The sequence below is a fragment of the Adiantum capillus-veneris genome, chromosome 15, assembly GCF_014529385.1.
Source record: "Adiantum capillus-veneris isolate H3 chromosome 15, ASM1452938v2, whole genome shotgun sequence".
Lineage (NCBI taxonomy): Eukaryota > Viridiplantae > Streptophyta > Polypodiopsida > Polypodiales > Pteridaceae > Adiantum > Adiantum capillus-veneris.
Window position 1 is genome coordinate 129,991,185 of NC_140945.1, and position 288,358 is coordinate 130,279,542.

Genomic DNA, 288,358 nt, shown 5'->3' on the forward strand with positions numbered 1-288,358 from the left:
CATGGCAGAGACAACTTCTTCACAAGTCCGGGGAGAGAGGTATGAAGTTCATGTTGCCAGTAGCCTAATGTGTACATCTGGAGACTTTGCTGAATGAGTGGCGCAAAGCAAGCCATATATGGTCTGCAAGCATATTGACTACATCTTCCTTCGCTATTTCGGCTTGGATTTGAAACACAATATGTTTTTTCATCAAAGCAAGTTGACAAATGATGATCTGCTACATGTGTTTAGCTGCCGTTGTATGACATAGATATATTTTTCATAAAATTGATTTGTTCAGATTTCATGGTGTGCATACAATTTTGTATGGCACGAACTGTAACTGATGAATTAATCTTGTAAATCTTTTGTGGAAATTCATGTTTTGAGGAGATGACTTTTGTCTTGGTGTTAGTCCGATGTGTACATGGTGTACTTTATGGGTAGTGGATGATATATGCTGAGTAAACATTCTTCTGCTAGATGAATGACATGGTACAATAGGATGGGTTGTAGTTGACAAATGAGGTTATGATGCAAGTGTTCAATTTAGCATCAAGAGAGCTTTGTCTTTGATGATGCTCCGCCCCTTCGTTGAGTTATTCATATCTGCCGTGTTCTTGTTGATGCCTGTGATGTTCTTCAATTGTCAAGGCAATTTTACATCCTACTACTCATTCTTCTCTTTGCTTCCTTTTTTGGCAGTGAAGATGGCTTTTGATGTGCCTCATTTATTGTTCCACTCTATCATCCGCTGCCACCCGAACCATTGGTTGCACCACTAGTGGCTCAACATTGTCACACCTTGCTCCCACCTTCGCTTGAGCTTTTTGCTCTTGGCCTCCACAATTTCTACAGCTCTTTCAAATGTAGTAGGCTCCTCTTCATCTTGCAACATAGAATTTAATTTTAATTAAATTGTTTTAATCGTATTCCATGGTGCGCATGCAAATTTGATATTCTGCTTGTCGAACATCGCCATCTAATACAGTGGCATTTATCTTCTTGTCTTAAGTTATTCCAAAGAACATGGTGGATTTAAAGTTCAAAAAACAAAAAAGAGCTCCCTCTTTAAAGCTCTCTCCTAGCACAACGTGAAGAGATTTTGTAGTGGCTGCACTACTCTTGTGAAAGTATTGCAAAAAGCTTCCTCGAAATCTCCCTCCAAAAACTCTCTCCATTCCCATCCCCCCTTGAGATCTACTTGTCTTTGCATTGTTGTCCTTTTCATTTGGAAAGTGAAGGGCCTTAATAATTTGTTGTGTTGAGAGAAACTCCCCTTTAGTAGGTTCACAATATTCCAAAGCCTTATTAAAACATAATATAAGAGCTATTGTTCAGTCAAAACATGTTTCAAGTGGTTGAAATTGTAAGGGCCTTCTCCTAGCCCTTATGCAAGGCCAACACACCTAAGCCACCGACTTAAAAGATGAAAAAGAAAAAGAAAATAATAGAAAGAAAAAAATGTTCAAGAAAAATTCGGGTTCAATTTAAGCACCAAAGTATACTCACAAGACACTTATGGCTTATGCCATGGGAACATGGACATAACCAATGTATAGAAAATTAGCTTTTTATTTTGAAAAAAATAGCCTAAAGAAAAGATAAGACAAGGGAAAAGGAAAAAGAAAAAGATAAAGAAGGAAAAGAGAAGATAAGGATAAGGTGAGTAAGTAACTTGCTGAGAAAGTTTTGATAAGTAAGATAAGTTATCAAAGAAGTATCAAGATAAGGAAGATAAGCTATCAAGATAAGTGAAAGCACTTATAAAAAATATACATAAAAAGAGGGCTCTCTTCTCATTTTTCACTTCTCTCCTCCATTTTTAGGATGCAGCTAGAGAGTAAGTTGTGGAGAAGCTTGAGGAGGCCATAGCCAAGCCTCTTGCAATACACACACACCTCCTCTCCAAGAGAAGACATGGCCAAAAATCATAACCATGCTTCCTATAACTTGATCTTCTTCTTCCCATTACACTATCTCATAACCCCTAAGCTTTCCATAGCTTGAATCTCTCTTGCCTCTTTCCATTCTCTCCTTCCAAGTAGCACAATTGGTGGTCTTGAAGAGGGGGAGAGTCGACTACATCAACAAACTTCTTCAATCACCCAAAGCAAGAAGAAAACTCTTCCTATACACACACCAAGGTAATTTTTTCTTATCATCTTCATGCCATTGCACACCTTAAACATTGGGTCACTCTTCATTCTACATTAATTCATGCTTAAGCTCTCGCATTTACATAAGCAAACTTTTTTCTTTCTTAGAAGGACAAATTACTAATTTTCTCTTGTTAACTAACAACATCGCTAACCACTAACTACAATGTTATTTCAAGTTCCGTTATTCAAGCTTTAGAGTACCAGGCTAATATGGCCTAGAGAGGGTAGAAAGCACTCTTTTTTATCCATAAGTGCTTGGAGATCATACTTAACTAAATAGTATGCATGATAAATAGTGACTAATATGTATAATTATCCCTAATTCCCCTCAAACATTTTGTTGATCGACTTTTAAGTTACTCTCTTACTCTTGGTCTTTAAATTTAATCTTATTTAAATGACTTAATAGAGATAAAATGCCAAAAATATTTGAATTTCATTTTGGAGCTAACTTTAATTTTCCGAAAGAGGCAATATAATTTCTCTAAAAGAAATGCTATCATAAAAAAGGCTCACCACTTTTTCTTCATGCATTCAATTTCGATAAAGAAAGAATTGTTTTTCTCCTTTATAAAATATGAGCATAAACTTTTTAGTGACATAATCAAGCTAATATCTAATTCTCTCAAGACGAAGTTGAGTCTTGAAGGATAATACTATCATAAACAAGGGAGTTTCTTTTGTAAGAGGATTCTCATTCCAAGTAAGGTTAGCCCCCTCTTGCCAATTGGAAAACCCCAAACCCTTAAACCTCTCCTAGAGCTACATAATTAATCCTCTCCACGGTAGCAAGGGTATGGCTAAATCCCTTCCTAAAAAAGAATGTGTTAATCATTTATACACTATTGCAAGAGCATTTTTCACCACGCTAGCATGTCCACTCTTAGGAACTTTGCAATTTTTTTAACGCTTACACTACCATGTATGGAAGGGTTTCACTCTTGCATAAGCACTCAAAGGAAGTTTCATGATTATTTGTCTCAAGATTGCAAGTTGGTGCATTCTGAAGTTTTGTGTTTACCACTCATAGATCACACAAAATCAAAACTCATTGTAGAAAGCATATGTATCGTTCATTTCAAGTTTGTCTAGTTTCAAGTTTGTTTTGAAATTTTGAAGGGGGGAGTAAGAGGATAGCTTCACGGAAGTGATGCCCATGTTTCTTGAACTTAGAAATTCCATTGCTTCCATGGAGATGCCCCATGGATGGCAAGTGATACAAAGAAAACATATGGGATTCGTTTATGACGGGGTAAACTTGAAACTTACGTCCAAACAAAACCTTAAACTTCCAACAGACTTGTTGTTCTCTTAAGCTCTTGTTTGAGTAGAAACTAAAAGGAAATAGAAAACTAAGGGATTATAACTGAAGGAACTCACTTTAAATTTCAACTAGGATTAAAACTTTACTGAGAAGATTTAACGTGGATAGCCCTAGCATAACATAAAAAATTTAAGTATAAAATTTTTCTTACATGTTTGAAAAAGACCGACGCAGGTGTTTTCCTGTGGGATGCAACAACGGGGGATGGTCTTTTTTGGCTAGGACCTATAACCCTTGGTCCATGTTTTGAGCTCGAGTTTATTCATTGCCCTAGAAATGGGATTGAATGGGAGTGAGTCATGGACGGGTGATAGGGACCCATATATGCGTTTGGAAATCGGCCTAGTCAGGGTAGGCCTGATGCCGACGAGAAAAGGAGGAAGGAAAATGGATCTATGAAGGGATCGGGTTAAGGGAGGAGGATGTGATTTAATTAAGGAAACCTTCTAATTGTTTGGTAAAAAGAAACCTTGGAAAGGCTAGGAACCTAAATGGGCTATTCACCAATTGTCCTCATCAGCCGGACCTTTGCTCTGCTTCTTGGATTATTATTTTGATTTAAAAAGAATCTAGAGTAGATTATTTTTGTAAGCCTTTCCTGCACAAGATAAAGAAAAATAAGAATTGGAAATTGTGTTAAGGCGCTGCCTCCACACGTGGCGGAGGAGACAGGGTACCCAAGTCCTGGGATGAGGAAAGGGACATGCCTAGAGAAGTATATGTGATTTCTTGAAAGATAACTACATAATTTTACTAATACTAAAGGAAAAAGGAAGTAAAGTATTATAAAAAAGGCAAAAGGTGGGAATGACCTAATAAATGCACACTTGCAAAGATATGCAACAGTTTGCATGATGCTGCTTTCGAGTGTTTGAAATGTATTCTTGGTTTGACATGTTTTGGAATACAGTTTTCTAGTATCATAGTACTACCTTGGAAATGTGCATTTACCAAACGGTTCTGTGGGAGGGTGGATTCCGGAGGGTTAATTTGCTGATCGGAAAGTTGAACCCAATTTTATGGTGTCCATTAAGTTAAGGTAAAAACGGGGAAAGGGATCCCGATGTAAGGAGCGGGGGATCAAAATTGGGAACAAGGGCTTTGTGTAGCTATTTAATACACTCATCTTAGGGGGAATGCTCTGATAGTTGTGCTCGGCCATAACCGAAAAAAAAGTGTCAGTAACCTTGAACCAAGGGTGAACTAGAGAATACACACTAGTTGACCCTTGAAGGTTGAGTTCACATTTAGTTTGATGACTTTGATTGGAAATTTCAAAGAAATAAGGAAAGATATTTCGGGGTTAAGGGTTTCGTAAGAGAAAAGTGAATGTTATCACCCCCTTGAGTTGGCATCAAAGAGTGAGAGGAGTCATGTCTTGGGGTCAGTCTCAAGCGGGAGGGATGTCAGGAATTGTGGTGTATCCATTTGGAGATGGTGCTGCCGACGGTCCCTCACATGGCTCTTCATAAGTGGTCTCAGAGCATAGTTTCGATCCTTGACCAGACAAAGATTTTTAGTATGAACTTTTGTAGGAAGAGAGTGAAGTATTGACAAAAATGACGTGGGAATATTAAGTAGAGAAAGTTCTCCACTTTGTGTAAGAATAAATGGAGATAGCAACTGTAGAAAAAGAATGAAGAAAAGAAAGAGGATGTGATAAATAACTTTGTCTACTTCATCTTTCCTACCAAAGAAAAGAATTAGGAAATCTCCAAATATGGTAGACCCATTACATTATAACTAGAATAATGCCTCGGGGGCCATTACTATGATTTGGATAATCTCTATCTAGAAATGGCGATAGAAAAAAATTGGGAGTAGGTCCCAAGTATTCTTGTTGGACCCTTGTTGAAAACAAATTTGCATTGTAATTTGGGCTTACAAGTCTTTTTTTTTTTCTATCCAAGTCTAAAATCTTATATTTTGCATTACTATGAATCCTAGAGATTTAAGAACAATCCTCTCAAAAGCATGAAATGGGAGAACTTAGGAAAAAAAGGTTAAATAAGAGCTTCCCTTGACCGTTAAGTATTTCCAAATGTAAATTTTGGATGAGATAAAGAGAATCCACCTTTTGAAATGTCTAAGTTTTTATAAAGCTACCCTTGAGTATTTGTGAATCTAAGGCTAAGAGAAAGTAGTTTTGTTTGCCACAACCATAAAATATGCCACGTAAACTCCCAAGAGATGCTCGGGATTTGCCTATAGCTAACACTTCAAATTTGGTTTTTCCTGATACACAAGCGCCACCAGTTTCTCAAGTTGTCCATGTACCAAATCAGATGTCGCTTGCAAGGATCTGAAGGCCCTGCTCAAATCTGTTCAACCACGTTTATTTTTAGGGACGGGTGATGATGTGCCTACTTAGCTAAAAGAATGGATAATCCAGATGGATTACTTTGCTCTTGCCGGCTACAATGTAGTTGCTCAGGGAATAATGGGAAGAGCTAAGTTAGCAAAAACATGGTGGAAGCTCAACTCTCAATCTCGCCAAGTAGCAGAGCTGGATAGAGTTAAAGAATCATCTCAGGGAGAGATATCTTCCCCTAGACTATTCCACCATTAAGATGAATGAGTTTCTTTCTTGCAAGCTAGGGAATAGGTATGTTGAAATCTACTATGAGGAGTTTGTCCAACTTTCACGATATGCTCCTCTCATGACAGAGGAACAAAAGCTAAGCCGCTTTATCCATGGGCTTGGACAAGATTTGGCTCCCTAGGTAGAGTTCCTTCAACCTGCCTCACTAGCAGACGCTCTAATCCGGGCCAAGTCAAAGCATAAGAGCCTTTTTCAAAGAGGCACTACAACAAATAGGAAACGAGAATTTCCTTCCTACCCCAGACAACCTTGTCAAGCAACCAGAGTACCATTTATACCAAAGCCAACTGTCCAACCCCAATCACCACCGCGCTTTGTTCATGTGAATTCTCTTCCAGTCACTCAGATTGGAAGGCAAATTCAGTGCTATGAATGCTTGGAATTTGGTCATAAGAAGGCCCAGTGCCCTAAAGGAAATGACCCTAGTAATTCAAGCCTCCCTGTTAACCTTCAAAGTCCACCCAATCAAGGGGGACAATTTAAAAACCATAGAGCAAGAGGAAGAAATCCAACCCAAGCAAGAAACCCCCCCTACCACTCATCTCTCTCTCTCTCTCTCTCTCATGCAACAGGTATCCTAGCTCTCACAGGACTATAGCTTCTCCATTATCATTCCCTGCACATTGACCAAATGCATTCAAAGAAAACACATGTGTTGTTGTGCACCTCCGTGCCCATGCATGAAATGATGTTAGTGTGGTGGTAGCAATATATAAATTCATCAATTTTTGTGGATGCAAGAGGCAAGACGTAATGTATATCTTGTTAGAGTCACCAATTTTGTGTCCGTAGAGGGAGAACCGGGGTCTAGTGTATTTTAATCAACTGAAATTGTAAATCCTCGTTAGATTTTGAGCTTACCTTTAATAAAATTGGGAAATTTACAAAAGTTTTAGTGTAATTAGGTACAAAAGCTTCAAATATTGACCTTAAAATAGAGAGATTTCAAGTTTGCCCTTATTTTCACCGGTTAGGGAAAATATATTTTTCTAGCCCTAATACGCTATGAGGTAAGAAACACAATGTAGAATTTATACTTGCATACTGGATCTGAACTTATTTCATTAATGGTAGTCTATAGAGATTTCTCCAAATCCTTTCACTTTGTCTGCCATGGAGAAAAAAAGCACCAAAGGCGAGAATGTTTTGAACCCGGTCCATCAAGGATGACAACCTCAACACACCGCGCTAACCAACCCACATGAAACCATTTTTTCTCTTGGGATGGCACTTGAGTCCTTTTTCAAAAGTGGGCATGTCCTAGCCTGTGCTCTCGAGCCCAACCCTACGCTCCCTAACCTACACCACCATCCGGCTGCCATGCAGATGCGCATGTTGGCGACCTTGCTACACTTTCATATGCTGGAATCCAATCCAAAAAAAATGTCTTCAGTTAGGCTATTGGCCTTCAGGGTGAATGCATAGGTGATGGCATCCTAAGAAAGGCCTTCCCTTCCTCGGACAACATAGTGTGTGTGGGTGTGTACATAGAGAGAGAGAGAGAGAGAGAGAGAGAGAGAGAGCAAAATCCGCTTCTCCTATAATCAAACCCTTCACAGGTGGCCTAATATGGGCAAAGCTCTCTCATGACAAGCACCCAAAACATTATGATGAGAGAGAGAGAGAGAGAGAGAGAGAGAGAGAGAGAGAGAGAGAGAGAGAGAGAGAGAGAGAGAGAGAGAATTTTCTTTCCTCTTCCAGGATATTCATCAATGTGAAAATTGTGTGCAATCAGTGACATGAGATATTCATCAACCACAAATAGTGAAAAAATGTAAGGAAAAAGTTGTGTGAGAGAGAGTCACCCTGAAAAGATTCTCCTTGAGTTTTCATTCAAAATCTTACAAACCTTCAGATGTTTCTAATTCTATTAGATAGGCCACACCTACTAGGTCTCATTTATAGAGAGAGAGAGAGAGAGAGAGAGAGAGAGAGAGAGAGAGAGAGAGAGAGAGAGAGAGAGGAGAACAAAGTTTTAACTCTATGAGAACTGCACTACCCACTCATCCTTGCCTCATAGCATTTGTGAGCCCTCTAGCACGAGAGAGAGAGAGAGAGAGAGAGAGAGAGAGAGAGAGAGAGAGAGAGAGAGAGAGAGAGTAGAGGTTATGAAAATCTTCATTGTGAAGATATATATATATATATATGTATATGTACATATATATATGTATATGTATATATATATATATATATATATATATATATATATATATATATATATATATATATGTATATATGTATGTATATATGTATATGTATATATGTAAGTATTTTTTTGGTTGAGGCTGTATGGCACGATGACGTCTCTTTTATTTCTTGTAAAACTCCCCCGCATGTCATTCGGACAAACTGCATTGATGCAACTATATATATAGGCTAAAGTAGCTCATGAGTTCCCATCAGAAGTTCAAGAACCCTAGACCACAACGGTTATCTTAAGTAGAAATTTCTATTTAGTCATAAAAGATACATTAGTCAAAATTTGCAGGCCAGATCTTAGTTACTTTGGGGTCTTGCTTAGGGAAAAGGAGAAAGTGACATCATATCCTTCCATTAGCAAAGCCAGAAAGAGACCCTTACCTTCATCCACAGTAAGAAACAATCAATGGATTAGTTTTCAAACAACATAACAGGTAACTGGGGCGATTCTAGTTGTTATCCATGTCACCCTAGCTTAAACTAAAAGAGGAAAATGTTGTTAAAAAAAAGGGGGCGGGGGGGGGGGGGGGGGGTCTATGCAAGGATGGGTCTATTAGTATTCCTGAAAACAGGTTAGTCTCATTAGATTCCCTTGATCATGATATCGATCTAGTCAAACCATGCACCTAACATGGTACCTCTGTACTGATAGTTAACATGTATAGACCATGCATGCTTATTTAATCACTACTCCATACATTAGTGAAGAAGTTAAGCATAATCTAAATGTTCTAGTACCTCATATGGTCCAGCTGCTTTGTTTGACACCATGTCAGTGTGGTTTAAAATCTCCAAGTTCAGTGCTGGTAAATCCTACTTACCCTCTCACTTAGAGAAGGAGTTGTAAAACTATTGATTTACTTACTTAGCAGTGCTCTAGCATAAAGGAAGCCCTTGCTATGCTCACATAATAAGCAGTTGCTGTTTTTGAAATGGAACCTAAGTGAGATCAAGGTAATGAGCTCCCCTTTAAATACTACTTCTTTTGCACATAGTAATTTACTCTGCGAGTTGTGGTGGCACAGTTTAATCAACGGTCATATCAGTCACCACCTCTCTAGGCGAAGATCTTGGCACCCGAGGAAAATTCTTGTGGAACGGTCCTTGTTTTCTTGACGGCCAGGAAGCTGAAGTTTTGTGTTGATGATGCTAAGGCGAACTACATTGAAGTTTCTTTGAAGGGAAGTTCGTTGATCGGGTCCATGCAGTGTATGTGAAAGAAGGCCAACCTCAAATTTTTTAAAAGATGAAGTTCAACTTGGACAAAAAAAGATAATGATGCATGGCCGTGTGAAGGGCCGTCTAAGTGTGATGTTTTTATATATATATATATATATAAAGAAATACAAAGTCGCTTGCAGTAGACGAGCAGACTCATTGATTCATTGTGATGAGTTAAAATAATGAAAGTTGAAATTATGAGTGGTTTTGTGTAGCTTTCAAAATGTAGAGTGGGTGGAGTATCTTGTAGAGATTCCATATAAAGAATTGAAAGTAGAGAAATAGGATTAACAGGATTAGGTTTGCACAATTTAGAAAAAACAAAAGACCTTTTGGAACATCTAATTTGTAAAAGTGAAGGTAAGAGAAAGAGTGTAGGAGATGAAAAGCTTTGTGGCATTGAAAAGTCCAAAGACTTTTCTAATCTCTATATAAAGAGAGGGTGGCTCCCATGCATTTAAGGGTTGAGTCACACTCATGCAAGTGAGGAGAGTGGGGTGAAGGAGTGTGCCCATAATAGAGAATCTGCATTCTCCTAGAAATCGTGCTGATAGCTCTACTCGCACCACGAAAAAGCAAGGAGGTATGCTATTTTTTTCGTTAAAAGTGTAGTCTCCTTGTTTCTCGCACACAATTTTCCAATGAAAATGCTTCAACTCAGCTCGTTCTTCTCAACGAAAGTACAAATCTTTTGCCCCTAGGTGCGACCTAGTTAAGGGTAAGAGACTCCCTTACCCTTACTTCCCCCACTTGCACTCTGTGTAAGTCTGCTCCAAGCCTCTTGCTTTTAGTATTTTATTTTTCTTTTTTGCAAAACTCACAATTGTGAGTGGATAGTATTAAGAACATCAAAAATATACACCAACCTCGAGCTCAGACCGAGCCTTGAGGGTCAAAGGATTACACGTTTTCTGCTTGAAACCACAACTACTCCTAGGCTTTACTTATTACAAGATGCCATCATGATATGTATTGTTCTAGACCAGTCCTTTAAGGCTTGTTTGCCTCGGATCCTGTGGATCGTCACTCTGCTCTCTTGTATGATTTTACAAAAGCTTGCCACAGCGAGATCCCCCTCAAACACCCGGCAGTTCCTTGCTTGCCAAATATGGTGAAAGAAGTAGTACCTGATTATTTGAGTGCATACAAGCAGAGCATAACTTCCCAACCTGTTACTACCAAAGAACTAATCAGTCTTGAAGAACTTAATTTGCCATGTCCTTTGAATCCACTTGCATATTTTCCCAGCCATGCCACTGATTGCCTGACATCCCATGAAAAGGTGGGCTAGGTCTTCACTAGCTATTCAGCAGCCCGAGCAACGATCGGACCCAATTCCTCTTTCTTGTATCTTTATGCCCATCGGCAGAGCACCCCACATCACTTCCCAAAGAAATATCTTCATATATTGAGGCCACCTTGGCTTCCATATGTTCTTTATGACTCCCTCCCACCGTTTTTCCGTCTAGTGCCTCTTCCATAATATTGTTTTCTTTTTCTTGAATATAGGATAAGCCATTCCATTTCTTCACTTCTTCCTTCTTTTGCGTTCCCTCTTTGTATTTACCTAGTTGACTCTCGGGCCTACCATAAAATAGTTTTATGAAGATTGAAAAGGAATCCGTTTGGGTAGTGTATGTGGGCACTAATAGAATTATTTGAAGCCAAAGCGTGTGAAAGGACGGAGGAGGAATGTCATTCTGTTAGGAAGACTGCCGCTTGTCTTGCGAGAGAGAGAGAGAGAGAGAGAGAGAGAGAGAGAGAGCATGGCTCGCATGCTGAGGAGCTTGTTTGGCGCCAGCAACCAGCACCATCAAACGCGAGAGGAGGGGAGCATGAAGCACGACTTTCGCAACATGCGCTACAACGACCTCTTCGATCTCTACATCAATGACGATGATGCGGATCAGAGACCCCCCACCTCTTGCTCCTCTGTAGCAGCTATTTCTGCAGACAACAGACACTACCACCATGTAAGCTCCCCCCTCTCTGTCTCTCTTAGACATGTTTGCTGTCTCTCTCTTTGACATGTTTACATCTCAAAGAGAGAGACATATGCAAATGCATGCGTACTTAGGAAATTACACTTTCCTTTGCTTGGTGCTGCCTCTTTTTGCGGCATTTTGCTTGGTTTATATGTGTGCAATTCTGTCAACTTTGCAAAATCAGCTCATTAGCTTTCAGTGCGAATGATTGTCTGCAATTGTGCTCCTTTCATCTGTGTGTGGAAGTTTCCTGCATGTATTCAGTTTGAATATTTCTTTGATACTGTACTACAAGTTTTTTCTGTTGAGTTTCTCAAGTTTTCAGAGGTTCGCCTGATAATGAGGTGTCAACGATCATTGGTTCACCAATCAATAAGGGAAAACATGTCTACTGTGAAATGTATGAAGCTTTTGAAGAGGTTCAATAGGAACCATCTCTTCTTTGAAGTTTAGAATGCGTCACATCTAAGCTATGGATTTCCTCTCCCCTTGCTGTCTTCTAGCTGGTGCAGCTAGTTTTCTTAATTGTTGTGTTTGGAATTATAATGATCGTTATTGATTCAAGCTGAACTGCTCTAGTTGCATGCTCTCGATGCCAGAACCCAACATAATACGAATCTCCAATGGCAGAGGATTGTGATGAGAAACCTTTACCTCTTGTGCACCTGCAACAATCTCAAAGATTTGAATAGTTCTGAATTCAGTTGGCCAAGGAAGCTTGAGCATTACCTAAGTGTAACGTTGAGGAAAAAACTTTGCAAGAGGACCATCCCCTCTAGAGTCTCTAAGTGAAATCATGGAATCTTGCTTAGTCTAAGGTGAATGCTCATGTTGATGAAGTGTGTGAACAAATGGCATGCGATGGTGTGACTACTCCCATGTGTTAAGAGTATGCATCTAAGCTACAATTGCCTGATTATGCGTCTTCAAAGGTTCCAATGATTGTGTCGTGGTCCATCACACCCATGGCAAATGATCCATTTTCTTTGGATTTTTGACTAGATTTAGAGGAAGTATCATTTTGTAGAAGGAAAAGTGTGGCGTGCTGAGTGTGCTCTTATGTGAGTGGGTGCCTCTCAAAGCAGTGTACATGAAGTCTCACGCTTAGTAAACCCATACAAGCAATTGTCTATTGCCACATGATCATAAACATATTAAACACACACGATGGTAACTGTCACGTGCACATGGCTCTATGTGCCACGTGGACATGCTTCATCGACTTCTAGAGCCAGTTCTCCCCTTCTTTCTAGATAGGAGTGTCTAGAATCCTAGGAGGATTAGTATCGGCAATTTTGTGAGCCTGTTCGCAGGACCGGCATGTCCGTACGAGTCCATCAGATCAGGTTTCCAGTTTTGGAACTCTCTTGCATAACGGTTTGTACACGCGTTTTGACAGATGTTATTACACTACGGTGGGCATTTGGCAGGACGTGCATGCAATTTTAGGTTAGAGGAATCCAATGAGCCCTTCCCCGCATTGATTGGATTCCCGGGTGTGCGACAGTTGCACCCAGAAACTACCCACCGGCCCTAAGCCTTAGTTAATTCATAAGCCCAATTCTTAGCCTACAAAGGGAGCACTTGGTCTAGTGATTATCATCAGATTTCCCTAGCGCTAGCAAGGAGAGCAAGCAGCCCAACGTTTCACTCAAGATCGGCCTGGTGATTTCAGCAATAGATTCCAGCCGTAGCGTTTTTGCGTGGTAGCACCAAATCAGCCCTAGCGCTTGCAGTTCTCAGTGGTACAACCAGCGTTTTCAGATTTCAGCCCATCTCCCTCACGGAACCGGCTCGGATCTGGCTTTGTGAGTCTTCCCGTTGCAGTCCGGTACTTCGGCAACCCATCAAGCCTCCCCTTGGCCATCCCCTCGCTGGCATCAAGTGCTCCATTTCTGTCCATCATCGGCATTGTCGAGATCTGCGTTTTCAGCCCTTCATTCCTCTCACATCGGGAGCGCCATTCAGATCCAAATCTACCTCTTGGTGGCCATCTGCAATCCCACACATCGAGAAGGATCCAAAGGTGCATCAAATCAGCCCCGGAGGTGCCTCGCTCTGCGCTCCTCTAGCAAAAACAACCCGAGGCATCTCTGATCCTAATATCTCATGACTCTAGCCAGTGGTCCAAAACCCTCTTTGAATAAACAATGAAAGCGGCATCGTATCTCATAGTATACCGGACAATGACGTTTGTGATGCAACTCCGTCCCTGACTCTATATGACACAACTGACAAATTTTGGTCTTTGCTTGTACTCTCCTAAATTTTCCATTCTCAATCTCTAACTGATGCGATGATGTGCGCATCTGACCAATAGCACATCGTATCCCATGGGATAAATAAGTGTATATAAGCAGGTCTGATCACATATCCATCCTCTGTGAGTTGGAGAAGATGCTCTTTATAGAAAGCCATCTTCGTGCCCAACTCCTGTGTCAGCTGTATCCATGTGCTCCTCGTAGCTGAATCAGATGTTGACGTCACAACCCGGTGACGTGGCATGGTGGCCGCCCCCAGTACACACACACTCTACTCTATGGCATGGACAATCCGTTGCCTTGAAACTGCTTATGTGGCACTGAGGACAGCCCGTAAAAGCCGGTGCCAATTGCAGGAGGCTGATGTGGCAGCAGGGTACGGAAAGCATTGCATGTAAGGATTAAACACATGCCTTCACTCCATCTCTTAACCATGTGGGAACTAGCCCTAGAACAGTGTAGAACATCTCATGAGAGCCTACATAAGAAGGCACCCTCCACAAGCTCTAGACATCACTTGTAGTTTACAAGCTTTGCTTATGCACTAGTTATTTTGTTCATTTCAATGGTGTAAGTTCTCCTCTTGCATAGGCATTTTAATTTTTATTTCTCTCTCATCTCTCCTCATTTTGTGTCTACAACATGAATGCTACATGTGTGTATCCACCCTAAAAACCCAACAACTTGTATCAGAGCATTAAAGACCCTCATGGGCTCACTAGCACACATTAGCATTCACTTTTAGGTGTTCTTCTTACACTCTCTCTCTAAAACGTTTTTGGAAGAGCTAAAAGTGGAGAAATTCAAGCCTCACAAGTGGGCATGCAAGTGGACAAGTGGCCTTGAAATGTGGAAAGTGCTCTTCACTTGATTCTTGCTCATTCAACCACCTACTTTCTCTCTCCTCTAGGAGCTTCTCCTTCTTCCCACCAAGCTTTCATGGAAAGCTTCAGCTCTCCATCAGCCCCAAGCTTGATCTCAATGCTCCTTACTCTCACTTGCTTCATTCTTGCAAGACTAGGCTTCTACTAGCTCCTATCTTCGTCTATCTTATTCTCTACTTCACAAATAAGCTCTCGAAGTGTCCATGGCTGTGTTTTCTTTAAAAACAGTCCATTTACTTGCTCTAATCAGCCCCATTTCATGCTCCTTTGATGCTTAAAGCTCCGTACATTAATAGTACAAGACTAGCTAACTAGTCACTAGCTAGTAGTCACATTTTCATGAGTTTTAAGCTTCATTAATTCTCTGTTTTCATATCAGAGAATTAAAAGTGGAAAACATGCCCTTAAATCTAATTTTTATGCTCTATTAAGCACTCTTAAGGCTTGGGCAACACTCTACGACACTTGCCGACAAAGACTACAACAATTTGGGGCATCTATATCACTAGTTCGAGGCCGATTCTACTTCAACAAAGGGGGACATTTCAAATCAGCAAAATCAGCAAGCAATAGGCTGATTTCTCATCATTCCACACTCTTCAACAAAGGGGGAAAAGGACGCTTCAACTCTACTTTGAAGTGGCAATACATTGCCGCACTTGGTAACCCAAAAACAAGCATTTTGTAGCTCTATATGCTACATTTTACTTGCTTCATTTGTATGCTATTGTAACGGGCCAAGACACCATCAAGAGAGTCTCTTGATAGGACCGCTCTTGCCATTGCATATTCACCTACCATCATACACTATGGGTAATGATAATCTATCTATCTTTAATGGGGTAGGATTCCACACTTGGTAAGTTAAGGTAAAGGGATATCTAATGAAGAAAGGGTTATGGAGCATAATCACATCTAATATTGATGAAGAGAACCCACCTTCACGTGCACAACAACGTGAACTTCAAATTAAGGATGAAAAAGCATTGGACATTCTTCTCACAAGTGTAGCGGATGAGATAGTTCACTATTTAGACCAATCCACTACAGCTAAGCATGCATGGGAGATACTTCAGAGGAATTTTGGGGCAAAATCAAAACACTCTAAGATTTCTCTCAAAATGCAACTCTATAGCTTAGTTATGCAAGAGGGTGAAAGCTTATCTAGCTTAGTCAATAGATGTTGGATGGATACGCCGCGACGGACGTCAGCACAACGAGAACTCACCTAACAAGATTTGTCAGCTAGGATGAAGCTCGACCCGCAGGCGCGTGGAAGCAAGCATAAGGTGTCAATCTACACTCGACCGACCCCTAACTAATTCCTACAAAGGTCTCTACCAATTGTCTAAGTCACAGTCTTCAAGAGTGCATAAGAGGAAACTTCCTACAACGCTGTCTAGAGCTGAACACCCATCAAACAATCTCGAAACACCAAAGAACTTGAAGGAGACTCTACTAACACCAATAGGTCGCTCTCCCTAAGGTCTATGAACCAAAATCCCAACCCAAAACACCCGGTGCAAAATCACATAGGATGTTTGGCCGAAATTTGCAGGTCTTCGTTTTCGAAATTTAAAGTGCCCAATGTGTAGTTCTACTCAATGTGAACGCGTGGATATACTGCAATGCAAAATTGGACAACGTATGCTCACCAAATCACCAGATGAAGCTCGTAGAAGGAGCTCGCAAAACCAGACCGTACGCGTGCAATGTAGGTATCGGCGCGTAGCTTTTGTCGGGGGCAACACGCTGCACTTCTCCGCACTTATTCCGACCACCGGTGCACACGTAACGTCAAGATGAAGCTCGCACTCTCTCTCGTACACGGTATGCTCACTCACAGACTTCAAAACTTGTTTTTAAAATGACAAAAGGTCCTTTCATTAAGGTCAAAAAGTGGTATATATACCTTACAATTCTCAAACCCTAAAGTTCCAAATTAACCATCTGCTCAACCTAACTATCAAAACTGGGATACAATCTGGAAACTTCTGTAAGCCCCAATATTTACAAGGTGAAAAATCAGGTTTCCTCAATAAATGAATAATTACAAAAAATGATAATCTTTCGAGTAGTCAGTTTCCGTGGGGTGTGTCCAGCTTCTAACACTCCCCCCCTCCTTGCTCATGTCGTCCCTGACATGGCCGCTGAGTTGCTTCTTCATCGTATGGTTTCGCGCATCTTGATCAATGATTCGTATCTTGCATGTAGATTCATCATTGTTGGGCCGAAAATATCAGTGTTTATTGTGAAGAAGCCGGTGTAGAACGCTTCTTGAAAGGCCTGGAGGTGATAGGATGGCAGAAACATTATTCTTTGATATAGTGCATGTATCATCTCCTTGGAAGGCTGACCAGACAGATCATAGGCACATCTGTAAGTATCTTGGAAGAAGAAGATACTGTCCGTCACCTAGCGTGACTTGAATGTCTCAAATACTGCTAAAAGAGTTTTGCAAATTTTCTTCATCATGATTCACGTAAGGTCAGGTGAGCCAGTGAACAATTTGATGGCGCCCGTTAGGGTTTTCACCATGTATTGGACACTTATTCTCTCACTTGCCTTCAAGCCCGACAGCTTAGGATAATTCAGCCAAGTGGGTTGGCTCCTTTGTAATATCTCCTGGGCTTTCCACATCCTGATCCTTGGTAGAGGACAAAAGCTTAGGTTGTCTCTGATGTTTTTCGGTGCCTCTACCAAATGGATTAGGTACTGTGGGTACTTCGTCAGCCACTCTTTTCTCCATTTTGGATGAGAGTTAACTATTAACCTGACTCCTTCTGGCTGAGAGATATCTGCGTTGTAGAGTGGCACTGTCGGCTCTTCTCTAATCCTCTTATTGATGGTGGCGGCTTCATATTTCAGCAAAGGATATGGGAGAGAGGGTTGAAGCCATTCGCGCCTAAGGTTGCTAGCGTCGATCTTCTGGATAGTCATGGATTTGAAAACTCTCTGCTCCCATTCCAAGGCTTTCTTAGTCGTCTCTCTGATCTCCACCTCTATTGCCTTACACAGCTTTTCTTCCTCTTCCTGTGTCAGATCTTGTGGCTCTTGAGAGGATCCTTCTAGGATTTCCTCTTGCATAGGTGTGTCCACAGGATCTGCCACATTGTCTAAATCTATGCTTTCATTGGTTGCTGGCCCTGTGCCCTCTTGCTCTCCGGCTTGCTGTCCTCTCAGCTCCTCAATCTGCTTTAGGAGTTTTTGTTTTTCTGTTTCAGCTTCTTCGCCCATATTCACGAGGAGGTCGTTCAACTTGGCGTTTATCTTCTTCGCCTGCTCGAGCTTTCTTTTGATACTTTCTAATTCCTCTTGCATGGCTTTTTGTTCTTCTTCCATTTGTGTCTGCATAACAATTGACCCTTCTGCCATCATCAATCGTTGCTTTTTCTCTAGAGTCAGCTCCTTCTGAAGTTCTTACATTTGTTCTTCATAAATTTGGCTTTCCGTAGTGATGTGAGTCGAGCTAGTAGCTCTGACTCTGGCAGGAGATGCCCGTAGCCTCTGGATGGTTTGATCTTTCACTTTAAGCTGGTCCTTGAGCTCAAGGACCTCATCCTGGCTGGCTTCTTGATCTATCTCCGCCTTTTCTTTGGCGTTTCGCATTGCTTCAACTTCTTTAGACTCCTCAGCCAGCTGTAGGGTCAGGTTATCCCTTTCCCTCTCGGCATTTATCAATGATTTGTTGAGTTGCTTACATTCCTCTTCAACTCCTTGCATTCTTTGGGCACTGCCTGATTTTCTTTTTCCATTTCTTGGCATCTTTGCAATGCCCTTGCTAGACTGGCCTGTAGCTCCGCTTCTCTCTCTTTCTGCCTTTGACTTTGTCCTCGTAAAGAGTCTACTTCCAGCTTTATCTTCACTTCAGTGGCCTTGAGAGCTGCCATCTCACTTTCTGAGGCCATGGACTGCGCTCTTAACCCGGTTAGCTTCGTCATTACCACATCCCAATCGTTGGAGGGCGGATGCAGGTCCACTGTATTTGTGGCCATCTTTTTTAGTTCTACTAACCTGATGCTTTGCATTTGTTCCTTAGGCCCTGTGCTTGCCAAGTCGAATGCGACTGTGGCAGCCTCTTCCTTTGTGTATCCTGTAGCTAGCAGGTCTAGAAATGTGCTGTATGCTTCATTTGGCTTTTTGTCCTCACTCTTGGGTTTAATCTCTTCCCTTTCCTGGCTTTGTTCTCTCTTGGGCTCTTCCTGGCCTTCGTGTTTGTCTTCCTCTTTATCTTCTTGTGGAGGACTGCGAGGAGGTGGTGAGGGAGGTGGGCTGGCCGGTAGAGATGTAGGCTTTTTCTTTAAATCTCGGTCTGCCTTAGTTTTCCTTTCTCTCTCTTGCTTTCCTGCTCGTCTAGCAGTTTCTGTCGTACCTGCTCCACTTCCTCTCTGTAAAAGGTACATGCGGGATATTTTCTGATGCGGCATCAAGAATCTCAAAATTTTTAATATAATCTTCGAATCTGTCTCTTTGCACCCTTCGGGATGACCCCGACATTGCTTCTAGAGACGGCTTCCAGAGTTCACTCAAATCGCCTTTAAGGGCCCTTTCTTCTCTGAAGCTCTCCATCAGCCGCTCTAGTCTTGCCGCTTTTTGTGACTTTGTCTCTTTTTCCGGCACTTGGACAAATTATTTCTTTCCCTTCTTTTGCTCTGGCTGCTCTTCTTGAACAGGCTCTAGCCGTCTTTTCAATCTTGTGGCAACCCTTGGTGCTCTTTGTGGCTCGTCTTCTTTGTCTTCTTTGAGCCTCAGCCAGTCGTTCTGTGACGGGGGGTCAGGCCATCTTCTTTTTGCGTGCAATGCCCCATAAATCACCTTAGTGATTAGTTCTCCTGGCACAATATATGTGGGCTTCTTGTTACCCATCTTCACTAGGTTGTCATGTATATATGTTCCATAATTGATTATCTTTGGAGTGCTCTTCATCATTGCCCAAGTGAATGTCGTGGCAATTGCTCTTGGCGGCATCCTGTACTTTTGTGGCCGCTTCATACACATATGGAAGTATTGGTTGTACAACTGACTCATGATGGCCACTTTTGGGTTGGCAATATCTTCAAAACTGTAGTTACCTTTCTTCTCAGTGTACACCTTGACATCATCTCTTCTTTTAGTTACACTATCCCCCTTGTTGGAGAGGTCTAGTGCATCTGCTACAACTTGCTCGGTGATGATTATTTCTGTTTCTCGCCTGCCTTGCAGATCGGTTACTCTGGCCACTCCATCTTCTTTGATGGTCGTCACAAACTCCCAGACTCTCTTTATGTCAACCCCTGCCGGCACTGCTTCAAAATAGTTGTGGAGATCAATCTTCTCCAAGTACCCGGCCATCTTGCTTTTTACGAACTCATTGAGTTCCCGCGGTAGCATTGGTAGCTCGATCACATTCCCTTCAGTTTCTTTGAACACTCCTTGGTAGATCTTTAGGTCGTTGGACTCTAGCAGATCTTCTTGGATCCATGTGCTGGTGGGCTTTAGTGTTCCTTCTGGTATGACGAAGGGCTCCACTTCTTCTAGGTAATCCTTAATGGTCATTCTTTTCTTCTTTGCCGGTGACTTCGCGGCTGCCATAGATCCTGTTGCACTCAGTAGTCCGAAGCTAGCGTTTTTTCCATATTAGCTGAGAAACTGAGTTTTAACTATCCAAATGACTTGAAAATTGAAAATAAAGCTTAAAAGGAACTTGTGAAACTGTGCATGTGCTCATAGTGCAATTCTGGCCAAAATTTTTCTTCTAGATATTCTACGCGTAGGATGTCTTTTTCATCAGAATTGGGTGATACTTGACATGCTAGTAGTCCTTGGCCTATGGAACATGGCTATATGCTTGGATATGGATTTGGATATCAAAAAGTGGATTTTTTGGGCTGATTCAGGCTTTAGGTCACAAATTGGGTAGAAAGTCCATAACAGGTAGCAAGTGATGTCCAAATGGGTTGAAAATTGATATATGGGCTCATTGCACCATGATATTGGCTTCCATGATGTCACTCTTTGCACGGAAGGTCCAAATTATGCTGGAGACATTCTACGCGTAGGATGTCTATTTCATCAAAATGGCATGGGATTTGTTCTGTGGGTAGTCCTTGGCCTATGGAACATGGCTATGCTCTTGGATTTGGATTTGGACAAGGATTGATGCTTGTAAGAGCCTGTGTAGTGTTTTTGGGATCAAAAAAGTGTATCTTGAAGGTGTTGGGGGTCAAAAATGATTAGAAGGGCTTCAAAATTGGTATATGAGCTCTTGATGATGATGGGATTGGATCTGGAATGGACAAACATCCTTTGTAGGCCAAAAATGTCAAATAGACATCCTACGCGTAGGATGTCTACTTCATCAATTTTTGCTTCTGACCACACAGATTGGTTGGTGATGTGCTTGTGAATGTGTTGTGCAAGTTTCATGTGATTTGGACAAGATTTGGTAGGTTTATGGCCCATTATTGCCTCTATGCCCTAACTTTGCGTTTTTCATGCATATGAGGTCAATTTTGGTCCAAATGTGATGAAACTTGGTGGATAGCATGTAAAGGTCATTCAGAAAATGTGTGTGATGAAAAATGTTGGGATCTGTGCACAGAATTACCCTTGAGACATCCTATGCGTAGGATGTCTCCTGATGATTTTTTCATGGAATGTGCCACTAGTGCCTGCCCTTGGTCCCCCTGAGTCCCTTTTAAGCCTAATTTCAACAAAAAAGTCAAATGGATAGAAAGTAACTCTCTGTGTGGACTTCAGAGTCTCCGAGCCGTTTTCTGACTTTTGGAGTGCTTTTTGGCGATGAAATTTCTTGATGTTGGTCTCCATAGCTTCCCGATCCCTTGGGGATCCTTGCCGTATGGTTTTTGTTGACTTTGGCTTCACCGGAGCTTCATTTGGCAATTTTGTCGCTCTAGAAGCACTCGTGGTTGCGTTTACATGTCTTCGATGATTTGTGGTGGTCTACCACCATAGGACTTGGTTGTTGATGGTGTAGGAAAGCCGCTCGTGAAGTTTGGTGGCAAACGAGCATGTGGTTTGGCCGCGAGAGCTATTTGACGCTTTGTGTGTCTGATGCCATTTCTGAAGTTTAGCGCCGCTTCGGGTCACTTTTTGGTCACGTGGGCCACATAGACTTGTCGAGCATGTCGAGATGCTCCTACCCATGAAATTTGATAGCATTTGGGCGCCTTTTCGCCGATTTCCCATTTGGTGGCCTCTTGCGGGATTCTAGGAATTAGGGTTTTTCCCAATGGTTTTCTATTGCCTTTGGACATCCAAGACTGGTCTCCTATGCTAGAGTAAGCTGCTGATGAAGTTTCGTTGCTTTTGGTTTAGCCATTAGGTCGCCACCTCTACTTGTAGGTCTCTACCGCCCGCTCTGTGTGTGAACCCTACGCTAGTTTTCGCGACAAAACGACAAACATGCGCGAAAAGCTCAAGGTGGTGAGCCTACCTCTTATGTCTGAAGCCCGTCGGGTAGTGGTGCGCATCGTAGAAGCTGCTGGAAGGTCCGTCCGCTCTAGGTGGTAGAAGTTCTCTCCACAAGGTCAATAGTGAAAATGAGCTAAAAATGAGGTGAAAATTTCTTATAATGGAGGTCCCCGAACCACTTTTCATGAGATTTGACATGTGCTCCTAACTTCTTGCGAGATGCGGTTTAAGCTTAAAAATTTCTTGATTTGGACTCCATTTGCCCTGTTTACCAGAAATTTGGCATTTCGGTCAAAATCTGGCCAAAGTACGCTTTCCGCTCCAGTCTCATAATTGCACCCCCACTGTACCATAGGTTGTCCTATAGTCTCTGATCAACCCCAATTTTTGTTTTTCATAACGACCGTTTTTCACCTACTTTTTGTATTTTTGAAGTTTTTCTGCCGAAAATTAGCAAAATTGAAAATAGCAAATCAAACCCAAAAAATCCTCAAAAATCATAATAAATCACAAACATCACCGCAAAACATTATATACACTCATATGCAATTTTTATGGCCGGATTTCTCCGTTTTATCAATATTTTGTCCGAAAAATGGCTACTTCTACTTATATACACACTCCTAGGGGCTTGATTTGGCGTTTGGCCCCATATACCTATAGATACCTGCTGTATAAGGGCATATGTACTTGGTTAGTTTAGAAAATTTCGCAATCAAACAACAACCCTTAAAATAGTCAAAAATCATGCCCTTTTTTGCTCTTTCTGCTATTGGTTCCTCATTTGAGAATGCCTCCCCCCCTCCTAGCCGGAGTCCTCCCGGACGACAAGGTATCGCCTCGGAGTATGTGCCGTGCATAGGTTGAAAAATTTGTGCTAATGCTTGGCCTTATAATGTGGCCCTATTTTATGCATACTCGGTCAATGCATAGAAAAATTAATGCTGTGCAAGAGAAGGGAATAAGCAAGATGCTTATTGGCATTCGCCGTCGAGGTTTTCTGTTTTCTTTGCAAGTAACAGCTGTAACTTGATTACTCTCTGTTTAATTGTCTTTTTTGCAAAAGGCAATCGCTTTGCCGCTACTGTTGATATAGCCGTAGTTGTTTCTATGGAGAGGATTGGCTTGGCCGGAATGACCTTGGATCGTATTTCTTTTGCTTTCCATTGGTAGCTTGTTTTTGCCGGTTTTTGTAGGTGTTTTGCTACTTCCATTGTTGCCACTGTTTTGTTGCTGATTGGCATACACGTAAGTCGGTTGTCCTTTTTCAAATGCAGTTGTCTGCCTTTTGTTGTTGCTTGTACTGAAGGGAGTTCCTTTTGCTTTTGTTTTGGTATCCAAATGCGAGTAACATTTGGGTTATTGCTGAGCATTTTCTTTGGGATCTATATCTGTTTTATGTCCTTGGTGTTTGTTTGAACTATCTGCTTCGGTTGAATTCTTTCGTTGCATTGTTGTTTGTTTGCCATGTCATTTCTATCCTTCCACATCCATACTTGTTTCCCTTGTTTTGGTAATCTAGATCTTTGCACTGCGGTCGATGACTTCGTATGTCTGTAGTTAGCATGGTTGGCTTTTACCTGTCTGTTGGCCTTGGGTATCATGTTGTTCTTTGGTGGCATTCTTGCTTTTGGCTCTTTTTCCAGTGATTACATTGCTTGCAGTTGATTATTCCGGTATTGCTGAGCAAAGGCTATCACCTGTTGTTCTTGTGCATGCTGAATTTTGACTGCATTCGCATTCCAATCTATCTGCACATTGTACTCTTTTTGTCAAGGTTGTCCCAACATCATTGGGTGTTGTGTGCTTTCATCTTCGATTACATAAAATTTGTGTGTGTAAATATATTGATGTATTTGAACATGCAATATAGTCCAGCCCAATGTTTTCAACGAGTGTGATGTACTACTTTCCAGCACTTGAGGAGTAGGATGAAGTTGACCTGTGGATTTAAGTTGTTGGTATAATCCGTAAGAGATCAAATTTGCTTGAGCTCCAGAATCAAGCAATGCCGTCGATTCAACTTGATTGCTACCCACTTTGACTGCAATTATTGGCTCCACTGTGTTTTCATCTAACTTCGTTAGTCGAATGGCATTGATTCGCAATGGTGCTCCACTTTGTTGTTGTTGTCACAGAAGTCTTCGTTTTGCAATGCGTTCTTTTGCTTCTGCTTGAGCTTCTTCTCGTACTCTCTGTTTTTCCTTCATTCGTTGTTTTCCTTGATGAATTTGTTGAAGCATGTCCTGTGTGAGTGGTAGATGATAATTCTTCAGTCGACATCCACTAATCCAGTTCGGCATTTCTTCACCTGTTAATGTAGCAAGCTTGACAGCTCCACTTTGTGATAGATCACTAATCACAAAGGGTCTCATCCCTCGCTTTTTAAGTTTCTTGGCATGTTTCTTCAAAGTATAAACAAGTACATAATCACCTGTTTTGAACTCTTTAGTGCGCACATACTTGTCAAAAAACTCTTTTTGTCTTCTCTTTTTAGCATAGATTGAAGCTACAGCTCTCAAGCGGAGTTCATTTAGCTTTTCAAGATCATCTATTCTTGAAGAGAGCTCATGTCCAGTCCATTCTAAGCGTTTCGTTACTCGTAGAGTTGGAATCAAAAACTCTATGGGTAGTATAGCATTTAGGCCAAACACCATGTTGTATGGTGTTGTTCCTATCGATGTTTTGTAAGCTACCTTGTATGCCCATAGTGTTGAGTGTAGCTGCTGATCCCAATCTGTTCTTGACTTTGACACTATTTTAGTGAGAACCGTGCATAGTGTTTTATTTGTGGCCTCAGCTTGTCCATTTGTCTGTGGATGGTATGGAGCAGATTTCTTATGTATGACCATGAATTCCTCTAGCAGATATTCAACGAGTTCATTAAGAAAATGTGTTCCACGATCACTGACAATTTCTGTTGGTAAACCGTATCGTACAAAAACATTCTCATACAAAAATTGTGCAGTGGTGCGTGCATTTACTTTTTGCGTTGCCTTGGCTTCCGCCCATTTTGTGAGATAGTCCGTAGCCACAATGATATATTGGGTATGGGTGCGATATGCAGGGAGTGAGATAGGTCCCACAAAATCAATGCCCCATTTTGCAAATGCTCTTGCTCCCATCATTGGCCGTAGTGGCATCTCATCTCTCTTTATCGGCACCTTGGTGCGCTGACATGCATCACAACGCTTTACAAACTCTTCAGCATCCATGTGCAATGTAGGCCACCATATACCTGCGGTTAAGACAATTTTTGCCGTCTTATCGCCCGAAAAATGGCCTCCACTTATTCCGCTATGTGCATGTTCTAGAATCAGCAGGTATTCGCTTTCACTTGCACAGATTCTAAGTTGATTGTCCTTTCCTCGCTTATAGAGTTGGTTCCCAATTAACTGAAAGTCACGAGCTTCCAGCTCTATAGCTTTTTTCCATGCTCTTGTTATGTTCCCAGGAAACATCCTGGTGGTCAAGAAATCAATGATATATTGACTCCATGCAGGTGCAATGTTTACCTGAAACAATGTCGCGTGATCCACTGGTCTTTTGGCACTACATATAGTATAATTGGTAATATAAGAATGTGTGTCCGTATACATAGTTGGCCAATAAACCCCTAATTGTTTCAGTCTCTGGTGTGTTTTTACTGTTGAACAATGAAATGCACAATCCTGGACATGTGCTTCTTCAAGGTAGCATTCGAATTCTTCCGGATTTATACATAATCGTAGGATTTGGTCCGATCCTAGATGATACAACCGTCCTGCTATCAACTGGAAGTTTTTTGTTTGTTGAATTGTTTGTTGTTTGGATCTGTATTCCATATTATCAAACCCACTTCCAAAGGAAAGAATGCTAGCAATTTCCTGTGACCATTTGGGTATCATTTCAATGTTGAAAAGATAAGCATTTAGTATGTCATCATCTACTCCTTCAGGAGCTTCCCCGTTGTGTATCCTTGAAAGATGATCCGCTCGTAGATTGGTTTTACCCTTTTTGACCACCACTGTGAAATCAAACTCTAGCAATATAAAACCAGCGTACAATTCTCCCTGTATTGCATGGTTTATTTACCAGATACAAAAGAGCTTGATGATCCGTAAAGAACACAAATTTGTTTGCGAGCAAATAATGCCGAAATTTCTTCACAGCATAAATCATTCCTAACCCTTCTCGTTCGGTGGTTGTGTAGTTCTTTTCCGCACTGTTTAACTGTCGGTTTGCATAACAAATTGGAAAATCCATTGTTCCGTCTTCAGGTTGAGCCAGAATACTTCCGATTGCATATGCAGAAGCATCAATGTGAACATGGAATATCTTTTCCCAATCCGGTGCTTTAAGTACAAGTGCTGATATAAGGTTTTCCTTCAGCTTTTGGAATGAAGTTTCACAGTCCTCGGTCCAATCGAAATTGACTAGCAAACGATACAGAGGTTGTGCGATGACCGCATATATATATATGAATCTTCGATAATATCTGCAGTGTCCCATGAAGGATTAGTAGGCCTGGCTAGGTCTACTATGACTTTGACTTTGTTTAAGTCAGTGGTTATGCCATTTCTTGAGACAATGTGTCTTAAGATGCGGCCTTGCTTAACCATAAAGATACACTTTTCCGGATTAAGGCAGATTCGATATGTTCTGCATTTTTTAAAGACCTTTTGCAAATGGTCAATATGTTCCTCTCGTAGAAGAGAGTGTACACAAAGATCATCCATGTAAATTTCTAAGAATATTCTCAGGTATTCTTTGAACGCGTGCGTCATTAACCTTTGGAAGGTAGCTGGAGCATTAGGTAAGCCAAACGGCATAACTCGATACGCATAAATTCCCCATTCTGTGGCAAACGCTATTTTGTGTTGATCCTCCCTTGCAATTGCCAGTTGGTCGTATCCTGAAAACCCATCCAGAAAGGAATAAGCCCGTTTTCCGACCACCCGCTCAAGTATATGTTCTGTGATTGGCAAGGGATAATTATCCTTTATGGTGGCTGCATTTACCTTTTTGAGGTTTACACACACTCGCAGTTTTTCGTTCTTTTTGGGAACTACCACAATGGGTGACACCCAATCTGTATGTTCAATTTCATAGATGAATTCAGCTTCCATCAACTTATCAATCTCTTCTTTGATTCGTATAAGGACGTTGTTTGTTAGGTTTTGCATCCGATTTCAAAGGAATTGTATGTTGGCATATCGATGGATCAACTCTTTTGAGGTCTTTATAGGACCATACAAACACATCTTTATATTTCTTGAGAAGTTGTGTTAGCCGTTCTTCTTCTTCAGACTCTAAATCGTTTGCTATATAGACCGACTGAGGCTTTTTACCTGTTTCCGCGAGGTCTATCCTTTTTGCATTTTCTGGCCCATCATAAGATTCTTGGTTGGTTCTTTCTCTGACTGGTGGTGTCATGATGATTTTTCTGTCATGTATGGTAAATTTCCGATAGTGTGATGCTACATTCATGTTTTCTTTCTCTGACTCCCCTTTACCATCACTATCTTCTTCCGTAGTCCATATCTCACGTAAGGACGGTTTCAGTTCTTGGTATTTCTGTTTACGCTCCAGTTTGGTTTATGTTTTATTTCCTCTCGCGTTCTTTCCCCTCGATCTTTTGAGAATCTTCATGATATTTGATCTTTTACACAATCCTCTACTTTTACAGGCATCAAATAGTGAGTTTTACCGTTTATCCTGGGCATCAGATTCTCTCTCGATTTGTTTCCTGCTCGTTTCCCCCTGTAGCGTTCCTGGCGTCTAGGGTACTGATTAGCAAAATCATAAAACTTGATATTCTCGGTTTCCCTTCCACACTCACTTGAGGTGCCTGAACACTCATTATTTGCATCATCATTTACTTCCAGATGTTCAGAGGAGTTATAAAACTCTTCTTGTTCTGGTGGTTCTATCGTCTCATCTTCTCCGGGTATAATGCTTACCATGTAGTAGGGTAGCACATCATAGCTATCCTTATCGCAAAATTTTGTTGTTTGACTATCTGTAATGGTACAGACATCCAATGTTTCTAGTATGTGTTCCCATTTTAGAGGTTCCAAGGTATCTTCAGGGAAAGGTTCCGGAATATACTCCTTGTCCTCTATCGCGCTTTTTAAGACGCATTCCTCTCTTCTTAAGCTTTCACAATGTGAAGCTCCGCACATCCATAGCTCTTTTTGTTGCCCTAACCATGCTGGGAGTTCTGATCCTGCTACTGTAGCTGAATCAAACTCTTCCACAGGTGTTTGGTTCACATCTTTGTGACTATGGTCTTTCAGGTGTATTTTAGTTGTTGTCTCGCCATGTCTGAGGTATATGTGGTCGTAACCTCAATCTTGGACCATCTTCAATTGTCGCATGAATGGTCTTCTCAAGATGATCTCATAATTATTCTTTTTGTCGAAATCGACTATCGCAAATGTATGCTCATACTCGATTCTACACGAAGTGACTATCACTTTTTCTAAGAGTCCTAGAGGCTTCTCCATGAACCTATCTGCCAATTGCAATTTCATTCTAGTAGCTCTTAAAGCTGGTTTTCCCCATTTTTTTCAGATTTCTTTGGTGGCGATAGCAACTCCCGCTCCACTGTCAAGAATAGCTTTGGAAACTATTCCTTGGAATTCTACTGGTAGCGTGGTGTTACCATCTTCTCCCTCGCAATACTCTCCAACCTTGTTTAATGGTACTGGCCTAGTGTTTAGTTGAGGCCTGTCTAACTCTCTAATCCCTTCCTATAGCCTCAAGGTGGGGTCTTTCACTCCAAATTTTTCTAGGCATTTACCTACTGTGGTCCACATGTTTGGTCATAACTTTAGGAGTTCGGCTAATGTGATTGTGCATGCCATTGGGGTGGACAATAACTCAATCAATCCTTGTGAATCCATCACTTTGTTAGAAGAAAGTCTTCGAGATGGGATTGTTCTCACTTCAGACTTGGCTTCATACTCTCCTATGTAAGAAGGTAAAGTTTTCAGCGAGTCTGGTTGGCTGTGCCCCGAACTAATTGATCCCTGGTCTCCCCCTTGTGAATGTATCTCAAAGTTCATTTGTGACTTTGCCTCAAACTCTTCAATAGAAGGTGAGATCACATTCTTCTCTTTTCTCGTGCTATTCATGTGGTTACTCATCCTATTAGCCTCGTTGGCCTCACGGATTTGCTTCCACAGATCATCTAGACCGTTACAGTCCTTACCCATTTCTGTCAATGTTTTAGGCTGGAACCCGTCACTTGCCTTATCTGTTGTATTTGGCACTATGATAGGCTCTCCTCTGGACTCATAGGCATTAGTGAGTCTTTCCTTTGTTTCTACCTGTTCCTCTAGAGTTGGTTGGATAGGGTTTGGAGCTGGTGTCTCATGCCAATTTGCAGGTTTACCCAGCGGGTCTTCCATCAATGATTGAGCTGTTTCAATTATCTTTTTACACATTTCCAACCTCTGTTTTTCTATTTCCGCATATGGATAAGTCATCCATCTTTGCTCCTGGGTTTGGTTCTTTTTGAGTTTGGCTTCATAAGCTTTTAGAAGCGCATCCAACTGCTCATTCACCTTGTCTGCTAGTACAGATTCTCCTGATCCTGCACTTTTGGGCTGTGCTATTTCCTTGGGTGCTATGGTTGCCGTGGTGTGTGAGCTTAAGCTAGCTAGATCCTCTAACCGCTCTAATCTATCCTTTGTATGTTTTAACTCCTCGGATAGAGCTGTTTGCTCTCGTTCTTTCTTGGCTTTCACACGCATCCTTCTAGCCTTCCAAGTGCTTCTCTGATTTTTCGTTTCTGAACTTTGGGCATCGGTTTTTGGCTCTTCAACTATGGGTTCGTTCGTCATTCTTTGAGCTTGGGCTCGTGTCACCGCCTGAATAGGTATGATTGTTTCATTTTCTGACCCTCCACTGGAAGGTACTGTTTCTAGCATGTTCAAGGTGGTTTTTGCTCCTTTGCTTGGGTTTTTAGGACAATCGGGAATCAAATGAGTAACTCCACACTCGGTGCAATATGCGTTGACTCTAATGATTTCATCATGAGGAAAGTCTCTTAGCCAATGGTCTCCACCACACTTGTAGCAGGGTCCTTTGGCTTGTTGAGGTGCTCCTTGAGTTCCCCTTTGTTGGTATGCATGTCTCTGTCCGTCCATGCCTCCGTTGGCTATGAACAACAATGTTCGTTCATCTAAGCTATATCTCCCTTCTCCTGCTGCCTGTGCAACTGTTGGTGGTCCTGTACTTCCTATCATGCTCCATGGTTCTGGTGTCGAGGGTTCTTCCGGTGGATAATAGACAGAGTTTGTCGCATATCCGTTGGGGTCTTCATAATATGCATGCATAGGTACCAAAGCCTTATCCTCTGATTCAGTTACGGTTGGTGTGTATCTTATACCGACTGGTCGTAATCCTAGTAGGGGTGGTTGTTGCCCCAACACCGATTGTGGTCTTTCTACACCTATAGATCCTGGTAGGTTGCCTGCTTGATACCTAGGCATCGGTGGAACTTGAAGAGAAGCTACCGGAGCTTGGGGAGCGTAAGGTCTCTCTCTTACATATCCCTTGTTATAATAACATTCCTCGGTCCCATGGTTTGTCCATTTTTGTTCAATAGCACACCACTTGGACTGTTTAGCCTGGGGTTTGGTGTACAAGTTAATCTTTTTTAGCACTTCATCTACAAGCAGCTCTTGCTGTCTTAGAACTTAGAAGACTTGCTTCCACTTTGTTGTGAAGATGAATCGTCGTCAAGGTCCTTAAACTCCTCCTCCTTGTAGACCACACAATTGTCCACAAGGTAAAGAGACTCCTTGGTCAATTCATTCAACGTCGTGCTCCTCTTTATATGTAAGTCTTGTGGAGATCTGCATTCCTTAGTCCTTGGATGAATATAAGCATAAGTCTGGACTGAGTTGGCAGTTCTTCCACAGGACAGAACTTAACATATCTTTTTAGTCTTAGGACTGCCTTTCGTACACATTCTCCATCTTTCTGTTTGAATTTATGGATTTGTGAGATGGTATTATGAGCTATCTCCCTTTGTGAGAATTCCTCGATAAATTCGTCAAACACTTCCTTCATAGACTCAAAGTCTCTACGCTCTACAGAGTCAAACCAAGTAGGAGCGTCATCCTCTAGGGTTAGTCCAAACCCTGCAAATTGGGTAGGGAAGTCTAACACCTCTTCGGCTCTAATTACACGCACAAAGACTGCTACATGATCTCTTGGGTCTCTGTTTCCTGTGTATTTCTTGTTTATCCATTTTTGCACTTGAGAAGGTCTAATTCTACGATGGCCTACAAACCTCATCATTGGATCTCCACGTCCTAATCGATATACCTCCTTAGGTCTTCTATAGTAGGCTGGTTCCTCTCCCAGTGGTGCTCCTAAGTCATAATTTCTAACAGTTCTCGCCAGAGATGGTTCATCTCTTCGAACTCGTTCTATGGGTGGCCCTCCAGGCTCTGTTGACCCTTGAGTCTTTGGCTTACTCTCTCCTTGATACCTTGAATAGAGTGGTGGTTCTTGCAGATCCCTTAGCCCTCGTGCGGCTTGATAACCATCTCGGTTTCGGTCTTGTTCCATTGTTGCACTCTGTCGAAGCCATGCCTGCAATGATGGATGGTTTGCTGGTTGGTTTTGGTTGTTGAATTCTTGCGGTCGGGTAGAATGTGAGGTGGCGTCATAATCTTCTGAAAAGGGATTCGTCGACTTGCTAGGGGTGCAGGTGGCTCTTGGCACTTCCTCAGGGGCATATGCTGATGCTCCTGGACCTGTCGCCCTTTCTACCTCCTCTGGGAGAATACGTTGGTATTCTCGCCCGTATCTATCAACAAAAATTATACCCTTCCCCATAGCAGTTTCATAAGAGAATAAGTAAAGAACCTTGTCTTTGCTTAATTCGTTTAAGTATGGTTCTTTGCTACGAAAGTAAGCGCTATATCCTCACTCTCATGCTTGTAGATTCCCACGTTCTCGTTATAAGTTGGAACCCTCGTTGTTTTCTTATCAAACATAAAAATAGCTCCGGGCCGATCAATGTTTGGTGGCGGTTCTTGAGCTTCTGAAACCATTTTCCCTTTCACCACATTATCTCCATATCTGTTGTAATCTCCAGGGTTACTGACTATCAGATAGTGGTTCCCCTTTTCGTCTCGGAATCTATCTCCATCATCATAGTCTCGGATTATCTCCAATCTCTGAGCCGGCCTCTCTTCGATACAAATGCACTTGCGTCCTCGATAGTCAGAATAGAGTAGGGCTCCCCTCGAGTTTGTTCCCTCTAAGAAGATCACAGTGAGCTTGGAATCATTCAAAGGATTTAGGGAGGTGCTTCCTCCTAGCATTGGTCTGTCATAGGTGAAACCTCCTGGCTGTTGACTACCCATCATGAAGAAAGATTTGTTTGACGAAGTGTCTATATCACTACCTTCCTCAATAATCGGTGCTAGTGGATCTAGCCTTGCCTGAGTTACACTCTCCTCGGTGGACACTAAGCTACCTTGGTCACCTGCCACCTTCTGGTCTCTAAAAATATATCTTCCTGATCTTAAATTCATCAAACTTATCAATGCAATTTATCACAAATCCAACCACTCACCTGGAAAAGGATCAGTCTCTGCACAACTTCTTGCTTTGCTGCTGAATATACCTGTACACAAGCGTTTGATTTCGGCAATCGAATCAAAGCATTTATCTGCTAGAGGTTATCTTAGTCATGATTGGTATAACTGGAGAGTTAATCTCAACCACTACTGTATTTTATAGTGCTGATGTTCTGGATTAGGTCTGCTAATCTGGAACTGTACTTCTCTCGGATGTTGCTCAATTTACGTGAAAAAGTCTGAATTCAGTCTTTGCTCCGTCAAATGGACAAACAAGGTCCAAATTCACTTCTGAAAGAAGTTCTGGAACCCTTGAGCCAAATGGAATCTCACTGTCTAAGCCCAGTCAAATTTTCTCTTCAGTAGATCCCAGTAGACGTCCTACGCGTAGGATGTCTTTTGCTTTGTTTTGCCTAGATTTTTGCAGTATGGATTCCCCTTGATGTGCTGAGTCCACAGTTGCTTTTACTTTTTGATTTGGACACCTATAAGCTGGTCAATGGGTCAGAAATCTGTTCCGACAGCCTGTTGCTGATCTTGATCAGTCTAATCAACTCCAATTTGGACCAAAATTGACCAGGAGGCTTGCCTCAGGCTATACAACACCTTGCTATGCCCACTGTCAGTATCTGGCTTTAATTTCTTGCTTTAGACATCCTACGCGTAGGATGTCTTTTTCATCAGAATAGCTTCAAATTCAAAACACAGGTTCCCCTTGTGTTGCTGATCACTTTGGTATGCTTAAAATTAGGTTTGGAGTGTAAAATCACACAGAAGAAATCCTACGCGTAAGATGTCTTTTTGGCATGTTTGACCCCAGACTTGACCCACAGCTTCCCCTTGATGTCAGCAATCCAGTGGTATGCTTAGATTTTGGTTTGGATTTCAAAAGTCCCCAATTTTAGCTGTTCTTGCCTTTTTCAGGCAAAAGTGCTAAAGTCTGCTTTGAACCAAATTTTCTCACCCAAATGAGATGGAACCCCTCTCAGTCCCTCAATATATCATGCAAGTCATGCTCATGCAGCCATCTTATGGTTTTGGTCTTAAAATAATGCTTTGGCACAATTTGGGTAGGATGTCTGGCAATTTCAGTCTACCTGATCTTATCCTGTCAAGATATGGTCAAATTTCCACTTTCCAATTGAAAATAGGGTAAACCCCACCTTCTGAACACATTGGTTAACTCAAAATCCCAAAATTCCCACCAGATTAGCATGTAGACATCCTACGCGTAGGATGTCTCCTGGCTTGAAATTATTATTTTTCCTGATAGAAATGCTCCTGATGCTCTGCAGCTCTATCAGAAACACTCACAGTAACTTTTGGACTTTACTTAAGCTTTCAAACACACTTTGGCATCTTTTTGCGTCTTTTACAAACTTGTGATGAATTTACCAAGCAAGTATACATACATGAAGTGCTTTAGATCCCGAATCATGATGTCCTACTTACTCTACTCCTACTTATCATGTGAAATGGTGATAATGGTGTTTTGGTTGCTTTCTGGTCTCTCCGAACTCTCAAGCTCTCCTCTCACCGCTTCTACCACTCCAACTCCTACTCAAGAACTCAACTAATACCTAAAACTATCTTAGTCTACCTAAATCTACCTAAGTCGAAGGATCTAGGCTAGACACACGCTTCCTAGACTCCCTCTAAGACCTAGAGAGTTCTCCACCCTCTGATCCTATCTAAATGTAAAACGAGACTCTTGGCAAGCCAAAAATCTCTATCCTCAAGGACTAGTTTTGGTCACCTACCTAAGGTTTTCGTCCCCCGCAGCGGCGCCAATGTTGGACGGATCCGCCGCGACGGACGTCAGCACAACGAGAACTCACCTAACAAGATTTGTCAGCTAAGGACGAAGCTCGACCCGCAGGCGCGCGGAAGCAAGCATAAGGTGTCAACCTACACTCGACCGACTCCTAACTAATTCCTACAGAGTTCTCTACCAATTGTCTAAGTCACAGTCTTCAAGAGTGCATAAGAGGAAACTTCCTACAACGCTGTCTAGAGCTGAACACCCATCAAACAATCTCGAAACACCAAAGAACTTGAAGGAGACTCTACTAACACCAATAGGTGGCTCTCCCTAAGGTCTATGAACCAAAATCCCAACCCAAAACACCCGGTGCAAAATAACGTAGGATGTTTGGCCGAAATTTGCAGGTCTTCGTTTTCGAAATCTAAAGTGCCCAATGTGTAGTTCTACTCAATGTGAACGCGTGGATATACTGCAATGTAAAATTGGACAACGTATGCTCACCAAATCACCAGATGAAGCTCGTAGAAGGAGCTCGCAAAACCAAACCGTACGCGCGCAATGTAGGTATCGGCGCGTAGCTTTTGTCGGGGGCAACACGCTGCACTTCTCCGCACTTATTCCGACCACCGGTGCACACGTAGCGTTAAGATGAAGCTCGCACTCTCTCTCATACACGATATGCTCACTCACAGACTTCAAAACTTGTTTTTAAAATGACAAAAGGTCCTTTCATTAAGGTCAAAAAGTGGTATATATACCTTACAATTCTCAAACCCTAAAGTTCCAAATCAACCATCTACTCAACCTAACTATCAAAACTGGGATACAATCTGGAAACTTCTGTAAGCCCCAATATTTACAAGATGAAAAATCAGGTTTCCTCAATAAATGAATAATTACAAAAAATGATAATCTTCGCGGTAGTCAGTTTCCGTGGGGTGTGTCCAGCTTCGAACAATAGACTAAAAAGCATTTGCACTCAACTAAGTTACATAGAATGCAACATTGAAGAAGAAGAGAAAATCGCCGTATTACTTAAGTCTCTTCCATTGCAATATGATAATATCGTGACGGTCTTAAAAGAGAAGGAACCAATTCTTTCACTTAAGAGCATTGTCAACTCTTTACAAGAACAAGAGAAGAAACACACACATAAAGAATAGAACACCTCACAAGCTTTGTATGTTTCATCTTCTTCTAAAAAGAACTTCAAAGCATGTAAGCATTGTGGAAAGACAAATCATATGTCTTTCAATTGCTACAAAATCAAGAAGTGTGTGAAGTGTGGTAAAGTGGGGCATGCGCGTCAATTTTGTAACCACAATGGGCTCAACACCGACACTACCTCCGACATTCAACGAGGTAAAAGGTCTTCCAACAAGGTTCACTATATGCATAGTGATGATGATGATGACTGAGATGACAACAACGAGGATGCCAAGAGCATCAACTTCATCCATTCAGCCATCTCTTCTTCTTCCTCTAGTTTTTCTAATAAAAAGCATGTGGAGGGTAGCCCCAAATATGGCTCAAAATTCAAATCCAATAATGAGTATGATGATATTTACTAAATGTTCATTTTCAGCCCATTATGTTTAGTTACCCACTCCTTAAGTTGTATCCTAAGGGTGATGATGCTTTGTATCTCTTTGAGCACCGTTTTATGTTGTATCAATGTAGGGCATAATGTTGTATCCATATGAGAACCATTATGTACCACATTAGACCCAAAAATGATGTATTCAAAATGTATGAACCTTCCATATACCTTTGTGCAACCTTAGGACTTCCAAGCATGAGTTTAAGGGGGAGTTTGTAAGGATTAAACACATGCCTTCACTCCATCTCTTAACCATGTGGGAACTAGCCCTAGAACACTCTAGAACATCTCATGAGAGCCTACATAAGAAGGCACTCTCTACAAGCTCTAGATATCACTTGTAGTTTACAAGCTTTGCTTATGCACTAGTTATTTTATTCATTCCAATGGTGTAAGTTCTCCTCTTGCATAGGCATTTTATTTCTCTCTCATCTCTCCTCATTTTGTGTCTACAACATGAATGCTACATGTGTGTATCCACCCTAAAAACCCAACACTGCACGGCAGTTTGCGTTTAGCGCTGGGAAAAGCTTACACAGACTTTGAAAGATGCTTTATTGAACGTTAGATAGCATGAGAGAGAAGGCTTAATTCTTTAAGTTGCTTTATTTTTTGAAAGCCTATTTTAGAGGCTGTTTTTATGGACAGCTTTTTATGAAAATCTTTTGGGGCTCTGCTTTTGGTAACCCTTGTAATCTTTAAATTTGTGGACAAGGCCTCACGACTCAGAGCATCTGGATGCAGAGTCTGAGTGTGAGTGCCTGCCCGCACTCTTGTACTTTGAACTCAGATTAATACCGAAAGGGGCCCCAGTCTTTGGGGCCAATAATAGTCTTTGGGGCCAATAATTCTAGGCACGGAACTCCGCCGGGCCATTGTCGAATCAATTACGAACTGTGAACAGTTTTGAAGTGGTTATTTGTGCTGTCGTGGTAGATTCTCGACTTGGGGTGTCCAAGTCTGTTACAGTGGTATCAGAGCACGATCGATTTCTTCTACGGGAAAACTGATCCCTAATTTTTTTTTCCGCAGCACCCATGGCTTCAGGCAAAGATCAGTCAACTCCCTCTGCATCCGCAGATGCGGGAAGGGATCACAACGAAGATTCAGGCAAGGAGTATGGCCCGCCTCGCCCTGCTCAGGCGGAGCGTCAAGAGATGGAGCACCGCCAATTGATCGGCGATGCAACGAAGATGATGCTTAATTTTGCCAAGGACCCGAAAGTGGCAAAATTTATGAGCAAGACTTCTTTCGAGAAGGTGCACACGCAGTGGTAGAACACAAAACCATCCCCAAAACCCGCTCTCAAGAAACCTCCTACTCCCAGGAAGTATAGAGAGAAAGAATTAGAAGAGGTGGTTGATGCACGAATTGCTCAACGTTTTGACGCGCAACACAAAGCCAAAAAGCACGACAAAAAGCAGAAGAAAGGCGCTGACTTCCCAGGTTATTTGGGTCGTCAGTCTACTTTTGAAAAGGCAAGAAAGCAGAAGAAGCGTGTTCGATTTGAAGGAGTACCAAGTTCTTCTTCTTCTTCTTCTTCTTCTGACAGTTCTTCTAGCTCATCTGACTCGAGCGAAGAAGGCTGAAAAGGCAAAAAGCGAAGCAAAAAGCAACGCTTTGCAAAGGGCAAGAAAAGCAAAGAAGTCTAAATCTCGCCACATGATTGACATTCTACTGAGGACTCGTCTACAGACAGTTTAGACTCATGTCAATTGCTTCTCAGAGGGCTTGCCAGGCGAGTTACCACCCGCTCGTCTTGAAGATCATACTATTGATCTGATACCTGGAAGTACGCCACCGAACCAGCCACCTTACCGTGTGAGCTGAGCCCAGAATGAAGAGATTATGAACCAAGTGAAAGACCTTTTGAAAAAGGGTCTTGTCCAGCCTAGTACTTCACCGTATTGCTCTCCAGTGTTGTTGGTTTTAAAGAAAGACGGTGATGGAGCAAAAGATGTCGTGCGCACACTCACACACCCAGACAACTCAACACAACACAAAGAATTTACTTGAATTCCTCACCTCACTCACTACCACTCAAAAGCTCCCTAAAAACTCTACCCACAAGCTCAATTCAAACTCCAAACGCCTCGACCTACAAGCCCTTGCCTGCTCGCAGACACTACAAGGTGAGTCGAGGTGATGAACACTTGAAATCATGCTTGATGGTGACCAAAATATACAAGAAAAACCATCAAAAACCAAAAACTCCAGCCATAAAAGGCCACTCTCAAACCATTGCAAAAGCTTCATCAAACTCCACTCTGTTGGACTCTTTGGAGTAGCGCCAACCTTAATGGCACCGATACAGGGTCACATAGTCTTGCAGAAAGCCGCACCTTCTTCCCTCAATTCCTTGCACACACACATCCATGGAAACCTCAAAACTCCCATAGACTCTCCCAAGTGCAAAATTAAAGAGACAAAGCTTTCATTCACTCCTCTATACACTCGAAAATAGGACTGGAACGCAACGGGACTGCACTAGACCACCTGTAGGAACCTTGCTTCCTCCCACACACAGAGGGGTGAAAGTGTTGATATTGCTCTTCCAAAGTCCTCCCTCAGCTGGAACACTCACGCCACCGTGAGTGGTGTGGCAATTTGAAGCCATTTCACACCTTTTTTGACCATTTTTTGACCTTTTTTGGCCCAGTTTTGGCACGTTTTGACCCTCGGCGGACATTTTTCACAAGAAAAACCCCAAACGGACTCCAAAATTCACCAAATTTCGCACGCTTAATCCTCGATACCCAAAGCACATTTCCACATCCCCACATTCCATTTTTGACCACTTCTAGGGCGATACACGTATCACCGCAGATCAGGCGCCGCAAATAGACAGTTACCGCATGTGTCAAACTTCTCGAGCGGGATGAGAGTACCCACACTTGTCACTTGCATTATTTACATTCTAGAAAGCTCAAACACATTATCTAGAACCAAAATAAGCCACCTAAAACCATATCCAAGGCCCCGATACCCTATACGGGCATGTACATGTGTTCGACTGCTAGGGCACGAATCTGACTATTTACAATGTGTACACGTTGTGTCTTTTTTTGAATTTGAAACCACTTTGCAAAGTTCCCGAATGCATGTATTTACATCCTTTTGTACATATGACCATGCATATAAACGCTCCTTTGTACACGCCAAAAGCGGTCTATCATCATTGCCCACCGTCTAGGTAGAGCATTTATGCTCAACCAAGAGACTATTTGCATCTGGAACCACATCCCTTGCAAAATATTTCTTCAGTCTATAACCATTTATTCTGTAGCACAAACGTTCACCAGACAATTTTTCCAACTCATAGGTGCCATTAGAAAATACATGCTTCACTCTGTATGGACCCAACCATTTGTCCCTCAATTTCTTCTGAAAAGTAAAATCCAAGCGAGAATCATATTTCATCACCAAATATCCTTCTTTGATTTCTTTCTCTGGCAGCCTCTTATTCATTTTCTCCATCCTTGTCTCTGCTTGTTGAAGATAATAATCACTGGCTTTGTCTCTATTCATTCGCAGCAACTCTAGAGAGAGAATTCTTTCTTGTAGCTTGTCATTATGCTCACCTTGCATTCTGCACAAAAACTTCAAGGCATCCAACTGCACTTGTATGGGCATAGAGCTTCCTTTCCATAAACAAGTTCATATGGTGTAAACTGTGTTGACACTCTATACGCAGTTCTATAAGCCCACAAACACTTTTCCAAGTCCAAGTCCCACTCTTTAGGATGCTCTCTAGCATACTTTGATAGTATCTTCACAATTTGACCATTGCAGTTCTCAACCAACCCATTGCAGTGTGGGTAGTAAGGAGAAGAATGCCTATGCTGAATTTTCAATTTCTCCATGAGAGCAGCAACAAGTTTTCCCCTAAACCCTGGTCCACGATCAGAAATGATAACCATAGGAGCTCCAAACCTGCAACACACCTGTTCATATCTAAAAGAGGCCACTCTTCCTGCTGTTACATCTTTTACTGCTTTTGCCTCCACCCATTTTGTCAAATAGTCCATAGCCACAAGGATATACCTTTTACCATTGTTGGTCCTTGGCATTGGACCTACAGCATCTACTCCCCATTTTGCAAATGCATCAAAAGACATTATAGCTTTCTGAGGCTGAACCAAAAGCTTCCGATTTGCAAACACTTGGCATTCATGGCATGACTTGCACCAAAAATAAGCATCTCTCATCATAGAGGGCCAATTGTAACCTGCTCTCAAAACACGAAAGACAACCTGATCCTTGCCTTGATGGCCTGTTTCTTCATGGCAGTGCTCCAAAATCAAGCCTATCTCTTCTTTGTACGGCACTTTTCTCAAAATGCTATCCTTGCCATAAAGCATGAGATCCTCACCTACCAATGTGTAGTTTCTTGCTTTTGCAACTATTCTCTTACGCCGAACCTTTGACATGCCCTCTGGACATTGCCCTTTACCAAGAAATACTTCTACATCTTGCAATGATTCCCTTCCTACATACAAGGCTTCCTTGACCTTTAAAGGAGCTACCAAGGCATCCAACTTGTCCCTAGCCAACTCATCAGCTTCTTTATTCTGCTCACGAGGAACATGCTTAAACTGTATCTTCTCAAACTCATGCAAAAGCTTCTTGATGCCATAGAACCATTTCTTCAAATTGTCTTTCTTAACATTCCACAAACCAAGCAACTGATTCATGACTAGCAATGCATCCCCTTTTGCAATGACCCTCTTCAGTCCAAACTCAACACACTACTTCAACCCAAGGAAAAGCGTGAGATACTCGGCCTCATTGTTACTTTCAGCTTCATCAAGATTGTAAGCTCTAGAAAAGATTACATCGCCTTTTGGGTTCTTAATGACTACCCCATCACTTGCCTTTTGAAGAACTTCCTGTATGCACCATCAAACATCATTGTATACGCATTTGTAATATCTACTTCCTCTTCATGATCATCCTTGTCAACCCTTGGGTAAGATGGAAGCTCCCCCAACTTATGTACCACTATGTCTGCTAAGTGAGCTTTAACAGAATGATCCACTTCAAACTCAAACTCATACTCTTGAAGCTCCAAAGTCGACTTTAAGATGCGTTTGCTAGGCTTCAAATGTTGTACTACATCCGGCAAAAGATTCGATGTGGTGAGCACATAGAACTTTTGGGGCAACAGATAGGTTTTAAACCTTCGACAAGCAAGAACCAAGGCGAATACCCACTGTTCCATTTCCGTATAGGAGAACTCGCTTTCATTCTTCATCTTGTTGTCAAAATAAATTGGCTTGAAGTTCCTTCCTTGCTTTTGTAAGAGAACCAACCCAGAAGCTACTGACCCCACACTAATAGATACATAGAAAATCGACTACAAGTCGGGAGGACTCACTGTTGGTAAAGCACACAATACCTCCTTGATGCCATCCAAAGCCTGTTGCATGTCTTCATTCCATTCAAACCCTTGAACTCTTTGACTCAATTTCTGGAGAGGATACACATACTGACATAGCATCCAGAAAAAACGTGACAAGTACCTGAGCTTATGCACAAATGATGCCAAATCCTTTGTGTTGCTGGGCGGATCCAAAAGTAATAAATCCTTAACTTTCTCTGGGTCAGCTTCTATTTCATTTTGGGAAACCACATGTCCTAGCAAATGGACTCTGGCATGAGCAAACTTACACTTCTTTGGGTTGAGTTTCCCACCTTCTTGTTGAAGCCTTTCAAAACTAAACCTCAACTTCTCCAAATGTGTGACCCTTGAGCTTTAACACCCAATGTCATCCATGAAAACGCGAATGAACTTACCCAAGTAGGGACCAAACACTCTATTCTTCCATCCTTGGAAGGTAGCATATGTATTAACCAGCCCAAAAGGCATTCTTTTGTAGGCAAAACAATCCCAAGGAGTAATAAAGGTCGTCTTCAATCGATCTTCAATTGCTATCAAGATCTGAAAGTAGCCAGAAAATCCATCCATGATTGAGTAACGTTCATGACCTGCAACTTGATTGAGGATTTCATTTAGAAAGGGTAGTGGATAATGATTCCTTTTTGTGGCAGCATTCAAAGGTTTGAAATCGACATATATCCTAAATCTTCCGTTCTTCTTGGGCACAATAACAACAGGAGAGACCCATTCAGACTCCTCCACTCGAAAGATGAAATTTGCTTCCAAAAGCTTTGTCACCTCTTCATGAAGTGCCTTCTCATGAATGACCCCCAATCTCCTAAGCTTTTGAACCTTTGGCTTGGCACCTTCTTTTAGATTGATTCTATGCTCGACTCCTTTAACTCCTTGCAACTCTGTATATTCAGTGGCGAATAGCTTTGGAAATTCCTTGAACATGTCTTCATACTCCTTTTTTTCTTTTTCTGTCAAGTCCTCTCCTAGCATGCTCCTTACATTCACTTTGGCAGGCTCTACAATTGCTTTTGGACTATCCTTCTCCTCCTTGACCTTCACATCATGCATCGATGCTTCCTTTTCAACACTTATCCCAAAAAGATCAGGACATAATTGCATCAAGCCTTCCTCTACACTTTCTTCTGATGATGTAGACGAAGCATCACTATCGTATGATGTGGTTTCCGTCGAATCCGTATCTTGCGTCTCCACTAGGGACTGTGTATGGCTCTCGTGTGTCTTCATGTTGTAGACAATGGTCCTTCCTTTCTCTTTGTCGGGGATGGTGATCAAGCCCGTGCCCCAATCCTGCTTAGCACCAAGGGTTATAAGCCATGGCCTCCCTAAAATGATTGGATACGCATTCTCACTTGCTTGCATCACGTAGCAATCAACCAAGCACTCAATCCCCAAGACTTTTATCTTCACATCTTCAGCTATTCCAAGACACCTTGCCTTTTTGTGGTTGGCCATCCTCATACGGATCGAAGCATTCATTGACATCTTAACGCCTGCTTCCTTCATGATAGCCTCGGTCATGACACACACCTGGGCACCACCATCCACATATGCTTGCACTTCCGTCTTCTTTCCCAGCATAGCTTCAACTATTGGCACCATATCCACTAGGTGACCAACCCTCAAAGATGACACCATGCTTTGATGCTTTTCCTTCTTGGAAGGGAGCCGCGTACTCACACACTTGGTCCACTGCCTCCTCAATTTAGCATTCAAAGCCACCAACTGACCAAAAGATATATTTGCCTTTTGATTTCGTATGTCGTCGACAATATCATAGTCTTCAACACCTTGGCTAAGGAGGTAGTCCTTTGGACCAATTTTCCTTCTTCGCCGCCTCTTGCTACTTTGTGGTTTGTCTTCTACCTTAACCTTTCCTTTCCTTGCTCTTGTTTCCCTCTCTTCTTCTGTCTCTTTCTCCCTATCATGCCTAGCTCTCTTATTGGCCAAAACATCCACATCTTGATGCTCAAGGGTAATGATGTTGATAGCCCTACCTTCTCCATTTCCAGGCAACAGTTGTGGAGGTTGTTGTGGCGGTGGTGCTTCTAGTGCCCGCTCTTGATGATTTTCTTCTATTCTTCCTCGACCACGTCCATATAAGGGGTATATCCCTCCTCTCTCTCTTGGTGGTTCAGGAAAATCAGGGGCGTAGTGACCCTCTTCATCACAATTGTAGCATCTTCCTTGTAGCTTTCGTCCCCTACCTCTCCCAGCTGGCCGCTCTTCTCTTTGGTTTCTATTCATTATGTTAATTCTTAATTCTTGCAACTGACCGGCAAGATCATGTAGAACCCGAGCCGTAACAGGATCTGGACCTTGAACCACTTGCTCCACTCTATCATCCGTTGTCACAGGGACCATTGGTTGCACCACAACTGGCTTAGTATGTGTCAGGCCTTGCTCCCACCTTCTCTTGATCTTCTTGCTCTTGGCCTCGGCAATTTCCACAGCTCTTTCAAATGTAGCAGGGTCATCTTGATCGACCTTCTCCCTTACACTTGGATGGAGACAATCCATAAACTGACGCACTTTAAAGAAATCCCCTGGAGGTACTTGGGATGCCGCCTCTAATTGAACCCAAAGCCCTTTGAAGTGTTGCAAAAACTCTTGAAAGTTAGCATGAACATCTTGCTGCAAACCTCTCAATTTTGTCGTCGCTTCTGTTTCGGTTAGTTTCTTCCCAAACCTGTCAAAAATTGCCAGCTTCACCTACTCCCATGTTTGCTTTTTGTCTTCCTCTAAACCTTCAAACCACTCCCGAGCTTCTCTTTTGAGCGCAAGAGGAAATACATGAAGATTGGCTTCGTCATTCACAATGTGCATACCAAGCGTATGCCACTCGAAGTCCGCAATCCAATCCTTCACATCCTCCTTCCCTGTAAACACTGGCCGACTATACGCCATCCCTTTGAAGTCGCTTCTCCCTTGCGTAAGTAATTCCACAAAATTTGAAGTCTTTCACCTCAACCAAACCACCACTTTTCTTCAATGAAGCTCGAACTTCACAGCAAAACCGCTTCACCTGGGTGCACAACCGGCAAATTTCCGCTCCCCAGCGGGATCGCCAAAGGATGATGGAGCAAAAGATGTCATGCGCACACTCACACACCCAGACAACTCAACACAACACAAGGAATTTACTTGAATTCCTCACCTCACTCACTACCACTCAAAAGCTCCCTAAAAACTCTACCTACAAGCTCAATTCAAATTCCAAACGCCTCGACCTACAAGCCCTTGCCTGCCCGCAGACACTACAAGGTGAGTCGAGGTGATCAACACTTGAAATCACGCTTGATGCTGACCAAAGTATACAAGAAAAACCATCAAAAAACCAAAAACTCCAGCCACAAAAGGCCACTCTCAAACCATTGCAAAAGCTTCACCAAACTCCACTCTGTTGGACTCTTTGGAGTAGCGCCAACCTTAATGGCACCGATACAGGGTCACATAGTCTTGCAGAAAGCCGCACCTTCTTCCCTCAATTCCTTGCACACACACATCCATGGAAACCTCAAAACTCCCATAGACTCTCCCAAGTGCAAAATTGAAGAGAGAAAGCTCTCATTCACTCCTCTATACACTCGAAAACAGGACGGGAACGCAACGGGACTGCACTAAACCACCTGTAGGAACCCTGCTTCCTCCCACACACAAAGGGGTGAAAGTGTTGATATTGCTCTTCCAAAGTCCTCCCTCAGCTGGAACACTCATGTCACTGTGAGTGATGTGGCAATTTGAAGCCATTTCACACCTTTTTGACCATTTTTTGACCTTTTTTGGCCCCCGGCGGGCATTTTTCGCAAGAAAAACCCCAAACGGACTCCAAAATTCACCAAATTTCGCACGCTTGATCCTCGATACCCAAAGCACATTTCCACATCCCCACATTCCATTTTTGACCACTTCTAGGGCGATACATGTATCACCGCAGATAAGGCGCCGCAAATAGACAGTTACCGCATGTGTCAAACTTCTCGAGCGGGATGAGAGTACCCACACTTGTCACTTGCATTATTTACATTCTAGAAAGCTCAAACACATATCTAGAACCAAAATAAGCTACCTAAAACCATATCCAAGGCCCCGATACCCTATAAGGGCATGTACATGTGTTCGACTGCTAGCGCACGAACCTGACTATTCACAATGTGTACACGTTGCATCTTTTTTTTAACTTGAAACCACTTTGCAAAGCTCCCGAATGCATGTATTTACATCCTTTTGTACATATGACCATGCATATAAACGCTACTTTGTATATGCCAAAAGCGGTCTATCAACGGATCTTGGAGAATGTGCATCGATTATAAGCTCGCAACAAAATTACCATCAAGAATAGATTTCTGATTCCTAGTATCGATGATATACTCTATAGATGACAGGGATCCTCGTGCTTTAGCAGGATTGATTTGAAGAATGGATATCATCAGCTCCGAATCGCGCCGGGAGACATCTACAAGACAGTCTTTCGGACGACTTTTGGGTTATTTGAGTTTTTGGTGATGCCTTTTGGCCTAACCAATGGTCCTGCGACATTTAACCGGATGATGGACATGATTTTTCGAGAGTACACGCGATTTGTTGGCACTTTCTTTGACTATATCATTGTTTTCTCCAAGAATGAGGCAGAACATAGAGATCATCTGCTTTAGGTCTTTCAGGCATTACGAGACCACAAGTTTGTGATTAATGTGAAGAAAAGTGAATTTTTCCTACCAAAGATACACTTTTTGGGACACATTGTGTTAGCAGTAGGAGTCCAGATGGATCCGGCCAAGATAGAGACTATCTGTGATTGGCCCGATTTGAAGAATGTCCATGAAGTTTGAAGCTTCTTGGGATTGTGTTCGTACTACAGGCGGTTCATTAGAAAGTTTGCAGAGGTTGCTTCCCCTTTGCATATCTTGACACAGAAAGGAGTCCCTTTCTCGTGGGGACCCTTTCAGACTTTGAAAGAGAAATTGACTACGGGACCAGTTTTGACTTTGCAGGACTTGCAGAAGTCATTTGAAGTATATTGTGATGCTTGTGGTTGTAGTCTGGGTGCGGCCTTAATGCAAAAAGGCCATGTCATTGCTTACGAGAGCCGATTGTTCTCAAGGCCGGAAAGAGCTTTTGGCGGTTATCCATGCTCTTACTCAGTGGCGGCACTACCTACTCGGAGCGGATTTTACTGTCTTCAATGACTATCAGAGTTTATGCTACTTCTTGTCATAGAAGCAGCTATCGGAAAGGCAGATGCGGTGGGCGAACATCTTGTCACAGTTTTACTTGCAGATTGTCCATGTGCAGGGACATAAGAATTTGGTGGCAGATGCTTTGTCTTGAAAGCTGTTGGTTCTGGTTATTTCCGCGATACATTATAGGAGCTTCGAGGATATGGTCGACTAGTCTGTCATCACAGATACGAATTTTGCAGACGTTTTCACACGGATACAGGATGGGGAGACACTAGCGGGATATTTCATTCGGGATGATGGCTACTTGATGAGGAAAACCATGTTGTGTGTTACACAACCGTTGAGGGAAAAGGTTATGACCGAATGCCACTGTTCGCCTTTTACGGGTCACCGCAACATTGCTACCACCATGAAAGGGGTAGAGAGATATTTCTTTTGGCCGAGACTCAAGAAGGATGTGGACGAGTTTGTGCGTAGGTGCTTGGTATGCCAGAAGGTCAAGTTTGACAGGCATAAAGCACAAGGATTGTTATAGCGTTTGCCCATACCCACCCGCCCCTGGGAAAGTATTGCAATGGATTTCATTTTTGATCTCCCGAGAACACAGAGTGGTTGATGGTATCTGGACTGTTATTGACAGATTTAGCAAGCAGGCTCATTTCGTTCCAGTGAAGAAAACAGTCAAGCCGGATCACTTAGCGAGACTGTTTGTGGCCCAGATTTTCAGCTTACATGGCATGCCTGAGACGATTGTCTCCGACACGGACCCCAGATATAGGAGTTTGTTTTGGAAGGCAATTTGGGAGAACATTGGCACGGGGTTGCAGTTCTCGTCATCTCTCCACCCGTAGACTGACGGGCAATCTGAGATTGCCAATTCAGTGGTTTTTTTTTCCGAGAAAAAGATCCTTCCATTAGTTAATGAAAGCTGCCCATAGGGCTACAACCACCTCTGCAAGAGAGGGCTACAACAAACATGATGGGGAGACTCTCCCAATGAAAGAACAACATATATACAATGAGGCTAAATCAAGGGATGGGAGGAGGGTAAGAGCCACACAGGTGGTCGGTAGTGCCATCTGAGCACACCATGGACAATGGTATAGAAAGACCAAAGGCGCCAGAGTCGAAGGAAAGCCTCGCGGCGCTCCCGCATGCGGTCGGAGCTGCCCTGTAGTCCCTCAAGCTGTCCTCTGAGAGTATAGATCAGCTCTAGCCAAAAGTCACGAAAAGTCTCTGCTAGCGGCACAGAGCGGGCCTCAAAAATGCGGAAACAGCGGGCCCGCCAGATGAACCATAGTGTTAGGCCACTGATGAGCTCCAAACACTCCTCTCTCTCATTGCACCACTCCTGTGGAGTAAGCTCTGTAGCAGGCTGGAGTGTAGGACGCCCCCCCTGTATCACTATCATCTTGCTGGTGGAAGATAGCTCAAACTGAAGTGCCGGGCCCGTGAGAGTGGACCAAGCCGCTGTCCCCCAAGTGTACTGTCTAGCCGTGGAGAGAGTAGGCATCAGCCGAAGAATTCGTAGCCACATCTGTTGGGCCGAGGGACAGTCCCAAAGACAATGACGCTGACTCTCCACCAATTGGTCACAGGCTGCACATGCGGCTGAGAGACCACTATGCACAAGCCAGCTCCCTACTGCTGTAGCTCTGTGTGCAACCAGCCACTGAAACAAAGTGACGCGCCTCGGCTGTCTGGAGTCCCACAGCCTCTGCTAAAGTCTGCCAAGAACTCGACTGTGAGGCCCTCCTCTTGCCAATGACGTGCTGCAGCGGGGCGGGCCTCTCAGTGTGCTGCAAGTATATGACATTCAAGCCGAACAATTTACTGAAAGAAGGGGACTCCTGGGTGGTCTGCAGAAGAGAAGGGGTCCCTCCATAGCCACTCACAAGGATCCCACTGTACTCGTGCCAGTGGACAACACTCCCAAGCCCATAGCCTCCAATGTCGAGTTTCAAGAGCTGCTGGGTCTGGGTCTCTGACGCAAGTCCTCCCACAGATGCCCACGACTCGGATCCTCTGAAAACAGCACTCTGCTACCTGCGGGGCCTTTACTGCAACTCGCTGTAATCGTCCCCCACCCTGAAGCTCGAAGAACAGGGCTGGGACAGTCTCTGAGCAGGCCCTAACTGAAATGAGAACCTCTAGTCGTGTGAAGGAGCTCCCATCCACCGGGGTGCTACTGGCTCGAGAGGCGTGAGCCACTCAGCTGGAACTGACTCTGAGATGTCCTGACACATGCTCTGCACCCCTCTCATGCCCTGCAGCTGGAAACCCTGCACCTCCTCTGACAAACTTGTGAACTCTAGCCAGTCACCTAGAGAGCGCGCTGGACATGCTGCCATGGGACCCCAGGAAACATGAGGCCAACTACCAACCAAGTGGCCTCTCTGAGTGCTAACCATGGGGTTCCAGATGAGGGGTTGCCGTAGATGCTCCTCCGTGCACATCGGCTGTCGCTGCTCCAGGCCACGCCGTCAAAGCTCCCAAGAACGAAGCAAACTCACAGCAAAGCGGTCCTCCAGTCTCCTGCTCAAACCAACTCTGCGCATCTCTGTAAAGATCCATCTGGTCGAAGGTTGCCAAGGGCATCCTGACTGAGGCACCCTGGCACGAAGCCTCTGCAACAAGAACTCCGTCCAGGGCTCCTCACATGGAAGAAGTCCTGTGACTATGAACTTCCCTATAAGAGCTCTGCTCTGCTGTGCTGGATCAATAATCCCAAGCCCTCCCTGAGAACAAGGAAGCGTGATGACCGACCAAGCCAGCTTGGCTCGGGCCATGTGAGTGTCACGTCCTGACCAAAGGAAGTTCCTGATCAGCCTCTCTACCTGGTTGATACAAGAACTCGAGAAGATCCAGCAGGAAGTGATGTACCACATAGTCGCCAACAACACCTGGTTGGCAACTACTACTCTACCAGCTAGCGAAAGTCGTGCTGAGCTCCAATGTAACAGCTTTCTCCTGATGGACAGGAGAAGAGCGATTTGCTGCTCGCGAGACAAGTCCAAACCAACCTGACAACCCAAGTACCGAACTGTAGTCCCTGGGGGAATCCACCTGAAACCCTCTCCTGGCATTCAATATGGCACAGGAGCACTACCAACCGAGAAAGCCACTGTCTTTCTCCAGTTGATCAGTGCGCCCGATGCACAACAAAAGGTCTCCAAAGCCTACTCACATGTGTGAAGATTGGCCTCTTGGCCATCTAAGTACAAGGCTGAGTCATCGGCAAACTCAGCGTCCAGTAGCTCCTCTCCCCCAATAGGGAGTGCTAAGTCCCGAAGACCAACCTGCTGTGACACCAAAAATCTGCTCATCGCCTCCGCATAGAACAGAAAGAGAAAGGGGGCAAGAGGACTACCCTGTCTGACCGAGCGTGTGAGCATGAAGCGCTCACCTCTCCCCCCTGCCAAAAGCACCAGACTGTGAGCCTGTCTGTACAAAGCTGACACCCCTCTGATCCAAGCATCTGAGAAGCCCATCCTGCGGAGAGTGCCCTCTAGAAAGTCCCAGTCAACTTGGTCGTATGCCTTCTCAAAATCGAGAAGAAGAATCACAAGGTCCTCACCACGGAGCCGTGCCAGGGCAGAAGCCTCCCAGAAAGTAAAGATGTTGTCAAGGATACTGCGTTCCTTGACAAAACCTATCTGAGTCCCATGTATAAGGCTCTCTAAAAGTGGATGAATCCTCAAACTCAGAGCCTTGGCAAGAATTTTGTAGGCTGAGTTGAGGATGGTGATGGGGCGCCACTGTCGAATCTCATCCAAGGAGTCACCCTCCTTGGGAATGAGGTAGATCAGGCCCTCACTCATGCTGTCAGGCATCACTTCTGTGTGCAAAATGTACAGAAAAGCACTACAAAGATCTGGGCCAAGCAGGTCCCAGTACTCCAAGAAAAAGCTGGGACTCAACCCATCGTCACCTGGACAGCTACCACGAGGGAGGGCCCTAAGAGCTGTGTGCAGCTCCTTAAGCTGAAGAGGCATCTCTAGCCTCTGGCGCATCTCCTCTGTCACAAGACATGGCATTTGTGCCCAAACCTGCTCCCTGCATGCATCGTGCCGCTCTGACTGAGGCTTAGCCGACAGTAACTCATGGTAAAAGTCAGTAGCAACTGCACGCATATCCTCGGGCTCACAAGCAACTGACCCATCGGGCCTCCTGAACTGAATGACCTTGGCATGCGAGTGCCAAGGTCCCACTGTCTCAAAAAAAGCACCAGTCACTCTGTTAACCACCTGAGTCCACTGAGATGCCTATCGGTGAAAGGCAAACTCATGACGCCTCTTCTCTGTGCTAGCAAGCTCCTGTCGAGCCTCCTGTAACTGCTCCTCCAACCATGGACTGTCTGGATGTTGCTCCTGCATCCTCTGTAGTGAAGCAATGCCTCGTCTGAGACACTGCTCCGCCTCCCTTGCTGCAGCCTGGCGAGCCAGAGACTCTTGAAGAAAAAAGTGGCTAAGCTGAGCTAGGCCTGAGGCCACTCTGTCTGCAGGTGAAACCTGGCTGTCCATGTCCTCTGTCGAGAGAGCCTCTACCCTCTCTCTGAGTGCTGAGTCCAACAAGACCCTCTTTGGGATGCGAAGCATTGTGCTCCCAATCCTCTGCCTGTCTGCCACCGTGAGGATCACTGGTGCATGGTTCGAGAAGGAAGTCCCTGCCAGGAGGCCCACTGAACCCCTGAAGTCACTAAAGTGGTCACTAGTGTAGAAGTGATCGATCCGCGATAGATTCACTCCTCCCACTCTGCGGTCCGATCTAGAGAAGGCAAGACTGTCTGGGGGCCTCACAAAACCAGAATGCTGCCATGTATCCGAGACCCTCAAAGTCATACAAAACCTCTCCCAAGCTGCCAACTCGACTCCATGCACAATAGCATGGCTGCCACCAATCCTGTCAGAAGGGTCCTCCAACATGTTGAAGTCCCCTCCTATACACCAATGATCGGCCTGCGGCAAAGACTCAATAATCTGTGACCAAAACTCTACACGAGCACTCGCCACATTGGGCGCATAGATGTTTAGGAAGCCCACAAGGCCACCCTGAACCTGCAAAGTAATCCACTGAGCCCTGGCTGACACAATAATCCCTCTGCCCACAATGGCCTGCTGCAATGAGTCCGCAATAGTCATACAAACCCTACCTTGGATGCCTCCAGGTCCAAAAGCAACTGACCAAAAGGTATCATAACGTCGACGAATAAGGAGATCAATCTCTCCTCCCATAAGGCAACGCTGAAGCTCCTGACGCAATTGGCCCCGCTGTCACTGAAATTGTGGCCCACCTAGTCCCTGCACGTTCCATGAGACGATCCTCATGGGGAGCGAGAGAGAACAGATGCTGCCGCAGCAGCAAGACGGGCTATCTTCGAGGCAGTCTTGGATGGGGAGTAATCCGCATCCGAGCGTCCTCTCGATAGGCGTGAGTGCAGTGAGTGCCTAGCCAAAGCCCAAGCAGAGCGAGCCGGGTATAACGCAACCTCCTCTGTCCAGGAGTCCTCATGAATGTATACATAGCAAGGCAAACATTGCGTATCAGCAAAGAAGTACACCACAATGTGCCTACATCCTGTTGAGTCTGGGGGTGTCACCGCAAACTTGGCGAATGGCCACAAAGTCTGCAGCATATCTGTAACTCCAAGTTCTCCCATGTGGTGAGAGAACTCTAAGAACTGTGTATGCAACCATCCCACCACTAAGTCAAGGGACCACTCTGTCTCGGCCCTACTACAGAGGGGGAAGGAGAAACCAATTGCCGAGTCCAAGGCCTCTATCCATCTAGCGGCGAGGAACAAAACATGGACCCTGAAACAGGTTGCCTCATGGTCTGCTGCGGAATCGCCGATAAAACGAGTGAACCCGTAGTCGAAGAAGTCCCAACGGCGTCGGATGTCAATGCTCGTCAGCCCACGAGGGATGGCTGCAAGGGAGGATGTCTGAATTTGCAGAGGGGGCCGCAAGAAGGGCTGACCCTCTCTCGCTAGGCGACTCGCGGAAAAGGCACTGCCAAGAGATCTCCTAGCCGCCGGAGAGGGACCAGTTTCTTGAGCCGACTCAGGAACTGGAGTAGGAGGGGGGGGAGAAGGAGCTGGGGGGAGTGGAGGAGAAGAGGGGCGGGATGGGGCGACAGAGGTAGAGGGGAGAGGTGGAGAGGCGACGGGAGCAGAAGGCGGGGAGGATGTGGAAGAGGGGGGGAACACTGGGTGGGGGGGAGCGGCTGTCGAGGGAGAAGCGGAGGTGGGGGCTGGCGCAGGGATCTCCTCTTGCTCAAGAGGACCAAAACGGTTGCCCGTGGGAACCCACTGCTGTTGAGTAGGCACCTGAGTGCCACTTTGAGTGCCAGGCTAACGTTGTGGCCCCTGGCGTCGGCCACAGGCCTGCTGCCACCCCTCCTCCGCTGGAGCCCTAGGCTCGGAGGGTGGCTTTGCATCTGTACGCTGTGCCGCTGGCTGTGGCTGCGGGCCAGCCCTTGCAGGCTGGGGCCGAGGCTGTGGTGCAGGTCGTGGCCTCCTCTGTGGACAGGCCTTTGCTAGATGGCCCATCTGTCAGCAAATGAAGCACTGGTTCGGGAGGCCCGAGTACTCCACACTCTGTCGAAACCAACCCCCACTCACCCGAGGTAAAAGGATAACCTTCGGGAGCGTGTGGGTATCTCTGACCAAAACTCGAACTGAGGGAATGCCAGCCGCCTTGGCAACTACTGATGCTGCTGTACGAGGTGTCTCCAGGACAGTCCCAATGGCGGAACCGATCTTGGAAAGAAGTGGTAGGTACTCCCTCCGTAAACCCGGAAAGCAGACTGAGATGGGGATGTCTACCTCCTCTACTAGAACATCCGAAGCTGGGTCAAAACCATGTCGCCACTGTCGAAAGTGGGCACGTGATGCTCGGATGGCTAGTGGACTCATAGCTATGACCTTGGACGCCATCTCGGAGGACTCAAACTCGATCTGATAGTAACCCCGTCCGAGAATTTGGACATCCAAAATCTTTCCCACCTCTACGAGAAGGCGGGCCTGGAGAAGGTCTCGTAGCTCTCCTCTGCTAGGTCGGGTGCCGAGAATCTTGCAGATGACCGAGGTCGCCTGCAATCGTTCTACCTCTGTGGCAAGGCTCGCTTGCTCTGTAGGCGAGAGAGCAAGTCGAATGGTGGGCTCAGCGGGGTCGGGCGAGGGGGATTCTGGCGAGTCCATCTGTGGAGAAGCTGGAGCCTCCATCTGTGTCTACTGCTGTGGCGTAAGAAGGGGACGACGGGAGGGTGCTGCAATTGGGCGCGCCAAACACTGCTCCAAGGAGTTGAAACAAATGCCGAAAGTGCCGAACTGCAGGGAGAAACCGAGGAGAAGGAGCCAAATGGGTGGGCGAACGGGCCGAGGCGGGGGGGGGGGGGGGGGAATAGCGGGCAAGGGCAAGTGGGCAGGCAACGAAAAAAGCACAGGGGATAGGGCAGCGGGTGGCGGCAGCTGGGGTTGAGGGCGGCGGATGGACGGGCTGGGACAAGGGCAGCGCGAGGGGGAGCAGCGGGGGCTGAGGACAGGCGGGAGGGAGCCAGCGGGGAGGCACGATAGCGTTGGGGGGGGGGGGGGGGGTGTGTGTGCTGGCGATGGCGCAGTGAGGATTTCACAGCAGCAGCGAGCGCGCGTGTCGGTAGTGGGGAAGCCAAGAGCTCTTGTGTTTAGCTCGCCAATTCAGTGGTTTTAGGTTTGTTGAAGTCTTATATCTCGGATCAGAAGACTCAATGGGAAATGTCACAAAGTGATGACGTGGCTACCGACAACAGAAACCCTAAAATTCTTGTAAACCTTAATTTCTGTCAGAAACCCTAATTTTGCAAAAACCCTAATTTCCGAAAATCACAGAGCTGGGAATTAAAAAAAAATTAAAATAAATAAATAAGTTTTTGAGCGACTCAAATCTCAGCTTTTGGCTTTATGCTACGAAAAGAATTGGATGAGAGAGAGAGAGAGAGAGTTGAATTGCTTTATTTTTACTCTCATTGAGAGAGAGAGAATCTGCTTTTGCTTTCAAGCTTTTGGGGCTCTACTTTTGGGCATCCCTTGTAACATTTAAATATGCGGTGAGGGCCTCACTTCTCAAAGCATCTGGACGTAGAGTCTGAGAGTGAAATCCTAACCGCTCTCTTGTACTTTGATCTTTGATTAATACATAAAGAAATACCGAAAGGGGCGCCAGTCTTTGGGGCCAATATCTCTAGGCACGGAACTTCGCTGGGCCAGTGAAAATCTATTGTGATCTGTGACTTGTTTTGAAGTGGTTATTTGGTGCTATCGCGATTGATTCTTGACTTGGAGTGTCCAAGTCTGTTACAGTGGTATCAGAGCGATTTCTCTTCTATGGGAAATCCGATCCCCGAATTTTTTTTCCGCAGCACCTATGGCTTCACGCAAGAATCAGTCGACTCCCTTTGCATCTGGAGATGCAGGCATGGATCGTAACAAAGATTGAGACAGAGAGTATGGCCCGCCTCGGCCTACTCAGGCGGAGCAAAGAGAGATGAAGTGTCGTCAATTGATCGGCGATGCAACAAAGATGATGCTCAGTTTTGCGAAGAATCCAAAATTGGCAAAATATATGAACGAGACTTCTTTTCAGGAAGTGCATGCACAGTGGCAGAAAACCATTACACCACCCCTGAAACCCGCTCTCAAGAAACCTTCTGATCACAAACAGTATTCAGAGAAGGAATTGCAAGAGGTGGTTGATGCACGGATTGCTTAGCTTTTTGACGCGCAAAAGAAAGCAAAAAGCACGGCAAAAAGCAGAAGAAAAGTACCGACTTCCCAGGATATTTGGGTCGTCAGTCGACTTTTGACAAGGCAAAGAAACAAAACAAGCGTGTTCGATTTGAAGGAGTACCCAGTTCTTCTTCTTCTTCTGACAGTTCTTCTAGCTCTTCAGATTCGAGCGAAGAAGACAGAAAAGGTAAAAAGCGAAGCAAGAAACAAAGCTTCGGAGAGGGCAAGAAAAAGGCAAAGAAGGCTAAATCTCGCCCAGAGACTGACAGTTCTACTGGGGACTCGTCTACATACAGCTCAGATTCGGATGACGGAAACTTTTATGTGAACAAGAAGAATTTTTACAAAGCCAACCAGTATGACTTTCTCGAAGATAAAAGCAAGAAAGTCCGAGAGTTTAAGGAAGGTGGCCACTTGATCAAGTTTGATACTTTTTCAGGATACTCAAATGCTTCGAAGGCTGTCTTTTATACAGTAGTTTGACATCGCTTTCGCGGGAGGACGCTATTCAGAGCACTCCAAGATTCGGAGAGCTACCTCTTACCCTAAGGGGAATGCTCGTACTCGGTGGTCCACGCTTCTTTTAAACAAGACTGCGCCAGCTAAATGGCTGAAATTTAAGAAGCTTTTTATTTCTTCTTGGTTGACGCAAGAATATGAACGAGATGTACGAGCTTCTTGGAACCATCTTCGGATGACCAAGAAAGATACAATCAATGCTTACTGTGAAAGATTCTGGAGCTCTTTTCTACCCGCCTCTTCATTCAAGAAGATCTCGTTCAGAGAATAGATTGAGCAGTTTAGCTTGGGTCTACCTACAGAGATCCGAGATCACTGCTTGGAACAGGAGTCAGCTTCTATTCAAGAGTTGATGAGTCATGCGAAGCGGGGCTTTGCCATTCACTCTAGCAGTTTGACCTACCCCAAAGATGAGGTCATGACACAACGAGCCGAATAGACTTTTGGAAATGAAAGTAGAAAGAAAAAGGGCAATCCAGAGAAAAAGGATGCACGACCCAAGCTTACTCTTGAGGAGAGAGCTCGCTTCATCAGAGAGGGGAAGTGCTTTGGATGCGGGGAACATGGACATATCTCCGCGAAGTGCCCTAAAAAGGCACCAAAAGAATAGAATGATAAAGACGATGACAGGCCTGAGAGTTCGAGAGCAGCTGAGGAACGTGGCAGAAAAGGCAGATAGAAAAGCAGAACTGGTACCACATGGCGTGGGACTTGCACCGAATCTAATGAATGGAAGTACAAACTTTGCTATTTTTTGGGGCAAAATGAAGGATCAGGAAGCTCTTTTGAAGGAGCTAAGGCCAACTTCTTTTCACTTGGAATAGGCTGCTCGATTTGGAATTACGCCCGACAGACTGACGCCACAGGCGGAGGTAGTTCGACTGGCACCCGGACAGGATGTTTCCATTACACCGAGCATTGGCAAACTTCGTTTGCAATGATAGGGGTGTTCAGGGCACGCGAGTGACGTTCTACTCGGAATCCCTTGGTACCACAAGAACTATGCTGTGGTTGACTACCGGGCCGAGAAAGCGACTTTGACAAATGAAGGGCTCAGAGATTGTACTTGATGAACTTCAGTTTCTTTACTCATTCTTTTGGGAGAGAACTGAACGATGGATAAAGGTTTTTTTTTTTTCCGAGAAAAAGATCCTTCTATTAGTTGCTGAAACTTCCCAGAGGGCTACAACCACCTCTTCAAGAGAGGGCTACAACAACCATGGTTGGAGACTCTATCAATGAAAAAACCAGCATCTGTACAATGGGGCTAAATCAAGAAATGGGGGGAGGGAAAAGCCACATAGGTGGTCGGTAGTGCCATCGGAGTACACCCTGGACCATGGTGTAGAAGGGCCTAGGACGCCAGAGTCGAAGGAAAGCCTCTCTGCGCTCCCGCATGCGGTCGGAGCTGCCCTGTAGTCCCTTGAGCTGTCCTCTGACAGTGTGGATCAACTCTAGACAAAAATTGCGTACAATCTTTGCTGGTGGCACAGGGCGAGCCTCAAAGATGCGGAAACAACGGGCCCGCCAGAGGAACCAGGGTGTCAGGCCACTGATGAGCTCCCAACACTCCTCTCTCTCACTGCACCACTCCTGTGGAGTAAGCTCTGTAGCAGGCTGAAATGTAGGTCGCCCCTCTTGCATCACTATCATCCTGCTGGTGGAGGATAGCTCAAACTGAAGTGCCGGGCCCGTGAGGGTGGACCAAGCCGCTGCTCCCCAAGTGTACTGTCGAGCCGTGGGGAGAGCAGGCATCAGCCGAAGAACTCGTAGCCACACCTGCTGGGCCGAGGGACAGTCCCAAAGACAGTGACGCTAACTCTCCACAAGATGGTCACAAGCTGCACATGCGACCGAGAGACCACTATGCACTAGCCAGCTCCCAACTGCTGTAGCTCTGTGTGCGACCAGCCACTGAAGCAAGGTGACCCGCCTCGGCTATCTGGAGTCCCACAACCTTTCCCAAAATGCTGTCAAGAACTCAGCTGTGAGACCCTCCTCCTGCCAATGAGGTGCTGCAGCGGGGCGGGCCTCTCTCTGTGCTGCTAGTATATGACGCCCCATACGAACAGTGTACTGAAAGAACGGGACTCCTGGATGGTCTGCAGAAGAGAAGGGATCCCTCCATAGCCACTCACCAGGATCCCACTGTACTCGTGCCAGTGGACAATTCTCCCAAGCCCACAGCCTCCAATGTCTAGTCTCAAGAGTTGCTCGGTCAGGATCTATGACACAAGTCCTCCCACAGATGTCCACTACTTGGATCCTCTGAAAACAGCACTCTGCCACCTGCGGGGCCTCTACTGCAACTCGCTGTAGGCATCCCCCACCCTGAAGCTCAAAGAAAAGGGATGGAACAATTTCTGAGCAGACCCTGACTGAGATGAGAACCTCCAGTCGTGTGAAGGCTCCCATCCACCGGGGTGCTACTGGCTCCAGAGGCGTGAGCCACTCAACTGGAACTGACTCTGAGATGTCTTGGCACATGCTCTGCACCCCTCTCATGCCCTGGAGACCTTGCACCTCCTCTGACAAGCCTGTCAACTCTAGCCAGTCACCTAAAGAGCGTGCTGGACCCGCTGCCATGGGACCCCAGGAACCATGAGGCCGACTACCAACCAAGTGGCCTCTCTAAGTGCTAACCATGGGGTTCTAGATGAGGGGCTGCCGTAGGCGCTCCTCCGTGCACGTAGGCTATCTCTGCTCCAGGCCACGCCGCAAGAGCTCCCAAGATCGAAGCAAGCTCACAGCGAAGCGGTCCTCTAGTCTCCTGCTCAAACCAACTCTGCGCATCTCTGTAAAGATCCATCTGGTCGAAGGTTGCCAAGGGCCTCCTGTCTGAGGCACCCTAGCACGAAGCCGCTGTAGCAAGAACTCCTTCCAAGGCTCCGCAGCTGGAAGAAGTCCTCTGACGATGAACTTCCCAAGAAGGGCTCTGCTCTGCTCTGGTGGATCAATGATCCCAAGCCCTCCCTGTAAACAAGGAAGAGTGATGACCTGCCAAGCCACCTTGGCTCGGGCTATCTGAGTGTCCCGTCTTGACCAAAGGAAGTTCTTGATCAGCCTCTCTACGTGGCTGATACAAGAACTCCAAGAGATCCAGCAAGAAGTGATGTACCACATAGTTGCCAACAACACCTGGTTGGTAACTACTACTCTGCCAGCCAAAGAAAGTCATGCTGAGCTCCAATGTAACAACTTTCTCCTGATAGACAGGAGAAGGGGAGCAATCTGCTGCTCGGGAGACAAGTCCAAACCCACCTGACAGCCCAAGTACCGAACTGCAGTCCCTGGGGGAATCCACCTAAAACCCTCTCCTGGCATCCAATCTGGCACAGGGGCACTACCAACCGAGAAAGCCAGTCTTTCTCCAGTTGATCAGTGCTCCCGATGCACAACAAAAGGTCTCCAGAGCCTGCTCCCATCTGTGAAGATTGGCCTCTTGGCCATCTAAGTACAAGGCTGAGTCATCGGCAAACTCAGCGTCCAGTAGCTCCTCTCCCCGAATAGGGAGTACTAAGTCCCGAAGACCAACCTGCTATGACACCAAAAATCTGCTCATCGCCTCCGCATAGAACAGAAAGAGAAAGGGGGCAAGAGGACAACCCTGACTGACCCAGCGTGTGAGCATGAAGCGCTCACCTCTCCCCCCTGCCAAAAGCACGTGACTGTGAGCCTGTCTGTACAAAGCTGACACCCCTCTGATCCAAGCATCTGAGAAGCCCATCCTGCGGAGAGTGCCCTCTAGAAATTCCCAGTCAACTCGGTCGTATGCCTTCTCAAAATCGAGAAGAAGAATCACAAGGTCCTCACCACGGAGCTGTGCCAAGGCAGAAGCCTCCCAGAAAGTAAAGATGTTGTCAAGGATACTGCGTTCCTTGACAAAACCTGTCCGAGTCCCATGTATAAGGTTCTCTAAAAGTGGATGAATCCTCAAACTCAGAGCCTTGGCAAGAATTTTGTAGGTTGAGTTGAGGATGGTGATGGGGCGCCACTGTCGAATCTCATCCAAGGAGCCACCCTCCTTGGAAATGAGGTAGATCAGGCCCTCACTCATGCTGTCAAGCATCACTCCTGTGTGCAAAATGTACTGAAAAGCACTACAAAGATCTGGGCCAAGCAGGTCCCAATACTCCAAGAAAAAGCTGGGAGTCAACTCATCCTCACCTGGATAGCTACCACGAGCGAAGGCCCTAAGAGCTGTGTGCAGCTCCTGAAGCTGAAGAGGCATCTCTAGCCTCTGGCGCATCTCCTCTGTCACAAGACATGGCATTTGTGCCCAAACCTGCTCCCTGCATGCATTGTGCCGCTCTGACTGAGGCTCAGCCGACAGTAACTCATGGTAAAAGTCAGTAGCAATTGCACGCATATCCTGGGGCTCACAAGCAACTGACCCATCGGGCCTCCTCAATTGAATGACCTTGGCATGTGAGGGCCAAGGTCCCACTGTCTCAAAAAAAGCACCAGTCACTCTGTCACCCACCTGAGTGCACTGAGATGCCTGTCGGTGAAAGGCAAACTCATGACGCCTCTTCTCTGTGCTAGCAAGCTCCTGTGGAGCCTGCTGTAACTGCTCCTCCAACCAAGGAGTGTCTGGATGCTGCTCCTGCATCCTCTGTAACGAAGCAATGCCCCGTCTGAGATGCTCCTCCTCCTCTCTCGCTGTAGCCTGGTGAGCCAGAAACTCCTGGAGAAAAAAGTGGCTAATCTGGACTAGGCCTGAGGCCACTCTGTCAGTAGGAGAATCCTGCCTGTCCAAGCTCTCTGTCCAAAGAGCCTCTACCCGCTCTCTGAGTGCTAAGTCCAACAAGACCCTCTTTGGGATGCGAAGCATCGTGCTCCCAATCCTCTGCTTGTCTGCCACTGTGAGGATCACTGGTGCATGGTCCGAGAAGGAGGTTCCTGCCCGAATGTCCACTGTCCCTCCCAAGTCACTGAAGTGGTCACTAGTGTAGAAGCGATCTATCCGCGATAGATTCACTCCTCCCACTTTGCGGTCCGACCGAGAGAAGGCAAGGCTGTCTGGGGGCCTCACAAAACGAGAGTGCTGCCAAACATCCGAAACCCTCAGAGTCATACAAAACCTCTCCCAAGCTGCTAGCTCAACTCCATGCATAGTAGCATGGCTACCACCAATCCTGTCAGAAGGGTCCTCCAACATGTTGAAGTCCCCTCCTATGCACCAGTGTTCTGCCTGCGGCAGAGACTCAACTATCTGTGACCAAAACTCTGCACGAGCACTCGCCACATTGGGCGCATAGATGTTCAGGAAACCCACTAGGCCACCTTGAACCTGCATAGTAATCCACTGAGCCCTGCCTGGCACAATAATCCCTCTGCCCCACAATGGACTGCTGCAAAGAGTCCGCAATAGTCATACATACCCCACCCTGGATGCCTCCAGGTCCAAAAGCAGCTAACCAAAAAGTATCATATCGTCCACGCAAGAGCTGACCAGAACGTCTAATGCAACTCTCACACAGATGGTGCTCCTGAAGCATAAGGAGATCAATCTCTCCTCCCACAATGCAGCGCTGAAGCTCCTAACGCAGTCGGCTCCGCTGACGCTGAAACTGGGGCCCGCCTAGTCCCTGCATGTTCCATGAGACGATCCTCATGGGGAGAGAGAGAACAGATGCTGCCGCAGCAGCTAGACGGGCTATCTTCGAGGCTGGCTTGGATGGGGAGTAATCTGCATCCGAGCGTCCTCTAGATAGGCGTGACTGCAACGAGTGCCTCGCCCAAGCCCAAGCAGAGCGAGCCGTACGTAAAGCAACCTCCTCTGTCCAGGAGTCCTCATGAATGTATACATAGCATGGCAAGCACTGTGTATCGGCAAAGAAGTAAACCACAATGTGTCTACATCCTGCTGAGTTTGGAGGTGTCACCGCAAACTTGGCCAATGGCCACAAAGTCTAGAGCATGTCTGTAACTCCTAGTTCTCCCATGTGGTGAGAGAACTCTAGGACCTATGTGTGCAACCATCCCAACACTGAGTCAAGAGTCCACTCTGTCTGGTCCCTGCCGCAAAGCGGGGAGGAGAAGCCAACTGCTGAGTCCAAGGCCTCTGTCTCCCTAGCGGCAAGGAACAGAACATGGACCCTGAAGCAGGCTGCCTCATGGTCTGCTGAGGGGTCACCGAGAAAACGAGTGAAGCTGTAGTCGAAGAAGTCCCATCGGCGCCGGATGTCAATGCTTGTCAGATCACGAGGGATAGCTGCAAGGGAAGATGTCTGTACCTGCAGAGGGGGTCGCAAGAAAGGCTGTCCCTCTCTCGCTAAGCGACTCGTGGCAAAGGCGCTGCCAAGAGATCTCCTAGCCGTCGGAGAAGGCCCTGCCCCCTGGGTCGACTGTGGAACTGAAGTAGGAGGGGGGGAGAAGGAGCTGGGGGGAGCGGTGGAGAAGAGGGGCGGGAGGGAGCGGCAGAGGTAGAGGGGCGGGGGGAGGAGGTGGCGGGAGTAGGAGGCGGGGGGGAGGATGAGGAAGAGCGGGGGAACTCTGGGGGGGGGAGGGGCTGTCGAGGGTGAAGCTGGGGTGGGGGCTGGAGCAGGGACCTCATCCTGCTCAAGAGGACCAAACCGGTTCCCCGTGGGAACCCACTGCTGCTGAGTAGGCGCCTGAGGACCACTCTGAGTGCCAGGCTGACGCTGTGGCCCCTGTCGTCGTCTACCACGGGTTTGCTGCCATCCCTCCTCCACTGGAGCTCCAGGCTCAGAGGGTGGCTCTGCATGTGTGCACTGTGTCTCTGTCTATGTCTGCTGGCCAGCCCTTGCAGGCTGGGGCTGAGGCTGTGGTGTAGGTCGAGGCCTCCTTCGTGGACAGGCCTTCGCTGGATGGCCCATCTGTCGACAAATGAAGCACTGGTTCGGAAGGCCCGAATACTCCACACTCTCTCTAAACCAACCCCCACTCACCCGAGGCAAAAGAATAACCTTCGGGAGTGTGTGAGTGTCTCTGACCAAAATGCGAACTGAGGGAATGCCAGCCGCCTTGGCAGCTACTGAGGCTGCCGTGCGAGGTGTCTCTAGGACAGGCTCAATGGCTGAGCCGATCCTGGACAAAAGTGGTAAGTACTCCCTTCGCAAACCCGGAAAGCAAACAGAGATGGGGATGTTTGCCTCCTCTACTAGAACATCCAAGGCAGGGTCGAAACCATGTCTCCAGTGTCGAAAGTGGGCACGTGCTGCTTCGATGGTCAGTGGACTCATGGCGATGACCTTGGACGCCATCTCGGAGGTCTCAAACTCGATCTGATAGTAGCCTCGTCCGAGTATCTATACGTCCAAGATCTTGCCCCCCTTTGCGAGAAGGCGGGCCTGGAGAAGGTCACGCAGCTCTCCTCTGCTAGGTCGGGTGCCGAGAATCTTGCAGATGACAGAAGTCGCCTGCAATCGCTCTGCCTCTGCGGCAAGTCTCGCTTGCTCTGTCGGCGAAAGAGCAAGTCGAATGGTGGGCTCAGCGGGGTCGGGCGAGGGGGCTTCGGACGAGTCCCTCTGTGGCGGAGCTGGGGCCTCCATCTGTGTCTACTGCTGTGGCGAAAAAACGGGTGGTGGAGAGAATCTGCAGACGAGCGCCAAGCACTGCCCAAAGAGACAGTGTTGCAAGAGCCAATTTGCAGGAGGCTTCAGTGAAAAAGGAAGGGGGGGGGGGGGGGGGGTTTAGCGATGACGCAGCAGGGGGGGGGGGCGAACAGCAGTAGCGAGCGCTCTCCAGAAAACCATCAGGTTTTATCAACGATGGATAAAGGTTGAATATGTTTGACCTGAACAAAAGAACGCCAAGATTTTCTCCACACTCATGCCGATTGCTTTTTAGAGGGCCTGAAGATCATACCATTGACCTCATACCTGGAAGCACGCCACCGAACCGGCCACCTTACCGTGTGAGCTGAGTACAGAATGAAAAGATTATGAAACCAGTGAAAGACCTCTTGGAAAAGGGTCTTGTCCAGCATAGTACTTCACCGTATTGCTCTCCACTGTTGTTGGATTTGAAGAAAGATGGATCTTGGAGAATGAACATCGATTATAGCGCTCTCAACAAAATCACCATCAAGGACAGATTTCCGATTCCTAGGATCGATGATATACTCGACAGGTTACAGGGATCCTCATGCTTTAGCAGGATTTACTTGAAGAGTGGATATCATCAGATCCGAATCGCGTCGAGAGACGTCTACAAGACAGTCTTTCGGACGACTTTTGGGTTATTTGAGTTTTTTTGGTGATGCCTTTTGGCTTAACCAATGCTCCTGCGACATTTAAACCGGATGATGGACATGATTTTTCAAGAGTACAGGCTATTTGTTGACACTTTCTTTGATGATACCATTGTTTTCTCCAAGACTGAAGCAGAACACAGAGATCATCTTCTTTAGAGATACACTTTTTTTGGGATACTTTGTCTCAGCAGCAGCAGGAGTGCAACTGGATCCGGCCAAGATAGACACTATCTGTGATTGGCCCGATTTGAAGAATGTCCATGAAGTTGGAAGCTTCTTGGGACTGTGTTCGTACTACAGACGGTTCATTTGAAAGTTTGCAGAGGTTGCTTCCCCTTTGCATATCTTGATGCAGAAAGGAGTCCCTTTCTCGTGGGGATCCACAGAGGTGATTGCCTTTCAGACATTGAAAGAGAAATTGACTACGGGACCATTTTTGACTTTGCCGGACTTGCAGAAGTCATTTGAAGTATATTGTGATGCTTGTGGTCGTAGTTTGGGTGCTGTCTTGATGCAAGAAGGCCATGTCATTGCTTATGAGAGCCGATTGTTCTCTAGGCCGGAGATGACAGCACAGATATATGAGAAAGAGCTTTTGGCGGTTATCCATGCTCTTACTCGGAGGTGGCATTACCTACTTGGAGCGGATTTTACCGTCTTTACAGACCATCAGAGTTTGCGCTACTTCTTGTCATAGAAGCAGCTTTCGGAAAAGCAGATGCGCTGGGCGAACATCTTGTCACAGTTTCACTTCCAGATTGTCCATGTGTAGGGACATAAGAATGTGGTGGCAGATGCTTTGTCGCGGAAGCTGTTGGTTCTGGCTTTTTTCCGAGATACATCATAGGAGCTTCGAGGATATGGTCGACTAGTATGCCACAGATACAAATTTTGTAGATATTTTTTCACACGGATACGGGATGAGGAGACAGTAGCAGGATACCCCCTTCGGGAAGTCTACTTGATAAGAAAAACCATGTTGTGCGTTACACAGCCGTTGAGGGAAAAGGTTATGATTGAATGCCACTGTCCACCTTTTTACGGGTCACCGCGGCATTGCTACCAGCATGAAGGGGGTAGAGAGATACTTCTTTTGGCCGAGACTCAAAAAGGATGTGGAAGAGTTTGTGTGCAGTTGCTCAGTATGCCAGAAGGTCAAGTTTGACAGGCATAAGACACATGGATTGTTACAGCCTTTACCCATACCCACCCGCCCCTGGGAAAGTATTGCAATGGATTTCATTTTTGATCCCCCGAGAACACAGAATGATCACGATAATTTTCTGATTACATGGCACGTCTGAGACGATTGTCTCCGACAGAGACCCTAGATTTATGAGTTTGTTTTGGAAGGCAATTGGGAGAACATTGGCACGCAGTTGCAGTTCTCGTCATCGTTCCACTTGCAGACTGACGGGCAATTTGAGATTGCCAATTCAGTGGTTTTAGATTCATTGAAGTCTTGTATCTCGGATCAGAAGACTCAATGGGAAAAGAACTCACCTTTGGTGGAATTTGCCTACAATAACATGATACACTCTTCAACGGGGAAGACGCCATTTGAGATTGTTGAAAGTGCTGTGAAGGTCCCATCCTTCCTGATCACGAAAGATTAGATATTTGCAGCGGATGAATATTCGCGAGATTTGGATACGGCTTTTGCCAAGGTTCGTGAGACTTTGCAGAAGTCTGAAGAACGACAGAAAAAGGCAGCGGATCGCCATCATCACGACTTGAAATTGAAGGAGGGTGGTTTGGTGCTCTTACGTTTTGAGAAGGCACGCCTGAGAAAGAAGAAGGAAAAGGAGAGGCTTTTTCCAAAGCTTAGTATGCGATACTACGGACCTTTCCAGATTACTGAAAATGTCTCCTTCCGCTTGAAACTGCGAGATACTGGAGCATTCACAATGCATTGCATGTGAGTCTCTTGAAACCTGTTAAGGGTGATGTGCCTGATGATGGGGAGCCTGATGAGCAACCCGAAGTGGAAGAAAACGTGGAGATCCTTGTTCCTGAACAGATTTTGGCACATAAGGATACGAAGAAAAGTAAAGTCCGAAGGTGGTTCTTGGTTAAGTTCAAGAACTATCCTGCATTTGATGCGAAGATGATGGAGGAGGAGGACCTAGCAGATACTCCTCAGATTGTGAAACTTTACCTCGATGTTTTGGTTTAGCATAGTCTACTCCAAACGGAACCCAGAAATTCAGCTTGGCCGAAGATATGGTGTAGTGGGATGCACAAGAGGGGAGTTACTCCGCTCCTTTGTCAACAGATGCCTCGATATTGATACTAAAGTCACTGATGTCTCTTTGAGCTTCAGGGATACTGAGAGCTGACAGTATTCTACTGGATGACTTTATGAAATGGAATTCTTGATAAAGATACTGATTTGTTCTTGACTTCTTTTGAGTGCAGGAACTGATAGACGAAATGACTGCAGCATTGTGGTCTGATTGATCTCGAATAGACATGGTTGCAATAGGGGTTAATCAATCGGACATCGATGAGGTCCTGATTGGACCTAGATGTGATTGCTAGCTACATTGCCGATAAATCATGGTCTAAGATCCGAATGAATGTTGATGTCCATTGATGTCCCGTGATGTCGTGTGATGTGACTGTCGATTTGGTACATGTGCTAGATGTGTGTTCCTAGTACGTAGGTACTAACAGTCAATGTCTGCTAAGACGGGTTATGGCTTTTGTCGGTTTTGCAGGCGTAATCGCGGTCGATTACAATGCTTTCAAGAGAGGGGTATGTCACAAAGTGATGACGTGGCTACCGACAACGGAAACCCTAATTTCTGCCAGAAACCCTAAAATTCTTGCAAACCTTAATTTCTGCCAGAAAACCCTAATTTTGCAAAAACCCTAATTTTCGGAATTCACGGAGGTGGGAAAAAAAAAGAATTTTGTTAAAAATAAATAAATAAATTTTTGAGCGATGCAAATCCTCGCTTTTGGTTTTTTGCTATGAAAAGAACTGGATGAGAGAGAGAGTTGAATTGCTTTATTTTTACTCTCATTGAGAGAGAGAGAATCTACTTTTGCTTTCAAGCTTTTGGGGCTCTGCTTTTGGGCATCCCTTGTAACATTTAAATATGCGGTGAGGGCCTCACTTCTCAGAGCATCTGGACGCAGAGTCTGAGAGTGAAACCCTAACCGCTCTCTTGTACTTTGATCATTGATAAATACATACAGAAATACCGAAAGGGGCGCCAATCTTTGGGGCCAATATCTCTAGGCATGGAACTCCGCCGGGCCAGTGCAAATCTATTGTGATCTGTGACTTGTTTTGAAGTGGTTATTTGGTACTGTCGCGATTGATTCTTGACTTGGAGTGTCCAAGTCTGCTACAGGAAAAGTATCTACCTTTGGTGGAATTTGCCTACAACAACACGATACACTCTTCGACGGGGAAGGCGCCATTTGAGATTGTTGAAGGTGCTGCGAAGGTTTCACCCTTTCTAAGCACAAAAGATAAGATTTTTGAAGCTGATGAGTATACGCGCGACTTAGACACGGCTTTGGCCAAGGTCCGCGATGCTTTGCAGAAATCTCAAGAAAGACAGAAAAGGTTGCGGATCGCCATTGTCGCGATTTGAAATTGAAGGAGGATGATTGGGTGCTCTTACGTTTTGAGAAGGCACGCCTGAGAAAGAAGAAGGGAAAGGAGAGGCTTTTTCCAAAGCTTAGTATGAGATACTACGGACCTTTCCAGATCTCCGAAAAGATCAATGATGTCTCCTTTCGACTGAAAGTGCCTGACACTTGAAGGATTCACAATGCAATTTATGTGAGTCTCTTGAAACCTTTTAAAGGTGATGTGCCCGAAGATGGGGAGCCTTGTGAGCAACCCGAAGCAGAGGAAAACGAGGAGATCCTTGTTCCTGAATAGATTTTAGACACATAAGGACAGAAAGAATAAGGGTAAAGTAAGAAGGCGGTTCTTGGTTAAATTCAAGAACTATCCTGCATTGGATGCGAAGTGGATGGAGGAGGAGGATCTAGCAGATACTCCTCAAATTGTGAAACTTTACCTTGAAGCTTTTGGTTTAGCATAGTCTATTCCAAATGGAACCTAGAATTCAGCTTGGCCGGAGATATGGTGCAGTGGGTTACACAAGAGGGAAGTTACTCCGCTCCTTTGTCGACAGATGCCTCGAATCTTGAATACTAGAGTCACTGATGTCTCTTTGAGCTTCAGGGATACTAAGAGTTGACAGTATTCTGCTGTATGACTTTATGAAATGGAATTCCTGAAAATGAAACTGATTTGTCCTTGACTTGTTTTTAAGTGCAGGAACTGATAGACGAAATGACTGCAGCATTTTGGTCTGAATGATCTCGAATAGACATGGTTGCAATAGGAGTTAGTCAATTGGGCATCTATGAGGTCTTGAGTGGATCTAGATGCGATTGCTAACTGCATTGCCGATAAATCATGGTCTAAGATCCGAATGAATGTTGAATGTGATTTGTCATGTGTTGTCCTGTGATGTCTAGTGATGTCCTGTGATGTTGTGTGATGTGACTGTCGATTGGTACATGTGCTAGATGTCTGTTCCTAGTGCGTCGATACTAACAGTCCTTGTCTGCTAAGGCAGTTTATGGCTTCTGTCTGTTTTGCAGGCGTAATCGAGGGCGATTAGAATGCTTTCAAGAGAGGGGTATGTCAGAACCCGATGACGTGGCATGGTGGCCGCCCAAAACACACTGTACGTGGCATGGATAGTCCGCTGCCCTAAAACTGCTGACATGGCACTGAGGGCAGCCCGTAAAGGCCGGCGCGAAATGCGGGAGGCTGACGTGACAGCAGTGTACGAAAAGCACTGCACGGCAGTTTGCGTTTAGCGCTGGGAAAAGCTTATGTAGACTTTGAAAGATGCTTTATTGAACGTTAGACAGCATGAGAGAGAAGGCTTAATTCTTTAAGTTGCTTTATTTTTTGAAAGCCTATTTTAGAGGCTGTTTTTAAGGACAGCTTTTTATGAGAAGCTTTTGGCAACCCTTGTAATCTTTAAATTTGTGGGCAGGGTCTCACAACTCAGAGCATCTGAACGTAGAGTCTGAGTGTGAGTGCCTGCCCGCACTCTTGTACTTTGAACTCAGATTAATACAAAAAGAAATGCCGAAAGGGGTGCCAGTCTTTGGGGCCAATAATTCTAGGCACGATACTCTGCCGGGCCAGTGTCGAATCAATTGTGAACTGTGAACTGTTTTGAAGTGGTTATTTGTGCTGTCGCGGTAGATTCTCGACTTGGATTGTCCAAGTCTGTTACAGTTGATGTATGAGTCTAGTGATCTATGTTAGAGTTTTGGCAGACATCTGGTATAAATCCTGCTCTAGTCGAGCTAGAAATGCCCTGTTCTTCAGTGCACCAAGCGTCGAGAAGCAATCCGTGACTGCCTGTGAGTGATGACTCTTAGAAGTACCTCCCTCTGAAGTCGGGCTCTCATCTCTCTGGATCCTCTGTGCATAAGTGTTTATATATTCCATCTATGTAGACAAAATTACTCTCCGAAGTAAAAAGTGTATCGGGTATGCGTAGATGTTTGTGCCAATCGAGCTGTGCTGAACTAGAATGGGACGGTAAACTTGAGGAGGGCATCATCTATTGCTACCCTGATAGGCCTGGGCCCGACTGTAAAGTCATGAATAGAGGATATAAAACTGGACTGAGCCAAAATATATCCACTGTGCTAGCCCCATGTCTATGAGGAAAACAAGTAAACCCACTTGATGCTGGAAATCTATGGAGGCCATTTAAAATGGCTAGTCCATGTACAATTTCCATGTCTATCAGATATTGTAACAAACTGTTGACGTGTCGAAACCCTAATTTTGTTGAAACCGAAACCCTAACCCTAAAATCAGAAACCCTAATTCTGCCCAAAACCCTAATTCTGTTGAAACCCTAACCCTAAAATCAGAAACCCTAATTTTGCCAAAACCCTAACCCTAAAGTCAGAAACCCTATTTCTGCCCAAAATTCTAACCCTAAAATTAGAAACCCTAACCCTAACCCTAACCCTGATTTGCTAATGTGGCGGGCTGACACGTGGCTTGTTGTATGGACACCAGCGCGATTTACAAAAAGCTGGTAGCTTTTGGCATTGCTTTTTGGACCAGGAGCTTTTGAGTTTTGAAGGCTTTTCACTGTAATTGCTTTTTAGGCCAAGGGCCTTCAAATATGAGGTTAGGGCTCATTCTCTGGCATGCTTCCTGGAGAAGGTGCAGAGTCTGGAGTACCGGCTTGTACTTTGATGATGCAATATAAAGAAATACCGAAAGGGGTGCCAAGGTTTGGGGCCAATACTCTCTGGGGTGGAATTTCGCCACTTCGTGTCACGTGTCGTCTCTCTCTTTCAGTTCAGTTGTTATTGAAGTGCTAAAAGTCTGTTCAGTATGCTCTTTTCTATTGGCACGTGGTGCTTGCCTTGTGACAGTGGTATCAGCGCATCAGGCGTGTGCTTTTTTGAAAGCATACCGGTCCTACAAAAGAGAAGACAGAGCTATTGGAATTACTCTTTGAGGTATCTTTGCCCTCCAACCCGGACTTATTAGCCACTCCCACCCTTACTTCATCGCGCATCGGGCGCGCTCCCGTCTTCACCGCTCATGTCCTACAGGGAATAAGCCATTAAGATCACTTGCAAAAGAAGGATCTATGTTTTGTTTCGAGTCACTGTTTTTCTCAGAGGCACTGCCATGCAGATGTTGATATCTGCAGCTACCAAGCAACACACTTCCAAATACTTGGCAAGCTTTCAAGGAAAAAAAATAAAAAATTTGTCCGAAGTTATATGGTTTCTGACATCTTCCTTCGGAGTGCAACTTCTGGCAGTGAGGGGTATCGTGAAATGCTTGCCATGGAAACCCTAGCAGATTATAACTTGAAATTTCTCGACATCTCTCAGTAGATGTCTCTTCACGAGCAGATGACCTTGGAGGTTCGGTGTGATTGCTATCTCTTGGGACTACCATCGCCGCCAAAGAAACACTGTCTGTCGAAGAGCTGATGGACCATGCTGTGCTCGGCTACGACCCCATGGAAGAAACCTAACCCTAATTTTTGGTGCAGGTTTCAAGATGGAAAGTCAGACGACTTTTCGAGCTCGACTGATGTCGAGATTGCTTTTTAAGTTTCAAATCTTGTTTGGTGATCCTGTTTGGAATTTGTTTGAAATGGATGCTATGTGTTTTAAACCTGTCTTGGTGCCGATTTGAATTGTTTGACTCTGGTTTGATACTGGTTGCAATGATTGGTGATTTTACTCCCAGGTGGAGAAGTAAAAAATACTGTTTTGGTATTGTTTGAACCTCGGAACGACGCAGGCCGATGCGTGGGGAGCGTTTCGTTGTATGTTTGAAAACCTCCGAACGACGTAGGCCGATGCCTGGGGAGAGTTTGGTTGTATGATTGTAAAATAATTGTTGTTGTGACTCCCGGCCCGGACCTGGATGGTTATGCGGGAGGAGTATTAAGAAGTCTGAGCAGTGGTTACTCTCAGCACCTGCAAACGACGGAGGTTGCGGTCTGGGGGACGTTTGGTTGTAAAAGGCCTCTATATCTCCTGGCCCGAACCTTTTTAGGTTATGCGGGAGGAGTGATGAGGGAGTCGTTGATATCTCCCGGCCCGGACCTTGTTAGGTTATGCGGGAGGAGTGTTCATCGGCGGCTTTATGTTTCTATGTCTTGTAACATGCATATGTGAGCATTTGTGTTGCATTGTGATGTGCCAACCACTGAATATTCCTAATTGGATGAGATTGCTTGGGTACGTAATTTTAGTGCATCAAGACACCCGTGGAAGATCACTACGGTCTGGGTGTGATGGCTAATTTTACTACGCCGGAATATCAAGATTTCCGATCTGGACGAAAGGAGAAGCTAACTCCTTGATCAAAACAGCCGAAAGGAGAAGCTAACTCCTTGATCAAAACAACCGAAAGGAGAAGCTAACTCCTTAATAAAACTAGTCTTGCTTGGTGGGCCTTGCTATATAACAACTATAGAATATAACAAGACATGCAAATTGACATTTAGCATCTAGCACTACAGGAAACAAGATTGTGACTAACTCGGCAACGGCCTCACTGCTTGAAAGGGAAATACATTTAGAAAATGTTATTATATTTTTGGTTAGAGACAAAGTTAAGTGACATCAATTAATAGAGATTATAGGGGTGATTTTTAAGAGAGTATGTTGAGTTTTAAAGAGAAGCACACACATTTTAAAATTGTTATTGTGTTCATGGGAGGATACAAAGTTAAGTGCATCAATGAACTGCAACAAGAAATGAGGTGCTTCACTGACCTTCAATGTTGTACTTGTGCTTTTTGATTGTCCAATCTATAGGTCGATATTTGAGTCAAGCTACAAAAAAGCAATGTGAATAGTTAAACATATCGTCTTATAATGAAACCTCACAGACTGGAAGTGCAAAATATATAGTGCACGTCATACAGAGGTGCCATACAAAAGTATGGTGGAGAGCTGGCACTGTGGTCTCTCCAAAAAATTATAAGAAACGGAAGCCGTGCCCTGCCCCGTAGAGTTTATGTGTTGCGCCAAGCAAACGCATGCGCATGGGAAATTGGATGCAAATAACAGACCTTGTATTGTTGTCGAGCTGGAGACGCACTTGCAATCACAAAGTCCAGCGTTGTGAATATATGTCCTCCCTACCATACACAAAACACACATTAAGAGAAATACAAAAGATGTAGGATATTTATTAAGCTTAAAGAGAAGCAGATGTAACTTTATGTTCTATGTCCTTTAATCAATATTAGCTTCTCTCTCTCTCTCTCTCTCTCACTCTTAATATTATGTTCTATGTCCTTTAATCAATATTAGCTTTTGTGTGTGTGTGTGTGTGTTGTAAGCTACTTCTGTCAATAATTTTGTCTTCTTGCCTCCATGATGACTAACATGTGTTATGTATCCTCCTTTCTAATTCTCCATGATAATGGGCGTCTTGAGTTCGGTGTCCCCATAGCAGAAGGCACCATATCTACTCTGTTGCATGCACATCAAATTCACTACCCTGTGCTTTTAGCTTGGGCATGCAGTTTAAATGCCCCGTAAAATTTGATTGGGAGAAATTGGCTCAATCCGCTTGACTGGAATGGGTACTCTAGCCAAGTTCTATATATATATATATATATATATATATATATATATATATACACAAAGGGATTGAAGCCGCTATTTTCTCACCACAACATCCGAGAGACAACCACGTGCAATTCTAATAAACTAATGAATGGCCTCCAGAGTCCAAAGCCTTTCAAGCACCAATAGCATATTAGCGTCAAACACCCATCCCACCAACACCCCCTCCTCCCTCCTCCACGCACAGCTCGCCTTCTAACCACTCTCTCTCTCTCTCTCTCTCTCTCTCTCTCACCTCCCACTCACCTCTTAGCCTCTCAATCTCTCATCTCTTGCTCGCCCTTTTGCCCTCACCTTGGCGCATAAACTCGCGTGGGTTGTGGGCTTGTACGTTGAATCAAACTTAGAGGCCTTGCATATGTGTACTACACACATTTTAAATTAATTAAATCTATTGAAAACTCTCTCTCTCTCTCTCTCTCTCTCTCTCTCTCTCTCTCTCTCTGCCATAACTAGAACCGTTGTAAAATAAAAGACTCGGATTACATCTATCGAGGCCTTCAGCAAAGGGCAGAACATCCCTCCATACTAGAGACGAGAGTTGCTATCTCACATGGAAAATATGAAAGAATCCACAACTCACATGTGGGATCATTAAATGACAAACAAAGACAAAACTAAATGAAAGAGCTAGCTCAGCGGAAAAGGAGGTCAAGAGCAAATAGCAAGGATACTGCTACAACTTAGCCTCAAGGTCCAACTAAATCAGCGCGGTTGTTTCCAAGTGGTGAAGAAGACGTATTGTTGTGTTGGAGACGTAAGGGCCGCAGATGGCGTTAGCACTGAAGACCGAAGCTGGGCAGCGAGACTCACTGGCGCGCCAGACGGGGCAAAATAATAAATATGGTATCGGGATTTCGACAGCTGAGCAGAGGATGGGGTTGAGAGTGGCAACCTTGCAGGTTGGGGGTAGCATCAGGGCGCGTGTTATGTTGATGTCGTGAGGCTCTGTACTGAAGGTAGAGTTGTAGAGCTGGCAGAGGCATTGTGGCGCAGTCTGGACGATGGAGGATAGGTTTCTACAGTATGTAGATTGGGATTATGTGTTCATCATCCCTGACACATACCCCAGGTAGTCCACCAACTCCAAGACCATTACTGTGCCACATTCGCTAGCTCCGCTCGTCGGAGTTGTCACATGCGCCTACCATGTTACCCCATCTGCTATCATCAACATCGGCATCACGATCGCACACATACCCAGTACTCCAGAAGTGGCCTTGCTGCTACCCATGATCTTCTGGGATTTGACTTTAGCTCAAGCTACTCTGCGTTGTTTCTCGACTCCACTGTTCTCCCTTGTTTTTGAAACACGCACGCTCTCTCTCTTCTTTTGCAAAACCCTACGCCCTCTCTCTCCCCCCCTCTCTCTAGAGTAATCTGTTGCCTGTATTAGAGGACGACCTCATATATCCATGAAGTTATTCTTAATTACAAGATGAAAATTGGTCTGCCCTTGAAAATTACAGATTGCGAGGCCTGTTTCTTCATGCTGCAGGTCAATGTTAAAGAAGCAGATACGAGAGAGAGAGAGAGAGAGAGAGAGAGAGAGAGAGAGAGAGAGAGAGAGAGAGAGAGAGAGAGAGACCTCTTGCTGGACTTGCAACCGGCTTAGGCTACTTTGCCACGAGCGCAAGCTAGCTGATGTATAGCGAAAGTAGACACACACACACACACAGAGAGAGAGAGAGAGAGAGAGAGAGAGAGAGAGAGAGAGAGAGAGAGAGAGAGAGAGAGAGAGAGAGAGAGAGAGAGACCTGTGCGTAGTACTAGAGGCAGAGCCTTGCTCTTTGATTGCAGAGGGAGCGCTGTAATTCTGGGTTCAGGACCTAGGTTGCTCTACTGGTAGTAGAGGATGCAGCCACCAATTCTGTGGGAGCCGTAGAGCATGCAACCATTATCGACGTGGGTGTAGAAGACTTTATCTGCCCCACTGTGATGGCGTGGAATATCTCATGCTGGTTAAAACCCATACATACCCATATCAACGTTGACATGCCTGTCCGATGATGGCATACGGTTGTGGACGACGATGTTGAACTTGGTACGTCGACAACGATGAGTGGTTTTTTATGCACGTGTGGGGGTTGAAGGAGGATGCTAGCCTCCTACTGTGCACACGATCCACCCTATTAGTGAAGAGTTTGCCCCGTTGAGCACAACGTTCTGAACTCCTAAAAGAGCCGGAGCTTCTTGCGGGTACATTTAACTCCACCAGTTGATGTCCTTCTCTTCCTGCACCGCGAGCTTCTTCATCACCATAGCTATGGAGCATGGAACTTGCAGTGTGGACGAATGTACATTAAGGCATGGTCACCATCTTGCCGAGTTCAGGATAGGCGGAGGGGCTCTGTTGTGCGTGCCAAGAGTCGGAAAAGAAAGCAATCGTGAGATGTTGCTGTGCGCGATCGAAAAAGCCAAACCAAAAAAAGTAGGGCTAGGAGTTGTCGTTAGTTGATTGCTGTGAGATTCGGGTCAAAGCCAATGGCTTAGATCATGCCAAGTGGCCTCTTCTTGGCTCAAGAATCTGCAAAACCATCTTAGGCTCACCAAGTAAAGAGCAAACTGATTGTCCCTTGGAATGTCCCTCGGAATGACACTCGAAAATTTTTGAGCTAACTTGAGTTGTTTTGCAGATATGATGTAATCGCGGACGATTACTCTCTTTCAAGAAGGGGAGATGTAACAAACTGTTGACATGTCGAAACCCTAATCCTGTTGAAACCCTAATCCTAAAATAAAAAACCCTAATTCTGTCCAAAATCCTAATTCTGCTGAAACCCTAACCCTAAAATCAGAAACCCTAATTTTGTCGAAACCCTAATTTTGTTGAAACCCTAACCCTAAAATCAAAAACTCTAATTCTACCCGAAATCCTTACCCTAAAATCAAAAACCTTAACCCTAACCCTAACCCTGATTTGCTGACGTGGCGGGCTGACACGTGGCTTGCTGTACGGACACCAGTGCGATTTACGAAAAGCTGACAGCTTTTGGCATTGCTTTTTGGAGGAGCTTTTGAGTTTTGAAGGCTTTTCATTGTAATTGCTTTTGAGGCCAAGGGCCTTTAAATATGAGGTTAGGGCTCATCCTCTGGCATGCTTCCTGGAGAAGGTGCAAAGTCTGGAGTACCGGCTTGTACTTTGATGATGCAATATAAAGAAATACCGAAAGGGGCGCCAAGGTTTGGGGCCAATACTCTCTGGGGTGGAATTTCGCCACTCTGTGTCGCATGTCGTCTCTCTCTTTCAGTTCAATTGTTATTGAAGTGCTAAAAGTGTGTTCAGTCTGCTCTTTTCTATTGGCACATGGTGCCCGCCTTGTGACAAATATCCCCCATACCCATTGTGCTCCTCATCCGGCGCCAATCCGGTATCATTGACATCCAACTCTCTCAACATTTCCTCTGAGATATCGTTGAAAGCTGTGTGAGAGTGGCCCGTCCTGGCATTAAAGTCTCCCAGAAGAATGACATCTCCATCCCTAGAGAACTCCCATATGTTCTCATCCAATATCATGTAGGGTGACTGTCCTTTGGGTGATGCATAAGGAGATGTGCTAGGGTAAAATAGCATATTGCAATGTAGAGTGGCCTCTTGTCTCCGCTCTCACTTTGACCTTACATATATCTGGCGTGCACATCTCTCCGAACAATACGAACGAGGGGCTGAAGCTCCTCCCTGAATAAGACTGCCACACCTCCTAACCCACCTCCTCTATGCGTTGATCTCACCTCCTGTCTACAAGTAGTCTCCCAATGGTATCTAGTCACTCTAGGTAATGTGCCACTAGGAGTGTAATGCGTCTCCGAGTACAAAATAACATCCCTTCCCTTGGAACTATCCTCAAATGCACCTACATCTAGCTTCATTGATCCATTAAAATTCCATGCTGCCAATTAAAGGTTGGTTCCATAGATCTTGCACCGTCATGCGGTGTGTCTTTTGAAAACCACTTCTACCTTGCTGCCTTGATCTCTAGCATCAGCTCTTGCATGTGTGCTACTTGCGTTAGAGTGATGTCATCACCCAAAAATATCCCAGTTTGCTTGAGTGTTGGTCTCTTCTTCAGGAATTCCTTCCTAGCTTCTAACGAAGGGAAACGTATAATGAGTGCTTTTTCCTTGGAACTTCCTTTCTCACCACTTCCCTTTTTTCTCACTCTCCAAGCACGTGTGTGTGTGGGTTAAAAAATGCCCATGTGCTTCAAGAGTTCTTTCACTTCTTCTTCTACTTTTCCAATGTCTCTGAGACCTACAACACGCACATGAAGGGCTCTAGTCTTCCTCTTTTTCTCCTCCTCAATTGTCATATTGATGATAGTGGATGTGGGTGTGGCTTCATGCATCTTATCTTTTCCTTTCTTTGCGCCCCCGATCCACTTTTCAGCTTTATCAACCTTCTCTTGTGTTTTGAATAGGTGCTCTGCCCATGAAGAGGCCGTTCGTGCCTTGTGCTCTTCCTCTTCACATAGATTTTTCACCTGCTCTTTAATCCTCTTGAGCTCCTTTATCATTGAGGGTTGATTTTGTCTCTCCTTTGTCACAATTTAATGACATGGCAGTGCCCTGACACACACACATATGGTTGCTGACGTGGCAATGCGTACGGATTTTCGCTTTTTACGTTGGCTTTTAGAGTGCGCCTCTTATCAGCGATCACTCTTAACCATTCCTACCTGCCCGACAAGCCCGACCAATAACATAATACACTACTAGCGGGTCCGACAAGCCCGGCCCATGGCTACATAAAAGGTGGTCGCTTAGTGGTAACATCTTCAGATTTTGGAATTTTACCTGGAAGCATTCGGTTTAGTATAGTCTACTCCGATAGAACCTAGAATTCAGCATGGGTGAATCTAGTGCAGTGGGTTTGCACAAGAGGGGAATTACTCTGCTCCTTTGTCAACAGATTACTCCGATTTTTTGAATAAGGTCACTGATGTCCCCTTTGGGTTTTAGGGATACTAATGGGTTGACCAATATTCTGCTGTATGACTTTATGACACGGAATTCGTGAAAATGAAATCGATTTGTACTCCTTCACTTGATTTGTTTGAGTGCAGGAACTAAAAGACGAAATGACTGCAGCATTTCAGTCTAATAAATCTCTATAGACATGATCGCAATAAGGATTAGTTAATCAGGCATCAGTGAGGCCCGGTCTAGATCTAGATGCGATTACTATATACGTTGCTGGTAGTCATGGTCTGAGGTTTGGAATGAATTTTTATGTGATTTGTCAAGTGATGTCCTGTGATGTGAGTGTCGTCTTTGTACAAGTGCTAGATGTGTCGTGTCCAGTGCTTCGGTACTAATAGTCAATGTCTACTAAGATAGTTTATGGCCTCTGTCTGTTTTGCAGGCGAGGGCGATTACAATTCTTTCAAGAGGGGGGTATGTCACAAATTGATGACGTGGCAGTGCTTGGACACACACACACACACACACACACACACACACACACACACACACACGTGGGTTGACGTGGCAATTGTACGGAACCCCTTAATTCACGCTGACAGTACGGACGGTCGGAAGAAGCGCTAATTGGTTGTTGATGTGGCTGGTAGTACGGATTTTCGCTTTTTACGTTGGCTGGCTGTACGGATTTCCGCAGCTTACGCTGACTGCTTTTTGTTGGCAGATTTTAACCAATAAGGCTTTTGGGCCAAATTGCTTTTGATTTTAGTGCTTTTGGGACTCTACTTTTAGCAACCCTTCTAAAACCTTTATAAGTGACCCAAGGTGCTTACTCTACAGAGCATCTGGACGTAGAGTCTGAGAGCGAGCACTCGCGGGTCGGTTGTACTTTGCTCAAAGATTAATATAAAAGAAATACCGAAAGGGGCACCCGTCTTTGGGGCCAATATCTCTTGGCATGGAACTACGCCCGGCCGTGTCGACTCTCTTTTGATTTGTGAAGTGTTTTGAAGTGAATCTCTCGTGTCACGGTAGAATCTTGACTTGGGGTGTCCAAGTTTGTTACACTTTGCAGGGGTATTTTTACAAGGTGCGACTCCTCCCTTAAGTGCTTTGATCAATGCATCCTTTTCATTCATGTGTTGTTCCACATTTTATTTCTAGGATTCAAAAATAGCGAGTCCATCCTCTAATCTTTTTTGCATCACACATTCCATTGCATTCACTTGTGCCCTCCTACAGTCTGCATTTCGACCTTCAATGATGTGGACATTTCGTCATGCTTACCAAGCATCTCTTTGTCCAACTCTTTCCTCATATGTGCATACATAGCTTTTTTGTAAGTTCACATTTGCATACATCTCTTTTTCAATGTCAACCCTGAAAAGGCTCAGCTCCGCCTTAATCATCGCCTATACCTTCTCATACATCAAGACATCTTTGACTCTAGAAATTTTCTCTGCTCTCTTGAACCAGGCAATAGTGTGCTCTCTCGAATCCTCTGCCTAAATGCCACTCTGCCCTACAGAGCTGGCTGGACTCTGCACATCAGCCTAGAACCAACTTGCAACCTTCACTTGGTAGTGCGTGAGTCCCCTTGGTAGAGCTTGCTCAAAGTTCCTTCTCAACGTAGCTACAAATGTAGCAGCTTTTTGAGAGAGAGAGAAATGAAATGAAATGAAATGTTATATTAACGTCTTCAAAAGGCCAAAGTGACCTTGAGATAGATAGATAGATAGATTTTATTATCGTCCTCGGAGGTCAAATATGACCTATGGGACCAAAGTTACATGTGATGTAGTATGTGTATGGCTGATGAGTGACTCTCGATGCTCCAAAATTGTAGTGATGAGAGTCGCAATGGAGAGCCCACACTTTGGCTGGGAGAGGAAAGTGTGTAGGTCTAAGTTATGGCTGAAAATGTGAGAGAAGCAAGTTCGGATGTGATCAAAAGCTGAGCACTCTGGTAGTGTGTGGTACTCAGACTCTCGAACTTGCAGTGAGCATAATGTGCACAATCGATTTGACTCTTCTCCATTGCCCCAACGCTCTATCTCGCATCCAAGGAAATGGGAGCTAAGCCGAATTGCTGCGATAGTGCGTATCGCGGACAAGGGAATAGGCTCAAGCATGTAAGTGTGAGTACGGTTTCCTCTCTCAGCGAAGAACATGGTTTTGTAGTTGGGGGCAATATAGGTGGTGTAATGTATGAAGCGTGACCCACCGGATTTCTCCCAAGCCGTAATACATTGGCGTTGTAGAAAAGCTTCATTCACTTGAGAGTCAATTGAAGCATCATGTAGCAAGTGTAATGCATCCCATCTCCCAAACCACTTCTTTATGTCTTGCATCCATCCCGTGCTCAAGATCTTGCTTTTATGCGTCTTTTGAACTTTTTTGCTTGCTTCCCATGCAATTGTAGGAAGTCGGTGTGAGGGGTTTCGACGCATCTTTATCATGTACTCCACAACCCTTTCCATGCCCATAACCTCAATTGGAAGAGATCCCGACTCAAGAAGTAGGAGCATATATGGTGTTTGTGTCTTAACTTGGAGAAAGTTTGTAAGAAAACGCTTTTGGACATTCTCAAACTCTTTCCAAGTAGACTTTGAGATGCTCCCGCCCCACACTTCAACTCCATAAAGAAGAACCGGTGTCACCAATGCATCAAAAAGATACTTCTTGAGAACCCAACACTTGATGTTTCCCACATTACACATGTTCTCAAATGCATAATATGCTCTCTTTCCCGCTTCCAAACGACGCATAGCACATTCATGCCACTTGTGATTGGATGGAACCTCAAGGCCAAGGTACTTAAAGCTCTCAACAACTTCAAGTGTCTCGTTGTTGTACACAATGCATGGCTTCTCCTTATGGTTGGTTTTCACAAGCATAACCTTTGTTTTGGATTCATTTACGATCAGCCCACTATGCAAGCAAAAGTTCTCAAGGACAACCATAAGCTTTTGTGCATCTTCTAAAGTGTGCGCTAGAAGCACTGCATCATCCGCATACAACAAAAGCATGATTACCGCATTGCAAATAGTGACCTCTTCAATGCCTTCTTCTTGCATAAAGTCAAGTACCATTTGTTCCAATTGATCGATGCATAGACCAAAGAGAGTTGGTGACAATGGACATCCTTGTTTAACCCCAATAGTGCTTACAAAAATTTCTGAAATTTCTCTTCCCATGCGCAATTGACAAATCACCTTCTCATAGATTCGAAAAACCGCAAGCATAAACTCACTTGGCACTTGGAGTTCTTCCATCCTTCTCCACAAATTGTTACGTGGAATCATATCAAAGGCTTTCTTAAAGTCCACAAAACAACAATACAATCGCTTGCCTTTCAACCGACTTTCCTCCATGAGAACACGAAGAGTGACAAGATGATCAATGGTGCTATGGCATCGACGAAAACCCGCTTGTCCCTTTGCACGCTTGTTATTCTCTTCAGCTCAATCACTCAATTTCATCTCCATTATGCACCCAAACAACTTTGCCATAAGAGACCCAATCATTATAGTCCGGTAGTTGCTTACATTCTTTACATCCCCTCCTTTATGCAAAGGCTTAACCCAATTAGTACTCCAATCATAAGGCATACCATGTTGAAGTGCAAGGTTGAACATATCACACATCCACTCATGGGTAAAATCTCCCGTCCATTTGATCATCTCCGGCTTGATACCTTGAAGATCTCCCGCTTTGCGAGTGGCCAACTTTTCAAGCCCACCGCATACATCCTCAATAGTAAAAAAAGACGGCATACATTGACCATAAAATGGCATTTTTTCAGTATTTTCTTGCTCATATAATTGTCTACAATGTGTGTACATATCCACTAGACTCAAGTTACCAAAATTCTCAACCCGCTTGCCTCTCAAGTTTCTCCAAAATCTTCCACATGCATGTGCCTTTTCTTGGACTTGAAATTCTTGTTGCTTTACTTCCCATCTTCTTCTCTTCTTTTGAATCAATGCCTTGTATGTATGCAAATGACTTTGATAGTTGTCTTTGTCCATAGTTGCATCAAGCTTTATCAAGGACTTTCGAGCATCTTGACATTCTTTATCAAATCACCTTTTGCGTGATCTATCTTTGTTGATACCATGGAGATGCTTTATGGCAAAGCATTCTTCCGCACAAGAACAAATAGCTTTCTTGAAAGCTTCCCATTTAGTTTCCAATGGTGCATCACATTGAAGCTTTGTCATCCATAATTTTTGCTCAACCATTTCAATGTACATTGGTGCCCGTTTGAAATCCATACATAGTGATAACTTCTCTTTCCTTTGGCTGAGATTATCATGCTTAGTTGCTTCTTCACATGAAAGGTCAATACATAAGGTGCGATGGTCGGATTCCGGGGTCCATTGACCAAACATAAAACTCTTTATGCGATACATGATGGCTTCAGAGAGTAGCATATAGTCAATCACACTATCCCCATTATGTCTTCTACATGTAAATCCATTGGTTCCACTCCACAAAGATACACCATTGGCAATGAGCATACCCGTGCTATTACACATGTGTAAAAGTAACTTTCCATAGTGATCCGGCTCTTTCTCATCCATTGAAGTACGATCATACAAGTGAACTTCCTCCAACTCCCTTGAAATGTATGGCATATTAAATTGTTGAGTATCATGTTGCAATGTTTTTGTGCGAGCATTCATATCCCCAAATACAATAACATCACCTTCACCTTTGAAATAAGCAATGTCCTCTTTCAACTCAGAAAATGGTTGATCTCTATCCATGCAAGCATAAAAGGGAGAATCATGATGAGGAATGTAGCAACTGGCTACAAAAATGGGTGCTCTTTTTGGTGTCATAATTTTCAGCCATACATAACGTTTGTACTTGTCATCTTTCACAATTGATACAAAATATTCCAATCCTTTCTTAACCATACATGCTAACCCTCCTTGTCCTCTTCGTTGCTTGAGATTCTTTGACCACATCAATGAATGTACATTGTAATCCTCCAAGCCGTTAATCCTTTGTGTATCATGCTCCCAAGTTTCAACAAGAAGTACAACATCGGCTTTGCTTGTTAGTTCATCAATGCCAACCCTCGCATTCCATGGGTATCCATTACAATTCCAAAAGCATATTTTCAATTGTAACTCGGTTTCATAGGTCACGCATCCCTATTTGCTTGAGAGACTTGCCTCCTCCTTGGGCACATTTTCTTTATGAGATATCTCTTTGTTTTTATTATTCTTTTCCTTATATGCCTTGCGACGCATATTTTGTTGCTTAATAGTGCGATCTTCACATACAAAACATTTTGTATCCCTCAAATAGATCCAACTATTATCAAGGATAATCTTTCGCTTGGTCTCATCCGGCATGGTGCATACAATTGGCCGTTCTCCCGAGCGAGGAGCTCCTTGCTTCCCCACTCTATGTGCTCCATAGACCATAACTCCGGACATGCCAAAGTGGGTTTTGAAGAAATCTTCAATAACAATGGCAAGAGAAGGAGGTGTCTCTAACTTCTCTTCGGGAATTCCACGAATAACAATGTTCTTGGAACGTCGCTCCCGTTCCTTCAACTCCTCCACATCCACATTCTCAACATTCTTTGTTTGAACCATAGCTTGCATGAGTGAGGAATTAGAAACCACATTGCTACCACATACATCAGCCCAAGACTTGTTTGTGCATATATTTTTCATGTCGCATACATCCCGGCTCATAGTGTCAAATTTCTCCTCTTTCAATACATGGTCATGCTCTACTTTGCTCATCCGCTCCTTCAAAGCATTCAAGTCCACAAGAGAGCGTTTACATTCCTTGACTTCCTCTTCAAGTTGCATCAAACGTGTTGTTTGCATCTCAAGTGTCCTCTTGAGATTCTCATTCTCAACCACAAGTACCCTTAGTGTGCCATTCTCCATTGCAAGTGCTCGTAAGTCTTCACCTTGTTTGTTTACGGTCTCTTGCAATGATACCAAGTACGCCATGATCATGGTTTCCGATGTCGTTGGTTGGGTGGTTGTGTTGCTATCTCCACACTTAGGAGATTTTGGATCATTTTCCACAATGGTTGTGGACCTTGTTGAAGAAGAAGAACCCTTGCGAGTGCCGGAAGACATTGTATGTAAAATCGGAGATGAGAATCAATTTTGTTGAACCTGTTCACTTCGGAAATGCTGCTACAGAAACGCCTTCCATAACTCTGAAAATTTCTGTCTTTACATCAATGCGTAGAGGACTTCGTGCTCTTCGATTGAGGCTATAGATCACCCAAATCGGAGTTCGGATGAAGAAGTTATGATCAAAAGAGTGGACTGCTGTCTACTAGGTCAAAAAGAAATGTGTGTGTGTGTGTGTGTGTAGGAAAGAGAGAGAGAGAGAGAGAGAGAGAGAGAGAGAGAGAGAGAGAGAGAGAGAGATCTGCCAAAATCGGCATATGAGACAAATCAAAGTACATGAGATAGGTGTTCTTTGTGTATTCATGAAGGATAAAAGGTACAAAAGTAAAGATAGTATCTTTTGTGATGGCTGGGGGAAGTGATACATGGAGTGGGGGTGGAGCTCTAGATCTAAGGAGAAGATGCAATCCTGTATGTCGAGGGGAGGTACAATCATGAAAAAATGTCATCATAACTCTAGCGCCATCCAGTAGTATAGTCAAGGTGTAAGACATGATGCATGGGTGTGTAAGGTGTGAACAATGCGGGCAAGATGGCAGACGGATCTGTGAAGGCTCGGATGCCCTTCTCCTCCAAAGATTTGTAGTAGCGCTCCTAGATCTCTTGGATCTCTCTTTGGTGTAGTTGGGTGGCAGATCCTCTCTGCCCTGGGGACATACGCAACTCTCCCTGCCTCAATCTCTAGCCGGTGCGAAGATACTCTTGAGCTGTCTGATGGGTGCCCGTGCTCTATGTGGCATGTAGACATCCATGTATCTTGGTCTCTGTATGAAGACATCTGCTAGAATGGTCAGAAAGTGGTTTCTTTTAGTACTGCCTCTTCGTGGGTAGAGGCTCTCCGGTGTGATCCATGTCTCTCAGATATGTAACTGCCAAAGATCCTGCCTAAGTACTTTGTTCCGCTCACTGTGTGAGAGGCGTTGTGTGGGGGGGGGTTCGGGGTCATACTAGAAAGGAGGTAGGTCCGTGACGTCCAAGCCATGAAATGTAAACCACTTTGTGACCTGAGAGTACCATGATCTCGTCTCTCTCTCTCTTGATGCAGCTTTATTGATGCCTCAAAAGCTCTGCATGTAATTTTTGTCTGATGGGAGCTCTTTCATCTGCTGGATGAAGCAAACTGTCTGAAAAAGGACATCCACCAGCATCGGTGGTGCAGCTAGCTCTGCTATGATGATGATATGCGGAGCTGAGGGTTTGCTGTGAAACCAACGTGATATCATAATGATCTGTGGGCGCTCTATCCGTGTCCATAGAGATGCTGATAGAATTGGTGCCCGTACTGCGGTAGCATACATCATAGCAGGTGTGACCAAGGTATCAAAGAGCCACCCCTTGGTGCGGGGATCCTTGAAGTGTGCCTGGTGACATCTGGGCTCTAGAGTGACCAGCGTTGCATATCCTCGTGCTAGTCGATCTCTGGCTGCCTGGGCCATGGAGAATCTGCTAGTAGTGCCAGTAAAAGTCAACCCCAGCATCTGGAGGTGGAATTCCACCACTTTGTGTCATGATTATAGTCTGTTTTAAAGTTCAAGTATTAAAGTGTTTTTCAGTTCTGTTCATGTGTTGTTATGGAATTACAATGATCAGCTACATCCATGATCCCGATGCAGAATCCCTAATTCTAAAACCCACCACATACTACCCTCTAAAATCAAAACGTTCATCCTCAGTTGCAGTATATAGCAAAGAGTGAGAAAGCAATAAGGAAAAGAATGTCTGCACATCTTACAATGTTCCCTGTAATCTTATCCTACGAGTGAACATATAGTCTTCCATTCATGTGTGCATGAAAGGGATAAGCTAGCTATAGACACATCAAGTGTGTCTGAAAATTTGTTATTGGCCAAACATTACTTTTCCCAACAATATGGAAAGCATGTCATGGGTGTACACCATTCCAATCCATATGCAAATGAAATTGGATATTATATGAGGGCAAGTTCCCAACTGATGTCTCTCTAAATGCGATCATCCATTTAAAGTTGGTGGGGAGTCACTGTAGTGAACGTATGCCATCAGCCATACCATGACATGTATAATCATCATACATTCATATTCGTTCATACCAGTTTCATAAAGTAAAATTCATTGTTTATGTATTCAATCCGAAGACCACATGATTCATACGGAAGTTGTCACTCATCGATCTGCTAGAGGCTCAAGTCCAACAATAACTCCTTGTTTGTGTGCTTCAGTTAAATCTTTTGTTTTCTTGTATCGAGCTTGCCTGTACAACCAAGGCATGCTCTGTAAAACATTACATCCTGCTAACTCCATCATGTAGGAATTGACTTGATCTGCAAACGCTCGAACTTGAAGTCGAATTGATCCAGTCAATGGTCTTGACGATTTGTAAGTCTCGTTGGCCATTTTTGCTTCAAGCTGAGTACCTTTGGCATATTTGTCAATGCCCAATCTTGCAAGTAAGTATGGGGGTATAAAGAGGATACGGGAATCTTGATAACTAACTTTTCTCCAAGCTTTACAATGATGGAAAGAAATCTTGTGAGGGCTTGATATTTCTCTTGTAATGGGGGATCAGTAAAGTTGATTATCTGTTTGGTATGTTGTTTGTGTGTGTCTAGAGTGGTGTGTTTTGCACAAGTGTTTTTGTCTTTTCTGAACCCTTATTACAGTTTTAAGGCTGGAATTGTCTGACCTAATGGAGGTGTGTATTTATTGGGAGCACGGCACACAACTTAAAATCTGACTTCCCTATTATTCCACACCTAATTCTAGTAGATGGTTCACATCCATCTTCCTCCATTACATCATATTTGCAGAAATTACTACTATGCTTATTGTGCAGATGATCCACTTGAATGATGAGTTAGTGCATATCTGAAAGCATGCCTAACTATGGATGATCGAGTTGATAGTTATTATTGTCTTGTGGATGACTACCTAAGAGTCTATAACTTGCACTTTTCTACGTAGGTGAATTTGGACGTTTCTTGGATTTATCCAAGTACATGCTTAACATTTAGGACTTTTTTTCCTTGGTTGCTCTTACCTTTCAGTTATTTAGCTGTTATTTTGGTTTTAGATGGGTCAGACTCAGCCTGAAAGGCCGACTTGCTAGTATGACAACATGGGCCTACTTTGTACAAATCACACATGTAAACAAGGAAAGCTTTGCAAATTTTCTATTGCACACTACTCTTCATTCAAGTGTGAACAGCAATTTGGGGAGATATAAGGAACTTCTGTCTGTACTCCTGTCTTGAGGTTTGGTTATGTGACTGCATGTCTTTTACTTTTCATCAAATAAGTGCCTTGCCTTTACTAAGCTTTTATTTTGCTTTGTATCTGAGTCACCTTCTTGAGAGCCTTGTAAACTTTATAATTAAAAGTTTGAAAAGGTTAGGAATCCGAAAGATCTGATGAAGTTTTGTGCTCCAGCTTAGAAAGGTTAGTGAGCCTTTCTGCAAAGGGGAGTTTACTGTCTATGATCATATTGTTGGCCTCAGCCGTCCACCCTCTGCTTCAGGATCTCAGGTACGCTTTTTCATATGCTGTCAATATATTTCTTTTTTTCTCCTGCCCAGAGCTAGGCATCAGGATGACAAGTGAACTTATTGATTATGTTGAAGTACTAAAAGAGAAACAGGTAAACTAAGGAAAGTTGAGGGTTGCCTGTCTGTGCATTTTTGAGAGTGTCAAATTGTTTTTCTCCTGTCCAGCTAGGCATCAGGATGACAAGTGATTTTTTTACTTATGTTGAAATACTAAGAAGGTTACAGGTAAACAAATGAAAGTTGAGGGTTGCCTGTCTGTGCATTTTTTGAGAGAGTCAAATTGGATTGCTGTATGGTTAATTCCTTATGACAAAGTATTTAACTCCGTGACATAATACATTCATTTTGATAGCTACTGAATAGCACAGGCAGAAGTGCTTATTGAGACTCCAAGGTGTCCTTCTGCCAAAGCTCGAAGCAGAACGCCTACACCCCAAGCATTGGCACTCTGGAGGCCACCGAGTGTTGGCAGAAGTACTAATTTGTCAGCACGCTCTGGAACACCTGGTGATGGATCCCGTCCAATGACAGCTGTTCGTGCAGCAGGCTATTCTTCGAGGGTAGGCTTTGATAAAAAGTTTATGCTTTGTTCACTTCCGTAGATCCATCTACTTGTCAAACTATGGAGGAACTTTCAAATTTGATTTTCACACAAAGATGAAGTAAAGCTTCTAGTAGAAAGGGCTGTTTTTAGGGAGCTTAAAGAGCAGTTTGTGCTACATGTGATCAATGCATAGGTTATGTTCATGTTTCAGGGTAGCAAATTTGATTCTTCAAGCCAAGGGTCTCGAGCATTGACTCCTGTCTTGCAAAGAAGAGATGAAAGTAGCCCAGAAATTCAATTAAAGGAGTTGGAGAGGCTTGTCCACAAGCTGTTAGAAGAAAGCGCAACTGCAGCCTTTAACGTAAGTGTACTAATGCTTTAATCTATTGAAGGAGACCATACCTTTTATTTGGGATTGAATCTAAGAACATAAGAATTGACGGCCTCATAGAGACATACCTCAAATGAGGCATCAGCTATGTCATGTATTGGCAGGGAGATCTCATTACTGCCTTAGAAAAAGCCAAGGAAGCTGGGAAGAAAGAGAGGCTGCTGTGTAGACATCGGGAACAGGCTGGGCTTGTAAGTTTTTATGTGTGAACGCTTACAACTTCAATGCTTCCTCTAAGTTCAATAGAAACGGAATATTTTTACTGTTTTACTTTATAAAATCCATCTCCTTTTACAATGTGTAAGTTAAGTTTTTTCCGCTTAATATGTACAGATAGAGCAAATGAACATGGACTTGACATTCTCAGTCTGTTTTAATCTTGCGTACCAGTACGAGAGGAGAAAGCTTTTCCCGGAAGCTTTAAGTACATATTCACAAATTATAAAGAACAAGCAGGTATTCATGTAGCTCTTTACGGCCATGGCCTTCAATTGGGTATGGGAATACTATGAAAGTGCTGTACAATTATTCATGAAGCTTGTGTAGTTATTATAAAGCAAACCAACCTCCAAATATCATGTAATTTTTCTATAACCATTCATAATCTTGATATGAAGCAAACAAATCCAATATAAATTGGTACAACCTTCCTCCACCTCTAATGTATTAGTCCCTCACTGGATCCGCCTTACACAGAGGACATGACATAAGCCATACTCAACGCAGAAATGAGCGTTGACAGCAGACATCAGGCTCACCTCCTAGACATAGAGTCATTACGGGCTCTCCCTTGAGCCTAGGAGCCTGCAGCCAATGGGTTAGCCGCCTCTACACAAGGACTAGTATCCCATACCGCCAAGCCCAAACGATACGGGTGTGTGGGTAGAGCTACCAAAGGCCTAGAGTCCAAGTGCATGGTGATCACACAAGACGGATCGCAAAATGAGCCTAGAATCCTATTTATAGGACTCCTAAATCGCCCTAACTATAGGGCCATGTTCACACTTAGCCGGACATAGCTCAGCTTAGGCACCCATCCTGATGTTTGAGGATGTTAAACCTCCCCTCTTATTTTTAATTGCTGTCCTCAGCAATTAAAAATATAGGGCCATGTCCACACTTGGTCGCGGACATAACTCAGCTTAGGCGCCCATCCTGATGTCTGAGGATGTTACACTTTCCCTCTTATTTTTAATTGTTGTCCTCGGCATAATTCTCGGTTATAAAACCATGGAAACAACTCTTCAACAATTGTACTGATTCCCAAGTAGCACTGGACTAAGGTATATGCTTCCACTTGATCAAATACTTGGGGTAAGAAGTCTTTCGAGACCGTTTGACCTTTTTATCAAGAACCATTCAGGTTCAAGTGGAATGTAACGAGTGGTATCCTCCAAACTTCCTCTAGAGGAATGACTTGTTCATCCTGTTGTCCCAACTGCTCCATCAAGCAATTGACGTGGAACATGGGATGGATAGTAATGTTGGAGGGAAGATTCAGTTTTTAGAGACAATACTAATGTTCTTGATAACTTGGAATGGCTGACAATATCGCGAACATAATTTCAAGTACTGACCAACGGATTGCTTCGGAACTCTACCAAAAGTTGGTTGGTGATGTGACATAAGTGACAACTTATAGAAGACGGTCGAGGGGCCTAAAACCTTAATTGAAGGCAAAAGGGGGTTAGGACTAAAAATCCTAATCCTAACCAACTGTGAAGGCTCTAGCCGAGGAGCATGAACCCTAGAAGATCAAAATTGGATAAAGGTTGATTGTACGACAGGTCCCGCGTTTTGCAACAGTGCTGGCGTGGCATTCCACGGAATCCTACGTTTTATGGGCTTGCTTCTCATTGTCAACTTTTGGCCATCAGATGCTTTTGGGCATGCTAGCTTTTCATAACAGTTGCTTTTGGGAGGCTATGGGCCTTTTAAATATGCTCTCTCTCTCTCTCTCTCTCTCTCTCTCTCTCTCATTCTACCTCGCGGAGAAGCATAACAGAGTCCCAAATCTTATAACCTGGTGAAGCAATGTCACGTGTACATGGCTCTGTATGCCACGTGGACATGCTTCACCGACTTCCAGAACCAGTATTTCACCTATCCCTAGATATGAGTGTCTAGATTCCTAGTAGGATTAGTATCAGCAATTTTGTGAGCCTCTTCACAGGACCTGCATGTCCGGACGAGTCCATTAGATTAGGCTTTCCAGTTTTGGAACCCTCTTGCATAAATGGATTGTACAAGCACTTTGACAAGTGTTGTTACATTACGGTGGGCATCTGGCATGATGTGCAAGTAGTTATAGGTTAGAGGAATCCAACGAGTCATTCCCCGCGTCGATCCCGGGTGGGTAGATGTGTGACAGTTTCACTCCAAAACTTAGTGGAAGTGAAGTTTATTGATTTATCTTTATAACTGTCTCTCAAGTTTGCCTACCTAGACCTTAAGAGGTTTATAACCTGCAGATTTGACCTATAAAGGGAGCAGAGCTTCTAACAATTTGAGTCGTGATTTGGGAGAGCTTGCAGCAGACTTTCCCTAGCGTTTTGTAGAACCCACAGCCTGTCAGGGTTTTTGCTCCTAGATCAGCCCTAGCGTTTTGGCATCAGATCAGTCAGCGATCTGCATTCTCAGCCCTAGCGCTAGCATCTTCTCTGTAGATCAGCCAGCGTTTCCAGTTTTCAGCCCTTCCCTCACCGGACGTGTGTGAGATTTCCAATCGCCAGCCATTCAGATGCGGTCCGGTTTTTTGGTAGCCCATAGAGATTCTCCTTGGCCATTCCGTGCCGCATTGAGTGCTCCCATTGTTGCCCATCATCGGCATCATCGAGATCTGTGTTATCGGCCCTTCATTCATCGGGAGTGCAAATCAGCTCCAGATCTACCCATTGGTGGCCATTCACAATTCCACATCAAGACGGATCCAAATGTGCATCAAATCAACCCCGGAGGTGCTTCAGCTTGAAGAGTTACCGTGGCAACATTCTCTATTCAAGTCAGTGGAGTATACGCTTGAGGTATTGCATGTGTGTACATTCCATTTACGCAATCAAAAGCAAATACCACATCGGCAACAATGTGGGGTGCCCTTGAGAGGGTTGGTTGGGAACCCATCGGGTGTCATTCTCCTCTTCTCTCTCTCTCTCTCTCTCTCTCTCTCTCTCTCTCTCTCTACCAGCGGGTGACTGGTCGCGTTCGATGCCCTGGAGGTTTATCAGAGACCATTGCTAGCACCATCGGTGTTAAGCAAGGATGCCCACTCTCCCCGACACTATTTGGGCTCTCATTGACGAGATCTCCACTACATACTGCGAGTAGGAGGGGAGGGGAGCGACTTCGCAGGTACTCCAGTCCACATCATGTTATATACTGATGATATTGTGTTGATTTCAGAGTCACCCGAGGGCTTGCAGCGCCATCTTGGGGCCTTGGATGATTTTTGCACACACAGGGGGTTGACTGTGAACCTTGGCAAAACCAAGGTTATGATCTTTCACACATCCAGTGCAGTGAGGAGCGTTGCCACCTTCACAGCAGCAGGAGGACGGGTTGATGTGGTCACCTCATATGTCTACCTGGGAGTTACATTCACCAGCCTACCAGGACCATTCACTATGAGACATGCAGCTACTGACAGGCTCACTCGACGGTATGCAGCCCTGGTCATGCTAGAGCGGAGATGCCACCAGGCACACTTTCAGGAGCCCCGCACGAAGGGGTGGCTTTTAGACACCTTAGTCACCCCGGCCTTGATGTACTCAGCAACAATATGGGCACCAGGATTGACAGATGACCAGTGGGCACAGATTGAGAGGCCACAGAAATATATGATTTTACGCTTGCTCCGTAGCAAGCACACAGTGCCACATGACGTTATCAGAGCAGAGCTCGCCACACCACCTATGATAGTAGAGGCACTATTTTAGACAATCTGTTTCATCCAGAGGATGAGAGAGATACCTCTCGATAGACTTACTCGCAGGGCTTTTGAGGGAGCTATACAGCTAAAAGAGAGTGGGCATAAGAGAGCATGGTACTCACAGATCATAGCATGGTTTGAGGTACATGGTCTTGATATGGAGAGTCTACCACCCTTCCAGTACGACCCTGACTCACCCTATGTTCACCTCTCTCGCAGCAAGAGGAACCTGGTGTTGAGACAGGATATGGCAGCTATACATCAGGAGAGTTTGGGAGTCACTGGGCTTGGGGACGAAGATGTCTGACTACAGAGACCAGTTCCTTACCATACTACGTGATGGGTTCGTACAAAGACCATGCTACATGGAGACATACATGCCACATAGCTCACGGGTGGCGATTAGTCAATTGAGAGCGGCATCACATAGGTTAGAGATTGAGATCGGGAAACATACTGGTGTCCCTAGAGAGGAGCGAGTCTGCAGAGCATGCACAGAGGAGGTGGAGAGCGAGGAGCATTTTGTGTGTCGATGCAATGCATATACTGAGATCAGAGGGAAGTATGAGGCCTTATTCAGAGGGTAGCCCACTCTCCGGGGGATCATGGATTCCCGAGATCAGAGACAGCTAGGGAGTTTCTTACTAGATATACAGAGCCACCGGGACATACTACTACAGACACACACAGCTACACAGACAGAGGGGAGACAGTTGCAGCTCACAGACTTCTTTCAGAGGGTTACAGTCCGCCCCTCATCTGACACTCAGAGGGAAGTGACACTCCCATAGGCCGAGGCGAGGCGAGCCAGACGGCAACCACCAGTCAGTGGCTACAGGGTGCGAGCCTCCACCATCGACAAATTGAGGAGATCCGGGCCCGAGAGCGACGTGCCACTGAGGAGCGAGTGGCTCAGATGAGGGCCGACCTTGCAGCTTTCATCCAGGCAGCCCTGGCACCAGACCCGCCCATGTACCACATATTACACCCCCCCATTAGTACATGATGGAGCTAGATAGCTTGATGCACTCTCATGATTGTACTACCCTGAGCACATAGACATGCATATACCCTTAGAGATAGAGCTCTATCCCTCCTCAGATATCCCCTGGATATATCACCATCACCATCTTCACATCACCATCTTCAGCACATCACTACTTATTTTCAGTATAGTTCAGTTTTGTATCAGTTTTAGTTCATTTGTCTTTTCGATAGACGGATGGCATACACACCATGTATATTTGATTTGTCTCATAGGCCGATTTCGGCCTGACATAGACGTAAAAAATCTTTCTTTCTCTCTCTCTCTCTCTCTCTCTCTCTCTCTCTCTCTCTCTCTCTCTCTCTCTCTCTCTCTCTCTCTCGCTGACATAGATACAAGGATCAGAGGTGTCTCGGATTGTTCCTGCTAGAGCTGCACAGACTTAGGGAGAGCTTGCTGAGGACATCAGACGAAAGACAATCTCAGAGCCGAATCACAGATTTCTTTACACCAGCCAAAGGAGAGCCAACGGAGTAGTCATTACAGCAGATCTCAGAGCCTACTCATACTAGAGGGACACTGTCTGATCGAGCCCTGGAGCTTGGCAGATCCAGACGTCCACGACCTCGGGGGGTCTCCCACTACCGACGAAGGCTGCAACAGAAGATACAGATCACTCAAGCTCGACATGCAAGACGCCCAACCAGACTACTGACCATGGAGGAGGTGGATGAGATTCGACAGCGACCAATGAGAGATTTCCCCCCCCCCCCCCCCCCCCCCCCATTTCCTTTCTCCTTAGTGTCTTAGTGTTAGTTCTTTGTAACTTTGTAATTTCCGTACTCAGACATGGTATCAGATTCGCCAATTGTAACTTTTTGGTCTCATAGCTCATTTTGGCCTTTTTGAAGATATTAATATAACATTTCATTTCATTTCTCTCTCTCTCTCTCTCTCTCTCTCTCTCTCTCTCTCTCTCTCTCTCTCTCTCTCTCTCTCTCTTTTGAATCCTCTCGACAATTGGCAATGAAAGGGGATACATCATGCTGGTATGCGCAACTGTCCTTGTGGTTTCAGAGACACGGGTTCAGTATGGAAAGATTACCCCCCTTCCAATACTCTCTTGAGGCTCCATCACTGGCAATTACACGAACGAAGATTAATAAAATCATCCGACAGGATCTTATACTAAGAGGACATGGGTAGACCCTACACAAGAACTGGGCACAAAGATGGCCGACTACAAAGAAAACTTCCTACAACTATCTGAAGATGGATTTGTGATTCGCCCGAGTTACATGGATACCCACCTGTCTCATGGTTTGAGATGTGCTATTGGTCAGATTCGTACATCCTCACACCAGTTGGAAATTGAATTTGGCAGATTTAGGGGAATCCCACCTGAGAGCAGAATTTGCAAGTTATGCGGAATGGAGCCGGAGACAGAATTACACTATATTACCCACTGCACAGTATACTATGAGATACGAGATACGTGGGCGTTTTCATTGCCTCTTTAAAGAAGGCTTTGGACCTCTAGATAGAATCATGCAATACCAAGATCAAAGATGCTTAGGCTTGTACCTACTGGAACTACATCGTCACAGGGATAATCTAATGAGAAGACAAAGAGCACTACAGCCTCAGAGGCAGATCACAGATTTCTTCGGATCGAGAGAAGCAAGAGTGGAAGGGGAAGCAAGAGGCCAGCAGCCAACACAAAGGAGTATCCACATTCATACCAAAGGCACCCTAATTGACAGAGCGATTGAGCTTAGGAAATCGAGACGACCACGACCAAGATGCAGAAGCACACTTCACCGGAGGAGACTACAACAAAGGATTAGAAGCATTCTAGCCAGACATCCAGAATGCTCCTAAGAAGTTTATTTAATACTTTGTCTTTAGTTTTTTCACATTTACTTTCACACTTTCACACTTTTCACACTTAGTACTTTAGTACTAAGGTACCCAGACATTGTAACAGATTCACCACTTTTGTATCAGTTTGGTCTCATAGGTCATTCTGGCCTTTTGAAGACGTTAATATAACATTTCATTCCATTTCATTTCTCTCTCTCTCTCTCGTGTGCCCTCTCTTCAGGGAAACTAGAAGGAATCATCATTCAAGCTAAAAGCAATCACTAACGTAAGGAAAGAAGTAAAAGATTTGTGGAAGTGTAGAACCTAGATCTTCTTGATTAAAATTTCGGTGCATCTAACATTGGTATCAGAGCTTTGAGGATTTTGCACTGATTTGCTTCTCCCACTTTTGGAACAGTAGGCTTGTCATTGCGTGTAGGATCGTGCACCTTGAGCGTCGGAAAATAGCAACCAACTGTATATCGGGTGTTGCATGCGGGGTGTACCGACAAGGGAGTAGATAGTGCCCCACAGATTAGTCTGCAACCTTCCTTGAACCAGGAGCTGAAATCCTTGCATGGTCAAGACTCGTAGCAATAGGGAGATCTCCATCAATTCAGAATGCGAGCAAGTTACACCTTCTTATCCTCCCATGAGTCCTCCCTCTACCTCGCCATCCTTGCCACCAAATCCTACGAATGCCATGATGCGGATAATGATGGAGATGATGGTTCAGCAAGAAGAGACATGTCGACAAATGCATGTACGTCGTGTCACAAATTGCTGACATGTCAAGCCACTAAAGACCTGGTGGGTTGGGGGTTCCTAGGCCCAACCCTAGCCGACTTGCAAATCCTGGCCGAGGGGCCTAAACCCTAAGAGCAGAAGCAGTAGAAGAAGTTTTACCAATTTACAAGTCTTACCGAGGGCCTAATCTTTAAAAGTTCCCACCAACTTATGGGACCCCGTCCGATGGGGCCCTAGTCGCTAGGATTAAAATAAGGCAGCACACACTCCCAAAAGACTTTCCGTGGATCAGATGCTCACGTGGCCTGGTTGTACGGACTGCCCCGAGATTGCAATGACATTCCCCGTGGCACTGTACAAATTTCCACGTGTTGCACTGCTGGTTGCTGACGTGGCATACTGTATGGATTTTTCGTATTTTGCGCTGGCTGTTCTAGCGCTAGCTTTCGAACGAGATGTTTTTGGGATTTGTAGCTTTTCATGTGAACAGCTTTTGAGAGGCCTCGGGCCTTTAAATATCTGGCAAGGGCCCTCTATTTGGCACTCTTCCCAGTGAAGGTGCAAATAGGTGATGCCGCCGTTGTATTGAGGTCAAGCAATATAAAGAAATACCAAAAGGGGCATCAGTGTTTGGAGCCAGTGCTCTCTTGGGCTGGAACTCCGCCACTCCCCTTTTCGTGTGTCGTGCACTCTCTCTCTCAGCTCAGTTGCTTTGAAGTGTTTAAAGTCATCGTTGGCACGTGGTGCCTTCCCGTTACAGTGGTATCAAAGCTCCAGACGTGTGCTTTTCTAAAAGCATACCGGTCTTACCTAGAACAGACAGCACTATGGCGTTCATGGATTCAACAGAGTACCCGCGGTTTCTCCTTGATAAGCTTTTTGACATTCTTTCACGGCTTCTGCACCAAAATCTCTCAATGCTACAAGGTTTTCAACAGTTTCTGAACTACATGCTACTCCCTCTAATGCCCTAGGTGGTACCTCCTCCTTCCCTCCAGCACCAAAAAGTACGAGCTTCCAACCGACAACCTTCCCAGCCATCTGTTCTGATTGAGGGAGTCTTCAGGAATATGGTGCTTCCGTCTGACCTTTATCCAGTGCAACCGCCTTTGCCACCATTACCGCCACCCCCACCGCCACTAGGTTACAATGGTTGGAGCCCATATGGATATTCTTACTATCCGCACTCGGCGTATGCGCCCAACCAACCAAAGGATTTCAAAGATGGCGGCACAACAATTAAATTTGCACCTTTTTTGGGGTAAAAGATCAGAAGAAAGCGTTGCAGCTCTTACAACAATTCGAAAGTATCTATGCCTTGGGGAACTATATAGAAGAATCCAAGATTTCTCGAGCAGCGGGATTTCTTAAAGATAATGCTATGTAGTGGTGGAGTGCAATCGCGACACAACCGCATGCTCCAAGGACCTGGTAAGCTTTCAAGACAATTATTGTACGCACTTATATGACTTCTCTCTTTGAAGTCCATAATTTGTCAGGATGGATTAACTTGAAAATGCTTGCCACAGAGACCATGGACGACTATAACCAACGGTTTCTCAACGTCTATCTTCCGGTGTCTTTCTTTAAGTTCATTCCCTTCGAGGACCAGTGTGAGCAATACACCATTGGACTGCCATCGTCATTACAAGAATGCTATTTGTCCAAGCAAGTATCAACTATGCAAGAGCTTATGGACCATACAACAATCGGCTACAAACTGATGAAAGGAAAGGTAGAGTTTACTCCACAAGCAAGTTCGGCGAATAACCAGACCTCCCAACAACAATGAAAAAATCCTTGGGAGTCTCGTGACACTCAACCTCAAAGGTCTCATCTAACACAGCGTCAACGAGAAACCCTATTACAAAAAGGCCGATGTGTTGCGAATGTTTTCAAACTGGGCATACATTCAATACATCTCCTCAAAGAGCCTCGATTTCTTCAGAACAACCTTCCGCTCCGACAACAGATAGATCCTCAAGGCCACCTCTGACGAAGAGAGCTAAACCCACTATTGGACTAGTACTGGATATTTATTAAATGAATTGTGCAGAGCATATGGCAAAGTCAATGGCTTGAAAGCCCTGATCTTCTTTGACCTTGGAGCTACAGAGAATTTCATCCATCGAGAATTCTTAAAGCAGATGGACTTTGATTATGAAGCAAATGGACTTTGATTATGATGCAGAGGGATGAGAATTTGAAGTCGAGTTAGCCAATGACCATACGAGGATACCATGGAAAAGCCTATTTCCACATCATGAAGTTAGGCAATTGCGACGTTCTTTTGGGCTTGCCTTGGCACGACAAGAATGATGCGATCCTCCAAATCGAGAACCGTACCATTATGGTGATGCAGAAAGACAAACCAATCGTCCTCAAAGTTTGGCTGTTTGAACAAAAGCTGAATGAATTATCTAGAATTTTGTATTTAGGTATATTTGAATTTTGTCTGAGAAAGTGCTATTTGAAATTTGTTTGAAACCTGTCTTGATGCTGATTTGAATTGTTTGACTCTGGTTTTAATACTGGTTTCAATGCCTGGTGATTTACTCCCGGGTGGAGTAGTCAAAACTTCTGTTTTGGTATTTTCTAGACCTTGGAACGACGCAGAAGGGATGTCTGGGGAGCGTTTCCTTATACGCTGAAAAACCTCTGAACGACGCACAGGATGTTTGCGGATCATTTAGTTGTATGCTTGAAACCTCCAAGCAATGCAAGCTGCGGTCGATGGAGGGTTTGGTTGTATCAGTTTTCTGAGCTCATGGCCCGGACCTTTTTAGGTTATTTGCCGGGGTGTGTGTGTGTGTGTGTGCGACGAGGTAGTCGTTGAGTAGCTTTGTCACGTGCGCACTGCCCTTGCGCCATGTGGACAAGCTTCTACTACAGTCTATCGTCAGTCATAGTTTAGTTTAGGATCTAGCTTGGCAATTGAGCCTCTAGTAGGATGTACATGCCCAAGTAGGTTATAGTTGCATACCCTCTCTTGCATAATACAACATTTCAACATTTAAGCATATAGGCATGAACAGCCCCGTAAGTCTCTTAAGTCAAGCTTATTAATAAATCACTTTATAAGCTTTTTCATGATCGTGGGGTTCAGCCAGAAAACTGCTTGACCCAGCTTTTGTAGCCTATTTAGGTGACCCAGGAGATCACCTCTCAAGGCAGAAGGACCCCTCCAGTACCGTCGGTACCCGCAGTACCTCATCTCGTAGTACCTCATCAGCGTTTTCAGCCCAGGACAATGAGCGTTTTCAGCCCAGAACAACCAGCGTTTTAGCTACATCAGATCCAGCGTTTTCAGCATGCAGTTTTCAGCCTGTTCATCACCGAGTTGGTTGCAGATTCAAGCCGAGCCCATCAGCGTTTTCAGTTTTTCAGCCCATCGCCCTCCCTGACAATAGCAAATCATCCCATAGCCTCGTCACAGTCGCAGATCCCTCAGCATCACTAGCATTTTCAGATTTCAATCATCAGCATCCTTAGCGTTTTCAGATCTCTGCGTTTAGCCTCGCAGTACCTCGCATTTACTGCAGTGTCCCTCATCATCTCAGCATCTAGGATCATTGTATCAGCAATTTGTGCAAGAAATAAAGATAGTACTTGCTCTACCCGACATGCGGTGTTGTCTCTTTTCTCTCTCTCTTTGCGACTCTCTCCCTTTTTGTGTTCAATTGAATTTCTATTTTAAAGTGAAGTAAAGTAATCTTGTGTTTGTGCGGAGTATGAGATCCGAGCTAAACCCTTAAACACTTCTGTTGTGCCTGACATTGGTATGAGTGTAACAGGCCTGTACACTCCAAGTGAGAACAGAAACTTCAAAATCAGTGAACTTTAATAGATAGAGATAGATAGATAGATAGAGAGAGAGAGAGAGAGAGAGAGAGAGAGAGAGAGAGAGAGAGAAAGAGAGAGAGACCTACCCTGGTGTAGTTTTGTGCCCAAAGGTATTGTCCCCAAAGTCTGGTGCCCTTTCCGTATTTCTTTATCATTAATCATTGCAAAGTAAAACTCCCGAGGGACCTCTGCTCTCAAGACTCTGCATCCAGATGCTCTACAGAGTGAGGACCCAAGGGCTCTTTTATTCTTACAAAGGTTGCCTCAAAAGCAGAGCCCCAAAAGAAATCACATGAAAAGCTACAAGTTCTAAAAGTATCTGAAACCGGCATGTTTAATCCAAAAAGGGCAGTAGATCTTAAACTTAAACCTTATTTGCTTTCACCCATTTAATTTTTCGCCCACTTTACTTGTACTTTCAAGACACAACAAAGGGGAAAGGGATACAGGCTGCTAGATTGCACCTGTATGAGAAGACCGACACCAGACAGGCCCCTAAATCAGGCCCCCCTTTCGGTATTTCTTTATTCTTTAACAGAGGGAATAGAAGCTGTGGTTCCCTACCAGCTGCCCCGCACAATCTTGGCTGAATTTCAACTGTTCTGGCCCAATTTCGGCAGCATAAATGTACTAGGACCCTTCACAGTCAGTATTCCCACGCATTAAATGACTTTCCCGACGCATACGGACACTTTACAAAACCTGGCGAGAATCTGCAGCACACTGAATTCTCTGTTTTCAGCCCCGAAAATGCGCCAGATCACCTGTACAGCGGTCCCCTTGCATCCCCGAACCTCTTGGGGGTATTAGGGACCGTTTAGGGCCAAAACCCTAAACGTGCAAAAATACACAGCAGGCTGTAATTCACTGTCTCGGGCTCCGTTTTGCGTGCCGGTTGCATCTGTAGCAAGTCCTGGAGCTCCCGCACCTGTAGGGCTACTTGCCCTTTGAATCGGACGAGATTTCGCACGTGAAACCTCTCCGAATCACCTGTACCTGCGGGGGATTAGCCACTAGCTAATCCAGTACTTGTGCAAGAGGCTCTTGCCTCGGCAATCGCGCATGAACCCACACAACTGTACATTGGTCAATTGAAAAGCCCACTACAGGGGCATAACATACTGCCATAGGGGAGAGAGAGGGCAGTGCGTAGCGTGCAGGGCATCACTCCTGGCACCGCACTGTACATAAGAGGGAAAGGAAGCACTCCATAGCTCTTAACCTGTGACAAAATGCAACTGAAGCCCTCTCCCAGCTTAAAAATCAGCGCCCCCTTCTCTTGCATGAGGAAACTGCACAGAAATGTGCCACTTGGCACACTTACAGGCCATTTTCCATTTCGGGGTTGCCGCCTAAAAATCTCCCGAAAGGTTGCCCAGTTGACTTCACTGCAGAGTAATAAAATGTTTCCCTTGTCATTCCGAAAATAATGACGCGAACACATTTTCAGGTCCCAAAATAGCAGTTCCCTAAATTTTAGGAGATGCTGCCATTGTATCTTTCTAGGTCATCCGACCCCCTTTGTACACTGCAGCCACACCCAGAACTGAAATGTAGCCTCTGTAGCAAAGGATTCCGCTTTGGCTAGTCAATGACCCCACTTTGGCTAACCATAGTCCTTGTCCAACCTTAGTGCTCTCTTGCCCTCACGCCAGGACTCCCTCTGAACAGTTCCACACTAGCTATGCAATGTAGGGCAGTTAGATTTCGCAAGGGGTGTTTCCAAAAAGTGAAAGTAAATAAATAATAAGAAAGAAATCAACAAAAAGGATAGATAGTAGTCACACGCTGGTGACATACCCCGCTCTTGAAATCTCAAACGTCCTCGTTTGCATCTATGTCGTACATGCTCACAGTCAACACTCGGGTGTGCGCACACCTGTCGACACATGTACGACACATACATGCTCATTGTCAGCCCTGATGTATTCAGCACCTCGTTGACACATGTATTGCCTACGTGTGAACCCTGTCCCAATGACATAGTGGTAGCTTCGCACTCTGCCCTTGCTTTGAGTCATTAACTTTCCAATGACAAAATGGTAGCTTCACATTTTGCCACTGTCTTTTAGTACACGTTGGATCCAGTAACACTTTCGAGCATACCCAAACCGATAGTTTAAGAATGCAGTTACACATGTACCCTTTAATAGAAGCAATTACTGTATCCTTGACAAACTGACAAGAAATACTCACTTCTATAGCACTAACCAAACTTTTGGATTTTCCATAAGAGTAATTGCCAAATTGACAATCTGTAAAGCTCTAACATTCATGTAACATGTATTTGATTTGAGCTCACTTTAAATACCATGTACATCATTTGTTTCATAAGCCATTGTCACAATGACAGTCCATGTAGCTTTGAAACTCAAGGGGTCAAGGTAGGTTGCAAATCGAAGGCTTCAAGGTAAAGTGATAACACAGTTGGTGACTCTGCAAGCCTTCTTCCATCCACTTAGCATCCATTGATGGATAGTTTTTGAACTTCACCAAGTAACGCCTAGCAACCTTGCCTTTCACTTTTCTTTCTTTATGTGCCAAAATCTGTTCCGGGACCTAGATCTCGTCAAGTTCCTCGACTTCCGGCTGATCTTCAGCTGGCATATCTTCTAGCACATCACCCACATAGGGTCTGAGAAGACTCACATGAAACGCATTGTGAATCTTCCAACTCTCAGGCAATTTCAGCCTATATGCAACATCATTGATTATGTCGCATACTTGAAAAGGCCCATAGTAACGCATGCTGAGCTTTGGAAACAGTCTTTCCTTGCCCTTCATCTTCTTTAACCTTGCCTTTCCAAAGCGTAGAAGCACCCAATCACCAAGTGAAAATACCACTTCACGACGGTGATGATCAGCTGCTTTCTTTTGCTTTGCTTGAGTCTTTTCTAAGGCCACTTTGACCTTCTTGTACATTTCATCCATGTCCTGAACATACTTATGTGCTTCAAATATCTTGTCCTTTGTATGCAGTATGGGAGGAACTTTCTTGCCACCTTCAACTATCTCAAAAGGTGCCTTGCCAGTTGATGAATGCACTGTATTATTGTATGCATACTCTACCAATGGCAAATATTGCTTCCACTTTCCTTTATGCTCAGACACATAGCACTTCAGCAGATCTAGGACAATAGAATTTGCCTCTTCTGACTGCCCATCTGTTTGAGGATGAAATGACGAAGAGAATTTGATCGTGGTGCCCATATTCTCAAACAAGCCTCTCCAGAACAAACTTGTCATGCGTGGATCACGGTGGCTAACAATCGACTGTGGCATGCCATGATACTTGAAAATATTGCTCATAAACAAGCGTGCCATCTGATCTGGCTTTATCTTCTTCTTGACAGGAATAAAACGAGCATGCTTGCTGAATCTGCAAATGATGGTCCAAATACCATCGTTTCCTGTCTGCGTTCTCGGAAGATCAAAGATAAAATCCATAGCAATACTTTCCCATGGTTTATCTGGAATAGGTAGTGGTTGCAATAACCCTGGTGCCTTTTGCCTGTCAAACTTGACCTTCTCGCATATTAGGCATTCTCGCACAAAGGCATCCACATCTCTTCTGAATGTAGGCCAGTAGAAGAATGTCTCGACCGCTTTAACTGCAGCATCGATACCACGATGCCTTGCATACGGTGGGACATGACTCTCTTCCATAACTTTGCGTCGCAATGGCTTTGTGATACACAATCTGCCATGCATCATCATAAAGCCATCTTTGAGAAGATAGTGTTCAAGACGTTGTCCATCCATTAGCTGCTCGAAGACCCTTGCAAAATCTTCATCATTTGCATACTGTTCCCTCATATCATCAAGCTCATGATGATAAGGAATTGACACAGCTGAAATTTGTGGCTTCCTTGACAAGGCATCAGCCACAACGTTCTTCTTGCCTTCCACATGGACAATCTGCAAATGGAACATGGACAAGATATTTGCCCATCGCATATGCTTCTCAGATAACTTTGCCTGTGTCAAGAAGTATCGCAAGGTCTGATGATCCGTTTGGACCACGAAATTTGCACCTAGTAGGTAGTGTTTCCAACTTAAGAGCGCATGAATCACGGCCTGCAGTTCTTTTTCATAGCCTTACATAGTCTTTTCTGGCCCTTGCAAGATTCTACTCTCATAGGCTACTACCCTGCCATCTTGCATTAGCACTGCACCAATGCTACTACCACAAGCGTCGCACTGGACCACAAATGACTTCCTAAGATCTGGCAACACAATGACTGGATCTGAAGTCATCTTTTCCTTTAAGAGATTAAAAGCTGAAATCTCTTTCTGTGTCCATCTAAGGTGACTGCCTTCTTTTGAAGAGAATGTAAAGGTGAAGCAATCTCAGCGAAATTTTGGATAAACCTTCTGTAATAGGAGCATAGTCCCAAGAAACTTCGGACATCGTGCACCGTCTTCAAATCTGGCCATGACTTGATCGCTTCAACTTTTGTAGGATCCATTCTGACACCATCCTTTGAGACAATGTGTCCCAGAAAGTGAATCTCTTCCAGAAAAAATTCACTTTTCTTTGCATTGATGAGCAACCTATGAATGCGTAGCTCTTTGAACACAATGGCCAAGTGATGCCTATGCTCCTCTTCATTCTTTGAGTAGACTATCATGTCATCAAAGAATGTACCAACAAACTGCTGGTGTGGACGGAAAATTCTGTCTATCATCCTATTGAACGTAGCAGGAGCATTTGTGAGACCAAAGGGCATCACTAAAAATTCGTAAAGGCCAAACGTTGTTCTAAAAGCAGTCTTGTGCACATTCTCTGATCTAATGCGGATCTGATGGTACCCACTCTTTAGATCTATCCTGCTAAACATAGTTGCTCCTTCTAATTTGTCCAGAATATCATCAATTCAAGGTATAGGGAACCTATTCTTGATGGTGTTCTTGTTCAGTGCACGGTAGTCGATGCACATACGCCATGAGCCATCCTTTTTCTGCACCAACAACATTGGAGAACAGAATGGAGATGAACTGGGCTGAATCAGCCCCTTGTCTAACAGCTCCTGTACTTGGCTCATTATCTCTTTCTGCTGAGCCGCGCTAACCCTGTATGGAGGCTTATTTGGTGGGCTACTGCCTGGTACCAAATCTATCGCATGGTCCTCGGGTCTCTCCGGCAGTAATTGAGACGGTAATGAATCGGAAAAACAGTCACTATACTGTTGTAAAAACATTGACCTTTCTTTATCTAACACAGATAAATTTGATTCATCACAATCTGACACTTCATGTGCAAAAACCAAGTACGCAGAAATATGCTTTTTCATTACAGAAGTAATAGCAGAAGCTGATACAGTGGGAATAGACTCCCCTTTAAGCTTTACATCCAGAATGTGAGTCTTTCCCCTGCTCTGTACAGTGATCTTTTTGTTGTAGGCATCCATGATTTCCTGTACACGAAACAACCAAGGAATACCTAGCAACACATCACATCCATCCAGTGGCATGATGTAAAATTCTTCAGCATCTACATAGGACTGGATATGTAGGCGCAACTTTCCGATGATGGGTGTCACAGCCTCTGTATGGCCAGGACATGCCAAACCTGCCTCTGTTGTATACCCCATCTCTTCAGGTCTGATTCCCAACTTTGAAGCCAATTCTGGGGAAATGAAGTTGGCTTTGGCACCTGGATCAAAGAAGATAAGCACTGTTTGATCCCTGACCTTTCCCCATGCTCTGCAAAGCTCACTTGCATCTGAATTTGGCTTGTCGCCCACCATATCTGGCACTAGACCAGCCATGGGCCTCTTTCCTTTCTTGTCCTCCTTGTCTTTAGAATCAGTTGGCCTTTTCTTTTGAGGACAATTGTATGTGGCCAGGCTGCTCACAGATAAAGCATTTGTTCTCTGACCTCAGGACCTTCTTTTGCTCTTCCGACTTGCGAGGAAAACGTCTTTTCCATTTCTTTGCTGGTCCCTTTTCTGATTCAGCCGTAGCTTTGCCTTTCCTTGCGTTGGGTGGCTCCTGAGTCCCTTTAGGAACCTCATTGGGAACGTACTTCTTCGCTGAATTTTTCTTGGCTGATCCTTGACGCTAATATTAAATTCACAATCTTCTCCCTTGTGCAAACCATTGCCAGTGTTTGCTACCTCGATGAGCTGCGTCAAAGTAGTGACTTTGGTCTTCGTGCAGTACTTTCTCAATCCTTTGGGTAGGCCACAACAATATTTTTCAATCTGTTCTGTCAATGGCACAAACCTATAGGAAGTTACTGGAAGTAGAGCTTTCCAAAACTTCCGATTGTAGTCATCCAGATTCTTGCAAGTGGCAGCATTAAGTTGGTGCCATTCTGTCATGACATCTGCTTCAAAGTCATCAGATAACCATGCTGCTGCAAAAATCTGCTTGAAGTAAATCCATGTGGACGGACCTTGCCCTTGAAGCAATAAAGTTGTCCACCATTGTCCCGCATTCCCTGTCAAGAAAGTGGCTGCCTTGCGGACCTTTGAAGCCTCTGTAAAGTTTCCCCCTGCATAGGCCTTGTCAAACTGCTGGAGGAATGAGAGAGCCTTCTTCCTGTCATCAAACCCTCTAAAGGTCGTGGATGTCACACCTTTGCCACCTTCATTGTACGGAGTTGGCCTCTCCAGTGGCGTTAAGTTGTCATATGGAAGTGACTGAAACATGGGAATACTGTCATGGTTCATCTGTGTTTCTTGACCGCTATTAAGTTGACCCATATTTGGCTGTTGATTTAATATTCCAGCCATACCAAAATTTGTCTGTGGCATCCCAAATTGGCCTTGAGTGCTTTGAAACCCCGGTAGCATGCCCGTGACACCATACATGGGGTTAGGCATCATTGTTTGAGCACCTCCGAACACTGTTCCTGGCGTGTAAAACTGATTTCCAGATACATGAACAGCCATGCTCTGGAATACCGATCCACCTCCAAAATAGCCAGGGTGTACTGAAGGTGGTGGGAAGACTTGTTGCATAGCCTATAGGTTCCTTCCCTGCCCATTAGAACCAGCTATAGGCTGCTGAAAGGTGGCTGGTTGAACTGGTACAACTTGAAAGACTGGCGTTTCAGCCACCTGTTCTTGCACCTTAGGCTCAGATTTTGGAGACTGGATGGTCTCCGTCAAGTGTACAGGTGTTTCCATTGATTCTGCAATATGAATCACCTGTGCTTGAGCCTTAACAAGCTTTTGAATATGATCCAGTGACCCAACTTGTTGAGACGGAAGAGGAGATTGCAGAAAGGCTAAAAACCTCGGGTTCTGCATTACTTGTGTGAACATAGCCACAACAGTAGCCAACTGGGTCTTGAAAAAATCATCATCCGTTTGTGGTGGTCTTGAAGACTCACCCACATCATGTGTTTTTTGACCCTGTGAAGAGAAAACCTCTTCAGTCACATCATTTGGTCTATCAGCCATAATTGCAATTTCCTCTGTCTGGTCTATGATTCCCTGCGTCTTCAAGCCCAAACTGACCAAGGCTCACTTCTATGGGAAAAAGTGATTTAGTCCCGGCAACAAAACCATGAAACCGGCCTGTTTAATCCAAAAAGGGCGGTAGATCTTAGACTTAAACCTTATTTGATTTCACCCATTTATTTGTCGCCCACTTTACCTGTACTTTCAAGACACAACAAAGGGGAAAGGGATACAGATTGCTAGATTGCACCTGTATGAGAAGACCGACACCAGAATGGCCCTTAAATCAGGCGCCCCTTTCGGTATTTCTTTATTCTTTAACAGAGGGAATAGAAGCTGTGGTTCCCTACAAGCTGCCCCGCACAACCTTAGCTAAATTTCAACTGTTCTGGCCCGATTTCGACAGCATAACTGTACTAGGACCCTTCACAGTCAGTATTCCCACGCATTAGATGACTTTCCTGACGCATACGGACACTTTACAAAACCTGGCGAGAATCTGCAGCATGCTGAATTCTCTGTTTTCAGCCCTGAAAATGCGCCACATCACCTGTACAGCGGTCCCCTCGTGTCCCCGAACCTCCTGGGGGTATTAGGGACCGTTTAGGGCCAAAACCCTAAACCTGCAAAAATACACAGCAGGCTGTAATTCACTGTCTCGGGCTCCGTTTTGCGTGCCGGTCGCATCCGTAGCAAGTCCTCGAGCTCCCGCACCTGTAGGGCTACTTGCCCTTTGAATCGGACGAGATTTCGCACGTGAAACCTCTCCGAATCACCTGTACCTGCGGAGGATTAGCCGCTAGCTAATCCAGTACCTGTGCAAGAGGCTCTTGCCTCGGTAATCGTGCATGAACCCACACAACTGTACATTGGTCAATTGAAAAGCCCACTAGAGGGGCATAAAGTACTACCATAGGGGAGAGAGAGGGCAGTGCGTAGCGTGTAGGGCATCACTCCTGGCACTGCACTGTACATAAGAGGGAAAGGAAGCACTCCATAGCTCTTAACCTGTGACAAAATGCAACTGAAGCCCTCTCCCAGCTTAAAAATCAGCGCTCCCTTCTCTTGCATGAGGAAACTGCACAGAAATGTGCCACTTGGTACACTTACAAGCCATTTCCCATTTCGGGGTTGCCGCCTAAAAATCTCCCGACCGGTTGCCCTATTGACTTCACTGCAGAGTAATAAAATGTTCCCCTTGTCATTCCGGAGATAATGACGCTAACACATTTTCAGGTCCCAAAATAGCAATTTCCTAAATTTTAGGAGATGCTGCCATTGTATCTTTCTAGGTCATCCGACCCCCTTTGTACATTGCAGCCACACCCAGGACTGAAATGTAGCCTCTGTAGCAAAGGATTCCGCTTTGGCTAGTCAATGACCCCACTTTGGCTAACCATAGTCCTTGTCCAACCTTAGTGCTCTCTTGCCCTCAGGCCTGGACTCCGTGTGAATAGTTCCACACTAGCTATGCAATGCAGGGCAGTTAGATTTCCTGAGGGGTGTTTCCAAAAAGTGAAAGTAAATAAATAATAAGAAAGAAATCAACAAAAAGGATAGATAGTAGTCACACGTTGGTGAGAGCATTTGGTCCAAAAAACTGGCGTCAAAAGCTGCCAGCACAAATCGCGGAATTCCGTACTGTGTCTGATCAGTAGCCAGCGGAAAACGCGGAAGCATCCGTACAGCCCTACCACGTTAGCACGTCCACGCGATTTGGCTTTTTTATTTATCCTAGTGTCCCAGGGGTCCCATCGGACGGGTAGCCTATAAGTTGGAACAACTTAAAATCTTTGACATCTGTCCGTTTTCTGGGTGGACATGCCATGTCATCATTTTGTGACATACCCCCCTCTTGAAAGTATTATAATTGTCCTCGATTACGCCTTCAAAAATCAGACAGAAGCCACAAACTAGTTCAAGAGACACTGAATAAGTACCAACGCACTAGACAACACAAATCAAGCATTGCACAAAGACGATAGTCATTGAACATCCATATCACATTCAATTTAAATCACATAAAAACCATCGAGATCTAGGACCATGATCTCTTGGCAACGTGTTGAGCAATCGCATCTAGATCCACACCGGACCTCATTGAGTCGGATTGACTAATTCTTATTGCTATCATGTCCATAGAATCTCAAGACCGAAATGCTACAATTATTTCGTCTTTCAAACCTGCACTCAAACACAATCATATGAGAGCCAGATATATGAGATTCATCTCGGGAATTTCCATGTTGAAGTACTTCTTTCATAAAGTCTTACTGCAAAATACTGTCAGCCCGTCAGTATCCCTGAAATTCAAAGGATAATCAATGACTTTATTCCATCTGGGTAAACCTGTGACAAAGGAGCGGAGTGACTCCCCTCTTGTGTAGTCCCGTCTGCACCAGATTCAACCCTGCTAATCCACGAGATCTCTCGGAATAGTCGAAGCTAGACCGAAAACCTCAAGGTAAAGTTCCAATATGTGAGGAGTATCTGCTAGGTCCTCCTCCTCCTCCATCCACTTCGTATTCCATGCCGGCTGGTTCTTGACTAAGAACCGCGGTTCACTTTACCTTTCTCTTTACTTTCCTTGTCAGCCAGTATCTGTTCCAGAACTCGCTCTCTTCGACTTCAGGTTGCTCCTGAGGCTCTCTGTTGACTGGCACCTCACCTTGAAAGGTTTCGAGAAATTCACATGAAAAGCATTGTGAATCTTCCAAGTATCAAGGAACTTCAGTCTAAAGGATTCTTCGTTTGTCTTCTTTTGAATCTGGAAAGGGCCATAATATTGGATACTTCGCTTTGGGAAAAAAACTCGCTCCTATCCCTTTTGTTTCCTCAGGCATGCCTTTTCAAATCGTAAGAGCACCCAATCATCTTACTTCAATTGCAAATCGCGTCGATAGTCGCCAACAACACCTCATTGGCTACCACAACTCTGCTTGCCAAAGAGAGTCGTGCCAAACTCCAAAGTAGCAACTTCCTCCTGATGGACAGGAGGGGAGCAGTATCCTGCTTTGGGGACAAGTCGAGGCCAACCTAACAACCCAAGTAGCAAACTGCAGTCCTTGGGGGAATCCATCTAAAACCCTCACCTGGAGACCAATCAGGTGTAGGAGCACTGCCAACCCAAAAGCAATTGTCTTTCTCCAGTTGATCAACGCGCCTAATGCACAACAGAACACCTCAAGAGCATGCTCACACCTGTGCAGATTGGCCTCTTGGCCCTCCAAGTACAAGGCTGAGTCATCGGCAAACTCTGCGTCAAGAAGCTCATCTGCCCTAATAGGAAGCTCAAGACCACGCAGACCAACCTGCTGAGAAGTCAAAAATCTGCTCATCGCCTCAGCATAGAACAGAAAGAGGAAGGGAGTAAGAGGGAGACCCTGTCTGATCGAACGCGTGAGCAAGAAGCGCTCCCCTCTTCTCTCTACCAAGAGCACCTGAATGTGCGCACGCCTATAGAGAGCTGACACACCTCTGATCCAAGCAACTGTGAAACCCATCCTACGTAGAGTGCCCTCCAGGAAGTCCCAGAAAACTCCGTCGTAGGCCTTCTCAAAATCGAGTACCACCACCAAATCCTCTCCTCGGAAATGTGCGAGGACAGACGCCTTCCCAAAAGTGAAGATGTTGTCAAGGATACTATGCTCCTTGACAAAACCTATCTCGGTCCATGTATAATTCTCTCTAGTAATGGCTGGATCCTCAAGCTCAGAGCCGTTGCTAGAATTTTGTAGGATGAGTGGAGGATGGTAATGGGTCGCCACTGTCGAATCTCATCCAAGGAGCCTCCCTCCTTGGGAGTCAGGTAGATCAAGCCCCCACTCATGCTGTCAGGAATCTCGCCAGTGTGCAAAACGTACTGGAATGCACTGCAAAGATCTAAACCAAGCAAGTCTCGATACTCCAAGAAAAAGCTGGGAGTCAAACCATCCTCCCTTGGACAACTACCTCGGGGGGTGCTCTGAGGGCCTCATGGAGATCCTCTAGCTGGAGGGGAAGCTCAAGTCTCCGTAGCATCTCCTCGGTAACAAGGCAAGGCATCTGTGCCCAAACCTGCTCTCTGCATGGCGGTAGAAGTCAGTAGCAATTGCATGCATATCCTCAGGCTCTGAAGAAATTGATCCGATAGGTCTCCTCAACAGACTAACATTGGTGTGCACATAGCGTGGCCCGACTGTCTCAAAAAACTCCCCAGTAACTCTGCCACCCACATGGGTCCACTGAGATGTCTGTAAGGAAACAATGCCCCGTCGAAAACGCTTCTCCTCCTCCCTGGCTGCAGCTGAGCGGGCTGTAGACTCCTGAAGGAAGAAGCGACTAAGCTCTACCAGTCCAGAGGCCACTCTACCAAATGCAACTGACCAGAACGTCTCATAGCGACGATGCAAAATTTGACCACATTGTCTAATACTACTCTCACAGAGATGATGCTCGTGTAGCATAAGAATACCAGAGAACTCAGTGTCCTGGACATGGAGCCAATCAAGAACTATGTGCAGGGTCCACTTTGTAGGATCCTTGCCTTACAGCGGAAAAGAGAAACCTAATGTTGTGTCCAGAGTCTCAGTGCCTGGGGCTGCTAGAAAGAGGATGTGGACTCGAAAGCAAGCATCCTCCAGGTTGGGAGAAGAATCACCTAGGAAGCGTGTGAAGCTACGATCAAAGAAGTCACATCGTCTACGGATGTCAAAGCTGGTCAAGCCCCGAGGGACTGCTGCAAAAGGAGATGTTTGAACCAGAAGTGGCGGCCTCAGATGGGGCTGTCCCTCCCGAGCCATGTGACTCGTAGGGAAAGAACCACTAAGAGATCGTCTCGCTGCAGATGTGTGTCCAATCCCCTGCGTCTAAGGAAGAGTGTGGGATGAGTTGGGAGTTGAGGTTGAGGGCCCCACACCGGGGAGAGAGGAGCGGGAGGTGGGGGTGAAGGTGGAGGAGGGGAAGGCGGAATGGAGGCGTCTGAGGGTTGGTTGGGGGGGGGGGGGGGGGGGGGGGGGGGGCGGGGAGGGCGGCGGAGTTGGGGTGGAGGGAGCCTCCTTAGGGGGATCCTGCTGAAAGGGGTCAAAACGGTTCCCTATCGGAACCCAATGTGTCTAAGTTGCAGGAGGTCGGCCACCAGGGGGAGTAGTGTGGCGAGCCCGCCCTATCGGCAACGTCCAGGCACATGTTGCTAACCGTCAGTTGTCTGATCGTTGGCCTTTGTCGAGGTTCCAGCCTGTCCTATCTGTGTGTTGGGCATGCTCTGCCTTGGGAGGTTGTGCATGTGCTGTGGGTCGAGGTCTCCTGCGAGGACTGACCTTTGCTAAGTGGCCCATCTGCCTGCAAATGAAGCACTGATTTGGGAGACCCGAATACTCCACACTCTGTCTGATCCAACCCCCGCTCACATGAGGCAACAGTATCACCTTCGGGAGGGAGTGCGTGTCTCGAACAAGAACCCGCATAGTAGGTAAACCTAAAGCCTTGGCCACAACTGAAGCTGCAGTGTGCGGTGACTCTGGAACTGTTTCGAACATGGAACGAATCTTGGGAAGTAGAGGGAGGTACTCTCTCCTCGGGCTTGGGAAGCATACCAAAATAGGCAAGTCTGCCTCCTCCTCAAGTACATCTGTAGTAGGGTCGAAACCATGATGCCATGGCAGCGAGGGCAGGGGACAGTGAGGGCGAAAGGGCAGGGGCAGCGCGAGCTGACAGGCGGGGGGGGGGGAGGGTAGCAATGGTGAGGGAGGTGCGTGAGCAGCAGCGAGCGTCGCTAGTTTCCTTCAATAACGGGACATTTTGTGGTGACGCAAAACCTCCTAGGTAGTCAAACTCCCCTACAAACTCTCTCTTTTGTCTTATGTTTGTGTTGTTGTGAGTTTGAAATGTAGAGAATGAAGTTTTTTGCTAGATGAGTATGCTACATAATCGTGGTTTACCTTACATTAGGATATGAGAATTTTCTCTTTTATCTTATGTTTGTATTGTTGTGAGTTTGAAATGTAGAGAATGAAGTTTTTTAGTGGTCCGGTCCTTGTTATGAATGCCTTTTAGCGCTTGTTCAAAGTTGCTTTAAGTGAGCTTCTCTGATATATTTTCCCCAACTCTTTTCTCCATAACTTTGTTTTGTTTTTATGTAGTACTTGCTTTTAAACAAATAAGATGAATTTGAATTAATCTTTCTTCATTCCTCTTTCTTTGTGTGTGTCTGCTCAACAGTTTGTTCAAGGAGGCAGATTGAGAATTAACATGGGGAATATATATTATGAGCAAGGAAATTATGTTCTGGCTATCAAGATGTATCGAATGGCATTGGACCAGACACCTAATTCATACAAAGAAACACGCTTTAGAATTATGAGGAACATTGGGAATGTGCTCATGCGAATTGGAGAATATCAGGTTCATTTCTCAAACTAAAATACCATTCATAACAAATTTGTACTTGTTACTCAATAGGGAATTCTCAATCATGTCTGCAAGCATTGCACTAATGCTTTTGAACTCTTTTGAAGAGCGGAAGTATTCTAATCATTACATCCATGATGCAAAATATACATTTTGGGGGATTACACTTGCATGTACCTCAACTTAAGTACTTGTGCATCCCAGTAGGTTTGTAACCTCTTGTTAGATATTTTTCGACCTGTGTCTGTGAGAACCCACCTAGTTTTATTCTATAAGTAGAGGAGAACGATGTATCTTCCACGCTATCTGGTACCGAAGCGTCTGTTTGGGCAGAACTAATACGCATTGGAGGAGTTGCTGGCAGTCGTGTGCTGGCTTATCCAGGGCAGCTCAATGTAGGAGAGCTCAGTTCCTACTTTCTTGGTGCTGTTGATCTATTCTACTTCAGCTAAGCCCCCTTTAAATGTAGGAGAGCTGAGTTCCTACTTTCTTGGTGCTCTTGGTCTATTCTACTTCAGCTAAGCCCCCTTTTAATTTCTAGCAGTACAGTGTTGATACCTTATGATTTTGCTATTATTCACTTCTCTCTCTCACACTAGTATTGACTCTATGTGTCTCTCATATAGCTGTTTTTTTTTTTGGCTAGAATGGTGAGCTTCCACGTTAGTGATCATAAAATTCGTCACAAACCCATTAAGAATACCAACTCTGATAAGAAAATAACATACCATGCGCCAAACTGGTTGTGCATATGGGCATATCCAAAAGCAAAGCTGTAGGGACTCCTCCTATTGTGTTGTACATTGCTGACATATCCAGTCGTGGCCAGTACGTGCAGCCCAAGTGACAACAAAGAGTCCTTTAGCAGGAAAACTTTGTCGTGCTCTCTACTGTGGGTACTCTTCAGTGCCATATGCTTGAAACCTCACTCCAACAGAAAGAAAACACTATAGAGCGAAGGAACAAGCAAACTCAAAAGACACAATAGACTGAGAACTCAATGGAACTCCACTACTTATGGAACCAATACAAACTCTGGCTGACATCACACTTAGCTCCAAGCCCAGGACTCACAGGTACAATGGGGGTGTCGAGACTCCACTATGCAAGGAGAGTGTAGATGTGATGTGCTAGACATTAGACACAAGACTCAAGACGCTAGACCATAGAAAGTAGATAAATCATACTACGACTAGAGCCAACCACACATATCTACAATTATAAAGAGCGACCAACGGCTATCAAAATATTCCTGACAGTCTAGCTACGTCTATCTCCAAACTCTGGTGGTGGTAATCTAGCTAGGTGTCCACTAGACTACCACCGTGTGTCTGCCACATGTCACTGTCTAGGCGAGAGTCTACCCAGTGAGTCACGTGCACATCTAACCCTATGTGTACATGGACAAGCTACTTAATGAGAAGGGTTCAATTCAGTTAGCTTAGGAAGTGTTCTGGCACTTTTGTGAGTCTGTTCGCAGACCGTGCATGTGCAGGTACTTAGGTAGATGCATATCCTCTGGTTGCACACAGCATGATCATCAGATTACCATCAGAACCGATCAGGAGCATTTTTACAATGCACAAACCTATTTTCCCTATTTTAGACATTTTTCACTTATTATTAATAAGTGACTTTGTTGGGAAACTGGGTAGGGTAATTTAGCCAAGGCAGTATATAGGAAAAGTTAGCACTAGGGTTTTCTCGCAGAAGAGGCAGCAGACCACAGTTGAAGTGCACCTTCTCAGCAAGACGGCAAGAGGACCTAGCGTTTTCAAGCCACCAAAGACAGCCAGCGTTTTTCCCAAGTGCACATCAGCCCCAACGTTTTGCCACTTGCAGATCAGCCTGGCATTTGCAGTTTTCCTAGCATTTTCTGCAGTAGATACAGATTCAGCCCTAGCATTTTTGGACCAGATTTCAGCGCGTCATCATCACATCGTTGTCATCGCCGTCGTCACCGACATAGAGTCAGAATTCAGCAGATACAAGATTTGCAAATTTCATCCCTTAGCGTTTTCAATTTTCAGCCCGTCTCGTCGTCGTCCTCACTATCGGCAAGTCCATTGCATTGTAGAGATTTGTGCAATCAATAGTAGACGGCTCTCACCATAAAGAGTGGGGCCTTCGGAGGAGGGTTTGACAACATTCTGGTGTCGTATTCTTCTCTCTTTATCTCTCAGTCTCAGCACCTTCATCAACAGTGTTTTTCCCCTTTGTTTGTGATCATTTGCACTCTCTCACTAAAGGAACGGAAGGCTCTCCCTTCCGTAAGTAAAAGGAACCCTTGAGCACAGTTCGGAGCACTCATCTTGAGCAAAGTCCATCATTCACATCCGCTGCACCTTACAGTGTGAACCCAAGATCAACTCTAATTGTAACTGCCTCTCTTGTGCAAGTGACATTGTAGTCTCGCTACAGGTTTCCCGCCACACAACCACTCACCGTCTCGGTGAGAGAAACACTAGAAATCCAAAGATGTTCGAGACCCCCAAGCAAACACAGCACATGTAGGGTGTCCACGGGAGGAAGAGGAAGTGCTAGAGAGAGGAAGTGAGATCGCTATGCAAAAATGTCAAATAGAGAGATCGTTGATGATGGAAGAGAGAGAGAGAGAGAGAGAGAGAGAGAGAGAGAGAGAGAGAGGTTGCACACACAAAAACGCTAGAGAGAGGAAAACACTAGAGAGAGTGTGTGCCCAAATGTGGAAGTCTGCATCGAACAACATGCCAAAAAGTACAAGGGAGGGGTTGCATATATAGGCGATTCCCAAAATTGCCCTACCTAGCCTGAAATCTCACTATCCTGATAAATAGCCTAAAAATGCTAATAAATATGTAAACTCACTAAAAGTGACTTGGAACACATAATTAGTAGCAGAATTGTAGAAGATTCGAGACTCTGACTTTATGAGACCCTAGGAATGGGGGTCCCGCCTCATGCCAGCCTACCGGGTGGGCAACACCATGGAGTGTTATCACCGAGAGAAGATACGTCTACCTCAAATACAGTCGGGTACGGCCACAAAACAACCTTCACTTTCTAATCTCTTCTTATGAGATATTGGAGCCACCACCGGACAAGATTATGAACTTTGAATAAATTGAACCTTAGCTTTTCTGGACCTCGCAGATTAAGGAGGGTGAAAATAAATAGAATTTGACAAAAAGAGAAAAGGGAGAAGATCGACACAGTGTTGGGGACCAATAGATGGGTTGGCCCCCCCCTTAGAGAGTATCTTTATTGTAGGGAGAATCTTTTATTAAGCATAAGAACCGGAGTGTCACGATTGTGACTATGTTACAGTATTACATCTACTCCTACGATCCTTCGCTCAAAAGACATGCCTCTTCGCCAAAAGCCACACTCCTTTGACGATTGGTCACACCCCTTCGCTCTACGGTCGTGACTCTTCGTCCAATGGTTGTAGTTTTTTGTTGAAAGGATGTGTCTTTACGTCTAAAGTCGCGTCTCTTCACCATGAGACGTGTCTTTGCATTTTCTTTGTCTCTTTGTCTCCTATATAAGGAGCCTATATTACTTAGTTTTCAAGCATTCATTCAATCAATTAAACACACATTCAGTCTCTTGAGTCTCAGTTTGATCTTAAGTATGAAGTTTTAAGTCTTAATTATAGGATTAGCACCACTAATCCTCACAGTGGCATCAAAGCAATTTTTTTCCCGGGACCCGAAGGTTGTGAGCCTCTCACCCTCGTTGCTACCCTCTCCCCCCCTCTCCCGGAGTTGTATGGCAGCAGTGGAAAGATGGTGCACTTCAACTACGCGTATGAGGTAACTGATTTAATTCTAAGCGCATAAAAGAAACATAAACAAAACAGGACAGCCATGAGTGTGTGCAATGTACCCGGCAAACTTATGCACCCTTTCGCTTCTGCGTGCTCGCACCCTTTCTAACGAAAGGTCATCGTGTTCGGCCACTTCTCCTGTGAATGGTTGCATCCCTTGGGCAACAAATATCTCTCGCGCCGAATCCCTTCCCAAGCGGCAGCGTTTGACGTTTATCAGCTGGCTGTTTGCGCACCCTTTCCTTAAAAAGTTGCATGCTGGCTGAATCGCTGGCTTCATTGTTTTTTTTTAACGTATACAACCAGCAGCGCAAGAGTTATAAAAAACCCCCAAATTTATTAAAACCCAAAGTGGCTGGCCAAACTTGGCTGGCCTACCCCAAATTTACCCAAAAGAATTAACCCCCATGTGAACACGCCTCTTTAGTTAATAATGCCTGCAAGCTACCGATTTCCAAAACTGTACGCTACTTCTCTTCTTAGCGCTGGAGTACTAGGTCTCCTCTGCATACGAGCCACATGGCCGACGACGAATTCAACATCTCTGTGCCGTTTCTCTCGTACATAGACGAGATTCCCGAAGAAGTCTTGCCGGCGTATCCTCTCCCGGCACCCGGAATAATCATCATTATCCTGAATACTCTAGAGCCGGAACTCGGTCCGAACATAGTTTTCCGCTCTCGAAGTACCCGTCCAGAACCTGCTCCTGTACCTGTTCGAGAGTTCCCTTTGAGACGTAACCATGCCGAATTCTGAGGACGGAGGTGGTCAATCTGATGATGCCCTTACTGTCATCAAGGAGCAGATGGCCACACTTTCCATGAGCCTCGCATCACTTCACACTCGCTTGGATGAGATGCAGAGCAAAACACTTCTCGAGTCGTCCTACGACTTCTCTGACGACTAATGTTTCTTCTTCCACACCTTCCGACAGATGAGGTAGATAATCGCGAACTTCAATTACTTTATTAAAATATTTAATCTACACAAAAGAAGAAGCTAAATGTTAAACTGCTAGAACCGTATATAATGGTCGCCGCGACAAGCGCGTGCTGGACCAATGGCTATTCAAAATAGATGTCTACTTGTCCAACATGGACTTAGTTGAGAGCAAAAAAAGTTGCACTTGCTAGTTCTCTGCTCAAGGACAACATTTCTTTGGTGGCAACGATGGGTTGCTGACGGTAAACACACACCTTCTTGGAATAAATTCCGCCGTGCTATTCGCAAGGCGTTCGAACCTATTAATGCGGATTTTCATGCCCGGTCCTCGCTTCGCCGGCTGAGCCAAACAGGTTCCTTGGCCGCGTATATCATAGAGTTTCAGAAACTAACTCTAGAGATAGAGAATCTCAGCCCCTCTGATAAACTACACAGTTTCATTGACGGGCTTGAACCAACCTTGAAGGACGATGTGCACAAATACAACCCTACCACCTTGGATGTTGCAATTGCCTATGTGGAGCATCTTGGCAATAATTGGCGCCCTACACGGAATTTTCTCCCTGGTGATAGATCTTCAAATAGCGCTCGCTTTTCACAGCGCGATCGTAGAGAAAGCTATAGCCAAAGTCAACGGCAACAATCTCAGTTCAGGCAGTACGCAACGGAGCTTTATTCAACTTCAAGGTTCTATTCTCAAGATAGAAAATCCCAAGCAAATCTTCTTCAAATGCTCCACTTAATCGTGGTAAAGGACATGATTTTTCTCAAGATAGGCATTCTAATACTCAGCAAGGCTCTTCGTCAAATGCTTCTTCAACTTCAAAGAAGGAAGGATTATGTACAATTTGCGGTGGTGACTATAGATGGTATCCATGTCCAAAGAGACCAAATCCATCTAATTTGAAAAGAAATTCCAATGCAGAAACATTATCGAATTTTGAACAACCAGATTCTGCTAAGGATAAAGGAAAATTTGTGGTCAAGACAATTCATGTTTCAGAGGATGCGACTATTCTTGTGAAGCATGCTCAGTGTGGTTCATCAGTTTTGGAGCCTCTTTCAAAGCAAGTTCTGAGCCTTCTTGGAACTCTCAATGGTCGCTCCATCAACATTTTGGTGGACAGCAAATGCTCAGATAATTTCGTTAGCATTCAGATAGTTCGACAGCTTGCCTTGCCAACTCGAAAGACATCTCACTTATATGATGTGGAATTAGCAGATGGATCAGTTTTAACTTGTTATGACACAGTTCGACAATTGTAGTTCGGTATTCAAAATTATGTAGATCAACTGGATTTTGAGGTCGTGTCTTTATCTTATTACGACATGATTCTTGGTCAGCATTGGTTGTTCCAACATGATCCAACAATTAGCTTTCGAGGACATACTATCAATTTGTTCAAAGATGGACATGAATTGATTTTACACGGGCTTTATCATGCCGAACGAGTGATTCAAGTCTCTCGTGTACTAGTCAAGCGGCATGATACAGTGGATTATGAAGCGAATATGATTTCCAATGCGGATGCAGAAATTATTATTGATGAATTTTTTAATTCAGTAATTTCTCTTGAATCAATTGATGAAGACAAAGATGATTTCAAGCAGAAGTTTTTCCAAGTGATACTTCAATACCAGACAAAGATAAGAACATAGTTACAGATTCTGAGTCAGAAGATGATTATGCTTTCTTTGATTCTTTGCTGGATGATGATATGCCGATTGCAAGTCATGAAGTGGCAGTTTCTGAAGATGATTTTGAAGAATTTTGGGATTCATTATTGGAAGATGATTATAGTCTCAATCCAAAATCCTCTTCAATGATTAGCAAAGATGAAGTTAACCCCTTCGAAGAATGCCTTGAGAAGATTTCCTCTTCGCCAAATATTTCGCAATAATTGGAAGATTTTGAATTAGAAGCCTTACATCACATTAGGGATTTTGAAGATCAATCTCTTGTTGCAATCAACATGGTTATGCCAGATTCCTCTAAAAAGTCTTTGAATAATGCAATGACATGGGATTTAGTATTCAAAGCAAAAAGGTTTTGCAAGAAGCAAAAGTTGAAGACAGATTTCAGATATCTCAAATACTGAAGATTTTTGAAGATTCAATGCTTTTCCAGAATTCTATCAACATCAGAATTCATTTCTTTGACACGGGCTCTCATTTTAAATGGGAGGGAATGTCACGATTGTGACTATGTTACAGTATTACATCTACTTCTAGTTGCAGATACGCAAAGTGCCATGCCAAGGAGAACCCCTACGCTTGGATGGTTGCAACTCTTCACCAAAAGGATGTGTCTTTATGTCTAAAGTCGCGTCTCTTCAGCATGAGGCGTGTCTTTTCATTTGTGTGTCTCCATCTCCTATATAAGGAGCCTATTGTACTCAGTTTTCAAGCATTCATTCAATCAATTAAACACACATTCAGACTCTTGAGTCTCAGTTTGATCTTAAGTATGAAGTTTTAAGTCTTAATTATAGGATTAGCAGCACCACTAATCCTCACACGGAGTAATTCCCTCCGTTCTAGATATCAGACTCGATGGTCGTTTTCTTCTCATTCGGGGACCTGAGAGACTAGCTCTCATCTTTTCCTCGTCGGAAATCTTCATGAAAGAGGCGACTTTGAAAAGAACCGACCAATACTTGTCAACGTAAGCTGTGACTTTTTCATATTCCTTGTGGGCGAGCCAGTCCCATTCTTTCCGAATATCCTTCTCGAAGTCGGGCGGAAGAAATTGTTCGTAAAATTCATCTTTAAATTGAGTCCATGTTTTGGCTCGAGTACCTTGCAGAATCTTTGCCAACTACGAGTTGCTCGCTATCTCCTTGAGATACATGCTAATATGACGCAACTTGGAATTTTAGTAAAAGTTTCCATTCGCAAAAGCGATTTCAAAGTGTCTGTAACAAACTTGGACACAGCAGAGATTCACTTCAAAACAGTTTACAACAGACGACACGGCCTGACGTAGTTCCGTGCCAAGAGGTATTGGCCCCAAAGACTGATGCCCCTTTCAGTATTTGTTTTTATATTAATTTGTGTGCAAAGTAGAAAGAGTCCCGCGGGTGCTCACTCTTAGTCTCTGCATGAAAATGCTCTGCAGAGTGAGGCCCTTGGGCTTATTTATTCTTACAAGGGATGCCCAAAAGCAAAGCCCCAAAATCAATTAATTCAATATCAAAAGCAACTGTAATAAAAGTTGTCAGTGCTAATTCCGTACAGTTCCGTAAAAAGTGAAAATCCGTACAGTGAGCGGAAGTACGTTGTAGCCACGTTAGCAGTCAGCGCATTTGCAGGTCTCCGTACACATTGCCACGTCAGCCTGTCAGCGCATTTCCCCCCATATACTGTTGGGGTGTTATGTGTGAGATGATTGACAAAGAAGGAGAGGGGTCTCTCATGCTTTGAGTCATTTGAGTCATTTGGTTAAGGTGAGAGTGAAAACAAAAGATTCTACTTACTCTATGCTAGAGGTTTATTGTTTGATGTCATCCATTGGTCTTGCTAGCTGTTGTGAAGAGGTTGGTATGCTCACAACGAATACATTTTGTGAAGTAGTAGACGATCAAAGGAAAATAGTGCAACAGATCATTGGTACTGTGTGTTTCCCATTGCAAGGGCTACCCATGAGTTTATCAATGATGGAAACAAGACTCAGCGTGTCAATAAAAGGAGGGACTCCATAGGATCGGGATAAGTTTTAGTGGATGCTTGCAAGTTGTGAATTCAAACCCATCGAGTGTTGATGTGGTACTCGTGCCAATAACAACGTAGAGACATCCAATGAGAGGTTGCCACCTTTTCTTAGGATATTGTTGTATTGTGGGATTTTAGGGTTAATAGCATCTAACCTACAAAAATAAGCATTGGCCACCCTTTGTCCCCTGTATTTTGGTATTTGATGGCGACGGTTGGAGACCCCCTCATTAAGGCTACTGATAATCCTATTTTACAAGATAACAAACCAAGATTAGGATTTTTGAATATCAAAATATGGAGGGTCTCCCTTGTCTTCTGGAGTCATGGATGTGGTGGACTCAAGAGGAGAGTATTATTGATAGTAGATGAAGATGAGAGAGAGAGAGAGAGAGAGAGAGAGAGAGAGAGAGAGGTTGTCGGCAAAGTCGCGTTGAAGTAGAAACACTTTTTTTTTTTCGAGAAAAAGATCCTTCTATTAGTTACTGAAACTGCCCATAGGGCTACAACCACCTTGTCAAGAGAGGGCTACAACAACCATGATGGGAGACTCTCCCAATGAAAAAACCAGCATATGTACAATGGGGCTAAATCCAGAAATGGGGGGAGGGAAAAGCCACACAGGTGATCAGTAATGCCATTGGAGTACACCCTGGACCATGGTGTAAAAAGGCCCATGACGCGAGAGTCGAAGGAAAGCCTCTCTGCGCTCCCGCATGCGGTCGGAGCTGCCCTGTAGTCCCTCAAGCTGTCCTCTGAGAGTATGGATCAGCTCTAGGCAAAAATCGCGAACAGTCTCTGCTGGTGGCACACGGCGAGCCTCAAAGATGCGGAAGCAACGGACCTACCAGATGAACCAGAGTGTCAGGCCATTGATAAGCTCCCAACACTCCTCTCTCTCACTGCACCACTCCTGTGGAGTAAGCTCTATAGCAGGCTGGAGTGTAGGTCGCCCCTCCTGCATCACTATCATCCTGTTGGTGGAAGATAGCTCATACTGAAGTGCCGGGCCCGTGAGGGTGGACCAAGCCGCTGCTCCCCAAGTGTACTGTCGAGCCGTGGAAAGAGCAGGCATCAGCCGAAGAACTCGTAGCCCCACCTGCTAGGCCGAGGGACAGTCCCAAAGACAGTGACGCTGACTCTCCACAAGATGGTCACAAGCTGCACATGCGGTCGAGAGACCACTATGCACTAGCCAGCTCCCAACTGCTAAGGCTCTGTGTGCGACCAGCCATTGAAACAAGGTGACTCGTCTCGGCTGTCTGGAGTCCCACAACCTCTCCCAGAAGGCTACCAAGAACTCAGTTGTGAGACCATCCTCCTGCCAATGAGATGCTGTAGCGGGGCGGGCCTCTTTTTGTGCTGCTAGTATATGACGTCCCATTCGAACAGTGTACTGAAAGAAATGGACTCCTGGGTGGTCTGCAGAAGAGAAGGGGTCCCTCCAGAGCCACTCACCAGGATCCCAATGTACTCGTGCTAGTGGACAACACTCCCAAGCCCACAGCCTCCAGTGTCCAGTCTCAAGAGCTGCTGGGTCAGGATCTATGACACGAGTACTCCCACAGATGTCCACTACTTGGATCCTCTGAAAACAGCACTCTGCCACCTGCGGGGCCTCTACTGCAACTCGCTGTAGGCATCCCCCACCCTGAAGCTCGAAGAAAAGGGATGGAACAGTCTCTGAGCAGGCCCTGACTGAGATGAGAACCTCCAGTTGTGTGAAGCCTCCCATGCACCTAGGTGCTACTGGCTCGAGAGGCGTGAGCCACTCAGCTGGAACTGCCTCTGAGATGTCCTGGCACATGCTCTGCACCCCTCTCATGCCCTGTAGCTGGAAACCATGCACCTCCTTTGACAAGCCTGTGAACTCTAACCAGTCACCTAAAGAGCGCGTTGGACCTGTTGCCATTGGACCCCAGGAAACATGAGGCCGACTACCAACCAAGTGGCCTCTCTGAGTGCTAACCATGGGGTTCCAGACAAGGGGTTGCCGTAGGCGCTCCTCCGTGCAAGTAGGCTGTCTCTGCTCCAGGCCCCGCCGCAAGAGCTCCCAAGATCGAAGCAAACTCACAGCGAAGCGGTCCTCCAGTCTCCTGCTCAAACCAACTCTGTGCATCTTTGTGAAGATCCATATGGTCGAAGGTTGCCAGGGGCCTCCTGCCTGAGGCACCCTAGCACGAAGCCGTTGTAGCAAGAACTCCTTTCAGGGCTCCTCACCTGGAAGAAGTCGTCTGACGATGAACTTCCCAAGAAGGGCTCTGCTCTGCTATGCTGGGTCAATGATCCCAAGCCCTCCCTGTGAACAAGGAAGAGTGATGACCTGCCAAGCCACTTTGGCTCCGGCTATCTGAGTGTCACCGTCCTGACCAAAGGAAGTTCTTGATTAGCCTCTCTACCTGGCTGATACAAGAACTCGAGAATATCCAGCAAGAAGTGATGTACCACATAGTCGCCAACAGCAACTGGTTGGCCACTACTACTCTGCCACCCAAAGAAAGTCGTGCTGAGCTCCAATGTAACAACTTTCTCCTGATAGACAGGAGAAGGGGAGCAATCTGCTGCTCAGTAGAAAAGTCCAAACCAACCTGACAGCCCAAGTACCAAACTGCGTTCCCTGGGGGAATCCACCTAAAACCCTCTCCTGGCATCCAATCGGGTACAGGAGCACTACCAACCGAGAAGGCCACTGTCTTTCTCCAATTGATCAATGCGCCCGATGCACAACAGAAGGTCTTCAGAGCCTGCTCACACCTATGAAGGTTGGCCTCCTAGCCATCTAAGTACAAGGCTGAGTCGTCCACAAACTCAGCATCCAATAGCTCATCTCCCCTTGAAGTAGAAACATTGGGCACTTGATGCTGAAAATCTCCTACTTGCTAAGGTTAAACTTTAGGTTTTTCGGTGATTTTATTGATTTTGGGAAGGATGAAGAAGAATTAGTAAGATGGAAGTGATTATAGAGACATAGGAGCGTTTATATGTGTAGAAACATGGTAAGGAAGGTGAGAGAGATGATAGAATTTTCAGGTTTTAGTGAGGGATAGAGAGGATGAGTGAGTGTGTGTATGTGGAAGTGCTAAGGAGTGAAAGAGACTAGGATGACTCCTTGTGTGAAGGTGTGAGCAGAATGAGGTCCACCAAAGAAACCATCTCTCAAAACGACGAGCTTTAAAAATCATCAAAAAAATTTGAGGATATTGTTGAGCTCGTGCGCTATGTTTTTCATGTTGACCACTTTTTCAAAGTCGGAGTGAGAGTAGGCGCAAAAGTGTCCTTCAAAATACCTGTCTTTTTTTACTGCAAAAGTTTTTTAGTGGCTCTCCTTTAGTTGAACGTTCATAAGGCTCCAAGAGTGAGCCCCTACATACATGAGAGCATGACATGAACACTCAATTGATCATGAACATGTGAATGGAGAAGGATTATTTTTAAATATAAAATATATACATGATTTGAAAAAACAAGCTAGTGCATAGACTAATCATGGAATTCAGAATAATGTCACCTCTATATAAATATAAAATGAAATAAATAAAATAAATAAAAAAATAAAGGACATGAAAAATATAGGGGAATCAAGTGATGGGGCTCTAATTTGTTTTTATTGATGCAATTTTATTTACTTAAGAAAAAAAGCAGATAGAAAATACTTATCTGTAACAAAAAAGGAATGACTAAGTCAAAAGTATTTTTTGTGCATTTTTCTTAGAATGGGTTTACACAGATCTTTAGGGAGGCTTGCATGAATAGGTTTATTTATAAAATAGGGGATATACACAATGGTAAGGAAAAACATGGCAACGGTGAGTCAATGTACGTGACATACTTAGGCAAATAACACTCGCTTATGTGTAACTATTAAAATAAATATCAAAATAATAACACCTATATTTAGGCCCTTCATACAATGAAATACTTACACGCAAATGGGCATAATATATTTTTTATTTTTATTTATTTTGGTTTAACCAATCCAGTGACTAGTGAGTTGAGGGTTTTTAAGGAGATATGGGGAAAGTCCCCTAATGCACACAAGCCTATGTACAATGAAAAATTGAGGATAGCCATAGTGTTTAGGTGATTGCTTGGGTGAGGTAGCTCACTATGAAAAAAGTGGATAGCCGAAAAACCGCTATCATTTAGTCCTCCCCCTACATGATGGTATATTTATGTATCACCATAAGGCCTCTTCTCTAATGCAAGTGGTGCAATGTTACTCTTATGATTGCTTCCTTTAACAAAGTCCTTGAGTGGTTCTATGTACTCCCCATGGTTGGTTCTACAAACATCAACCAAACAACAGGACTTACATGAAGATGTCTCCTTTTGGTTGTTCTTTTGCAAATCCTTCGGTAGAATGCGACTCAACTAGGGCTTTAGCCGATATCCATTCACCTTCTTGGAGTGTGCTTTGCCATTCAAGTCCATGAGATGGTAGTAACTTGAGTTAAAGGCCTTCTTGACAACATATGGACCTTTCCATTTGGTGTTGAATTTGACATCAAACCTATTATCACATCGATTGTCATATCTTAGCACTAACCTACCTTCTTTGATACCCTTGTCCTTACCTTTTTATTGATCCGCTCCTTTGCTTGTGTGGCTTTCCTCTTGTAGCACTCGTAAGCTGCTTCTCCTTCCATTCAAGTTCAGCTAAGGTAAGAAGTTGATCCATCCATGCTGCTTGATTACCTTGTGTCCCTTTGCCATGGAGCCACTATCGAAAAGTGGGCGTTCTTTCTAGGAAACCGCAGGGCCTCTGGCTGTGAGAGTTTGCAAAGAATTGCAGGATAGCTCGACAGGTTGAGTCTTAGTAGTTAAAGGTAAAAAACTTTGAGTGCAGCCACGGGAGCTTAAGTCCTTTGCACCCACACATATACAAAACTTCTCACTCAAAACAAGAAAAAAATGAAAACATCAAAACTCAGTCCATTTCTGATCATGGGTAGAATAAAAGGGGTTAATGATGCGGTAATGGCAGCTAATATTTGTGGTCCAAACCATAGTTACCCGGAACGCGGAACGGGAATGGCAACGGGATTCCCGCGGAACGGGGGAACGGCTAGGGGTCCGGAACGGGAACGTCGCGGAACGGGAGGTATAAAAAACACCCAAATAGTGCAATTTTTAGCTCCTTGTGTTTAAATACAAGGAGTATTAGAGTGCTTTGACTCTAATACTCACAAAAAACTTGTTTTGAAGACCATTCAACCTTGCTATGACTAGATGATGAGAGAGAGAGAGAGAGAGAGAGAGAGGGAGAGATTTGAGAGAGTGGGAGGGAGAGGAAGAGAGCTTGAAGGCTTGAAGCCTTGAGCCTTGAGAGAGTGAGTCTTGAGAGGGAGAGGGAGAGAGCTTGAGCCTTGAGGATTAGCTTGTGAAGAGAAAGGGGGAGGGGGGTGCATTTTATGAGTCCTTGAGGCCTCGCACACTTTCAAAAGAAGCCCAAACATTTACTTCAATTTTTTCAATTTTTGCCAAATTTGTTTGTAGCCGTTGGCCGTTCCAGGGGCATTCCGGAACGGTCCGGGGGCGTTTCGGAACGTTCCGGAACGGCCGTTCCGGTTTGCATTGGCCACCCGAAACGTCAGACATTCCGGGACGTTTCGGAACGTTCGGGAAGGGAACTGCCCCCTGGAACGCCGGAACGGGGGCTAGGGAGCGTTCCCCGGTAACTATGGTCCAAACATGCTACGAAATGTCCTTTGGAACTGTAGTTTAGCGCTCACCATGATATATATATTCTGCCTAGAAATTGGGACAAGCTGTGTATATAATTCTTCTTGGTTCATGAAACCAAGCAGAGGCTAAACTCCACAGTTGTTCGGGCTCAATAAGAAACACTAATAATTGTCGAAAGTGAGGTAATGTAGGATGCGAGACTTCTAATACTAGGCGCAAAGAAAAATAAAGATTGGAAGGGAACTTATTTCTCGGTCTCTCTCACTAAACTTATGGAACAACTTCTTCACCAGATTTCCTTTCGACGGCTTGTGCGATGGAAGAAGAGGGCTTATCTAGCTCAGCTAGAGAAGGAGTTGTATAAGCTATTTTTGAGCCAGGACTCAGGTGAGGCATGGAGATTCTTTCATGAGCACTTCTCTCCACCGGCTAGCACATCCATTGAGACTTGGGGTGAGTATGCAGCATCTCTTTACACAGTTCCAGGACAACCGTCTCTACCAGAACCCCCGATGCCATGTCCAGAGACATGCTTTTTCTTTACCGTTGAGATGATGAAGAAAGCTATTGATAGGATGAGAACTAGGAGAGCATATGATCATGATGGATTGGTAGCCGAGCACTTTATACATGCCCGAGATATGCTTGCAGAACTTCTTGCATTGATGTTCAACCAAGCCATGTGTGAGGGTTTTCTTGATACTTGGAGTATGTTGACTGTTGTGCCTATTTTCAAGGCAGGAGATCCACCGATGCCTGGGAACTATCGCACCATTATGATTGGGCACACATTGAACAGGTTATATGCTTCTATTCTTGAGCAGCACTTGAGCAAATGGGCAGAGAGAGCATGCATACGAGCATCAGGACAAGCAGGTTTCAAGAGAGGTTTTTCCACTCTTGATCACATATTGACACTCAGAGCTATTATTGAGGAGGACGAAGGATTTAGTGTACTTTTGTGGACCTCAGCAAAGCATTTGACACGGTCCCTAGAGCTCGACTGATGCGCAACCTACAGGAGATGGGTGTAACCAGAGAGTTGATTTGGGGGATCATGGCCCTCTACAAGACAACTGTGGGTCAGGTCCGCACTTCCAAGGGGGTGTCTAAGCTTTTTCACTCCATTATTGAGGTGAAAGAGGGTTGTCCACTTTCCCCTACTTTATTTGGTATATATGTGGATGAGGTTTCTACATTGAGAGGAGAGGTGGCAGAGGAGCTGTCACAAAGACGGGCACCACGTGCCAATAGAAAAGAATAGACTAAACAGACTTTTAGCACTTCAATAACAATTGAACTGAGAGAGAGAGACGACACTCAACACGGAGTGACAGAATTCCACCCCAGAGAGTATTGGCCCCAAACCTTGGCGCCCCTTTTAATTTTTCTTTATATTGCATCAACACAGTACAAGCCGGTACTCCAGACTCTGCACCTTCTCTAGGTCACATGCCAGAGAATGAGTCCTACTTCATATTTAAAGGCCCTTGGCCTGAAAAGCAGTTACAGTGAAAAGCCTTCAAAACTCAAAAGCTTCTGGACCAAAAGCAATGCCAAAAAGTTGCCAGTGCGTTTTGCGGAATTCCGTACAACTGCCATGTCAACAATCAATGCCAAACGCGGAGCGTCCGTACAACTGCCACATCATCAGTTTTGCGTAAGTGTGTGTGGGTCTTGCTTTATTTTACTTCCTTTATGTCACTAGGGCCTCATTAGACGGGGTCCTCATAAGTTGGTAGCACTTCTTCTGTTACTTGTTCTTCTTAGGGTTTAGCCCCCTCGGCCGGCATCTGCAAGTTGGCTCCATTCTTCAGGGCTTTGACACGTCAGCAGTTTGTGATAGGAGCACATTTAACAGGGACTTGGATCTCATTGCTACTATATGCAGATGATATTGTGTTGATCTCAGATTCACCAGAGGGAATGCAGCGACATTTGGATACATTGCACACATTTGCTAGTGATAGCGGCTTATCTTGAACCTTGGCAAGAGCAAGGTTATGGCGTTCAACACCATACCACAGTGGGTCAGGCGATCTGCACCTACCTTGTATATGGTCAGGAGACGATTGAGTATACAGATGCATACACTTACCTTGGTGTGGTCTTTAGTGGCCCAGTGTTTTCTTTGAGGAGAGCAATAGAGACTAGGGTGACGAGAGCTTATGCGGCTTTAGGAGGATGTGTTTGCAGGTTCAGTTTCAAGAACCTCGAACGAAACTCTGGCTTTTCGACACTTTGGTCACATCAGCTATGCTTTATGGGGTGCAGATTTGGGGGCCATCAGTGGATTGCTGTCGAGAAATTTGCGGTCTTGCCAGGACAGCGTCGTGCTATTGGCTGTGAGAGTTTGTGAGAGAACTCTAAAAACTATATGAAGGAGTTAAACCATAGATGCCATGAAATCTAGGGTTTGGAAGGAAGTGCAATCAAAGAAGCCCCACTCTTTCTCCCTTGCACTCACACACTCAAAGAAAGAACGCGAGAGAACATCAAAACAACACAAAGATGAAAACATCAAGGCTATGGTCATATCATATCATGGGTAATATGAAAAGGTTAATAGATGAGTTAATGGCGTTCAATCTTTGCCGACCAAACAGGTTACAAATTGTTCTTTGGAATTGTAGTTTTGTGCTTACCATAATATATATGTTTTGTCTAGTGATTCGGATTAATTGTGTGTACAAATCCTCTTGGTTCATAGCAAGATAACTACATTTACGTCAAAAGAAAAGTTATAGTCTATAAGAGGTAGTACGATGGGATCCGGTGAAAGAAGTATTTCATTGAGCCTTTATGGGCCAAAGAGAAACACTATACGTTGTTAAAAGTGTATTTTACGGCTAATCCATACGTTAATTCTAATAGATCACATTGAGTGGAAGCTGTCATGGATGCTTGAGAGTCAATCGTTGCTTGCATCATCACCTACATCATCGCTAGAAGGATCTAGAAGATTCTAGAAGTTTCTAGAAGCTTAGAAAAGATTCCGGAAGAATTTAGAAGTTTCTGGAAAGCTGTAGAAAGTTGAAGAAGGATCCAGAAGGTTCTAGAAGGATCCAAAAGTCTCTAGAAGAATCTAGAAGGATCAAGAAGTTTCTAGAAGCTTGGAGAAGATTCCGGAAGAATCTAGAGGTTTTTGGAAAGCTCTAGAAAGATAAAGAAGGATCTAGAAGGTTCTAGAAGAACTAGAAGGATCAAGAAGGTTCTAACCTCCTCAAGAAGAACCTAGAAAGTCCTAACCTCCTCAAGTAACCTCCTCAAGCACTAGTATAAATAGGGGTCTTGGGCCACAAGCCCCTTAGTCTTGCCAACACCAGTTGTGAGGCTCCTATGAGGAAAGCCCTCTTCTAGTTCTTGTCTTATGTTCAAGTCTTGTCCTTGCAATCAAGCCTTGTCTTGTACTCAAGTCATGTAAACCAAGTCTTGTATCTAGCTCTCTTAATAAAGTATTAAGTCTTGTAATCAAGATTAAGCTTATCATCAAGTCCCAAGTTCTTGTACATTGTGAGCGCCTCCTCTTGCTCCCTTCTAGCTCTATACGTGCTCATAACAGTTTGGCAAGGCTACCATCTCTTAATCTTCTCAAGCCATCATGGATCCGATGATGGAAGGTCTCATCAGCGCATTGCAAAGCATTCAAGCTCAGTTACTAGAACTTCGTGAGAGTAACGCTCAGCTTCAAGCAGGGCAACCCCTAATCTTGGGACCGGCGTTGCAAGATCTTCAACGTCAAATTCAAGAGCTTCAAGAGACAAGCACACATCATGCACAAGCTACAAGATCCAACTATTCTCAACAACATAAGAAGGAGCCGAAGGTCAGCATGCCTGAAAAATTTGATGGGACTAGATCAAAGTTTAGAGGTTTTCTCCAACAAGTGCGTCTCTTCATTCGAATGCAACGAGAATGTTATCCAGATGATGCCTCTCAAGTAGGCCTTATTGGGACCCTCCTCTCAGGTACAGCTCTCTCTTGGTTTGCTCCCTTACTTGAAAAAGAATCTCCTCTCCTTCATGACTTTGAAGCTTTTGTGCGGGAGTTCTTTGCAACCTTTGGGGATACTGATAGAGCAAGGGTTGTTGAAACCAAACTTAGAAATCTCCGCCGAGGATCCAGACCTGCATCCGTCTTTGCATCCGAATTTCAATAGCTCACTTGTGATTTGACTTGGCATGAGGAATATTTCTTTAGCCAATTTCGGTGGAGATTAAAGGATGACGTAAAATATCTTTTATTGACTATGCCAAAGGTTCACACACTAAGCGAGTCCATCTCTCAAGCAATAGAATGTGATAAGCGACTATTTGAGAGGAGACAAGAGAGCGTCTTGGGGCAACATTGTGACCCCAAACAGAAGTGACACATAATGGCTACACACCTCAACAGGGCCATGAATCAAGCATTTTCAGTATGGTTTCAACCTCTCTCAGCCCAAGAGAAGCAAACGCGACGCATTAATGGCTTATGTATGTATTGCGGAGAGCAGGGGCACATAGTTCGACAGTGTCCAAGGAAGAGAAGGATGAAGGTTCATGGTGCAATGGCCTCAACGTTTTCGGAAAACATGGATGTCCAACCCCAATAGAGACCGACCGGTTGGACAAAAGACAAGCAAAAAAAGGTCTCTTTCTTCCCGTTGATTCCACTTCAAGTTTTATGCTACCAGTCAAGATTCATATGTCAGGTAGGCACATGGATGGCGAATCATTACTAGATTCAAGCGCAACGGCGTGCTTCATAGACAAAGAATTTGCAAAAGAACAAGGCATACCACTTGTGAGAAGTCTAATCCAGCAACTGTAGAAGTCATTGATGGTCGTTCCCTCGCTTCAGGGGATGTCAGGTATGAAACTCGCCCCATAGAAGTAACATTGTAGGAGCATGTTTCAAGAATAGCGTTCAATATTATACAAAACCCAAGCAGTCCAATTGTTATTGGGCTACCGTGGCTTGAATTACATAATCCTGACATCGATTGGAGGGCTCAGAGAATTGAACCACGAAAAGTCCAAAAGAAGAACGGAAGGCATAATAGGCGTATATATCTTGGAGCCAAGGTCTTCATGCGTGCAGCCAAAAAGTATCCAACTTTCGTGATATTTGCAACACCAACAGACACGTCGACAACAAAAGTCATGGAGGCATTGCCACGTCAATATCAAGATTACAATGATGTTTTTGAGAAGAAGAATGCAGACCTCTTACCGGAGCATCGACCCTATGATTCTGCTATAGAGCTTCAGGAGGGAACCCATGGCCCAATATACAAGCTATCTCAAGATGAATTGGTAGAATTACGGAAAAATATTGATGAGAATCTTGCTAAGAGCTTCATACGGCATTCAAAGTCCCCAGCAAGAGCTCCAATACTCTTTGTGAAAAAGGACGAAACTCTCCGGATGTGCGTGGATTATAGGGGCCTAAACAAGGTCACCGTCAAGAATCGCTATCCCCTTCTGTTGATCCCAGAGCTTCTTGAGCGCCTTGGCAAGGCAAGAATATTTACAAAAATAGATCTTTGTGCTACTTACAATCTAGTCAAAATCAAAGAAGGTGATGAATGGAAAACAGCCTTTCGGACAAGGTATGGCCACTTTGAATGTACCGTCATGCCATTTGGTCTCACACATGCCCCAGCTGTTTTTCAACATTTAATGAACGATATCTTTCGGGAGTATTTGGATTATTTTGTGGTAATATATTTGGATAATATCTTGATATTTTCCAAGGATCAAGAAGAGCATGAGCACCATGTACGATTAGTGCTTGAAAAGCTTTGTGCATCAGGATTATATGCAAAGTTGGAGAAGTGCTCTTTTCATCAATCTAAGGTGGAATTTCTTGGTTATGTAATTTTTGAAAAGGGAATCTCCATGGATCCAAAGAAGGTTCAAACCATCCTTGATTTGGAGACACCTACCTCGGTAAGAGATGTTCAATGTTTCCTCGGATTTGCAAATTTTTATCGTATCTTTATACAGGGACCACTCCAAGGTGGTTACAACACTCACAAGGTTGACAGGCCATAATAAGTTTGTCTGGGACTCAGAGGCCGCGAAAGCATTTCAGACTCTCAAGCAAGCTTTCACGACCGCACTCATTCTAATTCACGCAGATCCTACAAAGCCTTTCATCCTAGAAACAGACGCTTCAGATTTTGCCCTTGGTGCTATTCTATCCCAAGTAGGAGAGGATGGTCGAGTACATCCAGTGGCTTTTCATTCCCGCAAGTTCTCAGCTGCAGAAATCAATCATGAAATCCATGACAAAGAGCTCTTAGCAATCATCGGCTCCTTTGACACTTGGCGTCACCTACTTGAAGGAGCTTCTCATAAGATCACTGTCTATACAGATCACAAGAATTTAAAATACTTCATGACCTCCCGCGTCTTGAATCGTCGCCAATCCAGGTGGAGTGGTATCCTATCAAGGTTTGATTTTCTCATCTCTTATAGACCTGGCCGTCAACAAGCTAAGCCAGATGCCTTATCAAGAAGATCCTACCTTACACCTAGAGAAGGCGACGCAGCATTTGATCAACAAGAGTTAGTGATTTTGAAACCTGAGCGCTTAAGCTAAACGCCACCATGAGCCAAGCTCCTGATTCTACTTTTCTTTCTAAAGTGAAGACGCAAATTGCCAAAGACCCACTTGCTCAGAATATTAGACAACTACTACAAAGACAAGAGATTAATGAGGAATTTCAAGAAATTGATGGACTAATTTACTATAAGGGTCTTCTCTATATTCCGCCAGGACCAACACGTTTGGAGGTACTTCAGCAACGGCATGATCTTCCATCAGCACGGCATTTTGGGGTTAATAAGACAATTGAGCTTCTCTCCCGTGACTTTTGGTGGCCTCAAATGTGGAAGCTTGTCAAGGAGTATGTAGGCACTTATGACACTTGCAATAGATGAAAGGCCCCTCGTCATCGTCCTCATGGGTTACTCCACCCCTTGCCCATTCCAACCAAACCATGGTCATCCATCTCCATGGATTTCATTGTAGAGCTACCCTTGTCACAAGGATTTGACTCCATTTGAGTAGTCGTGGATCGGTTTACAAAAATGGAACACTTCATTCCAACCACTAAAACCATCACCAGCGAAGGTACGGCCAAACTCTTTGTACAACATATCTATCGTTATCACGGATTACCGGATGGCACAGTTCTTGATCGAGGCCCACAATTCATCTCTAGCTTTTGGAAAAGCTTATTCAAGCTACTCGGAGTACAAATCAACCTCTCCTCAACCAATCACCCACAAAGTGATGGACAAACAGAGAGAATAAATCAAGTTTTGGAACAGTATCTCCGCTGTACTATCAATTATCACCAGGATAATTGGGTCGAGCTCCTACCGCTAGAAGAATTCTCCTATAATAACAATTTTCATGCCTCCACTCGTCACACTCCATTCTTTGCTAATTATGGTCAACATCCCAAACAGGATATCCACAGACACTATCAAGTCAAGAATCCAGCTGCTATTCATCTTACACAACAATTATCTGCAATTCAAAAAGAACTTAGGATTCATATCAAAGAAGCTCAATCCAAGTACAAGGAAAGTGCAGATCTCTATCGCATGCAACATCCAAAATACAAAGAAGGGGATAAAGTGTGGCTCCTCCGACGTGACCTCTATCGTGGCTTCAAATAAAAAAGTAACAATATGGACAGAAAATTCAGCTCATTAGCTACGACTCCCATTTTATATACTTTTTCCAATTCGGATTGGAATCTTCTGTAAAAAAATCATCAAAATAGGATACAATTTGGCAGCAAAAGTCTTCTCGTGGTCCCCTTAGCCCAAACTTTCATTTGATTCGAATGGATAGCTCATGCAATATAAAAGCATGACATTGCTCCTTGACAAAGTTTTGTAATCATGCTTTCAATAATGCATTAAAATAGGGATATCTTTGAGAATCTTGTAAGCTAGTGTCCCACTAGGATATGATTCCTTCCTAGTAGCTATTGAATAAATATATGAAAAATACATAGAATATATATATTGGAAGTTACCCTAGATATAGGATCTAGCTAGATGTGAGATGATAATGAGATAGTAGAAATAAAGAATCAATGCTTTTTGCCCCAAGTTAAAAAGGCGGAGCTATTGACGCTTTTTTCATAGTACTTTTTGACGGTAAAGTAAGAATATGTTACCCTTGAGATAAATAATAGGATGAGATACAAAGCTTATTATTATACTTAGATATGCATATGTACATTATAGAAAATATAATTATGTATCTAAAAAGTTACAAGATTGATCTTGTAGCATGCGTTCCCACTATGTACGTGTCACAGCACGACATCCACCCCCTCTAAACATGCACATCCTCCGGTATGTGCCACATTCTCTCTTTGTAAGATCAATCCTCTTGTACATCTTCCTTGCTTTCTTTTTCACTGGATGATTCAAAAGCTTCATCTTCACTTTGATCTTCACCCGTGTTTTGTTCTTCCTCCTCATCAACATCTTCTAGATCATTGTCTCCTCTTCTCTAAACATTTTGATCCTTTTTCTTGCAATGGGAATCTTTATGTCTGTACAATCTAGTTCAGACAAGCTGTAATTAGTATTTTCATGCACATACTTTACAACATACGGTCCAAACCATCTTTTTGAAAACTTACGCATGACTGTGTGTTGATTATCAATGTTACTATCATACACTAAACCCCAGTCACCTTTGTCAATTGCTTTGCTCCTGAGCTGATGTCGCTTATCAAAGTAGTCCTTGTTTTTCAACCTTGCATTTTTGAGTTGTTCTTTTGCAGCTTCAATGTCTCGAGGTCTTCTCTCTAGTTGCTTTATGCGCAATGCAAGGAGACCTTCTCTACTAAGGCCCTCTTGCCAAGGTAGTACATTTTATGTAGGAATTGTATCTTCAATCGGCATCACTGGCTTTTGACCATACATTAGCTCCGCAGGCATGTAGCCAGTTACTGAGCTATGTTGTACGATCAGCCCATAAAGCATATGGTAACAGTTTTAGCCACTCACCAACTCTTCCTTCACAAACCTTGGCTAAAGCTTTGATGATAGGAGGATGCCCTCTTTCACTCTTTCCATTGCCTTCAGGGTTGTAAGCTGTAGTAAGAGAAAGCTTGATTTCTAATCTGGAAAAGAACTCCCTTGCTTCCTCGGCATCCAGCTCACCTCTGTCTGCAGTGATCTTTCCCACACAACCATAACGACAAATCACCTCATCAAGAAGGAATTTGCACACAGCTTCTGTGGTTTTAGCTCTTAATGCTTGCCCTTGAACTTGGTTAGTTAGGTTCTCTCGTGCAAGGACTAAGTATCTCATCGGCCAGAGTCCTAAAGGCATTGTGACTAGATCCACAACCCATTTATAGTGCATGGCTAGTGCATATATAGGGTGCAATCCATCACGATGTCGAACATTTGAATACATTTGACAAGCTACACACGACTCTACAAATTGAGATACATCTTTATACATAGCCTTCCACCAGTATTTTTCTTTCAACTTGGAGAAGGTTGCCCACACACCCCTGTGTCCAGTCCATAGACTCTCATGAAACTCTTCCATGAGCTTTAATTGAGTCTCTTGTTTACATATAAACCGTTGTGGTGTAGCACCCTTTTGTTTAGGATGCTTACACAAGTAACCATCCCTCAAAAGTACCCATATGCTTTCTTGCGTATCCTCCTGAACTCTTGTTCAGACCAATCATCTTGTTTTGCTAAAGTACTCAAGTAGCTTCCAATAAGAAGCCAATCACCTTCGTAAAGATCTTTCAAGAACAATTTAAGTGAATTAGTCAGGCAGACATTGTTATCTTTGACATGAGAGATGGAATAGGACTTTGTGCATATATCATCTCCCTCGTCAATCATCTGTGACTCATCTTCATACCTTGCCCTTGATAGCATATCTGTCACTGTATTGTCTTTACCTGCAATATGCTTAAACTCGGGATTTAAGGACTTAATGTAGGCAATCCACCGCAACATAGCAATGTCTGGCGTTGAGCAGCTTGTAATCATCCCAAGAAGTGGTAGACAATCTGTTTCTACAATCACACATGCACTAATTAGGTACTCTTTCTCATTTTTCAAGACTGTAACCATACCCCATAACTCTCTCTTTGTCTGTGGATGGTTTCTTTGGCGAGCACTTAGTACCTTTGCTTTAAATCTCACCATATACCTGTGTCCTTTTTTATCATCTTGTCCTATTGCCCATCCAATCCCTGTAGGACTAGTGTCTATTGTCACAATTACTGGCCTTTGACACTCATAGTCTACCTTTCCCAAAGTTGGTGCTGACTGGAGCAACTCTTTTAGCTTTCTCATGGCTTTTACATGTGCTTCTGTCGATAAACTTTTGATTCTTTCTAAGCAATTGATAAAGAGGATCAGCTACATGTGCATAATGTCAAATCCAAATAACATAAAAAACACACGCTCCCAAAAACCTTCTAATCTCAGTCATGCTAATGCATGTTTCTTTCATTCTTTGGATGGCATCTACCTTTGTTCGACAAGGTTGCCTACCATATGGCCTGCACATGTGCCCCACAATGAGCACTTCATTGACACCAAACATAGACTTTTTCCCTGACAAAGTAAGATTCACTTTCTCCAACCTGGACAAAATTTTATCACAATCATTTATGTGATTTACCACAAACCTGCGACATCTCTTGAGATCCAAAGCTTCATCTTTGTCACTTTCTTCACATCCTTTGATAGGCAAGTCATCAATGAAAGGCATTGTGATTTGAGGAATTAAGTCACGTAAGACCTTATGCATCCCTTTCATCGTATGTACAACCGAGTTGGTTGCTCCCTGTGGCAAGGTACACATCCTTACCAAACCCAAAGGTGTCCTCATGGTTGTCAAGTCTCTGCTTTCGATTGCAAGCTGAAATTGATCATACCCTGAGTAGATATCTCCCATTGAGTAGATTGCCCTTTCTGCAAACGCCTTTGCAAACTCATCCACAATTGGACCTGTACCTACATTTCTAATTGTCACCTTGTTCACTGGTTGCATATCTTGGATGAAGCGTAGAGAACCATTCTTCTTTGCAACTGTAAACCACCTGTTTCAGTATGGAGCACAAGAAGGCTCCAAGATTCCCATTTTGATTTTCTCATTCAGTAGCTCTACTAACTTTGGACAAATGTGCCTTTGGAACCGGAATAAGCCACAGATTCCAAGGCACATAAGGTATTGTGAAAATTACCATAGCAGCTACAATAGAAGGATCAACACATCCTATCTCATGTGGCTCAAATGCAAAAGCCTTACCATGCCTTGAAAGCATTCCTTTGAAGCACTTTGTCTCCTCCTGTGTTAGAAACTCCTCACAACCAAATTGCAACTCTTGAAAAGACTCCTTTGTGAAGGTATGCCCAATCTTTTAAAGATTCCTCAAACTTGGTTGCAAAGAAGCCTGCTCAATCTTTTCCCTATTGTTGGGTGGTAAGGGTGAAGCTACTAGTTTCACCTTCTTTGCTACACTGTTGTATTTAGTTTCGACATGGACTTCTGGACTAAGTTTTTTATCTTCTTTGAAGGCTTCTATGACTTGATACATTTCCATAGAGCATACTTCCACAACACTATTTTCAAGATGCAAACTAGACTCCATTATAGCATCAAGCTCACCCGTAGTATCTACAAAAGAAACTTGCTCATACAAACCCAAAACATTTTCAGTAGGCTCTAGCAACCCACTCTCTTTCATGCCTATTTGTACATTATGTGCATATTGCCTCTCACATCTCTTCAAATCTTCAAGTTTTGTAAAACATACTGATCCATTCCTTGTTACCAAGGAGCACGTTGAGAAAGTTTCACCTATTTTTGGATCGGACGAGACCCTTTTTCTTTCTGTACCATTGCAATCCCGCTTTACAATGGTACTTGGCCAAAATCCATCATTTCTCTATGGTCATGAAACTCTTTGCTCACCTTTGGTAGAGGATGATCTCTGAGGTTGTCACGATTTCTTTCATGGTTTACACAAACTGTGAGAAATTGGACATTACGTTTACCATCTTTGCTGTGTATCCTAGCATATATGCTGGACCATCATCCATTACCTTTGTTTCCATTCGAACTCCCACAATGTAGGGCTGTCCAAAGATGAGATGATATGAAGATGTATGCTGTACAAAAAAGTTTTGGTCAATCTTTACATCACCTATTGTCACCTTCACACTTGGACATCCTGTATACAATTCATCGGATGAATTGTTTGCTACTTTTACCATCCAGCCATGATCTGTGTCCACCGGCCATTTGCACTTGTTGTAGAGACTCTTTGACATTATGTTTATTTCTGAACCATGGTCAATTAAGGCAACAAATGGCTCTACAAGATCACCTACCTTGACCAAAGTTTCTATAGTAGCCCTTGTCGAGTGACTTCATGAATAGTAGCTCCTAGGAATAGCTTCAACTTCTTCATCATCATTTGAGAAATGCACTTGCTTCACTCTCCCACTAGATTCGTAGCATCCTACCACAGCTCCATCATCCTTCTTATTTTGCAACTGCATATCTTGTGTCTTCAAGGTTTCCCCTTCAACCTGTGGACGAGAAACTTCAGCAAGAGTTTGCCTCTTTCTCTTGATGATGTCAATGATCTCCTCATGGAATTCACGCTTTGCAATTCGAAGAACTTCTCCCAAAGTAAACTCAATCTTGCTATTCAAGATCCTTTCCTCCAAGACTTTCTTTAAATCTGTAGCAACCTCAATATCAGATTGTAGTTTATAAGTTGGGCCTTTTGTCTTACCTTTTGTTGACTCTTTCTTCTTTCCTGTTGTATATTCCTCCATGAGTGCTTCAGGTGAAGACGGTCCAAATGGTCCTTGTGTCGGGGGTGTTTGGGAAGGCATTGAGTCACTTCTTCCTCCACTTCTAGAAGCTCTTTTTGATGGTCCTTCATTAGCATTCTCATATCTGCGCTTCTCTTCTACAATAGCCTCATTTTGTTGGCATTTTGTAATGTAGGCATGCATTGACAATGAGTCCACTTGATCATTCTATCCTATTTCTAGACGTATGCAATCTAGACGTATGCATTCTATCCTGTTTCTAGACGTATGCAATCACCTGCTTCATGTAGAATCTCTTTTGTAAGCTTTCCCTTTTTAGCTAATTGCATGACATTTGGCCAAATTTGACCATGATGATCACTCGCCTCTTCATCACTAAGATGCTCAATTTTTACTCCATAAGTAGCTGCCTCAACTGAAGAGGTTGCATGGTTAGTTGCCATATCTTCAACTAAGGTTTGCATTCCCCCCTTCCCACAATTAGTTCTCAAGGGTAGACCTGTCTCTCTTAAGTGGATTTTACCATCCTTAAAAAAGACTATCTTTTGTCAAAGAATCACTAAAATCATCACAATCCCTTCTTTCATCGTCTGTACTATCACACCAAATACATCTATTAACAAACCCTTCTTTGGGCTGTTATCTTTGCCTAAGAAGTGGCCCTGATGGTTAGCCTTTTTCTTCAAGCTTTGCAAGCTTCACCTTCAAGTCACGCATTCCCTTCACAAGCTCATCTAGCATAGACTCATCAAATTTAGGAGCTATAAAAGTAGGCTTTACCATTTTGTCAGAAGTTGAAGTTGAAGGATTTGTAGTGTTTACTACCATCTTGTCCCTTCTTCTTTGTCGTTTGGCAAGCAATGAGACAGCACCTTCAACTTCATTCTAGTCGGTCTTTAGTCCTTGCTCAGCATTTTTATCTTCAAGAAGAAGCTCCAAATTTTCTTGAAACTCTTTACCTGCAGCTTGTAAGAAAAGATCTGTCTTCTCTGCATCTAGTGTGGCTCTTTTTGTCCTGGTGAGTTGTGCATAGCGCTGCTCAAATTCCCTAAGTAGCTCTGTTATTGATAGTCCTTGCTGTGGCTTGACTACCCATTCTAAGAATGTTCTTTTGGTCACTCTCTCAGAGTCCTCCATGAAATATTCCTCCTATAAAGCTACTTTGAGTTCTTCCCAATTTCTCCTATGCCCATCTTTAATTGCACTAACATGTTCCCTAATTTCTGAAGCAACAACTAGCTCAAAGCTTTGAATCATTTCACCTTCTGACACACGATGTAGCTCCGTCTCCTTCACATACTCGCATAAGTACTTGGTTACATCTTTGCATTGAACCGATCCATTCTGTTGACGACCGCTTGTATGGCCTTGGTTGCTGAAATCTCCCTTCTTTCACTGGCATGTTGTTGTTGCATGAACATTGCAAATGCTTGAAACATTTGTATTGTTGCTGGGTCAAAATGCATATCCTGTTGCTCAACATGATCACCCATGGTTACCCAAAAACTCTCACCCTGGCAGATTCGCGTCGGGTTCACCAAAAATATGTCAAGAAATTTGCGGTCTTGCTAGGAAAGCGCCGGGCTTTTGGCTGTGAGAGTTTGTGAGAGAACTCTAAAAACTATATGAAGAAGTTAAACCATAGATGCCATGAAGTTAGGGTTTGGAAGGAAGTGCAATCAAAGAAGCCCCACTCTTTCTCCCTTACACTCACACACTCAAAGAAAGAACGCAAAAGAGAATATGAAAACAACACAAAGATAAAAACATCAAGGCTATGGTCATATCGTATCATGGGTAATATGAAAGGGTTAATAGATGAGTTAATGGCGTTTAATCTTTGCCGACCAAACAGGCTACGAATTGTTCTTTGGAATTGTAGTTTTGTGCTTACCATAATATATATGTTTTGTCTAGTGATTGGGATTAATTGTGTGTACAAATACTCTCGGTTCATAGCAAGATAACTACACTTACGTCAAAAGAAAAGTTATAGTCTATAAGAGGTAATATGATGGGATCCGATGAAAGAAGTATTTCATTGAGCCTTTCTGTACAAAGAGAAATACTATACGTTGTTGAAAGTATATTTTACGGCTAATCCATACGTTAATTCTATATAGATCGCATTGAGTGGAAGCAATAAAAATTCTCATCATGTGGATTATTCATCTAGGATAACTCTTATATGTCAAAATATAGATATGAGAGAAGAGAAGAAAAGAGAAGAGAAGAGAGTTTCCCTCCCAAGCCCTACTATTGCCCGTAGGCAATAAGAATACTGAGGGGAGAGATGTACCTGTAGCAAGGAGATCCTAGAATTTATAGAGAGAATGAATTTCTAAGAGTGAGAGAGATAAGTTTGGTTAGAGAGGGAAATGAGATTAGAGATATATGTTGGATTAGAGGTGAAAAAGAAAACAACAAGAAATCAACAAAATATCAAAGTAAACCACATCTTACTTAACAAACTCTTCGAGAGTTGTTCACCATGATGATGGAGAGAGGAGACTTCAGCTTTGAGTGATGCACCAAGATCAAGAGCTTCTTTGATTAGAGTTGATCTTCCAAAGATAGCTTACAAGAATAGCTAGTCTTCCTCTAGGAGTAGGTGTAGGCTTAAGCTTATGTTTATGGCTAAGTACAATTAGGCATTACTACTTTCACTCCCTCATGAATTCCTCTCATCAATGGCTTGAATAGTTTTTAAGGAATAAGAGGTCCCCTTTTATATGTGAAGGCCCAAGGGTTTACACAAGAAGAGAAGAGCCAGTGTGAACAGAAACTGCAAAAGTTTGAAATGAGTTGTCCCTGCATGATGTGGACAGACTGGGGTCCAGTATTTTGATCATATTTCCTCAACGGTGGCTCCAAATAAAAAAAGTAAACATATGGACAGAAAATTCAGCTCATTAGCTACGACTCCCATTTTATATACTTTTTTCAATTCGGATTGGAACCTTCTGTAAAAAAATCATCAAAATAGGGTACAATTTTGGCAGCAAAAGTCTTCTCGTAGTCCCCTTAGCCTAGACTTTCATTTAATTCCAGTGGATAGCTCATGCAATATGAAAGCATGACATTGCTCCTTGACAAAGTTTTGAAATCATGCTTTCAGTAATGCATTAAAATAGGGATATCTTTGAGAATCATGCAAGCTAGTGTCTCACTAGGATATGATTCCTTCCTAGTAGCTATTAAAAAGAAATATAAGAAATATATGAAAAATACATAGAATATATATATATATTGGAAGTTACCCTAGATATAGAATCTAGCTAGGGTGTGAGATGATAATGAGATAGTACAAATAAAGAATCAATGCTTTTTGCCCCAAGTTAAAGAGGCGAAGCTATTGATGCTTTTTTCATAGTACTTTTTGACGGTAAAGTTAGAATATATTATCCTTGAGATAAATAATAGGATGAGATACAAAGCTTATTATTATACTTAGATATGCATATGTACATTATAGGAAATATAATTATTTATTTAAACAAATACAAGATTGATCTTGTAAAATGCGTTCCCACTATGTACGTGTCACAGCACGACACCGCCGTAGTCGGGCTGACAGTACTGATGGATGGAAGTGCATGGAGAGGCCTCGAGTCTCTATGATTTCTCGGATGATTAGGGACAAGCCCTCTGTACCACGTGAGGTTATCTGTGGAGAGCTTGTTGCTCCACCACTAGTCATCGAGGCACTCACCAGATCCGTTTCTTTCATGCACAGTATCTGGGATCCCAGAGACAGATATGCCCGTCTAGCTTTGGAGTCTTCTCGACAGCTTGCCTCACAGGGAGACACCTCTTGTTGGTATGCACAGATAAATGCTTGGTTCAAATTGCATGGTTTTGACATGGATAGACTACCTCCTTTCCAGTATTTGTTGGACGCAATTCATTAGATAGGACTTAATTCAGTTAGACACTAGGAGGACATGGATACAGCTGATGTGTGTGCTTGGCACAAAGATAGCTTTCTACAGAGAGCATCTCCTTGAGCTTACAGAGGATGGTTTTGTGATCAAACCCGCCTACATGGACATCCCATGGATTACGATGTGCTATTGGACAGATGCGCACATCATCACATCAATTAGAGATTGAGACTGGTAGATTTAGAGGAGTACCAACAAAGGCCAGGATTTGTCAGCTATGCCATATAGAGCCAAAGACAGAGTTATATCACACCTGTCTCACTGCCCCGTCTTCTATGAGATACGAGGCCGTTTCCACTGCCTTTTCATAGAGGGTTTTGGACCACTGGCCAATTTTATAAGATATCAAGATCAGAGATGCCTTGGGCTATTTTTATTGGAGCTACGCAAACATAGGGAGAGCCTCTTGAGGAGACCTGACAATACGAGACACTCACAGATGGAGATCACTGATTTTTGCAGACTACATGCGCGACATTCAGATGAGCAAGCATCATAGCAGACTTCAGATTCCACCTGTACTAGAGGTACATTGACTAACAAGGCCACTGAACTTGAGAGATCCAGGCTCCCACTATTGTGAGGGTCATCGAGACATCGGTGGAAGCTGCATCAAAGGGTCCTGACTATTCTGGCCAGACATGGGAGACGCCCAATCAGAGTACTCACTAAGGAGGATATTGATGAGCTCCGCCAAAGACCGATGTTGGATATCATAAGATAGGATCTTGATTGCAGCATCTCAGCCTTTCATTTCATTTCATCTCATTCCTTTTCGTTTCATTTCGCTTACAGTTTAATTTCAATTTTTCAGATTTCAGTTTGCCAGTCTTTTACACAGACATTGTATTAGATTCACCATTTGTAAACTCTTTTGTCTCATAGGTCAATTTGACCTTTTAGAGACCTTAATATATCATTTCATCTCTCTCTCTCTCTCTCTCTCTCTCTCTCTCTCTCTCTCTCTCTCTCTCTCTCTCTCTCCTGTACGCATCCATTCTGGAACAAAAATTGAGTACATGGGCAGAGAATGAGGGCATAAGGGCAACTTGGCAAGCTGGATTCAGGAGGGGTTATTCCACTTTAGATCATATTCTTACGCCAGAGCCATTATTGAGGAAGGAAGAGCAAGCGGGAGAAGGATGTATTGTTGCTTTGTGGATTTTCGGAAAGCTTTTGTTACAGTACCAAGGTCCAGATTGATGTGCACAATGCAAGAGTTAGCGGTCCCCAAAGAGATTATCTGGGGGATCATGGCCTTATACGGGTCAATAACTGGTGATGTACGTACTCCAGAAGGGGATTCCGACATTGTTCATTCCACCGTTGGAGTAAAGCAGGGATGCCCACTGTCCCCTACGGTATGTATATAGATGAGGTATCATATTACATTGATAGAGAGGGTGACAGAGGTGTTCAACTTGCAGGGTCATGGATCCCTCTGTTGTTGTATGCAGATGATATTGTATTGATAGCAGAATCACCAGATGGAATGCAAAGGCAGTTAGATGCATTACATAAATTCGCGGAGGACAGCGGACTGTCGGTAAACTTGGGTAAAACCAGAGTTATGGTGTTTAACACCACAATGTAGTGGGTTAGGAGATCGGCACCTACATTTGCATATGGCCAGGATATAGTAGAGTACACAGATGCATACACATACCTTGGGGTGGTATTTGCAGGACCGAAGTTTACTCTTAAGAAAGCAGCGGATGCTAGATTATCCAGAGCCTCTACGGCCTTGGGAGGGTTGGAGAGGATGTGTTCACAAGTGCAGTTTCAAGAACCACGAACAAAACTTTGGCTCTTTGATACTGTGGTGGCTTCGGCTATGCTTTATGGGGTCCAGATTTGGGGACCATCTGTGGATCAAGATAATTGGAAGTCAATGGAGAGACCTTTGGTATCTATGATTTCCCGAATGATTAGAGCCAAGGCCTCCGTACCACACGCGATTACCCGAGCGGAACTAGCTGCCCCTTCGATAGAAATTGAAGCTCTTACCAGATCAGTGTCCTTTATACATGGTTTATGGGATACAAATAATTGCCGATATACTAGATTGGCCCTCGAATCCTCTCGACAATTAGCAATGAAAGGAGATACATTATGCTGGTATGCGCAACTGTCCTCGTGGTTTCAGAGACACGGGTTCAGTACGAAAAGATTACCCCCCTTCCAATACTCTCTTGAGGCTCCATCACTGGCAATCACACGAACGGAGATTAATAAAATCATCCGCCAGGATCTTATACAGTTGGACACTAAGAGGACATGGGTAGACCCTACACAAGAATTGGGCACGAAGATGGCCGACTACAAAGAAAACTTCCTACAGCTATCTGAACATGGTTTTGTGATTTGCCCGAGCTACATGGATACCCACCTGTCTCATGGTTTGAGATGTGCTATTGGTCAGATTCGTACATCCTCACACCAGCTGGAAATTGAGTTTGGCAGATTTAGGGGAATCCCACTTGAGAGCAGAATTTGCAAGTTATGCGGAATGGAGCCGGAGACAGAATTACACTACATATGCCATTGCACCGTATACTATGAGATACGTGGGCGTTTCCATTGCCTATTTAAAGAAGGCTTTGGACCTCTAGATAGAGTCATGCAATACCAAGATCAAAGGTGCTTAGGCCTGTACCTACTGGAACTACTTCGGCACGGGGATAATCTAATGAGAAGACAAAGAGCACTACAGCCTCAGAGGCAGATCACAGATTTCTTCGGATGGAGAGAAGCAGGAATGGAAGGAGAAGCAAGAGGCCAGCAACGAGCACAAAGGAGTACCCACATTCATACCAAAGGCACCCTCATTGACAGGGCGATTGAGCTTAGGAAATCGAGACGACCACAACCGAGATGCAGAAGCACACTTCACCGGAGGAGACTACAACAAAGGATTAGAAGCATTCTAGCCAGACACCCAGAATGCTCCTAAGAAGTTTATCTAATACTTTGTATTTAGTTTTTCGCATTTATTTTCACACTTTCACACTTTTCAGACATTGTAACAGATTCACCACTTTTGTATCAGTTTGGTCTCATAGGTCACTTTGGACTTTTGAAGACGTTAATATAACATTTCATTTCATTTCTCTCTCTCTCTCTCTCTCTCTCTCTCTCTCTCTCTCTCTCTCTCTCTCTCTCTCTCTCTCTCTCTCTCTCTCTCTCTCACACACACACACACACACATACACACACACACACACACAGAGCGGGCAGTATTAATGGATGGAGATGTATGGAGAAGCCCTTGGTGTCTATGATTTCTCGGATGATTAGAGCCAAGGCCTCAGTACCACATGACATTGTTAGGGCGGAGCTCGCTACTCCTCAATTGGTAGTGGAGGCACTCACTCAATTAGTTTCATTTATGCATAGCACTTGGGCTCTCCTAGGGACAGATATGCTCGATTAGCACTAGAGTCTTCGCGACAGCTGGCATTGCACGGAGATAGATCATGTTGGTATGCAGAAATGGCATCTTGGTTTCAGTTACATGGCTTTAGTATGGACCGGCTACCCCCATTTCAGTACTCTCTGGATGCACCCTCCGTCCCCCTCACAAGGGCATAGATTACCAGGCTCATCAGACAGGACTTGATGCAGTTGGATACAAAGAGGACATAGATACAACCTACACATGAGCTAGGTCCGAAGATGACTTTCTATAGAGAGCATCTTCTCCAACTCACGGAGGATGGTTTTGTGACCAGACCAGGATACATGGATACTCATCTATTCCACGGGATACGATGTGCTATTGGTCAGATTCGCACATCCTCACATCAGCTAGAGATCGAGACAGGCAGATTTAGAGGAGTACCCGTTGAGTCAAGGACTTGTCAGGTGTGCCAAATAGAGCCAGAGAAAAAGCTACATTACATATGTCATTGCCCAATATACTATGAGATACGAGGCCACTTTCACTGTCTATTCAGAGAGGGTTTTGGGCCACTTTCTAAAGTCATGAGATACCAGGATCAGAGATGCCTCGGATTTCACTTACTGGAGACTCGCAAACACAGAGAGGACCTTTTGAAGAGGGGCACAATGAGATAGATCTAGCAACAGCGGAAGATCACAGATTTCTTTCAGTCACAGACAGAGAAGTTCGAGCAGCCCCCACAGCATAACAACACCAGAGGCACCAGAGGCATATTGCTTGATCGGGCAATGGAGTTGGGGCGGTCCCGTCGCCCACGGATGAGAGGGCCCTCTCGATATCAACGCAGATTGCGACAGAGGATCCATACCATATTGGCCCGACATAGGAGCCGTCCCGGATACTGATGTATATGTATATGATGCCTCGACTATCAGAGAGCTCCATTGTATCAGCTTTCACTCCACCCCCACCCATTATTTTCTTTTCAGTTCTTTGTACTTTTTGTACACAGACCTGGTATTAGATTCACCACATGTAACATTTTGGTCTCATAGATCATTTTGGCCTTTTGAAGACATTAATATTACATTTCATTTCATTTGTGGCTCGGGTTCGATGGATCCGCCTACCGAAGGGGAAGGGCCAGGTGTAGATAGCTACACCACCCCAAAAAAAACAACAGCTACATTTAAGCGGAGAAACAGAGATACTGTACTATCACCAGGATCATTACGCGTGGGGAAAACGTCCAAGATACATGATGAACTAATGATGGAGAAGGTCCAGGTGATGCTCAAATCAGAGCTAAAATGCATGAGAGATGACATCAGGAAGGAAATGCACGCGAGCGCTGAGAGCTACAGGAACTCCATGTATGGAGACATGATGAGAGAACTAAGGAGAGAGATCCGGGGGATACAGAATGAGGAGATTCAGATCTCGAAAACGGAATTACGAAACCTAATCAAGGCCGAAGTAAATGTAACAGAATGTGTTATGCAAAAGAAACTCGATGAGGCAGTAGCAAGTTTTGAAGAATGGAGAATAAATATGGAAAAACACATGGGGGAAAAGGATGCAATAATCGAGGAGCTAAAAGGAGAACTTGCGGCTTGCAAATCTGCAACTAAGGAGAAGGGAGACGACCAACCTTCGGATCAGATGAAAGCTCTACGGGAAGGAGATGAACAGAAATCGAAAACGGCATCTTCATGGGCGGAACGTCTTGTGAAGACACAAGAAAAGGTTGATGAAGCAGAGATATGGATTGAGGATGCGAAGAAAGGGAAGGCCCAGATGCCCGAGACCACACCTACTTCTACCATTATTAATATGACCATTGAGGAAGAGTAGAAAAGGAAGACTCGGGCTCTACATGTGCGGGTCACAGGAGTCAAAGACAAAGAGAATGTAGATGAAGAAGTGACGGAACTGCTACAACGCATGGGCATCACAGAGCCTACTCACACAAGTGCATGGAGAGTGGGCAAGAAAGGAATCGATGAGAAGGGAAACGTAAAGGATAGGGCACTTATTCTCCGATTCCCGAATATAGAAATAAGGAAAGAATTTCTAAAGAAGAGGCCAACTCTTAAGAAAACCGGTATTTTCCTGGGAGATGACCTTACATTGGCACAAGTGGCACACATGCAAGAGTTGATGCCAGAGATCAGGGCAGCAAGAGAAAAGGGAAAAATCGCCTTTTATAGAGGAGGGAAAGTAGTGGTTCTGGAAAAGCGCTCAGCATGACGGTGCGAGACCTATGGGGCGACGCTCCAGATAGCGGCGTGGAATTGTAACGGATCATATAGGCTAGATGTAGGTGCCTTTGAAGACAGCTTTAGGGACAGAGACATAGTTTTCTACTCAAAGACACACCAGATACCGGGACAGCGTATGCCACATGTGAAGGGTTATTTATGGGAAACAACTGGTCGACCAGACAAGAGATCTCTATAGGGTAGCCGGGGTTCAGGAGGAGTAGCAGTCTTATTTAAAGTGGAGCTGAAACCCTACTACAAATTATCAGGAAAGATGAGCAAGCAAGGTATATGTGGGTGAGAATGAGAGCCGAGACAGGTAGATTTCTATACATCGCTATATGCTACTTCCCTCCGAGTACCTCAGTCTACTCCTCACCCAAAAGACAGTCCCCTTTCTCCATATTGAATAATGACATATGGGAGTTCTCTAGAGATGGAGACATCGTTCTCTTAGGAGACTTTAATGCCAGAACGGCCAACTCTCAAGCAATATTCTATGATACTTCTGAGGAAATGCTCAGAGAAGTGGATTTATCACAAAGGGGGCTTACTAGAAACTCATAGGATAAAGAACACACCGAATATGGGAGACATCTCATGGAGATGGCAACTATACATGGTTTGGCCATACTTAATGGTCTAGAGAATTTCCCGTTATCTGGGGGATTCACATGCTTCCCGCATAGGCATGGGGCCAGTACAGTGGATTATGTCATGACTTCACCAAGCTTTATTTCTAGTATCAAGGACTTTAAGGTGGGACCCAAACCGGTTGGGATTGCAGTGGATCATGCTCTCTTGACCTTATCAATCTCCTTCCAATACAATGCCTCTCAAGTACAAAGGAAGAAGACACACACAAGATATACTTTCACGCCAGAAACTGATTCAGTCTATGTGGAAAAGATCTATAATAGGATGTGGGCAGCCGAGCCAGTATATACTGTAGAGGAGATTACTTCTCAGTTAACAGAGATACTACATGGAGCAGCACAAGAGGCATACCCACATACTCAACCTGATCAGAAGAGAGGATCTGGGAACATGCCTCAAAACAGTTGGTATGACGAGGAATGCAGAGAGACGAGAACCCGGGTCCAGAAAGAGCTTACACTTGGGATCATCACATATAAGAAGTCTCGGATTGCTCTTCGGCGTATAGTACGTCGCAAGAAAAGGGCATTTTTAGCCAAACTTGAGAAGGATTTATATCAGCTCTTCTTGAGTCAGGACTCACATGAGGCCTGGCTCTTATTTCACGAGCACTCACCGCCTCCGACGATTACTTCTCCTGAGATCTGGGGTCAATATGTAACATCATTATATATGGTATCTGGACAGCCTCCATTACCAGATCCGCTAGAGCCATGCCCTGCTACTAGTACTTTCTTTACTACGGAAATGGTGGAAAAAGCCATTGATAAGATGAAGACAAGAAGAGCATATGATCATGATGGTTTAGTAGCAGAACATCTGATCCATGCCAGGGATATACTTTCAGAAGTCCTTGCTCGTCTGTTTAATCGGGTCATGTGTGAAGGATTACCTGAATCTTGGAAATTATCTACTATCGTACCTATTTTCAAGTCAGGGGATCCTATGATACCCGGGAACTACCGTACCATTATGGTAGGTCACACTTTGACCCGACTGTACGCATCCATTCTTAAACAAAAATTGAGTAGATGGGCAGAGAATGAGGGCATAAGGGCAACCGGACAAGCTGGATTCAGAAGGGGTTATTCCACTTTAGATCATATTCTTACGCTCAAAGCCATTATTGAGGAAGGAAGAGCAAACAGGAGAAGGATGTATTGTTGCGTTGTAGATTTTCGGAAAGCTTTTGATACAGTACCAAGGGCCAGATTGATGCGCAGGATCCAATAGTTAGGGGTCCCCAAAGAGATTATTTGGGGGATCATGGCCTTATACAGGTCAGTAACTGGTTATGTACGTACTCCAGAAGGGGATTCCGACATCGTTCATTCCACCGTTGGAGTAAAGCAAGGATGCCCACTGTCCCCTACTTTATTTGGTATATACATAGATGAGGTATCAGATTACATTAATAGAGAAGGTGACAGAGGTGCTCAACCTGCACGGTCATGGATCCCTTTGTTGTTGTATGCAGATGATATTGTATTGATAGCAAAATCAGCAGATGGAATGCAGAGGCAGCTAGATGCATTACATAAATTCGCGAAGGACAGTGGACTGTCGGTAAACTTGGGTAAAACCAGAGTTATGGTGTTTAACACCACACTGCAGTGGGTTAGGAGATCGGCACCTACATTTGCATATGGCCTGGATATAGTAGAGTACACAGATGCATACACATACCTTGGGGTGGTATTTGCAGGACCGAAGTTTACTCTTAAGAAAGCATCGGATGCTAGATTATCCAGAGCCTCTGCGGCCTTGGGAGGGTTGGAGAGGATGTGTTCACAAGTGCAGTTTCAGGAACCACGAACAAAACTTTGGCTCTTTGATACTGTGGTGGCTTTGGCTATGCTTTATGGGGTCCAGATTTGGGGACCATGTGTGGATCAAGATAATTGGAAGTCAATGGAGAGACCTTTGGTATCTATGATTTCCCGAATGATTAGAGCCAAGGCCTCCGTACCACACGCGATTACCCGAGCGGAACTAGCGGCCCCTCCGATAGAAATTGAAGCTCTTACCAAATCAGTGTCCTTTATACATGGTTTGTGGGATACAAATAATTGCCGATATACTAGACTGGCCCTTGAATCCTCTCGACAATTGGCAATGAAAGGGGATACATCATGCTGGTATGCGCAACTGTCCTCATGGTTTCAGAGACACGGGTTCAGTATGGAAAGATTACCCCCCTTCCAATACTCTCTTGAGGCTCCATCACTGGCAATTACACGAACGGAGATTAATAAAATCATCTGACAGGATCTTATACAGTTGGATACTAAGAGGACATGGGTAGACCCTACACAAGAACTGGGCACAAAGATGGCCGACTACAAAGAAAACTTCCTACAACTATCTGAAGATGGATTTGTGATTCGCCCAAGTTACATGGATACCCACCTATCTCATGGTTTGAGATGTGCTATTGGTCAAATTCGTACATCCTCACACCAGTTGGAAATTGAATTTGGCAGATTTAGGGGAATCCCACCTGAGAGCAGAATTTGCAAGTTATGTGGAATGGAGCCGGAGACAGAATTACACTATATATGCCACCGCATAGTATACTATGAGATACGTGGGCGTCTTCATTGCCTCTTTAAAGAAGGCTTTGGACCTCTAGATAGAATCATGCAATACCAAGATCAGAGATGCTTGGGCTTGTACCTACTGGAACTACATCGGCACAGGGATAATCTAATGAGAAGACAAAGAGCACTACAGCCTCAGAGGCAGATCACAGATTTCTTCGGATCGAGAGAAGCAGGAGTGGAAGGAGAAGCCAGAAGCCAGCACAAAGGAGTACCCACATTCCTACCAAAGGCACCCTAATTGGCAGAGCGATTGAGCTTAGGAAATCGAGATGACCACGGCCAAGATGCAGAAGCACACTTCACCGGAGGAGACTACAACAAAGGATTAGAAGCATTCTAGCCAAACACCCAGAATGCTCCTAAGAAGTTTATTTAATGCTTTGTATTTAGTTTTTCACATTTATTTTCACACTTTCACACTTTTCACACTTAGTACTTTAGTACTAAGGTCCCCAGACATTGTAACAGATTCAACACTTTTGTATCAGTTTGGTCTCATAGGTCATTCTGGCCTTTTGAAGACGTTAATATAACATTTCATTTCATTTCATTTCTGTGTGTGTGTGTGTGTGTGTGTGTGTGGACACATGTTGATATGCACAGATGTCATCATGGTTCCAGATACATGGCTTCAACATGGACAGCTTATCTCCCTTCCAATACTGCCTTGATGCACCATCGTTGTCTCTTACACAGGTGGAAATTACTAGACTCATTCGTGAGGACCTGACCGAGTTGGACACCAGGGGGACATGGATAGCGCCGACACAGGAGTTGGGCACCAAGATGGCTTTCTATAAAGAGCATCTTCTCCAACTCACAAGGGATGGGTTTGTGATTCAACCCAGCTACTATCTCATGGGTTACAGTGTGCCATGGGTAAGATACAGACATCTTCACACCAGCTTGAGATTGAGACTGGAAGATTCAAAGGGATACCAGCAACCAGGAGGATATGACATATAGAGCCAGAGACGGAGATGCATTATATATGTCAGTGCACAGTGTACTATGAGATATATCTTTGACTGTGTCTACTTGAGCTGCATAGACACAGATGCAGTTTATTGAGGAGATCTGAAGAGAGACAATCCAAGAGACAGATTACTTATTTCTTTACACCAGACAGATTACTGATTGTTTCACACCAGACACGGGACAGATAGAGGAGCAGCCAGCACTGCAAAGCTCAGCTCATACTCAAACCCGCGGTACTTTTATTGACTGAGCATTGGAGCTAGGCAGATCGAGGCACCCGTGACCAAGGAGAGGAGCTTCACAGCATCGATGGAGACTATAGTCAAACTCAAACCCGCGGTACTTTTATTGATTGACCATTGGAGCTAGGCAGACCGAGATGCCCGTGACCAACGAGAGGAGCTTCACAGCATCAATGGAGACTATAGTAGAGGATTTGAGCCATACTATCTCGACATCGAGAGTACAAATGAGGATAGATTCATGACCCATTATATCACCCTCTTGCAAGCATTGTATCAGTGATCACACATATGCCACACAGTTCTAGCTAGTAGCACTTCTAGATTAATTTAAGCATCTCTTATTTATACCCAGACATGGTTTTAGATTCATCGGGATTGTAACAGATTGGTCTCATAGGTCATTTTTGCCTTTTGAAGAAGTTAATATATCTTTTCATTCATTTCTCTCTTGGCTGGGTGGAGAAGTATTGAGAGGCCTTTGGTATCTATGATCTCTTAGATGATTAGAGCCAAGGCCTTCATGCCACACGAGATAATTAGAGCGGAGTTAGCAACCCCCCCATGGAGATAGAGGCGCTTACCAGATCCTTCTCCTTTATGCACAGCTTGTGTGATACTACCAGAGACAAATATGTCAGATCGGCCCTTGAGTCCTCCAGACAGTTAGTTTTACAGGGGGACGCATCATGCTAGTATGCAGAGATGTCATCATGGTTCCAGATACATGGCTTCAGCTTAGACAGCTTGCCTCCCTTCGAGTACTCCCTTGATGCATCATCGTTGTCTCTTACACAGGTGGAGATTACTAGACTCATTCGCTAGGATTTGACTAGTTGGATACCAGGAGGACATGGATAGAGCTGACACAGGAGTTGAGCTCGAAGATGGCTTTCTATAGAGAGCATCTTCTCCAACTCACAAGGGATGGGTTTGTGATTCAACCCAGATATGTGGATGCACATCTATCTCATGGGTTACAGTGTGCCATTGGTCAGATACGGGCATCTTCACATCAGCTTGAGATAGAGACTGGTAGATTCAGAGGAATACCAGCAACTAGCAGGATATGCTGCCTATGCTATACAGAGCAAGAGACAGAGATGCATTATATATGTCAGTGCACAATGTATTACGAGATACGGGGTCACTTCCACTATCTATTTAGAGAGGGCTTCAAAGCCTTCTCAAGAGTCATGAGCTATTAGGACCAGAGATGTCTTGGACTGTATCTACTTGAGTCACACAGACGCAGAGATATTTTACTGAGGAGATTTGGAGAGAGACAATCCCAAATATAGATTACTAATTTCTTCACACTAGACACTGGATAGATAGAGGAGCAGCCACCACTGCAAAGCTCAGCTCATACTCGCACCCGTGGTACTCTCATTAAATGAGCATTGGAACTAGAGAGATCGAGACACCCACTACTGAGGAGAGGAGCTTCACAGCATCCACGGAGACTACAGAAGAAGATTCGAGCCATACTATCTCAACATCCAAAGTACAGGTGAGGATGGATTGATGACCCATTATATCACCCTCTTGTACTGGGCACCCATTGTATCAGTGGTCACACATATCCCACACAGTTCTAGCTAGTAACACTTCTTGATTCATTATAGTATCTTTTTTTGTACCCAGACATGGTATTATGTTCACCAGTTTGTAACAGATTGGTCTCATAGGTCATTTTGGCCTTTTGAAGACGTTAATATATCATTTCATTTCCCACTCTCACGTTGAGTGCTCACCCCCTCAACAGTGCTGAGTTCAGAAGACAGTGTTCAAGAGTTCCTTTTGCAGAATCCATGTGATTTAATCATGTCTCTATTTAGCTTTACATTTCCAGTGGCCCTTATTCCAGCGACGAGATGCATACTACCCATAAACCAGCATTACTCTCCTGCTAACAATCCTGACCTAGGTAGAGTTTACATAGAGCAGTTTCAGATTATTTTGGTTTAGCTTGAAACACATTGCATAATATCATTTTTCTATGTGCTTAGAAATGGTTTCATTTCATTTTTTCCTGTACTTATTATTATGCTATTTGACTGCAGCTCTTACTTAACCCATGGATTTAAACCATGCAATATAGGACGCAATGCAATCTTTTGAAGCAGTTATGGAAATCAAGTACGATCATCAAGCAGGCTACAATCTGATTGTTTGCTATTACATTGTCGGAAACACAGAGAAAATGAAGAGCTGTTTCACAAAAATGCTGCTGGTCAGGCATTATGATCCAGAGATCGATGAAGATCTGGAGGAGGACTCTATGGCAGTTTCAAAGGTACGTTTACACGCAAATTTGTGGAAAAAGCAGTATTATTCGTGGTTGATTTTGTTTTTGACAGTTTTCATAACTCAACTCAACTTGCATCACTTCAGGTTGGACAGAGCATTCATATGCACTTTCTTGTTTCTTGAGAGCTGTTACTTTGCATGGGTGTGCACATGAAGGGTTGTTTTTTCTAAATTATTATAGATTTTTTTGTATTTTTTAATGCACTTGCAGAATGATGAACTTCTTACAGAGCTTCAGTCAAGGCAATGTCGGGCACACAAATACATATTTACTGCAGCCAGAATTATTGCACCAGTGATAGGGGGCACTTTTGTTGAAGGATACGATTGGGTAATCAATATATTAAAAGATCAGCAATATGTAACTCTCGCACACGAAATGGAGATGGATAAGGCCATTCACTACCTTCACAAGAGAAAGTTTGGAAATGTAAAATCTATCTCTTTATTGTCTGCTATGATGTGCAGTCCATCAGAAAGCTGTATTGAACCTTTTTAGTTTTGGCTTTTCGTGTTCAGGCTATTTCTTTGTTGAAAACTTTTGAAAGGAAAGAGAGAGATTTGATGATATGTGCATCCACAAACCTGTCCTTTGTCTACTTCCTAGAGGGTGACATTGACAATGCTAAACGATATGCAGAGCTTGCTCTAAGTACCAACCAACTGAACCCATGTGCACTTGTTAACTTGGGAAACTGCTTATTCACAAAGGTACTATGAATTGGCCTTCTTTCTCTTTTTAATTTGTGATAAGCATCAACTCTGATCCATAGAAAGTAACAACTGAGATCTTGGTGCAGAGGCAATACTCTAATACCTAGGGATAAGGCTTTTTTTAACATATGCACACTTGCTTTTTTTGAAGATTTCTCGTTACAAAGGTATGCTAGTCTGGCCACATGGCTGTAGTGATGTGAAAAACATCCAAAGTTTAGGACAAAGGCAGACCTGCAGTCTCAACTCTCCTGCGGCTCCTACAGAAAAAAAGTAACAACTGAGCATGGAAGAATAACCTTCTAAATACTTAGAAAAAATGTGCTATGAAGTTTGGAATTCTCTTTGAAGATGACAGGAAAGTGGTGCTAGTGGGTATTCATGGATGTGGCGGACTTCTTAATCTATTTGCTGTGGCTGTGACATGCTTGAGCTGCTAAACTTTTTGGACCAATTACCAAGTCTACCACCAAATTTTCAGAGTGGAGACTTTGCTCAGGGACTCAGGGTTGACACATGTGTTCACGTGTGATCAATACACGTATGAAGACATGTCACACAAAATATTTTTCAAGCCTAGAGTCCAGTCTTTAAAGAATAAACATGTGGGAAAAGAGCCTCTATGAATAAAGGGCTAAGAAGGCTAGAGCCCCAATGCTTGGGAAAAAGGCCAAAAAACCAGCCCACAATGTTCATCTATGATCATTTTGATAGATCAATAGAGACCCCAACATTGACCTAAAAACTGTAGAATGAGACCTGAACAAAATGTACAAGTTCATGGTACAGAACAGAATGTACAAGTTGTTTTGTACGTCGGTTCTGTATGTCGAAGGTGAACAACCTTGGCTCAGCCTATTGCATGGAGCAGCATGTGACAAAACCTTAGGTGGGGATGCAGCAGCCAGTGAAAGCAATCCATGTTTCCCTTTGTTGATGCTTGACTTTTCTCTTGGCTATATGTCTACAAAGTAACCACAACATACGAGTTTTCCTGTACGTGGAAGGTGAACAACCTTGGCTCAGCTTACTGCATGGAGCAGCATGTGACAAAACCTTCTTGGCCAGGTGGGGCCAGTGAAAGAAATTCATGTTTCCCTTTTTGGATGCTTGACTTTTCTCTTGGCTATATGTCTACAAAGTAACCCACTTTGAAAGGCATTCTGGCTGTTCTTGACATTTTGTCAGCTTGGTTTTTTGAAGGGCATCCCATTTGATTGTATTTATTTTGGCTTCCATGATGTCTGCTATTGATATTTATGTGGCTAGATATTTCTTTGGTAGTACAAGAAACATCTTGCAAACAAAACCTAAACTGCATCCACAGAAGTTCAAACTAACCACCTTCTTGCTTAGGGGTAAAAGCATGAAAAAGTAGTCAATTTGCTCTACCTTTTAGGGTACTTTCACAAGTAGAGAAGATGAGGCTATTCACATGTGTTGTAAACTTCTATCCTTAACCTTACTAATAGGTCTAAAAGCTCCTTCATGCATAATAAATTTGAATGGTGCATCTTATAGCATTCACAATATTACGTAGTTCAACAAAAAATCTTGCATATTGTGAACACTTTACACTGCTTTTTGATGCTTTTTTTTATAGCTCAGACAGAACTTTTTTAAATGTCACCCTGCAGGATGATGCAGAAGGTGCAGCTACATTGTATCAAAAAGCCATTGATTTGCAAGGGGACTTTATGCAGGCCTCGTACAATCTCGGCCTAGCTCAGAGAAAACTTGGCCTACTTTCCGAGTCTTTAGATACCTTTCGACAACTCGCAAAGACACTTCCCAACAATGCAGAAATTTTATACCAGGTGCTCATCTCTACCTGGTTGACCTAGCATTCGTCATTGGTCTTTTGCATTCTGCAATAATGCTGGGAAACTAACGGCAACATTTCTGACAAGAAGTATAATTTGTCTAAAAGAGGTTTTGGTGTTGGTATAGGCAACAGACATAGCAACAATCGTTCTTAGGCACCACCTAATTTAACATTTTGTAATAACAGGTTGGTCACCTAAATGACTTGATGGGAAATACACAACAAGCAATTCAGTGGCTGGAAATTGTCATCACGAGTGTCATGCATGATGCTGGAATTCTAGCCACACTGGGAAGCCTTTTCACCAAGTGTAACAACGAGACTAAGGCTCTTTATTACTACAATGAGTCTCACCGGGTTCATCCTGTGAACATGGATATTATTACTTTTTTGGGCGCATTCTATGTACAGCATGAGCTCTATGAAAAAGCTATACCAATCTTTAAGCTTGCCTCCAACATCCAGTCTGAAGAGGTAGGTTAATCAAAACATAAAAAGAGAACCATGTCTTGGTGCGCACACGCACACACGTACATAGATACACATACATATGTCTACACACACACACACTTTTTTTGTCCAATTTCTACAACATTTCTTGTTTTCATTAGGTAAAATGGCAGTTGATGATTGCATCTTGTTACCGAAGGACTGGTTCTTACTCAGCAGCCATTGCTAAACACAAGGAGATTCTCATTCAGCATCCGAATAACATAGAGTGCTTGAGGTATTTGGTGAATATGTGTACAAGTCTTGGAAAGAAAGAGGAGATCCATGATTATGAAGTGCGTTTACATAAGCTTGAAAAAGAAGGTTCTCTTGAGTACATTTCACATTTTAAACCTGCAGAAAGATGGGGTAGGGTTAACCAGATGAAGGCCTTTGAGTGCATCTCATCTGGTATGGGAAGACTAGGTATGGACCCTTCTAAAGTGTCTCCTCAGAAACCAACCACAAAGGGCTGTGCCAAGCGACAAAGGGTTCAAGATGATTGGGAGTTAGTTGATGAGTTGTTGCCTATGTGATACCTTACATCATTTTGCAGGCTTTGTCTTTACAAGGTATCATGGAAATGCCAGCTGGAGTTGTGTCAGTGTACTCTTTTAACAAATAATTAGAGTTGCTGCTTTGACAGGAAAAAAAAAAGTTAAGTAAATACATTAATTAACTACTTTTCAGAAAAAAAAAGATACAGAGGTTATTTTGTTGGCTTCTGCAATTTTTTGCACCTGCCAGTTCAAGCATTGTAGAGCCCCCTAGAGAGTTTGATATGTGTGAATTTAAGCTTAAAAAGTTGTGTTGGTACCTTTTCCTTCTTGACAGAAGCTAACCTTAAGCCTAAACCAACACATGAGAAAAAAAGAAAGATTTTATTAAAGTTGGTCCAAATCTTTCTTGGAATAAGAAGTAAAAATATTCCCACCTAACAATGGGAAATGAAATGCTCTTCAATCTCTGGTGCTACTATGGAGTAAACGTATGCGTTGCTTTAGAGACACTCCATTGTATTCCGAACTTCCAGCTCCAATGTGTGCGAGGAGGTAAGTATCTGACCAATGGCACAAATCGGCCCATATGAGAAAGATGCATGATAAAATCATCCTCAATAGCACAAAGAAGACACTGCATGTATTTGGACCCAGCCACTATTTAAGTGTGAGCCATGTCAGGTTGTGTAACATTCTACGTCATGAGTTGGATGATCTAGGATCCCTAGATCCAGGCAGGTGAAAAATGGCGCATCTAGAGCCCATCTAGAAAGTACTTGAGTGGTGTGTCCGTAGTGAGTCCATGTGGATCAAACCATAATATCAAGTGTATATACCAACACCTCTCTTTGCAACTCTACCAACACCTCTCTTTGCAACTCTAGATGAATCTAGGGCTATCCATTCGCATCTATGTCTCGGAAGCTCCAATAATCTACAAATGAATGGTATTTGATCTAATCAATGTATCCATTGTAAGAGGTGTTGCATTATATGTTGGACTCCGCTCGAGCGGCTGTCTCCGGGGTGACGGTGGGACGTGACCACCCGATCTTCGCAAACCACGGCTCGGTGCCGCGGGGTGCACGATGGACCCGGTATGGGGACAACGGACGATGGGACATAGTCCTGACCTTGATTTTCTCCTCATTTCACCGTTTGGGTACTACAGACGCGTGAGAGGGTTTGAGAGTGCTCGGTAACAGGAGTGTCCCCCTCCACTTCATGACATGGAAGTAATCGGGGGAATCTCTCTATATTTCTACACCATATAGTATGGTAGATTAACTATCTAATAACGACATCTTCATGCACCACTGCACCTATGATTGCATCCTCTCCAACATCTCCAAGGCATTGGAGTCCCATGCCATCAACATTTGTAGTCTCTCATAAGGATGGATCAACAAGAGCACCCTCACAAGTCATCACACTCCACCATGTCCTCATCATAATAAAATTGCAGTGTAATCCTTCGTCTCCACTATAGTGTGATGTTCAACAACATAACAAGAGAGAGAGAGAGAGAGAGAGAGAGAGAGAGAGTTTTTGTTTCTCTTTGCGCACGCCCCCGACCCCCCCCCCCCCCCGCCCCCCCCAAAAAAAAAACACACACACACTTAATTTCTTCTCTTTCGCGTGTGTGTGTATGCGCGTGTGGACGTGCGTGAGTGTGCGTGCACCTAGCTGAGGAGCATGGAGGCATGCTCTTCGTCAAGTGTGTATTGTTTGGGTGGGAGGGAAAAGCTCGCCTTGCTCTGAGCTACGAGTTGTGGGTTCAAATCCCACGTTGGGTCACCTCTAGATGGACACCTTGTGCTCACTTGGTGTTCATGTTGCTAGGGCTCTTGCCCTTGGACACTCGAGTGCATCCTCCTCCTTGGGTAAGTCACCCGCGGAGGAGGTTCCTAGCTAGTTGCTAGAGTTCTCTCCATCATTCCCAGCTTGTGGTGCATCAATTAGGTGGCCATGGTGATGCCTATGTGTGGCTCTTGCCTAATGATATGTGGCCCTTGCTCGACCATGTTTCATGGCTAATATTTGGAAGCGATAAGCACCTCCCCCTATGGGCCCTTTGGTGTGTCAAAAAAAAAGTGTGCATTGTTTGGATGGGAGGGAAGAGCTTGCCTTGCTCTGATGCTTTTTTGGGTTATTTTATTGTTTGTATTTGTTCTTTTCTTTGGATGTTGAGATGAGGGTTTGAGTTAGTGTGTGTCAGTTGGCTTGTGTGGCTGTCCCCCAATCCCCTCCTGCTTCCCCTTTCCTCTTGTCCTTTCTGTGTCTACTTTTTTTTTCATCTGGTTTTTATGTTTGTGCAATTAAGGGCTCATTTTTCATGTCTGTCAATTATCCATGTTGTTTTTCTCTTCATCAAAATAGGTTGTAGTTCCCTCTTCTACCTTCCTAATGAAGGTGTGCTAAATCTCTCCAATATTTAAAAGACGCCTTTATCTATTGGGTTGGCTGAATCTTACTGCAATTAAGGGATCCTTTCTCCTCTCAAAAATCCATCCTGCTTTGTCTCCATCAGAATTGGCTTTGGTTCCCTCTTCTACCTTCATAGTCAAGATGTGCTCAATCTTTCCACTTTTTAGTAGCCACCTCAGCTATGTTTAGCGATAACCTTTAGCTAGCGGGCTAGCTTCTTCAAAGTTTGAGAAGTCGCCCTAGGTTGTACCAGCTTAGAGCTATCATTGCATTTTATTTTTTTTTGAAATTGATTGGTGATTTCTTGGTGTCTCCTTTTGTCTCCATCAAATTGGCTTCGGTTCTCTCTTCTACCTTCATAGTCAAGGTGTGCTCGATTTCTCCACTTTTTAGTAGCTATTTTAGCAACCACCTTTAGTTATTTTTAGTAGCCACCTTTAGCTAGCGGGCTAGCTTCTTCAAAGTTTGAGAATTCGCCCTAGGTTGTACCTACTTAGAGCTATCGATGTTTTTCCTTTTGGAAATTGATTGGTGATTTCTTGGTGTTTCCTTTTGGCTTCTGCATCCTCATTGTGTCCTCACTTGCTCTGTCCTACCTGGTTAGTCATTGGTTGTAGATGATAGAGGAGACAAAATGTGACGAGTAAGGTAGAGATCACATGAGAGAAACACAAAAGAGACAAACATATATCCACTCCGAAGATAGAGAGATTTAAAAAAAAAAAAGATGTATCTTTGAACTCCAAGGCACGACCAGCATGCAAACTCCATCAAGAAATATTCATCTTTAGCACAAATGTCATCAAAGACATTATGAGAGACTTCAACATAAGTTTGTGACAACATGAAAAGAGAGACGTACACTTTCAATACATTATGAGAGACTTCAACATTAGTTTGTGGAAACATGAAAAGAGTAACTAATCTTCAATACATTCTTTTGTCAACAAGCATCAACTCCACTCTTTTGATAGACTTCAACATTAGTTTGTTGCAACATGAAAAGAGTAACTACATCCTCAATACATACTTCTTGTCAACAAGCATCAACTCCACTCTTTTGTTCTATGCAAGAACAAGAGAGTCTTGTATCTTTTATGAGTTCATGTGAACAATAACTTTATATGTAAGACATCACTTCCTTCATGTCTTAGAATGAGAGAAAGTCATGAGATCTTTGCATCATCATGGTGGACAAAAAATAGCAATAATGTGCACAAAATCACAGCAGTGTCCCTCCTCCTAGCATGAATAAGCCAAGCCATATCATGCTTCATTAAACATTTATTTTGGGGACAGATAGATACATCCGCTCATACAAAACAAACAATTTTTTTCCAAGAATTTTAGCATTTATGTGTTACTCTTTGTTGTGTTTCCATCAATATATACATGTCTTTACAAGTGATTATGTGTTTATTTTCCTTCTCATTTTCCAAGTCATAGTGGTCCTCAACATACTTCAAGGACATCATGAACATCATCAATCACACTAACATTACTGTCATCAAGTACCCCCTCTTCTACTAGGATGCCATGCTCTCTACAACTTTCCAAGAAAAATTCTTTCATGAAACCAACCATGCAAGTACGAAAACTTCTTGATCAAATTCAAATGTTGATAGGTGTGATGTGTGTTCTTGTGATGTACATAAAATCACGGGAAACATTTCTTTTAGAAGCTTCAAGCTCTGATTTAGGCTTATGAAGCTTATTGTGTGCGATTTCATGATCGAGCAACTAAAATTCCTCCAACAAATCAATGACAAATGCTTTTGTTTGTTCCCCTCGTGTCGGCATATTCACGGTCCCTCTTTTTATAAAAATAATTCCCGTAAATTTTTTGTTTATTGAAGCACAAAACTAAAAACAACATAAAAAGAAAAAAAAAATTATAAAATTGAACCACCGCTTCCCTTGTCCACCCGAACAAGGAAATAGATTCGCTTTCGTTGAAAAGCATCGAAAATCATGAAAAGCTAAAAATAGCGTGAAAAGAATTTGAAAAGCATATTTTTATAAAATTGAATCATAGCATCCTCGAAACTCGTAAAATTAAGGGTCTGGCCCTTCTTTTCACAAAACAGTATCAAAAAGCAAGAAAAAGTTTTTTTTTTAAAACAGTCTTTTTTCAAAATTGCACCAACGTCCGTCTAACCTTTTAGAACATGAAAGCGACCTTACTTACCTTACAATATTGTCGAACAAAAACTCTAAATTAAAAATTTAAGAAGTGGACATTGGAATCTATTTTTCTTATTTTTTGAAGTTTTTACGACCATTTCTTTCATGTGGGAGATGACCTCTCTTCTAGAACACTAGAACTTATCTCTTTACCAAAATTTACTAGCATTGATTAGCCTCTTCCAACAAGTGAGATTAGTGAAGCTTATTGCCTAAAACATTTCATGAATTTCAAAGAGGACTTAAACCAATAGTTGCTAGTCACATAGTGAAAATCAAGTTATGCATGTCCATTCATGTCTTTATTGATTTCTTTGCGACTAGTGAGACCATTAGATTGAGAATACCATGTTGCATCTATTATGACAATGTTTTGGAGTTTTTGGATAAGGGGTGGGATTGCAAAATTCAAGAAGGAATTCAATGCAAAGTAGATTCAAAATGTGTAAATGTTAGACACATGATAAAATCTCAAAATTTTATTTTATCATTTTATTATCACCGAGCTCAAAGAGTGAGAGGTGCTTGGATACCACTTGATCAAGATCTTGAAAGCATGCATGAAAATCAGTTGAAGCAAGTGGATATTTGAATGGATTCGCACTTCAAACAACCATATCAATAGGTCAACGATGCACTCTCTCACATCTTAGATATGAATTAATTACAAAGGATGAAATAGATCTTCCAGAGAAATTTGTTCTTCAAATCAATGGACGAAGTGTAAGTTATTTTGTACTTTCAATTTTATTTTAAAGAACATTCTTAACAAGTTTTTAATGTAGTTTTTTAAAAGAAGGGAGAACAAAATGAGTTGTGAAAGTCTTCAACACGGCTTGATTCACATAGTTTCAATATAAATAAGTACTTGATTCAAAACAATTTCTATTTGATATTTACAAATTCAACTTAAGCTTGGTAGAGCGAAGTCACTTGTTTGAGGATCAGTCAATATCTTCCAATCCATCGTGTGGAAGATCAAGAACAACTTCCAAATTTTGAATCAACGTCTTCAATGGTGCTTCTTTTCTTTGTTGTGCATTTTTCCAACTTAGCTCTTCCTCCTTGTCTTCATCACAAGTCTCACATGCAACTTTAGGCTCTTCAGCTTTAGATAAATTATTTTCTTTCTCCTAGCTTCTTGTTGAAAATCTATCTACTATTTTCTTGATCATATCCATTCCGTACTGTAGCAAATCAAGTTCCATGTAATCTTGCATTGACATCTACAATGAAGGTAAACCACTCAATTAATAGAAGAAAATGTGTTTGTCATTGTCAATTATATGTGAAACTTACCTTGAGCAATACAAAAATATTACCAACTTCACTATAGTTGGACAATATGTAAACCATGGAAGGAGTAATTTTGGAGCTTTCTTTGCATTGAGGATTTGAGAAATTGCACAATCTAGAATGAAAACCTCTAGTTGAAATTTCTCATCAACAAGTTTAAACTTTATAATGATGCAAAACAATTATAACCATTAGATGTGCATCCGTCGTAAATTGAAATATATAGCAACTAAAATCTAGCTATTGAAGAAAAAGATAACTACCTTGCAAAGAACTGAACAAAAGTATCTGATAGATCTGCATCTCTACTTTTCAACATTTCAATTTCTTCATCTTTGCTGTGAGCATAGCCTTTTGGATGTCCTTGGTCCGTCACAAACACTTCGACATTTGATCCAAAGCCTTCTAATCTTTTGATCATAAGGTTCTTTCTATGAAGGGTCATTAGCTGTTGAGCTAAAGTTTGCTGTTTCAATTAATCTTCTTCCTTTCTTTTTCAATTTTTTGTTTCTCTTGATTTAATCTAGTATCGCTATCATGTGTTATCTCTTGAATCTTCACCCTATATTTAGGAAGCCTTGAGGAACCAATAGAACATCTCTCATTTTTTATCTACAAAGATTGGTTCATACCAAAAGTTTTCAAACTTTGATTTTAGCATTGCGAGAGTACTAAAACCTTTCCACATGATAGTAACTCTATGTGCATAAGCAACAAGAATATATGTATCATTTAAATACTCTATTAGGTAGTCCTCACCAGCTCCTTGAACACATGCTAAAGCTATGTTCCCATCTCAATCCCTCTTTACATCTGTCACTAATTTGCTTGACAACTCGCACAAATGGAGCTTTTGGAGTACGAATGGTTACTTTATCTTGCTCTTTTCTAATTTTGCTAATTACACTTATGCTCTTTAAAACACGTCTTTGTCGAGCTATAATCAAAGTTTCAAAAACAAACATTAAATTCACCTTTTTTGTCTTCTTTGTATTCTTATTTTTCTAAAGATAATTTTTTTTCATTCTCATATCTTTTTATAGCGGTGAGGCATATTTATATCTTTGATATTAGATAAAACACCATTTGATTAATAATCAAGCAAAATAGATATTTCAAGGATATTTTTTATGAATACTTTGAAAACCTGAATGCACCTATTGTGCAAAAAGCTTTAGTCCATTAAGGTTGCAAACTCTTTTAAGTGTGTTGATACTTTTTTCCCTTCCCTTTCTCCCCCCTTTGCCCCGTACTGTGCAAAAAACAAAATTCCCTGAGATTCGAAATGTCTTTTCGGCATAATAGGTATAGTTCAAGTTTTTTACAAGGTTTTTTTGAACCCCCTCTCTACCCCCTTCCCCCCACTATCGCTCCCCCTACGCCACCCAAGTGAATGTACCTATTATGCAAAAACCCCAATTCACTAATGAATCAAAAGATCTTTTTAGCATAATTATAGGTATAGTTCAAAGTTTTTAAGCCATTCCTCCTCTCTTAGTCTTTATTAAATCTCTCTCTCTCTCTCTCTCTCTCTCTCTCTCCTTGTTTAGGTCACGCCGAGTAAAATTTTACTGGTTATGTTTCGAAAAGATCCCAATCTAATCAAGATTGTATACATTGATTGGCAAATTTTTGCAAAAAATGGGTTTGTGGGTGTACTAAAAAATAAAATTGCATTGTTGTTTTTGAAGCAATCTTGTATGCTTTTGGACTTACAACAACTAGCAAGGTCTAAGAATAGCATATATCAATTTCCATGTGGAGGGGAGAGAAAGATGGAGGTAGAGAGATTTTTTCTATCTGCCGTATGATGCATCAAGCCAAGCCACATGGAGATAGGTAGATTTTTGCTATGCTTCCATCGTGTTGGTGAAGGATTAAGCACCAATAGATACGTGATGGCATTATTTTGCACCACCTTGGTTCATTCTTTACAAACTATGTCATGAATAGTGGGTCCTCTACAAACCTTTGCCAAAGAGTTGCACGTGTGAAAGACGCACATGTCGAAGGAGGGCTAGGGTAAGGATGCAGCCCCTCAAGACTCGATACAAGATAGTGTCTGGGGTGTGAGGCAAGGAAGAAAGGGTTGTTGAATGTGGGAAGGGTGTCTACTATAGATGATCCCAACCACCTCCTCTTTGAGTCATCATGGAGCGTAGGGAACGCGGCTACATGGAGAGGAACACTAGCTTGAAGCTGGTTTGCATGAAGGTATGCACAGGGTAGAAATTGTTGGGTCTATAAACCTTTTTTTTTGGGGGGGGGGGGGGGGGGGGGGGGTGCTGGGTTTCAAGCCCAGATTGTCGACAACCATGGGAAACGACTTTTATAGCCATGCAGTCAAAGTAAAAGTTAAAGTTCAGTTGTGCATGAAAGCTTTTGCTTTATATACATTGTAAGGTTCTTTCATTATCAATCAACAAAACTAGCGTGATTTTTTCTTTGCTCTCTGGTTTTACAGTGTCGATCTCTCTCTCTCTCTCTCTCTCTCTCTCTCTCTCTCTCTCTCTCTCTCTCTCTTGTTCACCTCTTCTGTTGTACCTTCTCCATGCCATGCCTCAAAGGTGGCATCCCCCATAGCATGTGCCTTACAACTGGTATCAGAGCCTGCCCGCCGGCCTCAGCTCGACTCAAAGAAGCCCTGTGGGAACCGCTGCCTGCAGAGAAGAAAGCAAGCTTGTCGACCTGCATCGAAGCAAGAGAACACGGCATCAACAGATGCGCCTTGGCATTTTGATGAGCTTTCGACACTTCAACGACGTCATCTGAAGAAATTTAGCCCGCCTTCTGTGGCCTGCGAGACAGTCTGCGTCATTGTTGTGTTTGTCTGCAGCAGAAAGTCGTCAACTAGATTTTATTTCCACTTTTTTTTTATTAACCAACCTAATTAACACCTTTAAGCTAGTGGACAGTCACACCCTCCGGTGCCGAGCTCGATGCTCCTTCGAGTAGACAGCCCTACGCCTATGCTGTTTGGCATCTTAGCCTACCTTACAGCTGTGATTCTCAAGCTTCAGTGGATTAAATTGTCCGGTTTGAAGCCACGACTCCATGAACCCTTCCTCCTCCAGGCTCTTATGATCGTGGACAATCTCTTCATACATGCGTGTAATTTAGTGCTAGTGCACATAAAGCTCGAGGAGTCTTCATCACCTCTTAAAGAATGCCTCTTCAGTTGGCAGAGATCTCTTCGAACTATTTCAACTCGCGATGTGTTGAAGGTTGTTTCAGAAATTTCTCGATTTACATATGAGTTGTGCTCGAGGCACATGAAAAAGTGGAGATTTGGAGCTATGTTGTTTTATATGCAGCATCAGCTGTCATGCATGGATGTTTGCTTCAAAAATGTGGTATACGACTTCAAATTCAAAGCTCATGCAGCAGGAAAGGAAAGCTCATTCAACGGTTTGCTCAGAACACTCGACATACACACAGTCCAAAATTTTATTCTATTTTTCTTGTTAAGTGTCATAGATTTATGGTTTGTCTTTTGTCAACAAAATTCTCTATTTTAGTCAAAGCGTCTTTTACATTATCTGTTGTCAGTTATTGTCATGCTTGTCAGCTTTCATCATATCAAAATTTGTACGGGATATAGACACTGCCATCCATAAATGGTAAGACCTCCCATTTTGTTAGTTCTCAGCCTGTTGTTACCGCTTCTCATGAGGTTACTGGATACACCTTAAAACCAAGGTTTGACAGTGAGCCAAAAAATCCATCTATTGGTAGCTAATTTTTTGACCCACACCCTATCTATTCAAGGGGGGTTTTATCATAGCACCAGGTTATGGATACACCAGAAATCCTTGGTTGTGAGAGAACCTAAAACTCACGGTTGACGAGTACATCAAAAACTCGAGGTATCATGAGAGGGTCTGTCTAGTTCGAGCTTGAGGGGGGGATTGTTGGGTTTCAAGCCTAGATTGTCGACACCTGTGGGAAACGGCTTTTATAGCCATGCAGTCACAAGTAAAAGTTAAAGTTCAGTTGTGCATGAAAGCTTTTGCTTTATATACATTGTAAGGTTCTTTCATTATCAATCAACAAAAATAGCGTGATTTTTTTTTTGCTCTCTAGTTTTGCAATGTCGATCTCTCTCTCTCTCTCTCTCTCTCTCTCTCTCTCTCTCTCTCTCTCTCTCTCTCACCTCTTCTGCTGCACCTTCTCCACGCCATGCCTCAAAGGTGGCATCCCCCATAGCATGTGCCTTATAGGGGGAACGTAGGGGGCGATAGATCCGATAGGTGGGTATAATGTTTCTTTTGGTTCCATTAGAGGGTATTTAATCTGACCTAATGATCGCAAGTGGTAGCCTGATTTTCCTTTTTCTCTCTCGCGCTCTTGTCAAAGCCCCCATCACCCTCGCCGCCCCTGCTCCTAATAGCTCTCTCGCTCTCTCTCTCTCTCTCTCTTTTCAAACTCCTAGACCGATACCTTCGTCCATTGACCCTCCATTGGATTTGCTCCTTCCTTTTCCCCTCCTTTTTCTTGTTGGACCGTCAGTCCTTAAGTGCTTAACTGAGATGTATGCCATTGTCTCTTAGTAGAAGCTTAATGTAATGTTTTGTTTTTGGTCTCATAGGTCATATTTGACCTCTGTGGACGATAATTCAATTTATCTATCTATTTCTCTCTCCATGTGCGACCTCCCAAGAAAAATCTCTATATCCCCCCCCCCCCCCCCCCCCCCCCCCCCCCCCCCCCCCTTCTTTCTATTGAACCAAACAAAAGAATCTGAATAGATGCTAATTAATAAAACATGTGTGCCACCCTACACCCTACTTAAGTTTTAATTTTTGTTTCTAAATGTCTTCCTTTAGTTGGAAATTGTCCCGTCACTGAAGAGATTTACAACTTTCTTTTCAACGTTTTCTTCAATATGCCAACCTAAGCCTTCGTATTGTTATAAGTTCTAAATGGGTTAAAAAAAACAAACAAATAAATCTCACATTGTGTGAGAAGTTAAATTAAGAAAAGGATTCCCTACATACTCACCCCCATACACACACACACTGCCATGGGGGGGCCACCACCACAGTCCAATATCATGTTCGAAAGTTCAGTGGGCTTTTACATGGATGCCTTAACCATACAAAGCAGAACAACCATCTCGAGGTTTTACAGGGACCCCCAAACCGTACACAGACACCAAGCCAGTGCCTCTGCCACAAACACCGAGCCTACACATAAGACCTACACACTGTACCAGAAGAAAAGAAACAAAAAGCCCTATCTCTGGCAAGCCTTTTGAATCAGTTGTAGCCAAGAACAACCCGTCCATGATGATCGCTCACAAACTAGCATGAAGCCCACTAACACTTATGCGGCCATGATGGACACATGCACAACATCTTGATCCTCCAACTTCGAAACAGTAACCAGACAACTTTCGAAAAATTGCCCGCCTTGAACCACAAACAAAATACTTGAGGATGATAATAATAGCGGCCCTTCTATACGATCTTACTGGCCCTGCACGACTAAATTGCCCTTCGAAGGGGAGTGACACCTGTAGTAGCCCGTGAACCAAGTTGGAAGATGTATACTCCCTACAGAGGGTCGATCCCCTCAAACCCATCTCTCCCTTGAGCTTGGAAGCTCTTTCCTCACCCGTGAAAAAGTTGCAATTCCCTGAAGTAATGCAGGAGGTCCCTTGGGGATTTTGTCTCCAAAAATATCCTCTGCTGAGAATGCCAGGAGGGAGGCCCTTTTTTTTTGTAGGTCCAGAGAAGTGCAATTTTTTTTTGTGCTGAGGCGGTCTGGGGCGGGCAACAAGAGAGGCGACCTCTAAACACCCTTCAAGGCTCCCGTGCTGCTCAATTGGGGCTGGGGCAACCACAAGCACAACACAACAACAAACCCACAGCCAAACCCAAACAAGATAGGGGCACCACCTAGTTATGGTATGCGAACTAGGACGCAAGAGAGATTTTGGCACAACCAAGAAGATGCACCACACAACACACATAAGCAACCTCACACCAAGACACACATGAAATGGACCAGAGAGAGCTAGAGCAAAGGGAAGAGAGAGAGGAAAGGATCTTGCGTAATACCTTATTTGTGACTTGCAAATGGAGATGGTTCGTTATGATGCTATCGTAGAACTTGTACAAAACTCACTCAATGCTTAGTGATTGCTAATCATTGTCAAAACACACACACACACTGTCTTAGGGTGTGGGAGACCTCTCACCACAATATCCTCTAACAATGGACACAAAACTGGCAATGAAAAACACACTAAAACACTTTCTAAAATCAAGATCAACCGATAAAAACTCAAAATACACAAGTCACCTTGATTGATGATGAAGGAGCATGTACAATAGTGGTTTTGAGATTTGTGGAACTCACGCTCTCTCACTTGCAATGTGTAGCTTGAAGGCTTCTCTCACACCAAGAGTGAAGCTCACAAGTGGTTGCTACACCTAAGTCTTTCCTCACGCATAGAGTGTTGGGGTGCTATGTGAGATGTTGGAGATTGTTTCACAAGAAGGAGAGGGGTCTATTTATAGGTTGGAGACCTCTCATTAAGATTATTGGAAATCCTAATTTACAAGCTAACAAATCAGGATTATGATTTTTTTGGTAGATAAGGTGAAAGTAAGTAAGGAGAGAGAAAGAGAGAGAGAGAGAGAGAGAGTGTGTTACTATACACATGTTTTGAGGTGAGGTGTCTTTTATGGTTAGGTCAATGCTATTTTGTGTTAGTATGTTAGTCGTTAGTAATCACTAGAAAGTTAATGTTACATTTACAATGGGTAGAATGAGGTGGATGGTTGAATAAAGTGAGCAAATCCTTGTGATGGTGAAGCTTGAAGATGTTTTGGACTTACTTGTGTAGGTTCTCAAAATGACTATCGATCTTCTTCTTCGTCTTCTCTTCTTTACGCCACCGCCGCCAAGGTTGATTATCGTGATGAAAATGGTAATTTCGTTGATGAGATCTCTTGATTTGCAGAGGTTAATCATGGTACACATGCTGAACTTATGTATATATATAAAGGTTAAGATGGAATTGTACTTTGGAGATAATAGAGAGAGGCATAGAGATGGTGTATGTATGTAGAGGTTCATAAAAGAACTATAGGGATGAAGTGTGGAAAGAGGGGAGAGAAGACTATGGGCTACTTGTGAGAAAAGTGGGCAGACTGGGGTCCACTCAAAAAATCATAGCTCATCGTTGGTAGCTCCAAACATCATGAAAAAATTTAAGGTGATTATTCAAAGCGTGGGCTATATTTTCTCTTTTGATCACCGCTCCAAATTCAGAGTGGAGATAGGTGCCAAAATTCTCACCAAAAAGCCTTTTTTAATGCGTGCAAAAGTCTTTTAGTGGCCCCCTCCTTTGTTGAATTTGTACAATGCATCCAAGAGTGAGCCCCTCCTTTGTCATATTATAATACAAAGCATCCAAGTTGCCCTTGATCCATGCATGGAGAAGGATTATTGGTGAATAAAGAAATATATACATGGTGGGACTAGTGTATGGACTATTCATGGACTTTAGCTCAATGAGCACATGGTGTTAGAATAATGAGTAAAAATAATAATAAAAATATGGAGGAATTATGGATATGGAAAGATATTGGAATCATATGATATGGTCCCTCTTTGTATTATTTTGGGTGAAAGAGGAAAAGGTATGCAAGTAAATAATATAATAAACGTGACCAATGAGTAGAAATCAATTTTTTTGTTTTCACGAGGGTGAGGGTGAAAATGTGGGGGTGATTCGTATAAAAGAAAAATATGAGGTTAGAGCATGTACACATTGGCAAAATATACTTATGGTGTAAGAGGATGAAAGAAGGCATACACAGGTTTAATAAAACGCACACCTAAGTATAAATATTTAAATAAAATACGAGAGTAATTATAAAAATCCCTATATTTAGGCCATATATATAATACAATATTTACACAAAAATGGGTCATAATATATTTTATTTTTTTGATTTTATTTATTTTTTTGATTCAACTAACCCAGTGACTAGCCAGCTGAGGATTTTAAGAAGATATGGGAAAAACCCCCTAACTCACACACGCTATTTACAATGAAATGGTTGGGATAGCCATAGCGTTTGGGTGAATTTGGTAGGGTGGAGTAACTTACTATGGCAATTATGGAGAGCCGAAAAACGGCTATCATTAGCCCCTCCCTTAGATAATGGTACATTCATGTACCATTTATCCGATCATACAACATGTAGATTGTGTAACGTCTGTCTTTGTCTGCTCTCATCTTTGTATGATTAAGAAACCTTGTGTGATATGAAAGGTTCTCAGAACCAATAGCAGGATGTAGTGAAGTGACCGAATAAACCTCCTCTATTGAGAAAGTTTCCATAAGCACCCCCCAGGATCAAAGATCTTGAAATATCTTTCCCAAAGCGAGATGTATGGTATGGAATCACTTACTGATTTCGGTTGAAGAAACTTGTAGATTTTACTGTTGTCCATCATTGCATCTATCACTATGAATGTGATATAAAAGATTGGTTGCTCTTCCTCCTGTGTAAAGTTGATGTATCTGCTACGATCTTGAAGAGCTTGTATGAGAAAATTCCTGAACTGTAGCTCATAAAACTCATTCAACCTGGGTAGGCTCATCAACAAGTAAAAAATTCTATGACCTTCATGATTTAGGAAAGCTTGATCCATGCTTCCAGCTGCTATTGGAAGGTATTGCAAATAGTTTACCACATAGGTAGATAACAGAGGAAGGTTTCTATTGCTTCCAACACATTGGAAGAGAATAGATTTTGGTACTGATTGATGAAATATCCACATGTAGCAATCAACAAGTTTTTCATCTATGATGAAGACCAGAAGCATCACAATGTGCGACCTCCATACACCAAAGAACCAAATGAAGAAGATTTGGAAACATCCGTTTATCACCAAGTATTCATGTCCTCTTCCGCTTAAGAAGGTATGGTGTCCCCGATGAAAGGTATATGTGAAGAGAGGAGAAGTTGACCTTGAAGAGGTGAAACCCAATATAAAGATGATTGGGGCTTCAAAATCTTGGATTTCCTTGCTAAGAGATTGTCCCATGAATGAAGAGCCACCCACTAAAACACCATTGGAGAGAATGATACCCTTTTGATAGTTTCCTTTTATGATTTTATCCTTTACTACTCTCCTATGTTCTTCATCCCCTTCTAAGCCCCCCCTTTGGCAAGGTTGTAACTCCTCACATCGTACCACCTCAAAGGTTGATGGATTACTGTTTGATTTTGTGAAAACTTTGGCTTCTTGCATGATAGGTTCCTCCATGATTAATATACATGGGTCATACCAATGCTTTTCAACATCCTCAAACACTTCTTGAAGATTATCCTCACATGGATTCAACTCGCACTCTTCTAATTTGTTTTGGAGTTGGCATTCCATGTACACAATCATCTCTTTATGATCAATGTGGTCTATGATCTCTCCACCTATGATTTCATCTTCTTCTTCACTCTCTTCTTTTAGACAAGATACACTCTCAGAACATTCCATAAGATCAAGGTTACCTTCAAGGTCTTCATTCTCCATAGAGTCATGTTGCACAAAAGCTTCGTCTGCTCGGACTAGAAATTGATCCTCCGCCAAAAGGTTGGATGTATCCATTATTGAATCATCAATGCCATTTGAGATATCTTGTGTCGATTTTTGCATGCTTGTGATAAAGGTAGAAGAAAGAGATTCCACATTTGAATCTTGGCCACACACTTTAGCACTTGAATAATCAGTTGGCATGTAAGTAACTTCTTCAACATTTGACGGAGTAGAAGGAGACAAGTATGGCAAAGGAGATGACTCCTTGATAGAAACACTTTCATGATGGTTGGATCTTCCAGCATGATGGAAACCATTTTTGATGTAGAAGTACTTGTGAAACTTGCTTCGGGCAATAGTGACCGCTTCTTCAAAGTTAGAGGGTCCACTACAAGTAACCTTAGTCTTTAGGAAAGGAGACAAACCCAAAATAAATTGCTCCATTTTTACATAATCTAGAAATGGAGAACTAAATCCACATCCTCCCCATTGACGAGAAAAAAAATCCTCATAAACATAGTAGTCTTCACCATGTTGTTGAAGTCTCCCTAATGAATCCCATGCTGTCTCTGTTGTTGGAATTTTAGAGAATCTGGTCTTCAAAGCTTTGGAAATTTGGGTATACCCATCTTCAATCTGAGAAGACATACTCCAAAACCATTGCTCAGCGTTGCCTCTAAAACATAGCAATAGAAAATTCCCTTTTTCAATGTCATCCCTTTTACCAAGGATATGACTAACCATTCTAAAATCAGCAAGAAAATCATCAACATCTTCTTCTGGATTTCCGAAGAAGATTGGGATATCATCAAAGGTATAGCGTGTCATAGTCTCTCAATGCTAGAACCACACAAAGATTAGTTCCAAACAATCATCAACTAACTACACAAAGTTTTGAAAGGTCTTTTAACATGAATTCTAGACTTTTATGTGAAAATGTTTTTTTCCTTTCTTATGTTATGCATAATCCGAACCATATTCTAGATCAATTTTTGTTTCCTTGAAATAAACTCGGTCATACATGTTTTCATGATTCATAAAATCTACTTGATTATGTTGAAATTCAAGAATTCATGCAATACAACAACACTAAGCACACAATCGCTCCTCAGTGGGGGCACCAAAATTGAGGCGGTCCGGGGCAGGCAACAAGAGAGGCGACCTCTAAACACCCCTCAAGGCTCCCGTGCTGCTCAATTGGGGCTGGGGCAACCACAAGCACAACACAACAACAAACCCACAGCCAAACCCAAACAAGATAGGGGCACCACCTAGTTATGGTATGCGAACTAGGACGCAAGAGAGATTTTGGCACAACCAAGAAGATGCACCACACAACATACACAAGCAACCTCACACCAAGACACACATGAAATGGACCAGAGAGAGCTAGAGCAAAGGGAAGAGAGAGAGGAAAGGATCTTGCGTAATACCTTATTTGTGACTTGCCAATGGAGATGGTTCGTTATGATGCTATCGTAGAACTTGTACAAAACTCACTCAATGCTTAGTGATTGCTAATCATTGCCAAAACACACACACGCTGTCTTACGGTGTGGGAGACCTCTCACCACAATACCCTCTTACAATGGACACAAAACTGGCAATGAAAAACACACTAAAATACTTTCTAAAATCAAGATCAACCGATAAAAACTCAAAATACACAAGTCACCTTGAATTCACCAAACCGTATTGCACAAATGGAAGGACGAAGATTTGAACGTCGAATCACGCCTTTGATGCACCAAACCTCAATTTATTGATGATGAAGGAGCATGTACAATAGTGGTTTTGAGATTTGTGGAACTCACGCTCTCTCACTTGCAATGTGTAGCTTGAAGGCTTCTCTCACACCAAGAGTGAAGCTCACAAGTGGTTGCTACACCTAAGTCTTTCCTCACGCATAGAGTGTTGGGGTGCTATGTGAGATGTTGGAGATTGTTTTACAAGAAGGAGAGGGGCCTATTTATAGGTTGGAGACCCCTCATTAAGATTATTGGAAATCCTAATTTACAAGCTAACAAATCAGGATTATGATTTTTTTGAATATCAAAACATTACGGGCCTTCTTTATCTGCTTGAGTCATGGGTGTGGGCTCAAAAGAGAGCATTATTGATGGTAGATAAGGTGAAAGTAAGTAAGGAGAGAGAAAGAGAGAGAGAGAGAGAGAGAGAGAGAGAGAGAGAGAGAGAGAGAGAGAGTGTTACTATACACATGTCTTGAGGTGAAGTGTCTTTTATGGTTAGGTCAATGCTATTTTGTGTTAGTATGTTAGTCGTTAGTAATCACTAGAAAGTTAATGTTACATTTACAATGGGTAGAATGAGGTGGATGGTTGAATGAAGTGAGCAAATCCTTGTGATGGTGAAGCTTGAAGATGTTTTGGACTTACTTGTGTAGGTTCTCAAAATGACTATCGATCTTCTTCTTCGTCTTCTCTTCTTTACGCCACCGCCGCAAAGGTTGATTATCGTGATGAAAATGGTAATTTCGTTGATGAGATCTCTTGATTTGCAGAGGTTAATCATGGTACACATGCTGAATTTATGTATATATATATAAGGGTTAAGATGGAATTGTACTTTGGAGATAATAGAGAGAGGCATAGAGATGGTGTATGTATGTAGAGGTTCATAAAAGAACTATAGGGATGAGAGAGAAGGGTAATGGTGAAGAGGGTGGGAGAAGCCATGGAAATTGTAGGTTTGAATGAGGGATTGAGAGGAATATGTGTTTGTGTGTGTGTGTGTAGAAGTGTGGAAAGAGGTGAGAGAAGACTATGGGCTACTTGTGAGAAAAGTGGGCAGACTGGGGTCCACTCAAAAAATCATAGCTCACCGCTGGTAGCTCCAAAAATCATGAAAAAGTTTGAGGTGATTATTCAAAGCGTGGGCTATATTTTCTCTTTTGATCACCGCTCCAAATTCGGAGTGGAGATAGGTGCCAAAATTCTCACCAAAAAAAGTTTTATTTATGCCTGCAAAAGTCTTTTAGTGGCCCCCTCCTTTGTTGAATTTGTACAATGCATCCAAGAGTGAGCCCCTCCTTTGTCATATCATAATACAAAGCATCCAAGTTGCCCTTGACCCATGCATAGAGGAGGATTATTGGTGAATAAAGAAATATATACATGGTGGGACTAGTCTATGGACTATTCATGGACTTTAGCTCAATGAGCACATGGTGTTAGAATAATGAGTAAAAATAATAATGAAAGTATGGAGGAATTATGGATATGGAAAGATATTGGAATCATATGATATGGTCCCTCTTTGTATTATTTTGGGTGAAAGAGGAAAAGGTATGCAAGTAAATAATATAATAAACGTGACCAATGAGTAGAAATCAATTTTTTTGTTTTCACGAGGGTGAGGGTGAAAATGTGTGGGTGATTCGTATAAAAGAAAAATATGAGGTTAGAGTATGTACACATTGGCAAAATATATTTATGGTGTAAGAGGATGAAAGAAGGCATACACAAGTTTAATAAAACACACACCTAAGTATAAATATTTAAATAAAATACGAGAGTAATTATAAAAATCCCTATATTTGGGCCATATATATAATGCAATATTTACACGAAAATGGGTCATAATATTTTTTATTTTTTTTATTTTTTTTTTTTAACTCAACTAACCCAGTGACTAGCCAGCTGAGGATTTTAAGAAGATATGGGAAAAACCCCCTAACTCACACACGCCTATTTACAGTGAAATGATAGGGATAGCCATAGCGTTTGCGTGAATTTGGTAGGGTGGAGTAACTTACTATGGCAATTATGGAGAGCCGAAAAACGGCTATCAGTGCCAATGGACAACCTCCATGGTGGAGACACGTTGCTTTTTAATGTCTTTCATTGGCTCTTGTGAATCAACAATAATAAAAAAGACGAAAGATGTACATTACACATTATCATTTAAAAAAAAAAGAAAAAATAAATTAGAAAACTAAAACAAAAAAATATTAATGTTTCATCCAAAAATAAGATTTAATAAGCATAGAGAATAATAAAACAATGTAACAATTTAATGAATATTTGTGAAGTTCCTCTGTTTTTTTTTAAAGAGTGAAATGTAAAAGCCACAAAAAAACTACAACATAGACCCTTCTCTACAGGAGCCATGGCCTCTAACAATCCCCAACAAGTATCACATTACATCCTCAAGTCCATAAAGTGGCTTTTTATAGGGAAGTCGATAACCCGAGTACAAACATATAACTTAAAGCTGGACTAACTACATCGGGTACCACCATCACTAACCCACTCACACCAAGCCGACAATGCCCAACATACCAAACAAAAAGGAAATTAAAACCTAAACCGCCAAGCACTTGAAGACCATTGCATCTCAGGGAGAGCCGCCGATGCCACCAAGAAAGACGCTCGCTGCCTCGAGCGTAGACTTTGCGAGAAGCCACCCAAAAGAGACCACATCGAACTCCACCACACCAGGAAAAGCCACAAACTAGAGCCACAAATCGCAATCGATCAGGCACAATGTGATGGGCCTAACCCCAACCCTTCATGTAGCCAGCCGATAAGAGAATATCAGCTTTTGCAGCACAACTAGCAACGAACCAAAAACTTAAAAGCCCAAAAACCTTCAAAGTGCTAAGACAACAAGGCCCATTACTTCCACCAATGCTCCCCTACTCCACCAAAAACATCGCACCAAGCATTGCACCGACCCACCGAGCGAAAATAGCCACCATTTTTGCCTTTTGCAAAGCTTGGAGGGGTAGCCTCCACCAACTCCCAAAATGGGGAGACCAACAATGGAGTAAATGCCAGATCAACAGCAAGGCAACCAGGAGCCCAGCTAGGCCTTATCCATGTCTCATTCACACAGATATGCATGCAAATCTACATCAACCCGACTCTCTACATAATGACAATGCCCCCATCGATCTCCCCTCCTACGAGCCTCCCTGCTCATGAGCCAGAGGGTGGGCACCAGCAAGCCAGTGTGTAGAGAACCCTAGTGCTCCAGAGCTCACAATTGTGAAGTTCTTAAATAAAAGGACTCTTTTCAAGTAAGAATTAAATTTTAAATCAACTTCACATCACCTATGAATACTCTTTTGATTTTTTATTCTCTAAGGTTTTTTCACCATGTGGAAGATGCAAAATGGTCTTTTAGTTTGCATTACCAATATGACCCATTTGTTCATGAATTCACGTATTGAAAAATATGTGGATAATGTGTGGTACTTTGAAGGTGGTACAACTAAGCTCATAACATCTCATCATGATTTCTTCACTTCTCATGTGATTTTTCTCTAATGTGAATGCTATTGTGTGTGCCAACAAAGCCTCTTATCTAGTTCATGAAATTGGGAAGATTGTGTTTACTATTGCAACTATTTCATACTTTTGGATGCTTTGTATGTGTATGTGATTAAAAAAGAAACTTTTATATGTCTCTACACTTTGGAAATTTGGTCTTGTAGTCAAGTTTGTGGATAACACATGTCTAGGGCATAATCTCACTTTTGGTGACACTATTAAGACATTTGGTAGTCTATTCCATGGGCTGTAAAAGCTCAATGTCTAGAATAAATGTAGGAAAGATGTAGCATTTATAGTTTTTGATTCGATGATTGTTTTAGATGCAAAACTTTGGCATGCATGTTTTGATCATCTAAATTTGTCGGCTCTATGTGTTTACAAAATTATGATATAGTTCCCCCTCGTGAGGCCCCATTGAAACATGCTTGTGGAGGTTGTATTTTTGGCAAATGCAATGTTCTAAACTTTCAAAGGATAGTTTTGTGCGTGCTACTCTCTCAAACTATAGATTTTCCATAGTGACATTTGTGGTCTACTGCTTTTTTTCATCTTTTAGGAATCACGGGTGGCCTTCTATTGATGATTACTTCAAGGCGAAGTTTTAACTGTTGGGTATGAAGGACCCCTTTGTTCTGAATATAGGGAGGAGTTTATGTGAGGTTGTTGGGTATAAAGGTCCAATGTGTCCTAGGGTCAGTTGCCTAATTGTTAACCTCTTTAATAATCTGTTATTTATCATATGATTTATTATCTCACTCAGAATAAGGGTACTTACATGCAAATGCTATGATTGTAGGGTTTTACTAGCCGCTCATCAGTGCTCTCTCTCTCTCTCTCTCTCTCTCTCTCTCTCTCCCCCCTTCCTTTGTGTGAACTTCCTTGTGTGCGCAACATGGCCATGCCCTTGAAAAATAACGAGAAAATAGTTAATGACTCCAAGTCATTCATAGTTGATAATTATGAATGTGCAGTTTCCTGCAATGGTGGAGAGAAGATCACCATCATCTCATTGTAGGTCCCTCAAGATGTCATGCACAACGCATGAAGCATCTTATCAAACAAACCCCCCCTCCCCCCCCTCCCTCCCAAACCCAAACCACAAGAAGTTTTGAACAAATTCTCACAATAATTCCCACATTGCGACTTAACTGAACATCATGAGCTTCTGTGAGGGAGGCACCACATACCTAGCTAGGTATGCGGTGCCTCTTGAGCAGAAGCTCATGATGTTATGCATTGTTTGAAAAACACTAAAAAAGACTTTGTTTTCCTACATGAGAAAATTCATAAATCTTCTTGTGATCACACCTTGTTTGAAAATGGTGTTCTTTTGCTTCCTTGTTGGCGTTTAAGCGTGGACAATGGCTTGTTTCCATCATGAACGACCGATCACATCGTGATGTTGTTCACATTGCAAGGCAACCAACTTGATCATGTTCACCTCAGTCCCCGAGCCAAAGTGGAAAAGCTTACATAAGTGACCCAAAAACTTCCTCACACTAAAATCACAAGTGCGTCCAAGGTTTTCTTTGGCCAGTTTTTGCAATTTTCCAAATCGCCCGCCCTCAGGACTATATAACACGGGCATGGGGGCATGGGATCTATGGTGAGAGCATCGAGCGTCGTAGATCTTGTCGGCACCGCAAAAAGTAATCTCGCATATAAAAAGTAATCTCGGGTACCCGAGATTACTTTTTATACCCGAGATTACTTTTGGTCACATTTGGTATAAGAGTAATCTCGGGCCCATACCATCACAATAAACACGCGGGTGCTCGTGGTTAGGGCATGGGAGTCGCAAAGGTGAGGTCAAGGGTTCGAGAATCGGCCGCGAAGTGCGAAGTAATCTCGGGTACCGAGATTACTTTACTTTTTGTAATCTCGGGTACCCGAGATTACTTTGCCACGATCTACGGCTCTCCTTCATCCCACCGTAGATCCCACCCCCTCAATGCCCGTGTTAGATAGTCCCTAGGATCGCCCACCTCTACAACTTGGAACAACATCACAACTGGTTTTGAACTGGTTAAAAGTTTTTTCCTCAAAACTCCAAACATGAAACAAAAAGGTTCGCATGTGAACCAATCAATCGCAAAGCCAACATGAACTTGTAGTGAACCGGGTGAGGACTACCTTTGCCTCCGTCTAAACCCACCCTTGTTTCTAATTGACACCACCATTTTAGAGGGAATCTATGGTTGGAAATTTGTGTCGCGTGTCAACGAAAATCACAACCGTTGATCCCAAATGTGAACTTGATGTAAAATAGGTGTCAAGTCAAAAGAATATGAACTCGTTGTGAACTTGCATGTGACCTCTACAAGCTATGTGTACTATATTATGGTGGTGTGAACTGAATATGAACTCAGTGTGAACTAGGATCATGACATGCCATAACTACTCAAAATTATGCTAGCATTTCCCTTGCATAACAAAGTGCATGCACAAGCGTAGTGGTAAGGCATTTCTCTTTTGTTGGGCAGGTTATGAGATCAAACCCACACTCAACTCATATTTTTAGTTTGTTGGCCTAAGGCGTTTTTATTGAAATATCCCAAAGGCTGCTCCATGTTCTCCACTTCTCTAATATTGGATGTTGCAAACTCATCACATGGTAGTGTTCAAACTACATGCAAAAGACAGGGGAGCGATGCCTATTTGGTACAAGCGGTCCTGGGTCCAGACACTTTTGCATCAAAAAAAGCGAGCTCGCCTTCGATTTCTATCATGTAGCCGCAAATCTACCTGCCAATTTTTGGGCTCCATGAGGTGTGTGATTCACCAAAGCTCTGTTGTTGAGTGGTGTCCTCCACCTAGTGTGAATTCTAGGGCGGCAGCTTGGAGCTTAAAGCAGGATTGTCGCCGCCTTCGTCTAAACCCAACCTTAGCCTTGGGTTGGTTGATAAATCCAAATGGACGGTTGCATGGAGGTGGAGAAGGAGAATTTTCGCTTAGAAATTTCAAGAAAATAGTGTAAGATAGCAAAAACTCCTTGTTATTTTACTTAATTTCCGATTTATCTCTATCCTAGAGGGAATTTTGTATGTTTCTGAGAAAGATTTTTCCCGAGCACTAATCCAAACTCATCGAGGCTGCATTGACTTTGTCTTTCCACCATGTTGTGCTAGCTATTTCAATGTCGCTTTTTTAGATGCAATGACCTCTCACACCCGTCAGTGGACCATCACCTCCTCGGCAACAGTTAGGCTATGGTCAGGCCACTCTTAGTTATCAATTATGGATAACTATGCCAACTATGCCCCGAAAGAGCATTAATTGAATAACTAAGCCTCTTATGTGGTCATGTGAGGCTTAGTTATCCATTCATCTTCCCAACTATGCCTTGAACTTCACAACTATGCCAAAACTGGCATAGTTACAAAGGGTATGCATAGTTATTCATTTAATGCTCCTTTTCATGTGTGACAAAGAATGAGACTTAGTTATTTGAACACTTAGTTATTTGTTCAAATAACTGATAACTAAGCCTCACCTCATAGCCTTATCTACTCGCAAGAGAGAGAGTTGTTGACAATTGAGCCTCGGAAGTTCTAGGCCTTGGCCATTCCCTTTTATGCTCTCTCTCTCTCTCTCTCTCTCTCTCTCTCTCTCTCTCTCTCTCGACCACTTTCTTGATGCGTACATTGGCCACAGTATCCTCGACCTCCGTATTCGACTATGGTCGGTCTCTCTCTCTCTCTCTCTCTCTCTCTCTCTCTCTCTCTCTCTCTGTGGTCGGTTCCGAAGGCGAAAATTACATCCAAGCATTTTGAAATCTCGAAACATACAAGGATTTCAAAAAAAATTATTTGGGTTTAAAAGCGAGCAACCTATTGAACAACGGATTTTTGACTATCGTTTCTTGCGTTGATACTCACCTAAAGTGAACAAGTATACAATACCAGATTAGGCACTAATTAACATGATTATTGCAAAAGCTATGTGATCATCCTTTACCATCTATTCCTAGTGAATTCTCAAAGCCAATTTAGCACAGTGTCCCATGCTTTTTTGACATCGGCAACAAGCTCAAAGAAAAGTTCACGGCAACAGGATTCTGCAAGATTTCTTGATTTTAAACGCTTGGAATCGACACAGTCTTTTTTGGAAAGCGTTTAAGAATCGATGAAGTAATCAGCAAAAGGTTAATTATTGATGACTACAATGATTTCAACGGATATGATCGCTTTCATCGGGAATCTTTGAGCCAAGGTATTCTTTCTTTTCTTGCTAGCACAACACATAGTCGCCATGGATTCAAACGTCAATATAAATCACACCTTTGATTTTGAGAAGAACGCACCTAACCCTCTTGATGATGCCCCACGGGCGGATACTCTCATGGAGGGTACACGCACGGCTATGGGAGTGGATGATGTTTATGAAGTGCTTGATATTCAGGAATTTAGAGCACTTCAAGCACGCATGTTTGTCATAGAGAATAATTTTGCACAATTGAAAGCCAACTTCACCAAAATGTCCGATATGTTTGTGCAATTTATGCAACACTCTGCCAAGGGCCCAGACCATGGACATGCTAGGGTTACTACCACCCCTATTGGGGGCGGACCTGGTGTATCAAAGCAAGGCTCCAATCTGGAGAGGGCACACCTTGTCTCCCAAAAAGAGGTGGATGATTTGATGAAAAATACTAAGCCACCAACTTTTCGGGGAGAGGAGAGGGAGCACAATAAAGATGTAGTGACTATACTCCTCATTAAGTGGGATGGGATTCACGATCTAAGTGCACTCCAGATGCAGTCAAGGCACTACAAACAAGTCTGACACTTGAGGGCAAGGCCTACAAATGGTGGATGTCACTCAAGGAGAAGGGAACCATACCACACTCATGGGCAGCCTTCCAGGATGTGTTCAGAAAGGAGTTTCTGCCCACTAATGAAAAGGACAAAAATTGAAACGATTGGGATAAAGGACAAAAATTGAAATGCTTGGGATAAATGTTCTATGCATGGAATATATCTCGCACTATCAAGATGTCATCCTCAAGCTGGATGGTCTAGATGATTTCTAGCAAGTGCATGGGTTTATTCATTGGCTGACACCTGAGCTATAGAAGCATGTCAAAACCGAGGATCCCAAGACGCTTGAGGAGGCCATAGTGCAAGCTCATATTCACGAGATATTCATAATGATCCTGATGATAAAGCACAACACAGTACTCATGTGCCTGACGCTACACATGATAATACACGTACACAGTATGTGCACAGTAAAAGAAAGTTTATAGTAGCCAATTCAGAGGCGTCCAAGAAACCCAAGGGGTCTAAAGGACTTGTCTCTAAAGAAGAGTTTGAAAAGGAAAAAAAATAAATAAATTATATTTTCAATGTTAGGAAGCGGCCATGGCAAAAAATATTATCTCAAGGGGAAATCTATTTTCTAAGGCAAAGCGAGAGCAGTGCACATGGTGCAACTGGTGCCTCTTGAGTCTTTCTCCCCCTTGTCTAATGTGGAGGTAACACACACCGAGGTGGTGCATAAATGTTGTATAATGGCTTCCATGTGGCAGCAAACCTTTGGTCCACATGAACTAGTTCATATGCATGGGTCTATCCAAGGGAAAGGGGTGTGTATCTTGGTAGATGGCGATGCCTCACACAACTTCATTAACTATGGGATAGTGACAAAAGGCTCAAGTTGCCTCAGACTCTGAGTTCCCACCATTACAATGTAGCAATGATGAACGGTTATGACATCGAGGTGTGGGACACTCAAGTGAGAGATGTACCATTGAAAATTCAAGGGTATAACACGTCTTTGGATTTCAAGGTCATGAATATGGAGCGGATTGATGTGGTACTTGGTCAAGAATTGCTGCATAGCCTAGGATCCTCACTTAAATGTAGCTACAAGTACAACAATATGATGTTTGAATCCCATGGTGCACATGTGTTGTTGTTAGGAGAGAAGGATGTTCCTTCCTCACCACTCATATGTACAGCAGAGCTTATGAAGCTCACTTTCAATAGATAAACTCTCTTCTCTCTAAGCAATGGCTATCGTCTCTCTCTCCTCCACAAGCAAATGTTGTTAATCAATGAAAATTTTTATTAATGGAATATCAAGATGTATTCCCCAATGATTTACCACCAGGGTTATCGCTGACATGATGTCGGGGGATAATCGTGCGAAAGGTGAGCCGGAAAGGCACCGGGCCCGTGGCTGTGAGAGGTGCGGAAAACAAGGTGTAGCAGATACAATTTACCGACAACAGTATTTAAAACATGCAATCCATTTAATTCCCAATTAATTGACAAAATCCATGATTAATCGATCACTAATGGAGCTTATATGCTCTTTACAAGAAGAAATCCTGGCTAAAACAGGTGCTAAACAGAAAAATTGATGGAATTCTGCTTACTCTGCCTTCTGCTTCCTGATTCGAATGGTCACTGCTAACGGTTTGAGATTAGGCTTTGTTTTGGCTTACGGATTGGCTTGAGGGCTTAAGCTTGAAGATTAAGCAAGCTTAAGAGCTTGTAGACATTAATAGGAATCTCGATTAAGCTTAAGAGATTCTCGAGATTAACTTCCTATGAGGAGGAAGAGAGCTTAAGTTGATCTCGATTATGAAGGGCTTAAGGGTTTGGAACTTAAGAAGATAGAGCTTAAGCTCTCTTTTTCCGAGAGAAGATCTCAAAGAAGATGGACTTTTCTGAAGGGAGTTTCCGTCTAAGGAGATTATGAGGCCTAGATTCCTTGAACCCCACGTCCCTCTTATGCATGCTCACTTTTCTAAAATTAGCGGGGCACCCATTAGCGATGTCGTTGATGGGGGCTTTTCACAAGCCAAGCTCCCATACCCCTCTTCTCTCGTCCCCACCCCATGAAAACCCCCTCTTAGGGAGGGAGTGATAAAGGCATTGGAAAAAGTAAGAAAAAAATAAAGTATGATTATGTAAATATACAAGAAAGGTAAAATAGGCCACCTCATGCCTGCGGGGTAGCCCATCCCCACCTTGCCTCCTTTTTCTTCACTGTTGCCCCGCCGTGTGTCCCTTTTCCTCTCCTCCACTCAAAAGGTCAACCCCCTCTCTCTTCCCCTTGTCCTTTCTCCTTTCTCTCTCCCCTCAAGCTACCCCACCTCTCACCAATAATGCATTATAACTCACCAATAATGCACCCTAACTCACATGCAACTTACCCTATCTTCCAAAATAGTATACCCCACCCCCTCTTTCTCTCTCCTATCATATCCCATGACCCAAATACCCCCCTCTCTCTCTAAAGGGCTCCATATCTCTTGTCTTGTAGCTAAATAACCTTCCCCACACTCACACACACTCAGTTTCACTGAAAAAGGTGCCCACAGACCCATCCCCACCCAGTGGTTACCTGATTTTTCTTGTGTTCACACACATCTGCACACAGATTCACCTCTGAACACACTCCCCTCTTGTAATTACTTTATTCTCCATGTCACCTCTCACTTTTTTTCATCAACCCATCTCTCTCTCTTAGTCTCTCTCTCATGAGACTGCTGTTCTGACACATATACACACAGCCAGACAAGTGGGGCCCACAGTCACATGGCCTATGTAGATAATGATTTCTTCATTTCTAAATTCTAGAATTCCTCCCCCCTCCTCCCCTATATAAAGAGGGGTCACCATCACACTAAATACACATAAAACATCACCAAAGAACACACTATGGACTGTGTGTGCCTAGTGCACACACACACACCCACACCATCACCATCACCACACTCATCATGCTTGTCTTGAGCATGACCTCTACACCCTTGGCTATGGAAGATGAAGGGCAACTAAATGAAGGATGATGGCCATAACCCTCGTGCGAGTCTTCGCCATCAACTCCCACCTATCCGCCATGTCCTCTACCGCTCTCTCCCTTCTCATTCCCCTACCCTATGCTCCCCATTTCATCGCCTTATTCTCTAAATAAAGCTTGAGGTTTTGTGAGTATGTTTTCGTGCAATGTTTTTCCCATGTGAGGTGTGCGGAATCGCCACCTAGTCTTGTGTTTGGAGTGAGCTTGTGTATGTGTGAAGGGTGTGCGGATTCGCCATCCTTTTGTGGTGCCTAAGTACTAAGCCGCTATACCCCCTCCGTCACTCTCTCTCTCTCTCTCTCGCTCTCGCTCACTTGATCTCATTCCCTTTCCTCTTCATCATTACTCCCAAGCATCCATCTCTCTTGGATGAAAACTTTGTTATGGTGGTGTGTTGTTTGCGTCCTAGCTGCTGAAGCTAGGTGGTGCCCCCTGTTTGCTTTACCATGACAGGCTCGAGGTGCTCCATTCGGTCCTCGGTGTTTTAGAGGCCGTCGGGGGTCCGGGGTTCGCTTTGCTCCCGTCATTTGGTGCCCCCACGGAGGATCTTTTCATGAAACCCTTCAGTTTACAAGGCTGAAACCCCTAAACTATTGTGAATGGATGAATGGCTAGCAGGATTTGCTAATTGGCGACAGAAGAAGAAGAGCTCCAAGCACAACTAGACGAACTCCTCATCTCCATCGAAGCTCGAGTGCCAGGCGTAACGGTAATCGATTTGCAGTGGGAGAGTCTACCAACACGCCAAACCCAGTGGATATACATAGGCCAAGTGCCAAGAAGAAGAAGGAGAAGGTCGAAACCATGTCCGCAACCTACAACCAACCAACAACAACAAAATGGAAGGAGCTCTGCACAATAGAGAATCAACACTATTCTACTTTGAGAATCGGGTAACTCAAGTCACCGAGGTAATTATCACAATCAGTTTTCAAGTCGCATCTGATGCTGTAGCACAGATAACGGAAGCATTGGCTCACACTCTCACTAGAGAAACTAGGGATCTACTGAGTTTGTTTCAGGAAAGAACACCACCCTCTCCCACAAGCTTGGACAGTGACTAAGCACCTCTAAGCTTCACATGAATCAGTACAACCTACCTCAAGACAGATCACACATACCAACACATGTACGCTCAATCAAGGTAATATTGGATTTGAAGGCTCACTACCAGCACGTCATTGACACCATGCTGGGTGGGGAGCGATTTTTTGAGGTTCTGGCATCAGATCAACCATTTGTCCTACCTTTGGTACAAGGCAATGTACCGTTTGAAGTTTTAATCTATGTCCTAGTATAAGAGGGTATACACGTCTCCTTGTAAAGAAGAAAAAAACTTTTGCAAGTTAAGAAGTGTGTCTTTCTAGCTCTCTCTCAGTAATCATGGCAAGTGTAGCATTTCCAACATTTTAAGGAAAGAAGGGGGAGGATTTGGTAACAGACTTCCTAGATGACTTTGAAGTAGCATGTGTAGTGAGCAACGAAGATACGGATGAATCCCGGGTTAGAATCTTTAAGCATCTCATGAAGCTAGAAGATAGATCATGGTACAATGCACTTCCACAAGCAACCAAGGATGACTGGGAACCCTTAAAAACCGCTTTTAAGAGGCGCTTTGGGGGAGGTACCACTTCAGAAAAGTTGTGGGACAAGTTGAGAGACTTGAAGCAAGAGGGTCTTTTAGAATATGCCACCTATGAGTCCAAATTTGTGGATTTGTGGGAACGGTGGGTTGAGTCACTGGAAAGGGGGGAAGCTGCACCCGCTTTCCTAAAAAAAGATCGGTTCACGCATGGCTTATGGACGCTTCTCAAGGAGAAGGTGAAAGGTAGATTCCCGGCTACGTACGAGTTAGCCGTTGAGATTGCTCACCTTAAGGACAAGAAGCTGCGAATGAAAGCCAACGAAACCGAGTCAACAAAAACAACAACATCACGTTGACCAGCAACTATGACAACCACCATTCCACCACCACCACCGGCTCTTAGGGTAAGAGATGACCAACAAGATATGTTGGCCCATATTACTGACTAACTGCAGAATTGGTTAGTCCACTTAATACAACAAGGGAGGAGTCAAGAAAGAGATCAAGACCCTGGAAGAGCACGACGACAAAACATGGAGTATCATTGCTACAACTGCGGAGAAGACGGTCACGGTATGTACTACTGTCCCAAACCACGACAAAACTATAATAGAGGAGGTAGGAGGAACCAATTGTCACCCCCTAGAGAAAGAACACCCCCACCCCGAGCACCACCCCCACCAACAAAAATTCTACGTCCACCCCAGACACCACTACAAGCATCCATCCCACCTCTTCCACCAGCCCCACCACCTGATCGCCCTGTAAACATCATAAGGCTAGAAGAGAAAGGAAAAGCTGTAGTAGTGGATCCACCTAGAGCAAAGGAGAGGGACAAGGGTAAGGAGAAGGTAACCTTTTTAGAACCACTTGAAGCCATGACTGTGAAAAGAGCTAGGAGGGAGAAAGCTACACAATCAGATGATGAGAGAAGCATGAGAGGAGAAACTAGCAAGAGGCCATCCAGGCCACGACGGAAATTGGGCATCACCGACTTCCAGCTAGGGGAAAGTTCTAAGCCCTATGATCTAACATTGGATGTGGCAGAGCAAGGACTAAAGATTACATGGCCACAGCTGCTACATCTTGCACCAAAAGTAAGGCGACAATGGTCTAAAATGGTAAGTACAAGACGCTCCAAAACAAAGGTAGCCGGAGCAATTTCGAGATGCAACATGGATGACATCCTTCCAATTGTCGACATAAACATAAAAGGAAAGAGGGTTGGAAACACCTACATTGATGGAGGTGCACAAATCTGTGTAATGAGCGAAGCTATGATGCTTCGATTAGGGCTCGAGGTTGACAGGCCTTCTCCATGCAAGGCAAAGATGGCAAACAACGCAAAAGTAAAGTGTGTGGGTGTGGTAAGTGCCGTGAAAATAAAAGCTTTCAACACTGAGGTAGAGGTAGATGTTTTTGTAATGCCTACTAAGGGGGAGGGCTATCCACTAATTTTGGGAAGGCCATGGTTAATGGCCATGAAGGCAAAACAGGACTGGGGTACTGGCCTTTCTACGCATGACCGGTAAGAAAGGGGAGACAATCTACTACGACATGAGGATTGGCAAGCAGAAGCAAATGAATCTGGAAACATCGGCAGATGAAACCACTAGCGAATCTTCGAGTTTTGAGGAGGAGACCACATCCACCGACGAAAGTGACAGTTCCATTGATGTGATGGGTATCATTATGAAGGATCCACAAAGGGTAAGCACAACTGGTGATCCATCACCAAAAGGGAAACCCAATGAAGAGGAGAGAAAATCACCTGGCCTAGGAGGAAGTAGGTTGAAGGGTATGTTGTCTACGGAATTAACACTTGAGGAGAAAGATAGTTTGTTGCAAATGTTGATGGGATTTCCTAACCTGTTCATTGACAACTATGAAAGAATCACAGGCATTACGGTGGTGGAACATCATGTTAAGCTGAAGGAAGGGATAAAACCAGTTGTGCAAAAGCTACGACGACTGGGGGTCATACAAGAAAAGGCACTCTTGGCCGAGGTAAGGAAACTGCTGGAGGCGGGATTCATCTATCCTGTAGAAAACTATGAATGGGTGTCACCCGTAGTGGTGACGCCTAAAAAGAATGATAAGTGGAGGGTCTGTGTTGACTACAAACCACTAAATGCAGCTACAAAGAGATACCACTTTCCTCTCCCTTTCTTGGATGAAATTCTGAATGAAGTAGCGGGTTTTGAATGCTATACCGTCTGTGATGGTTATTGAGGATACTTTCAAATACACATAGCCTTAGAAGATCAGCTAAAAACCACTTTTATCACGCCATGGGGTTGTTTTGCATACAGGGTTATGCCATTTGGTCTCACAAATGTACCTGCCACATTCCAAAGATATGTCACATATGTTTTTCAACCGTTCTTTGGAACATCCATAAGAGTGTTCATTGATGATTTTTGTATATATAGCTCCCGTATTTCACATTTAGAAAAGGTAACTGAAAGTTTGGCCAGGTTGCAGAGCCTAGGTGGGCAATTAAATGTGGATAAATGTCACATTGGGGAGAGTAAAGTCATTCTACTAGGCCATGAAATTTCAGCAAGAGGTATCAACGCCGACCCAAGTAAGGTGTCTGCACTCATAGCCCTACCTTCACCAACGACCGCGCGTCAACTGGTCTCTTTTCTACAGAAGGTGAGGTACTTAAGTAGATTCATACATCTACTATCACAACTTGTTCTACCACTGCAACAACTCACTCAAAGATCAACTTTCACTTGGGACAAGGAAAGCGAACATCACTACAACAAGGTAAAGGAGGTCTTAGCCACTCTGCCAACTATCTCACCACCTAAGTGGGATGAAAATTTCTATGTCACCTCAAGTGTTGGTGATGACTCATTGGGGGCTGTGCTACTCCAAAAGGATATGACGACATCTTTCATGAGGCCAATCTACTTCTCTAGTCGAATGATGACAGCAGGAGAGAAAGGTTTCACCCATGTGGAACACTTAGTCCTAGCTCTTAGATTTGCAACTACAAAGTTTAGGTCATATTTGCTGCCTAAGCAATTTGTGATTCTAATCACGGATGAAATATTTCCCTATGTTGTACAACACATGGATGTGTCTGCTAGAATTACTAAATGGCTAGTTCGTCTGCAAGAGTTTGACTACACGGTACAGGTAGAAAGCACGACAAGGGCAAGTTTGGGGGGACTCATGACCTACCAAGTCTTTGAAAGGAAGGAGAAGCAATCTAAGGAAGGAGAAGTCCGATTACCTCCAGTACCACCGATGGTAGAAGGAGCATACTCTCTCTACTTTGATGGAGCCTACAAGCGAGCGTCCAACAAAGCAACTGCAGGCATAGTGGTCTTTGATGACAAAGGGACAAAGGTATTTTCGTTGGGCCAATTGTTAGATTCACATTCTAACAATGAAGCTGAGTATGCACTAACCAAGGGTCTACAATGGTGTGTCTCGCAAGGTGTACAACGCCTTAATGTATTTGGGGATTCTCTACTTCTGGTAAGGCAAGTAAATGGAGCATGGACATGCAAGAATCCTAGTTTAAGGACTCACTTAAGTGGTGTAAAAACCTTGTTGGGTAAGTTTGAAGAGGTTCAAATACACCATATCCCAAGGGCTCAAAACCAAGAAGCAGATGCCCTAGCAAGTGAAAGACTACAGGAAGTGGTGGTTGGAGCAATAAAACTAAAGCTCCCTCTATTTCAAGGAAGTGATGCCTTGCCTGTCATCATGCATTTTTTGGAAACAGGGGAATGCCCATCAAATTTAACAAAGGGACAGAAGCAATGGCTGACGCGGAAGGCCACAAGGTATCGACTCATCAATGACGGTTTGTACTGTAAGGGTAAGGACCAAATACTCAGGAAGGTCCCTCTCTCTCAGGAAATCACGGGAGTAATTGCTAGTTGTCACGACGGGGTTTGTGGTGGTCACTTTGCCCTAGACATAACAAGTAGGAAAATCTTGCAGGCAGGCTTCATATGGCCTAGCCTTAACCGTGATGTACACCACTGGTGCAAAACGTGTAAGTTGTGTCAAAAGTCCGGCACTAGGTCACTTATGCCTAAACCACAGACACCTATTCTCTCATATGGCCCATTTGAAAAATGGGGTATCGATGCCATTGGGCCATTACCTAGGGCCAACTCAGGAAAATTCTACATTATCATGGGGGTCGACTACATGACTAGATGGGCAGAGGTTACAGCCACCACTAGAATCACAGCGGTAGAGGTAGCTAAATTTATCTACGAGCACATATGCTGTAGGTTTGGCACACCTTTAGAGATCATCTGTGATAGAGGGCCAGGTTTCAGAGCAGACTTGGTAGGAGAATTAATGCAGAAACTGGGCATTGCAAGGAGGCACTCTTCACCATATTACCCTCAATGTAATGGCCTAGTTGAAAAGGTAAATGGAATGGTTTCTAAAATTATTACCAAGCAGGTAAACAATCATCCTGGAGACTGGGATAAGTATCTACTACCAGCTTTATGGGCCTACAGAACTTCATTTCATACATCCTTGGGATTCACACCGTATTATCTAGTATTTGGTAAGGAAGAAATCTTGCCCACTGAAGTGCAACTACAAAGTCTTAGAGTAACGGCAAGCCAGCTTCAACAGCCCAACATGCATTTGAGAGATCACATCATCAACTTGGAAAGACAGGAGCTCGACAGAGAAGAAGCAATAAATTATTATGCAGCACAAGCAGAGCATAAACGACTTAGCTTTAACGAGCATCTCCGGAAAAAAGAATTGAAGAAAGGAATGTTGGTGCTCCGCTACGACAATCGCTTCGACACGCGCAAGGATAAGAAGCTCCTACTCCGATGGGAAGGTCCTTTCATTGTCAGGAAAAAGTATGCCAATGGAAGCTACCAGCTTATGGAGGCTGATGGAAAACTTCATAAAACCAGGGTAAATGGTTGGCGACTTAAACCTTATTTTCTTCGATTTGACCAGGCTCCACCAATTGACATTCCAGATGAGGACACACCATCAGCCGCCACCTCCGATAATAATGATCAAATAGATGAGCTAGAGACATGAATGCCTCTAGCCAAAAGGGGAGGGCTAATGATGGGGGCTTTTCACAAGCCAAGCTCCCATACCTCTCTTCTCTCGTCCCCACCCCATGAAAACCCCCTCTTAGGGAGGGAGTGATAAAGGCACTGGAAAGAGTAAGAAAAAAATAAAGTGTGATTATGTAAATATATAAGAAAGGTAAAATAGGCCACCTCATGCCTGCGGGGTAGCCCATCCCCACCTTGCCTCCTTTTTCTTCACTGTTGCCCCGCCGTGTGTCCCTTTTCCTCTCCTACACTCAAAAGGTCAACCCCCTCTCTCTTCCCCTTGTCCTTTCTCCTTTCTCTCTCCCCTCAACTACCCCACCTCTCACCAATAATGCATTATAACTCACCAATAATGCACCCTAACTCATTTGCAACTTACCCTATCTTCCAAAATAGTATACCCCACCCCCTCTTTCTCTCTCCTATCATATCCCATGACCCAAATACCCCCCCTCTCTCTCTAAAGGGTGCCATATATCTTATCTTGTAGCTAAATAACCTTCCCCACACTCACACACACTCAGTTTCACTGAAAAAGGTGTCCACAGACCCATCCCCACCCAGTGGTTACCTGATTTTTCTTGTGTTCACACACATCTGCACACAGATTCACCTCTGAACACACTCCCCTCTTGTAATTACTTTATTCTCCATGTCACCTCTCACTTTTTTTCATCAACCCATCTCTCTCTCTTAGTCTCTCTCTCATGAGACTGCTGTTCTGGCACATATACACACAGCCAGACAAGTGGGGCCCACAGTCACATGGCCTATGTAGATAATGATTTCTTCATTTCTAAATTCTAGAATTCCTCCACCCTCCTCCCCTATATAAAGAGGGGTCACCATCACACTAAATACACACACAACATCACCAAAGAACACACTGTGCACTGTGTGTGCCTAGTGCACACACACACCCCCACACCATCACCATCACCGCAATCATCATGCTTGTCTTGAGCATGACCTCTACACCCTTGGCTATGGAAGATGAAGGGCAACTAAATGAAGGATGATGGCCATAACCCTCGTGGGAGTCTTCGCCATCAACTCCCACCTATCCGCCATGTGCTCTACCACTCTCTCCCTTCTCATTCCCCTACCCTATGCTCCCCATTTCATCGCCTTATTCTCTAAATAAAGCTTGAGGTTTTGTGAGTATGTTTTCGTGCAATGTTTTTCCCATGTGAGGTGTGCGGAATTGCCACCTAGTCTTGTGTTTGGAGTGATCTTGTGTATGTGTGAAGGGTATGCGGATTTGCCATCCTTTTGTGGTGCCTAAGTACTAAGCCGCTATACCCCCTCCCTCACTCTCTCTCTCTCTCTCTCTCTCTCTCTCTCTCTCTCTCTCTCTCTCTCTCTCACTTGATCTCATTCCCTTTCCTCTTCATCATTACTCCCAAGCATCCATCTCTCTTGGATGAAAACTTTGTTATGGTGGTGTGTTGTTTGCATCCTAGCCGCTGAAGCTAGGTGGTGCCCCCTGTTTGCTTTACCATGACAGGCTCGAGGCGCTCCATTCGGTCCCCGGTGTTTTAGAGGCCGTCGGGGGTTTGGGGTTCGCTTTGCTCCCGTCATCGCTAATGGGTCCTCCCCCTTGTGACGTGGCAAGACCAAAGAGTGACTTCCTCAGTTCGCGGCGGCAGTGGCTCCGTATTTGATCGCGCCGACGTTCTCTTGCTTTCTCGTTTCTACGCCGAGGTCGCCCAAGCTTTGTAGCGCGCGCTGGTCGCATCTTCCTCTCTGCGCTATGCTGTTCGACGCCCAGCCCGCCATCACTTTCTTTTTCTTCCCTTTGTTCACACATACCCTAGAAAATAACCTTTGATTCTACCCCATTGGGCGGGCATTGCTTAAGGTGGGCGGCCATAGCTCCATAAGGGAGGACACCCATATCGGAAGTGCTTTGCTAAGATTCTGTCGGCCTCTAAGCTTCATTAAGGCCCCACATTAGACATACATAGCGGCCAAAGCATTGCCAAGTTTCCCAATGGTGGCATCCGGCCACACTTTATCGGCCATGCAATGGGTTAGCCCACATTAAGCATACATACCGGCAAGCTGTGCCTAGCACAACATCTGGTATATAATGACAATGTCATCGTGAATTTTACTGCCCACTCCAGTATCTCGTATAACGCCAAAATCACCCAGCTAGCAGCCGGCAATTGTCATCAGTGTCAAGCCTTATTATCTGATCAAGCGGAAATCTGACTGACGAGCTGTAAATCCCTGTAGACCTCTCAAGCTACATAAAATGCATACAAACCCTGCTGAGGCTCCAATATCCCAGATGGCACTCCGATCGAGCAGACCGAACTGGTACGGAGCTAGCCCCTGATGAATTTTTAACGGCTAATATCTTGGCGATCGGGACTCCGATCACTGATCTGAAAAGACCGACATGCTCCACAAAGTGAGCACTTCAGTCCAATGCATTCATTTCATTTTTATCCCCTCAGATGCTGTTGCCCAATCCGGCAGGGATGTGCGATCGACTTGAACTTTAAACTGCCATAACTTCTTCATCGTAGCTCCAATCGACGAGCCGTAAAGACAGGCCGGTAGAGCACGTCAAGCACTGTAGTTCTATGGCACAATACCCCATTCATGTTCACTTCAAGCATAACACTTTTTAGCATCATTAAAGCATGTTTTGGCCCTTTCAGCCGCATTTGACATACATTCAGCATTGAACTCGGCCTGCAACCATCCCTTAATCACTGTTCATTAAACATATAAGCTGCAAACAAACTTAATGTGCATTTTCTTGGCATCTTTCTTTGCATGGGAGCGGAGCTGCAGGACATTCACCCCCTCTGAACCTGCACAGCCTCCGGTCTGTGCCAATTGCACTTAATTAGTTTCATTAAAAACATTATCAGACATATCATCTGACGCATACATAACACAGTTCTCTGGAGGTGGATCTGAATGAGAATCTTCAAGAACAATCTCGCCTTCTCGCTTCTTGAACAACTTGATCCTTTTTCCTGCAATAGGCACTTTAAGCATAGTACCATCTAGTTCACATAATTGATATGTCGCATTATCAAAAACATGCTGCACAACATATGGTCCAAACCACCGTTTCACCATTTTCCGCATAGTAGAGTATTGGTTCTCCAAGCTATTGTCATAGACAAGTACCTAGTCACCTTCCTTAATAGCATGAGGTCATAGTCTATGCTTTCCATCAAATGCTACCTTGTTCTTCAATCTTGCCTCCTTAAGCTTCTCTTTGGCCTACTCAATATCCTCTTGACGCCTCTCAAGCTGCCGAATACGTAGAGCAAGCAAGTCTTCAGTGGACATACCTTCTTCCCATGGAATTATGGTCCAAGTTGTAACTGCTTCCTCCCTAGGCATAATGGGTTTCTGCCCATGCATCAATTCGAATGGCATAAATCCTGTAACTGAACTGTGAGTAGTGCGATCAGTCCACAAAGCAAATGGCAAGAGTTAAGGCCAATCACCAATATGTCCTTCGCACGCCTTTGTTAAAGCTTTAACAATAGGCGGATGTCCTCTTTTGCTCTTCCCATTACCTTTTAGATTATATTCTGTGGTGAGAGCGAGTTTAATGCCCATACGAGAAAAAAACTCTCAAGCTTCATCTGCATCTAGCTCTCCTCTATCTGCAGTAATTATGCCAACACATCCATACCTAGAGATAACATCTTCAAGCAAGAACTTGCATACTGAACTGGTAGCTTTGGTACACAAAGCTCTGCATTCCACCTGATTAGTAAGATCTTCCGTGGCAAGAACAATACATCTCATCTGCCCCACTCCTACTGGCATTGTAATAAGGTCCACCACCCACTTGTAGTGCATAGCCAGTGGATAGGTGGGATGCAACCCATCTCTATGTCACACATTAGAGTACTGTTGACATATTAAGCATGATTCCACAAATTGAACCACATCTTTATACATACCTCTCCACCAATATCGGTCTTTAATTTTGACAAAGGTTGCACAGGCTCCTCTGTGTCCAGCCCATAGACTTTCATGAAACTCTTTAATCACCTGTTGTTGGGTTGCTTTGTCGCAAATAACTCGTTGTGGTATCCCTCCTGGGCGCTTCGGTTGCTTCCATAAATGTTCGTCTTTTAGGAAATAGCCATAGGCCTTTTTCTTGATCTTCTTGAATTCTTGATCACTCCATCCTTATTGTTTAGTTTGAGTACTTAGGTAGCGGACAATCATAAGCCACTCTCCATCATAAAACTCTTCAAAAAAAACTTCAAAAACATGAGCAATACTACCGCAGTCGGCATGTAGATAAGAAGATGTGTAGAACTTCAAGCCAACATCATCACTCATGGTCAGCATCTTTTCTTCATCTTCAAACCTGGCTCTTGATAACATATCTGCAAACAGGGTTATCTCTACCTGCAATATGACAAAATTTAGGGTTAAGAGACTTGATATACGCTATCCATCGTAGCATGGCAATGTCTGGAGTAGAGAAATTTGCAATAATTCTTATCAGTGGCAAGAAATCTGTCTCTACCACAACGGTAGCTCCAATAAAGTATTCTTTATCGGTCCTTACAGCAGTAGCAACTCCCCAAATTTCCCTCTTAACCTGTGGATATCCTTGTTGACGAGCATTGAGCACCTTAGCTCCAAATCTCACTGCATACCTGTGTCCTTCAGCATCATCTTGACCTATAGCCCATCCAATTCCTATCGGGCTAGTGTCAACTGTTAAAATTACTGGCTTGTCGCATTTATAATCAACTTTCCTCAAGGTCGGAGCCTCAAGAAGCATCTTCTTTAATTTGTTAATAGCTTGTGTGCGAACTTATTCCCAAACAAACCTCTTACCTCTTTGTAGCAATTGATACAACACCTCTGCAACATGGGCAAAGTGTGGCAGCCAAATACGATAGAACACACATGCGCCTAAGAATCGACGAACCTCAGTAACTGAAGCACATTTGTCCTTCATCTTTTGGATTGCTTCAACTTTTGCAGGACTTGGCCTTCTTCCTTCAGAACTGCACATGTGTCCCACAATTAAGACCTCCTTAGCTCCAAAAGTCGATTTTTGACCAGAAAGTGTTAAGTTAACTTCTTCAAGCCTTGATAATATAGCATCACAGTCAGCAATATGTTGAGCAACAAACTGTCTACGCCGCCTTTGGTCTTTTGCTTCGTCTTTTGAGCCTTCTTCACAACCCTTAATTGGTAGATCATCAATGAAAGGCATGGTAACATGTGGGATAAATTCCCTTAATACCTTATTCATGCCGTTCATCATATGAGCTATTGAATTAGTAGCACCGTGGCAGAGTGCACATCCTTACAAAACCAAGAGGAGTACGCATTGTAGTAAGATCCCTGCTCTCCAAAGATAACTGGAATTGATCATATCCTGAATATAGATCGCCCTTGGAGTAAATAGATCTACCTGCAAAGGCCTCGGCAGATTCATCCACAATTGGACCAGTACCCACATTGCGGATTGTTACTTTGTTAACCGGTTGCATATCCTGAATGAACCTTAATGTGCCATTTTTCTTCGGAAGAGTAAACCATCGATTAGAATACGGAGCACATGACGGCTCCAAAATTCCCATTTGAATCTTTTCATTGAGCAAATTGATGAGCTTTGCCAAGTGAGCTTTTGGAACTGGAATATGACGCAAGCTCCATGGCATGTGTGGATCAGTGAAAATAACCATTGGTGAAACAACACTTGGATCCACACACCCTATCTCAATTGGCTCAAAAGTGTAGTAGGCTAAGTGTCACTTTCACAGGACACAGTTACAGGTAGTACAGTTGGTCTGGTTTGTTCACACTGGACAGATACTCTGGGCAGTGACACGTGGCAGGGATACGGATGGTGGCCTAGTGGACATGTGGCCAGGTCACACTTAGCTGGCCGACATTTATGAGCCGTTGGTGGCTCTTTATGATTGTATCTATGAGTAGTAGCCATTGGGTCATTATCATTATCTTATATAGATGGTCGGTTCATTGTCTAGGTAGCGAGTCTTACACAGAGCACTGCTTCACCATCCTTGCACATCTGAGCCTCGACACCCCATTTGTACCTGTGAGTACTGGGCTGGAGCTGGGGCTGGAGCTGAGTGTGCTACCACGCCAGAGTCTGTACATGGTTCTTTGAGCTAGTCGAGTCCACATGTTCTGGTCCACTGTTGTGTCTCTGTTGTTATCCATTGTTCCTGTGTTTCATTCTGCTTGAGAGAGTTTCCATTTGTTTGAGTGAGATTGTCACGCACATTGCATTGAGGGGCACCCACACTGTTGAGAGCACGACACATTATCCGCGCTACAGGTGCTCTCATTTTGGCGATCACAGTGGGACCTCAACTGAAGTCTCACTCTGTTGAGTATCTGGTTTCTTCGCTTTGCCTGTGCAGCATGTTGGTCTGGTCTAGTTTCACCCTTGACAGCTTAATCTAGCTGGTCTAGTCTCTCGCCTTGTTGGTCTGGTCCTCTCTCGCCCTGGTCCACCCAGTACTCGTCCTGGTCTAGTCCTTCTCATCCCTGGTCTAGTCCTTCCTCGTCCTGGTCCAACCAGGTGGTCTAGTCACTCGCCCTGGTCTAGTAGACTCTAGCCCAATGTTCAGCCAAGTGAAGGTTGTCTTGCCCAAGTGAAGGTCTTCTTGCCCAAAGCTCGGTGGGGTTGGCGGTTGCTGTATGACACATACAAGGAGGTCATTGGAGCGTCAAAGTGCACTACTGAGTCCTCTGAAGTACTACCACAGAAGGCGTCAACCCTTGGTGCCCAGTAGAAGCATATTAACCCCATCACCCATACCTACTCATACGGCTACCTCCATTCCTTCGACCGGTTCTACATCCTCCAGGTCACCTTCCCCGATAAGGCTTTCCCCCATTTTGTTACAGCAAGCTAGGGAGAAACAGACTCAGGCGCAAGAGGCCATGGAGGAGCTCACAAGTGTTCTGGCAAAGGTGAACATCAAGTTCCCCACCTTTAAAGGTCTCTCCGTAGAAGATGCAGACGACCATGCTCGGAGGTTTGTCTCTCTTTGCAGGGGTCGTGGCCTCAACAGAGAAGACTCATACCTGGTGCTCTTCCCGTCCACCTTGGATGGTCTTGCAGGTAAATGGTACAGTCAGTTTGCTGAAAACCACTTTACTACTTGGACCATGTTAAGACAGCAGTTCTGTGAAGCTTTCCGACCAGGGGATTATCAAGAGAAGATTCTAGATGAGTTGGCCAACCTGTTGCTCCAGCCCAAGGAGACATTTGTAGAGCTAATGACCAGAACAAAGTCTCTGGTCGCCAAGCTGCCTCAGCAACCATGGGAATTCATGGTGAAGAAGTGGGTAGAGAAGGCTCTGCCTAAGAATTCTCAACAAAAGCTCAGAGAAAGTCTCCGTCCTGAAGCCAGTCTGGAGGACTTTGTTGCTATTGCTACTAGAATAGAGGGAGCAAGAAGGCAGTTCACTGACTCTCCTCAATTAGATACTGCCCCTGTACTCATGGATAGTCCATCAGACCCCTTGACTTCTTTAAGAAGGGAACTGGAAGCCCTAAAGTTACAGCGGGCCCTTCACGAAGAGAGATCCTTCTCTCTCAGACAGGAGAAGCCTCCACATCAAGAGGCTTATGATCAACTTAAAAGAGAGTTAGAAGAGCTCAGGTCTCAGCAGGAGACTAAGGCTATGGTATGGTGTAGTTCATGCCGCTCTCCAGGACACCCTCCACAGGACTGTCCCCTTCGCTCTTATTGTCACTTCTGCGAAAAATCGGGTCATGAAGATAAGGATTGCTACTATATAAAGGGATTGCACAAAATACATCAAAGTCTTGGTCCTACTCCCCAACAGGGGTTAGCACCAGCATCCAACATGGTTTCCCACTACGGCCATCCCAACTACATGCAACCTTTGCTCAATACCCCTGTTGTCCAAGGTATGTCAAGTACTTTCTTGACTCAAAATTTTTATAATGCTAATGCCACCTCAACCCCTCAGAGCTTCTACACTTCAGCCTCCAACTCCATGCAGCAACCACCTCGTCCCCAGTTTCGTCCTTCAAATCGGCCCATACTCTACTACAGATGCGGAGAATATGGGAATTATCCAAGCAAGTGTCCTTTACCTGAGGGGTCCCCTCCTTGTCGTCATTGCCCTGATTCGAAGGATCACTACAGTAAGGATTGTCCCACGCAAAGGACATTCACGTCGTCAAGCTCGACTCAGAACCAGCAAGAATTCACCTTCCCGAAGATAAACTTGATTACTGTGAACACTGTTCCTCAACCATCACCTGCTACTCATGTGGTTAAGCCACTGCAAGTGGAGGAGCCTGCTGGTGTCCTTACTCGGGCACAAAGAGCAGCTCTTGGTCTCAGCCTGCCCACAGGTCCACCTCGCCAGTCCCCACTTCCTCAAGCTGGTCTATTTGACCCAAAGGACGAGTCCTTCAAAATTGCTCAGAGCAAACCAACTTCCCTATTATCTGACATTGATGGAGCCTTCTTGGAAGCAGTGGCTGACTTGGAACAGATTAAGGTCCCAAAGGGAGCCCAGTTCGAAGGCGCCAAGCCCACAGCAAAAGCCATCTTGAAAAATACTTTTCAGCAGGTGTCACTATACGACATGCTAAGGCTCGACGCAACACTTAGAAGTGACACCCTGTCAGTCATTCAGTCTCTGTACCCGGGGGCTAGGCCTAGTGGCGGGCACCTCCCTGTACAGCCCTCAAAGTCTTATTTGATTTCCTATCCATCTGCTTCCCTCACCGATTATAAAAGTCCTCGCCTCACTGTATCTATTCTTGGGCACTAGCTATCCAGCGTCATCGTTGATGGAGGATCTGGAATCAATTTGATGCCCGAATTCACTATGATGGCCTTAGGTCTAAAGCCTACCCGACCTGCTCCTTTCACTTCTACATTGGCCGATCAGAGAAAATTCTACCCAGTGGGAATAGTCGACAAGGTGCCTCTAAAGGTACAAGATTTCTCTTTTAACTTGGATTTTGTGGTAGTTAATCTTCCCCAGGTAGAGGGAGGTTATCCCTTGCTGATTTGTAGGCCATGGTTGCGACATACAAAAGCACTTCACGACTGGGGAACCGACGCCATGTGGATACATACTCCTGGCTCTCCAATGCAACAAATTCGTCTTGAAGGAGGTATGGATCCGGTCGTTCAGCATAGCTCTTTGTCAGTAGAGTCCAACCCTGACTTGGAGCAGCCGGTCCCTCCTGATGGGTCCGATGAAGACTTACTGCAGTGGTTAGAAGCTACCTCTTTGATGCCATGCTATGTAGTCTCTCTTCAACCTTTGCCAACAGATTCACCCTCTCCCCCTAATCCTACACCTGAAGCCAGTAATCTCAGTCAGCCAAGTGAGCCAGAACCAAGTGGACAGGTCTCTGGTGCCCATCCTTCAGAGGGTGCCTTGATGGAAATAGTCGGCTTGAGTGAGCCTATAACCCACCATAGAAGGGGGAAAAAGTCTCCCTTGCAAGAGTTGGCCAACACCCCAGCTCCTTCCTTAGCCTCTACTCCATCTGACTCTCCACCCATGCCGGAGCACTTTGAGGTATCTGAGGATTTACCATTTGCAGAGCTTCCATCAGGATGGTTGCAGGAAGAGTATGCTGATTTCAGCATTGATCAGATTCCAACTCATAATGTCCAGAAGCTAACAGAGGCGGCACGGTCTTCTCTCCCTGACGCATCCTCACTCACTGCACCGTCTGACCTAGTCAGAGAGGTCAACCTAGGCGGCCCTGACAACCATCAGCCCATCTTGTTAGCCACTTAGTTATGGGATCACCCCGCTCTACTCAACCTGGTAATCTCTTTCGTGCGCTCTTTCAAGGATGTGTTTGCCTGGTCTTACCACAATTTGGAAGGAATCCCAGCAGAGCTAGGAGTCCACACAATTCCTCTGGTTGAGAGGGCTAAGCCGATCAGAGGACGGACTTACAAACTGAATCCCAAGTATGCAGAAGCAGTCAAAATCGAGTTGGAAAAAATGCAAGAAGCAGGTATTATTGTACCAGTAGAGCACTCAGAATGGTTGTCCCCTATGGTTATTGCCCCAAAGAAGCAGTCCAACAAAATTCGAGTTTGCGTCGACTACCGGGCTCTGAATAAGGTCACAATCCCGGATGGATTTCCGACACCTTTCACTGAGAGAATCCTCGAAGATGTCGCTGGCCATGTACTGTATAGTTTTATGGACGGGTTCAGCGGCTACAATCAGTTAGGAATACATCCTAACGACCAAATCAAAACAGCTTTTGTGACTCCCTGGGGTATTTTCATCTACACTAGAATGTCTTTTGGGCTTAAAAATGCACCGCCTTCTTTCAATCGCATAGTATATCTCATCTTTTTTCCTCTACTTACTGATCACCTTCGCATATTCATGGACGACTTTTCCACCTTCTCGGGTGCTCAATGTTCGACCCCAGTAGAAAATCTAAAGGAGCATCTTGCTCAGCTCTCTGCAGTCTTCCTCAGGTGCAGAGAGGCACATTTGAAGCTCAATCCGAACAATTGTCATTTTTTGGTCACAGAGGGCACACTGTTGGGCCATGTGGTGTCTGCTCAAGGTTTAGCACCTGACCCAGAGAAGATAGTGGCCATCTTGAAGTTACCTCCTCCCATAAATCCCAAAGGTGTTCAGAGCTTTGTGGGTCACACCGGCTATCATCGCAGGTTTATACATATGTATGCACAGGTGGCTCAACCATTGACCCGGCTCACCAGTGCTGCTGTTCCCTTCCAGTGGTCAACACCTGAGGCCGAAGCATTTGCATACCTCAAAAAACGCCTCACTGAAGCGCCTATTCTAGTTGCCCCGGATTGGGCCCTACCTTTTCATGTGCATACAGATGCCAGTCTGTTGGCTGTGGGTGCTGTGCTGACTCAACCTAGCAAAGAGTTCAACTTGGATTGCCCTGTACATTATGCAAGTCGCCTGCTCACCAAAGCAGAGCACAACTATAGCACCACAGAGAGGGAAGGTTTGGCTATAGTGTATGCTCTACAAAAATTTCGTCACTATTTTCTTGGGGTCCACTTCACAATTATTACTGATCACCATGCCTTGCGCTATCTGCTTAATAAGCCACAGGTCATAGGTCAAGTATGGTGATGGCTCCTCCTATTCCAAGAGTTTGATTTTGAAGTGGTACTCCGTCCTGGTAAGCATCATGTAATGGCTGACCACCTCGCTCGCATTCACACAGGTGAAGAAGCTACCGGGATTGCGGATGACTTTCCAGATAGCAGTCTTTTTAAAATCGATACAACACCGGAATGGTACAGCGAGGTCCTACATTTTCTCTCTACTGGGCTGTACCCAGAGAAGGCATCTCCACTGCAGAAGAGGAGATTGTTGTTGAAGTCCAAGCCTTTCACTCTGATTGGGGGCCAGCTCTACAAATCGGGACCAGATGGTGTTCTGAAGCGTTGTGTCTCGCCTCATGAGGTGGATCATATTCTGGAGGATGCCCACAATGGTCCCACTGGTGGCCATTACCCTGGTCACATCACCGCCCAGAAGATTCTACAGAGTGGTCTATGGTGGCCCTACATTTTTAAGGATGCAATAGCATATTCTAAGGTTTGTGATGTGTGCCAGCGCTGTGGGCCGAAGCCAAGTAAGCAATCCAACCGTCCTCTGTAGGTCTCGATGGCGTGGCTACCTTTTGAGAGATGGGGCTTGGGCTTTGTGGGTCCAATATATCCCCCGGCTCAACCAGGTAGTCGCAAATATCTGCTAGTGGCTACAGACTATGCAACAAAGTGGGCAGAGGTAGTGGCGACAGTAGATTTCACTGGCAATACAGTAGCCAAATTTTTATATGAAAATATTTTATGTAGATTTGGATGTCCCTTAGAGATCACCAGTGATAGGGGCAATCATTTTTTCAATGACCTGATCTCAACTTTGCTGGCCAATTACAAGATTTTTCATTGCAAGTCGTGCTCTTATTACCCTAGAGCCAATGGGCAGGACAAGAGCACCAACAAGGTTCTGATCGCACTCCTGAGGAAAGCATGTCATCTCCATCCAGCATCATGGGCTCAGGCTGTGCACGGAACTCTTTGGGCATACCGCACATCTTTCAAAGCAACAACGAATCACACGCCTTTTCAAATCTCTTTCGGTTTGGAAGCCATAGCTCCATTTGAGTTCAACTCCGGATCCCCTAGGGTGGGGAGTCTGCGTGCAAGTTGGGGCATGGAAGCTGCTTCTATATCCCGTCTTACCTTATTGGATGAAAGCTGCCTTTTAGCTTCTCATGCTCTGCAAGCGGAGCAACTTCGTCGCAAAGCGTGGCATGATCGCCACCTCAGAAAGCCAAAAATAACGCAAGGCACATTGGTGCTACTCTATTAGGCAAAATATTTGAAAAAAGCAAAGAAGCTGGTTCCAGCTTGGCAAGGGCCCTTCGTGGTGGAAGAGATTCTGCCCACAGGGGGCTGTCCAGTTAGTCACCCTGACAGGAGTTCCTTTGCCACTGGTCAATGGATCCAGGATTAAGTGCTATCACTAGCCCTAATCATATACAAAGCTAATGAGGATAGCCATCTCACCACCATATGATTATCAACTCCCCAGCTCGGTATTTCTCTAGAGCTTACCATCTTCATCTCTTCTCCAAACTTCATCATAGCAGTTCTTATCTTGGAAAACTCCCCTTGTTTCACTGATGCATCATTTATTGTTCTGACTCTGTCTCTACTACATTATGTTCTTGTAATTTTCGAATTCAAGTCTCATTTAATAGCCATTTTGATTATGGGATAGTGTTCGAAGATTAAAGCAGCTCAACTGCATCTCCCTTTTTCGTCTCTAACTTAATTTTATTCTCTATCTCTCACAGCATTTATATCTAGCTCTTTCTCTCCTCCTTGTTCCTTCCTTTTCTACCGCATTGTTCCCTTGCTCAATAAGTATCTTAGCATCTCTTAACCTTCCCCATGTTCTCTCCTCAGCTGTGTTCCTTGGCTTAAATGAGTACCACATAAACCCCTGCGGTAAGAATCGGCCCAGATTCTTAATTCCCCTCACTTTTTCCCTTATCTACACCTCATCCTAGCCATTAAATTCCCCCACCCTTTTTCCACCTATTGAACCCCTAACCCACCCCTCTTCAGCCCTCGCCCTCATCCCCTCCCTATCCAGCCCTCGCCCTCCCCTCTCCAGCCTTGCCCTCGCCCTTACCTATCGCCCATACCCCCTCAGCACAATTAGATTCGCCCCTACCTAACTTCATTCGCCCCTACCCTAATTGGCCCAATTTTCCCAACCCTTATTAATTCACCCCAGATAACTTTCTAGCACCTGCACTCTTCATTCGCCCCTACCCTAACTTACTCGCCCCAGCCTAACTCCCTTTGCCTATTAGCTCTTGATTCGCCCCTATACCCAATTCTCAATCGACTCCTCTCGCCCAACCCCACAAAATTTCCCCAACTCCCTTCTGTCTACCCTCTGCCTAGCCCAATCCCAAATCGTTTTGCAGGAAGTAGCAAGAAAAAGGCAAAGTTGAAGAAGAGGAAAGCTCTGGTTGCAGAATCACAGAGCGAAGCAGAGGAAGTATCTGCAAGCAGCAGCAGCCATGACATAGATGACTTTACCTCCAGTGACCCAAGTGATGAGAGATACAAAGCAGACTCAGCAACATCTGATGATTCAGATGTAAATTCCGATTCAGGTGCTTCCATTGATCAGGAGGAACATTCAAAAGTGGCTCAGAAAAAAGACAAGCAGCCAATCATTACTCATGAAATCAAGAGGCCTGCTTCTTCGAAAAATCGAACAGCATTCTCATTAAATTTTTATATGCAGCAACCTCGACCATCTCTCAGTGAGGTGCTTTCGCCTGCTCAGCTACAAACTCTGGGCCTCACAGCATTGGCTGATACAGATTTACCTGATACGGTTCCAACAGATCTGATACATCAACTATTGAAAGACTTTCCAAAGGTCCAGGGCCACAGGCTAACAGCTACAAGGATTGGCCATGCCATGGGTATGACCAACTTTCCTGCTGTGAAGTCTACTACTCGCACTTTCTCTTTGCTGTCCAAGGATGCGACAATTCAAGCATGTCAAGAGCTATTGAGTTTGGATCACCCAAATTATGAGCGAAACAGACGGCTTCTCGCAATTTTTAGGTATTACTTTCTTGCTGGAGATGCCAAAGAAGATAAGGAAAAAACTGATCTTTTCACTACATTCTCCCACTGCTACGGGTTATACTGTTTAATCCACACTATCCCATGTGGATTCCACCAAATTCTCTTCAGCTCTTTGCAGTCTAGGGCTAAAAGATTTCGGGCCCAAGTGCAGTCTGTGCAGTTAAGTTTTAAATGTTTTGCGGCACCTCTCTTGGCATGGGTCATAAACATACCTATTAACATCAACGAAGTGGATAAAGAGCAGGGAACCTCTAAAGGGAAAAGGAAAACCGTGAGCATGCAGGTTGACCCCACAGTCACCAAGAAAAAGAAGATCAAGGCGAAAGTGGTGAAGGATACAGTGAAGTCTCTACTCTCCTTGCCAGTTTCTGAGAGACAGCAGACTAGGGTACATCTTTAGCGTCACATGTCTACTTCTACCCCTGGTTCTGTTGTGGCGGCACCAGTGTCTACTGTCGCTCATCAGGACAGGATGGTCACTTCACCCATACATGATCCTCTTCCTTCTTCTCCCATCTTCACTCATACACCGGTCAACATATCTCTCGCTCCACCTACAACACCAATCTCCGAGGCACCTACTACACCAACTGTACCTACTTCTAGATCGCCGGCTTTGCCACCTGTGCGCCCTCCAGCATCACATCCATCTGAGGGATCTTTAGGTAGGACCGACTCCACTTCTCTGTTTCAGCTTTCAGAGAAGTTACTTCAAGACTCCAGAGCTGCTATTTCCACGATCGAGCTAGGCGCGGAGCAGCTAGCTGCAACCCACCAGTATCACTCCGCCACATACGTAGCTGTGGAGGGATCTCTGTGAGTTGTCAAGAGTGCCATCGCAGATCGAGATACAATGATTTTTGCACTACAGCAGGCATTGAAGATAAAGTCGAGGATTATTGATGACCTAAAAGCATAGGTGCAGGGATTTCAAGAAATTCTTATGTATGGTAACAGGCCTACCCAGGCTCCTGTGGGATATGGATGGACTGGGCCAGGGATACAGGTCCAGTATCCAGCAGGCTTTGCAGCAGGTCCCTCTCAGCCCTCTCAGCAGTTCATGGGACACTACCCACAGCCCCAGTTCCAGTACTTTACTCAGCAGGGGTCTCAGGTCCGAATGCCACACATGCAAGACCAAAGTGTTCCTTGCTGTGACGGTGTTGCTGGTGCACACCGCCATGGTTGTGTTACTAGGCGTCCGGAGTTCACTTCAGGGCAGGTGCTTCCATCCGCTGTGCAGCAAATGGCTGCTACAACCACAGGAAGCCAGGTTATGCAGAGCACAGTACAGCAACCACATAGTTACACAATCGATCTAATGGCTCCTCCCGATCTGGATACTTCTGGAGCAGCAGTGGCGACGACACTTTCCCTTGGGTGACAGGACTGTGCTCTTGTCCCACCTTTCATTGTACATATAGTTACTTTTGCAGTTTCATTCAGTTTTAGCTCACCGAGACGGTGACCAATCTTGTGGCGGGCAACCTGTAGAGCAGGCTATAGTGTCACTTTCACAGGACACAGTTACAGCTAGTACAATTGGTCTGGTCTATTCACACTGGATGGACACTCTGGGCAATGACACGTGGCAGGGATACGGATGGTGGCCTAGTGGACATGTGGCCAGGTCACACTTAGCTGGCCGACATTTATGAGCCGTTGGTGGCTCTTTATGATTGTATCTATGAGTAGTAGCCATTGGGTCATTATCATTATCTTATATAGATGGTCGGTTCATCGTCTAGGTAGCGAGTCTTACACAGAGCACTGCTTCACCATCCCTGCACATCTGAGCCTCGACACCCCATTTGTACCTGTGAGTCCTGGGCTGGAGCTTAGTGTGTTGCCACACCAGAGTCTGTACATGGTTCTTTGAGCTAGTCGAGTCCACATGTTCTAGTCCACTGTTGTGTCTCTGTTGTTATCCATTGTTCCTGTGTTTCATTCTGTTTGAGAGAGTTTCCATTTGTTTGAGTGAGATTGTCACGCACATTGCACTGAGGGGCACCCACACTGTTGAGAGCACGACACATTATCCGCGCTACAAAAAGCGAAAGCTTTACCATGTTTTTCGAGCATACCTTGAAAACATTTGATCTCCTCTTCATTGAGGAAACCGTCTTCACCAACCTTCAGCTGCTGTAGTGTTTCCTTAGTAAACTTATGCCCTATGTTCTTCGGATCTCTGAGTATAGGCTGTCGAGAAGCCTCCTTGATCATCCCACCACTTCCTTCTGGCAGCGGTGTAGCCACTGGCCTCACTTTCTTTGCAACATTTTTGTATTTGGTCTCTACCTGTGCTTCAACAGTTTCACCTGAATCATCTTCAATATGCATAAGTGCTTCATATGAACTTAACTCATCATACATGTCCATTGAATGAACCTTGACTACTTCAGTTACACTTTGTAACCTGTTTTGCCTGATCTCTTCAAGAACTGACATAGTATCTTCATAAGATACCTCTTCCAAGACTCCTGAAATCACATCATCAGATTCAAGCACATCACAACCCTGCAATTCACTTTGAATACCTGAGACATACTGTTTTTCCCACTTCGGCAAATCATTAAATTTTTTGAAAGAGATTGAACCTTCAGATGTTAACCCCAAAAACCCCGAAGAGAAAGCTTCTCTTTGGGAGAACTTCTCCTCACTTGTACCACCATAGTCCCCTTTATAATGGCACTTCGAGAAAATCCTGTGCAAACCTGTGTTCTCTAAACTCCTTGCGTATCTTCGGCATTGGATGATCCCGTAGACTGTCCTTATTCCTAGCATGGTCAACACATACAGTCAAGAATTGCACTGCTTTCTTACCATCACGGCTCCGAACCCTGGCATAGGCCGAGCCATCATCCAGCACTTTGGTTTCCATTCGCACAGCCGTAATGTATGGTTGCCCCAAAATTAAAGGATAAGAGGAATGCTCCTGTATAAAGAAATTTTGCTCATCACAGACATCCCCTACAGTTACCTTAACATTGGCACATGCCCCATAGAGGTCGCCTGGAAGCATATTGGAAGCTCGAATCCGCCAACCATGGTCCACATCAATAGGCCATTTCCCATTTTTGTGCAAGCTTTTAGCCATCAAATCGATCTTCGATCCATGATCTATGAGTGCTAAGACCGGTTCTTCAATGTCGCCAAGCTTTACAACAGTTTTGGTTGTTGCTCTTGCCCAATGAGTCCTTGAAAAGTGACTCCTTGGTATGCTTTCACTATCTTCATCTTCATTGAAATGAACATGCCTTACCTTAGGTACGGTTGGATTTGACACCACCACAGACCTCGACTCTTCTTCTTCTTCAAGATTCGCCAAATACTCTTCATAGTCATCTAGAATTGTTGCAATGTGGCATACCACTTGGCTTTTTGCTGACTCCGGCTCCTGTTCACTTGGTATCTGCCGCTTCCTTTTGATGATATCTATTATCTCCTCATGAAACTCGCGTTTGGCAATCCCCAATATATCACCCAATGTGAGCTCCACCTTGCTATTCAGAATTCGCTCTTCAAAGACTTTCTTTAAATCTGTAGCTAATTCAATGTCAGACTTGAGCTTATAAGAGGGTCCCCTCGGTTTACCTTGCTTTTTGTCCTTAGGTGCATCCTCCATCACCACTTCAGGAGCGGGCTTTGGAGAAGGACTTTCTTCTTTCTTGCTGTTGAACCTCGTTGTCCTCTTTGATGTCCCAGGAGCTTCTTCATCTCTTTTCCGCTTCTCCTCCACCATAGCCTCATTAGCTTGAGACTTCGCAATGAATGCATACACTGAGAGGGAATCCACTGGATCAATCAACCCTGTGGTTTCTCGAATTGAATTCCCTACTTGCCGCAGCTTCCCATAAGTTACCTGTCCAGTTTCTATTGTCTTCAAAGCATAAGGCCATAATTGACCCTTGGTACATGCACCATCTTCATCACCCTTCCCGCAGACTTGCAGCCCATAAGTAGCTTCCTCCACAAGAGCAACATTATGCTGAATCTCATCAACTATCTTCTTCACGCCGCCCCTACCGAAGTTCAGGCGGAGCATCTCACTTGTTTCCCTAAGGTGTATCTTCTTGTCCTTCCAGAACACCACATTCTTTTTATATGCTTCGTCAAATTCATCGCGTTCCTTAACATACTTGTGGTCTTCACCGTCACACCACATGCATCGGTCCCAGCCTTTGTGTGGTGGCTGCTGCCTAGGATCCGATGTAGACCCCTTTGGAGCTAGACCATCAAATTTAACAACTTTAAAATTCAAATTCAATTCTTGAATACCTTTCACCAATTTGTCAAGAACTGGCTCCTCCACTCTGGGTATTACCGAGGTTGTTTTCTCTTTAGGTTCCTCCTTCGCAACATCCATGATGTCAGCCACGATCATCTTGTCAACTCTCATCTGTCGTTTCACAATCATGTTGACTGCTTCGGTGACTACCTTCCAGTTGGATGTTAAGCCCAATTCTCCACTTGGATCCTCTAGCAACTGCACTAAACTCTTTTGAAGTCGAGGATCAGCAGCCTGAATGAACAACTCAACCTTCTCATCCCTCATTGAATGTTGCTCTGTCGAAGACAGTTGCTCAAATTTCTTCTCAAATTCCCGCATTAACTCTCGTGCAGACAGATTTTTGTTCTTCTTCTGCACCCACTTCATGAAACTTTGCCTGGTTACTCTTTGAGAATCCTCCAGGAAGTATTCCTCCTGAAGCGCCTTCTTGAAATCCTGCCAATTCGGGCATGAAGCACCTGAATTTCTTTAATTTGACTCCTAAGTTCCAGCTCAGCAATCAAATGGAACCCTTCTACTGCGTTCTGATAATCAATTCCATTCTCTTCCATTGCCTGTTCATAGATATTGCAAAATTTGTTAACTCCCCGACCTTCAAATCGATGCAATTTCTCGGTAACTGTGTGCAGAGCTTTACGGATCCTCTCCTGCAAATTGTACTGCTATTGATGCATGTAAGCAGCAAATCGCTGCATGGCAGCCTCTTGCGGTGTCGACATCCTTCTTCACCACACTGCTCACCCCGGTTCGCGTCGGGTTCACCAAGAATGTCGGGGGATAGTCGTGCGAAAGGTGAGCTGGGAAGGCACCGGGCCCCTTGCTGTGAGAGGTACGGAAAACAAGGTGTAGCAGATACAATTTACCGACATCAGTATTTAAAACAGGCAGTCCATTTAATTCCCAGTTAATTGACAAAATCCATCATTAATTGATCACTAATGGAGCTTAAATGCTCTTTACAAGAAGAAATCATGGCTAAAACCAGGTGCTAAACAAAAAAATTGATGGAATTTTGCTTACTCTACCTTCTGCTTCCTGATTCGAATGGTCACTACTAACGGTTTGAGATTAGGCTTTGTTTTGGCTTATGGCTTGGCTTGAGGGCTTAAGCTTGAAGATTAAGTGAGCTTAAGAGCTTGTAGACATTAATAGGAATCCCGATTAAGCTTAAGAGATTCTCGAGATTAACTTCCTATGAGGAGGAAGAGAGCTTAAGTTGATCTCGATTATGAAGGGCTTAAGGGTTTGGAACTTAAGAAGATAGAGCTTAAGAGCTCTCTTTTTCCGAGAGAAGAGCTCAAAGAAGATGGACTTTTCCGAAGGGAGTTTCCGTCTAAGGAGATTATGAGGCCTAGATTCCTTGAACCCCACGTCCCTCTTATGCATGCTCACTTTTCTAAAATTAGCGGGGCACCCATTAGCGATGTCGCTAATGGGTCCTCCCCCTTGTGACGTGGCAAGCCCAAAGAGTGACTTCCTCAGTTCGCGGCGGCAGTGGCTCCGCATTTGATTGCCATCGGCGTTCTCGTGCTTTTTCGTTTCTGCGCCGAGGTTGCCCAAGCTCTGTAGCGCGCGCGCTGGGCGCATCTTCCTCTCTGCGCTATGCTGTTCGACACCCACTGTTCGACACCCATCCCGCCATTACTTTCTTTTTCTTCCCTTTGTTCGCACATACCCTAAAAAAAAACCTTTGATTCTACCCCATTGGGCGGGCATTGCTTAAGGTGGGCGGCCATAGCTCCATAAGGGAGGACACCCATATCGGAAGTGCTTTGCTAAGCTTCCCTCGGCCTCTAAGCTTCATTAAGGCCCCACATTAGACATACATAACGGTCAAAGCATTGCCAAGTTCCCAATGGTGGCATCGGGCCACACTTTATCAGCCATGCAATGAGTTAGCCCACATTAAGCATACATACCGGCAAGCTGTGCCTAGCATGACATCTGGTATATAATGACAATGTCATCGTGAATTTTACTGCCCATTCCAGTATCTCGTATAACGCCAAAATTACCCAGCTAGCAGCCGGCAATTGTCATCAGCCTCAAGCCTTATTATCTGATCAAGCGGAAATCTGCCTGACGATCTGTAAATCCCTGTAGACCTCTCAAGCTGCATAAAATGCACATAAACCTTGCTGAGGCTACAATATCCCAGATGGCACTCCGATCGAGAAGACTAAACTGGTACGGAGCCGGACCCCGGTGAATTTTTAACGGCTAATATCTTGGCGACCGGGACTCCGATCACTGATCTAAAAAGACCGACACGCTCCACAAAGTGAGCACTTTAGTCCAATGCATTCATTTCATTTTTATCCCCTCAACTGTTGTTGCCCAATCCGACATGGATCTGCGATCGACTTGAACTTTAAACTGCCATAACTTCTTCATCGTAGCTCCAGACGAGCTGTAAAGATAGGCTGGTAGAGCACGTCAATCACTGCAGTTCTATGGCACAATACCCCATTCATGTTCACTTCAAGCATAACACTTTTTAGCATCATTAAAACATGTTTTGGCCCTTTCAGCCACATTTGACATACATTCAACATTGAACTCGGCCTGCAACCAGCCCTTAATCACTGTTCATTAAACATATAAGCTGCAAACAAACTTAATGTGCATTTTCCTGGCATCTTTCTTTGCATGGGAGCGGAGCTGCACGACAACGAGCTGTGCAACATGGCATAGACGTGGTGGTGGGCAGTACACCAATTAGTAAACCACACTAGAAAATGAGACTTTCTGAGACTACTGAGGTGGACCTTCAACTTGATGACTACCTCAGTAGAGGGTTTATTCAAACTAGTTCTTCACCATGGACTTCTCCCATCCTATAGGTGAAGAAAAAGGATGGCAGCATGCGCATGTGTGTTGACTATTGTGGTTTGAATGCGGTAACTGTTAAGAACAAGTACTCATTACCACAAATGGATGAGTTGTTTGACAAGCTCACCCATGCTCGTATCTAAGATCGACTTACTGTCAGGATATCACCGAGTATGACTTGATGATATACCCAAAACCGCATTCCGAAGAAGGTTTGGAAATTATGAGTCTTTGGTTATGCCCTTTGGGTTAACCAATGTGCCTACAACTTTCATGATGCTCATGGATAGTGTCGTGAGATCATAGGTGGGCAAGTTTGTTATCATCTTCCTCAATGAGATTCTCGTGTATAATGCCTTCTAAGAAGAGAACTTGCAACTTCTAAAGCAAGTGCTTGAATTGCTAAGAGAAAATAAGTTATATGCCAAAAAGTCAAAATTTGATTCTCTCAAGGAGGAATTCACTACCTAGGGCATGTCATCGCAACTGATGGGTTGCACATGGATCAATCCAAAGTGGATTCCATTCAGAGGTGGCATTCTCCCAGAAATTTGGAAGATTTACACATTTACTTGGGATTCGTAGGTCTTTATCGCAGGTTCATTAAAAACTATGCTCACATTGTTGTGCCGATGACGGACCAACTAAAATCCAAGGGGAAATCCTTTCAATGGGGTGCCGCTCAATAGCAAAATTTTGGCGCTCTCAAGGACGCATTAGCTATAGCTCCTATTCTAGCTATTGTGGAACATTTGAAGCCATTTGTTTTAGAAACGGATGTCCATAATCATGCTATTGGAACAATCCTTGTGCAGGAGGGAAGGCAAATTGCATTTGAAAGCAAGAAGCTTGATTTAGCACATCAGAATTACTCGGCTTATGAATGAGAACTCTATGCAATAGTGTCTGCTTTGAAGACATGGTGGCAATATTTGTATGGAGCTCAGTTTGAGATTGTGTTCGACCATGAAAGCACAAAACGGTTACAAACTAATTTGAAGGGTCGAAAGGCCAGGTGGGTTGGGATTCTTCAGGAGTATGCCGGAAAGCTTTGGTATTGTAAAGGATGGTACAACGTGGTAGCTGACACTCTTAGTCGTATGCTTGAGATCAACTCTCTTCTTTTCATGAAATTAAGAAGTGCATTTTTGGGCTCTCTTAAGGGCAAATATGAGCATGATGATGCATATTCAAAAGTATGGAGCCATGTGAAAATGAGGGATCTTTCTCACTTTAATATTGGTAGAGAGTCTTTAACCTCCACACTAAGTTCTCCTCTGTCGAGTGATCAACTATAGAGATGGAAGAATTTTTCCATCGATAATGGGGACCTACTCCACAAGCGAAAAGTTAGTGTGTTGATGGATGCGAACATTCGGCACCAAATTATTTATGAATGTCACGATAGTCCAAGTGCAGGGCTCCAAGCATTAAGAAGAATTACGCTCCCGTAAGACACCAATTTTATTGGCCAGGATTACACTATGTCCAAGACTATGTCTTGCATTGCCAAACAATGTCAAGTTAATAAAGTAGAGTGCTTGAAGACAGGTGGTCTTTTGCATCCATTAGAGATTCCTAATGGTAAATGGGAAACTATCTCTATGGATTTCATTGTGGGTTTACCAACCACTATATGAGGTCAAGACTTGGTATGGGTGGTCGTGGATTTGTTGACTAAACTATGCAACTTTATTCCAACCAAATCAACAATCAAGACTCCAGAGTTAGCTAAGTTATTTGTCGATAATCTGTACAGGTTGTGGATTGCCAAGTAATATTTTGAGTGATCGTGATTCCAAGTTTAATAGTCATTTTTGGAGGGTTGTGTTTAAACAATTGGGTACACAACTCAACCTATGTATGCTAGAGGATAAGCTACAAGCATACGTTAGCAAGAAACAATCAGAATCAGAAGGTTATCTTCCTATTTTTGAATTTTCTTACAATAATGCTAAGCATGTTACGACTGGATTTAGTCCTTTCATGCCCATGTATGATTTTCAACCTAGGTCACCAATTATGGTAGGGTTGGTAATCAAAAAGCTCGAACAGGTCAAGGATTTTATCCAAGACCATATGGAAATGTTGAAATTGGCTCGTCAAAATGTTTGAGAAGCACATGATTGGTACAAGAAGTATGTTGATGAGAGACATCGGCAAGTTACCTTCATGGAAGGGAAAAATGTCTTTTTGCGTGTGCCAAAGCATTCGGAAAATCTGAAGACGGGCCAACACCTAAATTATCTTTGAGATATTGTGGGCCTTTCAAGATACTCAAATGAGTTGGTGATCAAGCCTACAAACTCTCATTACGTGAACACTCTCATATTCATCCAGTATTTCATGTAAATTGTTTACATAAACGCTTGCATGGGGATGACAATGTCATTGACCAACAAATTCTGGTTGATTTCGTTGAACCTCCTACCCAACCGCATGAATCTGAGTGAATCTTAGACTATCATGATTTATATACGCATCATCATGTACGTCAACAAGCTTCAATCAAGTGGAAAGATCAACTTGAAGAAGATGCCACTTGGGAAAACATTAGTGTTCTTAAGAAGCAGTTTCCATTATTTTTTTTGGAAGATGAAAACACTTCTCCAAAGGGGGAGTAATGTCAGGTCAAGGGCAAACCTAAGGGGTCATGAACCCGGGCCAAGGACTGACTGTTAAGCTGGGTAAGGAGCCCTAGAAGAGCAAGACCTATATAAAGGGTGGTAGGACGAGGGTTATCCATGGCAGTTCCCAGGGTTCTTTCAATAGAGTTAGATATGATCATATGGAGATCGCTGTATGTAATGAAAATGGCCTATGAACTTTGAGAGTAGCAGAAATTAGATAAAGCACTTCTGTGAGATTACTTTGTGAGCATAGCGGGTGAACTTAATTGATGGTAGCAACAAAAACATGGTACTTAGTTAACTTGGCATGAACAATACTTTTGCGAGAGAGAGAGAGAGAGAGAGAGAGAGAGAGAGAGAGAGAGAGAGAGAGATCCCCCCTCCAATAGGCATTTGTATTATAGTTTCTCCCATCAACAGAGACTTGGTACAATACAATCTTTGTGTTCCTTGTGACCTAGGTGATGCAATGAAGATGGAAATCTTCATGCATCATGAGCATAACATAATCTTTGTAGAAAGCATTAATTATCCCAAACCTCAGTCCCAAGGCCTCAAACACCTTTGAAGGTGGAGAGAGCTAGCGGGGAATGAGGTAGGGAAGAGGAAGAAGAAACATTCCATAGGAGAAAGAAGTAGTTCCTCACTTATCATCACTCTTCTTGCTAGTATACATAATAGCATAGTAATGAAGATTAAGATGGCAAGATTAAGCATTGAAGCATGGCTCTTGGTTGGATTTGCATTCCATAGCCAAGAGTGTTGGTGTAGGCACTCAACTTCTCAACAAGCTTGGAGAAGGAGATGGAGTTTCTCCACTTTCAGGCCTAGCTTGCCTAAGGTCAAATAATTTTTAACACTAACCTTTGGAGGTCTTTGATGAAGCTAACCCTAAGGTCTTGAAGCTCCATTATATGCATGTTGCTCTTTGATAGACTATCTCCTTTTGGACCCCTATTGAGATGTAACCATCTGTCCTCTTGGTCCCTTGCTGAGATAAGTCTAAAAGCATTTATTGCACATTGCTCTTTGGTAGACCGTCTCCTTTTGGACCCCTATTGAGATGCAACCATCTCTCCTCTTGGTCCCCTATTGAAATAAGTCTAGGAGCACTTATTACACATTTCTCTTTGGTAGACAATCTCCTTTTGGACCCCAATTGAGATGTAACCATCTCTCTTTTCGGTCCCCTGCTGAGATAGGTCTAGAAGCACATGTCTCTATTCTAACTCTTGTTCCCGTTTATTCTCCCACATTAAATGATCAATTTACTATGAGAAAATCATTTGGGTTAGCTAGATATTAGATTCTATGACATTACCTCTCTCTTGAAATCCTAGTGGTCCTCGACAAGCCTAGTCAGTAGTCCATGTTTCTTAGCGGGTAGAGGATTCCTTTTTATTCTACGACATCATTCCAGAAGGGATGACTAATCCATTTGGTGCTCAAGATACTTAGCTGTCACAAGCATGTCTGCTCTTTAGTCCATATTATACTTCCAAAGTAGAGTGACAAGTTCTACTTGGTGTTTGTGAGATGTCATCACTACAAACATGATCCTAAGCATGCATACTTCTTAAATTTTGTGCACAATCAAAGAAAGAGAATGAGTCTTATAAGACAAAAACATTGTTCATTTAAAATGTATTTTCATTTGCTTACTCTAGTGTAGCATTGTAAGCATTGACCAGGTTCATATTATCCTTAAGTTAGATTCCTTGCATCCATCTAGCATTTTAAAAGGACAATCCTTAAACGTAATAAGATATCATCGGATAATCTTACCGTTTCTTAATACCTTGTCTTCATGTCATAGGATGGGCTTAGATTGAAGTACTTCTTTTTTATCTTTGATTTTTGGAGGTCTGCAACTATTGCTTCTTTTGGTGGTGCTTCTTTATAAGGCTTATGTAGGCTCTCATGGAAAACATTGTGCATGAGCCAATGGTTGGGAAAATTTAATTGATAAGCTATCTCATTGATTGGCGTAGGAATTTAAAAAGGACCATAGTATCTTTTTGCTAGTTTAGCATAATACTCTTGGTGGCCCGTAGGATTCTTGCCCGTAGTATGTCTTAGATGAGCCTTGAGAAACTTTAGCAAGACCCAATCATTTTTCTTAAAGGTTAAGGCTCTTCTATGCTGATTAACAACATCCTTTTTTCCTTTACTTTGAGATGGATATAACCTCTTTAATCTTTGGAAAAGATTCTTGTGAGTTTCGGCTATATTTATCAATAGCAAAGATCTTCCCATGTACTTTAAGTAGTAATGGACTTTTGGATCTTCCCTCTTTAACCTCGAAAGGTGCTTTCCCCATAGAGGTATGTACAATGTCATTGTACACATACTCTATAAGAGCTAGGTACTTCTCTCATGGAGAACATTGATCTACTTCCTTGACAGTTAGTAGATTCAAGAATTTTTAGATTAGTTATTTTGCTTTGGTCATCTGTTTGTGGATGATAGGCTGACAGGAAATTTAATCTACTTCCTACATTCTCAAAGAGAACCTTCCAAAATACACTGGTTATTCTAGGATCTATGTCCGACACTATGGATGTTGGCAAGCCATGATACTTGAAAATTTGAAATTTGAAGAGGGTTTTTGTTTGTTGTGCCTTAATAGTTTTTTTGACAGGCATAGAGTGTGTTTTTCTTGTTGAGCCTATAGATTTAAACAATCCAAGTTGCTTCCCTCATTCAAATTTTGACTTTTGGCATACCCCACATTTTGAAACATACTCTTTATGGTATGTTTTCTTTTCATGATAGACCAACATAAATACATTTCTACTCCTCGAAGAGTAGATTATAGAATCCCTCTTTGCCTCGCATAAGGAGAAGCATGGGATTCATACATGGCTTTCTTATTATATGGGTGAGTAACATAGCCTATTGCGTTTGGAAAATAACCATCCTCCAAACGAAGGTGAATGGTTCTTCTTTCTTCCCTAATGCAAAGGCTATAACTACGTACTTAAAGTCTTGGTCAATAGCATACTCATCTATCATAAAAGATAGATCATTTTGAGTTGCTATAGACACCACAGCTACCCTTGGCCGTTGTGAAAGTGCATCGACCACTTGATTGTGCTTACCAACAATGTGATCAATATGAAATTTAAATTGCGAAAGAAAATTTTCCCACCTCATTTGTTTGTCGAAGAGCTTGTGTAAAGACATGGGTCCTATGGGTAAGGCCACCGGCATGGCCGAACAGCGTGTACGCTAGGGGGAGGCTATAAGATAGCATAGTTGGGTGGAGGCTAGCACACGCATTACCACCGTCCTTTCACTGATATTTGAGCTATTTTTGGAAAAGGGGAAAAGTGGGTTGCATGTGCATGTGACGTGTTGCTTCTCTCCCACGATCCACAAACAGTGATGTCTCCCCTGTGCAGCAAAAGAAGGCAAGTACAACTTTCTATGCGCAACGCACGAAGGCAGACGAAGGAGAACAGTGACAATCGGCCGCACCTACGTCCTCCACAGCAGGCGACCAAGGCAAACTCAACTGGCAACTCACCAAGGCTTCAAAGGCTCCGTTGGCGTTGTTGGTTGCATGCGCAGGAAGGCCCTCTTAACCCTTGCATGAAGGAGGATTGAACCCACCCCATGAGGGTAAGAAGCCAACACTCTACCATCAAGCTATTGAGCCTTGTTGTGTATAACAAGGAAAGATAGCATACTTGTATTGACAAGAAAGCTAGAAAGAAAGGGAAATCTTCAAACTTCAAAAAGTAGTTTCACCCTTCCGTTTCACTTCTTAGAGGAAGGCAAGTTTTCCTCCAAAATTCATTTTTCTTCAAGGAAGAAGTCTCACACGTGAAGAAAAGCCTTCACAAAAACGATGAGTTTTTGTGAAGAATCAACGAAGGTGTTCTTACGAAATGAACGACATGTGAAGCGCTACAATTTCTGCAAGGCGAGGTTCGCATGCAATGCAAATCACCAAGCATAAAAAACACAAAGACTTCAAGCTTTACAAGGCACAAGTTAACATTTTTTTTTCTCTCTTTACATTAGCGTGTGTTTACCATGGCCAGTGGGGATATCCCACCTATGCACACTTTTGATTTTGAGCACATAGATCAAAATCAGGGCACCATGGGTGCTGCCGACACTAATATGCATGACGATGATGATCTAGGATATCATGGCCTTATAGATATGGATGCTTTCAATACTTTGGAAAATTGCCAAAGCGTACTTGAACGCAACCTTTCTGCACTCAATGCAAATGTTACAAATCTTACTGAACTACTTGTGAAATTTATGAATTTATAGACAACTCAAGGAGCCACAAGTGGCACGGCTCAAGGAAAACAAGCTTCCACAACTCAAGGAGTCCAAGAGACAAGTGCTTCAGAAGATACAGAAGGTAGTAATGCATTGCTTAAGAATATCACCATTCCTGAGTTTCACGGGGAAGAGCGTGATCGCAACAAGGATATGATCAATATGTTCTTACATAAATGGAGTGATATTCATAGGTTGAGACACACCCCAGATATAAATACGGTTGTGAAAAAAAATCTATCTCTTAAAGGCAAGGCCTATAAGTGGTGGATGACATTTACAATAGATGCTCGTCCTCCGTCTTGGGCTACGGTTCAAGATTCTTTCTCTAAAGAGTTTTTTAACTCCAATGAAGAAGATAAGAATTAGTTAGCATTGGATGCATGCCGCATGACTGGCCTCTCTCTCACACAGTACCTTTCGAAGTATCGGAAAATCATATTAAAACTAGAAGGTCTAGATGAATTCCAAAAGATAAGGGGTTTTAATAGTGGTCTTGACAAAGACTATCGTCTTCATGTCAAGACCCAACATCCAGAAACTTTGGAAGAAGCCATCAGTCATGCCCAAAAATATGATGATGACCAAGAGGAAGGGAAATGTTCCCTACTCTAAGAATAATTTTGCTAAGAGCAATGTGGCTAAGAGACAATGGCGAGGTAGATCTCCCACACGTTCCAAGAGGAATAAGAGACAATCTACCTCTCCACATCCACAAGAAGAGGCTATGAAGCCTAAGCAATCACGAGATACTCTATGTGGGTCTCTCAGCACTGCTGATTTTGAGCGTGCAAAGAAACACAATTTGTGTTTCAGATGTCTTTCGGACCAACATAACAAGAAGGATTGTCCTCTTTTGCAAGGCAAAGAAAAGGCCATGCACACGGTGCAACGCTTCACATTATATTCATCTCCTAAATATTGTGTTGTAGAGGTTCTTCATATGGAAGAAAAGCACAAGTGTTGTGTGCCTGCTTCAATGTGGCAACCCACCTTTGGCCCCCATGATTTGATTTGCATGCATGGCACTATTGACGGGCAACGTGGTTGTACTTTAGTGGACGATGGTGCAACTCATAACTTCCTAAACTATAAGCTAATCAAGAAATTGAAGCTTACACACACTCCCTGCTCTCACAAGTATGTGGTTGAACAAATGTTGGCAATGATAAAGAAGTATGGGACACGGTAGTTCAAGGGGTTGAGCTTATTTATCAAGCTCATACAATGACCCTTGACTTTCAAGTTATGAACATGGACTGTGATGATGTAGTTTTAGGACAAGAGTGGCTGCATGGTTTAGGAAACACATTGCACACTAGTTATGAACACAACTCCTTATCCTTTATGGCCAATGGTAAACATGCTTTTTCTTGGTGAGAAAAATATACCATCTGCACCTCTTATATGTACAGCCAAGCTTTCTATTTTACAAAAAGCATATTTAATAAATGAAGTCTTTTTGTGTTACTGGTTGTCTCCAAGTCTTGTGAATTCTCACGAGCAAAGTGTTGTGAATTCTAGTAATGGTATGCAAAGTGCAATGAATTCTAATGATAACCAAAGTGTTAAAAAATCTAACAAGAAAAACTCAATTTTTATTCTATTGAGCAACGTGAAACTGTTGTAAAACAAACATTACACGAATTACAAGATTCTCCATCCCAGAATCTCTAATTTATGTCATGGAAACGGCCTATGAACTTTGAGAGTAGCAGAATTAGGAAATTAGATGAAGCAATTTTGTGAGATTACTTTGTGAACATAGCGGGTGAACTTAATTGATGGTAGCAACATAAACATGGTACTTAGTTAACTTGGCATGACTAATACTTTTGCAAGAGAGAGAGTTTAGAGAACATGACAATAGTGGAGGACCCGATTCATACAGAGCCGGTCCCCCCTCCAATAGGCATTTGTATTATAGTTTCTCCCATCAAGAGAGACTTGGTACAATATAATCTTTGTGTTCCTTGTGACCTAGGTGATGCAATGAAGATGGAAAGCTTCATGCATCACAAGCATAACATGAACTTTGTAGAAAGCATTAACTATCCCAAGCCTCAGTCCCAAGGCCTCAAACACCTTCGAAGGTGGAGAGAGCTAGCGGGGAATGAGGATAGGGAAGAGGAAGAAGAAACATTCCATAGGAGAAAGAAATAGTTCCTAACTTATCATCACTCTTCTTGCTAGCATACATAATAGCATAGTAATGAAGATGGAGAAAATGGCAAGATTAAGCATTGAAGCATGGCTCTTGGTTGGATTTGCATTCCATAGCCAAGAGTGTTGGTGTAGGCTCGCACTTCTCACAAGCTTGGAGAAGGAGGTGGAGTTCCTCTACTTTCACCAAGTGAGAATGAACCACAAAATGAGTGTGTGTGTCAGGGTGTATACCCCCCAGCATTCCCCTTGCTTGCTTCGGGGGAGTTCTAGCCTTTCCACATGCTTCGAGCTCATTGGACCCCTCTCCCCCTAGCCAATCATACGCAGCATGCATTCAAGTACATGGGTAATCTTTGGACAAGTGTCCTCCTTACCCCTTAGAGAGAGAGAGAGAGAGAGAGAGAGAGAGAGAGAGCTTGAAAATATCTAGATATTTGTTGGATGGAACTAGAAGCTCATTGGACCCCTCTTTAGCCCAACCAATAGCATTCAAGCACACCATGTAGCTAAGCATAGGGAGAGTCTGACATGTGTCTCATGTGCCCCTTGCGGGTGTCCTTTGAGTGAGTGGGAGGTTAAGTCAAAGATTCTCCTAGCTTTGGGGATTTCCCCCTCCTTTGTAGGGTCTCTTTTTGACTCAAGCACCTTACCCCCCATGCATAGGAAGCTTCTCAAGCACCTTCCTCATGAAGCATGACAAGCACCTCAAGCACCTTAGTCATCAAGCACGACAAGGATCTCAAGCACCTTAGTCATCAACAAACACGACAAGCACCTCAAGCACCTTAGTCAACAAGTACGACAAGCATCTCAAGCACCTTAGTCAGCAAGCACGACAAGCAGCTCAAGCACCTTAGCCAGCAAGCACGACAAGCACCTCATGCTTAGGTCGGGTTCCCACCTCAAGCTTAGCCCTAGCTTGCCTAAGGTCAAAGGACTTTTAACACTAACTATTGGAGGTCTTTAATGAAACTAACCCTAAGGTCTTTTAAGCTCCATTGAATGCACGTTGCTCTTTGATATACTACCTCCTTTTGGACCCGTATTGAGATGTAACCATCTCTCCTCTTGGTCCCCTGTGGAGATAAGTCTAGAAGGACTTAATGCACATTGCTCTTTGGTAGACCGTCTCCTTTTGGACCCCTATTGAGATGCAACCATCTCTCCTTTTGTTCCTCTATTGAGTTTGGTCTAGAAGCACATGTATCTATTCTAACTCTTGTTCCCGTTTATTCTCCCACATTAAGTGATCAGTTTGATATGAGAAAATCATTTGGGTTAGTTAAATATTAGATTTTATGAAATTACCTCTCTCTTGAAATCATAGTCGACCTCGACTATGAGGTAAAAAGGATAATTATTTAACTTAATAAGATATCCTCAGATAATCTTACTGTTTCTTAATACCTTGTCTTCATGTCATAGGATGGACTCAGATTGAAGTACTTCTTATTGATCTTCAATTTTAGGAGGGTTTACAAATATTGCTTCTTTTGGTGGTGCTCCTTTGTAAGGCTTATGTGGGCTCTCATGGAAAACATTGTGAAGCATGAGCCAATGGTTGGGCAACTTTAATTGATAAGTCATCTCATTGATTGGCTTAAGAATTTAAAAAGGACCATAGTATCTTTTTGCTAGTTTAGCATAATACTCTTGGTGGCCCGTAGGATTCTTGCCCATAGTGTGCCTTAAATGAGCCTTGAGAAACTTTAGCAAGACCCGATCATTTTTCTTAAAGGGTAAGGCTCTTCCATGCTTATTAGCAGAAACCCTTATTGCCATTGCTTTGAGATGGATATAACCTCTTTAATCTTTGGAAAAGATTCTTGCGAATCTCGGCTATATTCATCCAGCAGGTGAAGATCTTCCCATGTACTTTAAGTAGTAAGGGACTTTTGGATCTTCCCTCTTTAACTTCAAAATGTGTTTTCTGAAGGAGTACGAGCGGAAGTGCGACGCGAGAGAGAGTGCGAGAAGAAGAGCACGACGATATGGTGAACTCGCTCTACTGTAATGTGTAGAGCATAGTGAGTTCTTATTAGGTTTTTACAAAAGAATATGTGTACATACCTGGCGGCCCGCCCACTTACCTAGGCAACCACATTGGGCTTTATACCCCAACAACCTCCCACTTAAAGTCCAATGTGGTACTTTAAGTGTGAGAGAAGCTACTATACAAGCTAATATACAAGATATGTAGAGAAGTGATGTACTACCCTACACCTAATTGCTTGCGAAAATGCGCAAAGCTCTCTGAGGGAAGTCCTTTTGTAAGTAGATCAGCAGGATTTTCTGTGGTGTGAACTTTGACAAGCAGAAGTTGCTTATCCTCGAGCATTTCCCTGATGAAATGATACTTCACATCCACATGCTTTGTCTTTGAGTGATAAACTGGATTGCGAGCCAATTGTATAGCACTTTGACTATCACAATATAACACAGGCATCTCTTCTTTGATTCCCAAATTTGTTACTAGTCGATTAAGCCAAATTGATTCTTTGCATGCCTCTGATGCTACAACATATTTAGCCTCTGTAGTAGACTGAGTAACACAATCTTGTAATCTAGAACGCCATGATACTGCTCCACCAACCAATGTAAAGACATACCCTGACGTAGACCTTCGGTTGTCTAAGTCACCTGCATAATCTGAGTCTGTAAAACCCTTTACACTTAGCTCCTGACTCCCATAGCATATACGCATACTCTTTGTAGCTTTCAGGTATCTCAATATTCCTTTCACTGCCTCCCAATGTTTCTTGCCTGGGTTTGACATGTATCGACTTACTACTCCCACTGCAAATGCAATGTCTGGGCGAGTAGCAATCATTGCATACATCAAACTACCCACTGCAGACGCATATGGAATCTTATCCATTTCAGCCTGTTCTTCCTCAGACATAGGACAATCTTGTTTGCTAAGTTTCACATATGGTGGCAATGGAACACTCAGTGCCTTTCCCTTCTCCATATTGAAACGTTGCAAAACCTTGTCAATATACTCTGTTTGAGATAACCAAATCAACTTCTTTGATCTATCTCTCTCAATGCGCATACCAAGTATATGACTTGCCTCACCCATGTCTTTCATGTCAAACGATTTTGCCATCTTTGACTTCAAAGCTGAAATTTCTTCCAAGTGCTTGCCAGCAATCAACATGTCATCCACATACAAAATAAGGATTAGCCAACTACCATCCTTAGCCTTCTTTGTATATAGACAATGATCGAACTCACTACGTTTGTAGCCTTGAGAAAGCATAAACTTGTGGAATTTATGGTACCATGCCCTCGGTGATTGTTTTAAGCCATAATGACTCTTTAACAACTGGCATACCCAATCTTCCTTGCCTTTCTCAACAAACCCTTCTGGCTGCTGCATGTAAATTTCCACATCTAAAGCACCATGCAAGAACGCTGTCTTGACATCCATTTGGTGCAACACCAAATCTAATATGGCAACCAATGCAAGAAAGCATCTCAATGTAGTCATCTTGACCACCGGAGAGAAGACTTCATCAAAGTCAATGCCGTGTTCTTGGTTAAAGCCCTTGGCAACAAGCCTTGCTTTGTACTTTGGCTGACTATCATGAGCGGTGATCTTATACCTGTAAACCCATTTACAAAGTAGATCCTTTTTGCCCTGTGGTAATTTAAGTAGCTTCCATGTCTTGTTTTTATACAGAGCTGTCATCTCTGACTGCATGGCCAATTGCCAATTCTCGGAGTCCTTCATTTGCACTCCTTCCTTGTAACATGAAGGCTCATTGCAATCAGTCAACATGACATAGTTCATAGATGGAAAAAACCTATCAGGAGGTCACATGACACGTCCAGATCTACGCACAATAGGTGGATCAGGCTCAGCCACAACTTGTGGTTCCACTCTATCCTGTCCTTGCTCCTCTTGAGCCCTGACATTTTGTCTTGCACGTGCAGGTCCATCTTCTTGGAAGACAACTCTTCTAATCTCCTCAACCCTCTCTGGTTTAGAATGATATTTGGCTTCATTAAAGTGAACATCATTGCTACGGATAACCTTTCTGGATTTGGGATCCCAAAGTCTGTACCCCATCTCACCAGAATTACCATAGCCTAGAAAGATGCACTTTCTACTCTTTGGCTCAAGTTTGTTCCTAAATTCCTTTGGAACATGAGTATATGCCTCACAACCAAAGACTCTAAGATGCTTGTATGAGGGCATTTTGCCTGACCATACCATCTCTGCCACTGAATCCTTCTGCAAAACCTTGCCAGGAGATCTATTTATGAGATGAACAGCTGTTGATACAGCTTCGGCCCAAAACCCATTTGGCAGTTGTGCATTAGACAACATACTTCTGAACTTCTCTTGTATGGTCCTATTCATCCTCTCAGCAACACCATTTTGAGGAGGATTGTAAGGAGCAGTAAGTTCACGTTTTATACCTTTTGACTCACAAAAGTCCTGAAAGGCCTTTGAAACATACTCTCCACCATTGTCAGTGCGTAAGCATTTAAGCTTCTTGCCACTCTGATTCTCCACAAGTGTCACAAACGTTTTGAAAACACTAAACGCTTCATCCTTGTGCTTGAGAAAGTAAACCCGTACTTTCCTCGAGTAATCATCTATAAATGTCATAAAGTAAGAAGCTCCCCCTAGAGATAGGTTAGGCATAGGTCCACACAAATCACTATGAACAAGTGCCAACTGTGTATCTCTTTTACTGCTTCTATGCTTATGTGGCTGTTGTGTTTGCTTACCATACAGACAATGTTCACAGAATTCAAAATCATTGAATGACAAGCTAGGCAAATAACCAAAACGAGACAATATTTCCATTCCCTTCTTGGACATATGTCCTAACCGGCTATGCCACAAAGAAACGTTCGGTTGCTCGGTTACATTGATTACATTTTTAGAGACATTTGATACATAAATCATGTAAAGTCCTCCAGACCTTACTCCATGTGCTACTGTCATAGAACCCTTGGATATCTTCCACATGTTCTGTCCAAAAGTGGTGACGTAGCCAGCATCATCAAGTAAACCTGTGCTGATCAAGCTCTTTGTAATTGCGGGAACATGTCTCACATTCTTCAGCGTGAAAGAAGAGCCATTCTGAAACTTCAATTGAACATCTCCAACACCTAAGATCTCACATGTCTACCCATTGCCTAGCCGAACATGATCTTTAGTGGTCACATAAGAGGTAAACCACTCCTTGTTTGGAGACACATGAAGTGATGCCCCTGAGTCTATAATCCAGTCACTCAGTGCATTTCCATCAGATGTTGTAAGAAGAGCTGAGTCCATTGTATTCTTCAAGAAGTAGATGTCTCCTGACACTAGACTGTCATCCTCTGCAACAGTGTTTGTCACATTTATTTCTTGAATCTTCAATGAGGACTTGTTCTTCTCACCATGGTCTTCAGCTTTCTCTTTGCCTTTTTCTGCTTTCCATTCTCTACGGTCTCTTTTCATGTGACCCTTCTTGCCACAATGGTAGCATTCTATGTCACTCTTGCCTTTAGCACTACGGGACTTGCTACGAGACTGATTCCTCTTTCCACCTTTGTACTTTTCTTTGGTCCTTCCCCTGACAACTAAGGCTATTCCTTTGCCTTTTTCCATTGTCTTTCTATTGGTTTCTTCAGTAAGCAGACTTCCTTCTACACCTGCTATGTTCAAACCATCTGGAGGTGCAGAATTGCTCAAAGCTGTGCGAAAAGTGTCCCAACTTTCCGGCAATGTGATCAACAGGAACATAGCTCTAACAGGTTCATCAAACTTGACACCTTGAGCTGACAACTGACTATAGATTGTGTTGAATTCATTCAGATGATTGGACATAGGTGTCCCTTATTTCATCTTCAAGTCAACAAGCTTCTTAAGCCAGTATACCTGTGAAGCTGCACTCTGCTTCTCATAAAGATCACTCAGCTTTAACCATGCTTGATAAGCCGACATCTCGTCTGCTACATTGAAGTAAACGCTTTCTGCCAAAGTCAGCATAATGGTAGAAAGTGCCAATTCATCCATTTCACTCCATTCATCTTCATCCATATCTTTTGGTTTTATCCCCTTGAGATTTATAGGTTTTATCTGCTTCTTTTGTACCAACACGTGCCAAATCTGCTGCTTCCACAATGGGAAATTGGTTCCATCCAGCTTCTTGATATTGTAAAGAGCAGTGTCCTGTGATCCAGCCATAGCTACGCTTCACAGTAGTTTACTTTCCTGGGAAAAATTCTGCAGAGTTTCCCCTGTAAACTAACCTCTGAACCAATATCAACCTATCAAATGAACCAAGAAAGCTTCAGATTCTGCATAAATTTCGGCAGAGTCTCCTTTGTAAAATGGCTCTAGTGTACTCAAAAATAGACCAAAAAACAGCTCAAAAAACACTGTTTCTCTGACGCTGTAAGCTGTGGGTAAACCTGTCCTGCACATGTACCATCTCTGACTGTCCTGTCACTGTCCTGTAAGCATAAACTGTGACAATGCCTCAACGGCAGTAAAGCAAAGATGCAATCCCAACTGTCTAACTCACAGTCAATACATCCTAGCTGCCTATCTAAGGGTGCTCGAGGGATCGCTCCAAGACCTGTATCACCGAAAGGATCTCAACATTTGAGAATCCCCCAGCTCAATAGAACCTCACTCGACCCTCAACAAAGGCTGCAGTAAATCTCACAGTACATAAACTTCCCACAAAGTCATACATCCACAAATTTCCCACTGTATGCTGTAACCGCTGCGGCGGTTGTTTGCTGCGTGGCTCACAGCCAGCAAACCCTCAACAGACATACATCATCTCTAACAATACATCCCATGTGGAAGTACCTGCAATGTCAGGATGAAATCTGGAATATCAAGCAGCAAACACAAGATACCTGATGAACTAGTGGATGTCGCCTACAGTCTGTGTGTAGATGCGCCCGTGTCGTATGTGACATGCCTCCAAGAACTGTGAGCCGTCCTTCGATGTGTAGACAGCCACAAATCCACACTCTGGGAGTGTCGATATCTTCAGCACCTGCAGTCGTAGGCCGAAAACCCCAAATTTGCAGAGTCGGATCTGCACCCGCTGAGACCACGTAGTCGAAAATGGCCTGCGCAGAACTTTGTCGAAGCCGAATGGTAACCGAGATGACCTCAGAATGAATTTCTGAGCACACCAAGCCCTATGGGCTTCCCCACAAGATTTGGGGCCATGTCTTTGCCTGTCGAATTTCACTCCAATCTGAGCTGGTGACTCTAGCCTCCTGCAGTGCTACCTCGAGCCTCGATCTAAGCTCTGATACCAGTTGAAGGAGTACGAGCGGAAGTGCGACGCGAGAGAGAGTGCGAGAAGAAGAGCACGACGATATGGTGAAATCGCTCTACTGTAATGTGTAGAGCATAGTGAGTTCTTATTAGGTTTTTACAAAAGAATATGTGTACATACCTGGCGGCCCGCCCACTTACCTGGGCGACCACATTGGGCTTTATACCCCAACATTTTCCCCATAGAAGTATGTACAATGTCATTGTATGCATATTCTATAAGAGGTAGGTTTTTCTCTCATTGAGAATGTTGATCTACTTCCATGACATAGGCTTTTAGTAGATCAAGAATTGTTAGATTATTTATTTCACTTTGGTCATCCATTTGTGGATGATAGGCCGAAAGAGAAATTTAATCTACTTCCTAGATTCTCAAAGAGACCCTTCTAGAAATTACTAGTCATTCTAGGATCTTTATCCGACACTATGGATGTTGGAAAGCCATGATTCTTGAAAATTTGAGATCTGAAGAGGGTTGCCATTTGATGTGCCTTAAGAGTGTTTTTGACAAGAATAGAGTGTGTTTTCTTGTTAAGCCTATCGACTGAAACAATCCACGTTGCTTCCCTCGATCAAATTTCAATTTTTGGTATACCATGCAGTTTGAAACATACTCTTGTATGCTTACTTTTCGTGATACACCAACAAAAATACATTTCTACTTCTCGAAGAGTAGACTATGGAATCCCTCTTTGCCCCGCGTAAGGAGAAGTATGGGATTCATACATGACTTCGTATTGTATGGGTGAGTAACACATAGCCTATTGCCATCCTTCAAGGTGAATGGTTCTGTTTTCTTCCCTATTGCAAAGGCTATAGTTATGTACTTAAAGTCTTGGTCAGTAGCATACTTCAAGGTGAAATGGTTCTTTTTTATTCCCTATTGCAAAGGCTATAGTTATGTACTTAAAGTCTCGATCACTAGCATATTCATCTATCGTAAAAGATAGATTATTGTGAGTTGTTATAGACACCACATTTACCCTTGGTCGTTGTGAAAGTGCATCAACCACTTGATTGTGCTTTTTGCCAGCAATGTGAGCAATATGAAATTTAAAATGCAAAAGAAAATTTGCCCACCTCATCTTTTTGTCAGAGAGCTTGGTTTGCGTCATGAAGTTTTTGAGGCTTTGTGATCCATTCGTAGGATGAATAGAGTCCCCAAGAGATAGTGTTTCCACGTGTTTAGGGCATATAGAATAGCTAGTAATCGTATTTTCCCAATACTCACTTATCAAGTTGAGTCTTTGACTCTCATATGCTATGGCATGCCCTTCTTGAAGAAAAATAGCTCAAAGGCAATCACCACAAGCATCACATTGGACCTCAAATGGCTTTGAGAGATCTAGTAATGTGAGCACAAGTTGAGAGATAACCTTCTACTTAAGCTTATTGCACCTTTGCAGTCCATGAATACTTAACGTTCTTTTTCGTTAAGTCATGTAATGAGCCTGCTACTAACAAGAATTTTTCTATGAAGCATCTATAGTATGCACACATACCTATGAAGCTTTGTACCTCCTGTAGATTCCTTGGATTAGGCCATCCTTTTATTATCTCTAACTTTGTTGGTTCCATACGGGTGCATCTTTAGAGATAATGTGACCTAAATATTGAATCTCTTGTAGGAAAAAATCACTTTTCTTTTGACTAATGAAAAGCTTATTCTCTCTCACAACTTGAGAGATTACCACGAGGTGTCGCTTGTACTCCTCAAGACATTTGAATGGCCTGAAGATTTTTGTCCATCATAATTTTGAATGTATCTGGAGCATTTGTCAGGCCAAAACTTGTAAATTATCAAATAGATCTTCTACCTGCAGCATGGGAAATCTATTTTTGATAGTAATATTATTTAGTGATCCATAGTCGACACACATGCGACATGTGCCGTCTTTTTCTTTTGCACTAAAAGTAATGGTGAACAAAATGAAGAGGAGCTAGACCTCACCATCTCTTTTTCCACCAATTCATGCACTTGCCTCATGATCTCGTCTTGTTGAGCTTCTGAAACTTGATAAGGAGGCTTGTTAGGCGGTGAGCTTCTTGGTAGGAGCTCAATTGCACGGTCATCATCCCTCTTTTAGAGGTAGCTCACTAGGGATGTCATCAATGAAAACATCTTGGAATCCATTTAGGAAATTAGACAACTCTAATTTCTCTTGATTCCCTTTATTGCGGGGCTATGGTGTTCCCCAACTCATTAGCATCAATGTACATGCTCTTTTCCCTGTAGTAGGTGAAGTAGATTCTCCTTTTAAGGAGCTTTATTTTGGAAGCCATGTAGTTAAACCATGGTGCCCCAACGATAACATCCTCATGTTTGAGAGGGGAGATGAAGAAATCCTCTTTGTCCACATAACTTTGGACATTAAGCCTCAATTTTCCAATTAAAGGAGTAATTGAGAGGTCTTGTCCCTTGATAGCTCCATCGGATTTCAATGTATCTCCCATCTTGTGGGCTTGTATGCCTAGCTTGGTGGTCCACTCCGTGGATATGAAGTTGTGAGTTGAAACAAGGTCAAACAAAATAAAGGCATCATGCTCTTGCATCATTCCTTAAGCATAGGAAAGGAGAAATCCTTGGCAATGAGCATCCTCTTTTGGAGCTTCAAACATAGAGGCTCTAGGAGTCTCATTACAGGCAATTCTCTTGGGGCAAGAACGATAACCATGGCCTTACTCCCCATACTTAAAACATTTGTGGTCTTTACAAAAAGCTTCTAGCTCTTTAAAAGAGAGTCTATATTTACCTATGTAAACTCCCTTCTCCTTGGACCGATTGTTGTTGTTGTTGTTGGAATGGCCTTGGTAAAAATTTTGGGAATTGGTTTTCCTCTTGGCATAATTTTGTCTTTATTTTCCATGGGCTTGACATTTCATCTAGCCCCTTGTTGGAAATTGATGCACGAAGCAACGATGGTGTGGTGGATTACTTCGGTGAGAGAACTTGGCCGTTGAGAGTTGAGATACTCGGCCATCTCTTTGGGTAATCCCACACAAAATTGTTGCTTTTGCTTGGTGAAGTCTATCTTTTGAAAAATAGTAGACTTGAGATATTATCCCAAAACTTTTCCACATACTTGTGGATAGACTCATGAGAGAAGCCTCAAACTCCGCCATTCGGTGAGCACTTTGTCCTTTGCATCGCTTGCAAGGAATTGCTTCATGATGGAAACTCATAGAGTTTTCCATGTCTTTGGGGCTTCGTCATTGCCACAAAGGCTAGCCCACCATTGACGAGCCAATTTTTGGAAGGGCATAGCTACATGGCATAGCTTGGAGGACTCCGTGAAGCCCTCGTCTCCAAAGGCCGCATCAAATTGTTGAATGAAGGCCAATAATTTGTCATTAGCACCAAAGGTACCATCATAGGTGAGAAAAGAGATACTCTTTCCTCCCTCTTTGAACTTCTTGAGCTTTTAGGACCTTCGACTTTCCTCGAAAGAGGAGGAAGGTGAAGAAGAAGGAGATAAGGGTGACCTCTTTCTTGCCCTTTTCTTCTTTTGTTTCCTCTCTTCCCTTTTTGGAGTGACGAGGAGAAGGACTGTGGGTTGACCGTTTCCTCTTGGGAGGAGTTGGTGATCGTTTAGACCGCCATCTTTGTGGAGCCACATCTTCGGAGGAACTTAGGGATTCATTACTTTCGGGTTCTTTGGATTCCTCCTCTCCTATGGGAGAGAGTCTTCTTTTGGGGTCTCATGAGGAGGCCTCCTAAGCTCTCTTTCCTCTTGGAGAGGAAAGGAAATCCCATAAGCATGAAGTTGTTGAGTAACTTTGGCTTGCAAAGCGGGTTGCCCATAGCTTGTTGCAACCTAGTAACAAGATAATTAACAAACATGTGGGCATCATCATTAGCACCTTCATGTGCAAAATCAAAGTTATCAATGTTCATTCTATTCTCTTGGTTATTGTCAGCCATGTTAATTAAACTTATGTGTTTACTTAGTGTATGCTTTGGCAATCCAAAACCTTAGTTGCTACTCCTATTAGCCTTTGAAAATAGGCACTTAAGTATCTACACCCACGGCTCGAATTGGTTGATTAGAGAGAGTAGTGGAGTGAGTCTAACATAGAGAAGTTTCCAAGGGATATCTCCTTTCGGACTTCTTATGGATCAATAATGGTAAAGCCGTAAGCAAGTCTAAAAAGACTCCACTATCAAGACCAAAGATCCAGAGGTGTGCACCATATCCCACATAGTGGGCTTAACAAAACCGATAATAGATCCCAATCCCAATTACCCTATGATAATTAACACAATCAACCATTCATAGGCTACTTAAGGACCTCTCTTCTTAATCAAGAAAAGAGAAACCAAATGCTCTGATACCAATGTAATGGAAATGGCCTATGAACTTTGAGAGTAGCGGAATTAGGAAACTAGATAAAGCACTTTTGTGAGATAACTTTGTGAGAATAGCAGGTGAACTTAATTGATGGTAGAAACATAAACACGATACTTATTTAACTTGGCATGAACAATACTTTTTCAAGAGAGAGAGTTTAGAGAACATGACAACAGTTGAGGACCGGATTCATACGGAGCCGGTCCCCCCTCCAATAGGCATTTGTATTATAGTTTCTCCCATCAAGAGAGACTTGGTACAATACAATCTTTGTGTTCCTTGTGACCTAGGTGATGCAATGAAGATGGAAATCTTCATGCATCACAAGCATAACATAAACTTTGTATAAAGAATTAACTATCTCAAGGCCTCAAACACCTTCGAAGGTGCAAAGAGCTAGCGGGGAATGAGGATTGGGAAGAGTAAGAAGACATATTCCATAGGAGAAATAAATAGTTCCTCACTTATCATCACTCTTCTTGCTAGCATACATAATAGCATAGTAATGAAGATGGAGAAGATGGCAAGCTTAAGCATTGAAGCATGGCTCTTGGTTGGATTTGCATTCCATAGCCAAGAGTGTTGGTTTAGGCTTTCACTTCTCACAAGATTGGAGAAGGAGGTGGAGTTCCTCTACCTTCACCAAGTGAGAATGAACCACAAAATGAGTGTGTGTGTGTGTGTGTGTGTGTGTGTGTGTGTGTGTGTGTGTGTGTGTGTGTGTGTGTGTGTGTGTGTGTGTGTGTGGTGTATACCCCCCCCCCCCGGCACCCCCCTTGCTTGCTTGGGGCAAGTTCTAGCCGTTCCACATGCTTCGAGCTCATTGGACCCCTCTCCCCCTAGCCAATCACATGCAGCATACATTCAAGTACATGGGTAATCTTTGTACAAGTGTCCTCCTTACCCCTTAGAGAGAGAGAGAGAGAGAGAGAGAGAGAGAGAGAGATTGAAAATATCTAGATATTTGTTGGATGGAACTAGAAGCTCATTGGACCCCTCTTTAGCCCAACCAATAGCATTCAAGCACACCATGTGGCTAAGCATAGGGAGAGTCTGACATGTGTCCCATGTGCCCCTTGAGAAAAGGGTGTCCTTTGGGTGAGTGGGGGGTTAAGTCAAAGATTCTTCTAGCTTTGGGGCTTTCCCCCTCCTTTGTAGGGTCTCTTTTTGACTCAAGCACCTTACTCCCCATGCATAGGAAGCTTCTCAAGCACCTTCCTCATCAAGCATGACAAGCACCTCAAGCACCTTAGTCATCAAGCACGACACGCACCTCAAGCACCTTAGTCATCAAGTACAACGAGCACCTCAAGCACCTTAGTCAGCAAGAACCTCAAGCACCTTAGTTAGCAAGCACGACAAGCACCTCAAGCTTAGGTCAGGCTCCCACCTGAAGCTCAGCCCTAGCTTGCCTAAGGTCAAAGGAATTTTAGCACTAACTATTGGAGGTCTTTAATGAAGCTAACCCTAAGGTCTTTTAAGCTCCTTTAGATGCACGTTGCTCTTTGATAGACTACCTCCTTTCGGACCCGTATTGAGATGCAACCATCTCTCCTCTTGGTCCCCTGTTGAGATAAGTCTAGAAGGACTTATTGCACATTGCTCTTTGGTAGACCGTCTCCTTTTGGACCCCTATTGAGATGCAACCATCTCTCCTTTTGGTCCCAAGTTGAGATAGAACTAGAAGCACATGTCTCTATTCGAACTCTTGTTCCCGTTTATTCTCCCACATTAAGTGATCAATTTAATATGAGAAAATCATTTGGGTTAGTTAGATATTAGATTTTTTGACAGTTTACTTTCTCCTTTTGCATGGCAAAAGCTGACTCACTTACTCACGGAGTATAGTGATGTATTCTCAAGTGATTTACCTCTGGGTTTACCCCCTACACGTGATGTGCAACATGGCATAGATGTCTTGCCAGGCACTAAACCGATGAGTAAACCACCTTATCATATGAGTGCTAAAGAAGCCAAGGAGGTTGAGAGTCAGGTGGCTGACTACCTCGCCCGTGGTTTCATTAGACCTAGCACTTCGCCTTGGGCATCACCACTTCTATTAGTAAAAAATAAAGATGGTACTATCCGCATGTGCATAGATTATCGTGGATTAAACGCCATAACCATCAAGAAAAAGTATCCTATGTCTCAAGTGGATGAGTTTTTTTATCAACTCCATGGGGAAAGATACTCTATAAAGATAGATATTCATTCAGGATACCACTTGGTGTCTATCCTTTTGCAAGATATCTCCAAAACTGCCTATAGAACACATTTCGAGCATTTTCAATTTTAGTTATGCCATTTGGTTTAACCAATGCTCCAGCTACATTTATTACACTCATGGATAGTGTCTTACGCACCTATCTTGAAAAATTTGTTGTGGTTTTTCTTGATGACATTCTCATTTACAGTAAGATTGAAGATGAGCACATAGAACACTTATGATTAATTTTTGAACAGCTATGAGCTCACGCTCTATATGCTAAGCAAAGCAAGTGTGATTTCTTTAAAACAGAGATACATTACCTCGATCATGTGATCTCTAATTCTGGCATCAAGATGGACATTGGCAAGGTCGCTGCCATTCTTCGAAGGCCACATTCCAACACGGTTGAGGAGCTTCAAATATTCTTAGGCATGGCTAGATTTTATCGACAGTATATCCGTGATTATGCCAAAATCATTGTTCCTATGACAGATCAACTTAAAGCAGAGGTAAGACCTTTTCTTGGGAAGAAGCCCAAAAACACTGTTTTGAACAGCTCAAGGTAGCTATAGCCACTGCTCCCATCCTAGCAATCATTGACCCACTTAAGCTGTTTGTGGTAGAGACTGATGTTAGTGATAAGGAAATTGGTGCGGTACTTCTCCAGGAGGGAAGACCTATAGGCTTTGAAAGTAAAAAGTTAGATAGATCTCAACAGAATTATTATGTCTATGAGAGAGAGCTCTATGCCATAATTCACGCTTTATGAAAGTGGTGACACTATTTATATGGTGGCGAGTTTGAAGTGGTTTTTGACCATGAGAGTATTAAATGGTTTACTGCTCAAATGGACTTGAAGGGCCGTAAAGCTAGATGGATAGAAATCCTTCAAGATTATGATTGTAAGCTACAATATCGCAAGGGGTGATATAATGTAGTACCGGATGCACTAAGTGGGATGCCTCAGATTACTTCACTTGCTTTCACAGAAATAAAGAGTGGATTTTTGGAGTCAAACGTGGCAAGTGTGCACAAGATCAATCATATGCTAAAGTGTGGAGTGTAGTTTTAAAAAGGGATTCCTCACACTTACATGTTTTTGTATAGCTAGATCAACATATCTTTGCACGTGCAAATAAAAACTCCAACACACAGAGCTCCATCCCTACTCCGAAAGAGCTTAAGCGATTGAAGAATTTTTCCATTGATGATGGATACTCACTCCACAAGGGTAGAGTACATGTGCCAAAGGAATCAAACACTGGTGCCAAATCTTATTTGAGTGTCATGATAGTCCAAGTGCTGGTCATCCAGGTATTCGTAAGACGTATGCAATAGTTCAACGGCAATTTTATTGGCCAGACTTACATCATGATGTTCAAGAGTACGTACTAAACTACCAACAGTGCCAAGTTAATAAGGTAGAGCGTCTCAAGGTACGTGGCCTTTTACATCCTTTAGAGATTCCACAAGGTAAGTTGGAGAGTATCTCTATGGACTTTGTAGTAGGACTATCTACTACAAATCGTGGCCCTGATGTCATATGCGTAATTGTAGACCGTCTAACAAAGATGGGTTGATTCATTCCCACTAAGACCACAGTTAAGACACCAAAATTACCACGGCTATTTGTAGAGCATATATATAGACTCTACGGTCTTCCAGCTAGTATCATTAGTGACAGAGATTGAAAGTTCCATAATCACTTCGGGAGAGCTTTGTTTCAAAAGCTGGAAACTAAACTTAATCTAAGTACGGCTGATCATCCAGAAACAGATGGTCAAATCGAAAGAGATAATCGAGTGCTAAAGAATATGCTACGAGCGTACGTTAGCAAGAAGTAAACTAATTTGGAAGACTATTTACCTATATTAGAATTTTCTTATAATAGTTCAAAGCATGTGACTATAGGGTTTAGTCCATTTATGCTTTTATATGGTTTTCAACCTAGATCACCCATTACGGTGGGGTTTGCTAAGGAGAAGATACAACAATCAGAATATTTTCTCCAAGATCATTTTGACATGCTTCGAGTTGCTCGACAGAATGTTAAGCAAGCTCAAGATCGATATAAGAAGTACGCATATGAGCATCATCGTCTTGCTATTTTTGAAGAAGGAGACAAGGTTTTCCTCAAGGTTCCGGAGCATTCAAAAATTCTGAAGATGGGAAAAGTTGCTAAACTTTCACCATGCTATTGTGGACCATTTACCATTCTCAAACGTATAGGTCAAGTGGCCTATAAGTTAGCTCTTCCAGAGCACTCACGAGTTCATCCTGTTTTTCATGTTAGCCGTTTATGGGAAAACAGCTAGCACAGAATGATAATGTCATTGACATAGATGTGTTAGTTGACCTTATCAAACCGCCAAACATCCCTCATGAGCCCAAAAAGACTTTGGATTCTCAGGAGCTTTGCACCAGACATCATGTCAGATCACAAGTGTTGGTAAAATTGCTAGATAGACCTGAAGTAGGTTCTACATGGGAGAATGTCTCCGCACGTAAGAAACATTTTCCTACATTCATTTTCGAGGACAAAAATGATTCTCCAAGGGAGGGGTAATGTAAGGACATGGGTCCTACGAGCAAGGCACCGGCACGATCGGACAGGTTGTATGCTAGGGGAAGGCTATAAAATAGCATGGTTGGGTGGAGACTAGCACACACATTACCACCGCCCTTTCATCTTGGTTTGCATCATGATGTTGTTGAGGCTTTGTGATCCATTTGTAGGATGAATGGAGTCCCCAAGAGATAGCGTTTCCACGTGTCTAGGGCATATAGAACAGCTAGTAGCTTTTTTTGTATTTGCCCAATATTCGCTTATCAAAGTTGATTGTTTGACTCTCATATGCTATGGCATGCCCTTCTTGAAGCAAAACAGCTCCAAGTCAATAACCACAAGCATCACGTTGGACCTCAAATGGCTTTGAGAGATCTAGTAGTGTGAGCACAAATTGATAGATAAGCTTCTCAAAGCTTCTTGCACTTTTGCAGTCCATGAATACTAAACATTCTTTTCGTTAAGTCGTGTAATGGGCCTGCTATTAGCAAGAATTTTTCGATGAAGCATCTATAGTATGCACACATACCTATAAAGATTTGTACCTCCTATAGATTCCTTGGATTAGGCCATCGTTTTATTACCTCTAACTTCGTTGGATCCATACAGTGCCATCTTTAGAGATAATGTGACCTAAATAGTGAATCTCTTGTAGAAAAAAAATCACTTTTCTTTTGATTAATGAAAAGCTTAATCTCTCTCACAACTTGAAAGATTACCTGAGGTCTCGCTTGTACTCCTCAGGAGATTTTGAGTGGCCTTAAGATTTTTGTCCATCATCAGTTTGAATGCATCTGGAGCATTTGTCAGGCCAAAACTTGTAACCAGGTCTTCTACCTGCAGCACAGTAAATCTGTTTTTTTAATAGTGATCTTATTTAGTGCTGTGTAGTCGAGACACATGTGATAAGTGCCGTCTTTCTCTTGCACTAAAAGTATTGGTGAACAGAATGGAGAGGATCTAGGCCTCACCATCCCTTTTTCCACCAATTCTTGCACTTGCCTCATGATCTCATCTTGTTGAGCTTGGAAAACTCAATAAGGAGGCTTGTTAGGCAGCGAGCTTCCTCGTAGGAGCTCAATTGCATGGTCATCATCCCTCGTTTTGGAGGTAGATGACTAGGGATGTCATCAATGAAAAACATCTTGGAATCCATTTAGGAAATTAGACAACTCTAATTTCTCTTGATTCCCTTTAGCACAATTTATATACACAAAAAGTAAAGCTTTTCATGGACTTATCAAAAGCAAGCGTATTTACCAAGGATATGGTGTTCCCCGCCACATTAGCATCTATGTACATGCTCTTTTCCTTATAAGTGAAGTAGATTCTCCTTTTAGGGAACTTCATGTCGGCAGCCATGAACCATGGTTCCCCAATGATAACATCCTTATGTTTGAGAGGGGAGATGAAGAAATCCTCTTTTTTTCCACATAGCTTTGGACATGAAGCCTCAATTTTCCAATTAAGGGAGTAACCGAGACGTCTTGTCCCTTTATAGCTCCATTGTCTTTCAATACATCTCCCATCTTGTGGGCTTGTATGCCTAGCTTGGTGGTAAAATCCGTGGATATGAAGTTGTGAGTTGAACCAGGGTCAAAAAAAATAAAGGCATCATGCTCTTACATCTTTTCCCAAGCATAGAAAAGGAGAAATCGTTGGAAATGAGCATCCTCTTTTGGAGCTTCAACCATAGATGCTCTAAGCATCTCATTGTGCACATTATTTTTGGGGCCAAGTACGATAGGCCAGTCCTTGCTCCCCGCACTTGAAGCACCGATTATCTTTGCAACAACACTCTAGCTCCTCGGGAGAAATTTGATTCTTGCCTTTGTAGACTCATTTGTCCTTAGCTTTATTGTTGTTGATAGAGTTGCCTTGGGAAGAGTTTTGAGCATTGTTCTTCCCCTTTTCTTCATTTCGATCTTTGTTTACCATGGGCTTGGCATTCCTTTTAGCCCCTTTTTGGAAAGTGATGCGCGAAGCAACCATAGAGTGGTGGATTACTTCTGTGATAGAACCAGTCCGTTAGGAGTTGACATACTTGGCCATTTATTCAGGTAATCCCCCACATAATTGTTGTTTTGCGCGGTGAAGTCTATTTTTTGAAAGATAGTAGCCTTGAGATGTAAATCCCAAAACGTGTCCACATATTTGTGGATAGACTCATGGGAGAGAATCTTCAAACTCCGCCATTGGGTAAGCACTTTGATTCCTTTGCATCGCTTGCAAGGAATTGGTTCATGATGGAAACTCATAGAGTTTCCACGTCTTTGGGGCTTTTCCGTTTCCATGAAGGCTAGCCCACCTTTGATGAGTAGATTTTTGGAAGTGCATAGCTACATGACGTGGCTTGGAGGACTCCATAAAGTCCTCGTCTCCAAAGGCCGTATGAAATTGTTGAATGAAGGCCAATACTTTGTTGGTAGCACCAAAGGTGCCATCATAGGTGAGAAAAGAGATACTCTTTCCTCCCTCTTTGAACTTCTTGAGCTTTTGGGACCTTCGCCATGCAGGGTAAGATTTACAATGTCCTCCCCTCTTGTATTCTATAGGAGAATAGCTATTGCTTTTGTCGGAAGAGGAGGAAGGTGAAGCAGAAGGAGAAGAGGGTGACCTCTTTCTTACCCATTTCTTCCTTTGTTTCCTCTCTTCCCTTTTGGAGTGACGAGGAGAAGGACTGTGGGTTGACCATTTCCTCTTAGGAGGAGTTGGCGATCGTCTAGACCGCCGCCTTCGAGGAGCCACATCTTCAGAGAAACTTAGGAATTCATTATTTTTTCATTCTTTGGATTCCTCCTCTTGTATGGGCGAGAGTCTTCTTTTGGGGGTCTCATCAAGAGGCCTCCTAAGCTCTCTCTCTCCTCTTGGAGAGGAAAGGAAATTCCATAAGCACGGAGTTGTTGATTAACTATGGCTTGCAAAGCGAGGCTACCCATAGCTTGTTGCAACCTAGTAACAAGATAATTAACAAACATGGGGGCATCATCATTAGCACCTTCATGCACAAAATCTACGTTATCAATGTTCATTCTACTCTCTTGGTTATTGTCATCCATGTTAACAAAATTTGTGTGTTTACTTAGTGTATTCTTTGGCAATTCAAAATCTTAGTTGCTACTCCTCTTAGCCTTTGAAAATCAGTTCTTAAGCATCTACATCCATAGCTTGAATTGGTTGATTATAGAGACTAGTGGAGTGGGTCTAACATAGCAGAGTTGCAGAGGGATAGCTCCTTTCGGACTTCTTATGGCTCAATAATGGTAAAGCCGTAGGCAAATCTAAAAAGACTCCATTATTAACACTACAAGAGGTTGTGTGCTCTTGTGACGCTGTTAGCGACGGAAATACACTGGGTTTTTATAACCCTCGACGTCGCTAAAACCGTCGCTAATAGCGTCGCTACGAGAGCGTCTCTATATGCGACGCTATAGGCGTCGCTATATGCGTCGCTATATAGAGACGCTCATAGCGATGGTTATAGCGATGTTTACACAGAAGTCTATAGCGACGCTTATAGCGACGCTACAGAGCCATAAATAGCGACGATTATAGCGACGCCCGAGAGAATTTTTTTTTGGTGACAGGGCATTGAATGCCCTGCCACCCATCAACCATATTGTACTTGATTCACTTTTTAAAAAAAGTGCAAGGGTAGATAATAGACCCAAAATAATCACCCACAAGATGCATTGTTTGCAAAATTGACAAGCGTAAAATTGACAATTGTACACATCATAGGCAAAATGAATTGATTGGCAAATGTAATAATGACAATTGTACAACATCATAGGCATAAAGAATTGATTGGCAAAATGAACTGCGGTGACAAATGTAATAATATACATGGTTCAAAAAGACGTATAAAATTCGTCTCATGATACATAAGCTATGAGAAACCCTAAACTAATGCTATCTAGCTACAGCTAAACTGACGTCGTCTAGTCAGACGTCTCATCGCGTCTGAGCGGCGTATCTGTCGGATTCTGCAAAAAAAAGACAATAAGACAGCTTTCAGTAAGTATAAACATATAACGACATTTATAAAAAAATACAAAAAATAGAAAAGAGTAAACCCTAATACTAACCATGCCGCCGCGAGAACTGAGAATGTCCATCAGGGCGTTTAAGCCCTTTCTGCCTGCGTACTCGCGCTCGTACGGTGTGGGATCACGTCCTGTCATCGACCACTCTCAAAACATACAAAGATTTCATTATGTTAGAATTAAAAAACTCATAAACCCTAAACTATCGAACATAAAGAGCAATGCGAAAACACTTACAAAATCGGCCTCAAATGATGCCCATCCACCGCTCCCCAAGTGGTGCGAGCTCCCTGCCTCTACTCGCGCTCTGGCTGCATCCTTTTGTTGCTTCCACTTGTAGGGATTCTCGCGCGCTGCTTTCTTCGCATTCTTCCACTTGTCGGGATTCTCGCGCGCTGATCCCGTGTTGGAACGGGAAACTCATCATGAAGTATGCTGATGACTCTGTTTTTTAAATCACTTGGTACTTCACTCCATTTGTTTAGTATGTAGTGTCTAAACAGCTAAGAGCAAAGACCACGCATGCGCGGCATCACCTTCTTGACGTCATCATCCATGATGATGCCACCGCTGAAGTCGACAGAGTAAGGCAAGTCCTATGGCCGGTGACGCGTGAACCTTGGTGTCCCGGTAGGGGTCTCTAGCGGCGTGTCGATGGGGGTACGGACGTCAGGTGTCTCCACCGGCGTCTGGGCCCCGAAGCGAGGAGTGTCGAGTGGGGTGGCTCTTGGCAGAGTAGGTAGAGGTGTGTAGCTACAAGGAACAGTCAGCCGCACAAAACCTGGCGTAGATGGCGATGCTGTGGCTGGTGTGGGGGCGGACAAAGAGGGGGAGGATAAAGAGCCTCGTCAAACATGAGGCGGTGTGGAGGCATCGGCGGCGGAATCCCCACAACAACCGCCACCGCCACCACAAGAGCGCCGGTGTCTAGACGAGTGTGAAGATCGTCTCGTCGACGCCGAAGCTTCGGAGCGCGCCGAATGCTCCGAAAGAGAGGGAGATGCGGATGGAGTAGGAACGCGCGATGATGCGCCAGAGCGATGACGCTCCACGTACCACTGTCTCTGCTGCGGTGACAAAGAAGAAAGAAACTCCTCATCATCCATACCTGCATTAAACACACGAATATTTAAACTTAATATTGAATGAATAGAGTAGACAATGACGCAAAGACCATTAAATACAATGACGTAATGACGCAATGAATTGAGTGATAGAAGAGGCAAGTCGAAAACTCAGAATTTTCAATCAAAAGATGTGAGCGCGAGTAGAAAAGAGCGTTATACACCATGGAAGGTACTTAGAGAGCCATAGCTTTTACAACACGGAGCAAAATTGTTCAAATACAATATTTGTGGCTTTAAGAGATCTCTCTCTCATCCTCGCATAACTCAGCATAACTTCCTAGCCTCTGTTTCATTTTGTAGCTCCTCTGCATGCACCCCATATAGAGTAGTAGCATCTTGATGCTCGTCTGGCACCACCGCAGCGGCTTCTGATTGAGCATCTTCTCTGATCTCCTCCATTGATGCCGTTGTGATTGGCACATGGTAGCCTTCATATGTCCTTGCACTACGAGGGGCTACCTCTATGACGTACCACCAGTTTGATGTAGACTTTGTAGGATGAAATATTACCTGCCAGAGCCACATAACTTACATGAGAGCTTTGAAGCACATAACTTGTAAAAGGGGGATGTTAACTATTTACATACTTACTTGTTCACAATTCTCGGGTAGTACAAAAGTGTCTCTTAGGTCAGTCCATTTCTTAGTAGAATCCACCTCAAGAAAACCAGACTCTCCTCTACGCACAGTAGCGTTGCGACCCTCCTCTGTAATCGATCCTCAAAATCTCTTGTAACGTGCCGAAGTAAGTGAGTTCCGCCACCACAGGATCTGCATCAGAGGAACTTCGACACTGTAAGATGTTGATCTTTGACCAAATGGATTTACGCCATCCATAGCCAGGCCTAAGCGGAAATTTCAAGCTTCCCTGGCAAAATCCGACCATGTTCCATCTATATGTTTCCAGGCTGCGCAATCTGCAGGAATTCGTAGCACACCATCCGAAGATTTATCCTCCTCATGCCATGATGCTAGGGCGGCCATGGACTTACATTCGAAGAAATGCTTGATGCGAGGAAGCAGAGGAAAATTTCGCAAAACCTTTTGTGGAATTTTTTTCCCGTGGAGATCTACTCGATATCTTTCGGAATCACATTTCGGACACTTCTCCATGTCTATGTATTCCCCTCTGAAAAGAATGCAGTCATTAGGACAAGCGTGGATAGAATTGTAATCCATCCCCAAGTTTCGCAAAATCTTTCTTGCTTCATCTCGGGAATCTGGCATCACATTGTCAGCTGGTAGTATGTGCTCTTTAAGCAATCTACACAACATAAAAATACGATACAGTCGTGTAAAAATCTATCAGATCATTATACATTTAGAGTTTTATTAAAGTAAACTAATTGTAATAGATCACCTGAAAAGCGTTGTGACGCTAGTGTCACTCCATCCAAACTTTGCCTGCATGTTGAGAAGAACCAAGAGTGCTTTCAATCTAGACATACGTGCTCCATTATACAATGGCATATCGGCTTCACTTTTCATATCATCATAGATAAGCCTTTCTGAATCCATGATCGTCTCGATCATTTCATCAATGTCGGGCTCAAACATTGCCTCGTTGGGAATTTGCTCTGCATGATCATCCCCCGAGCTGTCAGAGGCTACATCTTGTGGCCTCACATATGCTGCTTGACCAAAGCGCCTGCGAACACATCTATTGGGTTGCAAGATTGCTGCTTGTTGGCCAGCGTCAGAGTCCGACGAGTTATAATTGGAAACAACTTGATCTATAATAGATGGATCGAACTCGCCAAATTCGTGAACGTGCTGCAAAGAAACACGTCTTGTCCATCGCACAGCATGCTTGCATTGATTACAAGGACATAAGACCCTCGTTGAGAGATAGGTGTTTTGGTTGGACGGTCCCACATCCTCGTCACTACTCATAATGAGGATAAAAATCTTATAACCTGGACAACAAATTTAATATTCTATTGGCATTCTTCGTCTTATTTCTCTCTCTCTCTCTCTCTCTCTCTCTCTCTCTCTCTCTCTCTCTCTCTACCTCGCATTCTCTAGTCATGTCCAATCCCCGCACACGTACCTCGGTCTAGAGGTGCACGGAGATCAGAACCACCGGGTTATAATCTCGTCTTTATTGGTCAATACCTATATTTGTGGGTACAAGAAATCTACAGACCCACGTCTACATGATACTGCATGTAGTGGACAAAACTCCTTTGCCTCTTCTCTAGCTGTAGCACTTCACAGCATCTTAACATCTTTTCACAGTAGATCTTTTCACTGTTCGTCTAACTCTAAACCCTAAACCGTAAGTAATTCTTGCATGGACTCGATCTAACGTAAATAAGCGTAGATCTAAATAAACGTAAATCTAACTAAAAATAAACCTAAATCTAATTTAACGTAAGTCTACATCTAACCTAATCTTTAACGTTTTTGGGATAGTTTCCTACGGCGTTAAAACTCTCTTCTTCTTGTGTGTGTGTGTGTGTGTGTGTGTGTGGGTAAACCTAAATAAACCTAAGTTTAATCTAATATAACATAAATCTAAATCTAACGTAAATTATGTTATATTAAAAACAAAGAACTAAACTAACAGGGATTATAAGAACCTTAAAACTGATTTAACACATAATTTTTCACATAACTCGGAAAGAGTTGGCATTCTCATCACTAAAGATGTGAGAGTTAACTTCCGGCGGTGACGCTGCCTCATCTCCATCCACATCTGACGACAGCAATTGGCCCTTTGGACCGTTCTTGCTCTTGTTACTAACTTTGAAGTTGCTGTTGAATGACTAGAGGTTGTCTAGATGGTCATTGTCGGGGATGTAGTGACTCTTGCCGCCCTGAAGATCCACCTTCTTCCCTATCTTCTGAAGACATTTCACCAGTACTTTTGGATCGACGGAGCCCACCATGAGTGAAGGCAGCAATACCCTATATTCCATTGAGGGCTTTCTTCACCCGCTTCATGCAGACATCGCAGTCTATGGAGACCTAAATCTAATCTAATATAACGTAAATCTAAATCTAGCGTAAATAAACGTAAATCTAACTAAAAATAAACCTAAATCTAATCTAATTTAACTTAAATAAACCTAAATCTAATTTAACGTAAGTCTACATCTAACCTAATCTTTAACGTCTTTTAGGATAGTTTCCTACGACGTTATAACTCTCTTCTTCTTGTGTGTGTGTGCGCGTGTGTGGATGTGTGTGCCAATAAAAAGAGATAAATGGTATAACCTTTCTATCACCCATGCCAAGTATGATAGATTGGTTATGCCATTTCCCTCTTGAATAATAGGTCTTGAGTTCAACTCCTCGTCGGCTAGATCTTTAGGTCTTTTAATTTTAATTAGTTTCCTACGACGTTAAATTAGTTTCTCTCTCTTTCTCTCTCAATGTGTGCATTTTTTTGTTTATGCATGTTTTCTCTCTCTTTTCCTCTCTCAATGTGTGCGTTTTTTGTTTATGCATATTCTCTCTCTCTTTTCCTCTCTCAATGTGTGCGTTTTTTGTTTATGCATGCTCTCTCTCTCTTTTCCTCTCTCAATGTGTGTGTGCATTCTTTGTTTATGTATGTGTGTGTGCGTTTTTGTTTATGTTTGTACTCTTTCTCTCTCTCTCTCTCTCTCTCTCTCTCTCTCTCTCTCTCACTCAAAAACACTATGTGTGTGTGTGTGTGTGTGTGTGAGAGAGAGAGAGAGGGAGAGAGAAAGAGGGGAAGGGAACATGAGAGTGAGGAGAGGGAAGGAGCATACCTGGCTCTCCTTCCTCTCCTCGTGTGTGTGTGTGTGTGTGTGTGTGTGTGTGTGTGTGTGTGTGGGGAGAAGAAAGAGAGAGAGAGAGAGAGAGAGAGAGGGAGGGAGAGCGTTACCTGCTCCTTGCTTGAGGGCGCCAAAAAACTCAGATCTGAGATCTGAGTTTTTGGGCGCTCTCTGTTATTTTTTTTAGCCCAGCCGGCGTCGCTCATAGCGACGCCGGGATTATTTTTTTTGAGCGTCGCTGTGTGAGCGTCGCTAATATGAATAGCCTCTTGTAGTGTAAGACCAAAGCTCCCAAGGCGTGCACCATATCCCACATAGTGGGCTCAACAAAACCGATAATAGATCCCATTCCCACTTACCCTAATATAATTAAGAAAATCAACCATTAATCACTTAAGGACCTCTCTTCTTAAGCAAGAAAAGAGAAACCAAATGATTTGATACCAATGTAATGAAAATGGCTCATGAACTTTGAGAGAAAATGGAATTAGGAAATTAGATAAAGCACTTTTCTGAGATTACTTTTTGATCATAGCAGGTGAACTTAATTGATGGTAGCAACATAAACATGGTACTTAGTTAACTTGGCATGAACAATACTTTTGCAAGAGAGAGAGTTTAGAGAACATAACAACAGTTGGAGGACTGGATTTATGTAGAGCTAGCGGGCCCCCATCCAATAGGCATTTGTATTATAGTTTATCCCATCAAGAGAGACTTGCTACAATACAATCTTTGTGTTTCCTTGTGACCTAGGTGATGCAATGAAGATGGAAAGCTTCATGCATCACTGTAAGCATAACATAAACTTTGTAGAAAGCATTAACTATCCCAATCCTCAGTCCCAAGGCCTTAAACACCTTCGAAGGTGGAGAGAACTGAAGGGAAGAGGAAGAAGAAACAATCCATAGGAGAAAGAAGTAGTTCCTCACTTATCATCACTCTTCTTGTTAGCATACACAATAGCATAGTAATGAAGATGGAGAAGATGGAAAGCTTAAGCATTGAAGCATGGCTCTTGGTTGGATTTGCATTCCATAGCCAAGAGTGTTGGTGTAGGCACTCAACTTCTCAACAAGCTTGGAGAAGGAGATGGAATTTCTCCACTTTCACCAAGTGAGATGTGTAAAAATGAGTGTGTGAGAGGGTGTATATCCCCAAGCACACCCCTCACTTGCCTTGGTCTACCCCTCTTTTTAGCTCAAGCTTGAAGCTCATTGGACCCCTCTAAGCCTAGCCAATCACATGCACAATGCATTTTAAGCAACATGGGTAGCATTAGGACAAGTGTCCTCCTTACCTCTTTGAGAGAGAGAGCCTGAAAATATATAGATATTTGTTGAATTGAACTAGAAGCTCATTGGACCCCTCTTTAGTCCAGCCAATAGGATTCAAGCACCCCATGTGGCTAAGCATAGGGAAAGCCTGACGTGTGTCCATGTGCCCCTTGAAAAAGGGGGTTCCCTTTGGGTGAGTGGGAGGTTAAGTCAAAGATTCCCCTAATGTTAGCAGCAAGCTAACACGGATACCATTTTTTGGAGCTCTTATTGTAAAAACACTTATTATTTTTTATAACTCGGGAATATTGTAACTCCTATTTTTCAGACAAACCTTGTCATTGATGAGCCAGGGCTACAGCTTCTAGATTGTATCAACCTGTCATTACCTATCTTTAGTTAGAGCTCCCAAATTATTAGTTTTGACCACCAAAAACCTTGGCTAAGATATAAAAGCCAATTTTTGTAAGTTATTTGTAAGTTTTGGATAGAAAAATACACAGCCTGAGCTAACATCGCTCACTTCTCTCCTTCTCGCGCTTCCTACTCCCTCCCTGGTTGTCACATTGCAGTCGCGTTTGTTGCATTGCAACCGTAGGTAAGAGCTCTACGCATTGACGTAAACACATAATAGTATTTTGTAGCTTTTGGCATCGCCGACCCGCGGTCTAATTTCATCATAAGTAGGAATTTACACTTCAAAATAAAAAACTAAGCATAGGCGGGTATTGGGACATCATTGATAAGCATTTAGGTGCATTCTGGGTTGAAAACGACTAGGTCAAAAATCCATTGTTGTTAATAATCACGATTTCTTCACTTGACCTAAAGTAGGATTTGGGACCATAAGCATGTGTGCTTAGGTCTTATAAACATGTCCTAGAAGTTTCATTACGTTTGGATGTCATCTGATGCTGTAATGAATGTGATTTGTTTGCCAATGAGCGATTGGCTTTTGGTGATTTCAGTCACTTGAGTGTAGCTTGAGTTAGATGCCATTGTTTTTCGAGAGATTGATAACCTCTTGTAGCCTTTATGTACTAGTCGAGTCAGCTTCGTTCCATGGATTGACAATTTAATCGTAGTTCTCGCTAAATCTGCAATAAGATAGGATAGTGAGGTTAGACTCCCGTTTCACGTTTTGCGCTGCTACCAAGGATCGAAGAGACCTAAACTAGGGAAAAACACAAACGTCTTGTGAAGTTATCCTTTAACTTCCTCTAGGATCTCCTAGAGTACAAACTTTCTTTTAAAAACCGCATAGCTTAAGATTGCCGTCTTTTGCTGTGTACATGTAGCTTGGAAGTAATCATACTTGTCGAGTCCCTTTAGGATTGTAGGATTGTAGAACTAGATTAGAATTTGGAGAATGACTGATAGACGAGACAAGTCTTAAGATCAATGCTTAGAAAACCATAAAAAACAAGAAAATGAGTGTTTGTGGACACTTTCCACAACCCCATTGCATGAGAATCTAGAAGTAGGGTAAGTAGGATCCGAGGTGGATTTCAGAACATTGCTCTCTCCAAAAGAATCATTGTGAGTTGTATTTGAAGTTGCAAAATTTCAGGTCTACGGCTAGAAATAGCACGAAAAAACTCCAAACCACTCAATCCGACTGGAGAGTAAGATTAAAAGTTGTATGAACCAGTGGGTAAGCTCAAGGATACTCTTAGGTAAAAATTTCAAGAGTTTGCAAAAACTTAGATTATTTACTTTTTCTTGACATTTAGGCCAAATTAAGTTTTGACTTGATTCCTAGGCTTAAAATAACTCATGAGAAGACTGTCCATGAAAAAAGTGCAAAAAATGGTTCATTTCAAGGCTGATGTAAATAATCATGATTATTTACTTTCAGCTCAAATTTGACCAAGGTTGATACCAGTGATTCATTGCATGTGTACAAACAACTTTTGTAAAGGCACATTGGATTTGGATCATCAAATTGGTAAAAAATTAGGTAAAAACTAAAGTTTGTATTGACTTTTGGAAACTTGAGTGTAAATCGGGAAAAAAATAGTCTAAACTTGATGAAATTTGATTCATAGGCTTATATTGATGTGTTAGACATGTCTACATGCTCAGTTGACCAAAAAGATGTAAAAATTTACCAGAGGTAAATAATCACGATTATTTACTACTGTCCCATTTTTCAACTTTTTGACCAAGTTAGCATACAGATAGTTTTATCATGTTGTAATAAGCCCACAAACCAAATTTGGTAAGATTTGGATCATTGGATTGAAAATTGTGACCAAATTTGCAAAGTTAGTCTGCAGACAGAAAAATGATGACCATTTGACCAAAAAAATGTCCAAACTTAATGAAACTTGGCTAGAGACCTTAAGTTGAGGTGCTTAACATATCTGTGTCAAGATTGGGACAAAAACTTGCAAAAAATTAGCTAGAGTAAATAATCGTGTTTATTTACATCTTCTTCAAAAGTTGACAATCTTGCATACTTGAGACTCCACAAATTTGGTGAAATTTGGATCACAAAAATGAGACTTAAGCCAGATTCTTGAAATCAAAGTCTACGGACACGAAACAATTGATAAACTTGAACAGATTTTGTCCAAACTTATTGAAACTTGTCCAAGGACCTTACCAGGTTGTATACTTGGCAAATCGAGCCAAAATTTGCAAAAAGCTTACAAAAGTAAATAATTGCGATTATTTACTACTGCTACATAGAGCCACCAATTTTGACTTTTGAACTTGTACAGTGCTAGACCAACATAATACAAAGCCACCGGGCAATTCTGGGTTCAATCGGATCCAAATTGGTACATGTTCACTCAGTTTCCAGGTTGCAGATTAATTCTTTAATTTTTGCCAAAGTCGAGTTTGAAAATCTCAACTGCTGACTAAAATAGCTCGAATTGAAGTGATGCACAGATACCAAACACAATAGCTAGCAAAAACTACACAGTCTTTGTGAAAGAATAGCTGACTTGATCAAATTGTACAGGAATTAAGTTGCAAACGAGGAATTGGTAGCTTGACAGAAAGTGCAATCCAGTCAAGTGGAAGAAATTGACAACAAGTCAATCCGGCAATAAGTACTCAATCCAGGGCTTCACAAGTCTTTATGAACCTTAGATCTGGTCGTGTACTAGGAAATCAAGGCATAACTGGAGAAACCTCCAGTAGAGTATCCATCAAAGAAAGTGTGAATCAAGGCAATTCTTTGCACACTTTCCTTGAAGAAGTCTCAAACACTTTTTGTGATTCAACGTCCAAAATGTCTTCTTATTCGACTCACTTGGAAACCGGAATGACAATGCGCTATAAGCATATACTCTCTTTTTATAAGACTAATCGCCATGGAGCTCAGGTTTAACTGGATCCTAACGAAGAGTACACTATTCGCATTGATGACCATAGTATTGAGTTGGAAGAGGAAATCAGGGCAAACAAACAAGGAAAAATGTACATAGATAGAAACGGAACTCAATATTTACAAGTCGAAATTCTGACGTGATAGACAAATGGGGGCTAGAAGTAAATACCATAATTTCAGATATGGCCGCAAAAGAAGGACCACCAACTTTAGAATTCGAGGGATTCAAAAAGCCTTTGAAACGGCTTAATACTGATAATCCTAGGGTCAAAGTCTATTGTTGGGAGGATAGAAATGTAAAAATCTTCTATGGACTTCGCATGTCAAATTAGGATAACTAACGCCCATGAAGATTATCTATATCTTTAAGATCAAGGAAAAGGAATCAACAGATCTACCAACCTACCCATTTAGGGATTATTACAACAACAACTTTGTTATGATGACTCCTGAGGAGGTGGAACAAACCAAATATCAGGGATATTTAATAAGAGATTGGATATTGGGCCAAGAACCAGAAACTATTCCAAGAGATGAACACCGTGAGAGATCTTCTGAGAGTAATGTAAAGATACCAGAAACCACCTCATCACAAAGAAAATTGGGTGACACTAAGGCCAGTCCAGGGCAACATGAGTCACTATTTCCAACAGACTAGTTTGAGGGACTGGGGACAGGCCCAACTACCAGGAGACGGGAGTTGAACCAAATAGACGCATCAGACCAGCTGATTTTCATAAATGGATCAAAAAATACAGTGGATCAGGGGATCCACATGACCACTTAGCAAGCTTTAAGCAAGTGCTAAGAGTAGAACGCATATTCGATTTCCATACTCAATTTGAGGGGTTTGAAATGACATTAGAAGGAAAAGCATTGACATGGTTCCAAAACATTCCACCAAGGTCAATTATGGAACACATTAGCTCAATGATTTGTAGCTGCTTGTTCCAAAACGGGGATCAAACACAATACTGTAGGTCAAATCTACAGCTTTAAACAGAAACAAGGTGAGTCTGTTAGGGATTGTGCAACTCGAATGAAACAATACATGCCAGATGCCTAGAGCTAGAGATACCTGCAAAAGAACAACTAGTATCATTGTTTCTAGAGGGACTGCTAAACAAAGAACTTCATGCTATAATGTATAGCAAGAAGCATACAACCCTAGAAGAGTGTGCGTCAGATGCTATTGACTTGGGATACAATTGTGATATTTTCAACGAAGAAGATGTCCCTAAGGATAACCAAAGTGAGAAAATAGCATCCACTAAACCATCACAAGTGGGAACGGCTATTGCAGCACCACTTTCAACTATAAAAGACATGCTCAAAAGGATGAATGACATGATGAATAACATGCAAAAAGCACCTATGAGGGGACGAGGGCAAGGGATACCTCAACAGGGACAACCAATTAGACCGCAGAAATGGTATGTAATCGAGGATAAATGGACCAACCATGAGACCAATGAGTGCTACTACCGACCAAAGTATGATGGGAATGTTCAGTATGTACCCATGAGGCAACAAGGACAACCCATGTACAGTAATATGGCATTAGCTCCACAAAGACCGTCGATGGGTATGGAAAGACCTCAACCTATGTTGGGTCAACAACCTCTGTATCCACGACATAATGTAGTGCCTGTAAAGTACATGCATTCAGAAGGAGTCATAGATGAACAAGCACTAGTGCCTATTACGCCCGATGCTGAGCCTAGTCCATCTACAGTAATGGTAGAAGGAGATTGGTATAATGCACATCCACCACCAATGGAAGAACCTGTGACTTATACTCCACCAAAGCTTGCAACAATGTATTATGTAGCTAATCACTGTGTGATAACTTCCTTCCAAGTACATCAAACTTGCAATGATCCGGGCTCAAGCCTGCAAAGTATATGCATGGAGCTTGCTCCTAGCCACAAAAACTGCATGAAATGCACTCAAGAAACACACACAAAGACCATGTTCTCTCTCTCTCTCTCTCTCTCTCTCTCTCTCTCTCTCTCTCTCTCTCATGGCCATAGCCATACACACACAGGAAAGCCTATATTATACTAGAGCACACAAGAGAAATGCAAGAATCCCATCCTCTTCTTCATCCTCACTCTCTCCCTCCATAGCTAGGAAGAATTTACACAGAGAGAAGCAAGAAACGATAGAGAGAGAGTTGTGCCCAATCCAAGAGAGTTTGAAAAGAAGCCGTGCATGGGTTGATAAAGAGAAGTTGGTTACAACCTCCTCTAACTCCCCAAATCACACGACCTCTCTCCTTTCCCTTTTTCTTTATTCAAAATTTAAAAAGATTACATAACTTTTGAAACCTTAGGATAGGCTTTCATGTGTATACATGGTTTATGGCTTGATATTTTTAAAACTAGAGAGAGTTTTTATGCTTTGGCATTCACAAGTGCGGACCCGCTAAACAAACCAAGTGCATTTACAAGGCGCAATGGATGCAAAATAATATGGCAGCAAGGTTGTACATTGCCATAGATGCCATCAACATAGGGTAAAGTTAATGACTTTCAAATAAAAACCCACATCTTTTAGCCTTTTTGATGATGAAATTGGAGGCTATCATTTCTCCCACACTTAGCTTGTGAGCTCCCGCGAACAAAACTTGATGAAGAACATCCCTGATTCAGCATACTTCATAAATTTTTTGGTTCACTTCTCTCGAACCACTTCTCCAAACTTCTTCAACACAAACAAACCCCACATCTTCATCACACTTCTCAAAAACATCTCCAAACTCTCACACTCTTACAACTTCTACTACATCTCCTACTTCTACTCTAACATGATCACTCCTTACACATGACATATGATAAGGATAACATCATCAATCTCTTGCACGCAACAGCCCCCCAAGATTCATGAAGAAAGAAATAAATAACCCTCAACTTCGAGCACCAAAATGTTCCCCAAATATGAATAAAAGCGTGAAGCACACCCTCGCTTAACATCTTCAATAAAATCTGCCACCCGGAAATACGACCCCTGCTACGCCAAAAAGCATGCTTCCACTCACCATACAAAAACTTGTGTGTGTTTCGATGCCAATGGACACTGTGTGGGACTGGCTGCTTAATTTGAAGGGCCACTTAAAATAGGTTATGCTATTTTGTAAACCTGAGTTCGACTTTTCTCTAGAGGACAGTGCAAAAGAAAGAGAGAGCGAGAGCGGAATCTTGAGAAGCCTCTGCTTCAGCAATGGCCACTCAGGCCGCTTCTCTTCCCCAATATCAAATCCTCTGCAGACCTTCAATCATTTTGCCCTTTTCCACCTCAGATCGACGGCACATCTCGCTCACAGTTCCATCAACACTTTTCTGCTGTTCGATCTTGACAGCATCATGGCTCTGGATCCCTTCAACTTCCTTGGTATGGCCTTTCTCCTTTGTTCGGTCTTGATCATCTACCACTCTTCTTCATCTACCCTCAGCCCATCAACCCATCTTCTCTGCTTCACCGTTCTGCAAATGGTCTCCTGCATTCACTCCTCTATGATTTTCTGCTCATAGAACCCTTCTTCTGCTGCCCCTTGCTGCTTCACACTCTCTGTCCACCAAACCCCTTCTTGCTTCATGGACTCTGCTACACGAACATGCTTTCCACCTTCATCATCCCCTGATTGAAATATTCAAACACCTGCAATATTTTGTTGCTCGTGCACATGCTACCCCTTGTTATGTGCTTCATTCTATCTCCTGCCCTCAACCCATCTTCACTGCTTCACCCCCTTCTAGCTTTGCATATAGCCTTTTGTGTTGCCCATTTCATCACCCTTCTAATTTCTTCTCCTATCTCTGTCAACTGTTCCTGATTACCGGCCACATCAGCTTCTACACCCTTGGTGCCTCTTCTGTTGACTGCTCTAAATACTCTCAACAGAAGAAAGTTCCCATGGAGCCATGTCTGAAGAACCCCATCCACCTCCTCCATTGAGGCTCAAGAATATCAAACCAAGGTAGTCAATTCACCAAGCTGGTGACTTCCATGTCGCAGACTTCATCAACATTTGGAACTTGCACTTGTTGGAGCATTCAAAACAGCCCACAAAATGCAGCTTCCATGGCTAGCTTCTCTCGGCGGATGCACCAATGATAACTTCCTTCCAAGCACATCAAACTTGCAATGATCCGGGCTCAAGCCTGCAAAGTATATGCATGGAGCTTGCTCCTAGCCACAAAAACTGCATGAAATGCACTCAAGAAACACACACAAAGACCATGTTCTCTCTCTCTCTCTCTCTCTCTCTCTCTCTCTCTCTCTCTCTCTCTCTCTCTCTCTCATGGCCATAGCCATACACACACAGGAAAGCCTATACTATACTAGAGCACACAAGAGAAATGCAAGAATCCCATCCTCTTCTTCATCCTCACTCTCTCCCTCCATAGCTAGGAAGAATTTACACAGAGAGAAGCAAGAAACGATAGAGAGAGAGTTGTGCCCAATCCAAGAGAGTTTGAAAAGAAGCCGTGCATGGGTTGATAAAGAGAAGTTGGTTACAACCTCCTCTAACTCCCCAAATCACACGACCTCTCTCCTTTCCCTTTTTCTTTATTCAAAATTTAAAAAGATTACATAACTTTTGAAACCTTAGGATAGGCTTTCATGTGTATACATGGTTTATGGCTTGATATTTTTAAAACTAGAGAGAGTTTTTATACTTTGGCATTCACAAGTGCGGACCCACTAAACAAACCAAGTGCATTTACAAGGCGCAATGGATGCAAAATAATATGGCAGCAAGGTTGTACATTGCCATAGATGCCATCAACATAGGGTAAAGATAATGACTTTCAAATAAAAACCCACATCTTTTAGCCTTTTTGATGATGAAATTGGACGCTATCACGGTGTTAGACCTCCTATGGTAAGACCCATGATTAAGCCAAGAACGGGAAACTGTCATAATTGTGGTGCAGATGATCATTGGAAAAATGAATGCCCAGAGCCTGACAAGAACCTCAAGCCAATTGAAGCTTATTGCATACAATGTTGCAAAAAAGGAGGAAACTTCCCAGAAGATTGTCCTAAAAATCCTTTAAACAAGGGTAAAACAGTAGTAAACAAAGTCCAAGTGATACCTAGTAGCTCATCTAAGAATGAACCGATTGTTCCAATCAAGGTAATCATTAGAGCCCAGGCTAAAAATAAAGAAACATAACTCCTCTGATGATTCGGAGAATACAAAAATTGCCTCTCAAAAGACCAAAACAAGCAGAAGCAAAAGGTATGAGATGAGAAAACAAAAACAACGAGCTCAGATTGAGGAGAAAGCAAAACAACTATTCCAAGAAAAGGTGAAAGAAACTGGAAGCAAAATCAAAGAAGCAACTGTGAAATCTGGAGGATCAATTTTGGTTGACAAAATTTTTGAGCCTATTAATGCAGCCTTGGAAGCCTACCAAGCAGGACTTAAAACATGGAAAACAAATGAAAAAACTATCCTTCTCCGAACATGGAAGCAGCTAAGCCTGAAGCTTATCAAAATTTGGTAAGAATCACGCAAGAGATGCTAGAAAAACAAAAACCCAAGCTCAAAAGTATGGCAAAACCTAAGGAGCTTGTGGTAGAAGACAAATAAGAAAAATCCAAAGTGGTGGTAGAACACCACTTTGAACCAAAAGAACTAGAACTTATAGTGCCGGATAGCGAAGATGCCATAAACGGAATTCCACTCATGGAGGAAGACTGGTCAGGACACTTATGGGAAAAATTTAGAGAAATCAATGCTAGGAGCCTAACTCTAAAGTCAGCCCCTATAGAGGAAGTTTGGTTAGAAAACCTACCTCTTGATATGGACATGGATAAACAATCCTTGTATGGGGATTGCGGATCTGAAGCTTCAGGATTGTCTAAACCATTGACCTTGAAAACATTACCCTCTTACTTGGGAGATAACGAAGATGAATCCATAGAGTGTAAGACCACTCAAGTAAAAAGAGCGGAACAGATCCTAGAAGTAGACAATATTCATTCAATCATGTCTACACCCATCCAATGTACTCTTACTTTGGGAGAACTATTAAAAATTAAACCATATTTATGGAATGATCTACAGAAAACCCTAGAGAAAGTGTGATAACAGGGCTCATCGCAAAAAATTTGGGAAGATTGAAACACGAAATGGATAACAAAGAGATTAGATATGTTCCAATGAACAAATTTGGAGAATACTATGAAGGGGAAGAAGAAAACACCACCCTTCTAGTGAAATATAATGACATAGAAACCATGGCAATACTGGATAGTGGGGTAGGCATAGCCATAGCCACAAAAGCGGTATGGGAATCCTGGGGTCAACCAGCCATTAGACAAACTCGAATGAAATTGCAATTGGCTGATAGACACATTGAAAGACCCTTAGGAGTGCTTGAAAGGGGTTAGTTAATTCCTGTGGGATTGAATATCAACACACTTTTGCCATAGTAGACTTTGGGAAGAAACTCAATTACGAAATCATATTGGAAAGACCTTTCATGTGACAGGTACAACTTATCCAAAATTGGGGAAACAACTATCTGTACTTGAAGCAAGTGGGATCTATAACAAGGGTTAATCTAAAAGATCACACTTATAGAGATGTCATGAAAACACCCATACAAGAGTTCGATTCAGTCTCTTCAGTTGAGACTAAGATTCCCTCGTGGTTGAACAAAGACACTCTCCTATTTGATGTGTGGAGCTTCACAAAATGGGACCTTAAAATGGGAAGACTGTATTTTAGAAAGGGATTGCACAGACGAAGCCTATGTACCTGAACCATTTCCAGAACATTTGTTAATTGAGCCTTTTGAGTGCACTCAAATTTTAGCGTCAATGGATGTATCTGTGAATACGTCTATGCCTACTCATTTTGCAATGAGGACGGCTATGATATAATTCCCATCCAAATGATTTCAACCCTCTACATTGAAGATGAAAATGAGAAACCCAAGGACTTGATGAAATCTCAACAAGTCTTTTCAGACCTCTACTACGATGCAATAGATGAGTTAGAAGAACACTCAGCTACCTTCGAAGATTCGAGGTTAGAAAAAGAACATGTGAGAGCTAGGCTACTCATGAAAGGAGGGGAGGAAAAGTTTTTTGACTTTCCTAACCAAAAATCAAGAAGACAAAAATGGTAAAGACAAAATAGAGACACCAGAAACGTAAAAGCTAGACCTATGTCATCACTCTCTAGTAGAACACAATTCTTGATGCAGATAGAGGCACATGATTGTGTCAAGGACAAAATCACTGGTAGATATACTTCAAATGAAAACCCAGAAATGTCGAAAACATCGATAAAAACAAGGAAGGATACTCAAGCAAAGCCAAAGAAACAGGACAAGGAGCGAACCATGACAAGAGTTGAGCGGAAAAAGAAATAGTAAGAGTTGAAAAAAGCTCTAAAGGAGATATATACAACCAAAATGGAAACCGCAGAAGAGGATGGTAAAGATGTAATGAGTGTTCCATCCCATTACAAAAAATATACTCTCCAAGATCGGAAAATCATAGTAGAAAAACCTGTTAGAGAACTACGTGTTGAAGAACTACGCAAACAAGGCGCGTCCTACGAAGGGCCTGAAAACGCACAAAAGATAGATTTGGATGAACCAGGAGAAGAGCCTAGGCCTTCCTACATTGCAAATGACCTAACAGAAAAAGAAGAAGAGCTTTTATTAAGCTTACTAAAATAATACCGAGGTATCTTCGCTTGGTCTTACAAGGATCTCAAGGGTGTTGATCCAAAAATCTGTCAACATACCATACCCATGAGAGATGATGCAAAACCAACTAGACAAAGGCTATACACATACAATGAAACATTTGCCAGGAAGATCAAAGAAGAAATTGAGAAACTAAAGGAAGCCGAATTCATTTATGAAATTGAACACACAGATTGGGTGTCTCCAATTATGGTAGTACCCAAGAAGAATGGAAAATTACGAGTGTGTGTCAACCTCAAGAAAGTGAATGCAGCTACCATTAGAGACAACTTTCCTCTTCCAATCACTGAGCATGTTTTAGAACAAGTTGCAGGGAAAGAAGCTTACAGCTTCTTAGATGACTTTTCAAGATGCAATCAACTTTTGGTTGACCCAAAAGATCAACATAAAACTACTTTTGCAACGAAATGGGGTATTTTTGCCTATCGAGTTATGCCTTTGGGTTAACTAATGCTCTTGCCACCTTCCAAAGATTAATGAGCCATGCTTTTAAAGAATATCTTAGAAATTCTTGGAAGTATATATGGATGATCTATGCGTACATTCATCAATCCGGGCTGATCATTTTGAACATCTCAAAAAGATATTCAAAAAATGTAGACTTTGTAGGATTTGCCTAAATCTTGAAAAGTGCACATTCATGGGTAGACGAGGAAAAATTCTTGGACATATAGTGTCTAAAAATGGAATAGCCACTGATATGGATAAAATTCATGTTATTGCTGATTTGCCTAGACCAACAACAGTCAAGGGGGTTCAAGCCTTCATGGGACATTGTGGATATTACCCACGACTCATTTACACGTATGCTATAATTGCAAAACCCTTGTATAGCTTGACTACACACTTTGAATGGACTGATGAGTGTGAAGAATCCTTCATGAAGCTTAAGCAAGCTCTCACCTTAGCTCCAATATTGAAAGCACCAGATTGGAATAAGATATTTCACATACATGTAGATGCTTCCAATTTTTCCATAGGGTGTATAGTAGCTCAACCAGGAGACAAGAAAATTGATTTTCCTATTTCTTATGCTAGCCGACAGCTGAACATGGCAGAAATAAATTATACAACCATAGAAAGGGAAGGATTAAGAATGATCTATGCTGTAAAAAAGTATAGACATTACCTATTAGCAAACAAATTTGTGTTATTTGTGGACCACGAAGCCTTGTTGTACTTGGTCAACAAGCCATGCATCACAAGAAGAATAGTGAGATGGTTCATCATTCTTCTGGAATTTGATTTCATTGTAGTTGTAAAAAAGGGCACTACTCATCAGAGAGCAGATCATTTGTCTACGATTGTTTCAGGAGAACCTCCTAAAGGAGTAGACGATGATCTACCAGATGCATATCTGTTCTTCGTGGAAATGATACCTCGATGGTCAGGAAATATGGTATCATTGATAACCATAGCTCAAGTGGATTTGCAAGTACCACTTCCTATTACAATCGGATTAATTGAGCAATCGGCTATGTATCAATTACTAGCTGGTAGGCTATACAAGAGAAATCGAGATGGAATATTTCTCTTATGCATTAATCCTGAAGAGAAAAACCAATACCTAAGTCAAGCACATATTACCATAGTAGGACTTCACTTTGCAGAAGATCAAACTATGCAAAGGATCTTGAGACTTGGAGTATTTTGGCCAACTATGAGGAATGATGTTCTCTTTTTTGTAAAGGACTATCCTCAATGTCAAAAACAAACACCCATACCTCACGTAACACTGTTTCAAATGTCGCATGTTCCTAAGTGGAGTAACTATCTAGGTACTTACTTATCGAGCCGAACATTTCTTGAGAATATGAGTAAACGTCGTCAAAGAGTAATTGAAACACAAGCAAGAGACTATGCTCTTATTGGAAACCAATTGTATCGGAGAGTTAAGCATCAACATTTGTGTCTTTGTGCAAATGAAGACGAATATATTCTGATTATAGAACAAGCACATGCTGGATTAGCTGGAGGTCACTTTTCTAGTGAGATCACCGCAAGAGAAATCTTAATGGCAGGCATATGGTGGCCAACACTTTTTGCAGACGCCAAAGAATATGTTCGGAGATGTGATGCTTGTCAACGAGCAAAAATGCCAACACGGGTAGATAGCATGCCCTTAAGACCAATGGCTAGAGCTTTCACAAAATGGGGTATAGACTTTGTTGGGCCAATACAACCACCTGCTTATAGAACCCATGCTCAATATATTATTGTAGCTACGGACTATTTGACTAAGTGGGCCGAGGCTAAAGCAACTCAAGAAACTCAAAAGAATGATGCCAGAACCACTTCCGCATTCTTATATGAGTATGTGTTCAAAAGATATGGACTGCCAATAGAAATTGTCAGTGATAGGAAACTCATTTCCTCAATGAGGTTATCGAGTATCCACTTAATGAATTTATGGTCATCCATAACAAATCAGCTCCCTATCACCCACAAATAAACGGACAAGCTGAGCATACGAATAAAATTCTTAGCTCGGTATTGACAAAAGTGGTTAGTTCAGGAAGGACAGACTGAAAAATGAATCTCCGTACTTCTTTATGGGCTTATCGAGTTTCATTCAAAACAGCTTTAAATGCTACATGCTTTAATCTTGTTTATGGTCTTGATGCCATATTGCCAATAGAGTTTCTATTGTCGACACACTAAGGGTAGCTAAGGATCTTGAATGGACTGGACATGAATTGTCAGAAAGACTTGAAGATTTAGAGAAGCTAGATGAGCAAAGGCTAATTGTCGTAGCTCACATCTATGCACAAAAGCGGAAACAAAAACCAATGAATTGCTAGAAAAAATGCATGCAGCCAAGCAAAGGAAGATAAAATGACAGCAGGTTATTGATGAAGCCCAAGAGGAAGATCGACTTTGGGTACTCAAAAGGAAAGCTGCTCTCAACAATCAACAAATATCTATTCTCGTCACACTGGAAATAGATGACTGACAATGGGACTTGCAAAAAGATGCAGTGTCAATGGATGATGAATGGTTAGATGGAATGGACCTTTGCATCAAAGTACAGCTCAACAACCATAGCACAAATTCTTTGGTCGATACAGGAGCTAGAGTGAATGCAGTCAGTTATTCCACGTACAAGAAAGCAACAAGTCAGTCATTGACAGCAGAATAGCGACTATCAAAGGATGCAACAAGAACCCAACACCAACATTGGGAGTAGTCAACTTGAATGTGATAGTACATGGATGTTTATGTCCTCGTCAGTTTGTATGCTTACCAAATGAACACATGAATGAGACAATGATTCTTGGAATTCCCTGCATGTGGACATACAAGGCAATACCAGATTGGGATACCAATCAACTCAAGCTATCACCTAAAGGCGGACAACTCATTGTTCCAATTGCACCGAGCAAGGAGGAATGGAAAGGCAATTACCAGCAGAGCAAACCACGAAGTAATCAATCTTCTCCATCCTATCGACAAGAAAATGCTACAAGTAGCATGCAAGGAGTCAGGAAAATTTGGGTCCCAAAAGCACAGCTTAAGGACAAGCCAATTCAAATCTTGGTGCCCAAAACATCATCAGCAATACCAAAGACGGTTCCAGGGTCAAAACACAGAGACGAGCATCTCCGAGCAAGGAACCTAACACGAAATGGGTTTGGAAGAAAAAAGAGCACTTATCTTCTTCGCAAACTGGAAAACCAATCAAGCAATGGAGAGTTAAGTCTCAGAAACCTCAACCACACCATTCTAACCAAGCCAAACCAAGATACCAATGGCGGGTAAAAGCTCGACAATAGTCATTCTTGATACCAAAAGATGAGGAAATCAGCGTGCTAAAACATCCCGATGGCACAATCAAGCAAAGGGCACACAGGCTCCTAGATTTTCTCTTTGGAAGACAACATTAGCAAGCCTCGACATCAGAAACCCTTGAGTTAATCACTCGATACCCACCTCTTGCATAGCATAATGGTTTGAACTACATTGATCTTCAAAGCATGGTAGATCCAACCATGGCTATGCATAGACATGATTGTTCAACCCATGCACACAGTCACCCCGGAGTACGCCATCTAGGAGGGGTGGAAGAGTAAGTAATTAAGGGCAATGTTTGAAGAGGGAGGAAAAAGTTTGATGTTAACGTGTGATTTTTGAAAAATTACCTTATAATGCCCTTAGAATTCATCAACAGGAAAAATTTAACTGATAATATCTCGCCGATGAGTGTAAATAGTGTATATACTATCAAAAAATCATCAAAAAATCATCAAAAAATAGTCCTTTTTAGTTATTTTTCATCATTTTTCTCGATATTGAGACTGAAAATTGGAGAAATCCAACAAAAGACAATAAAGCGTGTGTTTTTCAATGGATTTTCTTAATTATTGGATTTTTACTTTGCCCTTTTAGCGCATTTTGTTATTTTCTTTGATTTTTTCAATAAACAGATCAAAAATTAATAATAAATAGCAAAAGAGCTCAAATGGAAAAACTTAGATACGGTGGTGATTAGAAAGACAAGGTGAAAAGGCACAAAAAAATTCAATCAAACCGGAAGATGGAAGCGAGAAGCCTAAATTAGGCGCCATACCTACTTTTACAAAATGAGCTATAGGGATCCCATTGGGGAAATTTTTGAGTCTAACATAGACTTCACAGCCTAGTAGGACTAACAGGGGAATCTAGGATGGTTCGGGAAGTCTGAGTATAGATACCCAAGGTATGCTAAAATCACCTCATTTCCACTTGTTGCCTTTGGAGAGAGAGCCTTTTAACCCTCTTCGCGCGTATTTTCCAGAGTCCACAGTCACCTATTTTCAGCGCTATCTCACATGAGACAGGAGAGGTAAGTTCCTTACTCATCAATGATCCATTTTGTACGGCCGGTACCTAGTCTAAACCCCTGGAAAAAACCCTAGAATTCGAGCAGTGCACGAAGACCTACGACCAAAAATCGACCATAGCGGCCTATCAGCTCAACCAAATCGGATGAGATTTGAATTGTGGCATGCCTCAACATAATAGAATACTTCTATAGCAACAGTTGACTATTTGGCAAGGGTCGAGGGGGTCCCAAGTAGAAAAGCTAGGTTTTTGACAGATGCTAGAATTGGATTCTGACTCCACAGATAGCTTATTTATGAGGTCTATACACAATGTATATGATTGGTTTTGTAAAATCAATCAAGCAAAGCCCTCGGAAAGCAGAAAACGGCTCGAAGGCTACAAAGCATCAAATTCGACATATGAGGTCAAATTGACTCCAAATGGGCCAAAATTGGATGAGTTGCTTCACGACAATGTTGCGGACAAGTCCATAGCCTTAAAAGTGACTAACCAACACAACAGACAGTATAGTCACAGAAATCGGTGATTTCAGAGTCGACAAAGCACGAAGTGATGCCAGCAAGACCAAACTTTACCAAATTCAATTTAGGACTTGTTTTAGGTGTATAGAATGTGTTTAGGTCAAAATTTATAAATTTTGCAAGAAAACGTTGACTACTGTAAATAATCGCGATTATTTACTTTTGCACTATTTTGGCTTGAAATTTGCATCATCACTTCACCTATCACTTGTACACCTATTACATGCCAAAATTTTAAGATAATCGCGATTATTTAGTTTTGTACTATTTTGGCTTGAAATTTGCGTCATCACCTCACCTAACACTTGTACACACCTATTATATGCCAAATTTCAAGTATGAGCCAAAATGATCAAATATAACTTGGAAAATTGTCAAAAAACACAAGAAGTCCTTGCAAGCCAATTTCTGAGTCATATCACATACACAAGGTCTATACCATGCATAGAACCAAGCTGTACCAAAAAATATCTATTTTGATAGAAAAGTTAATAATCGCGATTATTTACTTTTTTGCCAAAAAGGGAGAAATTTGCAACTTTACCATCATAGGTCCAAAGTACATGATGTCCTAAGCCCACTAGCCAAGTTTGAACAAATTTGGAGCTCACAATCTTAAAATCTCTTTACATCTACTATTTCAGAGACCTAAAGCCCAAATCTGGCACCATTTTCACCCTATGCATCCAAATGAGCCCATATTTAATTCAGAGTATCTATTTGGTATATACTTCAAGCCTGTAATGCCAAATTTGCAAAAATTTAAAAAAATTACTCAGCTGTAAATAATCGCAATTATTTACTTTTGTTGCAATTTTTTGTTTGGACTTCATAATTTTGTTCTTTACATGTTTTTATGCATCTATGCATGTTCAAAAATTGATTTGAAGCAAATTGGACCAAATTTGTCAGCATTTCAGACTGAACGACATTTCAAAGAAAATCTGCCAAATTTGGTAACTTTGACACTCTATTCACTCAACAGGAGCCATGCAAGCCGCAGAAAGGGCCAAGAAGAAGCTCTCGCAAAAGGAGAAGCTGAAAGAGCTACCGCCATACCAATTGGACCCCGATTCAGTCAAGACTGCCAAATCAACCTACCTGTTGAAGGAACAGCTTGAAGAGCATAACACAACAGTGTTCAGAGGAAGATTCAAGAGCGAAGAAGGACATCAAGAGAGCTGCAACATCAAGCCCGAGACCAAAGAAGCCAATAGGAGGCTTGGTCTCATACAATTTTATGAACAAGAGCCCTATGGAGTGGACTTCCAAAAGGCTTATGAGCTCTTGTCCACGATCAAAGAAGATGGAACAGCTCAAATCTCTGACCAACAAGGGAACAAAGTTGAAGTGGTGATTACCAAAGAGACGTGGCAGAAGCACTCAAACTGCCAACAGAGAAAATGACCATGAGGGCACGAGATAGAAAGATGGCAAGAACCTTCACCAAGGAAACCGTTCGCTGCGACATTTGCCGACCTCATCCACAAATAGGTGGAGGAACCTGTTGGAATTAGGGTTGCAGAGAAACACACACAGCTTGGAGAAGATGAAGGAAGCTCAAGGCACACAATAGAGAGTGTGTTATTTAGTGTGCAATGGAAAGATAGATAGCCCTAGAGTGATGGGCGTATATACAATGCACGGGGGAAAAAACCTCCTAAAGAGGGAAAAAATGCCCCAGAGGTCCTAGTGTGTTCACACACATCACTACCACATGTATATGGTAACAAATCCCCCCTGGAGTGATGCGGTGAACGAGAGCTGGCACATGAGTAAAGGGAAGTGCCATGCCCTGAGGACAGGATCAGTCCACAAAGGTGAGTAAGCCCAAAGCTTTGCGGAAAGCTTCAAGATTCTCATGAGACAATGCCTTTGTGAAAAGATCTACAAGGTTGTTCTGTGTTGGCACATAAGCCAAGCTGATCTCTCCTGCTGAGAGCCTCTCCCTGACATAGTGGTAATGCACCTCAATGTGCTTTGTGCGAGCATGAAAAACTGGGTTCCTCGCAACTGCCAATGCGCTCTGACTGTCAGTGTAGATAGTGTTGGCAGTGTCCTGTCCAACACCCAAATCAGCCATAAGGCGTTTGAGCCATACACACTCAACCGTCGCTGTGAAGACTGCCCTATACTCAGCCTCACAACTCAAAGTGGCCACAGTAGGTTGCTTCTTGCTCAACCATGATATAAATGAACTGCCAAGCATGAAACAAAAACCACTTGTGGACACTCGCGTGTCAAAATAACCAGCCCAATCTGAGTCCAAAAAATCATCTAAGTCTGGTGGCAATGATCCCCCCTTGGGATAAAACAAGCCAAGATGTAAAGTGCCACTAAGGTAGCGGAAAATCCTCTTGACAACCTGCCAATGCTTAGACCCTGGGCTATGCATAAATCTACTGACCTGTGAGACTGCAAACTAAATATCCGGCCTCGTGTTGCATACATAAATGAGGCAGCCAACAATAGTTTGGTAAAGAGTGACATCAGCAGGATCGCCAGCATCATGTAGACTCAACTTCAAACCTGTGTCCATGGGAGTGGCAATAGGTTTGCAATCCTCAAGTCCAAACTTACATAGCAATGTCTCTATGTAACTTTTCTGACACAAGGCAATACCACCATCACACTGCTTAAACTGTATACCCAAATAATGATGCAACAGCCCCAAATCTTTCATCTTGAAAGTAGCATTCAAATCAGCCTTAAATTCAGCAATATGTCTCTCATTTGGTCCAGTGATGATCAACAAATCATCAACATAAAGAACCACAATGAGAAGTACATCACCCTCACACTTTACATACAATGTGCTTTCTATTGAACTATTACGAAAGCCTCGTTTAACCAAATGAGTGTCAACCTTCTCATACCAAGCACGAGGAGATTGCTTCAACCCATACAAAGCCTTCTTACATCTGCACACTTTGTCCTCTTGTCCTTTTATGACAAAACCGCGAGGCTGTGTTACATAAACTTCCTCAAATATGTCACCATTCAAGAAAGCAGTAACAATGTCTGATTGATGTACATCCCAACCAAAATGAGCTGCCAATGCACATAGAAAATTTATAGTAGTCATACGACAAGTGGGAGCAAAAGTCTCTTCATAATCTATGCCTTTTTGCTGTGCATAACCTTTTGCAACAAGTCGAGCCTTATGGCGATCGATCTCACCATCCGGTTTGCGTTTCAACTTGTAAACCCACTTCGTACCAATGGCCTTTTTGCCTGGAGGCAAATCATATAAAGTCCATGTGTCATTTTCTATAAGTGCATCATATTCTAATGGCAGCCATCCAATTTTCTGAATTATGTGCTTCATCAAAAGTCAGAGGCTCCTCAACGTCATGTAAGCTAGACACAACCAAAGCATAACAATCTGATGCATAAGATGCATGGAGAGAGCCTGAACGAGTACGACTAGACAAAGGTGCATCCAATTTACTGTCATGCAAAGTGTGCACCACCCATTTTGGCATACCTCTAGCCTGCTCATTTTCAGCCCTTTCCTCATCAAGTACGTCATGTACATCTCCATCAGTAATAGGCTGATCTAAAACATTTTTAGAAACCCCCATAGGCTGTACATTTGCCTCATTGGAACTTACATTTGTATTTCCACCACTGAAAAGAGGCAACAAAGTGTCATAAATGTCCTGTGAGCTTACATTATTGTCTCTAGTACATGACAACAAGGGCTAAACAGAATCTTCCACAAACACTACATCCCGAGAAATCAGAATACGTTTTGTTTGCGATGATACAACCTGTAACCTTTGCTTTCAGCACTATAACCAACAAAAATACATTTGACAGCCTTATCATCCAATTTTCTGCGCTGCACTTATGGCACCAAAGCATATGCCAAACAGTCAAAAACACGCATGTGCTCAATAGACTGCAAAGCTTTCGTAGGACACCTGTTAAGTACACAAGTGGCACACATAATGGCCTCAAGCCAAAAAGAAGCGGCAAAGCTTGACTTTTGACCATACATCGTGCCATTTTCGTCAGTGACCTGTTTTTCCTCTCAGCAACACCATTTTGCTGAGGTGTATAAGGCACTGTACATTGGTGTTTTATCCCACGACTAGCCAGAAATGCATTAAATTCATGAGACATATACTCCCCCCCTCGATCGGAACGGAGGGTGCCCATAGTACATTTCGAGACATTTTCAGCCATAGCCAAAAATTGTTTGAAGCACATAAAAACTTCGGACTTCGCTTTAAGCCGAAATACCCATGCATGCCTGGAGTAATCATCAATGAAAGTCACGAAGTACAGGTAATTGCCCAAGGATGGAGTTTGCATGGGCCCACAAACATCACTATGCACAAGCTGCAACCTGCATGTGGCCCGAACTGAACCATCCTTTGGAAATTCTGAACGCTGCATCTTACCCAAAATACAACCTTCACAAACATGTTTGACAGGTGCTTCAAGAGGCGGCAAAGAAGCAACCATATCAGATTTCTGCAAACGCAGCAAACTAGCAAAATTCAGATGACCAAAACGTGCATGCCAAAGTTTTGCATCTAAAATAGCCCTTGAATCTACAACAGCATTTGCAAAATTTTGTCCACACTTGTCATACAAAGTGAGCTTATACAGCCCACGACACAAAAGCCCAGATGCAACAATTTCATCACCAAAACTGAGATCATGAACTGTACATCTGTCATCCACAAATTTGACTACAAGTCCAAGTCTAGCAAGTGCGGATACAGACAAGAGATTCTTCTTGATCCCAGGTACATAAAGTGAATCAACAAGTGTGAAGGAACTGCCGTTAGTAGCAGTGAGCACAATATTTCCAACTCCGTGAACTGGATAAGAGGCATTGTTGGCACAAGTGACTGAATTCCCATGAGGGACAGACTCGAGAGAGGTAAACAATTCACGATGTGAGGTAATGTGCTTTGTAGCACCACTGTCAAAATACCACACATGTGAATCTGCAGCAGCTGACAAGCATGCATCATGGATAGCAGAATTGTAAGTGCACTCTGCGCTAAAAGCCCATTCTGCATCAATATCAGCAACACAGTCTCCTTTCACAGAAGACTCAACAATGGCTGCATTTGTAGTGGAACCAGCATTTGTGGAACCACCCTCTTTCTTCTTATCCTCTTTGGCCTTCAACTTAGGACACGACTTGATCAAGTGATCATTGGATTTACAATAATGGCAACGCATCTTCTTTTTGTCCTTATCACCAGAATTGCCAGACGAAGTGCTACCAACAGAAGCATTAGGAACAGAATTTTTGCCACTCGCAGCAAAACCATAAGAAGTGGCTGCATTGCTACTACCACCCTTTCTTTGAGAAGCAATGAAAGCCTATTCAACTGCACGCTGTCCAATCCTGTTTTTTCTGGAAAGTGACTCTTGCAACAGCAATGTGCATAATGCATCAAACTTGACAACTTCAGGATTTCCTTGGGTCATAAGTCTCCAAGTACTAGCAAAAGTCTAGTAAGAATCTGGTAAGGCATCAAGAACAATCTGCACTAGGGAACTGTCTGAAATGACTTCACCTGCAGAAATGAGTTGCTCATTGATATCCTTGACACTAGCAAGGAAAGTGTCCATATCATCTTCCTCATGCATAATCTTCGACTCCAGCTCTTTACGCAACAAAGCAATTTTAGCCTCATTGCGGCTTGCATAAAGACCTGCTAGAATATCCCAAGCCTGTTTTGCAGATTTTGCTGAACGGATGTGAGGAACAATGGTGAGCTTCACAGACAACGCAATCAATGCATGAGCCTGCGCATCCTTAACATCCCAACGAGCTTGTTCTGCCGTAGGCAAAACAACTCTAACAACTGCAATCCTTGCAGCAAGACCTGCAACATCCTCAACATCGCCTACATCCTCAGAACCAGGACGTACATCAATGCCATGCACAATGTTCCAGACACCCTTTGACACAAGAACATGTTGCATCATATAAGCCCACATAGGGTAGTTGTCCCCATCCAACCTGTCCTCAGCAGCAAACATCTTGAACACATCTGTGTTGTTGTTGTCAGCCATGGTAAATGCTGCACCTGATGTGAAAACTGCCCGAAAATAGGAGAAATGGAGCGAGAACAACCTGTGCTATATAGAACAAACCGTAGAAGACTATAAGGCACCTGTTATGCAGAAAACGGCACTGACAGAAATTCTACACAAAATGACAAAATAGCCTGTGCAGTACTGCCTGTAGTGGAAACGGAGGCCGAAATGAGCCCAAATCAGAAATTTGAGCAGACCAAGCTCTTCGAGCGCTCCCAAAATTTTTGTCGACCTGCGAACGCACGCCAAAGCTCACCGGAATCGGAGAAAGTGAGCAGGCGTGTGCAGGAGCAGCTGGCGACTAAGCCCGGGAGGACCTGACCTGCTCTGATACCAATTGTTGGAATTAGGGTTGCAGAGAAACACACACAGCTTGGAGAAGACGAAGGAAGCTCAAGGCACACAATAGAGAGTGTGTTACTTAGTGTGCAATGGAAAGATAGATAGCCCTAGAGTGATGGGCGTATATACAATGCACGGGGGAAAAAACCTCCTAAAGAGGGAAAAAATGCCTCGGCGGTCCTAGTGTGTTCACACACATCACTACCACATGTATATGGTAACAGAACCCACAAGGTTATATCACCAGCACTTCCACTTCCTTGCTAAGATGCCACCAAGGTATACTACACCCAATCATGCGGTTGCCACAACCTTTACGCAAGCCTCAAATCAACAACTAGGCAACCCATTGACCATGCACAGTATGTTTTGTCCACATTGAAAGGGACAAAGAAAGAAGGAAAAATAACATATCTGGGTGCACCAGAGGTTTTGACCAGAATTGCCTACCATGCTATCGTCATAGCCGACAACTTGCTACCTGTCCCATATGGATAGTGTCAACACAACCCTCCCCTCGCGCTACAAGAGTTGCCAAGAGAACATACAAGTCTGACAAAGAGTCTGCTGAGAGCTCGCCAGAACGGCACAGCAATGAAAGCTCTGATAATGAGGAAAGGAGAGCACGGATCAAAGAAATGAAGAGAATAGCCGTGTCAGCACACCCAGGAGGAACCTGTACAAAAACAATCCTGATTTGAAAGAGAAAAGCACTCTTACAAACGCAACCACCAAGCACAAGGCAAGGACCCGGCAAAGTGGGTACCCATTGAGCCTAAAGGTGCAAGAATAAAGCACCATGCCAGGAAACAAGTCGAAGGCCCCACAGATTTACTGGAAAAGATGTATCAGGAAGCAGAAGCTTTGAAGCTGAGAGAAGCCCAAGAAGCGGAACGGGAAGCTAAAGAGGCGGCAGAACAGCAAAAGAAAGTAGAGCAAGCAACTGAACAAGGAGAAGCACAACATGATCAAGGTGATGTGTCTCCCCGTCATTCTTCACCTGTTTCAGAACAGCATGATCACCCCATGCCGAGCCCACCACCTTCACCATGCACAAAGAGAAGCAACTAAATCTGTACAACAGGCAGCTGAATCTACACAAGAACAACAAAAAGAGCAAGACAAAGAGCCAGAAAGAGCAGTGAGTCCTACACAAGAGGACACCATAAATCTTGAGCACACAAAAGAACAAGAGTTCGAAGAAACACCTTCCATCTCAGCTCAACAAGAAAAGATCGAGGTATCCACGAAGCCTTAGGATGACAAAGCAGAAGAAGACCAGCCACAGCCATAAGGGCATCAACAACTAGTCGCCATGATGCAGCCAAAAGATACACAAGACACTACAAAAACATCTAGGAAGTTAGCCAAAAATGAAGAGTGGCAATCAAATGATGAAGTGATCCTGCAAGTCAACAAGTATGCTAAGCAAATGTAGGACATGACGGAAAGACCCCGAACAGCCGCATTTAGCCATAGCACAAAGGCCAAAGAATTAGAGATGGTGATTGACGCACTCCAAGGGAGTTAGATGACAGATTAAATTTCATCACCGATCTACAAAGGCAAGTGCAGGAGTTGAAAGCGAAAGCTGCACAACATCAGCTAGCAAGGGATAAACAGCAGAAAGAAATGGAGGAGCTCGGTGATCTACTTACAAAGTTGTCAGATGCTTGCAAAGCAAAAGATGAACAACTGACAGAAGTTACCAACGAACTTCTAACAACAACCCTATCAGTTCAGAAAATTCAAGTACAGTTAGATGTAGCAAACACCTCCCTACAATACTCAGAGCAGAGAATAAATGATCAGGCAATTTTCTTGCGGCAAATTAGAGAAAATCTCGCAGTGGCCTCGATCAAAGGAACAGACGAGCTCTACAAAGCATTAGAGAAAAAGAATAAAGACCTCGAGATGGAGCTTAAACTAGAGCAGTCTTAGCGCAGAGACCTGGCTTTAATGCGGGTGCAATGAGAAGACGAGCTTCTAAAAGAAATAGCTGAGATCAAAAGAGTCAACCAACTGTTGACAGATGGACACCCAAAAACACAAGAAGAGGCAGGAACTTTAGAGCAGCCACATATAGAGATCTCCTCAGTTTCATTCGCTGAGATGGAGACACAGCCAGCAGAAGAGCTAAGTGGCGAGGAGGAATTTCAAGTACACAGAACTGAAATGGATATAGTGCCAATGGTCCAGCTCTCAAAGGTTGAGAAAGATGCACTGAAGGAGAAGATTACACAAGAGGTAGATGAGCAGTGGAAGGAAACAATATATTGGGAGCTGAGAGTTCTTCACTCCGTCAATGTTACACAACTCACTCCCAATCAAATCAATGCACAATGGCACCAATAATCCCTATCCTGTCCTTTGATAAAGGTAGAATTTCTCCAAGGCAAAGAAAGGCTTTACACAGACATGCAAGTTGAGGGTGTAGATCAAGACCCAAGCCTTAAATTTGGAGGCCATTTTGGGCGTCATTGGCATCTTGGGCGTCAAATGAAACTTAAAATAGTTGGAATAGGCGTCACCACAAGGCTTTTGTGCTACGGACAAGGTGTCATTAGACACCCAAGTATAAGGAGTAAGGTGTCATACATACATACATACATACATACATACATATATATATATATATATATATATATATATATATATATGTGTGTGTGTGTGTGTGTGTGAGAGAGAGAGAGAGAGAGAGAGACAGAGAGAGAGAGAGATATTATATGTATGTATACATATGTATAATGTATTTAAGTTATAACGTATGCTATATCCATAATAAAATTTTAGCAAAACATAATGTAGGAGCATTGAAGGGGTATCATAATTTTGCATGTATCTTTGTCGAGACCTGTGTCACTCACAGCTCGCGAGGCCCAAGCCCCCCCACTCCCTCCTCTTCTTTTAGTTGAGTTCTCAGCTCATTCGTCTTACTCTAATCTCAGCAGCTCAATCGTCAGGTCGTTGATCGAAAATCAGGTCCTAGCCAGAATCTATCTATTGGTGCGCAGGCTGCAGCTATCTCTCAAGCATCCGGCTTAAGGAGCACAAATTATCTGAGAGTTGGATGTGACAAACAAAAAGCAAGGCTGAGGAAGAAAGGCCGTGGACACAAAAAAAACGAATTATTTTCTTAATACAAAGATGTGGATTCTCTTGGTTGCGTCACCAAAACTCAGGACTCATTCATCAATCACGAGTCGAAGGTAGGTAGTTTTCTTGTTTGCCTTTGTAATATTTAAGTTTGCACTCTTGTGAACTTAGTCAATATTTTAGTTTGCATGTCTTGGAACTTTAATGAAGCTTCTAATTTGAAGATTGAAGGGATACTTAGCCTTCAGGGAGAGCCTGAAGTTTGAACGTCTGTCAACTTTGAAGCTTCTAATTTGAAAATTGAAGCCTCAAGGGATATTTTTTTTAAGACAAAGCCAACCTTTAAGATTGTTCTCATATAAAGTTCTCATTGTAAACACACATAGAGTGCATTTTTTTTAAAATTAATTCTATGTTACAACTTTTTAATGTTGTGAACCTCGGATAACTAGAACCAAACACATCTAGCACCGAAGTCTGGGGTACGCCAACACCTTGCCCCGTGTTCTATGAGATATGATGCCGCTTCCATTGTCTATTCAAAGAGGGTTTTGGACCACCTTCTAGAGTCATGAGACGGCGAGGACCAGAGGTGTCTCAAATTGGTTTTACTCGAGCTACATGGATATAGAGAGAGCTTGTTGAGGACATCAAATCAGATCCAAGCTCAGAGGTAGATCACATATTTCTTCACACTAGTCAGTGAACACTAGAGGAGAAGCCATCACATTAGATTTTGGATCCCATCCACACCAGAGGTATGTTGATTGATCAAGCGATTTAGCTAGGAACATCTAGGTGCCCATGACCATGGGTGGCCTCATAGCATTGACAAAGGTTGTAGTATAGGATCCGGATCACCCTAGCTTCACATGAGAGATGCCCAGTCAGAGTACTAACCATGGAGGAGATTAGTCACTTTCTACAATGAGTGATGAGGGATCTCCTTTGAGTTTGACCATGCAATTTTTCTGTTGTTGATACAACATGCAATGGCTGGTTGCAATAAAGCTTATTTCTCTCCAGCCAACAGCACGTTTTACCTCCTGTATATTTATTGAAGATACAAAATGAGACACTTTTGCCTATATGATAGCTGAGCTTTTACATCATCTTGTTCTGTTTGTGAAAAGAAAATTGTTACTCTGTATATTTATTGAAGATGCAAAATGAGACATTTTTGCCTATCTGCTAACTGAATTGTTACATCATCTAGTTTTGTTGGTTTTGCATTTTGTGGGAATCTGGTGCGACTGGCATGTAAGCCACTCCTTGAAAGTTTTTCACAAGTGTACAAAATCTTCTATAGGCAAAAATAACTATTGATTGCTAAAAAGCGATTTAGCTACCTCATGATGTCCTGACTCCTAATGAAAGGGTAGGAGTTACATTCTCATGACAATTCCGTGACCATGTGCTCTCTATTGGTGTATTCGAGTTTCTACAAAGGACTCATATGTATGTAGACTCTACAGCTCAAAATGTTGGTCCAAACAACCGTCTTCAAGGTGTTGTAAGCATTTTAGTACACAGTCATTAGCCTGTTTTGAAGGTGGTAGCCAAGAAAGACAAGCTTATCTCAAAGTGTAATCCTTCATTTGCAAAGTAGTTTTATTTTTGCCCTATTTTTCTCTTGGTACTTGGGGGCTACAACATCAATTCTCTCTTGCTACGTTTTAGAGGGAATCCCCTTGTATCAATGTCCGAATCTAGTTCGTCTTTTGCTTTGTTGCTTTTTTTTGTGATTACTTGTCCATTGATGTTGAGTAGGTGTCTCTAGGTTGTTGATTGTACAGATCTAAGGGCGATGCGGTGCCATCATTTGTTAAAAGTTGAGGGCGAGGATCTGCTGTTCCTGTAAGTTTTCATGTGCTTGGGGCTAAGACATTGACACTCTCTCGCTGCTTGTGGAGAGGATCCACTCAGATTAGGGCCTATACTTTCTCTTTTGCTTTGCTGGTTCTTTTTGTGACTGCATGTGATTGATATTGAGGATACCCTTTTGATTGTTGATTTTATAGTGTAAGAAATGCATGGTGTGTAGCAGTGGTCAATGGTTATTGAGGATTCCGGAGATGGGGACTACCATGCAGTAGCTGCAGCATGTATGGTGGCTAGTATGCTTTTGGCCCCGTGATTTTATCACTTGTTGTATTTGTAGCATGCGAATTAAAGAGCACACTTTTCTTCATTTTATAAGCGATTGCCGTATACTTTATGCAATGGAAGCCAAACCTGAAATAATTAAATTTTTTTGTTACAGATTAGCAGCAAAAGGTGGATTAAGATGTCATTCAAGCAACCAGAGATCTTTTGCTTGCAAAGGTGAAATACTTGAAGAACAATTGATGGCTTAAAACAATGTAGATGCATGAGTAAATCAGAGCAGTTACCAAGTCTTACAAGTTCACTTGCCAGGTACATTGTGTTAATGGTTTTTTTCGTATGTATTCATCCCATTATGACTTATGCAAGTGGTTTTTGTGTTGTATTCTTGTTGTTGATATTGGTTTTCAATGTGATTTCATGATAATCTCTCAAGCTTGGGCATGGATGGGACCGTGGTCCGCAACAATTGAATTGAAAGGTTTCACTTACAAGTTACGAACTATTCTTATCATCTCCAGGTTAGATACATCAACATGCTATAAAATTTTGAATGTATTATCTCCAGGTTAGAGACGACGAAATTATGAATGTATGCATTTATAGAGGTGTCACTTGTTATATTCTAGCAACATAGTATCGCATAGAGTGAATCAACAATGTTTACACGATGAAGCTTAGATATGCGATGTTAAGCGTCATTTGAACTACGAAACCTAAGAACCTACCGACGCTCATCTTCTACAAGATGAGAGTCATTTGAAGCTCAAAAAATGTAAACTAAGAGTCACACATTTTTTATAAAAATTTAGGGGAGGGAGTCAACTTTAAGGCCTGTCAAGACCCCAAAGTGGAGGCTGAGCTGGTTGAATAAGAATCCAAGGTATTTGATTCTGTTCATAAGAGCACCTGCGGCCCTACAAAAGGATCCTACTTTCTGTCCCGTACCAAGAGTAAGGACCTGGCAAGCACATGAGGCACTAACAAAGAAGCGGCCAACTTGGCTGAACTACGCCATATTGCCTACTCCTGAAAAGGGACCATCGACAGAAGAGTACATGGTAAAAAACCCTAACGGGCACCATGTCCTTCTTCAAAAGTCTACCAGATTTATCATGTGCAATGCTATATAAGATTTTCCAAATGCTGCTCACCTGCATCAAAGTATTCCATGAGCCAGAGCAAGCAAGCACCCCTTGGATGTCATTTCTCGAGGGTAATAAAGGTTTATGCTACGATCTCAGTGGCCAACCTTCCGAAGAAGTCCTCTATGGCTTCTACGTCAGATGTATGTTTTTATCTTCTCACAATATGCTGGCGTTTGAGGAAGCGTTCTACACAGGGTTCTTCACTTGGCGAACAAAGATATTGGGGCGAGTGATCAACAACCTGACATCACGATTTATAGGCTACTCAGCAATGGAGCTGAAAAACAGAGTCACTATGCAGTTCTTACAAGTGCTAGAAAAGAGAGGAAGATCAGATACCAAAAGGAACTAAATGCGCTTAAAGACCGCCTCGCTAGCCATCAACCCGAAGACTACTTCAGCCCATAAAGCTGTGTCAAGGGATGACACAGGCGAGGAGGGGCATTAGGCAAAATTTGGACTCACAAAGGGGCCCTTTAAGGAGTTTGACTTTACCTCTCTCTACCAAAACGGGCGCATGGATAAATTTTTGCAAACAAACTCCAAAGTTGGCGGAGGTTTGACAGTTAGAATGTCCTCTTCAAGCTCTATCTACTGATATATAGCACGCCATGAGATTCCTCATATTTTAGAAGATTCTTTTTTTGATTCACCTATGATGGTGATAGCACGCCATGAGATTCCTCATATTTTAGAAGATTCTTTTTTTGATTCACCTATGATGGTGACTCAAAAAAAGAATCTTCTAAAATATGAGGAATCTCATGGCGTGCTATATATCAGTAGATAGAGCTTGAAGAGGACATTCTAACTGTCAAACCTCCGCCAACTTTGGAGTTTGTTTGCAAAAATTTATCCATGCGCCCGTTTTGGTAGAGAGAGGTAAAGTCAAACTCCTTAAAGGGCCCCTTTGTGAGTCCAAATTTTGCCTAATGGGAATGTTACCGGCAAGCTAACACGGATACCATTTCTCGGAGCTCTTATTGGCAAAACACTTATTATTTTTTATAAATCGAGAATATTGTAACTCCTATTTTTCGGACAAACCTTGTAATTGATGAGCAGAAGCTACAAGCTTCCAGATTGTATCAACCTCCCATTATCTATCTTTAGTTAGAGCTCCCAAATCATTAGTTTTGACCACCAAAAACTTTGGCTAAGGCATAAAAGCCAATTTTTGTAAGTTTTGGATAATGAAATACATAGCGTGAGCTAACGGCGCTACTTCTCTTCTTCTCGCGCTTCCTACTCCCTCCCCGATTGCCACATTGCAGTCGTATTTGTTGCATTGCAACCGCAAGTAAGAGCTCTACGCATTGACGTACACATGTCACAATATTTTGTAGCTTCTGGCGTCACCGGACCCGCGGCCTAATTTCATCATAAGTAGGAATTTACACTTCAAAATAAAAAACTAAGCATATGCAGGGTATTGGGGCATCATGCTAAGCATTTAGGTGCATTCTGGGTCGAAAACGACTAGGTCAAAAATCCATTGTTGTTAATAATTGTGATTTTTTCTTGACCTAAATTGGGATTTGAGACCATAATCATGTGCGCATAGGTCTTATAAACATGTCCTAGAAGTTTTGTTACGTTTGGATGTCATCTGATGCTGTAAACGAATGTGATTTGTTTGGCTTTTCATGATTTTAGTCACTTGAGTGTAGCTTGAGTTAGATGCGAGTTGTTTGTTGTTTTTTGAGAGATTGACAACCTCTTGTAGCCTCTATGCACTAGTCGAGTCAGCTTCGTCCCATGGACTGACAATTTAATCGTGGTTCTCGCTAAATCTGCAATAAGATAGGATACTGAGGTTAGACTCCCGTTCCACACCTAACTTTGGGGCTTTCCCCCTCCTTTTGTAGGGTCTCTTTTTTACTCAAGCACCTTACCCCCCATGCATGGGAAGCTTCTTAAGCACCTTCCTCATCAAGCATGACAAACACCTCAAGCACCTTAGTCATCAGGCATGACAAGCACCTCAAGCACCTTAGTCACCAAGCATGACAAGCACCTCAAGAATCTTAGTCACCAAGCATGACAAGCACCTCAATCTTGGGTCGGGTTCCCACCTCAAGCTCAACCTTAGCTTGCCTAAGGTCAAAGGACTTTTAACACTAACCTTTGGAGGTCTTTAATGAAGCTAACCCTAAGGTCTTTAAGCACCATTAGATGCATGTTGCTCTTTAATAGAATATCTCCTTTTGGACCCCTATTGAGATGTAACTATCTCTCCTCTTGGTCCCCTGCTGAGATAAGTCTAGAAGCACTTATTGCACATTGCTCTTTGGTAGACCGTCTCCTTTTAGACCCCTATTGAGATGCAACCATCTCTCCTCTTTGCCCCCTGCTAAGATAATTCTAGAAGCACTTATTACACATTGCTCTTTGGTAGACAATCTCCTTTTGGACCCTATTGAGATATAACCATCTCTCCTTTTGGTCCCCTGTTGAGATAGGTCTAGAAGCACATGTCTCTATTCTAGCTCTTGTTCCCGTTTATTCCCCCACATTAAATGATCAGTTTAATATGAGAAAATCATTTGGGTTAGCTAGATATTATATTTTATGACATTGTACACATGATCGACGTGTTAGAAGGTATGAAAGCTTAAGAGACCAGAGTAGGAGGGATCGAAGAAACCCCAACTCTTCAAAAAGGCATCAACCATAGGAACTTGAGATGTTTACCGAGGTAGGGTTTCACAGGTCATGGATCATGGCTACTTTATGTAGCTTGCAATCTTTCGTGAAGGGATTGTGCATGTGTCGCAAATTGCTACACAGATGATTGTTAATAAAAAAGATGGAGTGAAGAGAGATCAAGGTGTATAGATTAAGGTTGTTTCCATGACAAGTAATAAAATCAGACTTTCATGAGGGACTTGACCCAATAGGCAAGGTAAGATCTGGTGGATGAGAATCTAATCTTTCTAGTATGAATGAGCCTTCAACATGTCACAATTGAAAAATCCATGAGCAATCATCAGAATGACAACAAATTGACAACAGGGGTGTCTACAAACTAATGGCCAGAATTTTGTGCCAACAAGTCGTAAAGGTTCATCATTTGCATCTAAATCTCCATGTCTATATGTTTGCTTGTATCTAAATGCTTGAATTGTACAACTAAACTACGAGGCAAAGCATGACTTTCGTTTCTTATAATTCTTGGAAACAGACAGTGCCGACTCTCCACCATGCTTTTGTATGGCACTTTTGTATGACATGCACTACATATGGTTTGTAGTTTGTGCTATTTTCTCATTGCATGACAATAGTTTAACTACTCACATGGTTTTTATGTAGCTTGACAATACAAAATTCTATGCTTTGCACATTCAGATGAGATGCTTACTCAATGACCAAGTCAATATTCCACGTTAATTTTTTAATTTCTCTACACTATAATCAATGAGTTGTTTGACTACATGCATCTTTCCTGTTTTATTCAATTAGTTTGATGTTTCCTTCTGCCAATTCCAGCTCGTTGGACTTTCAAAGGACCGAGGGATTGCTTTCGCACCCTCATAAAAGTGGAAGGACATATTTGAACTTGCACAGAACGCAGATCCACCATTGTATGCTATAGTATACCATGAGGGCAACCATGCTCGTGCACTGAAAGGACTGCTCATTGATTTTAAAAAATACACTCTCGATGGGCCCGTACGCCTCCCGCTCTGCACCCTCCTCCCCACCCACACCAAAACACACCTCTGCCCTGCCTCTTCCGCCTTCTCTTTTGCACAAACTGTGCCCGCCCTGTTGTGTGCCTTCTCTGACGCCTTGTCTGTGATCCAGTTGAAACGGATATACTCTCCTAATGACAGATTTTATGATTTAATATGATTGGGTACCCCATACTCAAAAACAAGAAAAACAATGTGTTAATCTATAGCACGTAACGACAGGCAATGACAAAGCACAAAGATTTGCAACAATATTACCAAAGAAAGATCAATATAACATTGAGAGAGAGAGAGAGAGAGAGAGAGAGAGAGAGAGAGGAAAAGACAGAGAACTTAGAAGAAAACGTTAAAGGAAAAATGAAAGAACACAGAAACACCTATTTATATGGACACAAAAGGTCTTTTGACTTTCCATCTTCATTCGTCTTTTGACTTTTCACCTTCATGTGTGTTTTCATTTCCTAAACACCCTTCACTTATGCACTTAATATGTTTTGAAAGAATTTTTATTTTTTTGAGATTGGGGAGATCTAATCAACTATGTGTAAATTAAACTGTTTTTGACTCGCAACACCCCATCAATATTGCACCAACACATGAACACTAAGGCCCTTGTCAGACACTACCACCACCCATTGTTGAGCTGTGTAGGATCGGCCATGGTGGTCATGAGCACTACAACAGGCTTGGGCAACAATAGTGCCACACAGAGCGGTGGATCTAGGCAAGAGAGCCGTTGTTGGTAAGCTAAAAGCTTGCGATGCGATTGGTTGAAGCCTGCACTGGGCGTTGTAGGTCACCCTTGACCCCTCGGACGAAGTGGTAGGGATAGTGGACATGAGTTGGCGTACCACATCAGCTCACAAGCTCTCTGTACACCGCTTTGTGTGACATCGCTAATTGGGGGCGGTGCAAATGATTGGAGCAACTAAGCTTGAACCTCGTCTGGGCGGACGAGTGTGACAGGTGCCTAAACCATATCGACAAATTTCTTTGGCAGGGCCAAGCAAATTGCAATCCCCTTTGGACTCTGGAGGTGTGCCCAATTGCTAAGTGTCACTTTGTTTGTGACGCGTGATTGGGCCATGTGAGATGCGACATGGCCCCATAACCCTTTCTGCGCCTCCGGGAGAAGAAGCTTCGCTTACGTTCTACTGTTTTCGAGGCAGGCGCCAAGAAAAATGGCGAAGATGGTTTTCCTGCAGGAGCCTCTGGAGGACTGCGACGTTGAGGTGATAATAGCAGCTCGTGGCAACGACGATGAGAAGCTTGTCATATACGCGAGCTCCACCCTTCTCTCACAGGTCCCTTTCTTTGCAGCGGGCTTGAGGGAGCCATGGAAACACTCCAAACGCAAGACAAGTTCGGGAAAGATATGCGTTTTGAAATTGGATTGCACTGCTCACAGCTCTCCAGACGATTACATGCAACCTCTTGTTCAAGGAGTGTGTGGAGTTGTGCATGGCTTACCTTGCAGCAGCCCCATGGTCTGAGGAGGAGGAGAAGGTCATACGAGAGGCTGTTTATTGCCTGCGCTTGCCACTCTATAGTGATCTCTCGGAGAGGCTTTCCCAGGGCTTGGATGAGCTCCAAACCTTTACAGAGTTCTTCGAACACATAACTCTGTATGGGACGTCGTGGGGCTTCAACAGCGACCAAGTAGAGGCCGTCGTGAAAGACGCAGTTTCAAAAGCTCCTTCTGATGTGTTCCAAAGTTTCTACAAACCATTGTTCCTGCAGGTTTGGTCGAAACTCACTCGTGGATTTTTCCGGGCAGCCAGAAATCGTGTTGTGACCCCTGGGTTTTCTTCGCTCATAACAAGTGACATTAAGAAAGAGAAGTGGGTTTCTTTTACTCGCATACTTCTATTGCATACGGATGCCAAAGCAGACCTTGCCAAAAGGGGGTTGCTCGGCAATCTAGTAGAATCGCAGCATTTCTTGATGTGGGGAATGCATATTTTACAGCAACTGAAAGTATTGATGTTGTCCTTATCAACATTTTTGAAGGGGCGGTTGTGCGATGGTTTTTCTCTCCATTTCTGAGAGAGCTTCGTTGTTGGCAGCGTGGGCGCCAGTGGTTTCCTTCATAGAGAATGAGAAGCTGCACATTGCTTTCAAGATTGTGTTTTCAACCTTGCCTCCACAACACACTTCCGTCATTCGACTAGTAATGCAATATCAGAGAAGAGACTTCTTCAAACCATGCTATGAGTGGTGGCGGTCGTCCTTGTCTAAATGGTTAAAGCATGCTGATTTTTTACTGGACCACATGCACATGAACGTGAA

General features: G+C 43.3%; 1 protein-coding gene and 3 pseudogenes across 2 annotated transcripts; 2 read left to right on the plus strand and 2 right to left on the minus strand.

The window, feature by feature from the left end:
- Positions 1–11,182: 11,182 nt before the first annotated feature.
- Positions 11,183–161,294, plus strand: LOC147441490 (uncharacterized). Of its 2 annotated transcripts, XM_086483126.1 has the most exons (14): positions 11,183–11,463; positions 87,775–87,870; positions 88,259–88,450; positions 88,646–88,795; positions 88,930–89,016; positions 89,159–89,281; positions 113,799–113,981; positions 157,174–157,368; positions 157,594–157,812; positions 157,902–158,093; positions 159,734–159,913; positions 160,108–160,395; positions 160,533–160,648; positions 160,771–160,918. In XM_086483126.1, exons 1-14 carry the CDS (start codon positions 11,257–11,259, stop codon positions 160,781–160,783), a joined length of 2,241 nt encoding a protein of 746 aa, XP_086339252.1. In that variant the 5' UTR covers positions 11,183–11,256; the 3' UTR covers positions 160,784–160,918. The 2 variants fall into 2 exon arrangements, with proteins under 2 accessions (XP_086339252.1, XP_086339253.1); XM_086483127.1 differs by having other exon boundaries at positions 160,533–161,294.
- Positions 73,909–74,507, minus strand: LOC147441491 (non-specific lipid transfer protein GPI-anchored 19-like; annotated as a pseudogene).
- LOC147441492 (uncharacterized) lies at positions 92,317–93,337 on the plus strand (annotated as a pseudogene).
- A 5,360-nt stretch (positions 161,295–166,654) lies between the features above and the next one.
- LOC147441493 (uncharacterized) lies at positions 166,655–167,238 on the minus strand (annotated as a pseudogene).
- Between the last annotated feature and the right edge of the window lie 121,120 nt (positions 167,239–288,358).

Excerpts from the sequence above, each read along its gene's own strand:
- LOC147441490 (XM_086483127.1), top strand. The coding sequence starts at position 11,257 with ATGGCTCGCATGCTGAGGAGCTTGTTTGGCGCCAGCAACCAGCACCAT. Across the intron at positions 157,369-157,593 it reads ACTCTATGGCAGTTTCAAAG|AATGATGAACTTCTTACAGA; the intron begins GTACGTTTACAC and ends ATGCACTTGCAG. Across the intron at positions 160,396-160,532 it reads CCAACATCCAGTCTGAAGAG|GTAAAATGGCAGTTGATGAT; the intron begins GTAGGTTAATCA and ends TGTTTTCATTAG.